At 35.5% G+C, this 288,358-nt stretch overlaps 3 protein-coding genes across 14 annotated transcripts in view; 1 reads left to right on the plus strand and 2 right to left on the minus strand.

Moving 5' to 3' along the window:
• Positions 1-4,170: 4,170 nt before the first annotated feature.
• Positions 4,171-198,732, minus strand: MCM9 (minichromosome maintenance 9 homologous recombination repair factor). 2 transcript variants are annotated; one of them, XM_074187455.1, is made up of 13 exons: positions 198,664-198,732; positions 195,581-195,891; positions 164,925-165,241; positions 163,080-163,161; positions 141,581-141,781; positions 134,621-134,746; positions 133,141-133,260; positions 63,609-63,783; positions 31,490-31,692; positions 29,591-29,794; positions 18,630-18,712; positions 12,010-12,155; positions 4,171-8,176 (listed from the first exon to the last, which is right to left on the minus strand). In XM_074187455.1, the coding sequence occupies exons 2-13, from the start codon at positions 195,882-195,884 to the stop codon at positions 6,625-6,627; spliced, it is 3,513 nt and encodes a 1,170-aa protein (XP_074043556.1). In that variant the 5' UTR covers positions 195,885-195,891; positions 198,664-198,732; the 3' UTR covers positions 4,171-6,624. The 2 variants fall into 2 exon arrangements, with proteins under 2 accessions (XP_074043556.1, XP_074043557.1); XM_074187456.1 differs by lacking the exon at positions 198,664-198,732 and adding an exon at positions 197,400-198,456.
• Positions 113,399-144,871, plus strand: ASF1A (anti-silencing function 1A histone chaperone). Of its 9 annotated transcripts, none has more exons than XR_012468527.1 (6): positions 113,399-113,593; positions 118,024-118,139; positions 123,005-123,181; positions 127,138-127,416; positions 130,829-133,325; positions 140,995-144,871. XR_012468527.1 is itself a non-coding variant. In XM_074187457.1 (4 exons), the coding sequence occupies exons 1-4, from the start codon at positions 113,485-113,487 to the stop codon at positions 127,348-127,350; spliced, it is 615 nt and encodes a 204-aa protein (XP_074043558.1). In that variant the 5' UTR covers positions 113,399-113,484; the 3' UTR covers positions 127,351-130,822. The 9 variants fall into 9 exon arrangements, 1 of the variants encoding a protein (XP_074043558.1); XR_012468531.1 differs by having other exon boundaries at positions 130,829-130,953; positions 140,995-144,868; XR_012468530.1 differs by lacking the exon at positions 130,829-133,325 and having other exon boundaries at positions 140,995-141,067; positions 143,769-144,848.
• Positions 198,733-230,823: 32,091 nt separating the features above from the next.
• FAM184A (family with sequence similarity 184 member A) overlaps positions 230,824-288,358 on the minus strand; it is a 164,629-nt gene continuing 107,094 nt past the window's right edge. The window contains exons 6-19 of one of the 3 annotated variants that reach the window (XR_012468533.1): positions 281,957-282,079; positions 277,087-277,248; positions 275,013-275,134; positions 273,462-273,612; positions 254,439-254,651; positions 251,653-251,806; positions 249,213-249,340; positions 246,963-247,147; positions 246,369-246,515; positions 238,758-238,875; positions 236,825-236,929; positions 232,755-232,957; positions 231,771-231,865; positions 231,093-231,176 (exon numbers count right to left, since the gene is read on the minus strand). Coding sequence is in view for 2 of the 3 variants with exons in the window: in XM_074187458.1 (XP_074043559.1) it covers positions 231,095-231,176; positions 232,755-232,957; positions 236,825-236,929; positions 238,758-238,875; positions 246,369-246,515; positions 246,963-247,147; positions 249,213-249,340; positions 251,653-251,806; positions 254,439-254,651; positions 273,462-273,612; positions 275,013-275,134; positions 277,087-277,248; positions 281,957-282,079 (1,893 nt within the window). In the remaining variant the exon portion in view is untranslated. Of the gene's footprint in view, positions 231,177-231,770; positions 231,866-232,754; positions 232,958-236,824; positions 236,930-238,757; positions 238,958-246,368; positions 246,516-246,962; positions 247,148-249,212; positions 249,341-251,652; positions 251,807-254,438; positions 254,652-273,461; positions 273,613-275,012; positions 275,135-277,086; positions 277,249-281,956; positions 282,080-288,358 lie in introns of those variants that run through there. The other 2 variants (XM_074187458.1, XM_074187459.1) reach the window with 2 other exon arrangements.

The following is a 288,358-nucleotide window of genomic DNA, read 5'->3' on the forward strand; positions in this document are numbered from 1 at the left end:
TAAACCATATGTCCAATCCAAGGACCAAATTTGAATGACAACAAAACAAAAAAATGATAGTTAGATAGTCTACATTTGAAGATGTCCAGTGACGGGAGGGAACTGACTCATCCATCTTTTTGAAAGTTTTGATTAGGAAGTTTTTTCTTTTCAGATCAAGTCTGCCTGTCTGCAACCTCTACATATTCCCCCCTCACCTTTGTCTTCTGAGACAAGCAGCAAAAGATTATTTACTCATTCCTAATATAATCTTTTAAATACTTGAAGATACCTATCATTCCCCCTTCTTCTCTTCTCTAAGCTAAAGATCTCCAAGACTCTTTTCCAACTAATTCTTATGGTATAATCTCTAGTTCCTTTGAAATTCTAGTCGTCCTCCAGATCATTGATGACTTTTCCAGTCTGGTGTTCAGAACTGAGTAAAATTCTTCAGTTGTGGTCTAAGTCAGAGTATATAAAATATATTAATTCCCTTATTCTAGGTATTATGCTTCATCTGAAAGATGTGTCAATTTATGTGAATTATTTTTTGATAATTTACTATAATTTCTTCTATCTATGCAAATGTTGTTAGTTAGATGGCAGAATGTACAGAATGGCAGGCCTATACTCATCTTGTGAGTTCAGATGTGACTTTAGACATTTACTAGCTGTGTGACCCTGGACAAGTCACTTGACCTTGTTTGCCTCAGTTTCCACATATGTAAAGTGAGTTGGAAAAAGAAATGGCAAATACTTCATTATCTTTGCCAAGATTACTCCCAATGGAATCACAAAGAATTGGACAGTAATGGAAACAACTGAACAACAAAATGTAATTTACTTTATATATTTAAAATTATAGGCAGATATTATACTACTATCTCTATATTTCCACAAGGCAAAGAATAAGGATGAAAATTTTTATTTCAAAGTAAAATTATTCTGACAACCTTTATTTATTTATATTGATCATACAACCCATTAAATCCTTCAGATCTTTTTAACACCTATACCTAATCATATAGTCATGCCTTATTAGTACAGTTGATCCAGTCCATTCTTTTAAATCCATCAAGGTCTTTTTTTATTATCATCAAGATCTTTTTGAATTCCAATTTTGTCAACCAACTTGTCTTCTCTTCTATCATCTGTATCACCCGTAAATGTGTCCACGTACCATCTATAACAGTTTTGAATAGTGCTAGACTAAGGACTGATCCCAGAGGCATTGTTAGACATTTGCCTCCCAGTTGGTTATCAAGCCATTTGATCAGTTCTTAATTCTTCTTTCCATATGATTATCTAGCTCATACCTCTCCATTTTGTCTCAAAAGATAGTGAGTAACTTTGCTGGAACTTAGCTGAAATTTAAAAATACTGTGTCAACAACATTCTGTTCCAATTACATTATCAGTAAGGGAAATATAGTGACATTTAACAGCCAACTTTTCTTTAGAGCACACAAACTATATTTACTGGCTAGTCCCAGTAAATTTTCAAACTTCATTCTTTTCCGTTTGTGGAGAAACAAAACAAAGCAATCTTTGTCCTCAAGTAGCTTATATTCTTTAGAGAAAGATTAATATCCCTGACTCTAAAAGGAATGCTACTAACCCCTTGACTTTATCTGATCTCCATACTTTTGAATCTGCTGGCCTTAAGACTTTGAATTCGGGTTTTAATCTACCTTAGGATAAAGTTGTATAGCTTCTATAAGAACTGTGAGCCTATGTGATGTTTGGACCATCTGTCTGAACTGTGGTTCCCAGTGTACAGAGGCTTCATCACATCATTCCTGGACTATTGAAATAGCCTGCAGGATTGTCTCCCTGTCGGTTTCAAGTTTCTCTCCAGCTTAGGTCATCCTCCATTCAGTTATTAAGGTGATCTTCCTAAGGTGGAGGTCTGAACCATGGCAAAATTCCTATCCCTATTTATACAAAAATTTTATAGCAGCTCTTTTTGAGATAGCAAAGAATTGGAATTGATAGGGATGCCCATCATTTGGGGAGTTATTGAACAAGTTATGTTTGATTCTGATAGAATACTGGTTATAATGATGTTCAGTTGTTTCAGTAGTGTCCAACTCTTTGTGCCCCTATTTTGGGGGCTGTCTTTGCAAAGATACTGAAGTGATTTGCCATTTTCTTCTCCTGCTCATTTTACAGATAAGGAAACTGAGCCAAACAGGGGTGTGACTTGTCTAGGGTAACACAGCTAGTGTCTGAGGTTGGATTTGAACTCCAATCTTCCTGACTCCAAACCTTTTTTATCTGCTGTGCCTAAATGCCCACTGGAATACTATTGTGCTGTAAGAAATTGAGACAGTTTCAGAAAAATTGGGAAGACTTATGTGAACTGATGCAAAGTGAAGTGAGCAGAATCAGAACATTGTATACAGTAACAGTAATATTGTATGATGATCAACTGTGAATGACTAAGTTGCTATGTTGATCAGAAAACAATCCAAGACAATTCCAAAGGACCTGGGATGAGAAATACTATCCATCTTCAGAAAACTGATGAACTCCTGAATGTAGATTGAAGCATATTTTTTCACTTTATTTTTCATTTTGTATGTGTGCATATGTATTTACTTTTGCAACATGGTTATTATAAAAATGTTCTGTATGAACCGAGTCAAATTTTCTTTCTTTCTTTTTTTTTTAAGGACCGAGTCAAATTTTCAAAAAAAAAAAATCCAATCCATTCCCCAAATTGACAAATGGTCAAAGGATATGCAAAGGCAATTTACAGATGAGGAAATCAAAGCAATCCATAGTCATATGAAAAATTGCTGTAAATCATTACTTATTAGAGAAATCAAATTAAGGCATCTCTAAGTTACCACCTCACACCTCTCAGACTGGCCAATATGACCACAAAGGACAATGATCAATATTGGAAGGGATGTGAGAAATCTGGGACACTAATGCATTGTTGGTAGAGCTGTGAACTCATCCAACCTTTCTGGAGAGAAATTTGGAGTTACGCCCAAAGGGCAACAAAAATGTGCATACCCCTTGATACAGCAATACCACTACTGGGTCTATACCCTGAAGAGATTATGAAAAAGGGTAAAAACATCACTTGTACAAAAATATCCATAGCAAGCCCTGTTTGTGGTGGCAAAGAATGGGAAATTAAGTAAATGTCCTTCAATTGGGGAATGGCTTTAACAAACTGTGGTATATGTATATCATGGAACACTACTGTTCTATTAGAAACCAGGAGGGATGGGAATTCAGGGAAGCCTGGAAGGATTTGCATGAACTGATGCTGAGCTAGATAAGTAGAACCAGAAAAACAGCAACATGGGGATGATGATCAACCTTGACGGATTTGCTCATGAGCAGGGACAATTTTGGGGTATATGAGATGAAGAATACCATCTGTATCCAGAGAAAGAATCGTGGATTTTGAAGACCAAAGACTATTATCTTTAAGGGAAAAAAAACCCATTACCTTACTATGTAATTCTGCTATCTCTTATACTTTATTTTTCTTCCTTAAGGATATGATTTTTCTCTCATCACATCCAATTTAGAACAATGTATACCATGGAAACATTGTGAAGACTAACAAACTGCCTTCTGGGGGGAGGAGCAAGGGAAGGAAGATTATGGGAAAAATTATAAAACTCAAAATAAAATCTTAAAAAATGTTCTCTATGATTTGACATGTCTAAATGATATCTTATTGCTTGCCTTCTCAAGGGGTAAGGACAGGTTGAGAGGGAGAGAATTTAGAATTCAAAACTTTTAAAAATGAATTAAATTTTTTTTAAATGTAAGGAAAGTACTTAACAAAATGAAAAATATATTTAAAAGATTTTTAAGTTTCTGAGAAGATGATGATCTGCATTATTGGTAGAGAGGAAGGAAGTTTCCTAGTCTTGGAGTTCCCTCTCCTATTGAAATGATGTCTAGTCCTTTACATAAAATCTTGGGCAAGAAGGTTTATTGGATGAAAATATCTGATCTTGATATAATGGATTAAAATTTGCAAAAAACTTTACATAAATTGGCTAATGTGTGTCTTATAACAACCCTGTAAGGGTAAGGTAGATACTTTTGTTTTATTCATTTTAGTCAATGAAAATGGTGCTGAGAGAGGCTGAGGGATTTGAGCATAGTCATAGTTGGTAATCCTAACTTGGGATTTGAACCCAGGTCTTTCTGACTTGAGACTAGAGTACTCCATCCCCTCTTGAGAATTGCTTATCGAATCCTCTTTATAAAAAGGGGGAACTGAGACCCAGAGAGGTATAGTGGACTTAGTCACAACACTAGAGGGGATGGAGTTCAGATTGGAATGAAGATTTCCAGACTTTTTGACCATAGGCACTCAAAAAACAAACAGAAAACTTAATACTGTATTTGTAATATCTTTGACTGACTTGAGTTACTGCAGAATTGGGTTATCTGAATGAATAAAGGGCTCAGTGCAAACTCATTGCATCTTGGGAATCTATTGATTTTTCTAGGCCAGTAGGGTAACATTTAGGAACTTACAATTAAAGATAGTTTCATGGAATGAAACAATTGGGTTGCTTTCACAAGATAAACTCTTTTCAAATTTTATGTTGAGAATACTTATTGATCTGCATTGGAATGGGGGTTTCTTTACTGGGAGCTCTCTTTACAAATTAAATCATGTCTGGTTAAAAATATCAATTTTTCATATGGGGAGGAATGGGAATATCAGAAATGAAATATCAGCAGTAATATATGTCAAAGTGCTTTGTAACTTTAAAGTGTTATTAAGCTATTAAATTCAAATTCTTCCTATATTCCCACACCTGCAAGATCTGTTTGACTTAGGGGCATCACCAAGTTTCTAGCCCAATGTGGCTATTGGCAGATTTTCTAGTTGTTGAGCAGAATTAAGATTCCCTTAAAGTTATGTATCTGCTTGAGGATTGGTCTAAGGATTCTCTTGATGGCTGGGCAGTTTTCTACATTGTCATTGGTTTCCAAGTTATTTTATCAATTAGGCAGAAAGTACTGTACTATGAGAAAGGATATATCTTAAACACAGAAATTAATAGTACTCTATAATTTAAAAAATTTAATAAAACATCATTTTTCTCCTGTATTTGTTAGAATGGAAAGTTAGTCTTATTCAACTAAGAATGGATTTGTGCTATTCTAAAATTAGGTATGCCTTAAACAAAAATAAAAAAAAAACAGATTGCATACTTTAGTTGACATGGGTCAAAAATAACAGTCTCATAATGCTTGTATTGTCTACTTTTATTTCTCACAAATATGAAAAGAAAGGCAAGAAAGAAGACAGGCAGTTAGGTAAGAAGGAAGGAAATCAAAAAGGCAGGTAAAGAAGAAGGAAATTCTCTCACATTACTGCACATTCACAGGATGGCACATGGACATATATACTCATTAGGAGACAGCAGCTTTCACAATATTATCCAATCTGTACTTTAGCCCAAGAACATTAGAATTGAATCTGATGCAGTACAGTGTGAGAAACAGAAGATGGTGCAACTTTTAGAGTGTGTAAATGTTCTGACACTATGAAAGTATTTACATGAGATCATAGGTTTGAAATAAAAACCTTCTGACAAATGATTCAGAGTTAAGGAATAATTCTTACATCTTTTTCCCCTTCAATATATATTTATGGTTCTTTATACTACATGTTTTTCCCCCTAGATGGCTTGGGTGAGCACACAAAAATGAAAATTCATTCTTCAGATGAGAAAAAAATCATGATGATGGAGCCCTGGGAAGCAGTAGAAACATACATGGGAACCCAAAGGATAAATTTGCTTGAAAACAGCTAAGGAAAAACAACCACCAAATAAGCTTTGAGGGAAAACGAACTACTTAAAGTAGGGCTTACAATTCTATTTTCTCTATCTCGTTAGCTGAGATATGATGGGTGATTTAGCCCTATCTCACATCCTTTTCCACTCCCTTTCTATCCCAGAAAACAAACTGAATAAAAAGTACATCTTAAGATAGAAAATGGTGGCCCTTAAATGAGATGGAAACCATAGAAAAATTTAACTCAAAGCCACCATAAGATAAAGCTGACAAAGAACAGTAACTAGATACTTTACCATTATCATGGAGGGCAAATTCATTAAAAAAAACATTTCTGACAAATATAAATCAGACATGTGATAAGAAACAAAAATACCAGACAATGAAGGGTCATGGTATCTGCAAAACACACATTTCTCATGGCTGTAATTTCACTAGGATATAACCCAAACAATCAAGATGTAGGAAGGTTAAAATGAAGGTTCATAATGCTTTTTCCTGGCCTCGGTCCTTATTAACAAGGGAATCAGGGGAGACCACCTCAGCATGATTTGTGCAGGAACATACATACATACATACATATACATATGTATATATATGCATAAAATCTGTTAACAGAATTAAGAACAAGTTCACTGAGTTATTTCTTATGAGTGGATGCCACTAGACCTACTTAGAATGATCACTCAACTTTTTCAAATTGTACAAAGGCACTCAAAATGAAAAATCTTAAAATCTAATGGAGTATCAGGGATGTGGGTCCTGTCTCTCCTTTCTTGGAGACATTGCTGCAGTTCACAGAGAAGCCTATCAACAATACACTGAAGGTATTCTACCGAAGAATGGTGGATCTCTACAATTTAGGGGTCTTCTTCATTTCTTCCTCCCAGTCAAAATCTAATGCATCATCATCATCTAGTTCTGTTAAGGTGAAGAGAGATTTTCCTGAAATGACAGTTTTCTCTACAGTTCCCTCCAATTGAAAAGTTTTCCTTCTGCCAAGGGTTCCAGCTGGGTCTGTGGGAGGGTGGCTGAGGCCTCCCTCACTAGAATTTGTGTTGCTAGGAGTGGGTGGGGTCCCTGGTGTGGATTCAGAAGGGCCAGTAAAGGAGAAGCTTGCTAATTTAGCTAATGTGCAAGCTCGAATCTTGCTTTTAGGATTGAATGAATCCTCCTTTTTCTCTTTCTCACCAGCAAAGAGGCAAATGTCAGTCTGGTTTTCAACCCCAAATTTGGTGTAAGAGACCAGATCTGATTTTCTTGCCTCATCTTTCTTCTGTGGCTGCTGCACCATCTCCCCAGTCTCACTCTGCATTAGTTCCATCAACCCTCTTTTCATGGAACCAGATACTGGCTTTTCTGGACCCTTCCTGGGACACCTCTCTTCTTCTTTTGTCTGTCTTTCCTTGGTTCTGTGGCTGGAAAGCCTAGGCAGTGTCACTGAAGTTTTACATGTGGCAGGGAGAGGAGTCTGATTGTTGTTTCTAGAAGAGTGGGTCAGCTTTGACTTCTGTATGAATGTATATTTGGCCAGCTGAACCAATGAGGCCCCTGGAGTCTCATCCCTTTCATGCTCAGGAGAACTCCTTGTTGCTTTCCTTTCTGCCTCCTCCTTAGTTTTGCATCTTTTTCTCGGGGAAGATGGCAGATTTTCCTCTGAAGGAGTCCTCTTTAAGAGAGTAAGGTGAGGATGAGAAGGAAGGGTTAAACCAGATTCTGAGTTTAATCCTTCCCCAGTTACCCCAGCAGGAGAAAGAGGCAAAATAATCTGGGAGTTTGGTGTCTTTTCAGAGAGCTCCTGGGATTTCTGCCTCCTCTTAGGGAAACGCCGAGTAATTACTGCGTCAGACCCTTCTGGAGATACTGTTTCCTCTGGAACTGTTTCTGACTGGTTGGGTTTTTTTTTAGTAAAATGAAAAGGCCTCCTGAGCTTCACTGGAGCATCTATATTGGTTGATGCTGGAAGCTGGTGTGTTTCCACTTTGCTCCCTGCTGTCTTTTCCTTGCTGTGGGATTTGTCATTGGTTGCCACTGAAGCCACACTATCTTTGGTGATCCTGAGAACAGGAGACACGGACATGTTATTTTCAGAATCTGTCTGCTCACTTGCCATGGAGTCAAACCAGTTCAAGCTGGTGTCTCTGTTCTTCTGGTTAGGTTCACTTGGAGGCTCAGTCCTTCTCTTTTCTCTTGTCTCCTGGTGTGATGGGGACCTAAACACACTGCTCCTGGAGTGCTCTCCATCAGAGGAAATCTGTCCATTACAGCTGGCTTCTTGTTGTAGGGGAGGGTTGGGCTGGGGTATGCGCTCTGGTTTTTCCATCCAATCTTTTCCTGAAGACCCACAGCTGCTTTCCTTTCCCTTGTCTCCAGGCTGTGACAAGAGTGAGTTTTGGTTCTTTAGCCTGGGAGGAAGAAAAATGGAGAGAAAACAGTATATGAAAAGGATTCATTTTGAAGTTTTAATTCCTCTTGCCCTGGTGGTAAGCCTTGGATGTCAGGGTCAGGTCCTGCTTCACAAAATTAATTGTGTTGATAGGACTGACCAGCAAAAAGAGACTTTAAATGTGCTCTAATCCAACCCACTAATTTTATAGATGAGGAAACAAAGGCCCCAGAGAGGTTAAATAACTTCCTTAATCTCAGAGACATAATAAGAAAGAGCTAGAATACAAATCTAGGTAGTCTGATTTTTGATCCATGCTCTGTCTACTATGTCAGAAGTGGCATTTTCCTGCTTCAATAATCTCACACTCAAGACTTGTAAAATGAATTTTTAACCATCAGTATAGTATTATTAGCACATATTTAGATGGTATGGCATGTTAGTGAAGGGGAGCAAGAACAGATCAATGACCGAAACTTCTGAGTCACTTTGGAATCCATCTGAGTGACTTAAATGGAGCTGAGAGTCAGTGTCCAGTCTCATTTCTCCATCAGCATTTTAATAACAATAATAATAATAATGATAGCTAGCATTTATACAATGTCATCTATGTGTTAAGTACTCTGAGATGTGCTTTACAAACATCATTTTCCCTTAATCCTCACAACAATCTAGGGAGGTTGTTCCTGGAAGGTTGTATCACTCCCATTTTGCAGATGAGGAAATTGAGGCAAACAGAGAATAATTAAGGTCATACAGCTAACTAGTATGGATCTAAATTCAGGTTGTCTTGCCAGAATAGTAAGATTGTAGGGAAGTAGGGGTGGCTAGGTTGCATAGTGGATAGAGCACTAGCCCTGGAGTCAGGAGTTCCTGAGTTCAAATGCGGCCTCAGACAATAATTACCTAGCTGTGTGGCCTTGGGCAAGCCACTTAACCCCACTGCCTTGCAAAAACCTAAGGGGGAAAAAAAGGATTGTAGGGAAGACATATAAGCTTTGAATTTTAGATTTTGAAGGAGATTTTAGGGGTCACTGACTCCAACCTCTTTGCAGAAGAGGAGCCTGAAGCCAAGAAACATTAAGGTTTGGGGAGAATCAAGGCTAGATTTTTTTGTCCAGGTATCTTTTCATTTGATCCCCTGGTTTGGGAGCACAAACTTCATTTTCCTGGTCAAATGTTTACTTTGATAATTAAATTATGTTAAAATTATGTCTGTAGTTTGCTCCTTTTTTTCTAAACAGAGGCTCTTACCATTCTTTTTTTTTTAAGAGGAGAATAAAATGGCCATTATTTGTCACACAGGTTTCTAAGCATTTGGGAATGGAAAAAGTGCTATATAAATATAAACTGTTTGATTATAATTATATAGTTTCCCCAAGGAATAAAGAATTCTCTCCTAAGGGGAAAAAGGCCATCTGCTACTTGTATTTTCTTACTTTGTAAAACTAGATTATTTTTCATTAGAATCTCTAAACTGCATTTGGTTTTGTGGCTCTGAGGGATTGCAGCAATGTGGTTGTCTTTCAATACTAATATACAGCAGAAAGGAAGGTTGGAAGGCAAAAATCACATATTTCTATTGTCCCCTATTCTTTCCTTCCTCTGGGAGGGTCCTCCTGAAGTCGGAGGGCAAAGGAGTAGAGGACACAATGTTTGAGTCTCGCTCTACAACACTCATTTTGAGCCTCACATTCTTTCCTTCTTTTCTTTCCCAAATCTTCCTTAATCTATAGGTACAGGGAGCTCTTCTTCATTATCAAAGAGCAGACTTTCCAAAGGCAAAAGGGCAGGCCCTAAAAGGATCTATTACAACAAAAAAGCGAACAACTTAAGGAACAGCCTTGTTCTTAAAGTTCTTCTCCTGATTAAAAGAAGGATTGTAGCAGGCTGAACAGGGGGGAGGGAAAGGATATTTAAAAATATAAAGTAAAGGTTTATAGCAATCTGACTGGGTACTATTTCTATGAATAAATTTGTAATTTTGGAAAAGCTATTAGAAAAGAAAGTTATTAAACAACTACTAATCATTTTTGAGCTATAAAGATTTAGACAAATATATTTTACTATTAAATAGAAATACCATTCCTCTTATGGATCTGCCCAATTTGGCCATTAAAGTATAGAAATTCAAAGCATTTGAATGTGTATATATACTCTGGCAGGAGAATGATATTGGAGAAATAAATAATAATGTTTGTCCTTCATTCACAAAGAAGACCATGACATCAGGGAGGTGAGGCCATGACAAGTACACGAATTGGATTTGAGTGAGAAGGGCTGTGCTAAGTCCCCAGGCTCAGTTTCTCCTCCAGAGCTATCTGGGACCAGTGGCCCGATATGGATCAGGCTGACTGGAGATGACCCTGGATGTGATGCAATCAGGTTAAGTGACTTGTCCAGGGTCACACAGTTAGTCAGTGTCTGAGGTTGAATTTGAACTCCTGTCCTCCTGACTCCAAGGCCAGTGTTCTGTCCACTGCACCAAAATAAATAGAGTGGTTGACAAGGGCTAACAGATATTATTGGGTACATAATATTATTGTTTCCATTTTTCTTTTAGGTTTTTGCTAGGCAATGGGGTTAAGTGGCTTACCCAAGGCCACACAGCTAGGTAATTATTAAGTGTCTGAGACCGGATTTGAACCCAGGCACTCCTGACTCCGGGGCTGGTGCTTTATCCACTGCATCACCTAGCCACCCCTATTGTTTCCATTTACTGGTGAGTTACTTTAGGCATATCAGAAAACTAGTTTCAGTTTCCTTCTAATATATTTAAAACAAATTTACCTTTCCTTATTGGGATAATATAAAATGAATTAATTAGCATTTGTTAAAAAAAAAAAGAATGTGTCTTGGAAGAATGTTTTCCATTAATAACATGAATGTTTATAAATTTAATATTTCTGAACACTGCCTGCTTGGGGTAAAGGAGAAATAATAATAATAATGATAATAATAATAATAATTATTATTATTATTATTATCTGAATAATAGTTTTTATAGTATATTTATATAAAACTTTATATGCATTATATCACTTGAGTTTAATAGTAACCCTGTGAAATAGTTGTCATTATTATTCCCATTTTACAAATGAGGAAACTGAGACTCAGAGAGGTCACAGAGTTAGTAATTATCTGAAGTAGAACTTGAACTCAAGTCCTTCTTGGCTCTGGTCCAACCCTCTTGTCTGATATGCCATGCTGCAGCTCGAGCAGAACCTGGAAAAACATTTCTCTTGGGTAGGATTAGGAAGGGCTATTCCACTCTCCTCCCTTCCCCCACAACATCTTCCTTCTTCTTAAACAACATTTTCCTCTTTCCTATTTTAGTTCTACGATCAGTTCACTAGATGAACAAGAAAACCTATCAAACAGCATGAAGCAGATTTGCCGTCCAATTTAAGCCTCTTTTTTCTTATGCAAGGCAGTGGGGTGAAGTGACTTGTCCAAGGTACCACAACTAAGTAATTATTAAATGTCTAAGGCCAGATTTGAATCAGGTCCTCCTGACTCCAGGGCTGGTGCTCTATCTATTGTGCCACCTAACTGCCCCTCATCCAATGAACTCTTGTAGGATGGGATTGGATTAGATTAAATTACCAAGATTCCCTGGTTGACCAGCCAGTCATATAATGTTTCTAAATTAATTCAAAAGTTGAATTTTTTTGTTTCTTAAGTGGGAAATTGCAACAGGGTAAAAAATTATTTTTTCAGCAAACTGGAAAATTAATTATTCAGCAAAATACAGTATATTGGAGAATACAGAATTTACAAAGTTTTCCGATTCAACATGTTAACTCAGATTATCATTATTTCTTGAGTCTTCTCTGGTTTTTCTTTTCTCACCTATCAAGTCTTCTTAGTTCCTCACTCAAAAGACTCTGAAGCTCCAACTTTTCCAGAATCATTTCACACTGCATTTGGTATTGCTCCAGAGGATTTTCAGGAAAGGATGTATGGAGTGCATTCACACCTCCCAGAAGAGCACCACCCTAAAGGGGTCAAAAAGATAAAAAGAAATCCCTCAGACAGTCATGATGTTAACAAAATGCCACTCAGTTTCTTCAGATGAGTGGCCCTGTCAATACAAGAGTTTTAACAATCCCAATAAAGCTCCATTAGAGATTCCAGGGTTTGAATCAGACAAATAACTCCAAGGCGTTCAAATAAAGTTGTATCCATTTGGGTTGAATCTTTCCTCCAAATCTTCTGTCTCACACCATCTTTGGGGTATTACAAAATTGCATTTCAGGTTAAATTCTGGGAATTCCTGGGCTACAGAAGTTGAATGTCCAATGGATCCAAGCTTCAAGGGTCCCATTATTGTTGGGACAGAACACCTGCTATTTGGAGAGAATGCTCAGAAAGTCTGGAGCTTCTCAGTTAATAGGGGACCCTTGACCTCTCAACCTCTCTTTGTGAGAAACCTTAGCAATGACTTCTGGCCTTGAGTAAGTCCATGACTTACCACCTGTCTTTTAGCTCCTCTAAGTTTGAAACAGTTTGATGATCAATAAGAGCATCATTGGCCATTTATGACCTTCCTTCCTCCTACCCCAGAGAGTTCACTGTTCTATGGTGTGGAGTTCCTACTTTTTCCTTTCCTTCATCTCTTCTAGTCCCTGACCTCACAGATTTCCTGATATCAGTATACAAATCATCTCTAGATCAAGCACTTGCCCAGACCCATTTCAATTTGCTAGTTTAGATAATAATACCAAACCAAATAGCTAGCTTTCTTCTTTCATATCCATTCACAAATCTCAAGGATCCAATCTTTCCCTGAAAGGAAAGTATCACAAGGATACACTAATTTCAGCTTCTCTCAGGTGAATGAATAAATTCTCCTTCCATATCTAATTAAGTAAAAGATTAAAAAAATAGAACTCAAATTGTTAAAAATGAATGTTAAAATTGCTTTTACATGTAGCTGGGAAAAAACAAAATGATAAATAAATTTTTAAAAAGTTTAACAAAACCCTTTAATCTTTAGAAAAATAGAAAACATTATTCTTAGCTTGATTTATTGATGTTTGTCCTTAACATCAAGGAGGTGATGTCATGACAAATACATGAATTGGGTTTGAGTAGGGGGTGCTGTGCTATGTCACCAGCCTCATTTTCTCCTCCAGAGTCATCTGGGTCAGATATGAATCAGGATGACTTGGAGATGGCCCTGGATGCAAGATAGTGAGGGTTAAATGACTTGTTCAAGGTTACATGGCTAGTGTCAGTCAAGTATCTGGGACTGGATTCAAACTTCTGTCCTCCTAACTCCAAGACTAGTACTTTATCCACTATGCCACTTAGCTGTTTATCTACAAAAACCTTAGTTAAGCTGAAAATATAATGAAATGATGAAAAATGAAATAATAACATCAGTAAAATTGTAGGGTATAAAATAAATTCAAATAAATCACCAACATTTCTTCTAAAATCATTTATTTTTATCATTCATCTTTTTAAAATTTTCAGTTCCAAATTCTCTTCCTCTTTCCAGTCCCTCCACTACTCATTGAGAAAGCAAGCCTTATGATATTCATTATATTTGTGAAGTCTTGCAAAGAATTTTTTCTATATTAGTCATATTGCAAAAAAAAGTTTAAAAATAAAGCGAAAATATATTTCATTTGGCATTTACTGTTAGTTCATCACTTCTCTCCTTAGTGGTAGATTGTATTTTTCAACATGAATCAATCTTGAATCACTGTACTGATCAGAGTAGCTAAGTCACAACTGATTATCAATACTGCTATTAATGTGTACAATATTCTCCTGGTTCTGCTCACTTCACTTTGCATCATTTCATAGAAGTTGTCCCAGGTTTTTCTGAAACCACTCCCTTCATAATTTCTTGTAGCATAATAGTCTTTCATCACAATCACATGCCAAACTCATTAGTCAACCTCTTCACAATTCTTTGTCACCACATAAAAAGCTCCTATAAATATATATATATATATATATATATGTATATATACATATATATATATATATATATATATATATATATATATTTTTTTTTAACAAATAGGTCCTTTCCCCTTTTTCTTTTATCTCTTTGGAATAACTAGTAGTGGTATTGTCAGGTCAAAGGATCTTCACAGTTTTATAGCCCTTTGGATATAGTTACAATTTGTTGTCCAGAATGATGCATTAGGGTTCCTCTTTTTCCAAATTCCCTCCAGGACTTATTATTTTAGCTAATCTGAAAGGTGGGGGTGGTGTCTCAAAGTTCTTTTATTTTGAATTTCTCTAATTATTAGTGATTTAAATAATATTTTCATATGACTATAGATAACTTTAATTTCTTCTTCATATTCTTTGACCATTTTTCAAATGGGGAATCCCCCCTGTCCTCACAAAGTGGTTAAAAAATAGAGATCAATCAGTGGAAGAGATTAGGTGCACAACATACAGAATCAAGAAAAGCTAGTAATCTAGTGCTTGATAAGTTCAAAGACTACAGCTACCAGGGTAAAGACTCACTATTCACCAAATACTGCTGGGAGAAAAGAAATGAAGCCTATACCAACAACTCACACAATACACCAAAATAAATTCTAGATGGCTTTAAGTACAAAATGTCTCCTTCTGAATAAATTGGGGGAAAAGGAGTAAATAATTTTACCATTCTATGGACATGATCAAACATGCAACAAAAAGGGGTCACAAAGGATAAAATGGACAACTTTGAACATTTTGCACAAAACAAATCCAAAGTGGTTAATATTTAAAAGGGAAATAGTTCATTGGAGGGGGGGGAAGTTTCTGTGATCAAGATCTGGAATTCCAAGATACATAAAGAACTGATTAAAATTTATAAGAATAATAACTATTCCTCAACTGATAAAGGTCAAAGGACAAAGATAGCTCTCATGGGAAGAAAGTTAAACTATCAACAGATATATGAAACAAAAATAATTCCAATCATGAATAATTAGAGAATTACAAATTAAAACAGCTCTTAAATTCTACTGCATGCACATTGGGTAGGCAAAGTTGACGAAAAGAAAATGACAAATGTTGGTGGAGTTTCAAGAAAACAGGCATATCAATGAACTATTCGAACTCTGAACTGATCTGGCTATTCTGGAAAGCAATGTGGAAGTATTTAATTATCCTTTAGAACCAGCAATTCCACTAATCGGCCTATACCTCAAAGAGATGAAAGAATTAGAATAAGATACCTATATGTACAAAAATATTTATGTTCCCAACAGTTCTTTTTCTAGGGGCAAAGAACTGGAAAATAAGGAGATTTCCATAAATTTGGAAATGTTTAAACAAAATATGGCAGATGCATATAATAGAATACTATTGTATTCTAAGAAATAAGGATGGCTTTAGATTAGCCTGGAGGGGCAGCTAGGTGGCAGTGGATAGAGCACAGGCCTTGGAGTCAGGATGACCTGAGTTCAAATTCGGTCTCAGACACTTAATAATTACCTAGCTGTGTGACCTTGGGCAAGTCACTTAACCCTCCCCCATTGCCTTGCAAAAACAAAAACAAAAACCCAAAAGAAATTAGTCTGGGAAAACTTGTATGAAGTGATGCAGAAAGAAGTGAGCAGAACCAGGAGAATTATTTATATAATGCAATGACAAAACATTTAAAGACTTACTTTGGAAGATTTAAGAACTCTGATCAGTACAATGACCAGCTGTGATTCCAGAGGATCAATGATGAAAAATGTTGCTTACCACAGAGAGAAAATGAAATGACACATACTTTATACATGGCCATTGTGGAAATTTGTTTATTCAACTAAGTATATCTGGTTCAATTTTGTTTTTCTTTCTTTTTCCCAATTGGTGGCAGAGTGAAAGAGAGAAAAAATAAATGCTTGTCAATTGAAAAATATGATTATAACATATATAAACTATCTGGGATTAAACAATCTTACTAAAACATATTTGAGATCTATATGATTACAACTATAAAATGCTCTTTGCAAAAACAAACCTTAGAAATTGGGAAAAATGCGAATAGAATTTTTTCCCATTTATCTCTTTCTCTTTCCTTCTACTGTTAAATTCCTAGAAAGAACAATCTCCACTGTCTTTACTTTCTCATCATTCACTTCTTAGTTCCTTGCAATTTGACCTCCCACTAAGTCAATCTTTCCAGGGTTACCCAACTATTGGGAAATCCACTGGCTTTTCTTTCTGTTAAAAAAAAAATTCCTAAAAGCTCAGCATTTTTCTATGACCAACTAAACTTGCTCAAGAATTTTTTTTAAATCAAGCTCATCATTTCATAGGTATAGTGAACTTCCAATGATGAAATTCTTTTGACCAATATAGCTTAGTGCTTCCTCTGCAGGTACCATTTAGAATTTTAAAGTGTCTGGAACCCTGACAGTTGAATGATTTCCTCAGGGTCACACAAGCAGTATGTATAAGAGATAATTCTGGTTCTAAGGTTGGTTCTGAATTCATACTTTCTTTCAGCTTAGCATCTATTTACATTTAAATTAAATAATTTTAATACATAAAGTATCATAACAATCTTTCCATCACTCCATCTTAGTCTCATCAAAATTCTGCTTGTCCATTTATTTTCATTCATTTTTTTCAGCTTCTACCTTCTTTCCTTTTGCTTTATTTTATAAAGATCTTTCCAGATTTTTTTATATACTATATTCTTTCCTGGCTTTAGTTGTATTATATTGTTCCATCACATTAGGGCACTACAATTTATTAACCAGTTCAATTATTGTTAGGTAGGTAATTTCCAATTTTCTGAGATTACATATAATGCTACATAAAAATCTTTGCACAGATAGCTTTTTAAAAATTTTGTTTTTGAGAACAGTTTCAGGGTATATTTTCAAAAACAGAATTATGGGTTAAAAGCTATGATTACTTTTGCAACTTTTAATATATACTTCTAGATTCTTTCTAGAAAAGCTATTCAGGTTTTCAATTCTACTAGCAGTGCATAAAGTATACCCTTTCTCCTCAATTTTATCTTCATCAACTTTTATGTATTTAATGTTGCTTTTATTTTTTTCCTTATTGGATTGGTGGTACTTTAAAGTTTTTTCATTTATTATCTATATGACTATTAGTAAGCTTAACATTTTAAAGTGATTATTAACAATTTTTATTTCTTCTTTTGAAAACTGGTGATGTCCTTTGACCAATTTCTAATCCAATGATTTTCTCAGTTCTCATCTTTTTTTGAGCCTCTATTCAGCTTTTCAAATAGCTGATTATACTTAGAGATTCTCTTTTGTTTTGGATTATATGATTCTGTTTTCTTTTAGTTATTCTTTTTTTTAAATTAAAAAAATCTTTTTTTTTAGTTCTCCTTCTACCTCCTATCTGACCATTCTTTCTTATTCTCCTCTACTTTATTTCCTATTCACCCATCTTTCACACAACTGTCAAAATAATTTTTCTAAAACACTGTTCTGATCATGTGTTTCCTAGACACAAAAACATCAGAGATTTTCTATTGCCTATAGGATAAAATACAAACTGCTTAATCTGGTAGTTAAGGCCCTTTACAATATTGGTGTTAACCTAATTCTCTAGTATTACATTTTTTGATTTTCCTTCATAAACTCTACATTTCAGCCAACCTGAACAATTAATCACTCCTCAAACTCAAGATACCACTTCTTGTCTCCATGCATTTACACAAGCTGTTATACTTTTATGGACCATGCTCCCTCTACATCTCAGAAATTTTGTCTTCCCTCAAAGCTCCATTCAGGTACCACTTCCTTTAGGATGCTTTCACTGATCCCAATGATTACTATTCCTTTTCTCAATTTTCTTAGTTCCATATATTTCTTGGCATCCATGTTATACTGCTTTGGTAGAATAAAAGTTCTTTAATAACAGGGACTAGTTTGTTTTTGTTTTTGTTTTGTCTTTCTATCCTGATGCCCTACACCTAGAAAATTAATAACATAGTAGTTATATAATTAATAAATATCTACTGAATGGAATTATACATGAAGAAATAATTCTAGAAACCATTATGCTGAAAGTTATAAGATTTACTAACAGGCTCAAAGTAAAAAGAAATCTTGAATACTTAGATATTCAGTCAGGTATAATTACCTAATAGTCAAAAATATGAACTATGAAGGATAGATAGAGGAACATGTGTTTCTGAATCATCTGAATTGAACAGACAATTAAAGAAGTTCAAGAAATATTAATGCAAAAAGTCAGAGGAATAGAAATACAATATAAACTAAATTAGACAAAATGTCTATTAAATAAGATACTATATAAGACTCTAAAATGAATATAAAGAGCAAAAATTTGACTCAAATTTCTAATCTAGTCACATAATTAAAAACTTTTTACATGAATATATAACACCAAAGCTTACATGCTTATCAAATTTCTTTCAAGTTTTAAACTTATGATAGTTTATTTGGTTAGAATAAACTGTTTTTTCCCACCTAAGTGTTTAGAATTAATATTTCAGCATGAACACTTACCTGCATTGAGGATTCCATCACTGATACCACTGTAATAGCATCTACCAGAGTCACTGTGTCCCTGAACATCAGCCGAGCATGAGCTAGGAAAATAATAAGTCATTTGGAGTCACCAGGATACAAGTCACTTTCTTTACTTGAATGAGTGGGGATGGTAAATGCAATTCTTCTTCTAGTTCAGGAAAAAAAATTTATCTTCTGAATGAATGACTAATGACAAATTAATCTCTCAATAACTAGCAGAAAAGAGCTAAACTTACATAGCTTTGCAGATGCTTTCTACAATAATTAAAGCAATCTATTCCACCTACTTCACCCAAAGATATCTGGTATACTTTGACACAGTACTCTGAGATCCTTCAAAGAAATAGGTTATATGAATAGAAATTCAACACTACAAACTATTTTTGATTCTGCCTTAATGATCTACTATAACAGAATATTAGTATGTGACTAGTCACACTCCTATATTTCTCATAAACTGAGAAGAAACCTCAGAAAACTAGGTTCAGAAAGGACAAGGATATAAGTTGCTTATTTGCCTTCTTTCCTAAAGGATTCTTTAGGGACAGGTCCAAGTTGAGCTCCATATGTATAAGTTAAAACAGGGATTGCTAACCTGGGGTCCATAGGCATCCCAAAGGTTTCAGGGGTCCAGAAACTTGAATAGGGAAAAAATTACAACTTTACTTTCACTAACTTCTAACTGAAATTGAGCATTTCTACCAAGCATTGAGGGTAACTGGAAAAGCCTCCTTGAATAGGTTGGAATTTTAAAGGAAGCCAGGAGGAGTAGATTAGGGGGAAGAGAGTTCCAGGCATGGGGACAGTCAGTAAAAATGCAGAGTTGGGAAATGCAGAGGAACAAGCAAGAAGAACAGTGTCACTGGATCCCATAGGAGGTAAATAAAGTATAAGCAAACTGGAAATGTGGGAAGGGACTGGAAGGTTATGAAGAGCTTCAAAAGATAGAGAATCTTCTATTTGATTGTGAAGGAAATAGGGAGCTGCAAGAATTTATGAAAGGGGGGAGGGAGGAGAGGATGACATGGTCAAATTTGTCCTTTAGGAAAATCACTTTGTAACTGAATGTAGAATGGACTGAAGTGGGAAGAGACTTTGAGGCATGGAGATCAAACAGAAGATTATTATAACAGTTTAGTAGAGGGGTAATAAAGCTCTGTATCAGGGTGATAATGGTGTCAGAGGAAAGAAGAGGGAGTATAAAAAAGATATTGGGAAGAAGAATCAACAGGACTTGGCAAAAGATTGGATAGCGTAGTGGTGGTGGGGAGAGTGAGGTATTGAGGATAACACATAGATTGTGAGTCTGAAATGTCTAGGAAGATGATAGTACTCTTGTTAGTAATAGGAAAGTTAGGAAGAGGGGAGGGTTTGTGGGGAAAGGTAATTAATTTTGCTTTAGACACATTGAGTTTAAGATATTGAAAGGACATCTGATTTGAAATGCTCAACAGGCAGTTAAAGATGGGAATTTGGAGGTCAACAGAGAGATTAGGGCTAGACAAATAAATATGAGAATCATAGCCATAGAGATGATAACTGAAATTATAGGAATTGATGAGATCATCAAGAAAATTAGCATAGGAGAAGTCCCAGGACTAAGCCCTAGAGGACAGCCACAGCTATCAGATATGAGCTTAGATGAAGATCCAGCAAGGAACAGGAAAGAGCCGTGTCATGAAAACCTGGAGACAGAGAAGATCAAGGGACTAAGATGTTCAAGTGTCAAAAGATATAAAGAGCTAAGGAAGATGAGGACTGAGAAAAGGCCAAGAGATCTGTCAATTAAATTATTAGTAATTTTGAAGACAGCAGTTGAATGATGGTGTCAGAAGCAAGACTGCTGAAAAATGAGAGAAGTGGAGGCACAACCTTCTCAAGAAGTTCAATCACAAAAAAGGAGGAGCAAATATAGAAAGATCAAGTGAGGGTTTTAAGAATGGGAGAGACATGGACATATTTGTATAGACAAGGGAAACAATCAGTAGACAGAGAGTTCTCCATCAAGAGGAAGATATAGGCTTCTATAGGACCACATGCTTTTTATTTTTTTTTATGGACTCTTTTTATTTTTATTTTATTTTTTTTAGGTTTTTGCAAGGCAAATGGGGTTAAGTGGCTTGCCCAAGGCCACACAGCTAGGTAATTATTAAGTGTCTGAGACTGGATTTGAACCCAGGTACTCCTGACTCCAGGGCCTTATCCACTGTACCACCTAGCCTTCCTCTTTTATGGACTCTTTTGAATATTTTGCATTTTCTATGGAGTGGAAGAAAGATTATTCTCTCCCTATAAATATATATTATTACTCTGAGTGACTGTATATGTGTGAGTTGGGGACTTTCATTCACAATTGTGGAAACCTTGATATACTTAGATGATTTCCTGGAGTAAGTTTCAGATGGGAAAAATGAATTTTAAAAACTAAACCAATCCTTTTGAATCTGTGTGAGCCAAAGTTTTGAAAGGGAAATGGTTGATCATGGATTTCATGATGATAGTATGTATTATTGATCAGACTTGAATATTCATTCCAATATGAAGTGGTTATTTCATACACACACACACACACACACACACACACACACACACACACACACACACGGATGCCTGAAGGCAGGAACAACTTTTTTTCTCAAAAGCTAGTTTTGCATCTTCATAAATGTTTAAGTAAGTAATTTATTGACATTTTAGGATTTAAAGATGAAGAAATTGAGCCTCAGAGAGGAAGTGATTTGTTGAACTTTAATTCCAATGTTCTTTGTGTTACACCACACAGTTGATGGCCAATCTACTATCTGGAATAAGAAAAATGTCAAGATTCCCTGAAGAACTGGGCCTATCAGGATGAGATAGACATATGAAATATATGGTTTTACTATCATAAAAGTAGTTAAGGATTTAATAAAAAACTATAGTTTTGAGATAAAGCTCCTTTTACTTATCTAGGTCATCAAAAAAGGCTAATGATCTACCTTATTCTAAGACCTTTCTTTTTTTTTTTTAATTTTACTGATTTAAGCCAATGGGGTTAAGTGACTTGCCCTAGGTCACACAGCTAGGCATTATTAAGTGCCTGAGTCCAAATTTGAACTCAGGTCCTTCTGACTCCACTGTGCCACCTAGCTGCCCCTTCTAAGACCTTTCTTGCTGTTCTTATTTATCCTTCATTCTCAAACAGGACCAATGACATCAGGAAGGTGTCTTGATTTGATCATAAATTGGATTTGTGATGCAGAGCTGCATCAAGGTGTCAGACTCACTCTTTCCTCCAAAGTAATGGAAGTCCAGTGGCAAGACAAAAGTCAAAGCCACTGGCAATAAGGCAAGATGAGTGGATGACCATGGTCTTTCTAAATTCATCTTTCCCAGGTTTCAGTTTGTCTGAGGCATCACCCATTCAGGGACAAAAGGTTAGGTAAGAATTGAGACAAAAATGGTCTAATTTACCATCATAAAATATAATCTGGCAAGGGAATAGGAACAAAGATAACCTTTTGTGTACAGGGAAGTCATCTCCCTATCCATTCCTTATTTTACACGAGCAAATTGATTCTCTACATTCCTGTAGGTTGCATTTTGATATTTAGTTTGGATAGGGCTGGTTGGAGTTGCTGCTGTGGTCCTTGTGGTTCACCAGAATGCTGCATGAGTATAGTTTGGGAAAGGAACTAGGCCTATGGTTTCCTCATATAACAAAATTCTAGGTGAGAAAATTCCCTCTATGAATGTTTATTGGAACCTTTTTGGCAATAGATAGCTTTAGCATAGTGCCTGTAATTAGCACTTGATAAAATACTTATTGACTTAACTAGAGAGATCTTTAGAGAACTGAGAGGTTAGGTATCTTGTCCTAGGTCACACAGTCAATTTGTGTCAGAGGCATGTTTTGAACCCAGGTCTTTCTAGCATAAAGGATGGCTATCTAACCATTATTGCCACACAGCCTTAAAGCTATTCAAACTTAAAGCTGCAATGAGACTTTCAAGACACTTTGGGCTATTAAAAATACCCTCAAGTTTTGATTGAGAGTATTGGGGAAATGTCTTCAAGAGGACCTGAGTTCAAATGTGACTCAGATAAGTATTTAGCTTGGGCAAGTCATTTAATCCCTATTGTTCTTTCCTCCTATTCCCCCATCTCCCCCCTCCCCCAAAGAAGACTAAATATAGCCAATAACTGATCAAATGACTTTACAATGTGGAGCCAAAAAGAACAGATAAAGTACAATGAGAACTGAATCATTTTTAAATTTGTGCATAAAACAAACTCACCAATATAATTATACTTTAAGTTTTTTTAATGATAGGTTAAAGTATTGTTTCCGAGTATTGATCAGTCTCAGGAGTACTTTGATTTTCTGTCACTTCTTGGCTTGTTAGCATATAAAAGGGAGACCCCCCCCCCTTTTCAATTTTATTTATTTAAGGAAATAGGGTTAAATAACTTGCCCAAGGTCACTCAGGTAGGTAATTATCTGAACTTAGGTCTTCCTGATTGCAGGGCCAGTGCTCTATCCATTTTTGGCACCTAGATGCCCCAAGATTTTTTCCTTAATGGCATGTGAGTGTTGTGAGAAGTAAATTGATATGAGATACAACCTAGCATTGTGGAAAGAGTCCTAGGCTGCCCACTACCTCTATATGATCTTGAGCAGGTCAGTTTTCTCTGGGTTTCAGTTTCTTTCTTTTTTAAAATGAAGAGATCGGACAAAATGACTTGAAAGACCCTACCAGGTGGAAGAGTCTCTGATTTAAAGCAGTTGGCAAGATCAAATCCCTGTCCAAAGGTAGTTGGAGTACAATGTCTCAAGACCCCTAGATAAGCAATACATACCATCCTGTTGTTGGCTAAGATTTTTTCTTCTTATCCAGTACCTCACTGACTGCCAGTAGCACTATGACTAAACCTCCATCCTAGAGTCAGCTACACTGACTCATTTAATCTTACTTCTCATTCTCCTGATCTCTTCTCCTTCTCTTCTTAGCACCTTGCCACAGTAGCCATTGCCTTCCCAAACAAAGGAATATTTTCCTTCTTTCCCTCTCCCTCCTTCTTCCCTTTTTCCAATTCCTTAACCATGAATCAAGATCAATTCAATCCTATCATTGTTCTTGGATAGAATGGGTCAATCTATTCCACATATTTCACATTCTCCATAACCCCCTAACTTTCTGGATCAAAGTGGTCTACTTAGGTCTCCATTCCCCATTTGTGATATCTCTCCTATTGATATGCAAGTTTCTTTTTTTTTCTTTTTTTTTTTAAGTTTTTGCAAGGCAATGGGGTTAAGTGGCTTGCCCAAAGGCCACACAGCTAGGTAATTATTAAGTGTCTGAGGCCAGATTTAAACTCAGGTACTCCTGACTCCAGGGCCGGTGCTCTATCCACTGCACCACCTAGCTGCCCCCAATATGAAAGTTTATTAAAAGGATTCTTTGTTTTGTATTTATATTCTCTAGTATTTAGCACAAGATCATCGTAAATATCTAATGAATGATCCCATCTATTTAATTTCTCTATCTTGTGCTACCTACAATAAGTACATCACCCTGATGTCCTACCACAACTCCAACATAGGTCTCCCCTTATGGGTCTTCCTCCTGCCCCACAACCACCTCAAATGAGTGAGTTTTTGTCATGCTAAGAACAAGATCTCCAGGATACTTCTCAGTGAATACTGCACATTTCTCTCCCCACTCTACCTCCCCTTCTTCTTTCCCTCCTCCTGTCTTCTTTCCTTCTCTCCTATTTCTATCTTTTTAAATCATTCATTTTTTTTTGGTTTGCTTTTTGCAAGGCAATGGGGTAAGTGATTTGCCTAAAGTCACATAGCTAGGTAATTATTAAGTGTCTGAGGCCATATTTGAACTCAAGTTCTCCTGACTCCAGGGCCTGTGTTTTATCCACTGTACCACCTTGCTGCCCCCTCCTTATTCATTCTTGATACCTTTTGTTGATATATCACTTTCATTTCCAAATATATCCCTCCTACCTCCACTATTCAGAGAGCCATCCTCTGTAGTAGAGAATAAAAAAGAGAGGAGAAAAAATTCAGCAGGACTAATCAATACATTGAAGGAAACTGACTCCCACACTCATAATCTCCTACCTCTTTAGAGAAAGGAGAGAAGTATCTTTAATCATTTCATCTTTCATAGTTAAACTAACTTTAAATATTTTATTTATTTTTCCAACTACTTGCAATGGTAGTTTTCAACAATCATTTTTTTTGTAAGGTTTTGAGTTTTACTCCCTTCCTCTCTTTCTTCCCCCCCGATAGAAAACAATCTAATATAGGCTCTACACATATAACCATGCTAAACATAGATTCAAATTAATTATGTTGAATTTCTGTGAAGAAAGAAGTATATACAAACAGAAGAAAAGAATATTAGAGAGAAAAGACACACTACATAGACAGCTTTTAAAAATTGAAGATAGCAAACTTTGGTCTGAATTTAACCTCCATTGTTCCTTCTCTGATTATGGATGATATCTTCCATTAATTAAGATCCCTTTTTCTTAAGAATGTATATTGGGACAAAGCCAAGATGGCAGAATAGAAGCAGGAAATCTTGCAGGGTCTTCCCCAAACCACTTCAAATACCTTTAAATAATGCCTTTAATCAAATTCTAGAGTGGCAGAACTCTGAGTGAAACAATTTTTCAGCCCAAGACAACTTGGAAGATCCATGAGAAAAGTCTGTTATACTGGGGTTAGCTTGGGCTGCAAAGAGTAAACTGGTTCCAGTCATACAGAAACAGATGGCAGGACGCCTGGATCCCTGGGATCACCTGGGTCCGTGGAAGCTGTGGTGCTCTCAGCCCAAGGAATGCCAAGGACAATTGGGAAGCTCAGCAGAGCTGCACCAGAGTGGGAGAAGAACCCAGTCCATCACAAATCCATTCCTGGGAACCTGGAACAGGCCTGGGTGGCCACTTGGCAGGGAGCCCTCCAGAAGCCATTTCTAGTCCACAGACAGTAAAAGGATTAGGGGATGTTGTGGAGGTCTCTTTTGCAATCCCTGAGGTAGGATTCTCTTGCTTTGTTCATACTAAAATCCAGGTTGCAGTCTAGGACCTCAGTCTAAGGAAAAGGAACTTTATTGTCATGTGGAGCAGGGACCCTCCTCGTGATTCCAGGGCAGAAGGGAGTACTCAAATTGGGGCATGGGCTAGCAGAGCAGTCAGAGCCTCTCATAAGACCTTGGAAGAACTGAGGTCCCTGGGGAGGGTTGTCCCTGAAAATAGCTGCAAAAACCCTCCAAAGTTTGGGACAAGTTCATCCTCCATCCTGGGAGCAGAGCTCCACCTTAACAAATAGTTAAAATCAAGTATAGGCTGGGGAAATGAGCAAACAATAGAAGAAAAAAATACAACTATAGACAATTATTTTGATCCTATGGAGGATCAAAATACACATCCAGAAGATGACAAAGTCAAAGCTTCTTTATCCAAAGCCTCCAAGAAAAATAGAAATTGGTCTCAGGCAATGGAAGAGCTCAAAAAAGATGTTGAAAATCATGTAAGGAAGGTAGGGGGGAAATTGGGAAGAGAAAGGAGAGGGATGTAAGAAAATCATGAAAACCAAATCAGTAGCTTGGTGAAGGAATTACAAAAAAATACTGAAGAAAACAACATCTTAAAAACAAGTTTGGGTCAAATGCAAAAAGCAGTCCAAAAGGCAAATGAGAAGAATGCCTTAAAAAGCAGAATTGGATTAAACATCTCTGAGGTATCACCTCACACCTCTCAGACTGTCCAATATTACCAGAAAGGACAATGATCAATGTTGGAAGGGATGTGGGAAATCTAGGACACTAATGTGCATACTCTTTGATCCAGCAATACCACTACTGGGTCTATACCATGAAGAGATCATGAAAAAAGAGTAAAAACATCACTTGTACAAAAATATTCATAGCAGCACTGTTTGTGGGCACAAAGAATTGGAAATTGAGTGAATGTCCATTAACTGGGGAATGGCTGAACAAATTGTGGTATATGTACATTTCTATTAGAAATCAGAAGAGATGGGAATTCAGAGAAGCCTGGAGGGATTTGCATGAACTGATGCTGAGTGAGATAAGCAGAACCAGAAGAACTTTGTACACCCTAACAACAACATGGGGTTGATGATCAATTTTAATGGACTTGCTCATTCCATCAGTGCAACAATCAGAGATAATTTTGGGGTATCTGCAATGTAGAATATCATCTGTATCCAGAGAAAGAATTGTGGAGTTTGAACAAAGATCAAAGACTATTTACCTTTAATTTAAACAAAAAAATAACTGTAATTTTATTATGTAATTTTGCTCTCCTATATTTTACTTTTTTTCCTTAAGGATAGGATTTCTCTTTAAACACATTCAACTTAGATCAATGTATAACATGGAAACAATGTAAAGACTAATAGACTGTCTTCTGTTGGGGTGGGGGGAGGGAAGCAAGATTAGGGGGAAAATTGTAAAATTCAAAAATAAATAAATAAATTCCAAATAAAAAAAATAAAGCAGAATTGGCCAAAAGCTCTCTGAAGAAAATAATTCCTTCAAATATAGAATGGAGTTAAGGAAAGCTGAATTCTTTGTGAGAAATCAAGAAACAATAAAACACAATCAAAAGAATGAAAAACTAGAAAAACATATGAAATATTTCACTGAAAAAACAACTGATGTAGAAAACAGATCCAGGAGAGATAATTTTTTTCCTGTTTTATAAAGATTTTATTTATTTTGAGTTTTACAATTTTTTCCCTAATCTTACTTCCCTCCCCCCCACCCCCCCACAGAAGGCAATTTGTCAGCATACATGGTATACAAATTGAATGTGGTGAGAGAGAAATCATATCCTTAAGGAAGAAACATAAAGTATAAGAGATAACAAGATCAGACAATATCAGTTTTTTTCCCCTAAATTAAAGGGAATAGTCCTTGAACTTTGTTCAAACTCCACGGTTCTTTATCTGGATACAGATGGTATTCTCCATTGCAGACAACCCCAAATTGTCCCTGATTGTTGCACTGATGGAATGAGAGAGTCCATCAAGTTTGATCATCACCCCCATGTTGCTGTTAGGGTGTACAATGTTTTTCTGCTTCTGTTCAACTTGTTCATCATCAGTTCATGCAAATCCCCACAAGAGATAATTTAAATATTATTGGACTACCTGAAAGTCATGATCAATAATAAAAAAGGGTAGGCTTCATTTTTCAAGAAATTCTTCAGGAAAATTGCCCTAGAAGCAGAAGATAAAATAAAAATTGAAAGAATTCACCAATCAAGAGATTGAAAGAGATCCCAAAATGAAAACTTCCAGGAATATTATAGTCAAATTTCAGAACTCCCAAGTCAAGAAGAAAATATCACAAGAATCTAGAAAGAAACAATTCAAATATCATGGAGCTATGACAGTACAAGATAACAGGATAACACAAGATTTAGCAGCTCCTACATTAAGGGATCATAGAGTTTGGAATATGATATTCTGGAAGGCAAAAGAACTTGAATTACAATCAAGAATCAACTACTCAACAAAACTGAACATAATCTTTCAGGAAAAAAGGTGAATGAAATTCAGTGAAATAGGGGATTTTCAAATTTTCCTGATGAAATGACTAGAGCTGAACAGAAAGTTTGATTTTCAAATACAAGACTCAGGTGAAGTATAGAGAGGCTAAAAGGGAAGGGCAAATTATGGGGGACTTAATGATGTTGAACTGCTTGTATTACTGCACAGGAAGATGATACTGGTAACTCATACGAACTTTCTCATTTATTAGGGCAGTTAGGAGTATATATATATATATAGATAAGGCACAGGAGGGAGTTGAATTTGAAGGTATAATATATTAAAAAGATGGAGTTAATAAGTGAGAAAGGAATGTACTGGGAGATAGGGAAAGGAGAAGAAGAATGGGATGTTATTTCACATAAAAGAGGCAAGAGAAAGCTTTTTTCATTGGAAAGGAAGAGATGATTCAGAGAGGAAATAACATATATATTCAATTGGGTATAGAAATCTATTTTATTCTAGAGGAAAATAGGAGAGGAAAGGGATGGGAAAAAGGAGACAGGGGAAGAGAAGGGGAGTATAGGTGATAGAAGAGAGAGGGAAGATCATGGAAGTGTGTAGTCAGATACAATACACTTTTGAGGAGGAACAGGATGAAAGGAGAGAGAGAATAGAATAAATGGGGGTGAGGGGAATAGGATGAAAGGAAATACAACTGGCAATAAGCAACTGTGAGTGAAAAATATTGAAGCAATTTCTTTGATGGACTTATGATAAAGAATATGGTCCATCCCAAAGAAAGAGTTGATGGTGTCTGTATACAGAATAAAGCACACTTTTTTTTCTCCTCACTTTATTTTATTTGAGATTTATCTTTCCTTGTGGGGGGGAGTATTGTTTATTTCTGCATCATAACTATGGAAGTAATGTGTTTCATGGATATACACTTTTAATTTATACCAAGAACTGGTTTGCTCAATAGGAAGAGAGGGGTGGGAAGAAGGGCAAGAATTTGAAGCTCAAAGTTTTGGAAGTTAATGTTGAGACTGGCTTTCAGATGTAGCTGGGGTAAAAAAAATAAAAAATTAAAAAAAAAAGAAATGCATATATCTCAAGAACCATTTTCTGAGAGAGCATAAAGGATGCTTGGAAGAATGGAGTCCTAAAAGCAATATTAAAGATTCACAGGGGGCGGCTAGGTGGCACAGTGGATAGAGCACTGGCCTTGGAGTCTGGAGTACCTGAGTTCAAATCCAGCCTCAGACATTAATAATTACTTAGCTATGTGGCCTTGGGCAAGCCACTTGACCCCAATGCCTTGCAAAAACTAAAAAAAAAAAAAAAAAAAAAGATTCACAGCTACAAGACTTCACATTTTAAATAACTATGCAGACTAAGAAAGTCCTAAGAAAGTTACCTTCTGCTAAGCGGATCAAGCTTTCCAATAAACGGATAGTGGTTCGAGCTGCATTTCTACAGTCACTCTGGCGCTGCATTTGATAATAACGGAGAAGAACCTGGTTGCTCACATCGGACAATTTGGGTTGTAGGTTCCTAATGAGGCAGAAGTAGATTTTCATCTTTTCCATGCTCCAGAGCTTTTTGGATTTGCTTGGACAACCTGTGGATCAGTATAGAGTCACTCATTTCTAAGGTTAAGTAGGTTTTTGCAAGGTAAATGGGGTTAAGTACTTCATTTTTTAAATCAGTTTCTTTAAAAAGATGACTTTCCTTTCTTGCTCATAACTTGTGGCTCATAAAATCAAAAGGATATTACATTGCGAGTATCCTTCTCCAGAACAAGTACATAAAAAATTAAAGTTATAATAATGCTAAATTTCCTACTTCTTTTTTTTTGTTTTGTTTTGTTTTAGGTTTTTTTTAAGGCAAATGGGGCCAAGTGGCTTGCCCAAGGCCATGCAGCTAGGCAATCATTAAGTGTCTGAGATGGGATTTGAACCCAGGTACTCCTGACTCCAGGCCCGGTGCACCACCCAGCCGCCCCCAGTTTCCTAGTCTAATACCAGATGCTAAAACCATTTATGGTAATTCTAGTCTTTTCCAATATATTGGCTGAAATTTGAGAGTTCCTAATTAATCTTAGTTGGGTATTTGTAACTTCGTCTTTATGCTGTATAACTTAGCTCAGTTCTCCCTGGAGACAAGAGATAAGCTATCCAAAGTCATTTGAGGCCATCTCTTCTCAAAAAAGAAGGCTACTGCATAGTTATGCCTTGTTATAAATTACATTCATGCCATAAAAAGATTTGGTCTTCCTTTCTCTGACTCACTTCTTTGCCAGGATTCTATCCTGAAACTTGTTCCAACAACTATCAACATCTAATTTATGAATCAGTTAGCTTTTCTCTAAGATGAATCTCATTTGTTCATGTCTAATCTTTGGTGCTATGATACCTAGACCTGGAAGAAAGAGGGCATTGATGCCTTCCTAAACTCTTTTTTGTTTTGGTCAACTGTCTTGAGATCTCACTGGCTAGTGTGATCTACTAGATTTTAGTGACCACCAACTTTCTTGTATTCCCTTCTTTCCAGCTGTTCATAGTTTCTTCCTTTCCCTTTCCTGTTGCCTGAAAATAGTAGACTCCCACCTTAGGTGTTTTAAAACGATAAAGGGAAATAAATAAAGGATGTTGGTTGGGGTGAGACTATAAGAACAACTGAAAAGGAAAAAGAGCTTTATACTTTGTGAGTTTCTTTTTTAATCCCCTTAGCATAGTATCTAGTTTATTATAAAAAAAAAGGCTTACTCTTTGTTATCTCCAAAGGTCTTCTGCCAGGTCTTACTGTGATAGTAGGTCATCACTAATGTATCTGAATGGCCATGCTCTGGTCTTCCTATCTCTTAATTTTGCTTTTCCAATCCTCAATTATAAATGTGAGAGTCTGAGGTCTTACAAAAATTCCATGAATTTCCTATAGTCTTCCATGATTTGGCTATTCCTTAGAATTCTTCATCTTAGATGATGGGTTTAGGGATCTCTGAGTCTATGCTCCTGGGGGGAGAGGATGTGTGGGAAAAGAGATACATTTGGCTCCTCAGTCATTGGCTTACAGTCAAACCTCCAAGAGTAAATTGTCACTATATACTTTTCCTTAATCTTAAACACTAGATATAAATAAAACTTACCTCACAGCTTATTCTTGGGTCATCTATCTTTAGAAGTATTTCCCCAAAATTACTTGTTTTCATCACCATACAAAAAAACTACACAAGTATACAGCAATATTGACATACACCTCCAGTCCTCATAACTGGGTAGAATAATTTTAACTATACCCTTTTATCTTCACTTACCTTTATTTTCTAAGATAAAAGAAGAAATTATTCGATCCCAGTCTTCATTTTTGGTGTCAAGTAGAACCAAGATCAAGTCAAATCTGCTTAAGAGTGGGCTTCCCAGGGCCACATTCACTGAAACTGACTCACAGGGATCATATTGGCCTTTGGGGTTGGTGGCTGCCAAGATGGTGGTTCTTGTATTCAGCTTGCATACAAGGCTAAGAACAGAGAGGTATTTGATAAATATAGTTTTCAAATAAAAGTGATTATTTTTCTTTAAGTTTTTTTGTAAGGCAATGGGGTTAAGTGGCTTTCCCAAGGCCACACAGCTAGGTAATTATTAAGTGTCTGAGGTCAGATTTGAACTCAGGTACTCCTGACTCCAGGGCTGGTGCTCTATCCACTGTGCCACCTAGCTGCCCCTAAAAGTGATTATTATTGTACAATATAGATAGCATAGAGGTAAATAACTGAAAATGCAGTGTTATATGAATGAAAAAAATGATTCAAGGACATAGCAGAAACATTAAAGTTTATATATAGACAAGTACATGGAGAAAGATATAGAAACCTGCTACTCTTTAGGATGAACATGGAAGAAAACAAACAAATAGAACTTTTTCATTATTTTTAATGGTAACTGACTTTTCAAAATAATATTGCAAAATTCTTTGAGGAGAAGAAATATAATGTGAAATTCCTCTCTAAAAGATGTATATTCTCCATTTGTTTTCTTAATTTGATGGCTGCTTTTATATGCAGTGGAATATTCCCAGACAAGCAATTATAACTCAAAACTTTCAATGATTACATCAGCAAATTTGTTCTAAATTTATTTTATTTCTGATCTATTTCCAGTTGGCTCTAGATTAGCAATTACCTCATGTCCTGAGCTTTATTGTACCTTAGAGCCAACAATCTTTACTTGTGACAAAATTCACAGGGAAATAACTCTGGCTCCTTTGAGGGTAGGGGATTGTTTTGGTTTTGTCTTTGTAATTCCAAAGCCTATCATAGTGCCTTTCATGTAAGAAAAGCATATTGAATTAGACTGGTATCTAAAAGATGAACAAGTATCTTTTACTGAACAAATCACCCAACTCCATTTAAAAACCAGTCACAGTGAAAAATAGTATATAGCCAGTCAGCAAATTCAAGAGCTATTTCAAAACTCATTTGTAATGCAAAACTATTTTTTATCATACAAACTAGATTTTATATGGTAGCAAGACACTCAGACCAGAGATAAAAATTATTTAATCCATAATGAAATAAACATTTGCCATGAAATATCAAGACATTTCTTATTTTTGTATAGCATGACCCCTGCACAGTGGAAAGGATGAAAAATAAAAGACTCAGATTCAACTCTCAAGGAGTTTATGATCTAATTAGGGATATATTATGAGTATGCAAAGAAATATGATACAAAGAACATGAGACATGACATGAGAGTTACAAATAAATATCTATGGGGGAAATCAGAGGAGAGATATATCTAGTAGAGAGTAATCAGAAGTAAAAATTCTTTTTTATAATCCTGTGTCTAGGTGAATATCATAGTTATGTCTATTAGGATTTCCTCAATGTGGTTAAGTAGGATTATATGCTATTTAAAATATTTAATTTTATTAATTTAGTAATTTCTAACCACTATGCCACAGATATTAACTTTAAGATAAAAGGAGTGCTTTTTGATAACATAAGAATAGAACTGAGCCAAAATAGTGAGTTTCTCATTATTTTATTTCATGTGTTTGTATGAAATAAATACATTAAATAAAACATTATAATTGACTTCTATCAAATGTCCTACAAGATTTTAGGTTCCCAAGATATCTCTTTTTACTTTATATAACATCACTTTGTTGTATCATTAGTTCTAGTGGATTAAGTTGTCATTTCTATACAAATGATTTCCTTACATCTAGCCCAAATCTCTCTCCTGAGCGATAATCATGCATTGTCAATTATCTATTGAACTGGATATACTATAGCTTTCTCAAACTCAACAAAGAACTCATTATATTTTCTCTGAAACCCTCCTTCCCAGTTTTTTTAAATTACTACAGCACTACCATCCTCTAAAGGTTCTGAACCTTCTTGTCATCATTTTTGATTCCTCACTTTCACTCATATAATATTAAATCTTTGTCAAGTCATGTTTACAACTGCAAAACACTTCATACAGATAGCCCCTTCCCTTCACTCACACAAACTCAAGTCCTCATCATTTCTTCCCTAGACTATTACAATCATCTACTAATTGGTCTCCCTGACTCAATCTCTTTCTCCTCTACTTTATTCTTTTTTTTTTTTTAGGTTTTTGCAAGGCAAATGGGGTTAAGTGGCTTGCCCAAGGCCACACAGCTAGGTAATTATTAAGTGTCTGAGACTGGATTTGAACTCAGGTACTCCTGACTCCAGGGCCAGTGCTTTATCCACTGCTCCTCTACTTTATTCTTTACTCATTTGTCAACAAGGTGATTTTTGGTAAAGCATCTAACCACGTCACTCCCTGTACACAGCAAGGTGCAATGACTCTCAAATAGCTTTAGGTTCAAGTATAAATTTCTCTCCCAGGCATTAAAAGTTCTTTATAACCTAGCAAATTTCTATCTTTCCAGTTTTCATACACTTTACCCTCCTTTCAATACTTTATTAATCTGTTCACATTAATCTGCTTTCATTTCCTCAAACATCACAATCTTTTGGTCTCCACTGGTTGTCCTTCATCTTTGGTAGGCCCTGTCCCTGTCCCTTAATCTTTATTTCTTCATTTCCCTGGCTTCTTTTAAGACTCAACTCAAGTCCTATCTTCTACAGGAGGCTTTTGCTAGTCAAGCCACTCCCCCCTCCCCCTCCCCCCTCTACTTCCCCAGTTGATAGTTCCTTCCCCTCCATAGCAGTGACAGGCCCATCACTGGAGATCAAGGTGGGGCCAGTTTTTATTGCTAACCTGCATAATGAGATAAAGAATTCTGATAGATCAACCTTTAGCAAAAGAGGTTCGGCCTTTGCATCTCAGCTTCCTAACTAATTTCCAGGTACAGATAGTTAGGGGGTGACTTGACCATGTGACAAACATCAAGGAACTGGGTGATATATTTTCCCAACACCAATTGACAAGCAAGTCTGGGACCAATGGATCACTGAATCAAGATAACTTTCACTCTGAACATATCTTGCAGGTACTTAAGTTATTTACAGTGATCTTCCCCATTAGAATGTACACTTGAAAATTTCCCAAAACATCCCTTTATATTAACCCACTACCAGAGAAGCCATTCTACCTACTGTTTTTTATATCTTTCCTTGCCTCTGACTCAGTCTAATCCCCATCTACTTCCCTTCTCAACTGCTGGAGAGTAACTAAACTGTACTGGACCAATGGTGCCACCTGGTGGCAGGTGAAAGGAACCAATTTACCCCGAATCCTGTGATGCTTCCTTTTGCTGTCTTTCACAAATAGTAACTCAGACACTTGCCTGAGATGGTATTTCTTTTTCCATATGAACTAATTTTTTATTCTCCCTAACCTTTCCAATTTCATAAAAATCTAAGCTCCTCTCTTTGTCTTCTTCTGCATTTCCTCTATGAAATAAAAAACTGGCCAACAAACAAAAAACAATTTAAAATGCCACTAATCAAGGGAGAGAGTATGATGGAGTGGATCAGTCTTTAGAGGGTAAATCAAGAGAGGGAGGCTTTAGTCTTAATTTTGGCATTGATTGCATGCAAGACCTTTAGAGGACATATTTAGACCTGTTTCTTTTAAGCATAGTTTCGGACAAACAAAACAGTGTGGGTGTGGTAGAAAGAGTGCTTCTGAATTTGGAGTCAGAAGACTTGGATTGAATTTCTAGCTATCTCACTTACTAGCTTAGGGTGTCCAATCTTGAGCAAGCTCTTAACATTGCTAAGACCCAAGTTTTTTCACCCATAAATTGGAGATAAAAATGGTTTGCCCTACCTGCCTCACAGAGTTGTTGTGGGGAAAATAATTTCCAAACTGTAAAGTACTACCTAAATGTGTATTCAATTACTTCTTATTATATTTTACTATTTTTAGTTATCATTATTACAATGGTATTGCTTATAATTTTTCAATACAAAATTTCAGTATTTCAGCAACATAATGGTCTAAATAAATAAACCTTTGTGTCTTAGCTACCCTTTAAAACATTTCTAAGATTGGAATCAATCAACTGTTAAGTATATGCAAAACATTTCCTGAATGGATAAATAAAAGAATTAAGATAGGTGTGGGTTTTAATTCAATTCAATAAACATTTATTAAGAGCCTACAATCTGCCAGACAGAGTTGAAAATTCAAATTAAAAAAAAAGAAAGACAATCCCTGCTTCATAGAAGTGTATAATCTACTGGGGTGGGTGGGAGTGGGGGTCAGGGAGTCAGGTGGGATGTGGACAACACAAAAAAAAGGAAGTCAGAAAGGGATTGTGTGAAGACACCTTGTGGTAACCAGTCAAAGAATTTTATTCTGTGAAGTTGAAACGAGGAAGAGCTTCAGATGGAAAGTAGAATGAGCTGAAGTCCAATTTCTAACTCTCTTATAAAGCAAAGATTTGGGAAGAGTTTAATAATCTACCCTCCGGTCATCCCTCTAGTCAGAGATCCTCAGAAAGAGGAAATGTATAAATACCAAAATCAGTGGTATACTAATCATTAAGTAGGAGCTGAGATTAGAAAATATAAACCACCAAAACTCAGGGAGTCTAAGCTTAAAGACTTCCATTTATTAATTGCCCTTTGGCATGTTACTTATAGACTCAGTGCCATTCTAGCTATGAATGAAAAAAAAAACCCATAAAAAAATCAATTATATATGTGAATGTGTAAAGAAACACACACCTATCAGAGGCTAAAATTTACATCCTTAGAGAGAAAGAAGAGACCTAGTGGGAAGTTTCCAACAGCAGAAAGCTGAGTCTGTGGTATTCATTTCATCACTGGGTTGATTTCCCCCTAGTGCCTACTTGTTTCAAATTCCTGTGCTGAGAGCCTTTGCAAACAAGACAAGCAGTAGTTTTCTAATCACATCAGAAAGAAACACCCACTGAGGATAAGCCCCTGGACATTTTCAGTCAAAAACAATGCACCAAGTTAAAAAAAAAACCCAACTTAAATTGAAGTAAAGAAATCAGAAACCTCAAGCTGACCATTACTGAAACAGTTTATTAATGTGAAAGATAACCTTCAAACCCCTTCTAATCCATTCTCTTACAATCCTACCTCACCTTGCTAAAGAATGCTATTGATTAGGTTAGGTAACAATGGTTATTAATCCTAATGCTTTGATTGATAGTTCATATGCAACGGACACTCTCCACTCCCAGAGGTCAATATTACCAGGTAATGTTCTGCAGAGTAATGTGGACATTACTTGCACCACTTTGTTTGGAATGGGTCAGTTGCTTTACTTGCTATTTGCTTGTTCCTTTCTCACAGGGGTCCTTCTCTCCTCTAAAGCCTCTTCTTGGTAAGGTAGACAAATTCTTTCTAGTTGCTTCTGATAGAAGTGTTTCACCAACATAAGAGCTGTCCTACATTCATGTGCAATCTTTCTGTATCCCTTATATTGTTATTCCATTTTTATGAATTAGTATCATTAAGTTCTCTTAGATTTTGTATTCCTCTTTTCTGCTCACTTTGATGTGTACTCATGAATCTTGCTTATTTTTCAATTATATGTAGACATAATTTTCAACATTCATTTTTGCAAAATTTTCTTCCTCTCACCCTTCCCTTCTCCTATTCTAGGATAAAGTCATCTAATATGTACAACCATGTTGCAGATAAGAAGTCAGAACAAAAGGGAAAAATCATGAGAAGGAAAAAGCAAAAAACAAAATCAAAAAGTTGAAAATAGTTTGCTCTGATCTGGATTTAGATTCCATAGATTTTTCTCTGAATGAGGATAGCATTTTTCTTTCTTTTTCCCTTTTTTTCTTGAATTATAAAGATTTTATTTATTTTGAGTTTTACAATTTCTCCCCTAACCTTACTCCCCCCCCACACACACACAGAAGGTAATTTGCCAGTCTTTACATTGTTTCCATGGTATACATTGATGCAAATTGAATGTAATGAGAGAGAAATCATAGAGGATGGCATTTTTCATTGCAAGTCTTTTAGAATTGTCTTTGATCACTGTATTGTTGATATCTCACTATGTTGCTGTTAAAGTATACAATGTTCTTCTGGTTCTACTCACTTCACTCAGCATCAGTTCATGTAAGATTTTCTAGGTTTTTCTGAAATCTGCTCTTTGTTTCTTTTTTGTAATTTTTTTTAAGTAACTTTTTTTTGGCAAGGTAATGGGGTTAAGTGACTTGCCCAAGGTCACACAGCTAGGTAATTATTAAGTGTCTGAGATCACATTTGAACTCAGGTCATCCTGACTCTAGGACCGGAGCTCTATCTACCTAATTGCCCCTGCTCTTTGTTTCTTCCGGAGCAATAATATTACATTATATTCATATACCACAACTTGTTCAGTCATTCCCCAATTGATAGGCATTTCCTTAATTTCCAGTTTTTTGCCACCACCACAAAAAGAGGTGCTATAAATATTCTTGTACATGTGGATGTTTTCCCCTTTCTTGGTAATCCCTTTACATTACATCATTTGCAGATGTATTGCTAAATCAAAGGGTAGGAATGGTTTTATCCCCCTTTGGGCCTAGTTCCAAACTGCTCTCCAAAATGGTTGAATCAGATCACAAGTTCACTAAGGGTGCAATAGGGTCTCAGTTTTCCCACATCCCATCCAACATTTACTATTTTACTTTTCTATCATATTATCTAATTCAGTAAGTGTGAGGTGGTATCTCAGTTGTTTTAATTTACATTTCTCTAATTAATAGTGATTTAGAGGGGTAGCTAGGTTGCACAGTGGATAGAACTCCAGTCCTGGAGTCAGGAGGACCTGAGTTCAACTCTGACTTCGGACACTTAATAATTGCCTAGCTGTGTGACCTTGGGCAAATAACCCCATTGCCTTAAATAAATAAAATTTTTTTAAAAAATGGTGATTTAGAGCATTTTTTATGACTACAGATAGCTTTAATTTCTTCATCTGAAAATATCCAGTTCATATCTTTTGATCACTTATCAACTGGGGAATGATTTGTATTCTTATAAATCTACCCTAGTTCTCTAAATATATTTTAGAAATGAGGCCTTTATCAGAAACACTGGCTGTAAAAATTGTTTCTCAGTTTTCTGCTTGGCTGATCTAATATAATAAAAATGCCAATTTTACCTAAATTACTCTACTTATTTAGTGTCATATCAATCAAACTACCCCCCAAATTATTTTATAAAACAGGAAAAAAATAATATCAAAATTTATCTGGAAGAACAAAAGATCAAGAATATCAAGGGAATTAAAAAAAATGCAAAGGAAGGCTGACTAGCTGTACAAGATAAAACTATATTATAAAGCAACAGTTACCAAAACTATTTTGTATTGGCTAAGAAATAGAATGGTAGATTAGTGAAATAGGTTAGAATCACAAAACAAAGTAGTAAATAACTATACTACTGTACTTTGATAAACCAAAGACTCTACCTTCTGGGATAAGAACTCAGTATTTGACAAAAACTGCTGGAAAAACTGTTAAATAGTATAAATACTGCTTTAAGAATCCAGATTGAGGGCAGCTAGGTGGCTTAGTGGATAAAGCAACAGCCTTTGAGTCAGGAGTACCTGGGTTTAAATCCGGCCTCAGACACTTAATAATTACCTAGCTGTGTGGCCTTGGGCAAGCCACTTAACCCCATTTGTCTTGCAAAAACCTAAAAAAAATTAAATTAATTAAAAAAAAGAATTCAGATTGATAAGAGCATGAGATATGAGAGTTTGAGTTCAGTCTCTGTTTTAAAGATAAACAATCTCAAATAACAGTCACTCATGGTCCTAGAGGACCTGGTACTACTGAACATATATGGTACTCAAAGACCTGGCTACCAGATCATATGGTTTTAAAAATTATTATTTTTATTATTGGAGTCAATCAGAGTTAAGTACTCAAGGACATACAGTGAGTAAATATCTGAGGCTGGATTTGAACTCAGGTGCTCCTGACTTCAGGGTTAGTGCTTTATCCATTGTACTACCTTGCTGTTCTCATATGATATTGTTGAAAAGAATTTTTGAGATAATCTTGGGGCAGTTAAGTGGCTCAGTGGATAGAGTATCACCCTTGAGTCAGGAGCACTTGAGTTCATATCTGACCTCAGACAATAATAATTACTTAGCTGTGTGACCTTGGGCAAGCCATTAAACCCCATTGGCCTTGCAAAAAAATCAAAAAAGACAACAACAATAAAAAAAGAGAGAGTCTAATCCAATCTCCACATTTTACTGAGAAGGAAAACTGAGGTTAAGGGATGTTACAACCAGAAGTGTCAAACTCATAGTAGCCGGCAGCAGCCAGCAGTAACCAGGAAAATTCCTGATAGGACTCTATTAGATTAAGATATAATTAGGAAATATTTGACAAAATAAACAAAATATAATACATGTTATTCAATTACTTTTAGTTGTGAATCATTTGGAATTTTCTTGGCAAAGATACAAGAATTGTGTGCCATTTCCTTCTCCAACTCATTTTACAGGTGAAGAAACTAAAGCAAACAAGGGTAAATGACTTACCCAGGATCACAAAGCCAATAAGGCCAGATTTGAACTCAGGGTCTTTTTGACTCAAGGATTGGAACTCTATCCACTATGCTGCCTACAAACTCATAATACAACATAGATAATATTAATTTGTAGTTTTCTAAGTCAATTGATGGCCCCAAAAGATCTATTTGTATTTGAGTTTGAAACCAATGGTTTATATGACCTACCCAAGGTCATGTTGCTATGAAATCTTTCCTAGTTTTCACTCTGTGTTTGAGCCCTGCTTTGAAGGCATTGCCTCCAACTACCCAAAACAGGTAGTTAGTGTGTCTAAGGAGTACCCACCCTAAAACCAAGGGGTTTAACCAGCAGTGGCTGGGGTGGGGCAGAAGGGGGGGGAGGAAGAAATTTTAAGGCTCAGTGCCTACCACTGGATTTGAGGAATGCTGCCATAAGGAAATAAGCTTTCCCTGTTCTACTGCAAATGCACAATTACAACACTGGCAGGGGGAAATATCTTGTTCTTTTTATCAATCTTAATAGTTTGTGGATGGCAGATCATCTTGAGGAGGAGCTGAAGAGCCAATCTTTTTAGTAGGCATCTATAAAACTATAGGATTTATCAATTCTGGTCCTTGGTTTGAAATCCAAGTCCTACAGATCTAAAGTTAAAAGAGTCCTAAAAGGACATCTTGTCTTTTTACAGTAATTTATCCAAGGTAACAGTGTCAAAGGTGAGATTTGAAATCAGGACCTCTGTTTTCAGTAACACTGCATTTCCCACTGTATCATGCTGCCTCCCTGATGATGATGTGTGCCAGGAAACTGTAACCATATCACAAAGTACTATCTACAGAAGGAACAGAAGGCTATTTGGAGCAAGTTCACATAAAAGGGGGTGTGAGATGGTAGGTACACTTATGCATTGCTATTAGAACAACCATTCTGGAAAGCAATTTAGAATTTGGCAAATAAAGTGAATAAAAAATCCACACTCTTTGAGTAAGAGATTCTTTTACCAGGCTTCTATTCCATGAAAACCATTGATAAGAAGAAGAAAGTCCCCATAAACACCAAAATATGTAAAGCAGTACTTTTTTGTGATAGCAAAGAACTGGAAACAAACATGACTCAATAGAAGCGATCTGAGAAGGTACTCACAACCCACCCTTTCACAGAAAAGAGAAATTTATAGATACTGTACATTTTACATGTTTTCAGACTTTTTAAAAGTATTGATAGGTCATATCCTCTTTTTTTCCCCCCTTAAAAACATGATTTATTATATAGGATGACTCTGGCAAAAAACTATGATGATGTAAAAAACAAAAGATATCAATAAAAATTTACTTTTAGAAAAAGGTGATTTGGGGCAAGAGATCAGCTACTACAACCTAGAAGAATGGTTAACCAAATTAATGTGGAATATTCTTGGGATAGCAGCAAAGGAGTCATAAGGTCCATATTAATGTAGTTTCAAGGTCTGAAGAAATATCTAGCAGCCATATCAGTCTTCATAGGGGCATTAGTTATAGTTGTAGTGTTGGGGAATGATATTCTTGGCTCAGGTGTTGCTTCCTGCAACACACTATTCATTTCTTGGCCTCCTAGCTTTTTCTACTGTTTTTCTGTTATAGTGTACCTGATAACACCGCTGCTGAAAAGTAGACCTGTGTCTATAGAGAATGGTAATCATGTAAAACTGAGATTAAATGACTCGGTGCAATAAGTATATGTTTAAATGTTGTCATTTTTGCTATAGATTTTTCATGCTGAAGATATTACATGTATATATAGCTTTAAAATATAGATTAAACTTAATAAAATCACAGGTTAAGGTTTTATTAGACCCTACATGGTTTAACTCTCTCATTTTAGAGATGGGGAAACTGCAGGCCAGAGGTGTTTGATGATTTGTTCAAAATAACACAGGATACAGTACCATGTTGAGGTAATTGATTTGAACTATCCCTACTCTGTGCCTGTAATTATATTTTAATTTTTTTTAGGTTTTTTTTTTTGCAAGGCAATGGGGTTAAGTGGCTTGCCCAAGGCCACACAGCTAGGTAATTATTAAGTTTTTCAGGCCGAATTTGAACTCAGGCGCTCCTGACTCCAGGGGCGGTGCTCTATCCACTGCGCCACCTAACCACCCCTATATTTTAATTTAAAGTTTATGAAACCTAGGTAAGCTAATGTTGTTCTATGCTGACTGCCAATATAATGTTTCAAACTATAGAGAATATGGAAAACATAGTTCACTTCTTTGTATTGTTATAGATCCATGCAAACACACTCAATTTTTTAAAATACTCAAATTGACTTAGGATCTCATAGATTTGAGAGTGTTCAAACATGTGATCTCATCAATTGGATGTTCCTCTCTATTGCTGTCCTTCCTGTGCAACTTTTGTCCATGTTCTCTGCAAAATTTACCATGGGGAATGTACCCAACATGCTGGAAGCCTTCTTTACTTTCTCCCTACTTTAAGAAGGCATCAGTGAACAACTCTGGCTGTCATCTCTCATCCCTTGCTCTTATCATAAGACTCATCCATTTCATAAAATTCTTTACTGACATCCTTTACTCCTTTTTGTTCTTTGGGTTTTCTCATTGGCAATAGGCCAGGGCATTCTCTCACTTAGCATGCACATTTCTGCCACCCTAAATGCGATACTTGTCTTTAATTCTTAATAGGTAGTGATGCTCTTGCTTTCATATAGTAACAATGGTAACAATGTTAGTACTGAAGAGATGGATTTTTTGCTTTTATGGGAAGCTTAGAATCAAAAAAATCAGACAAAATAAAAAAGGCAATCTAGTCTACTTTCCTTATCCTACCTGACTCTTGGCCCAGATCATTGTCCATCTACACTGTCTATTCCAAAGGTATAAATTGATGGATAAACTCTATAGGTGTTAATCCAAATGTATGGCAACACAAACAGTAAAATATTACCCCAATTAAATGAATAATTCATATAATGATCAAAGCTTAGTACATTTCAAATAGAGCAGGAGAAAAATAGAGAATGATCATTAAGTACTTTACTAATATTAACACATTTGATGGATAATAGGCTTACCTCCTTATTTATTCTCTATATACAGTGTGAAAATTGTCTAAGAGAGTAGTTAGCTATTAACAATAAAAAAAACAATTTTCATGAAAATTCATATTGCAGGCCATAATTCTAATCAAAATTTTGTCACAGATCAATTAAAATATATTTCTACTGTTGTTCAGTTGCTTCAGTCATGTCTACCTTTTTGTGACCCCAATTTTGGGGTTTTCTTGGTAAAGACACAGGAGTGGTTTCTCCAATTCATTTTACAGATAAGGAAACTAAGGCAAACATGGTTAAGTAAATTGCCCAGGATCACACAGCTAGTAGAATCTCAGCCAGATTGGAACTCAGGAAGATGAGTCTTTCTGACTTCAATTCCAACACTTTAACCATTGTGTCACCTGTCTCTCTATGAGACAGTAAAATGAAAAAGCAGATGAATTCAAAGAGTTCCTGGAAAAGATGATTCAAGAAATCAAATATGTAAAAAGACAAAATAGAAATAGAATTAGAGAAATGAATAAAGAATTCAGAATGACAAGATAATTGTGGTTCAGGAAAAGAATACTGCTTCACATTGTGAAATCTTTTGTATTTCCAACCCCCAATAAAGCAAAAGCCTGTTTTATTTTTAATGAAATTTAAAAGAAGATTAGATTATATCAAAGGTTGTAACAGGAATGAATAAAGTTCAGAATATTTTGATTTTGTAGAGCTTAAGATACACATTGATCTTTTCCTCATCACACTTTGCCTTTTATGCCTGCTGCTAATTAACATCCTGTCCTGATAAGCCTTGCACCTGTAGGGACCTGGACTTCATAGCTCAGCATTCAGCAATATGAACTCTCTATTATATCAGGCAATGAGACTAGTGAGGTTAAAATGTAAGAGCACATTTAGATTCCGAAACTGAGAGACTGGCAGGCAGAATGGGCCAAAATAAATAAGAGAAGTTCTTTTTTCATGAAAACTGACACAAAAAAATGACTATCAAAAGAAATAGGAAAATGAGTGATATATACAGTCAAGATTGCAAAGTGAGAAACTGAAATGGAGGCTTGAATTTCCCCATGACAAAGAAACATCAAAAAGATTGAAAAAGGCTAAAAGTACTCACAAGATACTAAAACTATGCTTCAAAATAAAATGAAGGTAGGAGATATGAGCATCTGTACAATAAAATCCTACAGAAATGTAAAAGTAATAAAGATAAAAAAAGAAATTTTATGAGGTATTATTGAAGATATGTCTTCAAATGGTTAAATGATCCATTTAAGAAATTCAAGGAAGAAGTATAATTGGTAAAGAGCTAATAGAATAGCTTTTAGAAACTATAATGTTATGGGAGGAACCAGTTAGAATGGCAAAAAATATGGAAGGAAATAATGAAAAAAATGAACAATACAAAAGAAATAGAAGCAATCCAAAATTGACAATATAGTATAAATAAAAAATTGTTGATAACATGGATGAACTGAAAAAATAAGCCCAGAAATGAAAAATAAAATTTGGGGAAAAAATCTTGAATATAATATTTCATCAAATTGCTCAAGAAAATTTGCCAGAACTATCAAAAACATGTCATAATATGTAAAACAAATGAATCTATGTGATGCTGATGTAAAAAGCTTCATAAATACCAATACTACAATTACAAAGACAAAATCTTGAAAGATTTCTATGACACATGCAACATTTAGATGAATAGACTCTGAAACCAGAATTATCTTTCTTTCTTTTTTTGCAAGGCAGTGGGGTTCAGTGACTTGCCCAAGGTCACCTAGCTAAGTAAGGATTAAGTATCTGAGGCTGGATTTGAACTCAGGTCCTTGAGTCCAGGACTGGTGCTCTATCCACTGCACCATCTAGCTGCCCCATTAAAATTATCTTTCTAATCCACCTAACATGCTCCATAATGTCAGGTCATGGATATAGATTAGGCATTAGGGCTTTAAAATATTTTCACAGAGACCTGCACATAGTTTTAAAATTAGTTTATAAATAAAAAATTTGTTTCTACATTATTTTTATTTCTTCTTTCCTCTATGCAAGCAATACTATCCTTTGTTTGAAAGAAAAGACAAAATGAAAGCAACTCAACAAATCAACACATCAACCCAGACAGTCCTCATTCCTGAAAGAAGGGTGACAGCCACATTTCTTAATCTCTTTTTTAGGGCAAAGCTTGCTCATTATCTTGCTCATTTTCTTTTTGTTGCTGTTATTCTTTCCATTTACATTGAAGATTTTATAGTATATATTGTTTTCCTGGTTCTCCTTATCCAACACAACAATGGATGTTACTCTGAATCCTTCATATTTGTTCTTTTGGCTCAATAATAATCCATTACATTTAAAGGCCACAATTTGTTTACCCATTTCCCATCTGATAGACATCTACTTTTGGGATGGGGGGCTTTGCTAGGGTATAAAGTATAGTGAGATGAGAATCTTCAGAATAATGTATTGGCTAAACCATTAAAATTGTCAGAAAGTCGTTAAAAAAGTAGAAGAGAGGAAGGATCTAAATTAAAATTCCTATCTTTGTTAACATGGAAGTCTAGATTTGAAGGTAGCTAGATAATTCAGTGGATAGAATATCAGGCCTAGAGTCAGGAAGATTCATGTATTTGAGTTTCAATCTGGCCTCAGATATTTACTAGTTATATAATACTGGTTAAATCTCTTAATGTCATTTGTCTTATTTTCCTTATGTATAAAATAAGCTGGAAAAGGAAATGGCAAATCACTCCAGGATCTTTTGCCAAGAAAACCCCTCAAAATGGGGTTACAAAAGTCAGCTATGACTGAAACAACTTAACAAAAACTAAATAGTTAATAGTATAAGGAAAGAATTTTGTTTTTAAGTGGTCAATTTAAATTTTGATTAGAAGAGTACAAATTGTATTCTTTTGATAAAGCAATGATTTTATAAAAAAAGAAGAAAAAGCCAAATTTAGCAAATGTAACACTATCTGTAAATGAATTAAACTCATTTTTTTTTAGGGTTTTTTTTGGAAGGCAAATGGGGTTAAGTGGGTTGCCCAAGGCCACACAGCTAGGTGATTATTAAGTGTCTGAGGCCAGATTTGAACCCAGGTACTCCTGACTCCAGGGCCGGTGCTTTATCTACTACGCCACCTAGCTGCCCGAATTAAACTCATTTTAAAAAAAAAGTGTTACAGGGGTGGCTAGGTGGTACAGTGGATAGAGCACTGGCCCTGGAGTCAGGAGTACCTGAGTTCAAATCTGGCCTCAGACACTTAATAATCACCTAGCTGTGTGGCTTTGGGCAAGCCACTTAACCCCATTGCCTTGCAAAAAAAAAAAACAACTAAAAAAAAGGGGTTACAGAATGAATTAAAAAGTGGAAAGTGGATTTTTGTATGATGTTAAAGTAATGAGTCCAGAAAAGTCAGCTGCAACAAAAATTCCCTTAAGAAATTTAAAAACACTGTTTGAACCCTTTCCTTTCTAATGCTCCCTCTTCAAAAGAAAGATCACTAGAAAAGAGGAAGATATGATTATTACTGTAATCATAATAAACTGCTGCTTAGAACATCATGGAATCCTGGAGCCTGCACTGACTGACCTTGATACCTCTAGTCATGGTATGTTATCCCAGCCTCCCAACCAACTCCAAATAGTTATTTACCTGCCTCTTTGGATGAGAAACTATGAACTGCTTAGACTTTCTCTTACTCTATTTCCCATCTCCTGCTAATTAGTCTTGAATAAACGAAGGTAGTTGCTGCCCACATACAGGATCTAGACACCCAGTGGTGTCTCAACACCACTTCCTAATTAGAACTCAGAAAGTCTTTCCAGCTAACTGACCCCAAATCCCTAATCCTATCCTTCTTGACCCTCATGCCTCACCAAACCCCAGAGAATTCTGAAGCCATCTTACCTTTCCATGGTCTATGACAAAGAAATGAAAAGTCTTCCCTCTTTTTCCCTCTCAATCTCATGAAAAGTGATGCACATGTTTAAAAGGAGCAGGAAGGCACTCTCACTCCTCAGTCCAAATCCTACTCTCTGAAGGGAACAGAAGTTCTGATTCTTCTGCCATACCATTCTCTTCCTCTGCACCTTCTGAAGGCAACAAAATTTCCTGTTCCCACCCCTATCCCCAAGTGGAAAAAAATTCAATGAAACTCCAAACTGAGGAAGTTACCTGTTCCTCAGAAAAAGTAAGAGGTTCCTTGCTCCCCCCCATCACCAAATGGAAAACAAAGAATACCCTCTAACTACTATGTTACCTTAGCTAGACTTATCCCTTCTCCTATTCTTATCTTTGAATATAGAGATGAGTAGCAATTTTTTTTAAAGACAAGAAAGAAATTCAGTGACATAAAGAGTTCCAGAGGATAAAATTTTTTCAGAAATGCAAGTGAAAGTATCAGTGTAAAGAACAGAATACCAAAATGATAAGTTAAATTAGAAATAAAGAAATTTAAAAAAATAAGTCAAAAAGAGTTAAAAGAAAAGTTAGAGACTCCAACAGACAAAATAGGAAAAACAAGCTCAGGTTGTTTAAAGAACTGAAAATTTAAACTAGTAGATAAACAGAACAAAGTAACAGTTTGTGAAGATGAATTATAAAGTTTAATTAGGATCCCAAAAGACATCAAAAGTGAAAAATGGCTTGGCATAATTAGAAAAAGCTTTCTAGAAAGGTCAAGATCAAGTAACATACTGCTTAAGTAGAGAGATCATATAAGGTCTTGAAGCATGGAAAAAATCCTAACAACAATAAACAGTCACAGAATTGTTAAATTATAGAATTTTAGAGACAAATAAAAGAATTCCCCTGAGCATCAAGAAATATATTACAAAAATATTACAAAACAAAATACATTCCAAAAAAATGCTAATTAGAATTATAAGGCTTTTAACCACAACACAGGAAAGCCAGCAAAGCAGGACCCCTCCTAAATTTTTTAAATTAGAGCTTAAACCCAAAATTATATATCCCACAAATATAACCAGATTGTAAACCGAAGAATTTACTTCAAAGACAAGCAAGCCCTGAAAGAATGTACCAATAAAAATTCATGACTGAAATACTCAAAAAGCAAGGGTGAAGTAATACCAAACTGATTGAATAACAAGTGCTTAACAAATATGATAATGTCAAGCAATTAAAGTATATTTAATTGATTATATTAATGTTTAATATTAAATTTATAAGAAGCTATTTAAAAGAAAGCAAAAATATGTTGCTTTAAGTAAAGATATTTAAACTAAAAATCATTAAAAGAGATAAATCAGAATGGTATAATTATATTAAAAAGTTCTGTTTAAAATGAGACTACATACATTTTAAATACTCCCTGAAAAACACTAACCACTTAATCCTTTAGCTACTCACCTCCAATGAACTACTCCGCCACCCCACACTTCAGTTAATCTTGCCATCACTAACAGTTTCCACCTCCATGCTCAAGAATTCTGAAATCACCGTATCCAATTATAATCTATTGACTTTTCGCCTCTTTCTCTGCCTTCCCTTATATAAACTTATTCTTCATCCACACTTCCATCCCTTGACCCTTCAATTCACTACTAGGTCATCTTCCCTTCATCACCTATTCTCTCTTCTCCCCATCTTTACTCATTGGGGAACCAATTTAATTCTATACTGTCTTCCTCTCTTGAATCCCCCCATCCTCTTATTTATCACTGATTCTGCCCAGCCAAGCATTACTCCCATTATTCATCACCTTTGCTCCCACCCACATGCTGCTGAACTAAGGTGGAGAAAATCGCACAATCTTTCTAACTGGGTCCTCTACAAATTTATGCTTTATAACTTCAATAGGGCCCTAACTAATGTTGGAGTATCCTACTATACTCTCACTTACCAACTCACTATCCTGATCTCATCAGCTCTTCCAAATCATTTCATTCTTCTTCAAACCTCCTATGGTTCTCCCCTTGTCTCCTACCATTCTCTCAGTTGAAAAACCTTGTCTCATTTTTTTAAACAGAAATTGAGGTCATTTGCCATGAATTCCCTTCTCCCCCTTCTTCCTCAGCTTCTATCACCTATGTGCTTTCTGCCACACTCTCCTTCCTTCATTCTAGCCACATGATAAAGTGATTTGGTTTTTGTATTTCTTTTTTTTTTTTGACTGATTAGTTGGATCTGACTCTTTGTGACCAGAGATATTGGATGGGTTCACTTTGCAGATAGGGAAACTGAGACAAACAGGGTTAAGTGACTTACTCAAGGTCATATTAGGTGTCTGAGGCTAGATTGGAAGACAGGTCCTTTTGACTCCAGGGTCAGCACTCTCTATTCACCGCTCCACCTAGCTAAACCTCTAAGTGACCTTACTGTTTACCAAGGTTAACACTTTACTTCTTTAAGCAATCTCATTCCATCCCATCTCCTCCAACAGATTACATCCTGCCACTCCCCCATCCTATCCCCTGTCATCCATATTCTTTCACTTGTTTTCAGTTTTTCACTCTCTACTGACTCATTGCCTATTGCCTACAAATATGCCCATGTCTCCTGAAAAAATAACAACAAACCCTTATTTGAGTCTTTCATCTCTACTAATTATCATCTATATTTCTTCTGTTCTTTTTTAGTTAAACTCCTTGAAAAGGCCATTTGATAGGTGCCTCCACCTTCTTTTCATTCACTCTCTTTTTAACGCCTTGCAATCTGACTTTCGACAGTATCGTTCCACCAAAACTGTTTACTCCAAAATAACTAATGATATCTGGTTGTCAAATCCAATGACTTTTTTCTCTGTCTTCATTATCCTTGACCTCTCTGCAGCCTTTGACAGTGTTAGTCACTCTTCCTTGATACTTTTTTTTTTAAGTTTTGAGGACATCACTATCTCCTGGATATTTTCTTCTTTCTCTAACTGCTCCCTCTCATCTCTTCTACTGGATTCTTTTCCAGAATATACCCTCCCTTCAGGGTTCTTTTCTGGGCCCTCTTCTCTTCTCCCTTTATCCTACTTTACATGGTGAACTCATCAGCTACCATGAATTTAATTATCACCTCTAAGTTAATGATTCTTAAATCTACCATTCATGCCTTAATTGCTCTGCTGACCTCCAATTTTGCATCTTTAACTGCCTTTCAGACATCTAAAACTGTATGTCCAGTAGACATCTTAAACTTAATATGTCCAAAATGGAACTCATTATCTTTCCTCCTGAACTCTCCACTCCTCCTACCTTCCATATTACTATTGGCAACACCAATTTTTAAGTTATCCTAGATTCCTTACTATCTTTCCCCCCTATCCCCCCAAACTATATTCAAGCTGTTGCCAAAGCCAGTCCAGGTCACCTTTGCGATTTCTCTCAAATAGGATTCCTTCTTTCCTCTGACTCTGCCACTGTGGGTAGGCTCTCATCACTCCACATCTAACCTGCCAGTGAGTCTTACCACCTCATCCTGTTTCACTCTAATTCCTCTTTCATCAAGTCATGAAAGTGATTTTTTGAAAGCTCAGGTCTAATCACGTCACCCTTGCTATATTAATCCCAGTGTCTGGTAGTGAAGAATCTGGTAAAAGTTGTACATGTATATTTGTGTTTAACATATTTACATATTAATCATTTTGTGCAAGAGGATTTACAATTAAGGAGAAAGAAAGAAAATTTATGAGACAGGAAGGAAAGACATAGGAGAAGTTTTTAAAAAGTGAACTTCAGTGAATCAATGAATTTAGTGAATTCAGATTTGGTGGTTTCCCCCCTCCTCTTAATGTGGATGGCATTATCTCTCAGGGTGGTCTGTGATCTCTAACTGCTGAGAGGAGCTGCATCCATCACAGTTGATCCAGTGTTTTTCTATTGCCTCTAAGAACAAATTCAAAATGTTCTGTTTGACATTCAAAGCCTATACCTAACTCCCCAATTAATGCTCTTTGATCCAGTGTCATTGGCCTCCTGGTTGTTCTACAAAACAAATACTCTATGTCTTTGCCTGGGTGTTTTATCTGCCTGTCCCCCCATACCTGGAATGCTCTCTTTCCTCAACTCTGACTACTGATCTCCATTTCAAGTCCCAACTAAAATCTTATCTTCTACAGAAAGTTTCCCTAATCCCTTTTAATTCCAACACTATCTCTCTTTTAATTATTTCCTATTTATCCTACAGACATCTCACCCTGTATATGTATATATTTTTTATATATACACACACACATATTTTTTATATGTGATTGCATATTGTCTCTTTCATTAGAGTGTAAACTCCTTGAGAGCAGAGTCTGTCTTGTTTCTCTTTGTATGTCCAGTTCAACACAGTGCCTGGCATATAGGAGTCACTTAATAAATGTTTATTTATTGACTAATTGATGCAAATATGATTCCAAACTAAAATTTATAAAGGAAAAGTTCCCAGGGTTTAAAAGAAGGATTAAAAAAACACCAATGATTGGAGCTGTTAACAATCTATTCTTAGAATATAAATCTAAGAAAAAGTTTAATAAATGTCTATACAAGACAAATTATAACTAAAAAATGGGAGGGGGAATCTAGTAGGAAAATTAAGTATACATCACGTGCAAGATAACACATTACAAACTGGAGAGAAAAAGTTATTGTATCTTGTGTATCTAATTATACAAAACACAACAGTCCCCAGCCTCAAGAAGTTTGCATTCTATGGGAAAGAGTGAGGATACAACTTATAAACGATAACCAAATGCAAAGTAGATACCAAGTTATGCAGAATAAGTTCAAAAGGTAACATTATTAATCAGGCAAATCATGAGGACTTTCATGTAGAAGGAAAGACCTAAGCCATGCCCAGAAGGAAGGAATTTTGAGGCAGAGATAAGAAGGGCATGAAATTTGAGACATGGGGTACCACCTGTGGAAAGGTATGAAGGGGAGAGATGGGACGTGCAAGCAAAACAGTTAACAAATAAGTATAACTGGAACAGAGATTATGTTAGGGAGAGAAATAGGAAATAATCCTGGAAAAATAGGTGGGAGTCAGATTATGGAAGACTTGAAACTAAGGATTAATTAGATTCTTATGTTTTATTCTAAAGGCAATAGGGAGCTATTGAAAAATAGGGCTGTCAGCTGGTTAGACCCTTGCTTTAAGACTTTCAGGTGGCCACTGCAAAGAAGATGGACTGGAGAAGGAAGAGACTAAAAGGAAGGAGACCAATTAGGAGGCTGATTATTTTGCAAAGTGCAGTTGAGAGGAAAAAAAGACCTGACCTAGCATGAACAATTAATCTGTCAAATAACAAGCATGTATTAAGCTGGTTCTAAGCATGAGTTACTGTGCTAAGTACTTGGGGGATACAAAGAGAGGTGAAAATATGCTCCTTTTCCTTAAGGATATCATGTTCTAATGGGGGAAGACAACATGCAAGCAACAATTCATAGAAATGAAAAGATAGAGTAGATAGGAGATAATTTCAGAAGGAAGATATCAACAGTGGTGGGGATGTTGTGGAAGGGAGGACATTAGGAACAGCCTCTTGGAAAGGTTGAGATTTGACCTATGTCTTGAAGGAAACAAGGAAAGTCAGTAGATGGAATTGAATAGGGAGAGTATTCTAGGTAAATGGGGATAATCCTTAAATTGGCACAGATTTAGGGAATGAAGAGATATGTGCAAGAGAGAAAAGAAGGTAGTGTGTTGCTAGGTTGTGAAGTAAGTAGAAGGGAGTAAAGTATTAGAATATTTTATATTTGAACTTGCTGGTAACAGAAATTAGAGTTCACTAAGGAATGGAAGGGGGCATGATCAGACCTTCATTTTCCTTCATTTTAGGAAAATCACTTTGAAGCTGAGTTGAGAATGGATAGAGAAGTAGGGAAAGCTTTGAGGCAGGGAGACCAAACAGAAAACTGATCCAATAGTTCAAATATGAGGTTATATGAGTCTATACTAGGATAAGTAATGGTTGTGTTATTAGAGAGAAGGAGATGAATGTAAGAGAAGTGTGAAGGCTTGGAAATAGATTGGAAAGTAGAGTGAGTATAAGAGAGATGCTAAGAATGACACTAAGGTTGTAATTCTGGGTGACTGGAGAATGATGGTACCTTCAGCAATAATAGAGAAATATGGGAATGGGGGAAATTTTTTGGGGGGGAAGATGAGCTCAATTTTAGACACACTGGGTTTGAGATGTTATAAGGCATCCACTTCAAAATATCTAAGAGTTGATGATATTAGAAAAGAGGTCAAGAGAAAGGTTAAGGCTTAATATATAGATATGAGAATCATCTATATAGGAATGATAACTGAATCCATGGGGGCTGATGACATCAATAAATGAGATCATTTAGAGGGAGAAGTACAAAGTCATGGGGGGGGTACCTATGGTTAAAGGACATGCCCAGGATAAATACTTAGCAAAGAAGTCTGAGTAAAAGCAGTCAAACAAATAGGATATTTTATCTCAAAAAGAATATACAGGAGTGGGTAGTGATAAAGTGTTAAATGCTGCTATGAGATCAAGAAGAATGAAAACTGAAAAAAAAGATTTTTTAGATCTGGTAATTAAGAGATTTTTTGTGACTTTGTTAAGAGTAGTTTTTGATAGAAGGTGACAGGCATGAAAGAAGTGGTGGAAGACTCAACAGGAATTAGCAATAGATAGGAAAGACATGGTAAAGGAGAAGGAAAAGTTAAAAAGAGTCCAAGGTTAAGAACTGGGATAAGGGGATCCTCAACAGAAAAAAAGAGAAGATGAATGTCAGTAGGACTTTGAGGAAAATAAATGAATTTCATTTTGGACATGCTAATTTTGAGGTGCTTCTGAGACACCCATAAGAGGAGATTTCATAGTCAACTGTTAGTGCAGGACTGAACTTCAGGAAAAAAAATAGGGCTAGATATATAGATTTGATAGTTATTTCCAAAGGATAACTGAACGATGAGAGCTGAGACTACAGCTGAGAGAGCATAGAGAAAGAAGGTAAAAAGGTCCAAGGAAAAACAACACTTATTAAGTGGGAATAGGATGATGGAGGAATAGCAAAGAAGACAGAAATAACTGTAAACAGGTCATATTGCAAGGATCTAAGAATAGGTTAAGATGATGAAAGATGTACTAGAAAATATGGATCAGGCTTAAGGAATAAGCCATAAACTTTTGGGTTATATAAAAACTTCACTCTCATATATCATTTATACTGGGAAGATTCAGATATAGTGGGTATTAAATAACATTATAAAAAATGAAATTAGGGGCGGCTAGGTGGTGTCACAAGTACCTGGGTTCAAATCCGGTTTCAGACACTTACTAATTACCTAGCTGTGTGGCCTTGAGCAAGCCACTTAACCCCATTTGCCTTGCAAAAAAATCTAAAAAAAAAATTGAAATTGATCATTTTTTGACAAGAAATGATCTTATTGGGGCAGCTAGATGGTGCATTGGTCATCTGGAGTCAAGAGGACCTGAGTTCAAATCTAGCCTCGGATACTTAATAAAAAGAAATGATATTATGGATGTGGGTAAATTCCTGAAACTAGCTACAAATTTTAGTTAGAAAAATATTTATTAGAATAATATTAATAAATATTAATAAAATAAATAAAAAATAAAATAAATATTAATAAAATAATATTAAAAAACTAGTAGAAAGAATTAAAATGAGAAAAAGATATGGTAAATAAACTGTTGACATGAAAAATTTGAAACAGATGGAGAAATGGATATCAATATTGATTAGAATAATTTCCAAAGGAAGTTTAAGTGATTTAAATTAGTTTTCATAATGAAGAAAACAAAAAACCTGGAAACTTCCCTTAACCAACAAATACTCTCTCTTTGCCAAAAGAGTATAATGGATGTTGAAGCAATACCAGTTTAGACTATAAATGTGTTTGAAAATTTTAGGGAGAAAGTGAAAATTTATGAACATAAAACAGTGAGAAGCAGCAGAAGGAAAAGTGAGTTTATAGAAAGTTTGGCAAGATCTCCAACTAAGCTAAATAATCCCAAGGGTTTGTGAGGATGAAACTGGAAAGATAATAAATATTAAAAATGGAAAAGATCTGTAAAGGTATTTGGAACAAGCTATTTTTACCAAGAGAAGACATCAGAGCCACAATATTTGGATTCTAACATCACATTTACAGATGTGTTGCCTGAAGAAGTAGAAATGGTACTGAAGAAAATAAAGATGAGAAAAACAGTTAAACTAGATCTAGTATACACAAAGAACCGTGGAAAAGTAATTCAGTTTTGCAGGACATCAAGAGAAAGATTTTCAAGTTATTTGAAAGAGAATGTACCAAAGGAGTAGGGGGGAGATTCCAGTTCTTATTATTACCAATAAAAATAATTAAGAGATATCAATAACTATTAACAAAAATAGATGAATGAATGAAAATGTATTTATTAAATGCTTACTAAGTGCACTGTACTAAGCACTGGGGATTAAAATACAAAAAATCATCTGCCTAGCTTCCTCTCTGTACTATTGGCCTTACCTATTAGTATAAATGTATTCACAAACTCCTTCAAGTAGTTGGACATCTATAAAAATGGGAATAGTCTACACACTAATTAAAGGCTTCCTTTGTGATAATAGAAGAAAGGAATAGGCATACTTTTGCACAATAGTATTCCACAACAGGCCACATCTTTATAATTACATAATTGAAAGAGACAGAATGTTAATTCTCCCTGGGCTTACTGTTTGTTGAATATAAAAAACAAGCACTTGTTTTTGTGGTATAACTCAAAGTACCTCCCATATATATGTCCAAATCATACTACATTCCTTGAAAGTGTTACAGATATAATTTTATTAACTATTAATTATTAATATTAAAGAAAGCATAAAAGATTTCTATCACTATCATGGCAGAAAACAGAAAGAAGAGAGATTCTCTATAGATGTTGCATCTCTCTAGATGTTCCTGTTTGTTGATATTGTGTTCATTGTTATCAAATCCAGAAATACTACAAACCCACTTAAAATAAGATTCACAGTTATTCAAAAGAATTCACTTTGTCTATTGGTACATAAATCTTATAAAGAAAATGAATGGGACGTTGAGGTAGGCCTGGAGATGAGGGGGAGGATAAAAATGGGATATCCTCTGGACAACTCCATAGTTCTAAAATACCACAAGCTTCTGATTAAAACAAAAGTTTTTTCACAACAATATTCTTCTAGAGATTTTATATGAGAGTGAATCACAAAATACTGCTATTTCTCAAGAATTGTGGTTGGGAATCACCCAAAGGGTAAAGGAATGACAAATGTTAAATGTAAACTATATGTAATATATTACAAATGAGGAATTATAAAGAAGTGGGATTAAAAGATGCTACCAAAGGAAGCTAACAAGAAAAAAAAAGGTGAACTAGTCACTTAGCAAAACCAATCACAGACATTTATTAAAAACTTACTATATGCTAGGCATAAGCACAAAAGGTATGGATAATCTGCACTCTCTACTGGAATCCACATAATATCAAGATGATACACCCACTAGACTTGACTAGACCCACTACACTTGACTAGAACACTTGTGATAGATTTGTTTGGAGTACATGGATAACAGCTGAACAAGTAGGCAGGAATTGATAAATCATGATTTGCTTTCTTGGAAAGAATACCCACATCTTTGGAATGAAGATGAATTAGAGAGTAGTAGAATAGATTTTTTTCCCCTTTCTTTCCCCCCTCTTTCAAGAGGGTTCTGATTCTGGAGTTTTGGTTGGAAATTTAAGCCTATATATATAGTTTCACTACTGATTAACTGGTGTTCATTATAAATTCTGTAATTATATTATTAATAATATTTTTAAAAGAAATAGAAAATCAATTTGAGAGTTATTACAATTTATCAAATAGATTTTAAACTTTAATTCTTCACCCAAGATGAATTTTACAATATATAGTATCAATATATTTCATTTACTCAATCAATCAATCGAAAACTTTAAACTGTGTGAAAAAATTCTTGACACTGGATGGGAAATATATTTTAGATTGTCTAAGGAAATTTGTTCACATTCTGTGGATCATCCACAAAATAATATTCCAGTTTGGGCCCAAGGATATTAAAATATAGGTAGGAGAGAGTATTCAAAATCTCCAAGAGGGAGGTTCAGAACCCTAAATGCTGATTTCAATCCCCACCCCCATTAGGGAAGTTTTTTGTGAACTTGAGCGGATTTCCCATCTTCCTTTAACCATCCTTTTCAGAGTATGCCCTAAATATAACTACATTTCATTAGTTCTACTGTCCTTCAGTGACAGTGATGATGGTTAATAGTGCAACTGAAAAAAATACTGCTTCCTCCTGGAGGGATTTGCATGAATTGATGCTGAGCAAAATGAGCAGAACCAGAAAAACAATGTACACCCTAACAGCAACATGGGGGTGATGATCAACCTTGATGGACTCACTCATTCCATCAGTGCAACAATCAGGGACAATTTGGGGTTGTCTGCAATGGAGAATACCATCTGTATCCAGATAAAGAAATGTGGAATTTGAACAAAGTTCAAGGACTATTCACTTTAATTTAGAAAAAAAAAATTGATGTTTTATTGTCTGATCTTGTTATCTCTTATACTTTATGTTTCTTCCTTAAGGACATGATTTCTCTCTCATCACAATATGGATCAATGTACAACATGGAAACAATGTAAAGACTGACAAATTGCTTTCTGTGGGAGGGGTGGAGGGAGGGAAGTAAGATTGGGGGAAAAATTGTAAAACAAAATAAATAAAATCTTTCATTAAAAAAACAATAATAAAAAAGAAAATACTGCTTCCTTGAGATGAAGTTTTAGTCTTTGAGTTGGGTTCATAGCCAATATATGGAAAGTCTACCATTTTTTCCTAGTTTTATAACCTAGTCAGCTTAACAACTTAACTTAGAACCATTTGATTTTTTAGGAGCTCCTCACCAAGTCTACAACTCTTCTGTTGCTTTTTTCTAATTACTTTTATTTTTTTTTAGGTTTTTGCAAGGCAAATGGGGTTAAGTGGCTTGTTCAAGGTCACACAGCTAGGTAATTATTAAGTGTCTGAGACTGGATTTGAACCCAGGTACTCCTGACTCCAGGGCCAGTGTTTTATCCACTGTGCCATCTAGCCACCCCTTTATCTTGTTTTTTGAAGTTGTTCTTCAGGGTATCTGTAAAATGTTTCTTTGGCTCCACTTACTCCCATCTATTCAGAAACCATCAACCATTTTCTCAGTAGAATATAAACTCGAGGCAGAGACTGATGTTTTTCTTTGTCCGTCAAGTATCTTGCACAGTACCTTTTACATGGTAGATGTTTAATAAATGTTTATTGAGTTAAAGGGAATCATTGCTTTGCTGAATACTTATATAGCATTGGTGAACTTTCCTAGGTTGATGGCAGAACTCAGATCTGCTAATACTTCCATGATTTTGAGGGGTATGATGAAAAAAGTTAGAAACAGTGTTATGGAAGTTTAAAAAGGATATTATGGGCATGCCATTTTGTACAGGTCAATTAAAGAACAAATACAGGAGATATCATAAAGATCTCTAAACTTTTAATTGATAAAAATGTGTTTAATTTATAGTTTTCCCCCCTTGAACAATTGGAAATCTTATTCTACCTTTTTTGGGCAGTACAAATTACCCAGACATTCTCACAGTAAGAAAATGAGGAAGAGAAATGCATGATATTATTTATATTTTTAAGTAGACAAGCAAATTAAAAAGTTGCAAAATAGTCTAAAGTCCTTGAATTCTAGTTTTTTTTCCTTTTAATGAGATATTTATTGGCTATATTTTATTTATTTTGCCACTAAATGATGTCAATAGCTCTGAGCAATCTTATTTAAAAGTCATAGAGAGGGACAGCTAGATGGTGCAGTGGATAGAGCACCAGTTCTGGAATCAGGAGGATCCTAGTTCAAATGTGACCTCAGACATTTAATTACCTAGCTGTGTGACCTTGGGCAAGTCACGTAAACCCTTTGCCTTTCGAAAAAATCAAAAACAAAACAAAACAAAAAGTCAGAGAATATGAACCATCAGAGAATGGTGCAATGTAAAGAGCATTCAACTGAGAGTCAAGAGCCCTGCACTTTCTTGTTTCTGGCTATCTTGCTCAATAGCTGTATGACCCTGGGAAAGTTGCAATTTTTCTGGATCTCAGTTAGCTACAAAATGAGTGTTGAACTCTAAGATCCTTTCTAGCAACAGAATTCTATGAAATTTTGTTATTTTTGTTACAGATATCTGTCCTTACTGAAAACATATCTAACTATAGAAGAGAACTGAAAACAGATCCTACTCTTTTTCTATGGTTTTAATAAAAATTAAGCTATAAGACTAGGACAAGAAAAGGTGATTTGTAGATTTATGCTTCACATTTTTGTAGTCCAATAGAAATGAAAGGCCTCATAGATAGTACTGGATGCTTGTCAGTAAGCAATTGACTTGGTGCAGGCAAAGGGGAATGTTAGCTATCTTATTATTAAGAACAAGGTGGAAAGTCATTTTTGCAAATATGACTGTTAGTGAATTTGAAGGACACCACAGGAATCCAAGTGAGGTTAAAATGAAACATTAAGGCAGACAGAACCATGTTACACTTGTTTCTTGAATAATTCAAAAATTCAGAGGAAGGTACTATTTAAAGAAGGTTAAAAAAAGCATCCATTTTTGGACAACTAGGTGACTCAGAGGATAGAACACAGGGCCTGGAATTGGGAAGACCAGAGTTCAAATTCAACCTCAGATATTCACTAACTATGTAACCTGGGAAAATAACTTAACCTCTATTACTTTAATCTATTCCAGTATCTTTGCCTAGAAAACCCATATGGGGAGAAGTTGAAAAAGAATCAGATATGACTGAATAACAAAAATCCATTTGTCATATACTCTTTATCTTATATATTCCTTATATTTCCATGTTCAAACTTCACCTGCCCTGTGGCTTGCTTTGTCATTTTTCTCCTCCCAGTGAACAATGGACTCTGTCTCAGGATACTGGGCTTTGTGGGGTGAACTTTTGCTCTAATTTGGCTGGAATCAGGACTTCTCATCATTTTCTGACTATTTCCTAATAATACTGCTGGGCTTGTCATTTGTCCTTATCTCTCAGATCTCATCATGCCTGTTCCCTTCCTAATTCCCCTTTATGTGGTTTTCTTGGTTGAGAGGGACTGTTTTTGTCTATTTGTATCTCCAGTAATTGGTATAGTATCTGCCACTCAGTAAGTACTTAAAAACTGTCTTACCATACATTTACTTACATATGGATTTCAATGCAATATTATCTCATTCAGTCCTCATAGTAACTTGAAAAGCAGCTAGGGCATAAGTGTTATTATTCTCATGGCAGAGAGAGGAAACAAGTGGCTAGGAAGGATTAAGTGATTCAAACAAAGCAAAACAATAAAGTGGGGAAAAAACAAAACTTATCCCAAAGGTCTTGGAACTCTTAGGATCATTGTATTCTTCCCTATGGCATGATGCACCTTGTATACCATTGAGGCTTATTAAAAGTGCATCACATCATCAATAAGGACAGCTGGGTGGTACAGTGGATAGAGCACCAGCCCTGGAATCAGGGGGACCTGAGTTCAAATCTGACCTCAGACACTTACTAGTTATGTGATCCTAGGCAAGTCACTTAACCCTGACTACCTCATAATCCCGGGCCATTTCCAGTCATCCTAATTCAAATCTGTCCACTGGGCCCAGACATCTCTGGAGGAGAAAGTAATGCTGGCACAGCACCCACTCATTCAAATCCAATTCATGAGCATATCATGGCATCACCTCTTCAAAAAATGAAGGCCAAATATCATATCATAATAATGATATAAATGTTATTCTTTTATGCAACTTTAAAGCTTTTTAAAGATGACAATAACCACAACAAGGTTCTGGAAAGTCAAGTACTCCCTGAACTGAATTTGTTTAAGACTTGGTCTGATTATAATGTCTTGAGAACAAATGTCTTTCCATTCTGGAATCAACTAGATAACTGTAACAATGGTTACTGCAGCATAAGTAATCTGAATGAGTTTGTGTGGTGTTTTTCTTAGGTGTGCAAGATGAGAACAAGCTTAACCTAGGGAAAGAATTCTTAAATTAACAAGACTCAGAAGTGATTACAAAGATAAAATTTGTCATTATATAAAATTGAAAAGGTTTTGCACAAAACATCCGATATCCAATCCAGTTGGAATTTGAAGGGTAGCAGCACATTTCTCTGATACACATCTGAAAACCAGAATAAGTAAAAAATTGATACAAATACAGAAAACTAAATCCATTCCCTCATGGAATAGTAGTCAAGGGATAGGAACAAATTGTTTTCAAATAGAGAAATGTAAATTATCAATAACCAAATGAAGAAATGCTTCAAATTACTATTCATAAGAATAAGATAGGGACAAGGACTCTCAATCTGTGATTTAATTGATAGAGGAATTCCAAGCTAAGGAAACACCATCTACCAATGCAAGTTACATCTGCTACTTATACTAGTAGAGCATTCTCTAGAACATTGAGGGGGTTTAGAGTTCCAAGATGTGACAGAAGTAGGATGCAAATTTGGTTTCTTGGATTTAAAGATGCTCTTTTATCCACTCCAGTCCACTGCCTCTCAATGATAACAGCAGTGAAATGTTCATTCTACCTCCTCATACCTATCACATAGGCAAAAATGATGAAAGATGGAAATACCAATGAGTAGAGAGGCTGAGGGAGGACAGGAAAACTGGTGTACTATTGAAATAGCTATGAATGGATCCAAAGATTCTGGTAAAGTCATCTGGGACTATTCTGTAGGAAGCCTTTCCTCATCCCCCCCAGCTACTTCTGTCTTCTCCTCTAAGGTTCTCTTCTACTCTGTGGACTTATCAGATATGTCCCTGTTTGCCACAGGTTGTCTCCCCAAATTGAACAGAATTTCTTTGATGGTTTGGATGACTTTACTTTTTCTTTGTATCTCAGAATTTAGCACAGGGTTCACCCCCCCAAAAGTCACTAAATGGGGAGTATCCTCTGGCACACAGGTAATTTACTAGTCATGTATCCCAAAAGGATGAAACAAAGAAGGAATACAAATGTATAAAAATATTTATAGCAGAGGAAGCTAGGTGAGGTAGTAGATAGAGCATCGGCCCTGGAGTCAGGAAGACCTGAGATCAAATTCGGCTTCGGACATTTAATACTTACTTAGCTGTGTGACCTTGGGCAAGTCACTTAACCCCACTGTCTCACAAAAACTATACACACACACACACACACACACATATACACACACACACAAATATGTATATTTGTATGTATTTATAGGAGCATTTTATGTTATAGAAAGCAAATAGAAACAAACTGGGTTGTCCCTCACTTGGGGAATGGAATATTATAGAACACTATTGTGTTTAGGAAATGATGAAGGGGAGGATTTCAGGAAAAACAGAATATTTACAAGCCCAGTAAAATGATAAAAACCAGAAAAGCAATTTATATAATAACAACAGTACTATAAAGATAATTGACTTTGATATAATGATCAACTACAATTCCAAAGGACTCAAGATAAAACATTCTATTTGCTACTAGATGGAGAGCTAACAGACTCAGAGTACAAATTGAAACATATTTTCCTTTCTTTTTTGACTAATAAGAAATTATGAATCATAATATTTGTAAAAAGTTTTGTTTTTCTTGTCTTCTTAACGGTTGTGGAAAGGAGAGAACAGAGAATTAAAAATAAAATAAAATAATTAAAAATTATGACATATAATTATGTTTTAGGAAGTAATGAAAGGGGCAGACTCAGAGAAATCTGGATTTTCACAAAACATCGTAAAATAAAATGATAGAGTCTTAAGAACTCTAATCAACACAATGATCAATCAGGACTACAGAAGACTGAGGAGATGAACTAGATGCTCAAAATAAAATATATATTCTTAGTCATAAGTAATTGTCAATTTCTTGTGTTTGCCTATATTTACTGGTTACTTTGGCAAGTTTTTTAAGGAGAAAAACTGTGGGAGTAGTTAGTGATAGTGATGAAAAAGATCATCAATGAAACTTTACAAAAATCCAGAGAGGAGAGTAGAAAGTTCGGAAGGGAACAAAGAGAAAAAATATTATTTGTACATATGAAATTATGAATCTCATTATATAGTTCAACATATGCACACATGCTAGAATTTATTATCTATGAAATTCAACAAGTTAGTTTCAAAGCAGTCTCACTTTTTTTTGTATTGCTCTCTGAACTTCCTTCTGAGTTTTGATGTGCATTTTAAAGGTGCTTCAATAATGTCCTTTTCTTTCTGTCTTTGGCAGTTCTACTAAACTCCTATCTGCCCATCCCCAGAGGAAAACCAATTATCCTTTGTAACAGGTTAGCACAATCAAGCAAAATAAACTCACAAATCAACTATCAAAGAGTTTTAAAAAAGAAAATCTTACCCAGCCTTAGCAACGCTGATGGTCTGTTGTTCCATTGCTTCATGGATACTAGTTCTATCATGCTCCTTGAGGCTGTTAAACTCATCAATACAGCAAAGACCTCCATCTGCAAGGACTAATGCTCCAGCCTCCAAATTCCATTCCCCAGAATCCTTTACAGCAGTCACTGTCAAGCCTACAGATAAAAGCATGTCATTGAAACAATTTTTGCCATACATATATTTATTGTATATAAAAGGAAGATAATAAAAGTTGGAATCTATATAGTGCAGAAGTCCTTAACATACATAATCTTAGCTAAGTTTCAAAACAAAGTTGTTGATGTATGTACTTAAAAGAATTAAATTTTTTTGTCATGAACTTATCGACAAATATGAATATTTCAATATGCAAGAAAGAACTAAAAAAGGATTTCATATGAGCCTGTGAATTTTGTTACTTATAGAATACTTGAAACAAATTCAGCCTCAGAAACTTACTAGGCTAGGTGACCCTGGACAAATCACTTAACCCCTCTCTTGCCTCAATTTCCCCTACTGTATAATGAGAATAATAATAGCATCTACCTGGCAGGGCTATTGTAAGAATCAAATGAGATACAATTTGTAAAGCATTTAGCATAGAACTAGATCATAGCAGGCATTATATAAATGATAGTTATTATTATTATCATGCTATTGTAGCTTTCTTAAAGTATATATTAACACAGTAGTAACAAAATTTCCCTGTGTCCACATCTGATTTTTTTTACTTTCCTACAAGTATTATTTCCCTTATTCTACAGATGAAGCTAATTAGCCTACAACCAATTCTAAATTCCCATCTGCCCAACCCCAAAAGGTAAAACAATTCTTCTTTGTAATAAGTTAGCATAATCAAGCAAAAAACCCCCACAAATCAGTCATCAACACTGACTCTCAGATGTGAACTGAGATAAAACACAGACATGAAGTCAAAGCTCCTATTCCTAGTTCTAGCCAAATCAAAGTCAAATTGCCTTAGAACATCTAAATAATTTCCCTGGGTCTCCAATTAGGGGCAAACCACCTGCTGACATGCAGAAACTATCAACATTTTAGTTTATGGCAGATATTCACTGGTCTGAAATTCTTTTATCACTAAAGGTCCTTACTTCTTAAATAACATAATACTAGAATTCTTCATATTTCATCCCAGGCTCCTTTCTTTACTTTACTTTTTTTTTTTTTGAGGTCAGAATTGCTTTATTATTTTAGCAGCAGGTTTTCTGCTACAACTGAGACAATACAAGGCCTTCCCTTTCCCCACAGGACCTCTGCCACCCCAGTAGAGCACCGGGTCTGAAGAGCACCAAAATCTGAATAAAAGATGGAGGGGGACCTCACAGTATATTAGTAAAAATTAAGGCTTTCAAATGGATTTCCATAGGGAAAGAGACTGAAAGAGAACAAATGGGATGGTGGAACTTGCTGGAGCCTAGAGTCCCTCAGCCTCTGGGACTCAAGACCCGAGTTCAGATCCCAACTCCAACTTTAGTGTCTAAGAACAAATCACTTCTCAGTTTTTTCACTTATAAAGGGAAAAGGGACTGAACTTCTGACTTTAGCGATGAAAGGGGACACTCCAATGAAGAAATTTCCTGTACTGATGCAGATCTGCAGCTTAATCTGAAGATTCTCCGAGGAACCAGGCTCTGTGACTTGCCCAGAAGCACACCGGTGCACACCAGAAATGAGACAAGAACCTGGGTCTCCTCAGAAAGGGGATAGGTGTCTATTCTATAGAATTCCATCAAAATGTCCATCAGACAGATTGGGCATCACCTCTTCCCACAAGCCTTTTAAGGGGACAACCTTATGGGGCTGATGCTGGGCCCACTCCTGAAGCCACTGGAAGATGCCATCATTGCACTCAACGATCCAATGCTCCTGGATGTTGGCTTCTTGCACTTTGCTGGCCGAAATGGCCACTCCAAAGCTGACCTCCAGGACCCTTCCCCCTCGGGCGGAGATGGCGGCAGCCAGTGAGTGCATGTAGGGGGTCTCCCAGCGCTCCATCACCGGCTTGCCCAGGATCTGCAGGTGAGTGTCAGGCCTGTTGTAGCCAGCCGGTGCCTCGGCCCAGGAGGACCGGCAGTCCTTGCCTGCCTGGAAGATGGGCGCTGGGGCACCCTGGCTGGCCATGGTCCGCTCCGCTCCTTTCTTTTCTCCAGCAACTTATCCCTGTCCCTCTGAAAATAGAGAAATTCCATGTATAATAACTGCAGACAATATAAAATACTTGGGAGTCTATTTGCCAAGACAAATCCAGGAACTTCCAAAAGATTACTTTGATATTCTTGACATTTTATTCTTTCAGAGGAACTTTGTTATTATTTTTCCTAGTTCTATAAAGTAATTCTTTGGTATGGTACTGAATAAGTAAATAAATTAAGGTAGGACTGTCATTTTTAATATACTGACTTGACCCACCCACAAACAATTAATAGTTCTCCAAATTTTTGTGGTCATGTTCAACTCTTTGTGTTACCCCATTAGGGTTTTCCTAGCAAAAACAATGGAATAATTTGTCATTTATTTCTCAGACTCATTTTACAGATGAGTAAACTGTCACAAACAGGGCTATGTCACACAGCTAGTTAAGTGTTTGTGGCTGGACTTGAACTCAGGTCTTCTTGACTCTTAAGTCCAGTGCTCTATACACTATCCCATGTAACTGCTCTAAATTTTATATAGAAAAGAATGGGCATTTCGCTGCAAGAATGTTTGAAGGGTGAGATACAAAGAACATTAACATGCTTTTATAATGTTGTTATTGTTCAGTCACTCCATTATATCTGACTTTTCATGTCCCCATGGAACATATTGCCCATGTCTCAGCAAAGACACTAGAGTGGTTTGGCATTTCTTTCTCCAGGGTAATGATTAAGACAAAAAGGGTCACATAGCTAATAAGTATCTAGGGCTGAATTTGAACTCAGATTTTCTTGACTACAGTTCTAGTGTTCTATTCACTGAACAACTAACTACAAAATTGTCTGGATTGTGATTTATTTTCATGAAAAGTATTTTGTAATTGTGGTCTTACAGTTCTTGTAGGTAATCAGGCAGGTAGACTCCAAATATTTTAAAATGTCTGCAGTTATTTTAAATAGACTTTTATGAACTGATGCAAAGTGAAGTGAGCAGAATCAGGAGAAGAACTTACATAGTAAAAAATATTGTAAAAGATAATCAGCTTTGAAAGACTTAGAAATTCTGATCAACACAATAATTCCAAGGGATTCATGATGAAACATGCTATCCACAAACAAATAAGAGACTGATAAAAAAATACAAATTAGAGAATATTCATTCACTCATTCAGTCATTCCTTCCTTTTATTTTTTTCTTTTGACGTAACTAATAAGGGACTTATTTTGCATGACTATCACATTCGTAATAGATTTTGTTTTTCTTGCCTGCTAATGGATAAAGGAGGAGAAAGTTGAAAGAGGATAATTTAAAATTTATAATTAAAAAACTGAATTTAAAAAATCAGAACTTTCAAAAATATTGAAATTATATAAATAAAATTTATGTTACCACCAAATATGACAGAGAGAAAAATAGCCTATATTTAAGAATAACTTATCCTGCAAGGATGAGCTGTGTTCTAAAAATGTAAAAGGGTGTTTTAATAAAAATCAATGACCTCAAAATAATTTTCTTTAAAAAAAGAAGCACAAGAAAAACTTAAAAAGGTAAGCAAGTTCTGTCAACTTTAAAAGCCTGATAATGATGAAATGTTACATTCTAAAAGTGAGAGAAGAAATATACTATTTCTTCAAAATCATACTATATTCTCAAGGGTGGGAACAATACTTCCTCAAAGAAGGAACAAAGAAAGACAAATTCAGGGTCTGAGTCTTTAAAAAAAGAAAACTAAAATTTAAAAAATAAGGAAATGAATGGGGAGGAATTTACTATTTTTTCATCATTGGAATGTCACAAGGAAAAATAAGGCCACACGGCTAGGTAATTATTAAGTGTCTGAGGTCGAATTTGAACTCAGGTCCTCCTGACTCCAAGGCCAGTGCTCTATCCACTGCGCCACCTAACTGTCCCCATCTCTGTCTTGACCCAATCTCCTCTGTATGTCAGCTCAGTTGTCTGTTTATTGCTACTATTCTTTACCTTATTTTGCCTCAAGTCTTTTAACCCTAACAGAGTAAGGTACATGTGATTTTCACTTCCCTGATATTCAGCTCCATATATGTATACTTTTTCCTTTTAATAAGTTCAGGAGAAGTTTAAAATTACTACACTGGCTCCAACTATTTTGAAAAAAGAAAATCTTTTGGTCCTCTATATAGGAGGAAAGCACATTTTAAAAAAAATCTTGACTTACATTAAGAATACTTTAGGGGGTGGGGTGGCTAGGTGGCGCAGTGGATAGAGCACTGGCCTTGGAGTCAGGAGGACCTGAGTTCAAATCCGGCCTCAGACACTTAATAATTACCTAGCCATGTGACCTTGGGCAAGCCACTTAATCCCATTGCCTTGGAAAACAAAAAACAAAAAAAATCCACCAGGATAAAATTGGGAAAGAATAATCACAAACAAAACAAGAGAAGTGCGTATAAAACATTAAAAAAAAAAGAGAGGGGCAGCAAGATGGTGCAGTGGATAGAGCACTGATCCTGGAGTCAAGAGGATATGAGTTCAAATCTGGATTTAGACACTTAATAATCACCTAGCTGTGTGACCTTGGGCAAGTCACTTAACTCCATTGCCTTACAAAAAAGAAAGACCAAAAAAAAATAGTTCCAGTTCATATTTTCCAGTGCCTATGCTAAAAATGTACTATCTATGTAAATATACAATCTCTATAAGATTGTTTGCTGCCATGGGGAAGAGGAAGGGAATGAGCAGTGGTAGAAAAATGTGGAACCCCCCAAAAAAGAGAGATGTGACAAGAAGGATCTTAGGGCCTTAACTGAGTAAGAAGAGAAAACAAACATATTAGGATATGACTGCTAGTTGATTCTTGTTCTTTATTATTGAAGAGTACTAAAATTACATCAGTTTGTCCGACTATGGCTGATCAACAATGTGAACCCTTAGGGTGGGTACTCTAAACTTATGTATGTCATGTTTCCTTTGAGTTGCTTCAATTCCACCTTCCTCACAGAGCATAGCACCCTCAATGATGATGGTATGTCATGCTGGGGGATCTGGTGCCAGTTTCTCCCATGCTGCAAATCAGTTCCAAAATTTTTAAGAGGGTCTTTCAGGATGTCCCAGTATCGTTTCTTCAGAACCCCCTGGGAGTGCTTGCCTTGGGTGAGTTCTCCATAAAATAGTCTTTTTGGCCAGCATACTCCTGGCATTCTCACAACATCGCAGTTGAGTTCTCTGTGGTAACATTTGAATGCTTAGCAGTTTAGTTTGAGACAGGACTTCAGTGTCTGGTATCTTCTCCTGCCAGGTGATCTTCAAAATCTTCCTAAGACAATTTAAATGAAAGTGATTCAGTTTCCTGGCATGGGGCTGGTAGACTGTCCAGGTTTCAAAGTCATATAGCAATGAGGTCAGTTCAAGGGCTCTGCAGACCTTCATTTGGTAGTCTAATACCTCTTCTCTCCCACATTTTCTTTTGGAGTCTCCCAAATACTGAACTAGCTCTGGCAATGCTAGTTCATCGTCAATGTGTACCTCCCTGGAAAGGACACTGCCAAGGTAAATGAACTTGTCCACAGTACTCAAAACTTCTTCATTTGCTGTAATCGATGGTTCTACATATGGTGGTGTGGTCCTGACTAACAAAGTACTTGTGTTTTCTTGGTATTAATTGTTTTTTTTTTGTTTGTTTTTTAGTTTTTGCAAGGCAATGGAGTTCAGTGGCTTGCCCAAGGCCACACAGTCAGGTAATTATTAAGTGTCTGAAGCTGGATTTGAACTCAGGTACTCCTGACTCCAGGGCTGGTACTCTGTCCACTGTGCCACCTAGCTGCCCCTCTTGGTATTAATTGTTAGACCAAAATTAGTACAAGCAGTGGAGAACAGATTCATACTTTGTTGCATCTCAGATTCAAAGGCTGCATTGAATGCACAGCCATCTGCAAACAGAAGATCATGCACCAGCACTCCCTCCACTTTGGTCTTGGCTTGTAATCTTTTCAAGTTGAAGAACTGACCATCAGTTGATAGCTGACTTTGATGCCATCTTGATCCTCAGTGAAGGCATTTGATAATATGGCTGAAAACATCATGTTGAAAGCATGGGAGCAAGAACATAGTCTTGTTTCACTTCTGTGGTGATTGGGAAGCATCCAGAACATCCAGAACTATCCAGAACTCAGGTAAGTATGCTATTACAACTATTACAACTACAAATAACTATCACTGATTTCATTCCTTCACTTCTTTCAAGTTTTTAAATGATAAGATATAATAGCAGGAATATAAACTCAACAATCATAACCATCAATATGAATGGAATGTGTCTGCTCATAAAACAGAGAAGGATGGCAGAATGAATGAGAAAGTAAAATTCAATAATGTTATTTTATAAAACAAACTTATAATGTAAAGATTCATAGTTAAAAATGAGAGTTTGGAAAAAATCATGACTTTAAATAACAAATTATAAAGCAAAGTAAAAATCAATAGTCAAGAGAGATGATCAAGTAGCCTACATTATCTTTAAGGTCCTATAAAATACATATACATATATATATACACACCAAGTTATGTGTCATCTAAGTACATAGAAGAATGTTAATTACTAAAAGAAGACATACAATATAACAAAAAATTCTTGGGAACTTAAACTTGTCTTTTTTTCAGATTTTGAAAAATCTAAAAAAAAAAGATAAATTAGAGTTAAATTTAGGATCTGAACAGAATATAAGAAAAAAATCCAGATATGATAGAATTTTAGACATTAATGATTGGAAAATTAGGGGCATACATATTTTTTAGCTTATCATAGCAAATTTACAAATATTGATCTTGTTAGGGTATAAATAATGCATAAACAAATGCAAAGAAGAAGAAATATTAAACAAATCTTTTAAAGCTCACAATACAAAAAGGATCATAATCAATAATGAGAACTTTGAAGAAAGGATTGCGGCTTAAATGAAAACTAAATAAGCTAATACTAAAGAATGAGTGGGTCATAAAATAAAAGTGCATATCTCTAAAAATTAGAGAAGGATAAATACCTTTCACAATTCAGTCTATGAAAGAATTCTTAATTTAAAAAGAGATGATTGTTATTCAGTCATTTCAGTTGTGTCTTACTCTTCATGATTCAATTTGGAATTTTCTTGACAAAGACACTTTAGTGATTTGCCATTTCATTCTCCAGCTCATTTTACAGATGAGAAACTGAAGGATTAGGTGATTTGGCCAGGATTATACAGCTATTAAGTATCTGAGGCCAGATTCACTTCAGACCCAATCTTCTATTCATTGCTTTACCTAGTTGCCCATAGAAGTGATTATAAGAGATGAAACAAAAATTTTTGGTTACATAAAGTTGAAAAGCTTTTGCAAGAACAAAATAAATGAAGTTAGAACTAGATGGGAAACATCTTCACAACAAATATCTGATAAAATTTAATATTTTAACTATATAATCAATAAATATATAAGAACAAGAATCATTACCTAAAATTAAGTGTCAAATAATAGCAAATATTTATATAGTGCTTATTATGTACTAGGCAATGTGCTAAGTACTTTACTATTATTCCATTTGGTCAAAGGTTATGAATAGGTAGTTCTCAAAAGAAGAAAAACAAACTTTCAACAGTCATTTGAAAAATGATCACAATCACTATGTAGCACACCCTCTGGTGTTATACTCACAATTTATATTCACTTTGGTAGATTGGGTCCCCAACCTTGAATTCAAGAGTAGTCTGTGGGTTTACTCTTTTAATTATAATTCACAAACTCTACTGATGCACTTATCTTTAATATTCAACCTGTATTATTATTTTTTTTTTTTAGATTTTTCAAGGCAATGGGGTTAAGTGGCTTGCCCAAGGCCACATGGCTAGGTAACTATTAAATGTCTGAAGTCGCATTTGAACCCAGGTACTCCTGACTCCAAGGCCAGTGCTCTATTCACTGCGCCACCTAGCAGCCCCTTAGTCAGCCTGTATTGTACAATTAACTAAAAACAAAGATATTTACTAAGATGGTACAACAAGAACAGCTACAAAATAAAAAAAAAAACTTCACATAAACAGGAGGAGGGAACAAAACAAAACAAAACAATTCCCTCCTCCATAAATCTGGGGCATAACATCTCACAAATACACACAAGTGTCAATGGTGTCTGCTTTGGCAAATTGCTCAGTTGGAGTTTTTGGACCTGCTTTTCCCTGCAGCTCAACTACTGACTGCAAGGGCTAATTCTACTTAATCCAAAATTGGCTTTCTTTGCTGCAACCAAGGATCATATTCCTTGGAGACATCTTCTCTGACTCAAGTTTTCTTCTATGGGTGGTGTCTCCTAACAGATGAGTAATTCTGATGCAAATAACTCTGAGGCTGATAGGAGTTAGTAGGGCAAAGAGAAATCTTCTATTATCCACCTCCTCCCTAACCCAGATCCTTGAAGTTTTCTAGTTAGAGGTTCAGGAGAAAAAATAAAATGTTATCTTTATGTCAAAAATTAGGTTCCTCCTCTCTAGATGGCTTTCTTCTAGCTTGCCAGAGAGAAACAACTCCTGAGAGCTGTTTTCTTCTTCTGTTGTCTCCACTGCTGGCAAGCTAGCTTTTCAATGGATACCAGCTCTGATCAATCATCAGTCAGATAGTAGCAAGGTGCTCTATAATTTTGTCAGGGAAAGCTTCACGTTTTATAAAAGGATAATGGCTTACATATATCTTTGCACTTCATTTAAAACACTAACATTTTGCTGATTTTATCAACTTCAGCAGGAAGACCAAATCATCTGTTTTCTACAACTAATAATAAGGGTTAAATAAATTAAAACAACACTGAAGTTCCATCTCATATCTGTCATACCATTGAAGATGTCAAAAGAGGAAAATAGCAATTGTTGAAGGAGTTGTAGGAAGAAGGACACACTAATGCACTGCTAGAAGATGTGTAAAGTGTTTCAACCAATTTGGAAAACTATCTAGAACTACATCTAAAAGATCTCTAAATGAGAGACCCTGCAATATTACTATGAGGCATATCTCCCAAGGAAGTCAAGAAAGAGGACTCATGTACAAGAACATTTTTATAGCAGCACTTTTTATAGTAAAAAATTGGAAACAAACTAGGAGAATGGTTGATTAAACTGTGGGGTATGTAATGTAACACTGTTGTGCCAAAAGAAATCATGAATTCACAGATATAGAAAAACAGAGGAACTTAAACTGATGCAGAATAAAATGAAAAGGAATAGGATGATTTATATTAAAACAATAAAAATGTGAAGGAAAACAAACATAAGAAACACAGAATTCTGACCAAAACGGTAAGCAATAGTGACTCAAGATTCTCTAGAAGAGCAGTAAGTTACATAAACAGGTTTTGTGGCACATGCCTATCATTCTTGTTGCTGTGGAAAGCTGACATAGATGGATTACTTGAGCTCACAGTTTTGAGTTATGGTGGAGCTAAAGCAGATTAGGTGTCTGTATTAAGCATGGGCACCAAAATCTTAAGTCTCTAGAAACAAAGAGGGGCAAACTGGTCGAGGTAGGAAGAATGAAGCAGGTCAGATCAGAAGTGGGATCAGACCAATGAGTAGTAATTACAATTCTAACCTCAGTGAGAAATAAAATCGTCAAGCCCCAAACTAGAAATTATAAAAATCTAAGAGAGAATTACAATAAAAAAAAAAATGAGATTATGGGATTAGAGATTCTGAGATGGAAAAGTCCTTGGCAGTCATTTAGTTCAACCCTCCCATAGAGGTTAAATGATTTCCCAAAGTCACACAAATAGGAAATGGCAAATAGGATTTTAACCCAGGTCATTTGATTCTAAACCTAGCCTTAATTTTACAACACCAATTAAAGTTGGCCTTTGAAAAAACCATCAAAAATCAAAAGACATTAATTTGTCTCTCCCAAAGAGAGGAAAAATCAAATTACCAAGGTAATGACAATACAATTCATAACAATTGAGAGAAAAAAGCAAAATTCCAGAAACTATTATGCTCAACTATCTGCCAACAAAATCGTAAATTTAAATGCAATAGAATAGAATAGGGAATCTAAATATTGTAATCTTAGAAACCAAAATGACATGAATGAAATCCCAAAGGGAGTAGTGGTAGAAAAACTGTATTATAAGCACATTTTATCAAATATTTAAACATTAAATTTTGAGTACATAAACTTTGTAAAATATAGATATCAAAATATTTCAATGAAACACATATGATATTAACAGCAAAGCCAAGAAAACTATATATAACTAGAATAAATGAATATTAACAATAAAAACTGAATTAAAAGAATGAGGGTATTGCAATATATTTTTTCAGCTTGGACTTATATAGGGAATTCAGGGATGGTTCAATGTTAGGAAAATGGTGTGTGGGCAGAACATTTATGAAGTTTATCTGAGTTGATACTACTATACTATTGGAACCTTCAAAGAACATATTACTAATAAAATACCAGGTATCACATGATTAAATCAATAGATGTACAGAGGAAAAAAGCTTTTGGCAAAATATGGCACTTCGATGTTTAAAAAGTGGAAACATTGGGGGCAGCTAGGCGGCGCAGTGGATAGAATACCGGCCCTGGAGTCAGGAGTACTTGAGTTCAAATCCCAACTCAGACACTTAATAATAATTACCTAGCTGTGTGGCCTTGGGCAAGCCACTTAACCCCACTGCCTTACCAAAAAAAAAGGGGAAACATAGAGGAATAAATGAATTTTTCCTTACCTAATAATAAAAAGCATTCATCTAAAACCAGAATTTTTTCCATATTTCTAAATTTCTTTTTTATTTTGCCATTTATTTATTTATTTTTGGATTTTAGAATGTCCCCCCAATCTCATTTCCCACCCCCACTCCCCCACAGAAGGCAGTCTGTTAGTCTTTACATTGTTTCCATGCTATATATTGATCCAAGTTGATGTGTTAAGAGAGAAATCATATCCTTAAGGGGAAAAAATAAAATATAAGAGCAAAAATTACATAATAAGATAATTTTTTTAAATTAAAGGTAATAGGCTTTGGTCTTTGTTTAAACTCCACAGTTCCTTCTCTGGATACAGATGGTATTCTGCATTGCAGATACCCCAGAATTGTCCCTGATTGTTATACTGATGCAATGAGCAAGTCCATTAAGATTGATCATCAGCCCCATGGTGTATATAATGTTCTTCTGGTTCTGCTTATCTCGCTCAGCACCAGGACATGAAAATCCTTCCAGGCTTCTCTGAATTCCCATCCCTCCTGGTTTCTAATTGAACAATAGTGTTCCATAATGAACACATACCACAATTTGTTCAACCATTCCCCAATTGATGAACATTCATTCAATTTCCAATTCTTTTCCACCACAGAGCTGCTATGAATATTTTTTGTACAAGTGATGTTTTTACCCTTTTTCATGATCTCATTAGGGTATAGACCCAGTAGTGGTATTGCTGAATCAAAGGGTATGTACATTTGTATTGCCCTTTGGGAATAATTCCAAATTGCTCTCCAGAAAGCTTGGATGAGTTCACAGCTCCACCAACAATATGTTAGCACCCCAGATTTCCCACATCCCTTCCAACAATGATCATTGTCCTATCTGGTCATACTGACCAGTCTGAGAGGCATGAGGTGGTCCCTCAGAGATGCTTTAATTTGCATTTCTCTAATAAATAATGATTTAGAGCAATTTTTCGTATGACTATGGATCACTTTGATGTTTCTCATTTGTAAATTGCCTCCACATATTCTTTAGACCATTTGTCAATTGGAGAATGGCTTGTAAAACCAGAATTTTTACATCTTTGTAACATAATTTTGGTATTACCATAGTTGGAGATGGATATGAAAGTGGTTTTTGGGCAGAAGACTTCCATTGTTTTGACCTTTCTTGACTCCCTTGAGAAATTTGTTTTAAACTGACCAATAGATCCATTCTCTTGGTCTAAGGGATTGTGGATATTTGGAGTTATGAGAGTTGAGACAGATATCAAAATGGAAAGCAGAACACATTAGCAGGAACGGAAAAAGGAAATGCCACCACGACATGCAACAGAGTTGAAGACCAGAAGAATGGAAACCACAGAGGGAAGCACCACTAGCCATGAATTGTTCAGGGCAGACTCTTGAAGTTGTATAAGCAGATAATTAAAGGTAATTATCTGGTTACTCTGTAGCTGAAACCATCCCATTTCTTCCCTCTCAGCCATGATAATGAGGCTCCCATTTTTCTTTTTCAGCTCTCTCTCTCTCTCTCTTGCAAGAGGGAATATGCCTATTTCCCAAAATGCCTCTGTTTCTCCAAAGTCTTTATTTTCTGCTTACTTATTTTTTAAGTATTATAAACATAATTAACCACTAAATTGCTAGTTTATGTATATCATTGATCAAAGGCAGTGAAAACGAGTCATAAAGAAACATCCAGGAGGGGGAAAGAGATAGATTTACAACTGTGGTGGGTTTTTTTTTTGCTAGAGTAGTTCTCCGGCTGGGGGCTAAGTGCAGCAAAAAGAATATTATTGATAGTGATATCTGTACTTTGTTTTTGAAGACCATGATGTCAAGGAGATGATGCCATGACAAGCACATGAATTCCATATGAGTGGGGGGGGGGGCTAAGACATCAATCAGCCTTACTTTCTCCCCAGAGTCATTTGGATCCATCCATCAGGATGACTGGACATGGCTCTGGATGTCAGGCAGTCAGGGTTGGGGACTTGCTGAAGGTCTCACAATTAGTCTGAGGTAGGATTTGAACTCAGATCTTCCTGATTTCAAAGCTGGCCATTGTGCCACAAGGCTTTATCCGCTGTGCCAAATTCATTCAGAACAAAGAGGGAATACTCGTACAGGGACAATTTTAAGCAAAAGTCAGAAATTTGGACTGATTATTGGATACAGAGCCTTCATATCCCCCCCCCCCCCAAACAGACACAGACCAAGACACACACACACACACACACACACACACACACACACACACACACACACACACACCAGTTTTAAAGAAAATCTATTCCTCCAGAGCAAAGAAGCTAAGAAGTAACTGGAAAGAGCAATCAGACCAGCACAATGGTGGTGATGAGTAAAAGTGACTGCCTGGATAACTATTCACCAACAATTTACCATGCCACTGCTATATCTTCATTCTGACTATACCTCTTTCCCTCTACCCTATCTCTTATAACAAAGAATTAAAAAGAAAGAAAAAAGTAGGTCAGAAAAACCAAACAATACAGCAGCCATGTCTAAAAATATCTGAACATTCCATACCCATAGTCCCCCACTTTTACAATGACAAGAACACAATACATATTCTCAACATTTTTGTGGGGCTAGGCAGATTCTCATAATTACAATGTTTACTTTTTGTTTTTCTATCTAAATTGTCATGATGAATATTTTTATTATTTCTGCTTACTTCACTTTGTGCAATTCTTCCCATACTCTCTGAATTCTTCGGATTTACTGAATATAGTAATATTATATAGTATATAGTATACTATATAGTAATATTATTTAGTATATAGTATACTATATAGTAATATAGGAATATTCAATTATATAAACTTATATATTCAATTATATAAACATAGTAATATTCAATTACATAAACTTACTACCATTTGTTTAGACATTACCACAACTAGTGATCATCTACTTTCCAATTCTTTGCTACCACAAGAAATGCTGCTATGAATATTTTGTCTTTCTTTTTATCTTTAGTTTCCTTAGAATAGCTAAAGCTATTACATAGACTAAATCACTCCCTGTATTTTCATGCCTCTGATCCAGAAAGTAATCCTATATAACAGATTTTTTTAAAAGGAAAAAGAAAAGAGAAAAGAAAACTAGTAGAATTGATGAATATACTGAAGAAAATTGAGAACATATGGAATGTTCTATACTGGTAGACTCCAGCCCCCTAATCTTTGCACAAGCATGCAGAGATCTCTTTTTAGGAGCCAAATTATATTTTGGGTATTTTTCAACATTTTTCTTCCAGAAAGACATCCCATTGAACAAATAGTATTTTTAAAAGAGAAAGTAGAAGAAATAAAACTTAATTAGTAAGCTTAATCAATGCATAAAATAATTCTGAAATGTAACTCCTGCCAAAGAAAGAATGAGGGGCAGCTAGGTGGTACAGTGGGTAGAGCACCTGCCCTGGAGTCAGGAGGACCAGAGTTCAAATCCAGTCTTAGACACTTAATAACTACCTAGCTGTGTGACCTTGGGCAAGTCACTTAACCCCATTGCCTTGCCAAAAAAAAAAGAAAGTAAGGAATAGGAGCATCTTCTCAATGACTTTTGGGGAGCTATGCTTGCTCTTTGTGATTTTGCAGAATTCCCTTTTAATTATTTTGTGATTTTTTCTTTCCATTTATATTGTTATTGTGTATTGTGTATTGTGAATCTGTTTATTTAACTCCGCAATAGTTCATACAAATCTTTCTGTGCTTCTCTGTGGCATAATTTCTCACAGTTCAGTAACAATCCTTTATATTCAAGAACTACAATTTGTTTAGTCATTCTGCAATCAATGGGCATTTACTTTGTTTCTAGTTTTTTGCTCCCTCAAAATGTTGCTGAAAATATTTTGCTGTATATGAGGATTTTCTTATCAATGATCCTTGGGGCATACACTTAACATATACTATTTGCCAGTGGAATCTCTGTGTCAAGAATACGGATACTTTATCTACTTAATTACCTAGTTCCTGATTGCTAGTGGTACCAATTCACATTGTATCAACTAACAATTAGTAAGGATCTACTACTAAGTGTGAAGTATTATGCTAAGAACTGGGAATACAAAGAGAGTTCAAAAACAAGTCCCTTTGTTTTTAAGAAGTTCATAATGGGGGATACAAGAAGCAAATGACTATATATATTTATAAAATAAATCAATATATTCAATTATATTCAAACAAGATATTTAAGGTAAACTGAAAGGGAAGGCATTGGCAGTGAGGGGTGGGTGGGAGGAGGAAAACAAACTTCGTAAGGCCACTTATAGAAAAAAAGGAATTTGAATTAATTTTTGAAGGGAACCAAGGAAATCAGGAGGAAGAAAATTATTCCCTATTACCAGTTGGGCCTTATGTAGGGTCGTCAGGGATGGTTCAATGTTCAGTGCTGGACTCTTGTAGTGTGTGGTTAGAATTATTTGTAATGGGGAAAGAGTAAACATTTTTTCAAAGTAAGTAGAATATGTCCACTATAATCATTATTATTTTATATAATTCTAGAAATCTTAGCTAAAGCACTAAGATAAGAAAAAGAACTTCGAGGAATAAACATAAGCAAAAAATCAGCCAAATTACTTCTACTTGCAGATCATATGGTTAATTTAGAGAATCTCAAAAATTAAATGCAAAATTAATTAAAACAATAAATAGAATATAATCTGACCAAAAAAATCAGGCCTTTTGTATATCATTAAAAATGCAACGGGAGAAAAGAAATTCTATTCAAAATAAACAAAATGCGTCAAATACTTAGGAATTAACCTAAAAAGACATATTTAGGACCTCAGAATATAACAAAATCTAGAGAAATATAGGAAGATAAATAATTGGGCAGTATTCATTTTTCATTATTGGTCTATGGCAATACAATAAAAATGACAATATTTCTTAAATTAATTTACACATGTAATGCCATGTCAATCAAGTTCCCAAAAAATTGATGGCACCAGTCCTGGAGTCAGAAGAACTTGAGTTCAAATCCAGCCTCAGACCCTTAATAATTCCCTAGCTGTGTGATCTTGGGCAAGTCATTTAACCCCACTGCCTTGCAACCCCCCCTCCAAAGGAAGAAATTGACAGAAAAATTCATCAAGGAATAAAAGATCCTCATGGATAATTTTTTTAAATGTTGGAATGAAGTGATAACAAGCATTATCAAATCTTAAAACATTAATCATATTAAATTTTAATATCTACATTAAAGTATTAATCATCATAACTATTTGGTCTTCTATATCACAAAGCAGTAATTATGAAAACAATTTGGTACTGAATAAAAAATAGAGTGATGGATCAGTGGAATAATTGAAGTATACCATAGTAAAATACTATAACTATCTAGTGTTTGATAAGCCCAAAGATGCAAGTTTTGGGGGCAAAAATTTGCTATTTGACAAAAATTGCTGGGAAACCTGAAAAATAGTTTGGCAGAAACTAGGCCTAGACTATTATCTCACACTGTATACCAAGATAAATAAAAATGGATAAATAGTTTAGACATGAAGAGTGATATCATAAGCAAATTAAGGGAGCATGGAAAATTTTATATGTCAGATCAATGGATAAGGGAAAAGATAGAGAGGATCACAGAAAGTAAAATGGATAATTTTGATTACATGAAATTAAAAAGTTTTTGCCCAAACAAAACTAAAGCAGCTGAGATTAGAAGGAAAGCAAGAAACTAAAAGAATTATTTTTTGTAATAGCCTGTTTCACTGATAAAGGTCTCAATGCCATTTTCCTAGTTGGTAAATGGTCAAAGGATACAAACAAAAAGGTTTCAAAAAAAGAAACTGAAGCTATTAATAGTTGAATGAAAAAGCCCTCTAAATAATTATTGATCACAGAAAGACAAATTAAAACCCAGACATATTGCTTTAACCTATCAGATTGACTAATATAACAGAAATAGAAAACGACAATTGTTGGAGGGGATGTGGGAAAATTAGGACACTAATGTTGGTGGAGTTGTGAACTAGTTCAATCATTCTGGAGAACAATTTGGAACTATGCCCAAAGGGTTACAAAACTATCTATACCCTTTGACCCAACAATACTACTATTAGTTCTATATCCCAAAAAAAGATCAAAGAAAAGAGAAAAAGGGATCTATTTGTACAAAAATTTTTATTGCAGCTCTTTTTGTGGTGGCAAAAAGTTGAAAATGAAGGGATGCTCATCAATTAGGGATTGTGCAATATTATTGTGCTATAAGAAATAACAAAGGAGACTTATATGATATGAAGCAAAGTAAACAGAACCAGAATGTTGTACATAGTAATAGAAATGCTCTAAGGGTGATCAGTTGTGAATGATTTAGCTATTCTGACCAATACAATGATCCCAGATAATTCTGAAGGATTTATAATGAAAAATACTATCCACCTCCAGAGAAAGAACTGATAAGGTCTGAATATAGACTTTATTTATCCTGCTTTTATTTTTGGTAACATGGCTAATATGGACTATGTTTTTGTATAATTTTCCATGTATAACCGATATCACATTTCTTGCCTTCTCAAGGGGCAAAGGAGGGGTTAGAGGAAGGGAAAAAAATTAGGAATTTTTTTTAAAAAATGAATGCTAAAAATAAATAAATAATCTTAAAAAACCTAAATATTTGATCCTGGTTTAAAAACAAAAGAGATGATTTGTGGAACAGACTATGGAAACAAAGTCCACAGATATTTGAAAATACTAGCCTTTTGTTCAGTAAACTCAAGAACAAAAAATCAATGTGGTAAGATCGAATTAACTGTTGAGAAAATATATCAGTCCAGTTGAAATCTACTCATACCACATATGAAAATAAACTCCAAAATTATATAGTGACCTAAATATAAAAGAATAAATGATTTAAAAATTTTTGAAATAGAATAAAAGGAAATACTTTGCATAACAATGACCAGGGGGAGAAATCTAAACTGAACAAGGAATAGAGTTGGTTAAAAAAATATAAAATAGGCAATTTCATTAACATAAAATTAAATAATTTTACCATTTGCCCTACCTGCCACCTGCACAACCTTCACCTCATATACCTGCCTATTCTACCTCTTCCATACATTAAGAAGGATAGAGCAAAGGGCAGCTAGGTGGTGTAGTGGACAGAGCCCTGGTCCTGGAGTCAGGAGGACCTGAGTTCAAATGTGACCTCAGATACTTAATAATAAATGTCTAGCTAGCTGTGTGACCTTGGGCAAGTCACTCTTTTTTATTTTTAAATTTTTTAAATTTTAAGGCAATAGGGTTAAATGACTTGCCCAAGGTCACAATTATCAAGCATCTGAGGCCAGATTTGAACACAGGTCCTCCTACTTCCAGGGCCAGTGCTCTATTCATTGTACCACCTAGCTGTCCTGCAAGTCACTCTTAAACCCATTGTCTGTAATTAATTAATTAATTAATTAATGAAAGAAGGATAGAGTAGTCTCAATTGTGTCCAACTTTGTGACCCTATTTGGGGTTTTCTTGGCAAAGGTGCTGGAGTGATTTGTCATTTCCTTCTCCAGCTCATTTTACAGACAAGGAACTGAGGCAAAGTTAAGTGACTTACCCAGGGTCACATAGCCAGTAAGTGAGACCAGATTTGAACTCACAAAGATGAGTTTTCCTTATTCTAAGTCTGCCCTAAGAAGGATAAAACCTGGAGTAAGAAAAACTTGAGTTTAAAACTGGGCTTAGATACTAATTATATTATCTGGGTAACTCACTTAACCTCTGTTTGCCTCTGTTTTCTCATTTGGAAAATGGGAATAATAATAATAATAATAATAATAGCACCAGCCTTCCAGCATTGTTGATCAGATGAGATAATAACTGTAAATTAGTGGTCTGGCAAATGTTACAAATGTTATCTTTTCTAAGGAAAAAACTGAAGCAGAAACTTGATGAAAAATATTTGGGCAAAAGTCAGAGAAGGGAGAAATGGAAGTAACTTTTTCATCAGAGTATACTACAGCACACTTGGGTAGAAAGGAGAACTGGATGAGGAGTTTGGGAAATAGCACATCTCTGGAACAGTGGTATGATGGAGTAGAGAAGGGAGTCTCAATTATCCAAACATTTGCTGGAGCTCTTGCTTGGCCAAACACAGAGCAGTAAACTTCTTGACTTGTTTTAGTAATGGTTTCATCATTCAAAAGTGGAGGAACTGAGAAAGGAGGTTTCTGATATTGAGCTAATTCTCATTACTGGGGATATATGGTTGAGAATTTATTATGCTAGTGAAAAAAATTTAGCTAGTCTTGGAATACATACATCTTGGAATGGATTCAGAGAAAAGATAGTTCATGGACGAAAATGCTTCAGGCAAGGTCAGTTAAAGAGGGATTGGAAATACTCAAGAATGATATTCAGAAGACCCTCAAAACAAAAAGTTGCAATGAGGAGGAAAAAATGAGATTTACTTGAAAATGTGGGTATGCATGCATAAGGAAATCACCAGTGAATTTAGGTTTAAAAAGAAAAATGTATAGATGTTAGCAGTAAGGCCAGGTAACAGAGGATGAATATAAGAGTTTGGCATGGTCTTGGATAATAGTAGGAAAAGTAAAGCTCAAAATAATCTGAAGTTAGGTAGGGAAGATAAGGACAAAGGGACTTTTTTTTATTTATATTGGGGGAGGGATCAAAGAAGGGAGAGGACCTTAGGGATAGAAAGAAACACAATAATTGATAACTGAGAGAAAGAGCTGCTTACTTGCTATTTTGCTTCTATTTTCTCTGCAAAGGAGAAGACTTTTACACTAGAAATAACAGAACAAATGACAAATAGGGAATTAGTACCCAATATAAATAAGGAGACAGTAAAAAAGCTTTTATCTACCTTTGATGATTTCAAGTCAATTGGCCCAGATAAACTAAATTCTAGAGTTCTGAAATAACTAGCAAGTGTAATTGCTGAGTCATTTCCAGTAATATTTGGAAGCTTTCAAAAAATGGGAGAAATACTGTACGATTGGAAATATCTTAATTTTCAAAAATTTAAGAAAATAACCTGTAAGGATTTCAGAAAAACCTGGAAAGACATTACATGAACTGATGTGGAGTGAAGTGAGAAAACCCAGGAGAACACTGCTGGTAACAGTATCATCATACAAAGATTAGCTACGATAGACTTAGCTCTTCCCTATAATGATTCAAGACACTTTCAAAAGACTCAGGATGGAAAATGTTATCCATATCTGGAAGAAGAATTATAGAATCTGAATACAAATTGAAGCGTACTATTTTCATTTTGGGATTTTCCCCCTTTCTCATGTTCCCCCTCTTTTATTCTGATTCTTTCATTGTGGAAATATGATTAAGATGATTATACATGTATAACCTATATCATATTGCTTACTATCTTGGGGAAGGGAGAGGGAGAAAAATTTAGAGCTCAAAATCTTATAAAAGTGAATGTTGAAAACTGTCTTTAAACATAACTGGAAAAAATACTATTAAATGTTAACAAAATAAAATTTAAAAAGGAAAAACAATAATAACAAAAATGAGTGTATAAATTATAGGCCAGTGAACTAGAGACTTTGATTACTGAGAAAATTCTAGAAAGGATAATTTTTAAAAATGGGTGGCAAGTATCTAGAAACAGAATTGGTAATTTCAAATAGCTAACATGATTTCATCCAGAACAATGCACGCCAGATTAATATCTCTCTTTTTTCTTTGTAAGATTACCAAACTAGTAATTGAGAAGAATGCTGTATATAAAGTTTACATAGATTTTTAAAAAGTTTTTTTTTTAGTTTTTGCAAGGCAATGGGGTTAAGTGACTTGCCCAAGGTCACACAACTAGGTAATTATTAAGTGTCTGAGGCTAGATTTGAACTAAGGTCCTCCTGACTCCAGGGCTGGTGCTCTATCCACTGTGCCATCTAGCTGCCCAATTAGCAAAGTTTTTGATAAAACATCTCATATTATTCTTGAAGGGAAGATGGAAAAGTATGGATTAGGAAAGTGTGGATCAGAACTGGTTGCCCAAGAAGGGGTCAAAAAGGTAGTAATTAATGGCCCATTGTCAACACAAATGGGCTCCAATGGAGGACTTCAAGGATCCCTACTTGGCCATTTTTACAAATGTCTTGGATAAAAGCATAGATGGTATGCTCATCAAATTGACAGATGACACAATGCTGGGAGTGGAGGACAGAGGGTTCAGAAGAAGAAATTGAATACAATATATAATAAAGTCAGGATCCAAAAGAATTTGATAGGTTAGAATATTGGGCTGAATCTAATAAGATACAATAGAGGAAAATACAGTCTTGCACTTGGGTACAAAAAAGACAAACTCCACAAATACAACATGAGAATAGTCCAGATGGACAGCAAGTGTTCTGAAAAGGATCTGGGAGTTTCAGTAGACAGAAAATTCAACAAATCAGCAATATGATGTGAAAACCAAAAAAAGCTTTTACAATCTTGAACTTCATTAGGAAGGGCATAGTTTCCAAAAATAGGGGGATAATAATCTCACTGAAAGTACCCTTGACAGATCTCATCTGTTCAGAGTATCACAGTTTAAAAAGGATATTGATAAGTTATAGTTTGTACAGAAGAGGGCAGTCAGGATGATGAAGGGTCATAAGAGGATCATTTGAAGGAATTGGGTATGTTTAAAGGAGATTCAGGTGAAACCTAGTAACTCTTTTCTAATATTTGAAGAACTGTCATAAGCAGGAGGGATTGTACTTTTTTCTGTTTAGCCCCAGGGATAAGAGCCAGGAAAATGAGTAGAAGCAAAGGGCATTATTTAGGTTTGATGCTAGGGAAAACAACTGAAACAATCCAAAAATGGAATGACTTCCCACAGGGGTACCTGGGTTCATTGTTATTGGAGGTCTGTAAGAAGATGCTGGTTGACTACTTACTGGGAGTTATAGTAGGGGTTCTTTCAGGTACAAGTGAAATTAGATGGTCACTGAGATCCCTTCCAACTCTTACATTCTGTGATTTGTATCATGAGCAACAAGCACATATTAAGAGTTTGACATTTTCTTTTTAATTCCTTCATACTTTTTTGATACAGAAATTCCAATACTAAGCATATATCCCAAGGAGTTCAAAGTCAAAGGAAAAAGTCCATAAATACCAAAAATATTTAGAGCAGCACTTTTTAAGGGAACAACGAACTAGAAGAAAAGTGGTGGTCATCCACTGGGGAATAGTTGAACAAACCTTGGTATATAGAATATAATGGAAAATAAAGCTGTAAGAAAGAATGAATATAAAGAATTTGAACAAACTTCAGAAAACCTGTATAAGCTGACTCAGAGATAGGCAATTATTACCAGGAGAACTATTTATACAATGAACACAGTCTTTTAAAGGAAAACAGCCCTTAAAGAAATATGAACTCTGATAAATTCGGTGGTCCCTGTATTTGGAATAGGAGTAGTAGACTATGGGAAAGAATGACAAGTGTAATAGATTTTACTCCAGTCCCTTATTTTAACTCTTTTTGTCTTGCTATTTCAAGTGTTTCTTGTAAACAAACATCGTTGAAGTCTTCTTCCTAATCCATTCTGCCATCCATTTCTGTTTTATGGGAGAGTTGATCCCATTCATATAGTTATGATTACTGTGTATTTCTGTCTTATTATTCCTCCCGTTTGTTATCCTTCTCCTTTCACCCTTTCCTTCCTTGCTATTTTCTGTGTTTGTCTTGATCCCTTCTTCACAGCATCTTTTATGATCAGGCTTTATTTTTGTGGTTAGCTTTTTTCCCCACTCTATTTCTTGATTTTGAATTCTATGCTAATGTTGGGTTCTTTTACCAGTGAGAGAGTTGAAGGGGTACTGTTTCAAGTTTCAAGCTATTTTGCACTGCTATTTTCAGAGCTAGTTCTACAAAGTGGCATGATTTGGGGAGAGGTATGGTCAGTGCCCTTCTGGTTTGAACTCTGGTCTTTACCCAGGAAGAGTCCCTGATCTTTAGCAATGTAATCAATACTGCTCCTCAGAGTAGCTGATCCCTTGGGACCAAAAGTGATACTACCCCCAAGGGCTTCTACTCCCTTTGGATGAAAGTGTTTCTCTCTGCCCTTTAAGTATGACCCAGAAGTGAGTGAGTAGAGAGTGTGGAACTGCCAAATAGCATCTGGTCTTGCATCCAGTGCTAGTACAGGGCTTCCTGTAGTCTCTTTCTGACCAGTAGCCAGGTAGGATTTATTCTAGGAAAGCAAGACTAGTTCAATATTCGGAAAACTTATCAACATAATTGATCATATCATTAACAAAAATAACAAAAATAATATGACTATTTCCAAAGATGTAGAAAAAGCCTTTGACAGGGACAATTGTGGATGGAGCACAGGCCCTGGAATCAGGAGTACCTGAGTTCAAATCTGGCTTCAGATACCTAATAAATACCTAGCTATATGACCTTGGGCAAGTCACTTAACCCCATTGCCTTGCAAAAACCAAAAAAAAAAGCCTTTGACAAAATAAACACCCATTCCTATTAAAAACAGTAGAAAGCATAGGAATCAATGGAGCCTTTCTTAAAATGATAAGCAGTGTTTATCTAAAACCAAGAACAGGTATTATCAGTAATGGGAATAACTTGAAGCCTTCTCAATAAGATCAGAAGTGAAATAAGGATATCCATTATCATCACTATTATTCAATATTGTGTTAGATTGCTATAGCAATAAGAAAAGTAAAAGAAACTGAAGGAATAAAAATAGGCAATGAGGAAACAGAACTATCACTTTTTACAGATGATATGATAGTAGACAGCAAATCAGTTAAAACACTAGTTAAAACACTTAAGAACTTCAGCAAAGTTGTAGGATATAAAACAAACCCATCTAAATCATCAGAATTTCTATATACTATCAATAAAACTCAGCAGCAAGAGAAAGAGGAATTTCACTTAAAATAACTGTAGACTACATAAAATACTTGGGAATCTACTTGACAAGGCAAACCTAGGAACAATATGAACACAATGATAAAATACTTTCACACAAATAAAGTCAAATCTAAATAATTGGAGAAATATTAATTGCTCATGGATAAACTGAGCCAATAGAATAAAAATATAATTCTATCTAAATTTATTTATTCAGTGCCAGACTAATCCAACTGCTTTTACAGAACTAGAAAAAATAATAACAAAATTTATTAGGAAGAACAAAAGGTCAAACCTATATCAAGGATATCAATGAAAAAATGTAAAGAGAAATAGTCTAGCGATTACAAATTTGAAACTATATTGAAGAGCAGCTAGGTGGCGCAGTGGATAGAGCATCGGCCCTGGAGCCAGCAGGAACCGAATTCAAATGAGAACTCAGACACTTAATACCTAGCTATGTGACCATGGGCAAGTCACTTAACCCCAATGGCATAAAATGAAATTTTAAAAAACCCTATACTGAAAAACAGTAAGCATCAAAAGAATCTGGTACTGATGAAGAAAGAGAGTGGAGGTTGAATAGAATAGATTCAGTACATAATATAAAGTAGTAAATTACCATTAGTGTTCAATAAAATCAAAGATCCAACTTTTGGGAGTAAGAATTCATCATCATCTGACAAATATTTTTAGGAAACCTGGAAAGCAGTTTGGCAGAAATTAGGCATAGACCAACATCTCACCCCAAGATGAGGTAAAATAAATAAATGATTTAAATATATAGGATAATATCATAAGGAAATTAGGGGCACATGGAAAAAATTTACCTGTAAGATCCATGGAAAATAAAAGAGTTTATGACCAAACAAGAGATAGAGAAGAGTATGGGATGTGAAATAGATAATTTTGATTCATGAAATTAAAAGGATTTTGCACAAACAAAACTAGTCCAAATTTGAAGGAAAACAGGAAACTTGGGGAAAGATTTACAGCACGTTTCTCTGATAAAAACCTCTCATTTCTCAAATAGATAAGGAAACTGAGTCAAATTTATAATAATAATAATAATAATAATAGGAGCCATTCTTGAGATGATAAATGGCAAAGAATATGAGAAGGCAATACAGTTTTCAGAAGAAGAAACTGAAGCTAATAATAGGCACATGAAAAAATGCTCTAAATTACTAACACATTGGCTAACATAACTAAGAAAGAAAATGACAAATGTTGGAGGGGATGTGAAAAAATTGGGACATGAATATATTGTGATGGTAGAGTTGTGAACTAGTCCAATCATTCTGAAAAACAATTTGGAACTCTGCCCAAAGGGCTACAAAACTTTCCATACCCTTTGGCCTAGCAATACTACTATTAGGTCTGTATCCCAAAGAGACCAAAGAAAAGGGAAAAGGAACCTATTTGTACAAAAAATATTTATAGTAGCTCTTTTTGTGGCAGCAAAGAGTTGAAAATGAAGGGATGCTCATCAGTTGAGGAGTGATTGAATATTATGTAGTATGTAATTGTGATGGAATATTATTGTGCTATAAAAAGTAACAAAGGAGATGGTTTCAGAAAACCCTGGAAAGACTTATATGAATGGGTGCAGGGTGAAGTGAGAAGAATCAATAGAAGAGTAAACAGTAACAGCAGTGTTGTAAGGATGATCAACTATGAAAGACTTAGCTACTCTGATTAAGACAATGATCTAAGACAATTCCAAAGGATCCATGATGGAAGATAATATCTATCTTCAAAGAGAGAAGAGATGAATTCTGAATGCTAAGTCAAGAAGACTTTCTCAAATTTTCCTTAATTTTATTGGGGTTTTTTGTATGTTCTCTTTCATGGTATGGCTAAATGGAAATATGTTTTGTATGACTTCACGTGTATAATGTATATCAAATGGTTTGCCTTCTCAAAGAACAGGTAGGAGGGGGGGTGGAGCCAAGATGGCGACAAGAGAGGATCGTCTCTTAGGTGCTCTCTCATAAAACTTATAAACTAAGGACTCTAAATTTTTGAGAGACAACACCCACAGAGGGACCCAGTGAGGCAGTTCTCCTACTCAAGGTAACCTGGAAAAGAGCAAAAAGGCTCTGCTCCCTGGGGTTGGGGGGCGGCCCGCCAGAGGGGTGGCCCGCTAGAGCCAAAGAACTTCAGCCTCCCGGAGGCAGCCCCAGGGTGCTGGGAGCCCCGGCTCACAGCAGTGGGGGAGTTTCCTGACCTATGCCCAGGGGAGCACCGGGCACAACTTGGGAGAACAGAGGGAGACCTCTGCCAGAGCAAGCACCTAAAGCCCAGCCCTCAGGGCACACAGCGAGCAGAGTAGCCAGATACAGGAACAGGAAGCAGAAGCCGGTAAGCAGGAGCCCTCAGGAAATGAGCACACTGAGCCTAGGGAGGGAGTGGAGAGAGACTGCAGAGCTCTGTCCTCTGCCCCTGGAACAGGACTCTGGGGCTCTGACCACATTCAGATCCTGATCACAGTCTAGGACCCCCATAGAACAGCAGCCCCCCCCCCCACCTCAGCCCCATGGCAGGGGTGTGGAGCTTGTGGTCATTCACAGACCAGGAGGGAGGACAGAGCCTCACACACGGAGATCCTTGTGAGAGTGTTCCAAAAGCTCAGGAAGCACCCCAAAACCAGGCTCAGGCTGGGAAAATGAGTAAACAGAGTAAAAAGAGAAACACCATCGAGAAATACTTTGCCTGTGAGCATAAGAAGGATCAAAACACTCAGTCTGAAGATGAGGAAGCACAAGCTCCTGCATCTAAAGACTGCAAGAAAAACAGAAATTGGGCTCAGACTATGACAGAGCTCAAAAAAGACTTTGAAAATCAAATGAGGGAGATAGAAGAAAAACTGGGAAAAGAAATGAGAGAGATGCAGGAAAAAAAATGAAAATGAAGTCAGCAGCTTAGTCAAGGAAATCCAAAAAATTGCTGAAGAAAATAGGATGCTAAAAACCAGCTTAGGTCAAATGGATAAAACAGTTCAAAAAGTTATTGAGGAGAAGAATGCTTTTAAAAAGCAGAACTGGCCAGATGGAAAAACAAATAAGAAAGCTCTCTGAGGAAAACAAATCCTTCAGACAAAGAATAGAACTCAGGGAGATTGCTGAATTTACGAGAAAATCAGGACTCAATACTTCAAAACCAAAAGAATGAAAAATTAGAAGAAAATGTGAAACATCTCATTGAAAAAACAACTGATATAGAAAACAGATTTAAGAAAGATAATTTAAAAATTATTGGAATACCTGAAAGTCATGATCAGGAAAAGAGCCTTGACATCATTTTCAAGGAATTACTACAGAAAAATTGCCCTGATATCCTAGAAGCAGGAGGCAAAATAGAAATGGAGAGAATCCACCAATCTCCCCGAGAAAGAGACGCCCCAAAAAACAACCCCCAGGAATATTATAGCCAAGTTCCAGCACTCCCAAGTCAAAAAAGAAAATATTACAAACAGCCAGAAGGACACAATTCAAATATCCCAGAGCTGCAATCAGGATCTCACAGGACTTAACAGCAACTACATTAAAAGCTCATATTAATAGAGCAGATAAAATGAGCTTTTATAGATAAAGCACAGGAGAAAGCTGAATTTGAAGATAAAATATGGTGTAAAAATGGAGTCAATAGAAAAAAGGGAAATGTAATGGGAGAAAGAAAAAGGAGAGGGGGAATAGGCCAAGATATTTCATATAATAAGATTTTTCTTTATTACAATGAGCTATTGCAATGATATGGAAAGGGGGAAGGCGAGAGGGAATGAGGGAATGTTTTCTCTCATCAGAGGTGGCTAGGAGAGGAAACAGCATATATAGACATCTGGAGTAAGAAGGAGAGAAGGGGGACAGGGGGAAGGGGGGGATGTGAATGATGGAGAAGAGGATGGACCATGGGGGGAGAGTGGTCAGATATAACACATTTTTTTTTTACTTCTTCCAAGGGGCTAGGATTGGATGGCCTGTCCAGGACCATAGGGCCAGGTGGATGCTGGGCCTAAGGGGTGGTATGCGGGCTCAGGGCCTCTTGGCCCCAGGGCCAGGGATCTGTCTGCTGTGCCACTCAGCTACCCTACAGTAGAGTCAGAGTGAAAGGAGAGAGAAAATATAGTACATGGCAGTGGAGAATTAAAAAAAGGAGGGAATTGCAATCAGCAATGGCAGCAGTGGAAAAATATGGAAGTAACTTTTGTGATGGACTTATCATAAAGAATGTGATCCACCCGCGACAGAGTTCGTGGTGTTGGAACACAGACTGAAGCATATTTTTTATTATTATTATTTGGGGGGGGTGGTACAGGGCAAATGGGGCTGGGTGGCCTGCCTGGGGCCAAATAGCGGGGTGATTGTTGGATGTCTGAGGCCAGATTTGGACCCGGGTACTCCTGGCTCAAGGGCCAGTGCTCTGTCTGCCACCCAGCCGCTCCTACTATTATTACTATTTTATTTTATTTTGGGTTTTTTCTTTTTTTTTTTAGTTTTTGCAGGGCAGTGGGGCTGGGGTAGCTTGCATGTCACATGGCTGGGTGATTGTTGGGTGTACGGGGCTGGATTTGGGCTTGGGTGCTCCTGGTTCCAGGGCTGGTGCTCTGTCCACTGAGCCACCTGGCCATACCTACAATTATTAATATTTTTTATTTTAATTTTAGTTTTTTTCTCTTTACTTTATCCCTCAAGCAAGTCTACATTTTTTGGGGGAGGGGGTATTTTGTTTACTCTTAAACAAGAATATTTTATTAATGTATAAAAAACATTATTTGTACAAAATGAGAATAAATAAATATTAAATTAAAAAAAGAACAGGTGGGAGCAAGAAAGAGGGAGAGGGAAAATTCGGAACTTAAAATTTAAAATAATGAGGGCTAAAATGTTTAGATATAATTGAGAACTATTTAATGAAATAAATAACAATAATTTAAAAAACCCATGCCACCACTGTCACTGATGGACAAAAGAAATGTTAGAGAAATCTCATCAGGCATTTTTTTTCTTTTTGCAAGGCAACAGTTAAGTGACTTACCCAAGGTCACACAGTTAAGTAACTATTAAGTGTCTGAGGCTAGATTTAAACTCAAGTCCTACTGATTCTAGGGTTGGTATTCTATTCACTTAGCCACCAAGTTGCCCCCACCCACCAGGCATTTTTTAAAAAATCCAGTTGCTGTCCTTTCAGTTTCATCTTTTAACCTTCTTGGGGTACTCTAAGGTGCTATTTACAGATAATGTTTGTGAGGGGAACAAAGATAGGCAACTAATTAAAAGTTAGTATTTGGGAATTTTTTTTCTTTCAAGTTTTGACTTTGAAGCTTTGGTGGAAGATTAGGAGAAATAGGCAGTTTTGTGGTTTTGATTCTCTTTTATTGGATTAGAAGAACATTGTCATAAAAAATCTATCACTCCAAGTTCATATGAGTAACAGAGATAAAAAGAGAAAGTAAATAAGTGCTGTAAGAGATGAGTGTATCACTCATTATTCCTTTGCTTTCCCCTCTCCCTACTTAAGCTAGTTTTTGAATGAGCGTTAAATTTAATCCTTTGCCCATCCTGGCAAAGACAAAGTTCATTACACTTAGAGGAACCTTTGTTACCAGTACCAGCTATTGAAGATATTTTTAAAAATATATATCTATGTGTGGAAAACATTTAAAGAGAACATGTTACCTATTTTCTTCTCAAAATATTCATTTTATACACACACACAAACACATTAATACATAAATACCAGTGACAAAGCATGGATGATGCTAGTAAATTTTCTTGTATTTATAGGTTCAATTCCTGGCCCAGGCCACTCTACCCTACTTATCAGCCTTACTAAATTTAAATAAGAATAAAAAAAATCCAGCCTGGAATGAACTGCTAAACTGAGTAGAGTGTTGCTTATTTTATAGTGGGAAGAAACATCCGGAAAGGGCTATTAATAGTAGTGCTATATCCCCTCTAACTCATAGCTACCTGATTTTATAATCTGATCCGATGAGTGCAGTGTGAGGATGTTGTGTATAATTTACTTTCCAGCATAAATATTAAGCATTCTTCATGTATGCACCCAGCTACAGCTTCAAGACCTCATGGATCAGACTAGGGAAAACATTGCTTACAAACAGAAAGAGGAAGAGAGAGCTTAGATATCAATGGGTTGGTTTGCCACAAGCCAAAAAACAGCTATGTTTGGGATAACAGAAAAAAATCAGGGTTAAAGCTATGATACAGCAGGATGCCATCCAGAGGCTCCCGAAGGATGAAGTTTTTGCATATTTTGTTCCAAAGCTATACCATATACACTTTACAGAAATAAAAACTAGCCCTTTGCCTGCTTTGGACATGGCTTCCTAAGAACTCCTCTTTCCTAGCTTTTGATCCCATCAAATGCCTTTTTAAAGGTCCCTGATCTTACAAGGCCTAAGCATCTCACTTGCCCTGCCTTTGCCAAGAGTGACTCCCTTTTTCTAATGCTGGCTGTCTCTATAGTAACAGGCTGGAAAAGCTGCTACAGCATGAAAGAACTGTTCTCAGCATTGGTTTTACGCAAGCAGTGGGCCCAAAGGCCAGAGATTGGTTGGAGCATTCTGCCTCCCCCTCACCACCACCAATGTGTTCCATGAAGGGAAGTCGTTTAAGAGAAAATGGTGAAATCTTAAATAGGATGGGAGAGGGTAAAAAATGAGCTTGGGAAGGAGAGGTGTGAGCCTTGGGAGGGACTTAATTTGGAAAGGAAGAAAAATTGACAGAATTTGAGAAAAAATCAGAATGTGGATAAAATGAATGAAAAATAATGATTACAGATTTTTACAATCTAGACTGATTAGGTAGCTTATATATATTAACATGGAATATACTCAATTTTTTAATATGTTAATAAAATATTTTTTACAGAGTATCCAAAAGGCAAACTATACTTGGGTTCCAGAGTAATGATTGCATATGGTTTCTTTTTCTAATCTGCAATGATTATAATGTAAATTCTTTAGGAATAGGGAACATTTCCTTCTTTGTTAATTAAGATTCTTCATGCTAGGACAGTGCCTGCATAGCAGATATGTAATAAATGTTTTTGATTAATTGGTGGCAAATGAGAGGAAAGGGGATAAACTTGTGACTTCTTTGGTCTAGGGAACTCCCTGAACCAACATGGGTTGGCATCTTCTCTACAATTTGTAGTCTCAGAGTTGCCTACAGCAGTAAGATGCTAAGTGATTTGTCACACATTAAGATATGAACCCATATCTTCCTTGTTCTAAAGCTGGCTCACTAGACATTAGTAAATAGCTAATATCTGAATATACAACAATACCTTTGTTAATAAAGGGATATATTTCAAAGGCAAATTTACTGTCAGAAACAAGAGGTAGAAATAATATAGGATAGTATAGTGATCCATTTTAGCACCCCAATTCTTTCTTTACCCCTTTTTTGGGGGAGTCTATTTTCTTTTCCCTACTATGCATAAGTCCAGTTTTACTAAAAAGGAGTTTCATTTCCAGAGGATTCATTGATAGAGGCATCACTATATATTTTCCTAGTTTTTCATCCTCCCAAGTTATGATAGTGAACAATTTTCCCAAAGATTAGAGTTACTTTAAATCGAATCTGTAACAGTGTAGTGTAGTAAAAGTAAGAGAACAGGTTTCAAAAATACCTGTATTCAAGTTCTAATTCTGCCACAGTGAGTTTGCCTGGGAAAATTACCCACGATCTCTGAGTCTCTAAAATGGGGATACCAATGCTGGTCCTGCCAGCCTTAACAATTGTTAGATAGCACAGTGCCTTAATGATGGCTAGGTGTGAACAGGGCACAAAGCCCTGAGCTAAGTCAGACCTGCATTAATAATAATAACTAACATTTTAGGGAAAGTTTATTATGTGCCAACACTGAACTTAGCACTTTTTAAATTTTATCTTATTTGTTACAATACCTAAAACAAGGCCATAATCCAAATTTTATAAGATATGAAAACTGAGGGAAACAGAGACTGAGCAACCTGTACAAGGTCACACAGCTACTAATTGTCTTAGGTCAGATTTTAATTCAGGTCTTCCAGATTCTAGGCTAGGCACTCGATCTACTATACACCTACCTGTCTAATTTGCTTTGTACACTTACTAGCCTTATGACCATAGGCAAGTCACTTAATGACTCTCAGCCTCTATTTCCTCATCTGGAAAATAGGGATGTAAATAGGTTAATAATAATAATAATATCTATTTCTCAGGGTTTTGTGAGGATCAAATCTGATAATGATATCTCTAAAGGGCTTTACAAAATAAAGATTAATAGGATAATGCCAAAGTTTTGTGAAGTTTTAAAAACATAAAGTTAATTACTACTAATAATATATTTATTTTTATGGGGGTAGCTAGGTGGTGCAGTGGATAGAGCACAGGCCCTGAAGTTAGGAATACCAGAGTTCAAATCTGGCCTCAGACACTTAATAATTGCCTAGCTGTGTGACCTTGGGCAAGTCACTTAACCCCATTGCCTTAAATAAAATTTTTTTAAAAAATAATATATTTATTTTTACAATCTGTTTTTATATTGTCAGTCACATTAATTCTGAAAATCTGTATACAATTAAGCACCAGAAAAATCTCTTATTTAAAAAAATTCTCAGATATTGGCAACTTCTCATCTCCAAAAGAGTACATTTATTAAAAAAAAATAACAAATACTATATGTAGAACACTATGCAAGGCACCAAGAGATACAGAGTTTATATAAGATATGGTCCTTGTCTTCCTGAGGCTTATATCAAGCAAAGGATAAGAAACAGAAATCACTATAATCCAGAATATTATATAAATACATTCAAAGATCTGAGTAAAGATATACCACCTACATATGTCCATATCCTTCAGATATGCAAAAAGCTACTTCAAGACAAGTACTGCTTTCACTTTTTTCTTTGTATTCCCAAAGCCTCAAATAATGCCTGGTCCATAGATAGTTGCTGAGTAAGTGCTTGTTGATTATCTACAATGGGTGATTAGCTTCACAGAGTAGGTAGCATTCAAGCTGGGTTTTAAAGAATGAATACAAACTCATAAATAAGGGAAAGAAGGAATTCTAAGAGGTAAGATGTACCATAAGAGGTACCATGAGCATGTGTGCATTGTATATTTGAGGAAAAATAATTTTATTTATTATATTGGTTGGTTCTTGCCCTTTATTATTGAAGAAGACCAAAATGACTCACTACATTCATGACAAATTACAGTGGGTCTTACTGTGGCTGATCACACCAATAGGAGCTTGGAATGTTCTATCACAGGTTGGGCACACATAATTCATGTGAACACCTGGGGTGGGTACTCTAAACTTATGGATGTCACATTTCCTTTGAGTTGCTTCAATTCTGCCCTTCTCATAGAGAGCAGCACCCTCATTAATGAGGACACACCAAGCTGGGCGGTCCTGTGCCAATGTCTCCCATGCTATACAATCAATTCTAAAGTTATTCAATAAGACCTTCAGGTTGTCTCAGGGTGTCCTTGTGAGTGTTTACCATGTGTGAGTTCTCCATAAAATAGTTTTTTTGGCAAGCATACACCTGGCATTCTAACAAAGTGTCCAGGCCATCATAATTGCACTCTCTGTAGTAATGTTGGAAAACTAGACAGTTTTGTTCAAGAAAGGACCTCATCATCTAGTATCTTCTGACTGTCCAGGTTTCACAGACATATAGCAATGAGATCTGTCTCACAACAGTTCTCTAGTCCTTCCGTTTGGTAGTCAGTCTAATACCTCTTCTCTCCCACATTTTCAGTCTCCCAAATACTGAGCTGCTTCTGGCAATGTCTCATACTCATTATCAATGTGTATGTCCCTAGAAAGGACACTACCAAGATAAATGAACTTGTCCATAGTACTCAAAACTTCTCCATTTGCTGTAATCAATGGCTCCACATATGGATGGTGTGTTGCTGGCTGATTCAGCTCCTCTGTTTTCTTGGTGTTAATTGTTAAACCAAAATTAGCACAAACAGTAGAGAATCAATCCATACCTTTGTTGCATCTCGGCTTCAGAGGCTTCATTGAGCACAACTGAAGATCATGCACCAACACTCCCTCTATTTTGGTCTTGGCTTGCAGCCTTTTCAAGTTGAAAAATTTGCCGTCAGTGTGGTAGCTGACCTTGATGTCATGTTCATCCTCAGTGATAACATTTCTGAAAAACATCATGCTAAGAAGTATGGGAGCAAGGACATAGCCTTGTTTTTCTCTATTGATGACTGGGAAATCTTGAGAGCATTGTCCACTGTCCAGAACCTGGGCATACATGCCATCATGAAATTGATGTACAATACTGATGAACTTCTCTGGGCAAATTTTGACATAATTTTTCATAAACACTGACAACTGATCTTGATCAGATCTACCTAGAAAATTTCAGTCAGATTTTGCATGAGCAATGGATTCCCCACCTTGGATATCTCATTTGCAACAGAATTAGCAGCAGCTGCACTTTGCCTCTTGAGAGGAGTCCAATGGCATTCAAAACCTCTTCAGTTAGAACTTCAACTAGGGATGGATTGTCTTCAACTTGAGGTCAATGGCTTCTGTACTGATAAAGTGCAACACTATAAAGCTGAAGAGGTAGGGAAGAAGAGGCCAGATTTTGGAAGACTTTGAATGCCAAACAAAATGACTGAACTATCTTAGGAAGTCATGAGGTAAGTCTCTGAAGATTTTTGAGTAAACTGACATGACTAGACCTATACATAGGAAATATTATTTTGGCAGCACTATAAAAGGTAGATTAGAAGAAAGAAAGAGCAAAAGACTCCATAAAGGCCATACCATAGGGGCAGCTAGGTAGCACAGTGGATAGAGCACTGACCCTGGAGTCAGGAGGACCTGAGTTCAAATTTGATCTCAGATACGTAAAAATTACCTACCTGTGTGACCTTGGGCAAGTCACTTAACCCACTGCCTTGCAAAAACCAAAAGAAAAAAAAAGACCATACCATAGCTCAGGAGGGAAAAAACTAAAAAAGAGAAAAACAAAAATGGAATTCAGTCTAAAAAAAAAAGACAATTAGGATAGAGCTACTTTTCCTGTCAAAATACCTGAGATAGCCATAAGATTTTAATTCCCTGGTTTCATGCCAGTCCAATTTAATCCAAATTACTTACTAAGTGCTAGGGATAAAATTAATAAACAAAACAAAAAACCTAAACTAGTTCCTATGTTCAAAAGGACTACAATCTAATGTGAGGAGAAAAAAACACAAAAAGAAGATAGGAAAAGGGTGAGGGCAGAGGTAAGAGACTAGGGGATGTCTAGCAGATAGGCACCTTGTTCTATGGAATTGAAACCAGGAAGGGTGGTAGATGAAGAGTCAAAGGATCCCAAAAATTTAGTTTCAACCCTCTAAAAAGGAAGGCATTGGGAGCAATCAGAGGGAAAAGGAGGCTGAGGGAGGTGAACATCAGTCAAACCCTGAGTTAGCAGCATAGTGATGAGATTAGAGGTGATGAGTTTAACCTGGGATAGAAGGCTTGCCCTCTTCCAAGAAATTGAAACCAGGCAGAGCAGCAGATATCAGTTTAGCTCAGTAAAGTTTTTCTTTTCATAGTATTTGGAGCAGAATTTGTCTCATGTATTATGTTCTTATAAATTCTCCAAGTGAGGCAAACAAGAATTTATTAATCATCTATGACCTGCCAAACACTGTGCTATGCTTGGGATACTTTTGTTATTAAGTCTTCAGCCATATCTGACTCTTTCTTTGGGACCCCATTTTGGATTTTCTTGGCAAAGATACTAGAGTGGTTTGCCATTTCTTTCTTCAGTTAATTTTAAAGATGAGGAAATGGAGGCAAACATGTTTACATGACTTCCCTAGGTCACAAAACTAGAAAGTGACTGAGGTCAGAGTTGACCACAGAAAGATGAGTCTTCCTGACTCCTGACCTGTTACTCTATCTACTGGGGCTACAAAAAAAGGTCAACAAACAATCCCTGATCTCAGGGAGCTCACAATTTAATGGTGAAGCTATAACTAGCATTTATTTAAGTTTGGAAAGAATTTTACATTTGTTATCTCATTTGATCCTCCATAATGTTAAGTCTCTAGTAGCATCCTGAATCCTCTCTCTTGAATTTGGGTTGTCAGCCCAAAGGGCAAGAGCCTCCTCTCAAGGGTGCTATTATAATTCACTGAAAATGCTAAGTAATAATTAGCTGTTTTGACACCTAGTCCCAACTAGCACACAGTAAGATAATACCAATGGAATATGAAACATGATCATAAACATAAAAATCCTCAAAAAGAAGTTATAGCTATAAGTTTATAAGACTTTAAGCTGGAAAAGGGCCTAAGAAATAAGAGCCTAACTCCCTCATTTTACAAATAGGAAACTGAAGCCCAGAATTATGAAGCCCAAAGTCTTATGAGTTTCTAGCAGGCATTCTTACATTTTTTGTGTGTATTATGGGCCCATTTTACAATATGATGAAGTCTGTGGACTATTTCTCAAAATAATTTTTCAAGCAATTGAAGAAAATGCTCAATTTGATCTAGAGGATATTGAAAAAAAGATATAATTTTTTTTCCATCCAAATTTATGGATCCAGTCAAATCTTCAGGTCTATGGATCTCAGGTTAGAAGCCCTGGTTCTTACAAACCCTTGGTTAATAAGGTCATAGAATATAGAGTTGGGAAATCATTTTGTCTAATCAATCATCAAAATTCTTTCAAGTGCTTAATACCAAGGTAGTGCTAAATCCTGGAGATATGACAGATGCAAAATAGTTCATTCCCTCTTTACTAATAGAAGAGACAACTTGCATATACATACATATATATATGTATGTTATATATATATATATGTACATATGATACCATATTTCCTCATGTATAAGATGCATCCTTTTTCGAAAAATTTGGCGTTTTAAAACTGGAAGCTTCTTATACAGTGGTTGTAGATTTTTTTTACTTGCATTTCCCGCTTTTTCACATTTGTCTTCATGCTCATTGTTTCACATTTGTTACCGGCACTAATATTTGGCCCAGAAATGGCTCAGAAAAGATTTTCATACAGTGCTGAATCCAAATTCAAAGTGATTCAGTTTGCAAAAGTGGAATGGAAATCGTGCTGCTGAATGTCAGTTTTGTCCTCCAACTGAGAAAACAATCTGAGACTGGCTATGGGAAGAAGAAACCCTCCTGAAAATGCCACAGGAGAAGGTGGCTGGAGAAGAAGGCCGTGAAAGGCAAATCAGCCAAATGGTCAGATTTAGAGAAAGAATTGAAGAGATGGATTAAAGAGCAAGTGTAATTCTTGCGTCCACAAAAAAATGCCTCAGCATGAGACAAGAAGAATTGCTGATGAAAAAGAAGTGACTGATTTTCAAGGAGGACACAATTGGTGCTTCAGGTTCATGAAATGGAATGGACTAAGCATGTGTCCACATACCAGACCTGCCCAGGAAGTGCTTGTGGTCAACCCCAGACCAGAGCACAGACAGGAGAGCAGTCAGAGCCTTTCCTAAGACAGTGATTCATCATCAAACACAGATGAGGATGAACTAATGGATGGGAGCCAGTGATGAGGAGTTGTATGAATTTCATGATAAATAAAATTTGAATTTAATAACTTTATGTAATACATTTTCTTTTCAAATTTTGGGCCCCCAAATTAAGGTGTATCTTATATATGGAGAAATACAGTACATATAAAGCAGATGAACTTTATCCTTGGATAGATAGGCACTGTCAGGTCCCAGAGCCAGAGAAAGACTTTGCAGAAGGGGACATTTGAGCTAATTATTAAAGGAAACTAGGAATAAGAAAGTAGAATAAGAAAAGTGAAGTAATTTATCTGAAGTCCCACAAATAGTAAACTGAGAAAAATGAATTTCAAACTCAGGTCTTCTGACTCCCAATCCAGGGTTCTTTTATTCAACCCTGTCATATGTACTATATTTGTTTTTGGTCATCATGAACAACAAACCAGCTTGAAAAAAACCCACAAGTCAATTAACTTGAAATTAGTCAGGAAGTTTTAGAGAAAAGGTGACAGGAAGCTTCATATAAAATGGGCAATAATATAGCACAGACTACCTACTCCCAAAGCATAATGCTGTATCCACACACTGAATTTCTAATAAATGTTGATGATTATAGTAGATTAGTATAGAGGGATTTATAGGGATTACCTATAAATTATGAAGTATAAAGCAATAAACATTTTTAAGTGTTTACTATATAAATTTTATGTCTGATTTTAAGTCACTATGCTGGATATATATATAATGTATATATATATATATATACATTATATATATATGATATTTGCCAGTTTCATATAGGCAGGCTCTTCTAGTTGCTCCCCTTTGGCATCTACCCTTGAGAGTTACTTAAGTTTCATTATTCATCATTCTTTACAACCTCAGCTTTTTCCTTGAGAAATATATTGGTTAATATTGGAAGGGATGTGGAAAAACTAGGACACTAATGTTTTGTTAGTGGAGTTGTGAAATGATATAACCATTCAGGAGAGCAATTTGGACTTATGCTCAAAAGGCTCTAACACTGTGTATACCCTTTGATCCAGAAAACTAGGTCTGTATCCCAAAGAGATCAGAAAAAAAATCAAAAATATTTTATAGCAGGTCTTTTTCATGGTGGCAAAGAGTTGGAAATTGAGGGAATGTACATTAGTTGGGAAATGGCTGAACAAGTTTACTTATGTGAATATAATGAAATGTCTATAAGAAAAGATGAGCAGGGGGATTTCAGAAAAACCTGGAAAGACTTACATGAACTGATGCTGAGTGAAGTGAGCAGAACCTGGAGAGAATAACATAGGAATTGCAACATTGTGTGCTGATCAACTATGATAGACTCAGTTCTTTTCAACAATACAGTTATCAAAGACAATTCCAAAAGACTTGTGATAGAAAATGCCATCCACATCCAGAGAAAGAACTATGGATTTTGAATGTAGATCAAAACATACTATTTTCACTTTTTTTTTTAAAGTTTTTTTTAAAGTTTTTTGGCAAGGCAATGGGGTTAAGTGGCTTGCCCAAGGCCACACAGCTAGGTAATTATTGAGTGTCTGAGGCTGGATTTGAACTCAGGTACTCCTGACTCCAGGGCCAGTGCTCTATCCACTGTGCTACCAGCTGCCCCCTATTTTCACTTTTTAAAATTTTTTTTTGATTTTTTTCCCCTTCATAGTTTTTTCCTTTTGTTCTGATTCTTCTTTTATAGCATGACTAATATAGAAATATGTGTAAAATGACTGTACATATATTCTATTCCAAATGACTTTGTTATGGTGGGGGAGACAAAAGAGTGAGAAGGGGAAAACTTTACAAAAATGAATGTTGAAAACGATCTTTACACATAATTGAAGAAATAAATTAATAAAAAAATTATGGAGAAAAAAATATACAGGTTAGTTAATGACTTGTTGGCTCTCTTGATATTTAAAAGCAATGTGAGGAGGTAAAATTGAAAGAGGAAAAAAATACAGGATAGCTATGGGTAAGGGAAGGGACCAATAGAGCAATCTCATTTCATTTCATAAGTCTTAGAGATATATTGGGATACAGGGAGTAGGGTTTCAAAGCAAATTTCTTAAAACTTGTTTTTTAGGTAAGACTATTGTTCTTTCAAAGATGACAGACCACTCTCACGCCAACAATGCTGATTTCTTAAAAAATACCTTCAGTCCAAGGGTAGTATTTCACCCGCATGACATACTGAAAATTGGGGGAATATACTATTATTGTAATTGCTTCCAAGCAGGAGAAAAGCCCAAATGGCAGAGAATGAGGAAAGAATGACTTGAGCATTTATTACAGAACAAAATATGACATTTAGCCTCTTCTTAATACAAAAATCTTAAAATGATAAACACCAAAATCAAGGTGACATTAGAATGTTATCGGTAGACAGACTAGTTGTAGACTGCTTAAATGCTCCTTAAACGAATTATGTGACCCCAGAGTATATGCACAGTTCTTTGTGTGTAGTCTTCTCCATTGTAGTATTAATCCTTTGAAGGCAGGGACTGTGTTATTTTTTTCTTTGTAACCCCAAAGCTGAGAAAAACGCCTGGAACAAAGTTTAAGAAGTATTTGTTCACTTTATATTTTGATTTCTAGGCCTGTGTATAAGGGTAAGATAGGGTCTAGACTTGTGATTTTTTTTGTATAGGGAAATTCTAGACAAGAAAACTACTCCTGTAATACATGTTAGCAGTTTCTCTGCAATTTACAGCTTTGGAGAGTTGACTATAGTCGAGAGAAGTTATGCCTGTTATCCAAGATTACAAAGATAGTGTGTAACCTGGGTATGACTTGAACTCAGGTCTTCTCAGTTGCAAGAATGGCTCTCTGTCCACTCTATCATAATGCTGCTGAAATTCTGTTAATTTTTTACCTCACAAATTTGCTAAGGGCTTCTATCTATCTTTTGCTTTATTCTTTTTCCTCAAGAATTTTTTAAATGTGAGAAAACCATGCTAAATGTTCTACTAAATCATTTAGCTTCCTAAAGAACATTAGCCAGGTGAAAAGAACAAATGGTAGGAACCACAATTAAAAGAATAAAGAACTCCACCCATAATAGAGGTAAAGGAGGAAGCAACTGCATTTTTCCCCCTTGGAGAGGCCAGCTATCAGGAACCCCCCCTTCTCCCCCCCCCCCCCCACAACAGATATATTAAGATAGAATTCACCACTGGCAAAACTTTCCACATGTGTATAAACACACACACACATACATGCATGTTCATCTTTAAAATAAAATGAAAAAAAAAAAGCTTTTGACCCTAAGCATCAAGAAAGAAAGATATACACCCAATGTCTATATTTCCACAGGAACCATACATTCTATGTGAGTATATGTTTACGTACGGGGAGAGGAATAGTTTAACAAAATTAAAAATTGAGGTGATAATTTTCCCAACTTCAAAAAGATACTTCTGCATGATAAAATGTAAATGGATTAGAAATAGAGACCTGAGTTCTAATGCTGACAGCCATTAACTAGCTCTGTAACCTTAAAGGAAATCTCATATCTAAGCTTTAATTTCTGCCTCTTAAAATAAGATTAGAATATTGATAGTCATTTCTAACTATAATTTGAGATTTAGGAGTCAAAAAAAGTATGTACTTGTTGAAAAAATGATGCTCTTTTTGGCATACACATTGACGTCTCCTCAAACATTTATGACTCAAAATTCATCAGTCTCAATTCTCATGACCCATACTTTTACTTCAATTCAATGCCGTAGAGAGGTAGTAGTATTTTTGATTTCACCATCACGACTCAGTGTTTCACCTTCATGGTCCAGAACCCTGAAATTTCTCTTTGTGACTATAGCTTCTGTCTGCTAGTTGTTGTTCCCTTTCCATACATATACAATGGTAGAACTATAAATGCCCTAAGGTAGATGTATACTTATATAAGACACACACACACACACACACAAACACACACACATATATATAATATATATACACACACATATTTATATATTTCTTCTTCCTTTCTTTTCCTTTTCTATAGATAATCTTACCTACTATTTTAATAAGAAAAAAGTAAAAAAATATGAGCTTCTTTTCTATTCTCTATCTCAACACTCCAAGGTATTATTTACATATACCTACATATAGAGATACATAGATATACACATTGATATATGATATAAAAGAAAACATGTATACACACACACACACACACACACACACACATATATATATATGAATACACAAACACACATCTTTCCCTGTGTCTCAATCCTATAAAACCTATTATTCTTCCTAAAAACAAGCTCTAATTACTCTATCCTTCCCTATTTCCAGTTAGGCAAAAAACAATCCCTGCCCTCCAGGAACTCACAAACTGATGAACTTCTCTAAGGAAAATGACAAAATCATTTTTATGTTAGTTAATTTTTAGCAGGGGTCACTGTGCTACACAATAATCCTTTTATTTTATCTAAAAATAAAAAATGTTTAAATGTGACTATCACACTCCTCTCTAGTTCTTTTTTCTTTAAACCACATATACTATCCTTTTTCTTTCAACAGAGAATCTCACCTATTTTAGTAAGAAAAAGTCATAAGGAATGGGCTCCTTTTCTCTTATCATGTCTCACCCTAATAACATTCCCCATTACTTTTCTCTAGTCTCTAATAATGAAGAGGTGGTCACCTTGCCAAAGTCAACCCTTCACTTATGCCTTTGATCAGTTCCACCCCTTCTCTTCTCTTGGGATGCTTGCTTATTTAATCATTCCCTTAGCCTTTTCTCTCTCTTTCTCTCCCTCCCTTATCTTTTGGTCTACAAATATTCCCATGCCTCCTCCACCCTTTTAAAAAAAACAAGCAACAGCAATTTCACTAGACCCTACCAACCCCTCTAGTTACAATCCTATATCTCTTTCCTTCACAAACTATAAGGAAAAGCAAATCTATACGCATTATTTCCACTTCTCCTACTCATCAACTGCTTAATATCTAGCTACAGATCTTACCATTCAAATAAAAATGTTCTCCACATGTTCATCTCTACATTGCCCAATCCTAATGGTCATTTTTCTGGTCTCTGGAAGCATTTGACACTATTCAAGCTTCCTCTCTCAGGGCCACCAAATATTATTCACACCCGATTTCCTCTTTCCCCTTTTTGGTGCTATTTTTCTCCTGATGCTCCCACTCTCTAGTAGACTTCTCCTTCTCAGTCCCCCTTGCCACCTCCAAATATTTCTCAAGTTTCTGTTCTAGGCCCTCTTCCATTCTCTTTTTGCAATCTCTCTTTTGATAATCTCAGTCTCCACGAGTTCAACTATCAGCTCTATGCAGGTGATATTGTTTTACTGTTTTTTGCTTTATTTTTTATTTTAATTTTATTTTTTTTCAAGTACATGTAAAGATAGTTTTCAACATTTATTTTTTTGTAGGATTTTGAGTTCCATATTTTTCTATCTTCCTTCCTTCACTCCAATGACAGAGAGTAAACTGATATAGGTCATACATGCACATGTTTAACCATATTTCCATATGCAAACAGAATAAAGAATAAAAAACAAAAGGGAAAACATGAAAAAAATAAAATATTTTAAAAAGTGAAAATAGTATGCCTTGATCTGCATTCAGATCAAGTTCTTTCTCTGATTGGCATTTTCCATCACAAGTCTCTTAAAATTGTCTTTAACTGCTGAACTCCTGAGAGGAACTAAGTTCATCCCAGTTGATCATCATGCAATATTGCCATGAATGCGTATAATGTTCTCTTGATTTTGCTCATTTCACTCAGCTTCAGTTCAGGTAAGTCTTTCCAGGACTTTCTGAAATCTACCTCTTCTTACCACAATTTGTTCAACCATTTCCTAAGTGATAGGCAACTCATCAATTTCCAATTCTAATTCTTTGTCACTATAAAAAGAGCTGCTATAAATATTTTTGTAATGTGGTTCTTTCTCCTTTTTTTTTATGATCTCTTTGAGATACAGAGCTTGTAGTGATATTATTTGATCAAAAGAAATGCAGTTTTATTGCCCTTGGGGCACAGTTCCAAGTTGCCCTCCAAAATGGTTGGATCAGGTTACAACTCTACCAGCAATATTACTTTATATCTAACCCTACTCTTTCCTTCGAGGCTCTAGTCCTACATAACTCTCCATCAATCAGACTTCTCCATCAGTGTTCAAAATGAAATTAATTACTTTCCTCCAAAAATCCACCCCCTCTTCCAAACTTCTATTTATTGAAGACACTATCATTCTTCATATTCCCATCCATTATCTAATCACACTTGTTCACAAAATCTGTCATCTTCACCCCCCCTCTCCCCTTTTCTTCACTCCTTATGCTCAATTCCATCACTGGTAAAGTTTTATTGATTCCACAACTACATCTAGAATAGCTGGCTGAACTGACAAAGTTTCTGTTTCACCTTCTAGAAGAAAAAATATTCCCTCAATGGCTCAAGTTGGACAATTTAGCCATCACACAAAACCCTCCAAAAGCACCAGTCCTATTCCTTGAGGCATTATGCAATTATTAGCATAATTATACATCTCAGTTAAAGTGATATGCAAGAAAACATGATGTGTTCTTAAAAGCTGCCTGAGAAGTGAATTTCTGTAAATCTTGTCATGTGTTTTCCATCGATTTCTACTGCAGTATTGAAGGTAAGTTCCCAGAAGAAAGTAAGGATACAAAATGATTCCATGCAAGAAGGCAGTAAGCCCTTAAAAATAACATAAATAGAAAATAAAGCTTTGAAGTGATAAATCAGCACCTTAGTATAAACTCAGAATTCTTTTTGTTTTTTGCAAGACAAACGGGGTCAAGTGGCTAGCCCAAGGCCACACAGCTAGGTAATGGTAAGTGTCTGAGACCAGATTTGAATCCAGGTACTCCTGACTCTGAGGCCGGTGCTTTATCCACTATGCCACCTAGCCACCCCTTAAACTCAGAATTCTTGTGGGGAGGGCTGTCTTTTAAATTCGCCTTGAAATAAGATTTTTTGGCATGCTAAGTGATTAAGTTCATTTGCATAGGATACAATGTAGTTCCATCTCATAAGCTGGTGCAATATGTTAATTATGGGTTATCTGGTTACTTAAAGTAAGCCACAAAGTACAAATACTGCTGTAACATACCATATTGTGCCAGAAATTAATTTGCTTTGGAAAGAAAGTTATGTCTGGCCTTTAGAATTTGGTCTATAGTTTTATCTCTTTTCCAAGATAAACATTTACTTTCAAACTTCACATTTTAAAACATTAATTCCCTACTTAGGTGTTATATACATGCATAACAACTTTTCATGCAAAGCAAACTTCTTAAGCCTGCATGTGGTCATTTGTAGCTGGCATACTCTGGGGCAGTGAGGTGGTACAATGGATAAAGCACCAGCCCTGGATTCAGGAGGACCCAAGTTCAAATGTGACCTCAGACACTTGACACTTATTAGTGGCCTTGAACAAGTCAAGTAACCCTGATTGCCTCACATCCAGGGTCATCTCTAGTCATCCTTATTCATATCTGTCCATTGGACCCAGATGATTCTGGAGGAGAAAATGAGGCTGGTGATAGCACAGCATCCCCTCACTCAAATCCAATTCATGTTCTTGTCATGGCATCACCTCCCTGATGTCTTCTTTGAGAACAAAGGACAAAAAATCATCACGGCTGTTTATCAGTCTCCTCACCATTTACATGAATTAAGAACTTCACTATCTCTTGCATAGACTACTGTAATAGCTTCCTAGCTGAAATCCAACCTCCAGCCTCTGCCCTCTCCAATTCAGCCTCCACACTGCTGCCAAAATAGTATTCCTAAAGCTGAAGTTTAATTTTGTCATTTCCCCAAACAACAAACTTCCATGGTTTCCTACTGCCCCAGGAGAAAATACCAACTCAGTGTCATTTAAAGTTTTTCCCAACGCAGCTCCAGCCTACTTTTCATAGTTTACTTTATATCACTCCCCCTTCATACACTTTATGTGCCAAACTGAACTTCTCACTATTTGAAAGACTTGGTATATTCCATTTTCCATCTCTATAGTTTCATATAAGCTTGTGTCCCATATCTGGAAGGCTTGCCCTCTTCACCTTCTCTTCTTAGAATCCCTGGTTTCCTTCAAAGTTTTCTTCAAAGTTCAATTTATCTAACAACCTCGTGGGTAGGACTTTATGATTTTTCATAATTGCCAGTGTTCTCTCCTTTCACAAAATGTCTACCTATGTTTACATGTTATAATCCCCTAAAATCTAAATCCTCTATGGCTGGAACTTTTTTTTAAATGTTCACTATCTAAGTCAATTGCCTCAGATATACTAGGCATTTAAGGGCTATTGAATTAAACTGAATTAAAGAGTAATTGTTCTGAAAAAAATGGTGCTATGACCAAAACAAACCCCTCCAAAACCAAAAACACAAAAACCCAATACAAACAGATCCCTCCTAAGAGGCGGAGGGATAGTAGGTAGATCTCTCACATGAGCAATTGCTAGACTGGGGTTATTCAATAACAACTACATCTTTTCCCACATGTGGTGAACTTCTCTACTGTGATTGAATCTCTGATGGAGAAATACATTACTAGGTATCCATCTGAAATATCATCAAATGGTCTTTCCCTAATTTTGCTAGCTTCCTTCCATCATATTCATTCATTCATTGTCCTCAGCACTGCCTCCCAGTATCTATAGGTTTACTCTATCAAGTCTTAAAAATATTGTTAGCTTTCAGGTGAGTAGCAAAACTTACTAAATATCGCCAAGATAGAACAGTGCTTACAAACCCTTTGCTGTTCTGAGGACCATTTCAAAATGTTAAAATGTCACAACAACTCTAAGGATTGGAGGAGCCCTTTTTTTTTTTGAGCATTCTGCACTAAGTTAAGGTTTCATGAAAATCAAGGGTACACAAAGTATTCTGCTAAGTGATAAGGGATCACTTAGAGTCAATAAAGAACAGGACAAGGTCCCAACCAAAACTAGTCCACTGGGGTATACATTTACACAAATAACCTTTTTGACCTTTTGTTTATTGATTTTTGAATGGATAGAATGGCTAAGAATTCAAGAAAAATAGATCTTTGAAAGCCTCAACCTCTGATAATTAGGGCAACTGGGTAGTGAAGTAGATAGAGGGCAAAATCTGGAGCCTTGAAGACCAGAGCTCAACTATGGCCTCAGATGCTTGTTTGACCTTAGCCAAGTGACAACTCCATTTGCCTCTGTTTACTGGAGAAGGAAATGACAAACCATTCTAGTGTCTTTGCAAAGAAAGCCCCAAATGGGGGTCGTGGAAGAGTCAGACATGATTGAAAATGGCTCAACAACAAATGATGATTAAGAAACATAACAGAAAATCTGGGCAAGTAAGGAGTTGGATATTATAAGAAGATGCTGGCTCACTATGATAATCAGTGTGATCTTCAAGAGACACAGGAAATGTACCATCCTGACACACCAGCTGAGAAGTAATGAAGGAAATGGGTTGATCTAAAGTCAGCTATTCTGACAATATTCTAAACCAGTCAAATTTCCCTACTCCCCACCCTACATAAGCATCATAATGGAGTTTTATAGCTTAATGAGACTTCTTAAGAATGTTGAGACTTTCTCAGTAAGTTGAGCTTTAGGCCAGGCTCTTTTCCTAGGTAAGATTACAAAATTTTTGGAGTTGGATTTCACTCCATTTTCTCCAGCTCATAATTTTATAATTACAAAACGTAAGAGAACAGGCCTGGTCCCAATGGAAAGAGCAATGGCTTCACAAAAGGATGGACTGGATTCAAATTTAAATTCTGTCACTTTAAGCAAATCATTTAAATTATCCGAGTCTTGGTTTCCTCATGTGTAAAATGAAGGAACCGGTTTAGAATCAAGATGATGGATCAAGAATTCTTAATCCTGTGTGTATGTGTGTGCTTGCATGCAATGCCTGCGAGCATTATAGACCTCCCTTTCGAAATTTGGTAAAGCCGATGAATCCCTTTGCTGAATAATATTTTCAGATAATTGAAGGAAATGCTAAATTTTGATTAGTAATTAGTGAAAATTAAAATGTAATTTTTTTCTTGCCAAGTTAACCCAACAGTAATATTTATCCATGGACTGACCCCAGATAAGGCCCCCTATTCTAAATAATCTCTAAGGTATTTTCCAGTTCTAAGCATACAATTCCTAAGACCTAGAATTTCCCTTATCTACAATATTTTGGCAATTTCATTCATAATTAAAATTTACAGTAAGAAAAAAAATTTGTTTACAAAGGTACATTTTGCTTTAATATATATCCAAGGTATCTTTCTGAACCAGGCAGCTTCTACATTTATCATAGTTTTATTTTTGTCTGCTTATCAACACAAAGGGTGACTATCACATAAATGATGAGCCTATCATCAACATATAGTTACCCCTTCCAGTTTGGTTTGATTACTCTGACCCATATGTTGCATATACTAAAACCATGAGGAAACCATTTGGGTCAACTTATTTATGTGGCTGTTAAATTCTTTTGTAAGGAATATGCGCTCTCCACCAAACACCAGATGGAACCTAACCTAACCTACCTTACTTTTTGAGGACTGAGATAAGCAAAACTGTGGGTGAGGAAAGGGATTCCTATTTCAAAAAACAGATCTTTTGAACTAAAAAAATCTTGCAAAGAGCATCAAAACCATCCTTTGGCGGGAATGAAGAACATTACTGATTTTAAAGTCAAACACATGCATTTTTGCAAAGAAAATGCCACAGAACTTTGGAGCCAAACTGGGTCTGAGGGATGATGTAGGTTATTACTTTGGAAGGCTTTGTGTGCAAGTGTGGATTTGGAGACAAAGGAGCCAAGGAGGAATCTTGGCTTTGTTACTTCCTATGTAACCATAGGCCAAGTCTCAACATCTCTGAAATCATGAGTTTCCTTATCTTTAAAATGATCCTGTTATACAGGCTAGCTTCTAAGGGCTATACTTTTAATGTCCTAATTTCATGGAGAATAGAGAATAAATTTATGATTTCTTTGATAGACGAATTTCTCACACAGAGAAAAACTTCTTCTAGGTTGGCAGATTGAGAGGTTAAATATTTCTGGGTCCTTCTATCAGTTAAGTGTCAGCATCAAGACTAGAACCCCAGGTGTTAAATCTAACTGTAAATTTGGAATGCTTTCTACCATGCTTCCAGTAGGATATGTATGAGATTATTTTACTTTAAATTTAAGTTTTAGTGGCCTTTCCCAATGCGAAAGAATGTTAACAGCCATAAATGAATTCCACGTTTTCCCGTCATTGAATGAATGTTAGGCATTTCTGATCTATTTCTGAGTGCTAAAAAAACAATAGTTTGGATCCTAGATTTTGAATTACATCTCCTATCTGGCAATGCTTGCCTTTCTTGCTTTTTTTCCCTCATCTCTCCTTACCTTTCTCTTTTCTCTATGCTCTGCTTTGCCCTCCTAATTTTTATCTTTTTTTCCCCTCCTGCTCTTTCAACCCAATATTGGGGTGAACCTCAACACACCTCTAATTTTCAATCACAGTTCTAGAGCTGTAAAGACGGAGAGATTCTTGACGGGGGGGGGGGGTCTATGAACTTGATTCTTATTTTTTTTAGAATTTCAAAATGCTTGAATTCCTTTGTCATCTTATGCATTTGATTTCAGGCATTTAAGACATGCTTTTGCCAAGCATTCCATAGGCTCTAGACCTGGCTAGAAAAGGGGTGAATGGGGTGAAGAAGGTTAGAAACTGCTAGACAGGGTGGAGCTCAGACTTTAGAAGATGGTAGCCCCGCGGGGCCTGGCCCTCCAAGTGAGGAAGGCGCGTCGTTGGCTGGAATCGCGTGCCATCCCGAGCAGTGTGCCCGGCCCGGCCGGCCCCCGCCCCCCGCCAACTGCTGGCGGACACACCCTACGCGAGAACGGCGCGGAGACAATCCCGTGGGCGGGGCCTCGGGCCCGGCGCGCCGCCCCCTCGGCCGCCCTGCGCCGCTCCGCTCCGCGCCGCCCCCCCGCCGCCCCCGCCCCGCCGCCGCGCTCCGCCCCGCCCGGCTCCGCTCTGCCCCGCTCGGCTCGGCTGGGCCCGGCTCGGCTCGGCTCGGCTCGGCTCGGCTCCGCTCCGGAGGGGCCCTCCCCGGCGTCCCCCGCGGGCCGCCCGCCGGCCGACTTTGTTCTCCGCCTTTGTCCTCGGCCGCGCCAGCAGGTGGAGCAGCCGCGAACCTTGCGGAGCCCGTTCGGGGGAAGGAGCCCATCTTGCTCTGCCGGAGCCGGAGCCGGAGGAGGAGGAGGAGGGTCAGAGCTCAGCGTGCAGCCAATCGGGGCCCACGCTGCTACTTAGCCGAGCAGAATGGGCTGTAGTTGAGCGAAACAGCAAAGCTGCAAAAACACTGGAGTTGTTTCCCGGCGTCGGCGGAGAAAGGCGAGGGCGCCGGCGGGGAGGCGGGCAGGCCGGCCACAAAAAGTTTCCCAAGTCCGCGCCGCCCGCCGTCGGCCGGGGCCGGTCCCGGAGCGGGGGCTTCGCCCGGCCCGAACACGTCGGACTCGGCGGCGCTGCTGCGACACCCCCTCCTATTGTCTGTGCGGGGGTCCGCGCCTCTCCCTCGGAACATGGCCAAGGTCCAGGTGAACAACGTGGTGGTGCTGGACAACCCCTCTCCTTTCTACAACCCCTTCCAGTTCGAGATCACGTTCGAGTGCATCGAGGATCTGTCGGAAGGTGAGTGCCGCGGGGGCTGCGGCCCGGCCGAGGCTGCTCCCTGCCAAAACTTTGGCCAGGCCTGTGGTGCCCTTCCCTCCGCCGCCGCATCCGAGGGAGGAGCGGGAGGAGGCGGAGCGGGAGGAGGCGCCGGCGGCCCTGCGGCTGCGGACCTGCGCCTCCGGGGGGCGGCGGGGCGCGGGGCGCGGGCCGGGCGCGCGGCGGCGGCGGCCGGAGGGAAACTTGAGGCGGGCGCGCTCCGCGACTGTGCCCGGGCCCGGGGGCCGCCGCGGCCCGGCCGAAGTTGCGAGGAACTTGTTTGAGTGGCGGTAGCCATGTTGTCAGCTTTGTCTGGCCGGGGGCGAGGGGCTCCCGGGAGGGGAGCGGGGCTCCCGGGAGGCCAGCGGGGCTCGGCGGGCGCGTGGCCCGGGCCGGGGGGGGGGGGGGGGCGGCGGCGCCGAGGCTGGAGCGTGCGCGTGTCTGCGCCCGCCCGGGACCTCGGGGACGGAGCCATCTTTTACCCACCGAGTGGAGACGGAGCCCCGCGCCCGGCGCCGCCCGCAGCCCGGGGGCCTCCGCCCCGAGGCCCGCGGCTCCCCTCGAACTCGCGCTCCTTGACTCCCGGGGACCCCGGCCCTCCCGCCCGGCCGGACCGGCAGGAGAGCGGGGCGCGCCCGCAGGCTTCCTGGAGCCCGCCGGGGGGCGGGGGCTCCGGGCGGCCCAGGCCCCGCGGGGGGCTGCGGGATGCTGCCGGGAAGGAGCCCGTGGCAAAGCTCGCAGCGCGACGAGGCTAGCTCCCTGCCATTTCTACTGACTGGGAAGAAGGGAAAGGAAGGAAAGGAAAAAACTTTTAAAATGACTTTAGGCAAATACCCCCCCCCCCCCCCAGTTACGTGGACCGCGCCGGCCCGGCCGGGCGAAGGGCGCAGAGGCGGGCCGGCTCGGGGACTTGTTGACGCCGCCGCGGCCCCGGCATCCGCGGGCGGGCGGGCAGGGGCGGGCTCACGTGCGAGGGGCAGGGCCGGGAGGAGGCCCCGGGAGCCCCGGCGGGGAGGCTCGTGCTGGGGCGCCCTGCAGCTGCCGAGCAGGGAACTGAACCCAGCGGGGCCACTCGGGTAGTAAAGGTGTCTTTTAGGGGCTTTTTAAAAGAGATTTTATTTTTGAAGGATGAAAATTTCATCGTCTCTCTTTTCAACAGTCTGGTAGACAGAGTAAATGCAGTTTCAGAGTGCTAAAGTAAATTTTTTTGCTTTCTTTAAAAAAAAACCACTCTTGAATTTTGTGAAATCTTTGGTTTTACCTATTGTAAAAATATTTTTTAAAATTTGTCACTGAGGCTACTGTACTGTGGGTGCTAAATTTTAATTGACAATTATTTTGAATTTTTCATGTCCCTTCAACATAAACTTTCATAAAGGTATCTTTTGTTTTGATTATTAACTGCCACTTTCTGATGTTTTAAACTAGTTTTTAATCCTCATGCACAGTTGTTTGAACGTGATGGATCAAGAAATGGGCCAAGTTTTAAAAGTTAACAATTGAAATAAAATTAAGCTAAATAATAGCAAAATACAGGGTTGCTTTTCTATTTTTATCATTATTCAAAAAGCACTTTTTTCAGACAGCTGTAGCTTTTTAGCCACATTAAGTATAAGACAAATGAATAGATTAAAGGGGAGAAAGTTTTTGCTAGGAATAAGTGTTACTTATTTGTTCAGTATGAGTTTCCAAGTCACAAGCATATTTTGGGTAGTGTTTCTTATTTTAGGTCTCAAAGCTTTTAAGGAATATAGGAGCTCAAGACATGGATGAAGAGCCTCTCATGAGTCTATGGCCTTGAATAGTGAAAGCACTGCACTACAATAGAAGCAAAGCTCCATTTTTAACTTTTAACGGACATCTCATCCATCAGTTATAGTTTGGTTTCGCAGGGTGGAATGTCAAAGATACACCAACTATCACTCGTTATGTCATTCCCTTAAAGAAAATTTGAGCTGAGTCATAATTACCCTAACTCTCAAAGTGCTGAGGAGTTCCTTGAAAACATGGCCTACCAGAGTGTTCCACCTAAAGGCCAAGCGAATTAAAAGAACTGAATGTATTTAACACATACTTTTAATAATGGAGCCAGTAATCTGATTCACTGTTTTTCATATGTTTAATTTGACAATCTCCAAAAAAATCGTTTTTTTGCTCGTTTTAAAAATATTTCTTTTAAAGTAACATAATTGGCAGTTATAGGGGGGAGAGAGAGAGAGAGAGGTGGCTCAATAGATTGATGGCTAGACCTGGCTGGAGTCAGGAAGACCATAATTTAAATGTGATCTCAGACTCTCACAGCTGTATGACATTAAACTGTAAAATGGGGGGGAGATACATGATAACTTCTACCTCCTGGGCCTTGTGTGAGGATCAAATGGGAAAACATTTGTCAAGCACAACACCTGCCTCATGTAAATGCTTGTTTAAAAAATAATAGTTATATTTTAAACATTTATTCCTACAATAGGATCTAAAGAACTGAAAGGACTTTGGATGTGACCCAGCCCAACTCCTTCATTTATTAGATGAGGAAATTGAAGCCCAAAGAAGTGAAATGATTTGGTCTCATATATAGAGACAAGATTTGAACTCAGATCCAAATCTGCCTCTAGGTCTCCTGCATAATATGGATGTTGTTATCATTATGCTAACTAGTGAAAATTGTACTTAAACCAGACTCATATTAAGGGGACAGCTTTTCCTGGCAGGGTATTCCTGTTTTATCCTTCCAGAGCTTGGACAAGCCTTTTGAATATTCTGACCTAAGAAAAGCGTGGTAAATGGAAGCACAAGAAAGTAAGCAGAGGGGACATGGCAATAATTAACCAGACTGTGGACCCAAAAGAACTTCTTTCATATCATTTGTGTGCGCATGTTTTCTAAGTTGTCACTAGATCGATAAGGGTTTTCATAATCAACTGGGAAGTGTTTTCTACAAATAAACAAAAATCACCTGAAGCAGTATTATTCAGAATGAGAAAGTAAAACAAGTGATTTTTCCTAAATTATTTCAGAAGCTATAAACAACACCTGCTTATTTCATTAATTCAAGTATGTTCATTGTTTAACTTAACAGGAATAACAGTTAAACATATAAATTCACATATAGATACAATCCCTGAAATGGATGAACATTCCATGTTATTTGAAGTTTTTTCAAGTTGTTTTACAAAACCAAGCCCTATCATAAATCTTTTCTTCTGTGTTGAACCTATTTACCCCATTCAGTCCACAAAAACCTATTTGAGCCAAGATAATATAAATTTTCCATTAAACTGTTGGTGGTAAAGGTACTGTATTTTATTTAAGTGTATATACATGTATAAAATGTACAATTTAAAAACTCTCCATTACTTACAAGAACTGTTTTGTGGGTGTCTCATGTACCTGTCTGAGAATAAAGAGAAATAAATAGAAAGGTTGATTGTTACAATAGGGAAATTTCATTATACAAAGTAGAATGGAGGTTCTAAAACATGTCTAAGGAGGAAGAGCTGTTCAACCAGCTAGATTTCCTGCTATTTAAATAATCAACAATAAAGTTTGTATATGTAGCAGTGTGCCTTGAATGCCCAATAAATGTTTGAAATAACTGTCTAGTTGGGAAGATGAGACACTGGCTAAATAAGTTAATGTAGATAATAAGTGCCAGAGGAATGTGTGTGTGTGTGTGTGTGTATATATATATATATGTGTATATATATATATATATATATATATATACATACATATATATGTATGTATATATATAAAAGTTATCCCAAATACCCAAGTCCTATTGACTCCACCTTCACAAATATGCCTCATTTCTTAGGGTTTGTTATTTCAACACAAAAGGATAAATTTTATCCAGGGGTATTCAAAGAAGACAATAACAGTGCCAAATAGTTGGCTCAGGTGAATGGTTCCCTAGTAGAATGGAAGCTTCTCTAGAGCAGGAGGGAGTCATTTAAAAAAAATCTTTTATCATCTCAGTACACAGGAGGGAATTAATGTTTGCTGAGTGAATGAATAGGGCAAAGATAGCCATTAGAGCTGAAGTGAGCAGTTTACAAATGATGTTCAAGCTTCTGATTATGGCAAATATAAAAAATTATTGGTTCAGAACTATCAAAATTGGCTCAGATGTTCATTTTGCTGAATTTACCACCCCCGTCCCCCCCCCCCCTTTTATTCTTTAAGGATTTGTCTCTCAGGTGAGAGATTTTGCAGGAGGAGCAAGGAATGGAGAATATTAGGGTCCCCAGGAAACTGTATCTTCTGTGGTGAGGTGGATTTAGAGACAACTGTACCCTGTAACAGATTTAGAGACAACAGATACAAATCAGTTGATATTAAAGGGAATATTGGAATTAATCAGTGTTGTAATCCTTGAGTGTAAATTAATGTGTATTGGTCTTTAACTCTAGACTTGGAGTGGAAAATTATCTATGTGGGTTCAGCAGAAAGTGAAGAATACGACCAAGTTTTAGACTCTGTTTTAGTGGGCCCTGTTCCTGCAGGAAGGCATATGTTTGTATTTCAGGTAAGATGACTGTTAAATGTTTGTACCAATAAGTTACTGGAAAATCTCTTGTATTTGTAAAATCTTTCACTTTTTTTAACCCCATGCTTCCATGAATAATAACTAAAAATAATAGTTAATACTTATATGGTACCGAGCACTTTGCTAAGTGCACTACAATTGTTCTCTCATTTGATCCTCTGCAAGTTCTTTTATCCCCATTTTAGTGATGGGGAAACTGAGGCAAACAGGTTTTTATCTTTTTTTTTGCCTGAAACTAAAGTACTTGACACTTATTATGGAGGGAATGTTTCTAGAAATTTTTTTTCTGTTGTATTATATATCTATGATACATTGGTGTCATTAAAATGGCACCAATAAAGAATGATTCAAGTGTGATTGATTTTTGCCAGAAACCAAAATATACATATTGTTATGTTAATAACCTATGACAAAAGACCAGATTAGTCTATGTAATGAATCCTTGAATGATGCTCATGGACCACCACTAACTTTCTGCTGATCTTACTTGAAGCTTCACCAACATGTTAAGTCTCGTTAGTATTGGCAAGGGCTATACTATATATATATAGTGAACCAGACAGAGTTGATTAAAATTTAAAATAAGGTGTGTAGCAAAGTATGTAGGTCTTCTTGGGCTTTAGAAAGTAGAAGTTAGAGGTGTAAGGATGTATTTTAAGCAAAAATTGTTTGAGTAGTCCTATAATCAAGTTTCCCAGCATATCTTCTCAATGGACTAGTTCATCCCCTATTCTACCAGCACTAAGATAATCACTTTATGAGGTAATCAGATCAGTGTATAATTTTTCTGAGCTGAGAATACCACATAATAGTCCTTATAAGTCACTTAGAATCATCAACTAATCTTCCCTCCAATAGCCTAGATCATGTTTTTGACTGGTATCACCTTCAGCTATTTTCCAACATGAACTGAGGCAGGGAAACACCACAAACAAACAAAAAAACCCTTTGCTGGAATTCTAGGGTATTCTAGTCACACCCTCTGATTTAGCACTTATTTGCATAATTGTTTGCTTTGACCTCTGACAGTTTAACTGGGCAAAACAATTCAGTCAGCTCTCAGTTATCCCAAGGTGGTGGAGGGGGAATGATAATTGTTAAATAAGAAACATCTAACACTTAGGTGGCTGGTATCTCTTAAACAAATTGCAACACTCCAGTCAAAATTTATATTGTAAATCCTTAACTTAGAAGAATATGAACTTTTTTTTTCTTTTCCATCCTTACATTGCCCACCCCTCTGCACTTCTTCACAGATGGATGATATTATAATAAATATAGTAGGCATTATTATAAAAGGGCAGCAAAAAAGGAGTTAAGCAAACCTCAACAAATAATTGAATAAAAAAAATAGGTTGATACCATCAAAGGGGAAAATATTTGTCCTGTTTCCTACAATTTAAAGATTTCCCTAGACCACATAAACAGAACTTATTTTGATAGAATTTTTAAATACCTGGAAAACTATCTTCTTTTCTTTTCAGTTTAGCAAAGCCCTTTCTGAAAGTAGAATTAATCCTAATCTATGAGGTGATCCATGGTTTATAGAGGACTCATGGTATGGCAAAGACTGCCACCGACCCATGCTAAAATATGAAGCTGCTTGTTGTATTTTTCATTTAAAAGTCAGTCTGTGTGAGGGTACTAAGATCATGTACTAATTAAAAGGCCCACAAATATTTGTTGATGAGTTTTGCTTTGAGTTCAACAAAACTCAAGATGCATCCTTTCTTTTGTATTTGAGGCTAGAGAAAGGGACTAAGCCTATCTATTATAGAGCAGAAGGGCAGTGGATAGAGCACTGGCTTTGGAATCAGGAGGACAGGAGTTTGAATCCAGTCTCAGACCTAGCTGTGTGACCTTGGTCAAGTCATTTAACTTACTGCCTTGCATCCAGGGCCATTGACAGTCATCTTGATTCATTTCTGGCCACTGGATCCAGATGGCTCTGGGAGAAAGTGAGGCTGGTGATTTAGGACAGCCCTCCACCAGCAAATCCAATTCATGTAGCTTGTCATGGCATCACTTCCCTGATGTTGTGGTCTTTGGGAATGAAGGATAAACATGAATATTATATAAAAGAGCAGAATCCTAGATGAAGAAACTTCTGGGCAATGGGGAGTCTTAGCATAGGACTTGGGGGTAATTAGCACTTCATAAAATATTTCTTGACTTGATTAGAAAGCTGTTTAGAGAACTGAGAGGTTAGATGATTTGGCCTGGGTCACACAGTTGGTGTCAGAGGCATGATTTGAACCCAGATCTTTTTGGCTTGAAGTATGGTTCTCTATTCACTATTGCCAGCCTTAAAACTATTAAGGAATAAAGCTATACTAAGACTTTGGGGACTCCCTGGGCTGAGAGCATCAGGGATGACAAAATATATCCAAACCTCTGATTTTTAACATGTGGAACTGAAAAGACACCCATGAGAATTAAGTCATGTTTTAAATAAATTTGTGCATATAAACAAACTCACCAATGTAATACTTGAGGTGTTTTAATCATAGAGTAAAGTATGGTTTTCCCAGCAATGATCAGTCTCAGGAGTATTTTGATTTTCTGTCACTTCTTGGTTTGCTAGCATAGTTAGAGATTTTTCTTTTTTGTTTTTGCAAGACGATGGGGTTAAATGACTTGCCCAAGGTCCACAGTTAAGTAATTATTAAAGTGTCTGAGGCCGCTTTTGAACCACAGGATCTCTTAACTCCAGGGCTGGTGCTTTAGCCCCAGTGCCACCAAACTGTCCTTAGATTTTTCTTAATGGTATGTCAGTAGTTTGAGAGGTGAACTGATATGAGGCAACCTAGCAATGTGGAAAAAGCCCTAGGCTTAGAGTAAGAGTTCTAATCCTGGTTTTGTCTCTACCTCTATATGTCCTTGTACAAGTCACTTTTCTCTGGACTTGTAGTTGGCAAGATCAAACACCTGTCCAGAGGTAGCTGGAGTACAAGTCTTAAGAACCCCCTATAATTAAGCTATACATACTATGCTGCCTTCCAACAAAGTAATTGCTGTAGCTCCTCCAACCAGCTTAAATATCAAAATGCAATCTACAGGAATGTCCAGAATCAATTTGTTCATGGAAAACAAGATATGGACAGGGGAATAACTTCCCATTTCACAATAAGGCTATCCTCTTTCATTAGTCCCTACTCTTACTCAGGTGAGGAATCCTCAAGGATCTCATCAGTCATTCTGACTTCTTGAATGGTTGTATATCCAGACCAAAAGCAGACCTTCTCCCCTTCCCAATTCTGCTTCAGAATGTCTTCAGAAAACCTTTCTTTGCTGAATACATACAAAGGCATGTGAATACCTATCCCATTACTATGGGGGACTTAAATACAAGGCACAAATCAGAGAAGCAAGTATAGACTATAAAGGAGCACCAAACTGCACATTATTAATGTGGGGGTAGGGGATGGGGAGACCTAATGAAATGGGAAAATTGGAGGAACTTCCAGAGTGAATGAAACTGAGCCATTTCTCTCTCGGAATTGGATTAGGACAGGGGAGCTTAATTTGGAATCTATGATCTTTTAAAAAACAAGTTTAATACATTTTTAAAAGCATTACTCTGAAGGGAAAAAAAAAAGAACCCTTAAACTTCAAAAAAGTTAAGAAGCCCTGGGTCTCTTAATTAAGAATGCTTTAGACTCTAGCATTCCATGATTCAGATTCAACTCAGAGATAGTCCATTGGACTCATCTTAGAGACCTACTGCTTCTATATTATAAGCCTCTTGAGAGTAAAAGGGGAATATATCAATAATTATGTATTCTTGAAAAACACGTTACTGTTTACCAGATTGGAGGTGCTAAAAAGAGCCAACTAACCTATACTGGGTTATAGTAATTATTGTGGCCACAAGATGCTTCTCTTTGACCCAGTTTCACTGGTATTTATTAAGCTATATATATATTCTCAGCTATACAGATCAAAGTTAAGATTGCTTGGTCTTCTAAATACCCCCCCCCCCCCATCATTTAACTCTTATTTCTCATTGTCTAGTGTAGGGTATACTCTAGACCCCAGTCCCTATACCTTCTTTTACATAGGCTTTACTTATTTCTAGCTCTAGGCCATCACCCACCCCCACCTCCATAATGTCTTCATATGCCTTCTTTTCACTTTAAATTCGAACCCACTTGGATTTTTGTTAAATTTTTCTTGACTAGCCAAAAATAATCTTGTTTTACTTATTTTTTGTGGGTTCTTACATCAGTTTGGCACTTGGATTACATTTTGCTTTGTGTTGTTCTTAGATATATTTCTTATATTTACACCCATAGAGTCAGGCTGAACACACACACAGTAGATGCGTAAAAGTTTTGGTCCTGAAATATTGGTCTGTTGCTTTCAGTTTTTAATCTAGGCCAATAAAGTGGTTGTAAGAATGAATGGGAGCTGAATGTGAATATGCTGGGTGGTAGGGGAAATTGGAGGGATAAATGTTTTACAGTATGTGTGTTTCTGGACATTCATATAGATGACTTTGGTAATTTTTATCTTTAATTGTTCATTTGACTAACAAAAATCCTTTATTTTGGATGTTGCTAAATTCACCATAAACACCAAAAATGGAGGAAGAAATACAACTTTTCCTATATACAATGATGCCTTCAAAGATTCAGATGAGTTACACTATGGGAAGCACAGAACTCCTTCTTCTAGCTATACGTCTCAAAAATAAACAGTTGCCTTCACAGCACAATTACAAATATTTTCTAGATCTTACTGCTCTATCTTCATCTAAATGGTGTTCATGGTAACTAAAAGTCCTCATCTTCTCTGCAGTTAACCTCTCCTCCCCCCCCCCTCTTTTTTTTTAATCATTCTAGGCTGATGCACCAAATCCAGGACTTATTCCAGATGCTGATGCAGTAGGTGTAACAGTTGTACTAATTACATGTACCTATCGAGGTCAAGAATTTATTAGAGTTGGCTATTATGTAAATAATGAATATACGGAAACAGATTTAAGGGAAAACCCACCAGTAAAACCAGACTTTTCTAAGGTAAGTAACATTTCAAGCTTATCTTTTAATTAATTTGCTTTTACCTTTACTTTTACTTAATTATTTTTTACATAATTCAAAGTTGACAAAAACTGACTTCTGGGAAGCTGCAATTTATTTAACATTATTTGTATGACTTTTATAGTAAGAGAGAAAACTAAGAAATAATTAGAAGTAAGATTTTGAAGTTTTGGGGCTATTTCCTCAATTGAAGTCTGTCTGCATAAATTCTTGATGACTGTAATTATTGTCTTTCCTTGTGAAGCTTTGGTAATTAATGTTTGTAATATGCTTTTGAGTTCCTAAAACAAAGGGGACTATATCTCTCTTGGCTCGGCTAAATCAGTTAGGCTTATGGTATTTAAGCTACTCAGCATTTTCATTCAAAGATTTTAATAACCTTTCCCTATATTTAAAGTAGTATTGCCCAGCAATAATACCCACTTGAAGCAAGTGAGGTTGCTAGTTAAAACTGCCTCGATAGTGCCATGTACCCAGGGGATATTTGGTTAATTTTCTTCATAATAAAAAAAACCTTGATAATGATTTATTTCCTCATCCTTATGTGTATGTATGCCCTTCTCTGGATGAGCAATTGAATTTGGGGCATTGTGTAACTACACTTAACCAGCTACTTTTTTTTCTCCCAATGATGTTCCTCTTTTGCTTCATATTCTCTGTTTTTACCCACATCAAACTATGTAATTGAGTTTCTTATTTCATTCAGGGATGAAGATCAATAGTTTAAACCATGGCAAAAGGATTAAATTAAAAACCATGATCCAGCATTTCAGAATTCCTAGTAGCAAGTAATTTTTAGAGCATGAGAGACCTTATGGAATATTTAGTTTAATCCCTCCATAAATTTTCCAATATTTTTTTTGCAATCTTGGAATTGCACTCATTGCTACAAAAGTTAGCCTCTTAACTTTGTTGTTATAATGAGCATAATCATTGGATTCAGAGACCTGGGTTTGAATCCCAACTCTTCCATTTAATATCTGCAGAAATCTTGATACGAATTTCCAAATCTCAGTATTCTCATCTTTTGTTTAAGGGGTTCTAATAGCAATATTTTAGTTCTAAGAGCTGGAAATCTACAAAACCTTGTTTTAAAAAATCAAAATTTTAGTTCACTCAAAGAGCAATTAAAAAAGAATGGACATGTAGAATCTGTAAATTTTTAACAGTGATATGCCATAAAACATATTATTGATATGTATAGATTGGGGGGGCAGTTAAAAGTGAAAATGAGAAATAGCAGATGGACAATAATGTGGTACGTGTTAGAAAGAATACTGTCTCTGATGTCAAAGAACCTGAGTACAAATCACGTATATGATGATTATTGCTTCTGTGCTCTGGGCATGTCACAACCTCCTGGACCTTAGTTTCCTCATCTGATAAATAAGGTACAGATTTCCTGTCATCTGGTCTCTGAACTCTATGAAAGGTCACAGAATCATATAGAATAGAAAATGTGAAGGAGGTAGCCATACTTTGGTTTAAGTACTTCACAGATACCAGAAGTTGATGCCAGAAATGGAGTTGGGGATGAAATGATTTCAATTCTACCCTTTCTTCAGCTCTACTTTGTCTTTTCTGGCTACTGCAACCCTGCTCATTCTGCTTCTGTCCCAGAGCTTTATGACTATTGCTGGAGACTAACAGAGAAAGCATCAAGCAGGGCTCTATTCTGAAGCCAATTATGTTTGAAAACAATTTTGTCTCGTAACTAATATTATAGTTAACCTTGTAACCTACAATTGTAGGTTTGCTTGTCAGAATCTTAAACTGTTGGAACCCTATTCTTTTAGAATCATGGTAAAAAGCTTAATTATCAGATTTTTTGCTCATATGTAACTTGAATAAACAGTACATTTAATAAAATGCCAAACTAAATTAATCATAAAAAGAATAAGTTAAAAACATAATGCAGTCATATGTCACCAGCAGAGATATTATTACTACAGTTTAAAAGGAAGAGAGAGCAAAGACCCTGAATGCAAAAATTTAATAGTCTTCCTTTGTGAAAGATGACTTCATTTTTTTTTGTAAAGAAGTAAAGATTCTTCTTATTTTTGTATGTGTATCTCCATGTGGTGTAGGTAAAGGAATATAAAGAACCAAGGACCAAGATGAAGAATGTTGGGCCTTGAATTTGAAGTAAATTTGTTTAATGTCTTTTGCCACCTTTTAAAAGAACATCTTAAATCTTAAAATTTTGCCCCTCCTAATGAAAGGTCAGAATGATCTCATAAATGGGAGATGTGTAAATAAAGATAGCTTTTCAAAAAATTGGCTACCTAGATCTAGCCCAAGTGCCCTCATTTTAAGAATGAAAAAACTGAGACCCAGTGAGTTTAAGAAACTTGCCTGATGTCACACAGATGAAGAAAGCCTGCCTATGCAGTTGGGGGTGGAGATAGGTGGGATTTAATGAAATTTGATTTAATGAGTTAATATATTATTCATGAAAGGCAGTCTGCAATTGTGTGGATAAAGTACCTGCCTTTGAGCTAGGAAGACTAGGATTCAAGTTTTGACTCTGACACATGGGCAAGTCGGGCAACATCATTCACCTGCTATGTTTAGTCAAACATTTAATTAACTCACCCCTAAAAAACTCCCAACTTTATTGAATTTTGTTTTATTTCCCATCTGTGGTTGCCATATCAGCACCAGATTATATGGCCTGTTCTTTGCTCCTGCCTTAAACTGATGAAATTGCAGGTTCAGACTATCAAAACCCCTCAAACCTGGTCTATAAGTTAAGATTTGTATGCTAACATTACTTTCCTTTTAAAAAAAAGTTTTGTTCTTTTTTCCCTAAGAATGAATCTTACTATTTAAATGGCTGAGAAAACACTAATGAACAGAGGCAGATGGTGAAACAACATGGAAATAGCTGATATCGTAATTCTTGTTCTAATGTACATATTTTCCATAATTAACAGTAGGAAATTCCAAACTAGGAAGAGCATTTTGAAAATTGATCTGTTCTTTATAATTCCAGTACATGAATTTTAAAAGCACTTTGAACAGATAGGACATAGAGCATAACTAGCTTTACTGCCTGCTAATTCTGAATGTACAAAGAAAGGAAATTTAGATTACTCTTGTTATCAGAATGAGTGGTGAAATCACCCTTGCCCTTGCACTTAAGTAAAGTGTGAATGAATTCTTATTGATGGGTTGACTGTAGAAAAAGGTAGCTGCTTAATTCTATTTCTAAAAATTACCAAACATTACTTGGGATTAAATGAAGCATTTGAAAGGAAAGAAAACTTAAGCAGCTCTCAGTTGAACCTATCTCACCTATGAAACAGATAAAACTAAATGGCTTAAACTTCATTGTCTAAAACACCTTCTCTTTCATAGGAAACTGAGACATTTAAAAATCGTTAAGTCATTTATATGATTCCTCATTCATTGCTCTTTCCATTCACTCCTATAATGGTTAAATTCATTTTAAAAAGTTGTCTTTCCTTTTTTCTTTTAGAACAGCCCTTTAACTTTGAAATCTTCAAAAGCTTGATTTACAGTATCTTACAGCTTACCCTAGAAGGACCTCTTAGTAGTTATTATTGTAAATATCTTGATATTCATTCACTAACACTTATTTAGAGTTTTAGACTTTACATACATACAGTAAACCTTATGTAAGGTTTGCCCTTCTGATTTCATTTAATTCTCACAACAACCCTGTGAGGTTATTATTAACATCATCATCTCTGTTTTACAGATGAGGAAACTAAGACAGGTTTTGTGACTTGCCCACAGCTATTAAGTGCCTGAGGCAGAATTTGAACTTAAGTCTTCTTGATTCTAAGGCCAGTGTTTAACCACCACTCCACCTATTAGATTATTTATTAAGATCTTAATTGCATATCACATCATACAAAGTAATTTAGCCCATATCATTTAAATATATTCTTTTCTTTCTTCACTTCTAGCTTCAAAGGAATATTTTGGCATCTAATCCCAGAGTCACAAGATTCCACATTAACTGGGAAGACAATACTGAAAAACTGGAAGATGCAGAGAGCAGTAACCCAAACCTACAGTCACTTCTTTCAACAGATGCATTGCCTTCAGCATCAAAGGGATGGTCAACATCAGAGAATTCATTAAATGTCATGTTAGAATCCCATATGGACTGCATGTGACTACCTGCCATCCTTTTAGTACATGTTAAGCTATAAAAACAAACAGAACTATTTCCCTGAAATTCCGTAAGTACATAGTCAAGACAAAATGTGAAGAATTTGTTTTAAAAACATCCTGTAGAAAGTTTATAAGAACCAGTATTTGATCAAATTGTGGAATATAAATACAACTATTTTTACGTAATTCTTTTTTCTCTAATGTGTTATTTTATTTGCTCTAAAACTAATTTGATTAAAGCATATATATATATATATATATATTATATTTTCTTCTTCTCTGTAATACAGTCTAAACACCCACAATGAAAATTAAGAATCCTTAGACAAGGATAATAAAATATAATGACATGATCTCTTGGATCAGATGAATAAAGCAGAATACAGTTTCATCAACCATTAATAAGAGGTTGCAACAAAGCTCACTTTAACCAAGTGAAAAGAAAAATATCTTTTCTCTGTATTATCCTAAAATGCTTGTTTCTGTACAGCCATATAGTATGAGGTATAATTTCAGGAGTAAATTTCCATTTCTTTTAAAACACATGTTTATTCTTTAAAACAGGCAATTTGAAGTCAAGCCTCTACAAAAGCACATTATCCCCCTAATCAAATGCACAGTTCTCTTATTGCCTGCCTAGGTTTGGACAAATGATTTGGGTGTAGGTCATAAGAACAAAATATGTCACTAGAATTTAAATGTTTACAAATTTATTTAAAATATCTGTAAATATAAACTTATAAAAAATAGATCAACTTCCTAAAGAACTTTTCCTGTCCCAAATTACTATGATAGGTTCAATTATAAACCAAAACCCTTATTTTAATATATGAGACTGAGTCCCTAGATTTTTCTATTAAGTATTCAGAACAACTGTTTAATTTTTTAAAATAATGCATGACAATACATTTCTGACAACACTGATAGAAAAATTATGAACTTGACAAATCTCTAATGAATTTATATAACATTAGATCTTAGTTGCTATTCTGAAAGATATAATTTTTCAGATATTGATTCCTTCTTCTCTCCCCACCACTCCCCCCATTTCTACACTAGATACAGGCAAAAAAATGAGGTCAGGTATATTTGGAATTGAGATATTCCTTAAAGAAGTTTTTTTTATTGATGAGAAATTAAAAAATAATCCTCAAATATATACCATTAATTTAAAATCATGATTATTCCTTTTACACAAATCCTGTAGATCTTCCCATTAAAGTTACTAGTGCCCATTTATAGGTCCCACAGAAGATTCTCTTAGCTTTACAGCTGTCTGAGTGCCTTCATTTATAAGATCTCATGCCACAATTCTATTTTTAAAGCTGTTTTGAGGAAGAGGAAATCTAAATAAAAATACTATGTTCTACTACTACTTCTTGTCACTTTATCCAATTAAGAAATTTTCTTTATTTTTAATTTTGCAAACTGTTAAGAGAATCATAGGTTTTAGAATTGAATGGGACCTTACTTAAGACTTTTCATTTGCAGAAAAGGAATGCAGGCCCCAGAAGGTAAAAAAGGATCTTCAGTCAATGGAGGAGTCAGAATGAGAATCCACACATTTTGACTTTTCAGTGCTCTTTTTCCTATACCAAGTTATACTTTTGAAATGTGAAACTCCAGATTAATAAATACTCATTTACAAATAAAGAATTCATTTTAAAAGTTGTATGAATTTTTAAAATATATAAAGCACTTTGTAAACCCGAAAGTGCTTATATAAACATTGGTTACTATTATTGTCCAGTACACTTTTAGAAACTTTAATTTAAATTTGATTACAAATTAAAACTAGCATTTAATTAAAATCTAAATTTTTTAGTTTTCAACATTCAATTTTTGTAAGATTTTGAGTTTCACATTTTTCTCCTTCCTTCTCCTACCCCTTCCCAATGACAGAGTATTCTGATATGTTATACATATACAATATATTAAACATTTCCATTTCTAATTTTAATTTTTTAAAAAAGTTTTTTTTTTGTGGTGGGTTTGTTTTGTGGTTTTTGTAAGGCAATGGGCTTAAATTTAAATGTCTTGCCCAAGGTCACACATTTAAGTAATTATTAAATGTCTGAGGCTAAATTTGAACTCGGGTCGTCCTGACTTCAGGGCTGATGCTCTATCTACTGCGCCACCTAGCTCCCCATCCCCCATTTTAATAAAAAAAATTGTCTAAATAATTAGGAATTGAGAACAGATTTCATTTTTATGAGTAACTCCCTGATGAGGATATTCCTTCAACCAATACGCTAACAACATTTTCTCTAATTTACAATCTTAGGTGACTAGAGCACCTGCCCAGGACCACAGAATCAGTGTGATCTAGAGGCTGAATAGAGAAGTTAAAAGAGCCAGGGAGACCTGAATTCAAGTCTTGCTGCTGATATAATGCTAGCTGTGCAACCCTGGGAATTCTCAAAAATCTGGGCAACTCTCTAAGATTAAAAGTTGGAGGGAAGTTGCCAAGCTTTACTTTCGATTTTAGAATTTAGAATGATACCTTCAATTAGTTGACCCATCTCTAAAGATATTAAAACTGCAATACACTTGGCATACTTCTTCCTGGTACTCCAACAGATATTTGTTAGAAGTAAAGTTATACGGCAAATAACAAAATAAAATAATTTATTACTGACTTTTGATTAGGAATATACAAATGATCAGTATGTAATAAGATTCAATAATGTTTACCTTTATCATTTGTAAATGACTCGTTTTCTGAAAGTGGCATAGAACCAAAAGCTTAAAAAAATTCCATAGTTTTAAAAATTGATTTTAGATCATTAACTTCTAAGTAATGCAAGCAATTTTTAGGTCCCAAAACTTTGCAGTTATAAAAAGGCAGTTTTCAGATCATAGTAATAAAAAAGGAAAATTTGTTATCAAATTTTTTTTCTTCTTTGTACTTGCATTTGCATTTTATATAAGCTAACCTAAACTGTACTGAACCACATCTAGTTAGTTGGATACAAAATTATTATTTTTAAAGACCTAAGACATTTTTGATTCCATTAGTTCAAATAATTGTGTGCCGAGAAAACAAGACAGAATAGTTTACTTATGCAATTGAACAGATGGTTGAGGGGGTGGGAGAGAATGAGGACAACCATTTGAACTGATACAACACTAAGCAAGTGAGCAGAAAGCATGGGTAATCCATATGTATATCTTGGGATTCTACTCACAAAGTGATTAATGGTTTGGTTTCAGGATGGGGGTGGGGAGAGAGTCAGGTGGGCTTAAGGAATTCTCAAACTAGGAAGAACAAGAGAAAAAGAAAAAGAGGTGGTCCTTACTGTGAATTTTTTATTCCTTACACCATCTTTTCTCTCAAGTTTCAAACATGATACTGGCACAAAACTTATTAACGGCTCTTCATAGCTATAGGGAAGTCTCCATATCCATCTTAAAATTGGTAATGTGTATCCATAGATACTTTCTAAAATTACTAATAGAATATTGTTTTTCTTTGGGCAGCTAGAAGTGAAGCACCTTTCTGGCTCTTAGTATTTCTTTTTGGTTGCTTGCTGTTAATAATTTTACAGAGGATAGCTGACATTTACATTATCTCAACTGGGCCTCACAACAATAACCCTATAAAGGTAGGTACTACAGGTCCATATTACAGATCAGAAAACAGGCTCAAAGAGATGTAATAACCCTATGTTCATAACACTAGTAGGTGTTGGGAGCACAAAGTTCAAAGCCAAACCTTAGCTGACTTCCAGTCTAGCATCCAGTCCACTTGAGAAAACTTAAGTCAGTAGGATATGAAGACTTAGAAAAAAGCATACAAGAAGCCAGTTAGAAACTGCTCCTTTCTGATCCAAAAATTTTATTTCTAACCTTTTAATTCCAAAATCTCTACATAATTTAAATATTTACACATGGAATCTTAAGACGTTGAATAAAACAACTTTGTGTTCTCTTATGTTTCTTAATTTGATCTTAAGTAGAATTTAAGATTAATAGGTATGAAGCATTTTCTTTATAAACTTCCTAAAAGAAAGTTATTCCACACCATCTAAATTCAGGCTCATGTTGGAGGTAAAAAAATGATAGTTGTGTTATGCATGATACTTTAGGTAGGAGGGACTTAAGACTAAATTTCTCTAAAAGTGTAGCAGAAATTCAGAGTGGCAGAAAATTTCTGTCAAAGCTAAAATTTCCTACAGAAAGGAAACATAAATCTGTGAATGCCTTCCAGCAAAGCTGGCTATAAAGCCAAATCTATTTTGCTACTATATTACAGAATTAGGAGGTGTGCATATCAAAGGAAAATTCTCCCAGCCAACAGCTGAAAAACTTTGATGAGAAAGGGGTTAAGGTGATTACTAGCCACAAGACAGTGTTATGCTAATGGGGCTATACCTACTTTTCCTTTCCAGCTCTTTCTGATATCTTGAATTCTCCTTTGACCATCAAGTCACCCCTTAGAATCATGCCTCCTTTTGTATTAGTAGGATTTCTTTCATGCCTGAAGTCTCTTAAAACCATGTTCTCAAAGCTTTGTTTACTTGCAGTGTATCTGGATCTTTATGATATCTGAAACAGTCTTAATAGTTTCTATCAGTTGGTTCTGCCCTTTATCCCATGATAGTCCACAGTAATTGAAAATTCCTTAAGGATCTGATTAAGTAAAATCAATTTCCTTTCCTGCTTCTTGTGTTCATGCAACAAGAGTTTACTTATATTAAAGGCACTTTGGGGACATAAATATGCTAGCCCTGTGTTCAAAGAGCTCATAGTTCATGGAGAAGGGCCACATTGGACAAGGTGTATAAGTACCACAACATAAGGCTGAATGTGAGAGGTGCCATGAGAGTTAAAATAAATCAAGGGGATGAGTGAAACAAGAGATTAGGGAGGGAAGGCTTCAAGAAGGAACTGAGTTTGGACCAGGGACATTGAAGGATGGATAGTTTCAAGACAGAAAGAAGAAAATCATTCATGTAAATGGGGGAAAAACAAAGGTGTGGCCTGTTTAGGGTAGAGCAAAGAACCCAGGCTGGTTCAGAAATGTAAGGAATCTGGACTCAGAAGTCTCTGAACCAGAGGAATGACATAACCAGAACTAGGCTTCATTAGTAATTTCAATTAGAATGTCATCTGTCATATATTGTGTTTGTTAAAGGCATCTTTAAACAACAAATAATACTTAAGAATGTTTTTCATGCAGAAATAATTTAAAATAGGGAGATCCTTTTAATATTTTCAAAGGATAGCTACAAAAATCTGTCATTAAGAGTCCTGCTCTGATGCCTCATTGTGACAGGGTCCTAAGTTCTTGAAGAGCACTGCAGATCTTGTCAAGTCAGAAAGGCCTTGAATATGGGCCTATGAGTATACAACTGCTTTCTGAAGAACAGTTCAGCTTTTAAGTACAGAGAGGCCCAATACCAGGTGACTAACTTTTTGGTTACAAAAACTCAATAAGATCATCAAACCAAGAAAAGCAGTTGCAATATGAGTTATCCGAGGGGGAATGATGACAATAAGAAGATATTTAAAAGGATAGTTTTACTTGTTCATTCTGAATATTTCCTTTCATTTCTAGGTCAGGATCACTAGCCATTTTCATGCTGCCAACACAAAAGAGACTATGAAAATCTCTTTTTATTAAATAAAAAGTATAACCAAGTTTCCCAGTCTTTTGCAAAAATTTGCAGTTATTTCACATACCTGCTTATATATGCTGACATCCCCTCCTGCTTTCTCTTTCTAGCCTATAGACAGAGCCAGGAAGCTTGGGTACTGTCCATATCATTCAACACTATTACATCAAATACCTGCACTCGTAGATCCAATTCCTGTGGTGAGCACAGATCTTGGAGTAATCTTTGCTGCATATTTGAGAAATTGAGATTTCCCTGTACCAGGGTCTCCAACCAGTAAAAGATGGGATTCACCTAGGAAAAAGTAAATGTGTAAAGCTTCACATGGCTATGAAAGACAACCCAGGGTATTTTAAAAGGTGACTAAAAAGTTTTTTTAGATTAAAAAAACTGAACCAAAATGGGTTCTGTTCCAATGTTTTCCAGGTATTTTGTGTCCTACATGTGACTTTTCTTTGTCAGTTTATTTTTAAATACCCATCTACTAACTCTGTCTTTTTCCTCTTTAATAACTAATCATGGTTTCCACATTTCAACAATTAACAGAAATAGAAATATTTCATGCATATTATGTGTATATATATAGATATAAAATTGAAATATTTTAAAAAGTATTTTAAAATGTAAACAACATCCATTTGAATGTGTAAAAAGGCATATACTTGATACAATACTCAATCCATTCTTTTTAGCATTGTTAGAATTTGAAAGCATTTCCAAAATTTATTTTAATATTTATATAACTATATATAAGTTGCAGAATTTACAGCTGTTAGAATTTTAGAGTTCATCTAGCTCAATTCCTAATTTTACACAAGGAAACTAGGCTCAAAGAGGTTAAGCACCTTGCTCAAGGTCAAGGTTACACTAGTAGTTAGAAGCCCAGGCAGGATTCAAATCAAGATCTTCAGATTTCAAATCCAATACTCAATCTACTGTACCACACTGCCTCTTTCTCTAATTCAGGTACAAGCGTATATAGTAAAGTTTGTTTTAGTATTGTTCTAGGATCTGCATTAATTACATTAATTTCAAACAAGTATGGAGTCAAAGATAGATTCATCATACTCAAATGAAGTACAGAGTGTGGTTTAAGACAGACTACAGTGACATTGGTAAAGCTATAATATGCCCTTAATAATTTTTGCTTGAATCTGTGACCTACAGTAATGTCTCACTGCAGATGGTTCATTTACCATCCACTGACAGAAGGGGAATCAGCAGGCAAAAAAATTTGGAGCAGCAGGTCTACAGGTCTTGTGCTAACAGTCACAGATGGAGAGTGAGCTGGTCGTGTGACATTAAAGCATTATTTCCATTTTTGCTCTCATAAAGAAAGGCTGAGAACACAAATATAGGCTCTATATAAACACACTAATGGGAATGTTAATGGTTTATTCTTGGGGAAAGAAACATCCCCGTTAAAGTTCTAAGGCCTTTCTGAATTTCACAAGTCAGGTTCTGGTGGAAGTTGGAAGTATTAACAGAAATACAACTATGTGAGGTTGTCAGCAGTTAACACATTTAGATAGCTGCTAGTTTAAAAAAATGGTTAGAAAAAATCCCAAACCAAAGGGTTTTTCATTCAAGAAAACTAAGAGTTGTACCCTTTGTATCATTATTTGTACCTTAGAACACCAGAATAGGGACTAACCTCGGACCCTTGTTCCAGTAGCATCAGTCCTTTGGACACCGCCGGCAAGCACCATGGCTACTGCAAGCTTTACTAAATACATCCCAAAAACTTGAGGACACAGACTAGCCAGGATTTCATTCCTTCCTAGGAGGTGGGATAAAAATAAGTCAGCAGTGATTTTCAAGAAGGGATTACATTATAATCAATATCCCCAATGATTACTATGAATAAACCATTTAACCATCTTCAGATATTCTTTTTTCAAAAGCCTTTTTTCCTTTGTTGTTTTTGGCCTGTACCTGTGATTTTATTGGTGTGGGGAACTATTGAAGCAATGCAGATTGGCAATTTGTCTGTAATTTCATCATCTTTGAGTGTAGATTGGTGCCCTAAGAAAGTCACATAGTTGCTATGTCAGAGATAGAACTTTCCTGACTCCAAGGCTAACTCTATGCTAAGGTCCATTATATAATAGTATCTCTCAAGGACCATTCTATTATAATTAATAAGCAATTAAAGAGAGAGAATAGGAGGCAGAATTCACTTTGTTAAATTTTCAAATTTTAAATTCCCCATCTCCAAATTTCATGAAATACACTTTTTCTGGTGCTATCATCACTGTGCATCAAATTTTATTAAACTCATCAAACAGGAGATGATAAAAAGGCGCCTTTTTCTCTCTCCTTTATTTATAGACTTTAAAAATACTTTCTGCGCCTCACTGTACTGTTTCCTAACTCTACTATCAAGGATAATCCAGGATGAGAAACCCTGTGGTTTACATAACAGGAAGTTCATTAAACTTCCCACAAATGATACAACTAACAGTAGAAGCCTGAGTCTGAGCAATGGTCTTATTTTTGGACTTCAGAATTTCTAGGAATAAGCAGTAAATGAACATTTTTGGTCAACCTAGACACAATTTTGAGAAACTATACTAAATTCTGTCTTACTTGTAAAAAAAAAAAGCCATATGTAGCATTGGCTTGATAGGAGGGTAAGTAAAGAGTAAACATTACAAGATCTGGGTTGCTCTCTTGTATTCTAAACTTTAAATAAATCATGTCACAGTACTTAATCTGCCAGTTTATTTTATTGGCAAAGTAAACAAGACTGGACCTGGAGTCAGGTAAACCTATGTGCAAATCCAGTCTCATAACATTAACTAGCCCTGTGATTCTATAATACAGTCACTTAACCTTCTGTCTTACTTTTCCTCATCTATCAAATGAGGATGATTATTAACCCCTACCTCCTAAGGTTGTTGTGAGGATAGAATGGAGGTAATATTAGTATAGTTGGAGGTAATATAGTATTAGTTCTATCTACGTAAGTGCTATTATTATTATTAAAGTCTTGAATGAATTAGAATGTAGAATTTGGTTACTTTATTTACTTTAAGGAGTTTTAGAGAACCTGATATATTAAACTTTTATTGAACCTTTTAAATTTGACTTCATTATATTTACAGTTGTGATATAATGGTACCCTCTTTTTGTATATTAATGACCCTACAGGTTTTCAGGGAATAATGAGCACTGCTGCTACAAGAACATTCCACTTAATGTCACTGACTGGTTCCAAAAAACCTAGGTAAAACAAGATTTCAGGGGCTAAAATGGTTAACTACAGCTATTTTCAAAATGGAAGATGTGGTTCTAGATAGACAAAAGCGATGTTTACAGATACTTAAATCAACAATAAAATGGGGCAGACATATTTGGACCCCAAGTGTCCTAAAAACCTAAGCACTAGAGTGGTGAGATTTGGAGCTGGCAGTCAATAGAATTGAGAGGGGTATAAGAGAGGAAAAAGTAGCTGGATAGAAAAGAAGACTAAAGTTACATTACACAGGAGATAGAGAAATGGAACTCCTCTCATCCTTGGAAATCCCCAATCTCCAATTCAAGATCTAATCTCTTATTCAAGATCTAGTAGGAAATAATTTTAAGCACTTTATCTTAAAAGATTAAAAAAAAAACATTTGGCCATAGTTGGGGAGGTTATAATCCATTTCCTCAGAAAATCTAAACAATTAGAGAAAAGTACTAAGTTTTGGCTGCAACATGTGGAATAAAGAGGCTGACTGAGGAGAGTGGGAACAGCCAGACTCACCTTTCTTCCTATGCTTCTTTAAGAGACTTTAATAGGGTGACCATTGGAAAGTGACTTTGAACATGAAAAAGTTGGGTTGATGGTTTAAGAAACCTTGAAAACTTTCTTCCGTTTTTTTTTTTTGTGTTATAGAAATCCCTTTTTTATGAATGGGATGGCTCCAGGTAAGGGAGTTAGAGACCTGGATTTGGAATCTTAAAATCCAGGTTCAAGTCTTGTCTCTCACATATACTGACTGTTTAATAATCATGTTTGCAAATCACTTTTAATTTCCAAGACTCTCAAAGAATCTTCTAAAAATATTAAGTATTGGGCAGCTAGGTGGCACAGTGGATAGAGCACTGGCCTTGGAGTCAGGAGTACCAGAGTTCAAACCCGGCCTCAGACACTTAATAATTACCTAGCCGTGTGGCCTTGGGCAAGCCACTTAATCCCATTGCCTTGAAAAATCTAAAAAATAAAAATATAAAGTATAGACAATTAGGAGATTCCCCACACCAATGAAAACACAAGTCTGTACCAAAACATTCTGAAAACCTTAACATTTCTGATATGTAACAGCTTAGGAAGAAAAATCATATCTCTGTGATACTTATAAGGTCTAAGAGAATAACAAAGACTCTTAATTGGGCAAAAGACTTAAAAATTGGTGATATAACCTGACCTAATTTTAGGTGAAGCTTTGGCTAAGCACTATTAATGATATTGATCAAATCATTTTAGTAGGTCATGTCTATATTTGGTTTGAAAGTGGTGGAATTTGCTTGTTATCTATTTTGCCACTTTTTTTAGTGGAGGAAAGAATAAGCCAGCTACTTTTAACTGAAATTTCAAGTCCCCTCTGCAATTAGGAAATAAAAGTGTGAACAAACATTTCCCTCCTCAGTTTTTGTGTATTTGTATTCTCTAGAGGTCAAGAGTAATCAAATGTACAGGTAGATTTTAGAAAACTAGTTTTTTTTTTTTAATGATCTAAGCTGACTAAGAAATGACTAAGCCACAGTATATGTGATGTTGGGCAGCAGGCATAGTGAGAAAAGAAAACAGTGGGGGGAAAAAAGGGCTGTGATAGTAATGGAGACAGGAGGTATTGTGTCCAGATGAACTGGAGGATTGGAGCAAGGACGAGGAAAGGGGAAGAAAGAAAGGAGAGAGAGGAGAGGGATACAATGCAAGGAGAGCTTTGCCAAAAAGAAGAAATTTAGAAGTTGGAAAGACCTGAAAGACTACCTATTCCAGTGTCTTCATTTTACAGAGGAGAGATGTGTAAAAGTCCAGAAGTAAGGGGATTTGTCACATGTCTTTAGGAAACCACTCAGGAGAAAATGGCAGAGTCAAGATTTGAACCCCAGTACTCAAGTCCAAATTTAGTACCCTTATCTACTACCACAATGTCTTTTTGGGAGAATGATCAAACACATTTTGGTACATGATTATAAACTGGACCTATTAGAGCAGATGTATGATCATATTTCACAGGCTAGAAGGAACCTCAGAGATCAAATATCTAGTTTAGCCTCCACATTTTAGAGGAAATGAAGTAGTATAGTGAGTCAAGAAGATCTGAATTCAGATTTTGCCTCAACAGTTACTGGTTATGACCCAGACAAATTCCTTAATCTGCATTTGTACAAAATCTGCAAAATAGGAATGATAATAGTACACACCAGACTCTGAGGATAAACAGATAATTCTTGTAAAGAATTTGGAAATCTTAAAGCACCATATAAATGTTGGTCTTAATTATTGTCATTGTTGTACAGATGAATAAACTAAGGTCCAGTCAAGGGATTTGAATGCAATGGAATAAAAATAAAATCATGCCATAAATAAATGACACATTTAAAGACTTCAGAGAAGGAGAAGCATAAAGAAATTTATATGAACTGATGGGTGAAGTAATCAGAAGCAGGAAAACACTCTTGCCATGCCTTATAATGTAAAAGAACAAAAAAAGAATTAACTAATCACAGTATAATAATTATGAATGACCAAATTTAGCCCTGGAGAATGGTTTTTAAAAATGTACCTTCATCCTTTCTTTTCAGAGATGGAAGAAAATCCTGCTTATTGATGTGTTGACTGGTTTTGCTAAACTGTCTAATTTTTTCATTTTGTTTTAATTCTTTGTTATAAGAAATGGCATGATGGGTAGGCAAGAGATATGGATATATATTAAAAATGATGGTAATATAAACATAAAAAGAATTTTTTAAGGATGTATGAAAATTTCATAAAAAGATGCTACCTCAGTTTCTAGAATTCTAGAAAGGTCAAAGTAAACTGAAAATAAAGGAGTTATAATTTAAGACTACTTAGAAAAGTAAGGATATTTAAGATATAGTGTTAAGAAGGTATAAGATGGCCTTAGGAGAACCAGGAAGGAACCGTTAATAACTAGATGGCTGAACTGTTGAGTCAAAATGGATTTAATAAACAAATAAGCTGTGTTAACTTATTTGTATAAATATTCTGTATCCCAAGATTTTCTTCATACTATATTAAAGCATTTTTGCTTTCTAAATCACTGATTAAGCATGTGATATTTTTCAGACTCAAATGGAAATGTTATCAGGAACAAGTAGAAAGGAAAGTCTACAATCCAAAAGAGAAAGTCCTTATGTCTTAGTTTGGTGGTAGTGAACAAATAAAGGGTACTTTATATTCAAGGGTGTTTCTAAGTAGTTTAGTCATTGGAGAAAATGCAGTGGAATGAACACTATTTTACTCATCACTGCTTCTGAAAATTGTTCTGATTCAACTCAACTTCATTTGTGTAGATTTGGTCTGGAGAAAACCACATCAGAGGTTTGGAAAAACCTTAAGTCAATATAAATGTCAACCATGATTGTTAAACTTGAATTCAGAATATAAATAATGTTAATTCTGCTCTGGTCTGGAACAGTGCCCAAAATCTAACCCAGCCCTGATTCAAACCCCAATCTAGACTAAAGCACCCCCAGGAATTAGTGTACAGAGTCTATTTGGTTTGTTTCACCCCAGGGCAAGTAAAGGGTGGCTTTGGGAGTCCTTGGCAATGAGTAAGTCAGTACTGAAGCGGCTTCAAATACTGGTACAAAACCTTTAGATTCAAATTCATCAAAGACTTTTGGAACCAAAACTTATCCAAAAGTAAGCTAGCCAATGAAGGACAGTAGAACAGTGAGGCACATGGTAATTTACAGTATTTTCAGGCTTCTTTTGGCAACAAAATGGGTTTATTTTTTATTTAAAATGGAGCCTTTGGGGGGCGGCTAGGTGGCGTAGTGGATAAAGCACTGGCCTTGGAGTCAGGAGTACCTGGGTTCAAATCCGGTCTCAGACACTTAATAATTACCTAGCTGTGTGGCCTTGGGCAAGCCACTTAACCCCATTTGCCTTGCAAAAAACCTAAATAAAATAAAATAAAATAAAATGGAGCCTTTCAGGGTCACTCCCTGAAACCCAGGATGCTATTTTATATTTTGTACTTAGAAGGTTTTTACCAACTTATACTACAAGTGGAAATATTTGCTGTATATCTGCCTTGTCTCAGTTTTCCCATCTGGAAAATGGGGTTAATAATAATACCTACCTCCATACCATGTTTTGAGGATAAAATGAGATAATATTGTAAAGGGCTTTGCAAACCTTAAAGCACTTTATAAATGCTAGTGATTATTCTTATTATCCCCACCTATCATTTTGTTCATTTCCTTCTCAATGATACTATTTTTGCTGAGGAAGGGCTCGCCCCATTCTGGGTCATTTGGTCAGTACTGTGCTACTTTAATCTTTGTATGCAATGAGTGAAGAATATTTTGATAGTCTCCTTTTGTGAATCACCAATACAAAACACTTCAGAGAGTAGGATCAAGTGATTATATTTGATATCCTACTTTGCCAACACGCAGAACTGAGCAGTAGAGTTATAATGAGCAGGAATGACTTTGGTAGTTAAAATGGAAGCTCTTACAAACAAATGCTCAAGTGGTTATTTAAAAAATATCAATGACATTTACTTTCTGAAATTAAAAAAAAATCTTTCCAAAAATTTAAATGAATGGGCCTTTCAATATAAGACTATGAAGTATAGAATTCATTAGTATAAGTGAGATCATATTGAGTATATATATATATTTAATGAAATGATGAATATCTGATTAAAATTTAACATAAGAACACTGATATTTTTGTGCTTAGAATGTGCTATGATTCTGATTTAATGACAAAGAAATTCATATTAAATTTAAAGTTGGGCATATCTCAATAGCTACTCATAAAATTTCTTTTACTAGCTCCATTTCCCCACCAGAAGATGCCTCCAAGAAAGAATTAATGGTGAAGATCTGACACCGCAGGACTTAAAAGGTGGTGTATCTATTTTAAAGTTTTATATAAGATACTGTTTTTTAAAAGCCTTACTGTGATATTTTAACATTGTAATAAAATCATAGCAAATTTACGTTAAGACAAAAATTTTTTGCTGTGTGATGAAACCTTTTCACTGAACTGTACTAGTTTCTTCACATCTTTTTTCCCATCTTCTCTTGCTTTTATGAACTACTTATACACCAGAAAAAGAAATCTAACTTTGCAGAAATATATTAGAGATATTGTGTAATTGAGGTTGCACATGCATTTCTTCTGAAACTTATTACAAAACAAAAAGACACCCTTCAACTATAAGTTCATGAAACTCAATCTTAATTTCCCAAAAAATTTTTTGACATTGATGATAAAAAGGTTTGCAATACAGAATAAATGTAAGTGCATCTATATATTAACCAAATTGTTGAATTACACAAAATGTAAATATATTCTAAAAGTATTCATAATATGCAACAAACGAAACACCAGTGAAAACTATCCTCAATCACAAACCTGCCAAGGGATCATTCTTATAATATTCCCAAAAATTCTCAAATTCCTTGCGAACCTCCTCATCAACGATGTTGCCTGTGGACTGTTCGTTATTCACTTGGACATAATTGGCTTTCAAGACTATTTCCACATCACACCGAACATCTTGATGGAAGGGGTTCCACCGCTGCATCACTACCCCATAAATGGTGAGGTCATCACCTTGAGAAGAAAACCAAGTTAGTTAAGAGCAAGCATCTCACAGAATAAATCATTGTCCTCTCTGGTTTTGAGGGAAGTTCACAAAGAATTCTGAAAAATAGCACTTAATAAATTCCTATTACATGCTAGGCTCTGAGCTGAGCATTTTATTAACACTTTATTTACACAACAATCCTGGGAGATACTGCTACTTTCCCTATTTTTAGGTTTAAGTCCTATTGTCTGTATTTTACAAGACTCAAACAGACTAAGATGAAGTGGCAGGGTCACATAACTAGTCCCTGTCTAAGGCCATGTTTGAATTCCCAACAGCAGGTCCAGAACTCTATCCACTGAGCTACCTAGCTGCCTTGCTACTGGGATTTATAATTTTCATAGGAAACTATATTTGCAAAGATAAAAATGATGTTAATGTTAAAAAAAATTCCAAGTCCTTAAAAGCACTAATATATTACTCTTTACTGGAAAAGTATTTTTCCTGAATGATAATTCACTTTTTTTTAAAAGATCCATGATTTCATCTCCTTCCACTGACACACAAATCAGCAATGTCTACATCCCCTCTGCACCTTAGCTGATGATCATGAATTTTTGTGGCCAAAAAACCCTAACCAAAACAACTCATCACCTGGTCCAACCTTGTAATGATGAATCTACAGTTAGCTAGTCTGGTCTATGGATGATGGCTGTCACTTGCCTATATCATTAACTTTTGAAAGAGCTGCCAAAAGCTTATGTTTGATTGGGAGAACCATTAAGAATCCAAGAATAGGACTTTAGTGAAGGCACTTTAAAAATAATATCATGATGTTTATGTATGAAGTGCTCTTCCCTTATGCTCTTAAAACAAAGAATAAATAAAAGGATTTTGTTGAGATGTAGAAATTGAGGCACACTGAGTTTAAACCACTATCAACTTGATAGTGAGATGGAAGAGCAGAAAAAAAACTGTTTTCTCACTATGATGTGTTTGTTTTCAGAGGCAGCATCAACTTTTTCCATTAAACCCTAAATTTAATTGCTCCCTCAGTGCACATCAGAGATCTTTCACATAAATGTTAAGGAGCTTGGGATCAATCAATTAATTATGCACCACTGCTTCAATCACTGAAAGTCACTGAAGATACAAGGAAAAAAAAGGTGGGGGGGATACCTATCACAAGAAACAAGTATACATAAGCAAATACTTAAATGTATACAAACTAGATAATAGGTGATCTTGATGGGGCTGTGAGGGGACATCGGCAGTAGGGGGAGAGGTTATTAATCTAGTCATTATGAAGCTTGGACAATTTCTTCTTATTTTACTTATTTTCACTAAGGAGCTCTTCTCTTTTAATTTACAAATGTTTTCTTCCTTCAGTACAGTTCCTGAGACATAGTAAATATTTAATAAATGCAAGCTGACTGACCCAAGGTTAAGCATGGCCCTAATTTTGTAGATAAACATAAGGTTTAGAAATTTTACATGACTTAATACTAAATAGTTGAGACAGAATATTATGATCTCCCCACTTATCTTAGGTTTCAAATTCCTATTTGAGATTTTTGTTCAGTTCACTCTAGTCCAAAGATTATTATTATACTTGCAAGAGAAAACAAGAAAAACAAAAGATAGTTTTGTCTTAAGTTAACATTGTCCAATTTTCATACCTCAGATCTGAGTGGAGTGAAAGCTCAGTGTGATTCTATAGGATGACATGGTATGCTGTACAAAATAAGGAAGGTGATACAGTACTGTCATGCTCAACCTTTATCCGACCACATCTGCTCAGGTCTAGTTTCCATGTTATGAGAAGTATATTACAGCCTATAATGTAGTCAGAGAAGGGTGAATAGGCCACTTAGTGGACCTCTTAAAGTCAAACCAAATAACTGAGTTGAAAGTGAAGATGTTTAGATTAGGGAGAAGGGATATGACACTTGTTTTTAAATATCTGAAGGGCTTCCACATGGAAAATTAATTAAATTTTTTTTTTACCCCCAGATGAAATAATAATAGCGGATATGTATGTTTTCAAAGCACTTTTTTACAGAATATCTTATTTGAAAGGGAAGAATTAGAAGCAACAGAGAAGATTTCAGTTTGATGGAAGGATAAAATTCCTAAAAATGAGAGCTATTTCATCAGGTTGTCTTGGAAAGTAACGACTTCTGCTTGAATGACTCCTGCTCAGGTACAGGTTGAACTTCATGACACCAAGATCACTTCCAGCAAAGAAATTGCATATCTTTGGCAACCTGCCCATCCACCTGCATATCACAGTCTGGAAAGATGAATTCTTAATTAATTTTGTTTGGTTGGTTCAACCAAAATTTTTACAGTCTGGTGGATTGCATGGAGAAGGCTTTGAAGTACTCTTGAGTCTTAATGCAGTTAGCATGATGTCATCTAAAAATAAGTACATTTGAAGAACCTTATCTTTAATAAATCAACATTATTCATTTTGAACTTTGTGCTGTATCTTTTATGAAACTGGCAAATATCTGACCCTGTAAGAACATCTGATTGCAGAAGTGCTGGTCCATAGTGGGAGCATCTTCACAAACAGCTCAAATTTGAGGAGACACTGTACTACCAAATTAGCCATCACCAACAAAGTCGAAGTTTGCATCCTGAACCTCTGGCCAAATTCTCAGAAGGACATTTATAAATCAACAGCTTTTCACTATGAGATTGTTGCCTCTCGTCATCCACTATGGTGTTTTTCAAATAAGCCTCCTTTTTGTGGTGGTTGTTTTGCCTTATTAAAGTTCTCTAAGATGGTCAGGGTCAAAGTCAATGTTTTGCCTTAGTTAAATTTCCTTAATATGAAACTAGGTGAATGCCATTATTTTAGTCCATTTCTTTATGGCCTTGGTTGACAATGTTTTCTCCCCTAAGCTGGATTTACAGTTTCATGTATAATCTATTTCCACATTATATATGGGAATGCTAATTCACCTGGTATTTGTAAAGTTTAGAATAAAGGGAAAATAAATTGGGAAAAAAATCAGTGTCTTTCATTGTTTTGTTCTAACTTGCAATTTATTTTGACCTCTGCTCTAATGAGCTAATGATCTGTCTGCACACAGAATATTTCTGAAGCATTAATAATAATAATAATAATAATAATAATAATAATAATAATAATAATGACAACAATGACAACAACCAAGCAGGCACATAATCAACAAGTCCTACTGAGCACCTAATGTATGGCTAGGAATGAAAATACAATGAATAAAAAATCCTTATTCAAAAGAAGCTTACATTCTAGCAGGGAGCTAACAGACCACATAGAAATAGAACAGACATTTCTACTGTGCTTTCAGATTTGCCATCATCTCATTTGAACTTCACATTCACCCAGGCAGGGAAGTACTATAGATATTATTCCCATTTTAAAGATGAAAAAAAAAACCAACTAAATTACAGTGACTAAAATTAATCTTCACAGACCTAATTTACCACCTGAAAATAAGATGTTGCCAATCAATTAGCAAGAACTTACCAACTGTCTCATCTGTTCCCCCACCCCCGGTTGTTCTATGTATTTTCCAGGATATTAAAAAAAATATATTATCAATGTCCCCAAGGAATTTATGGAAACATGGGATGTTCATCTCAGGGTTCAGTTCTAAATCCTTGCCTAGCCCTTGCCTTATACAGAAGATATTTCCTCTGTACTAAGAATTTGCTATATTTCATTTCTAATTCTCATCTCTTAAACTTATATACCGAATGTAGTGTTGGCAGTGGAAAATGCTTTTCAATATTGTTTGTGCCAGAATAATGTGCCATTCCTTGGCACCTTCACATACAATCTTCAGGCAGAACTTTTGCATTCTGCAAAAAGCTAAATATGTGGAATTCATGCTGCTGACTCACAGACTGAAATATTACACACATATATTTCTAGTCAGAGGGTGCTTCCCACAAAATGTCAAGGATAGTATTCAAACTTTTGAGTGTCTCATCTATATAAATTAAAGATCTTTTTGGAACCTCTGCCCAAAATATTAATAAAACTTAATGGGAAAGGAAAGTGGTTACTTCTGTAACATCACCTCATGAAAAGTCCCCAGTCCCTACCTTTGGAATTTCAGCTCTCTTTTCTGTGCTGTCTTCCCTCTTTAGAACATAAAACTCCCAGAGGGCAGGCACTGTTTTGGATCTCCAATGCTTCACATAAAGCCTGATGCTTAATAAACGCATAGTAAATACCTTTTGCCTATATTATGATCTCTTCACAACACTCCTGTGAGGCAGGATAAACACATGTTAACTTCATGATTACTTCATTTTCTTACCTGTCTCAAGTCTACTTACTTTTTGTACCAAGTAAATTTGAATTGCTCTATTATCACAGGATGATTATCAAAGAAAGAAATTTAGGTAAAACAGACTGAATACATAATACCAGTTTTTCGATCATTCTATAACTATACTTTAAAGACCTTTCCTCTCTTGAGGTCCATTTGTACGCCTCATTCCTCATCTTTGTTAATACCATCTACCAAATCCCAGATCATAGAAACATGATTCAGATCTAGGAGTGATTTTTTTTTCAAAGTGATTAAAATGGTTTTTATTAAGATATCTTAACAAAACGGTACACTTCTCATGGTGGGAGAAAGGGGCCTCTAGGAGTGATCTTAAGAGATTGTGTTGTACCATCCCATTATTTTATAGATGAAGGAAACAAGGCCCAGAGAGTTGAGAGGAAGCATTCCAATGATTCAATTCCTGGTTCACAGTTTTCCTTTCTACCTTATTCTTTGCCAGGGATTTCAATATTCAAAGAGAAAATAAGTGGCACAGCTGTTTAAAATTTTGGAATTATTTTTGATTCTTTTGTCTTCCTTACCTTTCAAATATAATCAGGAACTACTTATTGATTCTATCCCTACAACACCTTCCAAATCAGGTCCATCCTTTATATTCCTACTGCCACCATTCTCTTAGTTACCCAACAGCATCCACCTATACTATTACAATAGTCTTTTTACAGGATTTGACCTCCACTCTCTTCCTCTAAAAATGTGTCCTTCATACTACCAGAATAAATATGCATAAATATTATATCACTCGTTCATTCAAATATCTTCCAGTGACTCTTCTTTCACCTGAATTCAGTTTAAATTCTTCTGGTTAGTATAATCTTCCCTTTCCAGTTTTATTTCACATTACTCCCTGGAGTCTATGCACTCTCCACACCTTGCTACAATTCTTGGTATTTTAGCCAGAACAAATTTGGAATGCCGAAGAGCAAGTAGGTAAGAGATGTCTAGTAAACAACTGGTGACATTGGGACTGAAGTGCAGAGGAGAGGTTTAAGACTGTACACCATATTTCCCCATGTATAAGATGTACCTCTTTTCAAAAAATTTGGGGTCTAAAAACTGGGAACATCTTATACAGTGGTTGTAGATTTTTCACATTTCCTGCTTTTTTCACACTTTTCTTTGCACTCATTGTTTCACATTTGTTATGGTATATTAGATTACATTTTGCCACATATGGCACAGAAATGGCTCAGAAGAGATTTTCATACAGTACTGAATTCAAGTTAGAAGTGATCCAGTTTGCAAAAGTGAGTGGAAATCGTGCTGCTGAATGTCAGTTTGGTCCTCCTCCAACTGAGAAAACAATTCGAAACTGGCTATAGGAAGAAGAAATCCTCCTGAAAACACCAGGGCAGAAGAGGGCCATGAGAGGCAAGTCAGCAAAATGGCCTGAGTCAGAGGGAACTGAAGAGATGGATTGATGAGCAAAGGACCATTGGAATTCCTGGGTCCACAAAGATAGTTCAGCAGGAGGTAAGAAGAAATGCTGATGAAAAAGAAGTTACTGATATCAAAGAAGGACACAAATGGTCCTTTGGGTTCATGAAACAGAATGGCCTAAGCATGCGTACACACACCAGACTTGCCTAAAAGATGACTGAAAGCTATGAACAGAAGGTCCTTGAATTTTATGATGAATAAAATTTGAGTTTAATAACTTTATGTAATACATTTTTTTCAAATTTCAAAACCCAAATTTAAGGTGCATCTTATACATGGGGAAATATGGTATACAGATTTGAGGGTCATCAAATAACAAAATAATTGAACCCATGAAGGCATATGAAATCAAAAAGGTAAAGAGTATGCAGAAAAAAGCAAAGATGTTTGAGGAAAGAAACTTGGAGAAGATTCATGTTTAGGATTCAGGAGGGAGATGGGACAATGATTTAGCAAAGGAAACTGTGGAGAAGCAATACCTCAAACAAGTAAGATGAGAATGAGAATACAATGTTCCAGAAGTCAAGTGAGGGAAGGATATCTAAAAATATGAGTGTCAAAAATAACGGAAGTCAAGGGGGATCCACACTGAGAAAAGGGTTATTGAATTTATTTATTTATTTTGAGGGAACCTTTTTTCTATTCGTAGTTTATCTATCTATGGAGTCTTATCTAGGTTCAGACTAAAATGCTTAGTTTAAAAGAACAACAATCAAATCTGCTGGATAAACTGAGGGTGAGGGGTGTGTGTGTGTGTGTGTGTGTGTGTGTGTGTGTGTGTGTGACAGAGATGGAATATTCCATTTCTACATCCCAGAACTGCTTAAATCAAGAAGTATCAAGAAGTAAAATCCTATTATCATGAAAATTTAGATAAAGACATCTATTTAACAAATAATATATATATACATCTATTCTTTCCAATTTGGTCATTTGAAGTATTATTAGTGACTATCATTTTTTCAAATTAGATTTCCATCAAAGTCACAAGCTATTATCATTTATATAGCACTTTAAGGTTTGAAAAAACAATTTATATACATTGGTTTATTAAATCCTTACAACAACCAAATTTGAAAAGGTTATTGTCATCTCCATTTCATAGTTGAAGAAACTCACTTGCTCAGGGACACAAAGCTAAATTAAATGTCTGAATTATATTGGGAACTCAAGTCCTCAAGATTCTAAGTCCAGCTATTCCTAGTACTACATTAGTGCTAAGATTATAGCTTGAGAGTTGGGAAGGACTGTTGTCATTTGTCCTTCATTCTCAAAGAAGACCATGATATCAGGGAGATGTAAGTGAATTGGGTTCAAGCAAGGGGGGTGCTATTCTCACTTTCTCCCCTTGGAGCCATCTGGGTCCACTGGCCAGATATAAATCATGAAGACTGGAGATGGCCCTGGATGCAAAGCAATTAAGTGACTTGCCCAAGGTCCCACAGTAAGTGTCAAAGTATCTGAGGCCAGATTTGAACTGCTACTCTCCTGACTTCAGGGCTGATGTTCTCTCCACAGCACTCAGCAACCATCTAATCTGACTTTAAATCACAGATTAGTGGAGTCTCCAAAAGATAAAGTGACTTGATTTAGATTTAAAAGTTATTAAGTGAAAGATCTTACATGTGAACCTAGGTTTTTACCCCAAATTCATCACTCTTTCTATTAAAACACCCAGGCCTCCTTTAATGCCTCATCCCAGCATGACAGCAGGTTCTTGAAGGCTATACCAGAAGTCTCTGAGATCTAAAGACTTTGAGAATAAACCTGTGGAAGTACTACTTACCTATGGTCTGTAGAAAAACAGATAAATCTGAAGAGGCTAATTACAAGAAGAGGGCCACATAAAAGAGCTTACTAAGACTGGGGTGGGGCATGTAGTGGGGAGAAAAGTGAAGGTCAATGAACAGTTTAACCTTTAGAAGAGCAATTTTAGCCCTGACAGGGTCAAAAGCCAGATTATAAGAGATTGAAAAGTGGAAGAAGCTATATTGACAACTCCTCTGACAGTGAAAGTTATAATGGTTGTCTTTCATTCTCAAAGAACATGACATCAGGGAAGTGATGCCATGACAAGCACATGAATTGGATTTGAGTGAGTGGAAGCTGTGCTAAGTCACTACCAGCTTTACTTTCTCCTTCAGAGCCATCTGGATCCAGTGGCCAGATAGGAATTAGGACGACTGGAAATGGTTCTGGATTTGAGGCAATCTTAATAAACTTGACCAAGGTCACACAGTTAGTAAATGTCTGAGGCTGGATCAGAACTACTGTCCTCCTGATTCCAAGGCCAGTGTGCTCTATCCACTGAGCTGTCCTCAGTTAAAGTTAAGAGAGAAAAGGATTATAACTTAAATGAATATCAGGATCAAGTGAGGGTTTTTTTAAAAAAGAAAAAAGGATGAGGGAAACCTATGGGCAACAGTGAAGAAAACAGTTGATAATAACTTGAAGCTGAAAGGCAGAAGGAGAGAAGGTGATTTATGGGAGAAGCTCCTTGAAGAGATGTAAAAGGATTCAATCAAGGACATCCCTGGATAAGTGAGGAAGGCCTATAATTAGTAAACATGTTTTCTTCTTTTCAAAGAGATTTCACTTAGATTTATGTTAAACTCAACATATTTAATCTGATTTTCCTAATACACTATAAGATATATAAAAAAGGAAGTAATGTGACTTATCTAAGGCAAACAGCTACAGAACCAGAAAGAGAAACTGGCTCTCTTCCTTTAATTCTTCCTTCCTCTAGAAATTGGATGCATATCATTATTTTCTCTACTTGTTTTAGCAAATGACCAGAAGTTCACACAGCATGGAAAACACTGGTTATAGTTGCTGCTTTTTGCCATCATCCTCATCCTCATTATTATCAGATTAATTGTAGCTAACATTTATATCATGATTTATGGTTTTTATTGGACTTTACAAACATCTAATTTGGTCTCTATAGGAACCTTATGGGATATGTACTATAGGTATTATTATCTTCCTTTCCTAGATGAGGAAACTAAGATTAGGAAAGCTGAAGTGTGTGTTCTTGCTCACACAGCTAGAAGGGTCAAGTGCGATTCAAACTCAGGTCTTTCTTGACTCTCAGCACTCTTTTACACCATGTACTCTGAATTTTCTAAGGGAATGAACAGGGAAGACTGAGCCCAAATCCATAATCATTCATCACTCCTGTCCAACAAAACGCTTTAGCTTTCACAAATGTACATTACACATGAGACATTACAACCTACAGAATCAATGAAACATTCTATTCAAATGTAGATTATATGATTTTTTATTAGTGATAATGGATTTTATGCTTAGCTATCCACACTTTTTTAGATTTTTATATCACAAACAAAATATCCATTTTCAATGCAGCTGGAGCAGTTTTTCTCCATGAGAAACTAAATGGTTGGAATGAGAATCAAATTCACAATCTAACCAAATAAGCTCACTGGTCCAAATTTATCTGCATTCCTATAGTCAAAAGCCCAAACAAGAGCAAAGCAAAAAACACAGTCAAGTGGCTTTCATGCAAGAGTGTACTCATTGGGAAAAAGAAGAGAGAAACATCAGGGACTCTTTATGGCTAGGATTTCAATACAGGTACAACATTTTCAATGTGTTGTCCCCTTTCTTGGGTTAGGATTTTTTTTTCCCATGAAATCTTTTTTTTTATCTCTTTTATTAAAGATTTTATTTGAGTTTTACAATTTCCCCCCATCTTACTCCCCCTGCCCCAGAAAGCAATCTGTCAGTCTTTAATTTGTTTCCATGTCGTACACTGATCCAAATTGAGTGTGATGAGGAAGAAATCATATCCTTAAGGGAGAAACAAAAAGTTTACGAGATAACAAGATCAGACAATAAGATATCTGGTTTTTTTCCTAAATAAAAGGGAATAGTCCTTGAATTTTGTTCAAACTCCATGGCTCTTGGCAAGACAGCCCAAAATTGTCCCTGATTGTTGCACTGATGGAATAAGCAAGTCCATCAAGGTTGATCATCACCCCCCATGTTGCTGTTAGGGTGTACAGTGTTTTTCTGGTTCTGCTCATCTCACTCAGCATCAGTTCATGCAAATCCCTCCAGGCTGCCCTGAATTTCCATCCCTCCTGGTTTCTAATAGAACAATAGTGTTCCATGACATACCTATACCACAGTTTGCTAAGCCATTCCCCAATTGAAGGATATTTACTTGATTTCCAATTCTTTGCACCACAAACAGGGCTGCTGAATATTTTTGTACGAGTGATGTTTTTACCCTTTTTTCGTCATCTCTTCAGGGTACAGACCCAGTAGTGGTATTGCTGGATCAAAGGGTATGCTCATTTTTGTTGCCCTTTGGGGGTAGTTCCAAATTTCTCTCCAGAAAGGTTGGATGAGTTCATAGCTCCACCAACAGTGTAATAGTGTTTGGGTTAGGAGGGTTAGGATTTTAAAAAATAATTTTTTTCCTTCTATTTTTCACAGCTCTTATTGTTAAAAGTTAGATTGATATTGTGGATTAAAACACTTTGAGGCAATGTGGCTAAAGGGTTAGTCAAAGTTGGAAGTCTTCTTTCTGACTAATTCTAGATTTGTGATTCTGGACAAGGCACCTAACCTTGGAGACAACTCTTCTAAGACTATAAATTACAAGCAGAATTGCCCATCTATAAGGAGAGCTTTTATACCTTTAGAATTCTTACCTGAAGAAAACTAAAGGTCCAAATAAAAGTAATAAAAATTGGAATGCTTAATGAGAGCTATGGTTATATATTCTTATATTATTCCCTCTAAATTTTATGAAAATGATGCAATGAAACAAACTGTTCTTTATTCCTACAACAGACTTTTCCCCTAGATCAGTTTTCTTTTTTAGGCACATAGCCAACTTCTAACTGGAAATTTTACAGTAGCTTTTTAAGACAAAATTCAAGTAATTTCCCACATCACAAAAAACATTCCTAAGTCCTTATCTTCACCTCAACATCTCACACTGGTTTAGAATATCAATCCACAAAACTTGTTAGGAGCCTACAACATTCCAGGTACCATGTACTAGAAGAAATATATTTTAGACACCCAAAGGGCAACAAAAATACGTATGCCCTTTGATCCAGCAATACCACTACTGGGTCTATACCCTGAAGAGATGATGAAAAAGGGTAAAAACATCATTTGTACAAAAATATTCATAGCAGCCCTGTTTGTGGTGGCAAAGAATTAGAAACTGAGTGAATGTCCATTAACTGGGGAATGGCTTAATAAACTGTGATATATGTATGTGATAGAATACTATTGTTCTATTAGAAACCAGGAGGGATGGGAATTCAGGGAAGCCTGGAAGGATCTGTATGAACTGATGCTGAGTGAAATGATCAGAACCAGAACATTGTACACCCTAACAGCAACATGGGGTTGATGATCAACCTTAATGGACTTGCTCATTCCATCAGTGCAACAATCAGGCACAATTTTGGGATATCTGTGATGGAGAATACCATCTGTATCTAGAGAAAGAATTGTGGAGTTTGAACAAAGACCAAAAACTATTACCTTTAATTTAAAAAATTATCTCATTATGTAATTTTGCTATGTCTTATATTTTATATTTTTCCCTGAAGGATATTGATTTCTCTCTCATCACATTCCACTTAGATCAATGTATACCACAGAAACAATATAAAGACCAAGATTGCCTTCTGTGGAGGGTCAGGGGTGGGAAGCAAGATTAGGGGGAAAACTGTAAAATTCAAAATAAAAAATACTTTTTTTAGTTTTTTTTTTTAATTTTTGCAAGGCAATGGGGTTAAGTGGCTTGCCCAAGGCCATAGCTAGGTAATTATTAAGTGTCTGAGGCCAGATTTCAACTCAGGTACTCCTGACTCCAGGGCTAGTGTTCTATCCACTGTACCACCTAGCCACCCCAAATAAACACATTTTAAAAAAAGATATAATGTAGGACACAGTGAGAGAGAACATTCTCTACAGCTGAAGGTGAGGACTTGGTTCACACAAATTTATTAAGTGCCTAAAATGTGCTAAGCATTTAGGTTACAAAGGAAAGTAAATTACATTCCCTGTTCTCAAGGAACTCAAAGTTTAATGGGGCCACAACATACAAACTATGGACAAACAAGCTATAGATAGGTCAGACTGGAAATAATCAGAAGAGGGAAGGAACTAGAATTTAGAGGGACTGATGCCAAAAAAAGTACTCACAAAAAAATCTTAGACATAATATTAAAAAAAAGCAATTGGGAAAAATATCAGTAACTATGAATTCATATGTTTACTTTCCCATTGTTTCTGAGAATCAAGGATATTCTTAAGAAAAAATATAAGGCAGAAATTGAGGGGTTTTCACAATACTCCACAGCAGGCAAAGCTTTGACAATCTCACAAGTGACTCAGATGTTTAAGATCTAAAACCCTTCACAATCAGGCTCCAAACTAGCTTTCCCAGCTGATTAGACATCACTTCCCCTCACTTGCTTTACATTCCAGCCAAAATGACCTACTTAATGCTTCCTGTACACATCACCCCTCCTCACAGTTTTACACAAGCTGCTCCATCACACCTAGAAGACTCTTCCTCTTCTGACTTTTGGAATACCTAATTCTCCTACAAGGCTCAGCTCAAGTGCTATATCCTGACAAGAGGCTTTCTCTGATTCCTCCAGTTGTCAGTGTCCCCATTCCTATAGTAAGGTGGTTCTTATCTCCTCAGCACTTACCACAGAACTTGGTACATAACAGGTGGTAATTGTTGAATTCAACTGAAATGAAATCACACTGGGCTGATTGTCTGATGAGCATAAAAAGGCACCTGACTTAATAAATCAAAAACTTCCTTTAACAAAATGCCTCTCTTGGTTTCTTGAGATAAGATACAACTGTTCAATAACCCTTTCATTATTAGAATCAAGCAAGGCATAAAATTACATCACTAATTAAGGTTGCTACTGTCCTGGAAATTTTCTAGTACATAGTCCAAATGGAAGAGGGAAATGCTATAGATATAGTTTTAGATTTGAGCAAAGCTATTCTGGGGGGGGGGGGGAAGATGCAGCTGAAGGGAAACAGACCATAATAGCATAATTAGATGGATTTGGAATTGGTTAAATGTCCAGACTCAAGCAAATGACATGAATGGCTTAATTTGGGAGGGGGTCTCCAGTGGAATATCTCAGAGACCTGTGGTTCTTATTGTTTTTATTAATGACACTGGATAAGCATATCTTTTAAATTTGGAGTAAAAAAAAAAGCTGGGCAACATGGGGGGCGATAATCAACCTTGATGGACTTGCCCATTCCATCAGTGCAACAATCAGGGTCAATTTGAGGCTGTCTGCAATGGAGAATACCATCTGTATCCAGAGAAAGAACTGTGGAGTTTGAACAAAGACCAAGGACTATTAACTTTAATTTAGGGGGGGAAAAACTGATATCTTATTGTCTGATCTTGCTATCTCTTAAACTTTATGGTTCTTCCCTAAGGATATGATTTCTCTCTCATCACATTCAATTTGGATCAATGTATACCATGGAAACAATGTAAAGACTGGCAAATTGCGTTCTGTGGGGGGTGGGGGGTGGGGGGGAGGAAAGTAAGATTAGGGGAAAAATTGTAAAGCTCAAAATAAATAAAATCTTAAAAAAAAGCTAGGCAGGCTAATCAACATATTGGATAACAAAACAGATTTAGAAAAATCTTGTTAGCCTACAACAAAATCTAACAGGTATGGTTAAATATGATTTCTGGGGGGAAAAAAGAAGACAGCCAAGAAAATTTATTTAATCTTAGTCTGCATTGAGCCACAGCTTCTAGGAATAAGAAGATAATAGTCTTATTGCACTTTGCCACAGTCAGATCATATCCAAATGTTGAGTTCTTGGTAAAGGGCATGATAATGTCTCTTTAAGGTCCTCTGTGCTTAGTGTTTTGCAAATATTATATCATTTTGTCCTCACAACCCAGTGGACTAGGTGCTGATATCCCCCCCTTTTTATAGCTGGGGAAACTGAAACAACCAAAGATTTAAGTGACTTGCCCAGGATGACATAGCTAACAAGTATCTGAAGTCATACTTCAAATCAAGCCTTCCTGACTGACAGTTAATAATGAAAAAGAAAAAGTTTGTATGTTTTTGGTGGGAGGTAAAGGAATTAATTTGTATTTATTGTCAATGGATGCAAGATAGTATTACTAGTATGGATAGATTTTGATTACTAATATAAGTTTAAAATGATTTGTTTTGAACTGCTAAAATAGTTTATTTAATTTGCTGGAAACTAGAGAAATATTAAAGAAAGCTTCAACACATCCCAGAAATACACATCCATGTTGAGAACTTCAGAGTCACAAATCATGATTTATGTCAGCTAATTTGAATATATGTTTTGTGGTTAGAGGATAAAACTAAGAAAACATATTTGGGAAGTGAGAGTCTAGATTCTCATTTAAGCCATTGAACTCTACCTAGATTGTCAACAGGCATCACACAGGACAGAATAAGAGGAATCCTTTAGAAGTAGTCAACTGAGAGGCTTCAGCTAAGTAATTGCTGTTGGTCAAGAAAGGGTTTCAGAGATAGCTCTCCACTTAGAGCTGGAGGAAACGTAATGCTTTTCACAAGAGTGTGTTTTCTGTTGCTACCTAGAGGCCTGAGCAGAAAAAAGCAGATTTTGTTACTGTGGTATCTTGGGGAGATGGCTTAAAGAGTGAACCCAAATTGTAATGTTATGAGTTTTTTTCTGATTGATCAGAGAAGGATCCAAATAAGTGGAGAGCTAGCTGGGCTGATATGTATAGGCCAGAGAGAGCCAGTTGAGGAGCTTAGCAGTTGTCTGGCTGAAAGAGAACTACTACTCACAATAACATAAAACTCTTTTAATGGTGATAGTGGGCAGCTAAGGTGGCCCCTGGAGAAGGAAGCAGGAAGAACTAAGCTCAATTTCAGCCCCAGCCCTCAGACTCTTACTAGTTTTGTGGTCCTGGTTAAGTCATTTAATCTTGTATGTCTCAGTTAAATCTCTGTAAAATGAGTCTATGAAGGAATGGTAAACCATTGGCAAACTATTATCTTTGCTAAGAAACCCCAAAGGGATCGCAAAGAGTTGGACAACTCTGAAATAACTGAACAAGAACTAAAGGTGATGGTTAATTGAAAAACACAAAAAGCTATGATGCAGAAATATAATACCTGGACCACAGTAGGCACTTAAATGCTTACTGACAGAAGGAAAGAAGATGTAAGAAGGTGTAACAGTGGCGAGAATCAATAGCCATTACTGAGTTGAGGAGTTTCAGGTGGTACAGATGTTTAAGAATGGACTAATACTGAAACTGGCTGTTTTAAGCTATGTTACCCTACTGAATATGATATGAGTTTATAAGGGCATTATGATGTCTTTGCCTTTACCTTTTATTATCTATGGGCATTATTAAGTGGCTATATTTAAGATCTAGCATCATTACTGAATGGTTGGTTATGTAAATATTGTGCTCAATGTGCATGCACTACCTTCTGAGTAGCTAATTGTGTTATAGAAAATGCACTAGATGGGGATTCAATATTTAGAGCGGTGAATAGAGCAAGAATATTTACTCTCAACAGGGTTACCCTTAGGACCCAGAGAGAATCTAAATATAACTAAGGGGTGGTGGTTTATCCCTTGAAACTGAGATTTGCTAGGATGAGAGCAAAAGGATCAAGCCAAATTCAGAGAAATAGTAGGGTTTTGAGAAGCTTAAGTGTTACACTTCATCTGATAGCATCTCCCATCTGGCTGTGCTCCATTGGTACCACTTTTTTTTTTTAGGGTTTTTTTTTTACAAGGCAAATAGGGTTAAGTGGCTTGCCCAAGACCACACAGCTAGGTAATTAAGTGTCTGAGACCAGATTTGAACTCAGGTACTCCTGACTCCAGGGCCAGTGCTTTATCCACTGCGCCACCTAGCCGCCCCCATTGGTACCACTTTTAAACAAGTACAGAAATAAGCTAGAGGAGTCCAAGGTGAGAGCTTATGATTTTAAAAAGGCTCAAGCTTATACCACATAAAGATGAAAGAAAATGGGTATTTTAAGTTAAAGAATATTTAGAAAAGGGTATATATGCTTGTGTTTGTGTGTGTGTGTGTGTGTGTGTGTGTGTGCATTTGAAAGGTCGATGTGGAACAAGGATGGACCTATTCTCTGAACTCAAGAAGCAGAACTAGGAGAGGAAGTTGCAAAGGGGAAAATTTAGATTTGATGCAAAGAAAATTTTCCTAACAAGTGAAGTTACCCAAAAGTATATATGCATCACCCTAAGAGGCAGTAGGTCCTTCCTCAGTGGAATTCTTCAAGTATTCATGTAATCATTTGATGTGGAAGGAATTCCTTTTTCAGAAGGGTTGGACTTAGATAGCTTTTAATCTGTCTTAATTTTGAAATTTTGTGTTAAGGATTGTACCTAACTATCCACTTAAGAAAACAGGTATTGAAGGGACTAGGCTGTGGGAAACTGTACAGTGCTTTTAATGACCTCAAATTTCTCCCAGAAACCAAGTCTCATCTTTTCTTTTAATGGCACTGTATAGCTGAGAGTCATGGAATAATATCATAGATCTAGAGCATTAAAGTTGTACATCAGTCAAAGGGAAATGGATACACATGGAGCAAAAAGAGGGTGGGGAGAGAATATAAGGGAATGTTAACTAAGTTATAGGACATTACCACAGAAATATACAAGAGCAGCTGATTTAAGACAAGCATCAGAGAGATTTGTGCCCTGGAAAAGAGAAAGGCTTGTTATGCAGCAAGATAGGGATAACTACTGCTTCCATCACTGGTACTCAAAGTAAAAGATGGAGAAAGGTCCTAAAACAGTGGCAGACCTAAATGTTCTCCCAAGTGCTGCCTGAACTTAAATGAAATGTAATTGAGAAAATTTAACAAAATTTACAGAAGAACATAGTTAATGTTACTTCGTAGTTTTCTAAGTCAACATATAACCTGCAGATGTCCTTATGGGTTAGAGGTCTTTCTGTTTGAATAGAGGATTTATGAAAAGATATTGACAAGTCACAAAGAATGAGAAGTAGCAAATGGGTTGTGGTCTGTATGGATGAAAGGAATAATCAGAATTCACAGGTCCACCAAAATACCAAAATTCTATTAACCAAACAAGATTGCTAATTGAAGGCAGAAATTATGCCTTATACCAACTTCAATATTCCCTAAAAAACCAAGTATGGTTCTGAGACCATTCTGAAGCACACCTATTCTTCATTATTAGTTATATTGGGGGAGGGAGAAAGAAAAAGGTTAAGTCCTATAGAATATTCTCAATGCAGACAGAATTGTGCTTTAATTAATAACATTATAATGTTCACTTATTTCCATTTCTAAGTCAACATCCCATATTAACAATGTTTTTTGATAATGTAGCTGTGAGAAGTTTCATTTGAATTTGAAGTCTGACATAAATGATAATTTCACAAATCTTTTTTATTTAAGTACTACTCTAATTATCAAAAATTTTATTGTTTTACTATGCCATCAACATGAAGTAGCTATTCTGATATCTATACTATATTATTTATTTTAAATGATACTTCACATGCTTTTCAAATGTGTCATCTATAAATATATGCATACATGTACATGTATAGAGTACAGACACATCTATTATATATCTATATTAGCAAAGACTATTTTATGGTCAAAGGTGCATGACTTGGTGGCTTCTAAGGAATATATATGTTTCTTAACTAATCATTTTAATAAAATATCAGCTCAGGGGTTATTCAATGTCATGAGTACCTGGAACAGTCAAGGAATCAAAGAACAAAGGACAAAATCTCCTTTTTCAGAAAATTATGGAGTATCTTAGATCTGGGCTGTCCAATTTTCTTTTAAAAGTTTTTATTGAAAAATAGACGATATATTTTGATTTGCCATTTTAGTGAGAGCTCTGCGGTAGTTTGGCTGCGTCCACAGGTGGACACATAAAATTGCACTGTGGACTGTATGTGGGCCGTGGGCTACATTTTGGACAGTCTTGTCTTAGACTACGCAAAAAGAAGATGGAACTAGGATAAAGTGACTGTACATCCTAGTTTTTAACCTCTTCTTGTTTGGACAAACTATTCTATTTGTGTTTGGTGTGAAGACATGACAATTTAGGTAGAACTCTGTAATATGTACACTGGAGATGGGAAAGGGAAGTTAAAATGTAATGGATGAACAAAAGCACGCTGAAGATTTAGCTAAACTGTAGATGGCAGGGTATTAAGAGTGGAGTAGCAAATCCTGCCTCTTAGGCACTTACACAAGTGACTTTGGGCAAGTCATGAGGCAACTAGGTGGTTTAATATAATAGTGTCAGACCCAAAGTAAGAAAGGTTCAAATTCTGGCTCAGACATTTGCCAGGTATTGACCCAGGGCAAGTCTCTCAAGTCTCAGTTTTCTCATCTTTAAAATGGGGTAATAGTACCTACTCATGGAATTGTTGTGAGAATCAAAATGGGATTAATATGTGTGTGTGTGTGTGTGTAGGACACTTTGCAAATCTTAAAGCATCATATAAAAGCAAACTATTGCTATTAATTCACTTAATCTCCCTGGGCCTCAACTTCTTCTGCTGTAAAATAAGAATTAGATGGACTCTAAACATCTATAATCTGTTAGCTTTCTCTTTTCTCCCTTCCCACCTTCATTTTTAGTATCACAGTAAAGTATCCAGTTGCTTAGAAAAGAGTTTTAACCTTCAATTTTGTCCCTGATACTTGGTTTGGTCAGGCAAAGGGGAAAGGATCAGCATTCCTCCTATTCCTGGAGAGGTAAGAGTTAGGACCTGGAAGCATATGAGGGGAATGGAGATCCAAGTTTAATGGGGATAAATTTCCATTATATTTCTTGAGCTGGAAATGTCAGTTCCAAGGAGATGAAACGTTAGAAGGCAGAAATTGAGAACTTAAAAGTCCTTTAGTGCAGGGATGTCCATTTACACATATGGAAAGTGAGACAGCAAAAGGTTAAGTGATTTGCCTGTGGTCAATCAAGCAAATGTTAAGTGGCAGAGTCAGAATTTTAATCCAGGTCTTCTGAATCGAAAAATTCAGGAGTCTTTTACCAGAGTGGGCTGTCTCCTAGAATGTCTTCATATGTTCTAAAGAAACATAAGTGTTGAACAAATTATGGTATGTGATTTTGATAGAATATTACTCTGATATGAGAAATGGTGAGCAGGATGCTCTCAGAAAAACCTGGAAATACTTTCATGAGTTGATGCAAAGTGAAACGTACTGTATACAAAGAAACATTAATATTATAAGATGATTGACTATGAATGTCTTAGCTATTCTCAGCAAAATAATGATCTGAGACAACTCTGAAAGGCTTATGATGAAGGATGATATCCATCCCCAGAGAAAGAATTGATGATGTCTGAATACAGACTGAAGTATATTTTTTTAACTGTATTTTTCCTGAGGCTTTTTTTTGGGGGGGGGTAGTCTCTATTTCCTTTTACAATACAACTAATAGGAAAATATTCTGCAAGATTAAACATGTATATGGGGTGGCTAGGTGGCATAGTGGATAAAGCACCAGCCCTGGAGTCAGGAGTACCTGGGTTCAACTCCTGCCTCAGACACTTAATAATTACCTAGCTGGGTGGCCTTGGGCAAGCCACTTAACCCCCTTTGCCTTGCAAAAACCTAAAAAAAAAAGATTAAACATGTATATCTATATCGAATTGCTTGCTTTCTCAATGAGGGGATGGAGGAAGGGAGAAAATTTGGAACTCAAAAGTTTTACAAACAAATGATAAAAATTGTTTTTACATGTACCTAAGAAAAAATAAAATACTAGTGTAAAAAAAAGCTTAAGAAAATATTCAGGTCTGTTTTCTTAGAGCTAGTACTAGCTGAGTATGAGTACTCAGTAAACCCCATCAAGTGGGGTGGTAGTGGCCTCAGGGTAATAAAAAGAAAATAGATAAAGCTGGCTAGATAGATGATACCTTACTTATTAATTCCAATTTAGTTACTTGGAAGGTGCTTTTAGAAGCCTATTATTGTGCTAGCTCTGCACTGAACAGTTCCAACTCCCAACAAAATGGAGCAAATATTCTTTACAGATATATACACATAAATATGTATATATCTGATTCCACTCCAGAAATCACTGACACAGCATATGAAAAACATACCAAATTTTACTTAAAATATCTGAGAGTGGGGGTGGCTACGTGGTGCAGTGGATAGAGCACCGGCCCTGGAGTCAGGAGTACCTGAGTTCAAATCCGGCCTCAGCACTTAATAATTACCTAGTTGTGTGGCCTTGGGCAAGCCACTTAACCCCACTTGCCTTGCAACCCCCACCCACCCAAAAATATCTGAGAGTGTATTTAAATACAGTTAGAATAGAACAACAAAATAGCATTTACTCTCTCAGGCACTATGGCTCTTAAATAATACTCCATTTATTGGTCTGAAAATACAGTTGTTTGTTTTTTAATGGTATTAAGTGACTTGCTAAGGCCAGCATCTATTAAGTATCAAATACCTGAAACCAGATTTGAACTCTGCTCCTCCTGACTCCAGGGCCGGTGCTCTATCCCCTGTTCCTAGTTGCCCCTAATGTATTCTTTTTTTTTTTTTTTAAGATTTTTCAAGGCAATGAGGTTAGGTGGCTTGCCCAAGGCCACACAACTAGTTAATTATTAAGTGTCTGAGGCCGGATTTGAACTCAGGTACTCCTGACTCCAGGGCCAGTGCTCTATCCACTGTGGCACCTAGCTGCCCCACCCCCTAATGTATTCTTAATGTAAGTCAAGATTTTTTTTTAAAAATGTGCTTTCCTCCTATATAGAGGACCAAAAGATTTTTTTTTTCAAAATAGTTGGAGGCAGTGTAGTAATTTTAAACTTTTGAACTTATTAAAAGAGGTCTCTACTCAAAAACATTCTTTTAACAAGAAATCCCTTAACAGGAATCCTCAAACTCTATAAAGCAATGCTTTGGTCCATCTTGAATCTCCAAGTGAGAGATTCACAACCTTTAACCTGAGACATGTCAAAATTCTCAACTGTCAATCTATAACCTCCTTCTTAAGTCACGATTCTATCTCATATACTGTGCTATTTGCTGGACAAAACTAGGTGGCAGTGCTTAGAGTAAGGAAGACCTGAGTTCAAATCCGGCCTCAGACAATAATTAGCTGTGTGGTACTGAAAAAAGCCATTAACCTGTCTGCCTCAGTTTTCTCAATTTAAAAATGAGGATACAACTATCACCTACTACCAGGATTTTTGCGAGGATAAAGTAATATTTGTAAAGTGCCTTGCCAAAAAAGTGCTGTATAAATACCAACTATTGTTATTAGCCTCAAGATCATTTCAGTTCTAAATCTATGATCCCAAGTAGGCTTCACCTTCTCCACCCCTGATTTCTACCATGCTCACATAAGGGTTGATAATCTCAAAGGTTCTGGAAAACGAAAAGTTTTTTTGCAAAAAAGGGCATATATTCATTAAGAAATTCCCCTTAATTCTCACCAGATTTACAACTGTCTACTAAGTCATCTTCTAGGACAACTTTCATAGATCGTGGAATACTTCCCACAGACAGCCTTTGGACCTAATGGAAAAAAAAAAGAAAAAGGATACTTAATAGTTTAACAAAGAAGAACAGCCTTGGATTCAGGAAGACCTGTCTCTTGTGTTTCTGACATAATTTTTTATTACAAATAATGCATATTTTCATCCTCAGTGACCCAGACAACTCTTTAAAAATACAAATTGCAAAACGTCTGGCTATCTGCATTGGTACAGGGAGTTCTAGCCCAGGAGTTTTCCCAAATCAATGAAATCACAGCTCTGAACCACAGGTTGGAAAAAATATGTCATCTGGTTAAATCCTGACAGTTCTAGTTGTCAAATTAAGGAGTCTTTCTCAAAGAACTGTTTGTCTAACATGAATCCAGTTAATTTCAAGGTTGAAGATTTTTCATTAGTATTTTTATTTCAAAATTTTTCAAGTTCCTACTGTGTATGAGGAACTGAGATACAAAAATATGACATGGTCTCTGCTCCCTAAGAAATTCCAAACTAAGTGGAGATGGGAGAAAAAGAAGGTATAAATATATATAAGGAAGAGGTCAAGGAAAAGTGCACTGTGAGGTTTTAGGATGAAGGGATTCCCTTCAAGGCTGGAAGAGGGAAGACTTTATGAAAAGTAGTACCTTATTTGGACTGTGAACTGAAGGGAAGAACTTCTACAGACAGGAATGAGAAAGAAGAATCCCATTACAAGTAGGGGGCAGTATCGGCATAAGCAAAGGTATGGAAGAGGACAAGACAAGAATGCAATATGTAGAACGTGGCAAGGAAAATGGCATGACATAAGACCAGAAGACTATATAGGGAGTCTCTCCAGCCATGATCAGGAATTTATGCTTTATTTGATAGGAAATGAGAAACTAGTTTTTTTTTTTTTTTAAGGTTTTTGCAAGGCAAATGGGGTTAAGTGGTTTGCCCAAGGACACACAGATATTAAGTGTCTGAGGCCAGATTTGAACTCAGGTACTCCTGACTCCAGGGACAGTGCTCTATCCATTGTGCCACTGCCCCAAGAAACTAGTTTTTAAGAGGAAGAATGACAACCAGATTAAAAAAAAAAATACTACCTAGACTATTTAGGAAGAAATTACAAGTTAGAGGAGAGATAGATTGGAGGAAGAAAAACAAGTTAGGAAACTATTATAATCATTTAGATGGGAATAGGAAAAGATCTGAATTAGGTTAAGTGGGAATCAAGTTCTCAAAGTTTACTAAAATGGTAGATGAACTACTATATAAACATTCTGTTGCAAAAAATACTGTAAGTTACATGAGGGCAGAGAAGTTTAATTTTAGTATTGGGGTGGAGAGTAGTATCCCTGGCACCTAGCCCCTCACCTAATACATAACAGGCACTAAGTAAATACTCAATGACTGATTAATTGATTCCCTCAAAGATTGCTTCTATCTTTACTTGAATCCCCTGTCTATGTACCTGGAACATTTTAGGTGGATTACCTCATTTATTTTTCAAAACAATTTCATGAAGTACTAATTATTATCATCCCCATGAATGAAGGCTAACATTACTAATAAATAACAGAAGCTAGATTTGAACCCAGGTCCCTGTTGTCAGTCACCACCACCACCACCACCATCAATACTATTTATATAGCACTACTATGTGGGAGGCACTGTGTGCAATTATTACCTCATCTGAACCTAACTCTCCATCCCCTTTAAAAAACAAAGTGAGAACTTTACTATAATTAAGAGCAAAAAAAGATCCTATTTCTTCAAATTAATTTATGTCCTTTCTTCCATATTTCTGCATTTTCTTACCTGTTCCTGAATTTTTATTTCTTGATAGTCTCTACAGCGTGTAGGAGATGATGATGAGCCTGAGAGACAAGTGAATTTAGAAGAATTGCAGCCTTCCTCGTTGGGACATGATGATGGACGGCAGAATGCATAATGCTGCTCAAAGTCAGCTCTGACCACAAAGACATGCTTGCACTTGTTACATATATAATCCCGTTCATACTCCAGGACCTTCACCATGCTGGTACGAATGACTGTACCAGTGACAGATAAAAAGTGTCCCACGTCTTTGGTTTTAGGAATATGTTCCCTCATCAGTTCAGGACAGACAGGTAGACCTGAAAAAGGAAAAGAATCAATAGGCACTTTATCTTGTGATGTCTTACTGTATATGAAAAGTAAACTGTACAAATTTGAGGGTACTCAAACAAAAACTCCTTTGAATTTTGCTTAAGAACCAAATTAATTGCGCAGTGGATAAAGCACTGGCCCTGGAGCCAGGAGGACCTGAGTTCAAATCCAGCCTCACATACTCAATATTTGCCTAGCTGTGTGACCTTGGGCAAGGCACTTAATCCCAATTCCTTAAATAATAAAATAAAACTAAAAAATAATAGAATCAATTTCATTAAAAATAGAGAAATCACATCTTTTAAAACATGACTAATGGGGAAATGTTTACATGACTGCTTGAGGAGGAAAAGAAAAATTTGGAACTCAAAATCTAAAAGGAATCACTTGAACTTTTTAAGTTTTAAAAGCTGAACATAGGTTCTAAAAGTCTTTAGTTAAGTTCTTAGAGTAACTGTAATGAACTTAATACTCAACAACTTAAAAAACTTAACAGAATTTTGTAAGAAAATATTGCTACTTCTGGAAGAATGAAGCCTGGGTTTGACAAGCATATCTCTCCTGTTACATAGGATTAATTTATTTCTCATGCCCCCCCCATTACAAGTCATTGATTTAAGTCATCAAACTACCAAGCTGAATAACATGTTAACTCTTAGAAGAAGAAAATGGCACTCAATGTTCTGAGAAGCTATTGTTTCTTTTAGTTTAAATCAACAGTTTCTGCATAAATTTGATTTCATGTTTTACTAAGCAGAGAAAGATTTGCATTAATTTACAGCTTTACCCTTGACAACTCCTTTGTCTTTTACAAGTTGATTTTTTTTTTAATCCTTCAGAAAGCAAAGGTAAATGACACTGGGAAGAGCTACAGGGTTTCATGTGTTTAAAGTGAAGAATGTAGGAGGAGGATGAAAAAAGAATGAAACAAAGAGCGGGAAGGAGAGCAGCAATACAGAATGAGGGGGAAACAAATATTTTTCATTCAACTTCCACCATCTTCATTTTTCACTATTGTCCCTGGCATACATGTGTTTCTGACAGCTTTTCTATGTGTTAATAGTAATTTGTTAATTCAATAACTGGTATTTTTTTATAATACAAATGAATAGAAACATTACAATTCACAGAATTTTCCCTTGAAAATAGACTCTGTTCTAATGTTCACATTACTTCTATTGTAGGTCAGACATCATCTCTTCATTTCTTACAGTGTGTAAAAGCCTCAAAATGTTATCTATTGCTTGCTTTACTAAATCAGAATAAATAATGTCAACAAAGCTTCATTAATAATTCAGAGTCTTAAGTTACCTTTCTTTTGTCCCCCAGATTTTCCAACAGGAGTTTGGGAATTAATAATATTTTTTAAATAATTTTCAAAGTCACTAAATGTCCTCAAATATAATATCTGATTGATACTAAAATGAATAACATGTTATTTAATCAAATCTATTCTCTAAAATATCTGAAAATATTCCCACAATTATTACTAACATAATTATAACTTCTCACAATTTTTATAACAGAAGAGTGAAAGGAAGTAAAGGGAGAAGTAGAAAAAATACAAATGAATTAGGTCTTCTCAAATTTGCCAATATTGTTCAGAAATTGACTCATGAGGCCCCATTCTTGTTTCCCTACCAAGTTTTTTCAACTGAATTCTTCTTAACCACTTCCAACATAACCCCCCCCAACATGCACATACACACACACACACACACACACAAAATCCCTTTATTTTCTCCTTTTAATATCAACACAACATAAGAGAAACTCTTTTCTGACTCTCAATCTTCTTTGATTTCTTTGAACATCCCAGTTGCTATCATGTATCTTACAATAGTCTTGTATCATTGTCTTCCCTACCCTGATTCCCTGCTCACTTATATTTACCTTTGTATGTCTCCTTTTACTCCCATGTTTAATATTTAAAAGTTTCTACTAGGGGCGGCTAGGTGGCACAGTGGATAGAGCACTGGCCCTGGAGTCAGAGTACCTGAGTTCAAATCCGGCCTTAGACACTTAATAATTACCTAGCTATGTGGCCTTGTGCAAACCACTTAACCCCATTTGTCTTGCAAAAACCTAAAAAATAAAAAAATAAATAAAAATAAAAGTTTCTACTAACTCTAGTCTTTTCATCAGAAATGCCAGGATGCTTTATTCCATTCTATTTCACAGTACAGTTATATTGTTTTGTTTGGTACCATATTTCCCCATGTATAAGATACATCCCTTTTCAAAAAATTTGGAGTCTAGAAACTGGGAGCAAATTATATAGTGGTTGTAGTTTTTTTTTTAACTTTCATTTTCCACTATTTCATGTTTGTTGTCTTTGTGCTCCTTGTTTTGCATTTGTTACTAGTATATTAGGTTATGTTTTGCCACATATGGTCCAGAAATGGCTCAGAAGAGATTTTTGTACAGTGCTGAATTCAAGTTCAAAGTGATCCAGTTTGGGGCGGCTAGGTGGTGCAGTGGATAGAGCACCTAGCTGTGTGGCCTTGGCCAAGCCACTTAACCCCACTGCCTTGCAATAACTCAAAAAAAAAGTGATCCAAAAAAGTTTGCAAAAGAGAATGGAAATCTTACTGTTGAACATCAGTTTGGTCCTCCTCCAACTGAGAAGACAATCTGAGACTGGCTACAGGAAGAAGAAACCCTCCTGATCATTTGGCAAGTCAGCCAAATGGCCTGATCTAGAGAGGGAATTGAAGAGATGGATGGAAGAGCAAAAGGCAGGTGGAATTCCTGTGTCTACAAAGATGGTTCAGCAGGAGGCTACAAGAATTGCTGAAGAAAAAGTACTGATTTCCAAGGATACAATTAGTGCTTCAGGTTCATGAAACAGAATGGACAAAGCATGTGTCCACGCACCAGACTTGCCCAAAAGATGCCTGAAAGCTATGAGCAGAAGGTTCTTGAATTTCATGATGAATAAAATGAGTTCAATAACTTTATGTAATACATTTTTTTCAAATTTTGGGCCCCAAAATTAAGGTGCATCTTATACATGAGAACATCTTATACATGGGGAAATATGATAAATTATTCTTGATTGTAAGCCTATGTTTTTTTGGAATATTGTATCCCATACTTTCTGCTCTTTTATGGTTGTAGCTGTTAAAACCTATGTGATCCTGACTATAGTTTTTCAGTTTAAACTCTTATTTTTTCCATTGATTAGAAACTCTGGATTTGGACTATAATATTTTTAGTAGTTTTCATTTTGAAGTTCTTTTCAAGGTGATCAATGGATTCTCTTTTTTTCACTGTCATATTTTCTTTAATGACTTATTGAATGTGATATCCAGGCTCTCTCTTTCTCTCTTTTGTCATTGCTTTTAAAAGGTAATCCAATGATTCTTAAATTCTTTTTATTTGATGTTTTCCAGGTCAATTATTTCTGATAAGAAACTTTACATTTTCTTTTATTTATTCAATCTTTTACCTTTATTTTACTATTTCTTATTAGCTGATATATGTAAGGGGTTAATAGAGTACGTGGCCATGAAGAGTTCATCCTGAGAGTCATGAGACCGGGGACAACAGCAATGTCCATACCAGAGTGCTCTGAACTCAGGAAGGAGCTATGGCTCTTCTATCTGTTTGTTTTCTGCCTTTCATCCTTATCTTGTTGAAGATTCTCAGGAAGGAGCTTTGGTCCTTATCTCTCTGCCTTTCATCCTCATCCTGTTTAAGCCAGGATACACACCTTTTGTGGCAGCCCTTTAGTCTTTCACAGTACCTGGAGATAAGGAATGCTGATAACAGGGGCACTAGGCTTATATATACCCTTACTCAACTATGTAAGTTAGAGACATAGAGATGTAGCATCTACCTGCAATAAACTCCTTGCTCATCTCTCACTGGCTGACTTTCATTATTGAATGTGCTGGCATGTCCGGGGCGCCCCAAAGAGCTGTGGAAATTAAGGAAGAGACCCGGCTGCCCAGAGTGGGACACTACACATGTAGTCATTAACTTCTGTTTGGTCCACTTTAAATTTTAGGGAATCTTTACTTGGTAAGATTCTCTATCTTTTATTCCAAGCTGTTATTATTCATTCTAGGTCTCTCTTATTAGTTCTTATTTCTTAAATTTTTTTTTAAATTAAATTAAAAAAATTTAATCAATGAAAAGCCATCTTTTATCCCATCTACATCCTCTTTTCCCCCAATAAGAAAGAAAGAAAACCTAAACTACTGTTACAAGTCCATCTAGTCAAGCAAAACAAATTCCTACCTTCATCATAATCTAAAAAAAAAAAAATCTCATCATGAATACATGAATCATGTTCACTGTGAGGAGGAGGAGGGTAGCATGTTTCATTAACTCATTTCTTTTTCAATTCTTTCCTCTTGATCTCATTTCATTTTATAATACCTTTTAAGACTTAATTTTAAGAACTCTTAAATCATTTCTTCTAAGAAGTCTAATTGCTCTCATGGGTCAACATTGATGAACTAGTTGGAAGCTCTTTTGGGGCTGTATGTGTGACCACAGTCCCTTTGGGAAATACTCTAGTGCTGCTTTTCTGGGTGGGGTAATACATCAAAATCTGTTTAAGCCAACCTCACACTAGGAGTCCTGGGCAAAGAGCCCAGGTTCTTGGACCCTCCAGGAGACTTCTCATTGAAGGCTTGGGGTTAGGATTAAGTTCATGATTAGCTCTAGGCTTATTAGTGCTATTAGCCTAGTTCAGATCTTGGGCTACTGAATATTTTTTAGTCCCTATTTACAAGCCTAGCCAACCTGAGTGTGTGTTCCACTCTAGGATGACATATTTCAAAGCTCTGTGTGTCAGACCTCTTGCTGATGGTTTAAGCCCAAGGCTGAATCTGTGGTCAGCTTTGTATTCTGAACTCTGGATGCTAAATCCATAATTCTGGCTCACCCTTGTTTTACAGTTCCTGACTTGGTCACTTAACTATAAATTGAATTTTGTGATCTTGGATTGGAAAAATGACCTACTGTTTACCCTTCTTAGATCATTACTGGAATAGCTGTGGGGACAGCTAGGTTGTAATGCTTTCTCGTTTTCTGTTTTCTTGGCTGATCTCCTTTCTTTCCATTCTTAATGCTACCTCTGCAATTTTGGGTCTTTTCAATTCATGCCTAACTCCTGAAATATATTTCTATATGGTCCTATCTCTAGTCACTTCCCTTTTTAAAGGGAAAAGATCTAAAGATTCAAAATACTACTACCAGATCAATCTTTCTAAAACACCTATATAATCATGTCATTCTTTTGCTAAAAAAAATTTTTCATTAAAGCAAACACAACTGATATGACCTAATAGTAAAATAGCTTACAAGAAAAAAATATAACTCCTTAACCTGCCATTCAAGGTCCCCCACAATCTAGCTGCAAGTTCCTTATTTAACTTTATCTACTCAAATTCTAGAAGATCAATGAATCAACATGCATTTATTAAATGCCTTTTATATGCCAGGTTAGGTTAGAGGTGCTGATGATCTTTCTATTTTGATCAACTTAGACAACCCCCCTCCAGTGAATCATGTTGTATATACTTGTTCCAAATGAAATGTCCTTTCTTCCCATCTAAATCCTATTATGCCATGTATTATAGCTCAAGGTCTATTTCCTTGATAAAAATTTCCTTAACAGATAAATCTACCCACTGATTTCCTCCTCTTCTCTCTAGTCTTTTTTCTTTTTTCTAAGGCAAATGGGGTTAAGTGACTTGCCCAAGGTCACCACACAGCTAGATAATTAAGTGCCTGAGGCCAGATTTGAATCCTCCTCTTCTTCTCAAATCTCAAATCAGATATTATTACTTAACTCTTTCACTTGTGTATAATGTTTTCTTAACTGGGTTGTTCACATGTGGCAGGTATTTTTTTTTTGTATTTCATACAATACTGTCCACATTATCACAGAACTTAAGAAATGCAAAAGACTTTAAAGTCCATCAAGCCCAATCTATATATGAAAAGAATCTCCAATGAGGAGAAAGACTATACCAAACAAGAAATCATTTAGCATCTGCTAGAAATCTTTAAGGTAGGAAAATTCACAAAATCCCTAGGTGATACATTCCATTTTTGAATAGGGATAACTGTCGGAAAGTTTTTTTCTAAAATCAAAGGTAAAAGTAGTCTTTTTGAAACGTCTACCCATTGCTTCTTCACCTGTCCTTCAGAGACATAATGATTCCTTCCCACATGACAACTCTTTTTTTCCCTTTATTTTGTATTTATTTATTTTTTTGTACAAATTTTTTATACATTAATAAAATATTCTTGTTTAAGAGTGAATAGAATGCCCCCTCCCCCCACAAAATATAGACTCGCTTGAGTGATAAAGGGGAAAGAAAAAAACTAAAATTAAAATTAAAAAAAATAATAGTAATAATTGTAGGTATGGCCAGGTGGTGCAATGGATGGAGCCCCAGCCCTGGAGCCAGGAGTACCCGAGCCCATATCCGGCCCCATACACCCAACAATCACCCAGCTGTGTGTCATGCAAGCCACCCCAACCCCAATGCCCTGCAAAAACCAAAAAAAGAAAAAAAGAGACCCAAAATAAAATAAAATAGTAACAATAGTAGGGGTGGCTGGGTGGTGGAAAGAACATTGGCCCTTGAGCCAGGAGCACCCGGGTCCAAATCCGGCCTCAGACACCCAAAGATCACCCTGCTATGTGGCTCTAGGCAGGCCATCTAGCCCCATTTGCCCCGCACACCCGCCCCCAAATAATAATAAAAAATGTGCTTCAGTCTTTGTTCCCATACCAACAACTCTGTCGCAAGTGGATCACATTCTTTATGATAAGTCCATCACAAACCTTTGCCATTGCTGATCGCAACTCCCTCCTTTAGTACTTCTCTACTACTATGTACTATATTTTCTCTCTCCTTTCACTCTGACTCTGCTGTAGGGTCACTGAGTGGCGCAGCAGACAGATCCCTGGTCCTGGGACCAAGAGGCCCCGAGCCCCCATACCACCCCTTAGGCCCAGCATCCACCTGGCCCTATGGTCCCGGACAGGCCATCTAATCCCAGCCCCTTGCAAGAAGTAAAAAAGAAAATGTGTAAAAGAAAATGTGTTATATCTGACCATTCTCCCCCTATGGTCCATGCTCTCCTCCATCACTCACATCACCCCCCCCTTCCCCCTGTCCCGCCCCTTCTTACTCCAGATGCCTATACCCCATTGAGTATATATGCTGTTTCCTCTCCTAACCACCTCTGATGAGAGCGAAGATTCCCTCATTCCCCCTTGCCTTCCCCCCTTCCGTATCATTGCAATAGCTCATTGTAATAAAGAAAAAAATTTATCATATGAGGTATCTTGGCCTATTCCCTCTCTCCTTTTTCTTTCTCCCATTACTTTCCCTTTTTGTCTATTGACTCCATTTTTGCACCATATTTATCTTCAAATTCGGCTTTCTCCTGTGCTTCAACTATAAAAGCTCCTTCTACCTGCTCTATTAACTGAGAAGGTTCATATGAGTATTATCAGTGTCATTATTCTATGCAGGAATACATGCAGTTAATCATCATTAAATCCCTTATATTTTCCCCTTCTCCTCCAATCTCTATGCTTCACCTGAGTCCTGTATCCGAAGATCAAACCTTCTATTCAGCTCTGGCCATTCCAACAGTTACATTTGAAATTCTCCTGGTTCATTGAAAGTCCATCTTTTTCCCCTGGAAGAGGACATTTAGCCCTGCTGGGTAGTTGATTCTCAGTTGCATTCTAAGCTCTTTTGCCTTCCAGTATATTATATTCCAAGCCCTACAAGCTTCCAATGTAGTTGCTGCTAAGTCCTGTGAGATCCTGATTGCAGCTCCATGATATTTGAACGGTGTCCTTCTGGTTGCTTGTAATATTTTCTCTTTGACTTGGGAGTTCTGAAACTTGGCTATAATACTCCTGGGGGTTGGTTTTTTGGGATCTCTTTCTTGGGGGGAATTGGATTCTCTCCATTTCTATTTTGCCCTCTGCTTCTAGAATATCAGGGCAATTTTCCTGTAGTAATTCTTTGAAAATGATGTCAAGGCTCTTTTCCTGATCATGACTTTCAGGTATTCCAATGATTTTTAAATTATCTTTCCTAAGTTTGTTTTCCATATCAGTTGTTTTTTTCAATGAGATGTTTCACATTTTCTTCTAATTTTTCATTTTTTTGGTTTTGAAGTAACGAATCCTGGTTTCTCGTGAATTCATCAATCTCCCCGAGTTCCATTCTTTGTCTGAAGGATTTGTTTTCCTCAGAGTTTTCTTATCTCTTTTTCCATCTGGCCAATTTTGTTTTTTAAAGCATTCTTCTCCTCAATAACTTTTTGAACTGTTTTATCCATTTGACCTAAGCTGGTTTTTAGCATGCTATTTTCTTCAGCATATTTTTGGATTTCCTTAACTAGGCTGATGACTTCATTTTCATGCTTTTCCTGTATCTCTCTCCTTTCTTTTCCCAGTTTTTCTTCTAACTCTCTCATTTGATTTTCAAAGTCTTTTTTGAGCTCTGTCATACCCTGAGCCCAATTTCTGTTTTTCTTGGAGTCTTTAGATGGAGGAGCTTGTGCTTCCTCATCTTCAGATTGAGTATTTTGATCCTTCTTGGGCTGATAATATGCAAAATATTTCTCAATGGTCTTCGTCTTGTTTCTCTGCTTGCTCATTTTCCCAGCCTTAGCCTGTTTTGGGGGTGCATCCTGAGCTTTTGGGACACTCCCACAAGGGTCTCTGTTTGTGAGGCTCTGTCCTCCCTCCTGGTCTGTAAATGACCATAAGCATCCCCCTCTGCCACGGGCTGAGGTGGGGGGGCCCTGTTGTTCTATGGGGGGGGGTCTTAGACTGGGATCAGGATCTGATTGTAGTCAGAGCCCCAGAGTCCTGTTCCAGGGGCAGAGGACAGAGCTCTGCAGTCTCTCTTCACTCCCCTCCCTAGGTTTAATGGGTTCATGCCCTGGGGGCTCCTGCTTACTAGCTCTGCCTGCTTCTGTTCCTGGATCTGGGCTGCTGAAAGACCACGTTGCTAGCTGTATGCCCTGAGAGCTGGGCTTCACGTGCTCACTCTGGCAGAGGTCCCCAGCTGTTCCCCCACTTTGTGCCGGTGCTCCCCGGGGTGTAGCTCAGGAGACTCCCCCGCTGCTGTGAGCTGTGCCTCCCAGAACCCTGGGGCTGTCTCCCGGAGGCTGAAGTTCTTTTGATCTGGCAGGCCACCCCTCTGACCCTGGGGAGCAGAGCCTTTCTGCTCTTTTCCAGGTTACCTTGAGTAGGAGAACTGCCGCACTGGGTCCCTCTGAGGGTTCTGTCTCAAAAGTGTAGTTAGAGTCCTTAGTTTGGAAGTTTTATGAGAGAGCACCTAAGAGATGTTGCTCTCTTGTTGCCATCTTGGCTCTGCCCCCCCACATGACAACTCTTCAAATAGTTCTCCCTCAAGTCTTCTCTTCTCCAGGCTAAACAAGTTCAATTTTTTCCAATGATTTGCAGTTGACATGGATTCAAGACCCATCAGCATCCTGTCTTCCTCTGGATATTCTCCTTCTTATCAAGATCCTCCTTAAACTATAGTACCCAGAACTGAACACACTAATCTGAAAAAGGTATGGCAAGGCCAGAGCACAAACTCCCAATTCCTAGAAGCTAGTCTTCTTAACTTCCACATCACATTACTGACTCAAAAGGATTTTGCAGTTTACCAAAATCTCCAGAGCTTTTTAAGAATGCCTGTCAAACAAACCATGACTGCCCCATTTCATACCTGTGAAGTTGATTTTTTGTACTCAAGAGTAAAGCTTTGTTTGTCCCTACTAAAATGCATCTTCCTTAAGTCAATCAAATACTCTAGCTTATCAATATCTTTTAAGATCCTCCTGTCAGCCAGCATGTCAACTGTATTTCTCAGCACTGTGACATCTACAATTAATGATGATTCCCTCTATACCATTATCCAAATCACTGATAATAGCACAGCACCAAGAGCAGATCCCTACTCTACTAGCAACCTCCTGCCATGCCTATGTGAAAGCATTAATAATTAATCTCTTTAAATATGACTGCTGGGACTTCCAGCCAAGATGGTGGAGAGAAGATAGGCACAGTTCTAAAGTCTCCTGATCTCTTCCCCATCTATCATATGAAACAAACCTCTTCAAAGAAATCTGACCCACAAAACCCAGAAAGAAAAGCCAGGAGAAAGAACATCTACCTCAGGATTTGTCTCCCGCAGCAGCTTTGGCCAAATTCGGGTGGGTGAGTCTGGACTCAGAGGGAGGATCAGCCCAGGATCAACCAGATTAACAGCTGAATTGGAACCAGGAATCTGAGGGCCGGAGAGCTGGACCTGCTGGATCAGCAGTGGGGCTGGACGAAAGGGGCTTGGGCCCGCAGGGAAGCAGAGGTGCTGGTGTTGGTGCTGTCCCCCTGGAACTTGGGAACCAGGCTGGGGTGAGAGTTCTGGTGCAGGAGAGCTGCGGACACCATCCCTAGGCTCCTCCGGTCTGAGAAACTCTGAGTGCACACCTCCATTGAACAGAGGCCTCTTCCCAAACAAACAAATGCAAACTACTTCTGCCTCAGGCCCAGCTGTGTGAGCAGAAGAACCAGCCCAGCTGAGGAATGACCTCAGGCCAGGGTAAAGCCCACCATTGATTGAAGGCAAAAGAATTCAATACCTCCAACTCCTCCCTTCAGGGAAAGGGAGAAGGCCTCTCAACTAAGGTCACAGACACTCCAGAGAAGGGAAGCAGCACCTCTTACTGGCCAGCCAGAGAAACTGCACTCAGTAAAGCCTTTAGCGATCTCAAGCCCAGGTGAGCCAGCCAGCCCCCCCCACCCAACTCAAGGCCTTAGCATAATGAAGAAGGGTCAGTGGAAAGGTGGATCCATAGAAAAAATTCCTGGAAGGGAAAGACCCCAACTCAGAGAGACCTGGAATCTCTGAGGAGAATACAATCTCGTCTACAGCACAGAAAGACTTCCTTGAAGAAATAAGGAAGGAGCTTAAAAATTTGGGAGAGACAATACCATGCAACAAGAAAACAAAACCTTAGAAAGTACAACTGGACAAACACAAAAGGAGAATAAATCTCTCAGATCATCAATTGGACAATTACAAAATGAGAATAATTCTCTCAGATCCTCAAATGAGCAAATGCAAAAAGAAATTAATTCTCTCAAAACCTCAATTGGTCAAATGGAAAGCTCTTTCAAAAGTAGAATTGACCAATTGGAAAAGGAGTTGCAAAAGGTTAATGAAGAAAACTCCTCCCCCCCCAAAATAATGGAGTCTACAGAAACTAATGACTCCATGAGACAGCAAGAGCCAGTTAAACAAAATCAAAAAATAGAAAAAATAAAGCAAATGTAAAATACCTCATCAACAAAACCACTGACCTTGAGAATAGATCGAGGAGGGGCAACCTGAAAATTATAGGACTTCCTGAAAACATTGAAGAGAAAAAAAGCCTGGACTTAATATTACAGGATCTAGTGATGGAAAACTGCCCTGATATCATGGAATCGGAGTGCAAAGTAGTTATTGAAAGAGTACATCGATCCCCACCAGAAAAAGATCCTAAAATGAAAACACCAAGGGTTGTGGCCAAACTCCAGAACTATCAGATAAAAGAGAAAATCTTGCAAGCAGCCAGAAAGAAATAATTTAAATATCAAGGAGCCACAGTAAGGATCACGCAGGACCTGGCTGCATCAGTTTTAAGGGATCGAAGGGCCTGGAACAAGATATTTCGAAGAGCATGGGAGCTTGGAATGCAGCTAAGAATCTACTTTCCTGCAAAGCTGAGCCTTCTCTTCCAGGGAAAAAGATGGACATTTAATGAAATGGAAGAATTCCAAAATTTCTGATGAAAAGACCAGAGCTAAACCAGAGCTAAAATTTGGACATCAAACAGGAGGTTCAAGAGACACATGAAAAGGTTAAAAAAAAAAGGGGGGGGCTATAAAAGGGAAAAAAATGCAATCCAGTAAGTTGAAACTGGCTATATCCCAGAATAGGGGGTTAAAGAAATGTAACCCTAACAGAGAGAATGCACCTAGCCAGAAATGGACATTCATGACCTATCCACGAGACTACTATCTAATGGTATGTAACTGGCTTTAACTCCACTTGGGAGAAAGACTCTAATAACTCTCAGGAATTTTGACTCTATTCGATAGAATATATAGAACTAAAACGGACAGACACTCAAAATTTTCTATGGCTTAGATAGAATGATCTAAAAAAAAACACTACCTCCCTAAAAAAGGGGAACAGGAAAGAGACGGGAGTGGGGGGGGAGGAGATTGAATAGGGTAAATCTCATTACACTAAGAGGTACAAAAAACCTATGGTAATAGTGGGGAAGAAGGGAGCAGAGGAGAAACACCTGAATCTTCTTCTCATCAGACTTGGCTTAAAGTCAACCTACACATACTCAGTTAACTTATAAAACATCTAACCTTTCAAGTATTAAAAAGGGAAAAGGGGAGGGGGGGATGGAGAAAGGGAAGGGAAGTGGGGGAAATAAGGGGAAATAACAAAAGGAAGGGAAGGTAAAGGGAAAAAGGGAAAGGGGAAAGAAAGGAAAGGGGAGGGTGTGATATAGGAGGGCAAACACACTGAAGGGGGGTGGTTTTCAGAAACAAAAGACTGGGGAATATGGATAAAGGGGGGGGGAGGGGGAAAAATACAAACAGAGGGAAGATACCATGGAGGGCAATAAAGAATTAGTAATCATAACCTGGAATGTGAATGGGATGAACTCTCCCTTAAAATGTAAGCAAATGGCAGAGTGGATTAAAAAACCAGAATCCTACAATATGCTGCTTACAAGAAACCCATTTGAAACAGAGAGATACATATAGAGTAAAGGCAAAAGGTTGGAGCAAAATATATTTTGCTTCAGCTGAAGTAAAAAAAGCAGGGGTAGCAATCCTTATCTCAGACAAAGCAGCAGCAAAAATAGATAGTGTTAAAACAGATAAGGAAGGAAACTTTATCCTCCTAAAAGGTACCATAGACAATAAAGTTATTTCAATATTGAATATATATGCACCCAGTGGGACAGCACCTAAATTCTTAGAGAAGAAGCTGAAAGAACTACAGGAAGACATAGACAGCAAAACTCTACTAGTGGGAGACCTCAACCTCCCACTCTCAAATCTAGATAAATTGAATCATAAAACAAACAAGAAAGAAATTAGGAAGGTAAATAGATTGTTAGAAAAATTAGATATGGTAGACTTATGGAGGAGACTGAATGGGGATAGAAAGGAATATACCTTTTTCTCTGCAGTACATGGAACTTATACTAAAATTGACCACGTACTAGGATATAAAAGCCTAATGATCAACAGCAGGAAAGCAGAAATAGTGAATACATCTTTCTCAGATCACAATGCAATAAAAGTCATATGTAATACTGGGGCAAGGAGATATAGACCCAGAACAAACTGGAAACTGAATAACCTCATTTCAAAAAATGAGTGGACCAAAAAACAAATTATAGAAAGAATTAACCATTTTATCCTAGATAATGATAATAATGAAACAACATACCAAAACCTATGGGATTCATTCAAAGCAACTCTCAGGGGATATATTATAGCTCTAAATGCTTATATGAATAAATTGGAGAAAGAGGAAATCAATGAACTAAACATGCAACTAAAAAAATTAGAGAAAGAACAAATCAAAAATCCCCAGTTAAATACCAAATTAGAAATTCTAAAAATTAAAGGAGAAATTAATACAATTGAGAGCAAAAAAACTATTGAATTAATAAATAAAACTAAAAGTTGATATTATGAAAAAACCAATAAAACTCATAAACCTCTGGACAATTTGATTAAAAAAAGGAAGAAAACCAAATTGCTAGTATCATAAATGAAAAAGGTGAACTCACTACCAATGAGGAGGAAATTAAAGCAATAATTTGAAATTATTTTGCCCAACTCTATGCCAATAAATTTTATAATGTAAGTGAAATGGATGAATATTTACAAAAATATAAGTTGCCCAGGTTAAATGAAGAAGAGATTAAATACCTAAACAACCCTATCTCAGAAAAAGAAATTCAACATGCCATTACTGAACTCCCTAAAAAAAAAAAATCTCCAGGGCCTGATGGATTCACAAATGAATTCTACCAAACATTTAAGGAACAATTGGTTCCAATCCTATATAAACTCTTTGGAAAAATAGGGAAAGATGGAACTCTGCCTAACTCTTTCTATGAAACCAATATGGTACTGTTACCTAAACCAGGAAGAGTTAAACCAGAGAAAGAAAATTATATACCTATTTCCCTGATGAATATAGATGCAAAAATTCTAAATAAAATCTTAGCAAAACGATTACAACAAGTCATCACTAGGATAATACATTATGATAAAGTATGATTTATTCCAGGAATGCAGGATTGGCTGAATATTAGGAAAACTGTTAGTATACTCAATTATATCAACAACCTATCAGAAATCATATGATCATATCAATAGATGCTGAAAAAGCTTTTGACAAAATACAGCATCCATTCCTATTAAAAACACTAGAGAGTGTAGGAATAAATGGATTGTTCCTTAAAATAATTATGAATGAAACCATCAACCAGCATTATATTCAATGGGGAGAGGCTAGAGGCATTCCCAATGAGATCAGGGGTGAAAAAAGGGTGCCCATTATCACCATTACTATTCAATATTGTATTAGAAATGTTAGTATCAGCAATTAGAGAAGAAAAAGAAATTGAAGGAATTAGAATTGGGAAGGAAGAGACAAAACTCTCACACTTTGAAGATGACATGATGATCTACCTAGAGAATCCCAAGAAATCATCTGAAAAACTACTAGAAACAATTAGCAATTTTAGCAAACTTGCAGGTTATAAAATAAACTCTCATAAATCCTCAACTTTTCTATATATGTCTAGCAAGAAACAGCAGGAAGAGCTAGAAAGAGAAATCCCATTCAAAGTAACCTCAGACAGTGTAAAATACTTGGGAGTCTATTTGCCAAGACAGACTCAGAATCTTTTTGAAAACAATTATAAAACACTTCTCACACAAATTAAACTAGATTTAAATAACTGGGCAAATATCAACTGCTCATGGATAGGTAGAGCTAATATTATAAAAATGACAATTCTACCAAAACTAAATATGTTTAGTGCCCTACCAATCAAAATTCAAAAATATTACTTTAATGAGTTAGAAAAAAATTATAAGTAAATTCATATGGAGAAATAAAAAGTCAAGAATTGCCAGGAACTTAATGGAAAAAAGTGCAAAAGAAGGCTTATCCCTACCCGATCTAAAATTATATTATAAAGCATCAGTCATCAAAACTGTTTGGTATTGGCTAAGAAACAGAGTGGTGGACCAGTGGAATAGACTAGGTGTAAAAGCAGGAGATGATTATAGTAATATGCTGTTTGATAAACCCAAAGAGTCCGGCCATTGGGATAAAAACTCCCTCTTTGCTAAAAATTGCTGGGATAATTGGAAGTTAGTATGGAAGAAACTTAGATTAGATCAACACCTCACACCCTTTACCAAGATAAGATCCAAATGGTTACAGGACATAGACATAAAAAACAATACTATAAGCAAATTAGAAGATCAAGGACTAGTCTACCTGTCAGATCAATGGAAAGGGGAACAGTTTATGAATAAGGAAGAGTTGGAGAACATCACCAAAAACCAACTAGATGATTTCAATTACATTAAATTAAAAAGCTTTTGCACAGATAAAACCAATGTAACCCAGATCAAAAGAAATGTAGTAAATTGGAAAACAATCTTTACAACTAATGATACTGACAAAGGACTCACTTCTAAAATATACAGAGAATTGAGTCACATTTTTAAAACAATTCCCCAATTGACAAATGGTCAAAGGATATGCAAAGGCAATTTACAGATGAGGAGATCAAAGTAATCCATAGCCATATGAAAAAATGCTCTAAATCATTAATTATTAGAGAAATGCAAATTAAAGCTTCTCTGAGGTACCACCTCACACATCTCAGATTGGCCAGTATGACCAGGAAGGATAATGATCATTGTTGGAAGGGATGTGGGAATCTGGAACACTATTACACTGTTGGTGGAGCTGTGAATTCATCCAACCCTTCTGGAGAGCTATTTGGAACTATGCCCAAAGGGCAACAAAAATACGTATGCCCTTTGATCCAGCAATACCAGTACTGGGTCTATACCCTGAAGAGATGATGGAAAAAGGGTAAAAACATCATTTGTACAAAAGTATTCATAGCAGCCCTGTTTGTGGTGGCAAAGACTTGGGAATCAAGTAAATGTCCTTCAATTGGGGAATGGCTTAGCAAACTGTGGTATATGTATGTCATGGAACACTATTGTTCTATTAGAAACCAGGAGGGACGGGATTTCAGGGAAACCTGGAGGGATTTGCATGAACTGATGCTAAGTGAGATGAGCAGATCCAGAAAAACACTGTACACCCTAACAGCAACATGGGAGTGATGTTCAACCTTGAAGGACTTGCTCATTCCATCAGTGCAACAATCGGGAAAAATTTTGGGCTGTCTGCAAAGGAGAGTACCATCTGTATCCAGATAAGGAGCTGTGGAGTTTGAACAAAGTGCAAGGACTATTCCCTTTAATTTAGGAAAAAAAACCAGATAGTTTATTGTCTGATCTTGTTACTTCTTAGACTTCTCTTCTCTTTAAGGATATGATTTTTCTCTCTCATCACACCAAATTTGGATCAAGGTACAACATGAAAACAATGTAAAAACTATCAGAGTGCTTTCTTCTGTGGGGGGGAAGGGGGGAGGGAAGCAAGATTGGTGGAAAATTGTAAAACTCAAATAATATCTTTAATAAAGTAAAAAAAATTCTTGGAAGGGAAAGACCCTAACTCAGAGAGACCTAGAACCTCTGAGGAGAATATAATCTGGTCTTCAGCACAGAAAGACTTCCTTGAAGAAAAAAGGAAGGAGTTTAAAAATCAACTGGAAAATTTGGGAGAGACAATTAATACCTTGCAACAAGAAAGCAAATCCTTAGAAAATACAATTAGACAAATACAAAATGAGAATAAATCTCTGACATCATCAAATGGACAAATACAAAATGAGAATAATTCTCTCAGATCCTCAATTGGGCAAATTTAAAAGGAAAATAATTCTCTCAAAACTTCAATTGGTCAAATGGAAAGCTCTTTCAAAAGTAGAATTGACCAATTGGAAAAGGAATTGCAAAAGGTTAATGAAGAAAACTCCTCCCTAAAGAAAAGAATGGAGTCTGCAGAAACTAATGACTCAATGAGACAGCAAGAGCCAGTTAAACAAAAAAAAAAAAATCAAAAAATAGAAAAAAATAGAAGAAAACGTAAAACACCTCATCAGCAAAACCACTGACCTCAAGAATAGGTCAAGAACGGGCAACCTGAGAATTACTGGACTTCCTGAAAATATTGATGAGAAAAAAAGCCTGGACTTCATATTACAGGATCTAGTGATGGAATACTGCCCTGAAATCATGGAATCAGAGGGCAAAGTAGTAATTGAAAGAATACATCGATCCCCTCCAAACAAAGATCCTAAAATGAAAACACCAAGGAATGTTACGGTAGACTTATGGAGGAAATTGAATGGGGATAGAAAGGAATATGCCTTTTTCCCTGCAGTACATGAAAGTTATACAAAAATTGGCCGTGTACTAGGACATAAAAACCTAATGATTAACTGCAGAAAGGAAGAAATAGTAAATACATCTTTTTCAGATCACAATGCAATAAAAGTCATATGCAATATTGGGCCAAGGAGATACAGACCCAGAACCAATTGGAAACTGAATAACCTCATTTTAAAGAATGAGTGGACCAAAAAACAAATTATAGAAAGAATTAACCATTTTATCCTAGATAATAACAATAATGAAACAATATACCAAAACCTATGGGATTCATTCAAAGCAGCTCTCAGGGGATATATTATAGCTTTAAATGCTTAGATGAATAAATTGGAGAAAAGAGGAAATCAATGAACTAAACATGCAACTAAAAACATTAGAGAAAAAACAAATTAAAAATCCCCAATTAAATACCAAATTAGAAATTCTAAAATTTAAAGGAAAAATTAATAAAATTGAAAGCAAAAAAACTAATGAATTAATAAATAAAACCAAAAGTTGGTATTATGAAAAAAACCAATAAAATTGATAAATCTCTGGACAATTTAATTAAAAAAAAGAAAACCAAATTGCTAGTATCATAAATGAAAAAACTGAACTCACCACCAATGAGGAGGAAATTAAAGTAATAATTCAAAATTATTTTGCCCAACTCTATGCCAATAAATTTGATAATCTAAGTGAAATGGATGAATATTTACAAAAATATAAGTTTCCCAGGTTAAATGAAGAAGAGATTAAATACCTAAACAACCCCATCTCAGAAAAAGAAATTCAACAAGCCATCATTGAACTTTCTAAGAAAAAATCTCCAGGACCTGATGGATTCACAAGTAAATTCTACCAAACATTTAAGGAACAATGGTTCCAATTCTATATAAACTCTTTGGAAAAATAGGGAAAGATGGAACTCTGCCTAACCCTTTCTATGAAACCAATATAGTGCTGTTACCTAAACCAGGAAAAGATAAAACAGAGAAAGAAAATTATAGACAATCTCCTTGATGAATATAGATGCAAAAATCTTAAATAAAATCTTAGCAAAATGATTACAACAAGTTATCACTAGGATAACACATTATGATCAAGTAGGATTCAACATTAGGAAAACTTTTAGTATATTCAATTATATCAACAACAAACCTATCAGAAATTATATGATCATATCACTAGATGCTGAAGAAGCTTTTGACAAAATACACTAAAAACTACTAAAAACACTAGAGATTGTAGGAATAAATGGACTGTTCCTTAGAATAATTAGTAGTATCTATCTGAAACCATCAACAAGCATTATATTCATTCAATAGGGAGAGGCTAGAGGCATTCCCAATAAGATCAGGTGTGAAACAAGGGTACCCATCATCACCACTACTATTCAATATCATATTAGAAATGTTAGCTTCAGCAATTAGAGAAGAAAAAGAAATTGCTGGAATTAGAATTGGGAAGGAAGAGACAAAACTCTCACTCTTTGCAGGTGACATGATGGTCTACCTAGAGAATCCCAAGAAATCATCCAAAAAACTACTGGAAACAATTAGCAATTTTAGCAAAGTTGCATGGTATAAAATAAACCCTCATAAATCCTCAACTTTTGTATATATGTCTAGCAAGATAAAACAGGAAGAGCTGGAAAGATAAATCCCATTCAAAGTAACCTCAGACAATATAAAATACCTGGGAGTCTATTTGCCAAGATAGACTCAGAATCTTTTTGAAAACAATTATAAAACACTTCTCACACAAATTAAATCAGATTTAAATAACTGGGCAACTATCAACTGCTCATGGATAGGTAGAGCTAATATAATAAAATTGTACTTTCTAAGGTTTTGTTTTCTTGTTGCAAGGTATTAATTATCTCTCCCAAATTTTTAAGCTCCTTCCTTATTTCTTCAAGGAAGTCATTCTGTGCTGAAGACTAGATTGTATTCTCCTCAGAGGTTCCAGGTCTCTCTGAGTTAGGGTCTTTCCCTTCCAAGAATTTTTCTATGGATCCACCTTTCCACTGACCCTTCTTCATTTTATTAAGACCTGAGTTGGGGAGGGGTTGGTCCACAGGGGCTTGGGATTGCTAAAGGCTTTACTCACTGAGGGCATTTTCTCTGGCTGGCCAGTAGGAGGTGCTGGTTGCTTTCTCTGGAGTGTCTGTGACCTTGGTTGAGGCCTTCTCCCTTTCCTTGAAGGCAGGAGTTGGAGCTATTGAATTCTTTTGCCTTCAATCAATGATGGGCTTTACCCTGGCCTGAGGTCATTCCTCAGCTGGGCTGGTTCTTCTGCTCACACACCTGGGCCTGAGGCAGAAGTAGTTTGCATTTGTTTGTTAGGGAAGAAGTGTGAGTTGTAATGGGACTCTGACCAGAGGAGCCCAGGGATGGTGTCCGAAGACTTCCTGCTCCAGAACTCTCCCCCCAGCCCTCTCCGGGATCTCCCAGGAGACAGCTCCAACACCAGAGCCACGTCCCCCCCCCCTCACACCCCCGCGGTCCAGCCCCACCTCTGATCCAGCAGGTCTGGCTCTCCCGCCCTCAGACTCCCAGTTCCAATTCAGCTGTTAATCTGGTTGATCCAGGGCTGATCCTCCCTCTGAGCCCAGACTCACCCACCCGAATTCGGCCAAAGCTGCTGCTGGAGACAAATCCCGAGGTAGATGTTCTTTCTCCTGGCTTTTCTTTCTGGGTTTTGTGGGTCAGATTTCTTTTAAGAGGTTTGTTTCATGTGATAGATGGGGAAAAGATCAGGAGACTTTAGAACTGTGCCTGTCTTCTCTCCACCATCTTGGCCGGAACTAAAAATTATCTTTTGACTTAAAAGACATCTCTCAACCTTTCTAGGTTTCATTTTTCAGTGGAAACATCAATCTTTTTTTTTTGCAAGGCAATGGGGCTAAGTGACTTGTCCAAGGTCACTCTGCTAGGTAATTAAGTTTCTGAAGATGCATTTGAACTCAGGTCCTCCTGACTCCAGGGTTGGTGCTCTAGCCACCGTACCACTTAGCTACCCTGAAACATTAATCTTAAAGCTCTCCAAGCTACCCCTTTTTGCTTTTTAGAAATATAATAGGTACAACATCAATATCATGCATACCTCAGATTTCTCCTCAGATCCAGCAAACTGACAAAGATGAAAAATATTTGACAAATATATTGAAGCATGAAAAAAATAAGATCCAACAAAAAGTAAAATATGTAGAGTTTGGAAAATATAAATAATTACAATAATGTAAATTGAAAGAACAAAACAACCAAAATTGAATAATGAAAATCATAGTAATCAAGTTTGATTCCAAAGAAGAGAAATGAAAAGATGCCTGCTCCTACTTCTTTCCAGGGGGGGGTCACATATGGTTATGAATCACTTTTTTTTTTAAAGATTTTATTTAGTTTGAATTTTACAATTTTTCCCCTACTCTTGCTTCCCTCCCCCCATCTCTCCCCACAGAAGGCAATCTGTCATTACATTGTTTCCATATTATACACTGATCTAAATTGAATGAGAGAAATCATATCCTTAAGAATAAAAAAATAAAATTTAAGAGATAGTAAGATTACATAATAAGATAATGTTTTTTTTTTAAATTAAAGGTAATAGTCTTTGGCCTTTGTTTGAACTCCACAATTCTTTCTCTGCATACAGATTATATTCTCCATTGCAGATACCCCCAAATTGTGCCTGATTGTTGCAATGATAGAATGAGCAAGTCCATTAAGGTTGATCATCACCCCCATGTTGCTATTAGAGTGTACAATGTTCTTCTGGTTCTGCTCATTTTGCTCAGCATCAGGTCATGCAAATCCTTCCAGGCTTCCCTGAATTCCCATGCCTCCTGGTTTCTAATAGCACAATAGTGTTCCATCATGTACATATACCACGATTTGTTAAGCCATTCTCCAAATAAATGTCATTCATTTAAATTCCAATTTTTTTGCCCCCACAAACAGGGCTGTTAAGAATATTTTTGTACAAGTAATTCTTTTACCCTTTTTCATAATCTCTTCAGGGTATGCACACTTTTGTTACAGACTTTTTACATAGATTTGTTTATTTTTTATTTAGTTTTTTTTTAAGTCAAAGATCATCTTTATTTGATGTCTGGCAGCCTCTTATTTTTAGCTTTTTTTGGGAGAGGCTGCTTTATGGGCTGGTATCTTCTGGGCTGGCCCCCTTCCAGACTTGACATTTCAAATTCTTCTGAACTGGGCTGTCTTTTAAGCCTTGATCTTCTTAGTGGGAATCTTTTTTGGTAGGGACCTTTGGTAGAGGCAGGTGCTCTCTTCTAAGGTGCTATCATCTCAGGAGATGTTTTTGGAGCAAAAGCCTTTTCAAGCTTCTCCACTCTATGTATGATTATCTGTTTCACTTTTTGTGGTCTTCATGACATTTTATAATTTCTCATTTTTGGCTTTCTTTTCTTTAGTTGTAAACTTGTTCATTTCAAACTGATTTGTTTTCCCAAGCAACCTAGAGATACTTCTGACAAGCACTATGTGGACTTTGAGAACAAAGTATGTGAGAATACATCTGAATGGCATAACCTGACTCCTTGCAACATTTTTAAGATACCAACACTAAAGTACTATTCTGGTGTTGATGATAATGAATAGCAGCTGGCATTTATGGTTTCCTTTCAGTTAATTAAGCACTTCACTTATGTTATCTGATCTTCACAACAACCTTGTGAGGTGGACACTTTTATTAAACCCATTATACAGATGAGGAAACTGAAGCTAAAAACAGTTAAATGAGTTAGCTACCCAGAATCACAAATCTAAAAAGTGTCAGAGACAGGATTCAAATTCAGATAACTTACCCAGAGTTACAGAGAGAATAACTACATCTTATCCATTCTTATATCTGCCCCGCCTCCCCCAGCATCTATAATAAGCTACCAGTTTGTCAGCATTTGATTCAAAGGAAAAGTAAACCACCAGCCAATTTCTACTTAGCACTTGAATATAGGCTGAGTGCTCTCAGGCACTATTATTAAACTATTAACTGTTCTGAGCCCCAGATTTCTCCTTTCCAACTAAAGCACCCAATCAGAATACAGGGTCTTAGATAATCTATGCTACCAGGAAAGTAGCATCTCCTCTCCAGATGTAAACCTGGGTTATACTTATTAGTTCTGTTTAAATATTTTTCTTTCTTTTAAAAATTGTTTATTGGAATGAATGGCTTTCTAGAACAATGTGGGAGAAGAATACAGTGGGAAATATAGAAGTAAAAACAAAATATGATTCATTGGGTGTGATCTCTGGCAAATAACTTCATTCTTTTGTTTCAGTTTCTTCTCTATGTTTCATCTATAAAATGGATATAACTTCCATATCCAATATTATTAGAACATTTTAAACTACAGAAAAAATCTGAGTTATATTTAATCTGTACAAGTGGAATCTTAAAATTATAAATTAATTAAAGTGGTAGAAAAATGTGAAACTAAAAAGCTACAAAAAGATGAATGTTAAAAACTATCCTTGCATGTAATTGAAAAAATAAAATAACATTTGAAAAAAAAAGACTTTAATCTCCCAGTTACTTTAAATCAAATTTATTAAAGAAAGTTACTGAAAAACTGATCTCTCCAACACACATAAAAACCCCTCAAGGAAGAAAGTTGTGATTAATCCATTCTAATCTCACTAATGACTCATTTCATATAATCTTCAGATTCTACAATGAGGCAGAAAAAATATCAAATCACCAAGGTCAGACACTAAGTCATCATAAGAGATGGAAATAAAAACTGTTACACTCTGGCATATAGGCTATCGGGACAGAGGAATTACAGGCATTTCATAAGTTTTATCACGTATGCCAATGACAGAAGTACATCCATCATTTTAGAGAGCATATAAATGTCATTTCTCTCCCATTTACTTCCCTCTTCTCTTTATATTTCAACAGAGAATCACAGAATCTGAGTTGGAAAGGCCCTCAGAGGTGATCATCATCATAATTGACATTCACAGAGCAATTTATGTTTTGCAAAGTACTTGACATTCAGTATCCTATTTTAGCCTCACAACAATCCTGTTGTGAAGTAGATATCCCCATTTTCTGAGTAAGAAAACTTCATAATGACTTTCCTAGGCACACTTAGCTTACATATATCACAAGAGAGTCTTCCTAATTGTCAATCAACCAACAACCAAGTGGCTCTTACTCTCAGCACTACACTAGGAGATGGGGATACAATGAGGAAAAGGCTGGAAGTCTCTGATATCAAGAAACATGCAGTCTAAAGCAGGTGAAAATGTGTATCCACACTAGTATACACAAAATATAATGGTGATAGGGTGAGGAAGCACTCATAGCTTGGGGATCACAAAAGGTCTCATATGAGAGGTAGAGTTTGAACTGAGCTTTGAAAAAATTGTATTTCAAAAAAAAAAGCAGAAATAAGGAGAAAGTGCAGGCAGGAGGGCCTGTGTACAGGCAGAGATGGGAGATGGAATGTTATGGATGAGAAACAGAAAAAGATCAGTCAGGCTGGATCTGAGAATACAGGGCAAGGGGTGACATACAATAAATAGCCCCAGAAAAGGTGGACTTTAAATGCAAACGATCATATAACCCGGTCCATGCTGCTCTTCATGCTCCCCATGCTACTGACTGGAGAGGTGAGCCTGACTACAGAGGGGGCCCTGCTGCAGCCAGGAGGCATTTCCCTGTACTGTCAATAAAAGGAAATGAGGTTAATTTTACATGATCTGTGTTGTGGCACAGTAGACAAAAACATGAACCCAGAATTAGAAGACCTGGATTCAAATATCCTTCAGATACTTCCTAGCTGTTTAACTGGTGACCAAGTCACTTAACCTCTGCCGAATTTCCTCATCAACAAAATGGGAAAAACAATAGCACCTATCTCCCAGAGAAGTTATGAGAATAAAATGAGATATCTGTAAAGCTCTTTACAAACTTTAAAAGCTATATAAATGGTAGCTATCACGATGGTGATGATGATGATGATGAAACCAAGCTAGTTTTTTATGATCACTCCTTCAATGTTCTCTAACCATTTCTTTGGTAATACACTGTAGAATTTGGTCAGGAATCAAAAGTCATGTTTACTGATCTAAAGCATGCAGATCTAACTACAAATTAATTATTTTAATGTAACTTAGAGAGCCACCTAAGGCTGTAATATTTTAAAAACTACTTATCTAAAAAATATTAAAGTTAACCTTAGTTCCCCCAAATAATAACCTGTTATAAAGGAAATATTCTTAATTCCAGCTCATAATGAGCTAGTGCTCTGATGCCTCAAAACTAATCATGCCTCTAATTTCTATCCCAGAAAGAAAATCTACAAATGCTTTTCTTTTACTTAAATTAGATGGCTCATCTTTCTGGACTTTATTGAACTTTTCTAGAACATCAAAGTTTCACCTTTTTATACCTGTAACAATATCATATTTTATTTACCAATGCTTCCTACATTCAGTAATCTAGGCAGGCACATATTTTCCTTTTAAATGAAACAAACCAGTTTATCTGTTCCTCACACTTGACCTGAAAAGAACTTCCTCCCCACCCTACCCCTGGAAACTCCCAATTCCATCACAGATATCCTCACTTCTTTCAAATCAAGCACCACCTTCCACAACAAAGCCTCTTCTGATCCCACCAACTTCCAATACTCTCCCCACAGCAACCTTATATTGATTTTATTTTTGTTCTATATATACATTTCTCTTCCAGTAGAATTTTCACTCCTTGAGGGAAGAACTGTTGCATTCTTTCTATGTCTACCTCAGAACTTCTCTCACCACATCTGGCATATGTTGTTCAATGTCTGACTCTACATGACTATTCTTGGAGTTTTCTTGGCAAAGACATTGGGAATTTGTCATTTCCTTCTCCAATTTGTTCCTATTTTAAAGATGAGGATTTGAGACAAATAGGGGTTAAGGGACTTGACCAGGGTCACATAGCTGGCAAGCAGGTCATAGTTTGTGCTAAAACAACACTTACTGATTGATTCTCTTCCAAGGCAGCCTTGCCCTTAAGGAAGGTTCTAGTTATTAAGGGGCAGCCGGGTGGTGCAGTGATTTGGATGAATTTCCTAAGTTCAAATCTGGCCTTGGCGAGTCACTTAACTCTGTTTAATTCAGTTTCTCTTCTATAAAATGAGCGGGAGAAGGAAAACAGCAAACCACTCCAATATGTCTGCCAACAAAACCCCAATGGGGTCATGAAGAGTGAGACATGATTGAAATGACCGAACAGCAACTAGTTGTCAAAATACATTTTCCCAAAATAAATAGGAACTATAAAAAATTAACTAAATTAATATGAAATATTCTGCTCCTAGTTCTAATACTGGCTCTTGGGGCCAAACTGAAAAAAAGTAAAACCCTTCAAATATTTGAAGTTATCCAACATTTATGATCCTTACTTACCCCATTTTTTTTCTCCAGGCTAATTCTCCCCAATTCCTTCCAACTATTCTTTTTTAAGACATGATTTCCAGTAAGTAGCCTCACAATCCTGGTTACTTTCATAGGATTTATAGCTAAAAGGAACATCAGTATTTATCTAATCAAACTTACTCCTTTTGTAACTGGAAAACTGGGGCAGAGATGAAGTGATGTATTCAAGATCTTACAGACAGCAAATGAAAGGTTGGGATTTAAACCCAAGACCTCTAACTCTAAATCTTCTTTACCATACTCCTTCCAGTTGAGGTCATAAAATATTTGTGACTAAGATTAGAGAGTAATTAACTTTTTCAATTCCTTCTCTTTTCTTGCTTTTAAAATCCTCCAACTACCTAAACAAAATTCAACTGAATTATCAACTACAGACCAAAGATAATCAAATCCAATACAAAAGGGTATCCAGAAGTAATCAAACTTCATTAAAGCATGAATATAAAACAGTGAATTTTTACAAAACATCATCACAACAAGACTATTTAAAATTGATGCTTAGTATGAAAAATACTGTTAAGAGGATCTTATTTGGAATAATCAAGAAAACAAACAATAAATATCAAGGGAAACCTAAACTCTTTTGTCTCAATATTTTAATAGTTTGAATATGGACCCCCTTATGCCAAAATGTCAGAAGAATCTACCTAAGAGATATGTGTGTTTGTGGCTTTATGAGAAAGACACCACTGAATCCATAAAACTGAGATTCAATTGAATTAGCATTTATTAAGTATCTACGCTACATGTGTGTATGTATATTCGTGTGTGTGTGTGTGTGTGTGTGTGTGTGTGTGTGTGTGTCACTAGGCTAAAGGACAGGGACTCTTAAGACAATTTTTTAAAAAAGCAGTTCCTGTCCTGAAGAGAGTTCATTTTCTCCTGGAGGAATAACAAAAATATAGTCAGTCAATTCAAGGTGCATTTGGCAGAGGGGGTGGGGGAAGACTACTAACTGGGGGGACAAGGGAAGAGAAGGCCTTGTATAGAAAGTGGGACATGAGCCAAGACCTGGAGGGAATGAAGGCTACAGGCAACAGTAAGAAGGGGGGAAATAAAATGGGAGGAGAGGAAAGAATAATCATTTACATATTATATATTATGTCCCAGGTACTAGGCAAACTATGCTACCTGCTTTGACAAATAACTAATTTGAAGAAGGGGTGCGAGGGATAGAATTGCAAAAAAAGAAAAAAGAGCAAAGAACGAAAAGTGAGTCGCTAAAACATTTTTTTTTAAGCACAGAAAAGAACAAGGAAAAAGACAAGCCAGTTTTATGGGTTCAGTTATTAGAGCCTTAAAAGAAAAGGAAGCTATACTTAAAAAAGAGTCATAGTTTCAACTGCAATCCTTTTTAACTGTCCTACCTTGTATATCAAAACACTAATTTTTAAAAGTTCAGAATGAAAATAAAAAATTTTTAAAGTGATCCAATATTTGCTTGAAGATTTCCAAAAGTGAGGATTCAATTCTGGATTCAGTTAACTGGTAGGAAAGTTTTTCTTATGTCATTTGACCTCTAACTTTCAGTCATCTCTTAGAACAGCATTTTCCATACTTGAATAAAACTATCATATCCCTCCCCAAAGCCTTCTCTTTTCCAGGCCAAACAACCCAAATCCTTGAAACCAGGGGCAAGAACTCTCCTGCTGGTGTACTGGTATGGTATTGCCTAGGCAACTGAAGGGTGGAGGTGGGGAACACTAGAAATTCAATAAATCCTGAAGCTTTTTCAGGGTTTATTGTTTAATCAAATATAACCTGTGAATGATGGTATAAATATCCAAATGATCCTTGGCAGAAAAAAGGTTTCCCACCCCTGCTTTAAGCAATCCTCATGGATTGATTCGTGAAGCAATCCTTAAAGGAATAGCCATATCAATCTTTCTCTTTTTTTAAATTACATGTTATGAAAGTTTTTCAACATTCATCCACTTGCATATTTATAAGTTACATAATTTTCTTCCCCCCTCCCCTCAGTGGCAAACAGTCTAGTGAACATTGTTTAACATATTTACATATTCATCATTTTGTGCAAGAGGAATGAGGACTAAGGGGGAAAAAAGGAAACCATGGAATAGGAAGGAAAAACATAAGAGAAATTTTTAAAAAGTGAACATAGTATTCATTCAGATTCTATGGCTTTTTTGATTTTGGTTTTTTTTTTCCCCTGTCTGGATATGGAATAGCCATATCAATCTTGTTAAAAAGGTTCTTTTTTCTTCACTGGAATCATTTCTGTTTGTTTTCAGGATTTTAGCTCCTTAAGAACCTCCCATCTCATCAGGACCAACTTTCTCTTTAAAATAAAGCACCACTGAAGAGATCATGAAGAAGGGTTAAAAACATCACTTGTATAAAAATATTCATAGAGCTCTGTTTGTGGTGGCAAAGAATTGGAAAATGAGTGAATGTCCATCAATTGGGAATGGCTAAACAAATTGTGGTACATGTATGTTATGGAACACTACTGTTCTATTAAAAACCCAGGAGGGATGGGAATTCAGAGAAGCCTGGAAAGACTTGCATGAGCAGAACCAGAAGAGCATTGTACATCATAAACAGCAACATGGGGATGATCATCAGCCTTAATGGACTTGCTCATTCCATCAGTGCAATATTCAGTGACAATTTTAGGTTATCTGCAATGGAGAATACCATCTGTATCCAAAGAAAGAACTGTGGTGTTTAAACAATGACCAAATGTCACTACCTTCAATTAAAAAAAAAAAAAAGTTGTTTTGTGGACTACGTAATTTTGCTATTATCTCTTATGTTTTATTTTTTCCTCAAGGATATGATTTTTCTCTCAACACATTCAATTTTGATCACTGTATAGCATGGAAACAATGTAAAGATTACCAGACTGCCTACTGTGGAGGGGCAGGGGTAGGGAAGGGAGGTTGGGGGAAAATTGTAAAATTCAAAACATTACAAAAAATGATAGGTAGAAACTCTATTGTATGTAATTGGAAAACAAATAAAATATTAATATTTTTAAAAAGTAAAAATAAAGCACCACAAGATCTCATCCTTTTCTCAACCTCATGAAATCTATTCTCCCATAATCTGGGGAACAAATCAGACTTTCCTCTCCTTTGTGCAATCCACCCTCCATACAATTCTTAAAGTGATACTCCTAAAGCACCAAAAAGACCTTGTCTCTTCTGCTCAAAAAGTTCCACTGACTCCCAATTATCCCTTGGACAAAATAAAAAAAATCATACTCTTTCTATCTTCTTTCACTGATCAAATTTTAGAAACCTCTTTCTGTTTTTTCTTTCTTTTCTACATCAGCTCCTGAATCATAACATTTAAGAGTTGATATGGTCTAAATCCTGAATCTTATAGATAAGAATAATAAAGGAACTGAAGTAACAGCCCAAGGTGAGTGTCATATTCTGAAGCTCAGGCTTCTTTCCATTTTCTGAACTTTCCCACCTCCTCACCACCAGCCTTCATCACCACCCTAACATCCCACTCTCATGATTGATGATTCTTCCACTCTGATCAATCAATAAACATCCTATGTACCAGACATTCCAGTGTTACCAAAGGACCGCCAGTCAAGTTCATTTCACTTCCAGACTTCTCCATACCTTGCCCCTATGAGTACCCTACCCCTTCCTACCAGATTTCCAGTTCCCTAGGGGAGGGGAGGGTTAGATTGTCTTTGCTAACTTGTATTTGTATTCCCAGTGCTTACCATTGGGCCTGGAGGTATTAAGAGCTTAAAAAATGCTCTAGCTGTCCCTATAATGTCAAAAAGCTATCTTTTAATGAAATTTTCCAGAAGAAATATTCTTTATAGATTATATATCCAATTGGATTTTGAGAAATTTAGTTTTTGTAACCATATCAGCCTCCTTTCTTCCTTTCTAACATAGTTCTCATGAACTAAAACAATTAATAATTATAATGGATGATATAAATACTGTGGAATTCTATTTATTTCTTATGATAAAATAACAAGAAACACTAATTAATCCCCTAATTCTTTTTTGTGAAATTGGTATTTCAATTATAATTTAAATTCAGTAAATATTTCTCAACCACCTACCTGTGTACTCTGCTAGATTATGACCTCCCCCATGCCTACCCCCTCCTTGCCAGAAATATAACACCCCTTTATTAGAGGATTTTTGCAGTGTAGTAGAAAGCCAGAATATATACATTTCTTCTAAGAAAGGAAAGATAACCAACTGGAGGGACTTTGGGGAAAATGAATGACTCACCTGATATTCTAGCATGAAGATTCTGCTTCATACAAAATTCCTCAGGTTGTGAAAGAGACTGTAGAATTGCCAGGGCTGCCCTTTTTAAGGCGCTGTCAAAAATAGGGAGTACCTCATTGGGGAATGCATTGAAATATTCCCCAATTTCCATGTTTGTCTCAAAAAGAGTCATAGCATCAACCACTACAGGATAGTGAGCATCCCCATCTCTTTCTTTCAAGATCTGTAAGATTTCATTCTTGTGGTATTCTGAAACATATGATTCAAACACCTGACCAATCAAGGCGACTTGATCTTTATTCATCTTAGACCTAGGTAGAAAGAGAAGGATTTTAAAAGAAATAGGATTAACTAAAATGTACATTAATTTTATATTTTGAAAGTTTTGTGAGAAAACATAAAAATATACAATCTTAGAAAACTTATTGGTCACCATTTTGCGTTGGTTCCCACATAAGCCAAACAATAATTAGCATGCTAAATTAATCAATTCTTTAAATCATACTCTCAAAAATAACAATTTTCTATCAGAATTAATATCTTTAAAATTTTACTTTAAAATCAATTCTTTAGATCATTTCTCAAAAATAACTTAATTTTCTATCAGAATTAATATCTCTTTAAAATTTTACTGATCTAGGACGGGGTGGCTAGGTGAGACGCAGTGGATAGAGCACCAGCCCTGGAGTCAGGAGTACCGGAGTTCAGATCTGACCTCACTTAATTACCTAGCTGTGTGGCCTTGAGAAAGCTACTTAACCCCCTTTGCCTTGCAAAAAAAAATTTTTTTTTTACTAATCTAAAACTCGATCAATTATCTTTCCCTTCTTCAGACTAATTTATCTTCCTGTTAACTTTTCTTTTTTCCTTACCTCCTTACTATTTGACTATGAGACACTAAGTAGAATTTTGTTTGGCCGTATTTCATAAAGAAAATTAACTGAAAAGGCTTCAAAGTTTATAAAAGCTAATGTTTTGATTGATTAATTTGTTTTGTGGTGGATCTGAGTATCTTACTTCATGGTTCCTGTTGACCACTTGGCCATATGACTGATCTAATGGAATGTTAATAAATACTAACATTTGCATAGTGCCTTCAGATCTGCAAAGTTGTTTCAAAGAACCATTTCATTTGTTTTGAACAAGCACATTACTCATTATGGTGGCCCTGCTTATAACCATGTTACTGGTATTATGAGCCTGCCTTAGAAACTTACATTTGGAGAATGAGTTCATTTCTAGTCTCTCCCATTTAGAAAACTGTACGTGATTCTTCTTCTCCATCATTCTTTCATAATTATAGATCTACAAATTTAAAATTTTTCCTGATTCTTTAAGGGATCATAAATTGCACAACATTAATTCTCTCTATGGTCAAGTTAGAGTATTTTCTAGCACTAAAGGGGGACTATGGAATATGTAATTCAATTTAATAATCTAAAAATTGGTTTTGAAATTCATGCCTACAATTTTGAAAAGATGAATCATGAAAATTTACCTTCCTAAAGATTTTTAGTTATGCCAATATTAATACATCTTTTTTTCCCCCACCAAGCAACAGCAGAGTGAGTACTGTCAGAAGGAATTTGGGGAAAAAAGAAAAATAAATTCTTTTATTTGTTGGTCACTAGCAACTTTAAGGTTTAGAAAGTACTTTACAAATATCTCATTTTATTTTCATGATGACCTTAGAAGGTAGCTGCTCATTTTACAGATGAGGAAACTGAAGCAGAGATTAATTAATTTACTCAAGAGTCACACAGCTGATAAGTATTTGAATGGGCCTTCGTTCCAGGCCTCTACTCATTGTGTCACCTACCTGCTTCCATAAAAGCCAATTTGGGATTGTAGTTGAATAATAAATATGATGTTAATAACTCAGAGGGTTGCCAAGAATTATTACAATATAAAAAAGAATAGAGGAAGACCCTAGTACAGTGAGTGGGCTCCCTGAGGAAGAGATGGACAGGTTGTGAACTTCATCACAGGAGAAAATATCTTCATGGAAGAAATCACAGATCCATTTAACTGTGGGAACAATAATATAGGATATCAAGCTTGCAAATAACATTCTCAAATCTCTCTGAAGTAGGTAGTGTCAAGCATTATTAATCCTACTTTATAAATGAAGAAAAAATCTGCGCTGGTAATAAAGTTTAGGATTTGAACCCAGATCTTGATTCCAAATTTAAATTTACTAGTTAAGTGGATGTTACTTTTTAAAATCAATCACAAGGATTGTTAGGAGATTCCAAAAGCACCAGTCTAATTAAAAAAAAATCGAATCAACTCAGACAACTGTTAAAACTCTTCTAGTCAAAGAATGGCAACATAGGGCACATATACACAATTTCCACAGGAAAACAGGAAGTGGATAGAAATTATGTGCCGGTTTTTTTTTTAAGTCTATGTTTTTAACACATCCAGTTTTGATCTATGCTTATCACGGATACACAAGTAAAGCCTATAGCAGATTGCCTACTGTTGGAGGGAAGTAGAAAAATTGTAAAATTCAAAATAGTGCAAAAAAAATTAGTAAAATCTGAGAATATGAAGAAAAACTGTTATCTGTTTTGGAGATTTGCAGTATCACTTCAGATGGAAGTTGAGAAAGAAGAGGAGCTCAGTGCTGAATTTCTCCTAGCGAGCCCGGCAGCTAGAAAATCCATTTTTGCTGCGTTTGAGCGCAAAACTAAGGTGACTTAGTTGGCAATCTCCCGCCGAGGCGGCTCATCCAAACGCACCCGGGCCGCGTTCCCTTCAGTCCTTCCCAGGCGGGAAAACAAGAAATAGCTCAACAGCCTGCGGGGGTCGGGGCGAGGGTCGGGCAGAAAGTGCATTAAAAGACAAGGGGGCCGACTGAATCGCACGTCACTCTCCCCCCGCCGCTGGAAGCAAAAAGCGGGGCCCGAGGGGCCTAAGGACGGGCATCAGAGGGGGCGTGCCCGCGGCGGGGCGCCCAAGCCCAGGCCAAACTGGCCCAAACTTTCCGGCCGCTGGCCCCGCCCCCCGACTCCGCGACCGGCAGAAAAGCAGAAAACCGAGGAAAGGCGGGAAAAAAAACCCCACTTCTTTTCACTTACTGGCGAACAAAAGCGTGCGGCCCGCCGCCGAGAGCGGAACACCTCTGCGAAGGGCGGACGGCAGCTTCGCAACCCAGGCGCGCCGGCGGGGCGCGGGCGCGGGCGCCGAGACGGAGGCGCCAATCAAAGGCCGGCTGGGCGGGGCTCCGGGGGCGCCGCGTACGTCTCTCCCGCGACGGCCCACGCGGCCGGCTGCTGATTGGACGCCGCAGGCGCACGCGGAGCTTCGCTTTCCGGGCCTGCGGAGGGAGGGGGAAGAGGGGCCCTGGAGGCCGCTCCGCCGGTGGGCGGGACCCAGCTGCAGGCACCACGTGGAGGAGGCCGGGGGCGGGGCCTGGCGCCCGGCTCCTCCCCCCTGGTCCGCGCCATCCCGGGGATTATCCATCCCTCTCATAAAAGTGTCACTTCCACTGCTTTAATTGGCAAACCTTTCCCTCCTCTACGCAGTAATTTTATTCAAATGTTATCCTTGTTTTTAAAAGGAGGAAAATAAGTTCAAATCCGCCCTCAGACACTTAATAATGACCTAGCTGTGTGGCCTTGGCCAAGCCACTTAACCCCAATGCCTTGCAAAAACCTAAAAAAATAAATAAATAAGATGAGGAAACTGAACAAAAAAATAAAATGAGGAAACTGAGGCACAGAGAGGAGGTGAACGACTGGAAAAAGCAGTAAGGTGCATTTGTATTTGGAGTTAGGAAGGGAGGGTTCCAAACGCCATTTTGAAGTTGAATGAATGAAAAATCACTTATTAAACAAGACAGTGTATTTTCAAATTGAAGAGACAAATACTTTCAGTGTTTGACATCTTACAGGCTGCTTGTTCACATCCTCATCTATGATAACGTCATGCCCTTGTTAACAGTCCACACGGTGCGGCGTCAAAATAATTCTCTCAAAATGTGAAGTCCCCAGAAAACCATTCCTGACCATGGGGATCTGGAGACTCCACTGGTGAAGCTTCCCTCTGAGGAGGGCTAATTCATGAAATAAAAGAAAGAAAGAAACAGACACAACAGTAAGCTTGGATACAAAACAAATCAAGACAAAGAATAACCATATAGAACTTAATCGATTTTCTGTATCAGAACCAGCTTATGTTTTGAGCATTTTATAAGCCATCTGGCAACATCACCTCCCAAATACTTTCAGGTAAGAGTCACTACCAAATAAGGTTAGCTTGGAGAGGTTCAGGATGAATGATTCCACTGAAAGGTGAATCAAATCTAAAAGTTGAGATAATCTTTTATTGGAAGATAATTTTTACATCAGTCTTTGTGCTTCTGTTCCTTCACTTTTATTGCCTGATCTTTCCCAGGTCTTTTAGTCATTTTTCTTCCCTCACACTGGCGGTAATTTAAATCTTCAAAAAGATAAAGGAAGCAACAAATAGAAATTCTGTCCTAGAGCCAATTGTCACTAACAGCAAATAATGACTTGCTAGGATGGGAATGATGGGAACCCCAGGGCAAGGGATCATTCCTTTCTAGAATTTGGTGGAGAAGGAAAGAAAAATCTGGAAAGAAAATCTGAGTTTATGGTGGTTCAAAGGTAAGATAGAAAGGACCCTATTTTGAAGAAGGGGAAGAGAGAAAACTAAATATATACACTAGAAAATTTGATTTCCCAGGAAAATTATAGAGCATATCATTAATAAGATGATTGACGAATCAAGAGAAGCAGTGATTACATAGAACCAGTTTGAGTTTTTCAAGAATTGAGTCTTGGGGAGGCTAGATAGTGCAATGGATAGAGCACCTGCCCTGGAGTCAGGAGTACCTGAGTTCAAATGTGACCTCAGACACTTAGCTGTGTGGCCTTGGGCAAGCCACTTAATCCCATTTGCCTTGAAAAAACTTTTAAAAAAAATTGAGTCTTGTCAAACTAATATTATTAACTTTTTTGATGTGATTACTAAGCTAAGTAGTTAAAGGAAGTGCTGTGGATATAGTTAACTCAGATCTTAACAAAGCTTTATTCATGAAGGATCTTATACTATTCTTGTGAAGAAAATGGAGAGATATGGATTAAATGAGAATAGTCTTTCAACTAGTTGGGTAGCAATCATTTTTTAAAAGGGTCATTATTAATGGTTTCAGTATGGCAGGAGGTCTCTAGTAGAATATTAGGATATTTCCTGTGATAATGGTTAAAACCACTCTATAATGTACCACTTTATGTGTATAATTACACTTCTACCGCCAACCCCCACTCCATCAAGGTACAGGCTAGGTTTTGGTTTTTGAATTGGGGGGGGTTGGGGTTTTTTTGGCAATCAGGGTTAAGTGATTTGCTCAGGGTCTCACCTCTAGTAAGTGTCAGACATGAACTAAGGTCTTCCTGACTCCAGTAGGCTAGTTGTGTTCCCCCCTCCCCCAAAAAAATATGACAAAGTTGTGCTCAGGACTGGATGGGCCCTCTTAGCTTCTGACTATTGATGTGACCTCCGAGCCACCTAGGGATAGATTAAGACTATGTTTTGGGCAGCTAGGTGGCGTAGAGGATAAAGCACCGGCCTTGGAGTCAGGAGTACCTGGGTTCAAATCCGGTCTCAGATACTTAATAATTACCTAGCTGTGTGGAGCTTGGGCAAGCCACTTAACCCTGTTTGCCTTACAAAAAAAAAAATCTAAAAAAGAAGACTGTATGTTTCACCATGTGACCAGAATCTCTGTAAATCAGGTTCAGTATCATATGAAAAAAGGCCTCCAGGTAATGTAGTTGATGGAACAGCAGACCTAGAGTTAAGAAGACTGGTCTTTTTTTGTTCAAATCCAGCTTCGGACATTTAAGTAGCTCTAACCCTGGACAATTCACTTAATCCTATTTGCCTCAGTTTTTTTATCTGTAAAATGAACTGAAAAGGAGCCCAATGAGGGTCACAGAAAGTCGAACATCATTAAACAATGGTAACCTACTCAAATAAAGTGCTGCTATCTTTGATTTTGTTTTATTTTATTTTAATTTTCAAGTAACAACTTTATATTAACCAATCCTTCCCCACTTAGCAAATTAAAAAAAAAGAAAGAGGAGGAGTAGGAAGGGAAAAAAGAAGAAAGGAGAAGGAAGAAGAGGGAGTTGTACTAATATGAGTTTGAACTAATAATATGATAGAGAAAAACTTTTAAAGACATTAGAACTCTAATGTCTTTAAAAGTTTTTCTCTATTATATTATCATTATATAATTTATTCTAGTGCTCAATTTAGAGCATTACTTCATAAAGGCCTTCCCAATTTCCTCTGAGTTGTTTATTTCATCAAGTCTTATGCCACAATAATTTTCCATTATATTGATATATTCTAATTTGTTTAACTGTCCCCCAGTAGATTGCCTCACTTTCCAATTTTGTTGCTACTGTGAAAAGAACTGCTATAAATTTTGTACATATCCTTTTCTTCTTTTCTTGATTTCTTTGGGATATAGAGCTGAATCAAAGGGTATGCACATTTAGTAACTTTTGGGTCATAGTTTCAAATTTATAGAAAGAATGGCTAGTTTAATTGGTAGCTCCACCAACAGTACACTGTTTTTCCACAAGTCCTCCAACATCTGTCATTTTCCTCTTAGATCATCTTTGCCAGTTCGATAGGTGGACTTTTTATTTCTCTAATTATTAATGATTCAAAGCATTTTCTCATATGATTGTCAATCACTTGGATTCTACATTTCAATGCCTATTAATAACTTTTGTTTTTTATTGAGAAATAACTCTTAGACTTATAGATTTGAATCAGTTCTTTTTTATGGATTTGAATCAATTCTTTAACTTGTTGCAAAGATTTTCTTGTTAACCATTTCTCTTTTAATTTTTATTATATTGATTTAAGTAAGAACTTAAACTCTATATAATTTTATTTTCACTTTTCTTATATTTCATTTCTTATAATTATCTCCATCCCTCTTCCCATCTATAAATCTGAAAGATAATTTTCACTTGTTCCTGTAATTTATATCTTTTATATTAAGATCACATATATTTGGATCATCTAAGCATGTACGTACAATATTCTAAAGTATTCTTCCTATGTTATGAATTATTAAACCTATCAACACAATGATCCACCACAATTCCAAGGAACTCTTGATGAAGCATGCTATCATCTTCAGAGACTGAGAATGAAAACTGAAGCACATGTTCTTTCCTCCTTCCTCCCTCCCTTCCTACCATCCTCCCTCCCTTCCTGCCATCCTCCCTCCCTCCCTCCCTCCCTCCCTCCCTCCCTTCCTTCCTTCCTTCCTTCCTTCCTTCCTTCCTTCCTTCCTTCCTTCCATCTCCTGTCTATCTTTTTCTGGCTAGGACTTATGTGAAAATTTGATTTGGATATTATCTTGCCTTTTCAGTGGGTGGAAGGAGAGGGAGAAGGGAGAGAATGTAGAAATGAAAATAAAATTGAATTTTAAAAGGAAAAAGAAAAAAAGCAAAGAAGGAAAGGATAAGGATATTATAGGAATCAGCAATGTTACTTGTGCCATGCCTCAAGAACTGTTTGGTGAACAGTCTTGTAGCTTTGAGCTCATAAACAACTTCCAATCCCATGTTTCATTTTCTTTGTATTGCATTCCAGAGGAGAGCTCTGTCTCCAAAATCCTGACAACAGGTAACTCCAAATTCATCCTTATGCATATCCTTTCTTGAAGCCTTAGGATGTGGTTTTATTTCTTCACTTACAAGACTGAGGTTACTGATCTGAGCATTGTCAACTCCATCCCTCAACTCTATTCCTCAAAACTTATTTTTTCCTCTGGTCATTCAAAAAATTGTCTGTTTTCCAAGGCTAATTAATCCCTTTATATGTGCTCAGGATCCCCTTCTCTCTTACTTTTCTAGAATATTTTTCTGAAGTCATTGAATCTGCTCCCATGTATCTTCAGTGTCTTTCTCTCTGCTACTTCTTTCTGCTCTACCTTTGAACATGTTCAAGTCTCTGAAATTCTATAGAGAAAAAAAACAACCCAAATCTTTCATTGAGTTTTCTAATACCTTCAGTTGCTTTCCCACCTGGCTTTGTCACTTCACCCTTTTTGCTGTCAAAACTTCTTTAAAAGTTATCTAATTGGAAAAACTGCCTACTCTTCCACTCTCCAATTACATCCATACCAGAAGAGCTGACAGTGAACCTCCTCTTCTTTCTTTATGGGGAAAAAAAATTGAGGCCATTCAATATGAATTCTCTCTTCTCCCATTCTCTTCTCACTTGATACCATTTCCCATTCTTTCCTCTTCCACTTTCTGCCAAAGAATGAACCCTTCTCCTTGTCAGGAGGAAAGTTTTATAGACCAAGCAGAAAAACAGGTTACTTTGTCTCTGCTGGCAACCCACCTCCCATTCAAGAAAAATGAGAAGACTAGGCTAAAACTTGCAAATTCTAATATGTTCCCTTGATTCATCCTTTTCTTTTTTCAGAGATTGTATCTTTAATGGATTCTTGTCTCTTGAATCTTTAACCTTTTGTCCATCATTTCCTTTCTCAGTACCTTCAAATATGCTCAAATTCTCCATCCTTTAAAAAAAAAAAAACCTTCACTAGGCCATTACCATCTCCTGAAGTTGTTATCCTATACAGGTCTTGCTGGTAAATTTTTAAACTGAGCTGAGGAAAAAATGCATGCACATACACTTTTAAATTTTTCTGCATCATTAACAATTTCTTAAGTCTAGATGATCAATAAAACAGTAAATCAAGCTCTAATTGTAATGATTGCTAATTCTGAAATTTCAATCATCCTGGATCTCTCCAACTTTCTGAGCTAAACTTTTTGAGCAATTGTTAACTTTTCCTCTGATACTTCCACCCTTCACAATCTGGTTTCCAAACTCATCCTTTAACTGAAACTATTCTCTCAGTTTCTTTGGAAAGACACGGATATAGAAAAGCAGTCACTAAAGGAAATACTAAAAATACTTTTTTTTCCTGCTTGGCCTATAAAACTTTCCATAGTGATTTCCTACTGTTTGTTAGGTTGTAGCTACTTATTGTTTAGTCTCACACTTTGCTACTTTATTCTCCACATCTTTAGTCGATGATATAAACTACAATGAGTAACAACATTGTTTCAATTGGTTAGTTACTTATATTTGCCTAAATTCATCTTTAATTTCTAAGGAAAAATGCATTTTAATCTAGGAAATCTACTTCTGACAATTTTTTTTTAAAAGAGAAGAGTAGTATAGAAGTGAAATTATTAAGTGTCTGAGACCAGATTTGAACCCAGGCACTCCTGACTCCAGGGCCAGTGCTTTATCCACTGCACCACCTAGCCGCTCCCTTAAATGTTTTAAAGAAGGAAACAAAATCCTGTGATTCATAATATACAGCAAAATCATGTTTTAAGCTGAGACACTTTTAAATATTAATGGAATAAAATGCTATTCAAAACTTCATAAAAGGAGGACTTCCAGGGTGGAGCCAAGATGGGGCATGAAGCTAACATGCTCCTGGGGCTTTTCCCTATCAAAGATAAATGAAGCCTCTACTCTGACATTCAAACCACAGATCCCACCAAGAAAAGGAGAAGATTCAAAGAAGTTTTCAATTGTAGACATCATGGAGGATGGTCAGTGAAGGTCTGTCTCTTTGGGAGAAAAGTAGAAATAAAATCCAAGAGGCAGGGGAGCAGGGAAAGCCAGCAGGAGGCTTGTAGCCACAGTGTGTTAACCATTATTTCCCTTTGGCTAAAGCAAAACAACAAAGTTAGTTTTATAAATGAAGTTTAATTCTCTCTAGGATCTTACCAAATCCCATGGGTGGATGGAATCCTTACAAATGCCAACAACAACAGAAAATTTGGGGGGACAATTTATACAGAATGAACACAGAATCATGAAACTTTTAGCAGCATAACCAATCAGGTTATACATTAATTTGTCATTGATTACTTTGATGTTTATCTGACAAGCTCCAATTTTTCTCCAGGATTTCTTATCCAGGTGTCAACCAGAGCAGTTTTCCTGTCTTCCCAGGATGACTCTTCATCTACAACTTGAAAGACATTCTTTGAGATGCACATTTGAAAAGATCTGCACAGCCAAAACTTTTTCCCTTTTATCTATCAAACGGACAGACCCTATGAGGGGAATAGAGATAAACATTCTGAACCTACAATCCTAATTTAGAACAGAAAAATTATTTTCTTTTATATTGGAAATATAGAGATCGGGAAATGTTAATAAACTATTACATTTTCCCCAATTTTGATCAAGACCGATCTTTGTTATTTGTAGATCAAACATATAAAAATTTTTTAGGAAAATAATGAGTATATTGGAGGGGAAATCATATATCAGTGGGACTTAGATTCTCTAAAAACCATGAGCAAGTAATACAAAATCCATCACAACAATACAAATAAAACAATCAAAGATTACAGAGATTCAAAAGGAACAATCCCTTTCCTTTTTTTTTAATACATATATCATATAGATAAAAAAAATGTACAACAGTGAGGAAAGATTTCAAGTCCATTTCTTCTGTAACACTTGATACAGCTCTGTGGCTTCAGATATTTCTTCAATGAAAGTTGCTTGTAGAGATTTTTCCCATTTTCTGATGAAACTTCTTACTAGAAAATGAAATCCTGTAATCCCTTAGATCTTGATGATTTACAATTTGATCTGGTATTCACAGAAAATTTAATTACATACACAGATTATATATAATAATTATCCTTGTTATTCCTCCATTCCTTTCCACTTAATAGATTTTCACAAGAGTTATGCCAAATTATACATTAATGGTGTTGACTATTTTAAATTAGATAAGTGTAGGCCATAATTACTTAAATTTCTATATCTGTTTTTAATATTGATTGTATGACACAATCATACCAATTTACCATAAAAATCAGAGACATAAAGGACAAGGGTTCCTTATGTATTTTAGATGTCTGTTCCAGGTGGAGGTCATGTGGGGTAGCCAGGTGTCTCAAACCAAAACATTCATTCTGCCAGGTGAGAGACAGTTTTCTGAAATGTCACATTCATGGGAAAATTGAGTCAGGAAAAAGTCCAGTCTCAGATCAGTCTGAAAAACCACTTATTCCATTCTCTTACCCCGAACAAACCTTTTTTTCACCTGTAAAATTTCAACAAAACCCCTCTTGAGTTTCTTTTCTTTTTTTTGGCTTCTATGGACTATGGCTCATCAATCTTACCTGGATTTCAGAGTTCAGATAGGAAGCCAATTTCAGTCCCATGACATTTTTATAGAAATTTTCTATAATCAGAAAGAGATTCTTCTTTAAACTTCATAAACTAAAGGATCAGAAATAATGTCAGATCAGAAAACAATCACAAAAATGTTAAACATGTTGCACAGGTGATTTTACAACAAAATGTTCTGAAACAACACATAGAAACAAAATTTTCTTTAAAATTTTCCATAATGCTTTATAGATGCATATATAAAAACACATGTTCTGAATTAAAAATGTAATAATCACTATACTGCAGGAAAATTGGAGAATGAAATAAAGAAAAATAAGAATTTTTTTCCTTTTTAAAAGAATAATAACTCCAACTGATAAGTATATGTAGTTGAGAACATTATTCATAATATGTTTGATTATTTCAGAATATCTACTACCATATTTTACTGAACCTTATATCACTATCATTTCATCACTCCCCCCCTTTTAGTCAAAGGAACACATAATGCCACCTGCAGACCAAAAGAGAAAGAAAAAACTCTTTTCACCTTTACATTTCCTCAGAGGTTATGAAGGGAAGTTCTTTTAAACATTTCCTCATGTGACCCTGGGGTATCTAGCCCTTCCATCTCATGTGATACGACTACAGAAGTCATAACCTTATTCACCAAAGTAGTCTCAGGAACTTAATCTCATACATGCTAATTTCTAAACATAGCAAGAAGTCATCAACTTGCAAACTTTAAATGCTCTTGACAGTAACTCAACAGCTTAATTGTTTCCCAAATGGTAAACTTAATTAAAACAGAAGCATTTCTATGAGAGCTGTAAACAAATATCACATTATTTGTAGTAAATTAGGTTACAGATTTGAAAATTTAGCAGACTTTATACAAAATACATTAAAAAACTGTTACAAAAGTCTTTTTTGGAGACTTTTTAAAAAAAACAGCAATAAACATTCCTGATGTTAAAAGGACATTAATTTTTGAAAATTTTACATCAGAAATAGCCTGTGTTCCATCTGCAGGTTGAGCAGCCTGAGGACATGGTGTGTTTATTATCTTGAAATGATGGATCTGCACTAATTCAGGCTTCAGACTTTTATCTGGATGGGGAACAGGTAAATGAGATAGGAGGGAAAGGAGAGTGAACAGGCAAGGAAGAGGGTAAGAAATGGGAGGAAGTAGGAGGCAGATAATCAGGAGAGGGCTGAGAGAATGAGTTAGGAACAATACTCACTGCCTACTCTAGTGGTTCAGGAGGAGGAGGGGTGGAGACCTTGCCAGAGGAGAGTCAGCTAAGAGGCTTTGTACCTCTTCTGTCTGATCAGAAGAAATTTTCCTGCTAGCCCTAAAGGAGGTCTTCTCAGATTTTCTTTCTCTTTCTAATATTTCTCCATATCAAGTATAGAAGCATTGCCATTATTTTTTAGAGGTTTTCCTAGTTTTAAATTTTGTCTTAAGATAATTAACTTTAGTTCTACCAAATGAACCCCACCTAGGCCAGTTCAGTTGAGGACTGTCACTAGTTAATTTTTTCCACTTTTGGCAAAATATGTGATCACTGGATTTGTAAATTTTGGTCATATAAAAAGCAGGTGTTCTCTCTACTGAATCTCTGATTGTAGATCCAGTTTGTTCCATATTTTCAACAATCAATTAGCAATAACTGTACATAAGAACCACACACCAAAAACACTAAACAAATAACATACAACATACACTAGACACACTAGACACAAGATGCCAGGCAAATATTCTTTTATGTTTTTATCAAACCAAAAAATGCCAGAGAACTAACCACTGAGCTATCTTACCAACCAAGATACCTCCCTTAGATTCTAGGACTAAGCTGTGACACCCACACTGGCTGGAAAAGAAATAACTAGGCAAAAATATCAATAAAATGAAAAATTGCCCACAAAACCCTCAGTAACAATCTCAGAGAACTTCACTTCACAAAACAGCACAGTTCACAACTAGGGCAAATTGAGTTTGAAAAATAATAATCTCACCTTTAGACAAGTCACTCAGTTCCAGGCTTAAAAATCATGTCCTGGTTTTTTCTTATGGATGCCTTTGATGAATTGTCCAGAGGAAAAGTTTATCCTTTTTCAAACTCAAATTCAAGCCTTATTTCCCTTTAGAAAGAGCTAAACTGGAATGTTTTCCTTTCTTTCCAGGATGACTTTCCATCTACAACTTAAAAGCCATTCTTTGAGATGCACATTTGAAAAGATCTGCACAGACAAAACCTTTTCCCTTCGATCTATCAAAAGGACAGACTATATGGGGGGGGGGGGCGGTAGAAATAAGCATTCTGAACCTACAGTCCTCAATTAGAACTAACAGAAAAATTGTTTTCTTTTTAATCAGAACTATAGAGATCAAGAAATGTTAATAAACTATTACAAGTGCAATCCAAATCCAGACATTTTAACAACAGAGGTCCCAGCACTTAGATAGCAAGTCATCAGGGAGGACTCCAGTTCCAAACAAAGTCTGAACCCTGAGAACACCATCGTAAAAGATAGGACTGGGTCAGGAACAAACCACTACTAAGTAAGAGCCTGGACATTTATGTCCAGGAGGGAAAAATAAAAAAACCTCTGCAAAGGTATAGGCAACATCTTGGCCAACAGACAAGTCAGGGATCAGACCTCAGCCCCAGAAAAAAAAAAGCTTGGATCTATCCTCCCTATACTCCAATATACTCCCTATACACCAGGAATAGAGCTAAAATAGCAAAGATGAACAAAAAAAAGCTAAAAGAGCACTCACTATAGAAAACTACTTTACAGACAAAGATGAAAGCAATGACATATCTGAAGAAGAAAGCAATGAAAAAATCACTCACAGGGGAAGTATCAAAACAGCATATAAATTAGGCTCAAACACAAAAGTTCATCAAAGAGCTTAAAAAGGAATTTAAAAAACCAAAGAAGAGAGTAAGAAGAAAAATGGAAAAAAAGAAATGAAAACCATGCAGGAAAATTATGAAAAAAAAAAGGAATCAGCTCTGTTAAAAGTAAAAATAACCAACTCGAAAAGGAAATTCAGAAGTTAATTTAAGAAAATAAACCTTAAAAATTAGAATTGAACAAATAGAAACCAATGAATCTACAAGACAAGATTCCATCAAGCAAAATAAAAAGGCTGAAAAAATTGAAGAAAATGTAAAGTATCTTTTAGGGAAAATGAATGACCTGGAATATAGATCCAGGAGCTACAATTTGCAAATCATCAGACCATCAGAAAGCCTGGATCAAGAAAAGAACCTGGAAAACATCTAGCAGAAAATTGTAAGAGAAAATTGTCCAAATTCACTACAACAAAATAACATATAACCATTGAAAGAATCCACGGAACCCCTCAAGAAAGAGACCCCAGGATAAAAACTCCAAGGGTTGTAATAGACAAATTCCAGAACTCTCAAATAAAGGAGAAAATACTGCAGGCAGCAAAAAGAAAACAATTCAAATATAAAGGAGATAGAATCAGACTCAGACAGAACCTATCAACTTCACACTGAAGGATCAGAAGACCTGGAATAGCATATTTCAGAGAGCAAAAGACCTGGGTTTACAACCCAGAATGTAATACCCTGCAAAATTCAGCATATATTGTCAGGGAAAAAGATAGATTTTCAGCAAAACAGAAGACTTCCAGAATTTCCTGACACAAAGAGCAGAATTGAACAGAGAATTGAATTACCAAATACACAACTCAACAATTGCATAAAAAAAGGTAAATGAAAAGGGGAAGGAAAAAAACAAAACATAACAAATGGTGGTCAAGACTATCAAATTGAATACAACTCTAAAAGGGAAGATACAACACTTCTAATTCTTTAGAACTTTACTTCTCTTAGGATAATTAGAGGGTAGAATATAAATGAAAAGAATGAACTTGGGTGCAGCTAGATGGCTTAGTGGATAAAGCACCCGCCTTGGAGTCAGGAGTACCTGGGTTCAAATCCAGTCTCAGACACTTAATAATTACCTAGCTGTGTGGCCTTGGGCAAGCCACTTAACCCCATTGCCTTGCAAAATCCTAAAGGAAAAAAAAGAATGAACTTAAAGGATATAGGTATAATTGGGTCTTATCTCTCCATTGAAGAAGTACAAGATGACATGCTATGTTTAAGACAAAAAGCCCTGAAGAAAAGCAGGGGTGTTAACTCTAAATTTAAGTGTCTCATTATTCTTTGACTCACTTTAATCCCACTGGGTTTAGCACCTTGTCTAATGAGGGCATCATAAACTGCAAGGACCTGAATCTTTGTCTCTGTAACTTATAATCAATTGTAAGGTTCTCAAGTGAGACCTCCAGAACCTCCCAGTACTTAGAGATCTTTAAGATTCTTAAAGACAATCAGATCAGGGTTTGACTTAATCAGTGCTTCACTTAACAAGGGCTTAAACACCCTAGGTGGGGAGGGAGGCAAAGTTTGAAAGAAAATGGGCCTGGGGGGAGGGGCACAAATAGTTCAAGAAATGCTATGGCTTTGGATGATACTTTGACTCCTGTGGAGGATTGTGTGTACTTGAAAGGTACTTGAAAAGGGGGTAAGGTAAAAAATGATTATAATTATAATTTAATGTAATTTGAGTCAATGTTTCTTATCAAGCAATCGAGTAAATAATCTGTGATGATATCTTGATAGCAATAGGAGTTTATCAAGCAATCAAATTATTAAACTGTGCTTGATGGTACCTGATTAATAATATTAGAGCAATAAATAACATCAAGGAAAGAGGCACAAAGATCTGTCCCTTCAGAATGAAAAAAAGGGAGAATGTGAATGCTGAGTCTAGTGAGGGAATAATATACATTGCCATTTGGATTTAAAAATCTAACTTAATCTACAGGGAAGGGGAGGACTGATAAAAGGAAAGATGAGGAAAGAAGGAACTGATAAAAAAGTAAGGGAGGGTATGTGAAAATATACTCAAAGTTATTTTTTTTTAGGTTTTTTGCAAAGCAATGGGGTTAAGTAGCTTGCCCAAGCCCACACAGCTAGGTAATTAAGTGTCTGAGGTCAGATTTGAACTGGGGTGCTCTATCCACTGTGCCACCTAGCTGCCCTGAAAGTTAAATTTTTAAAAGAAAAGTCAAAGGGGAAAGGTAGTAAAATTTTGATGAAGAGGAATAAGAGGGGGTGGCTAGGTGGCGTAGTGGATAAAGCATGGGCCCTGGAGTCAGGAGTACCTGAGTTCAAATCCAGATTCAGACACTTAATAATTACCTAGCTGTGTAGCCTTGGGCAAGCCACTTAACTCCATTTGCCTTGCAAAAAAACCTAAAAAAAAAGAGGAATAGGAGAAAAGGAAGAGATAAATATAAATGGAGAAAGATAGCATAGAGGGAAATACAGAATTAGTAATCTTACTGTAAATGTGAATGTGATGAACTGTTCCATAAAAGGGAAGCAGATAGTAGAATGGATTAAAAACCAGAATCCTACAATATGTTGTTTACAAGAAACACATTTGGAGCAGAGACACACAGGTTGGACCAAAATATATTATGCCTCAGTGGAAGTAAAAAAGTGGAAGTAAAAAAAATCTGAGGTAGAGATCCTAATCTCAGACAAAGTAAAAGCAAAAATAAATCTCATTAAAAGGGATAAGGAAGGAAACTATATCTTCTTAAAAGAAACCATTGGTGATGAAGCTATTTCATTACCAAACATGTATGCACCCATTGTTATAGCATCCAAATTCCTAGAGTAAAAGCTGAGTGAATTACAAGGAGGCATAGAGAGTAAAACTTTAATAATGGGAGATCTCAATCTACCCCCTCAGAGCTAGATAAATCTAACAATAAAATAAACAAGAAACAAGTTAAGAAGGTGAATGAAATCTTAGAAAACTTAGATGTGATAACCTCTGGAGAAAACAACAGGGATAGAAAAGAATATACCTTTTTCTCAGCAGTACATGACATTCACCAAAATTGACCATGTACTAGGGCAAAAAATAACACCTTATAATCAAATGCAGAAAGGCAGAAACAATAAATACACACTACTCAGACCATGGTGCAATAAAAATTATACCTAATAAATGGTCAGGAAAAGATAAACCAAGAACTAATTGGAAATTAAATAATTTTTATTTTAAATAATGGGTGGATCAAACAGCAAATAATAGAAATATCAATAATTATAACCAAGAAAATGATAAAAACAAGACATCATACCAAAATTTGTGGAATGTAGCCAAGGCAGTTTTGGGGGGGGAACTTTATATCTAAATGCCTACATGAATAAAATAGAGAAGAATGAACTGGGTATGCAACTAAAAAAAGCTAGAAAAAGGACAAATTAAAGATCTCCAATTAAATACCAAATTAGAAATTCTGAAAATCAAAGGATAGATTAATAAAATTGAAAGCAAGAAAACTATTGATCTTATGAATAAAATTAAGAGTTGGTTTCATGGAAAAAATCAATAAAATAGACAAACCTTTGGCTAATATGATTAAAAAAAGAAAGAAGAAAACCACATTATGAGTATCAAAAATAAAAAGGGTGAACTAACCACTAATGAGGAGGAAGTCACAGAGATTTTTCAGAGCTACTTTGCTGAACTGTATGCCAATAAATTGGATAACTTGAGTGAAATGGATGAATATTTACAAAAATACAAACTGCCCAGATTAACAGAAGAGGAAATAAATTACTTAAATAACCCCATTTCAGAAAAAAAATTGAAGAAACCATCAATAACCTCCCTAAGAAAAAGTTTCCAGGTCCAAATAGATTTAAGTGAATTTAACCAAATATTTAAGGAACAATTAAATGCTATTCTATTAGAATAATAATGAACTATCTTTAAAAAAAAACTATTTTAAAACTATTTAAACTATTTTTAAAAAATAGGAGAGAGGGGCGGCTAGGTGGTGTAGTGGATAAAGCACTGGCCTTGGAGTCAGGAGTACCTGGGTTCAAATCCAGTCTCAGACACTTAATAATTACCTAACTGTGTGGCCTTGGGCAAGCCACTTGCCAACAAACCTCCTTGAAATAATTAACCAACTCAACAAAGTAGCAGGATATAAAATAAACCCACATAAATCATCAGTATATAGTATATATATATATAACTAAACCCAAGAATAGGAGATAGAAAGAGAAATTCCATTTAAATAATTGTAAACAATATTAAGTACTTGGAAATCTACCTCCAAAGACAAACTTAAAAACTGTATGAGCACAATTATAAAGCACTCCTCATCCAAATATAGTCAGATCTAAATAATTGGGAAAATGTCAAAATACTCATGGTTAGATTGAGCTAATGTAATTAAAAAAAAGACAATTCTAACCAAATTAAATTACTTATTCAGTGCCATACCAATCAAGCTACCAAATAACTACTTTATTGAATTAGAAAAAATAGAAACAACTTCATCTGGAACCACAAAAGATCAAGAATAGCAAGGGAACTGATGAGAAAAATGTAAAGGGAGGTGGCCTAGCTCTACTAGATTTAAAATAATACTATAAAGCAGCAGTTATCAAAACTGCTTGGTCCTGGTTAAGAAATAGAGTAACAGATCAGTGGATTAGGATAAGTTCAAAAGAAATTGCAGTAAATGACTACAGCAATCTACGATCTGACAAACCCAAAGACATCAGCTTCTGGGATAAGAACTCACTATTTGACAAAAATTTTTGGGAAAACTGGAAAATAGTATCACAAAAGCAGGCATAGATCCACATCTCACACCCTATAGCAAAATAAGGTCAACATGGGTACAGGATTTAGACATAAAGAGTGATACCATAGATAAATTAATAGACCAAAAAATACTCTATCTATCTATCTGATCTATGGAAAAGGGTTAGATTTACAACCAAACCAGAATTAGAGCACATTATAAACTGCAAAATGAATGATTTTTGACAATATTAAATTAAAAAGTTTTACACTAATAAAATCAATGCTGCTAAAATTAGAAGGAAAGCACAAAGCTGGGAAACAGTTTTCACAATCAGAAGTTCTGATAAAGGTCTCATTTCTAAAATATATAGAGAATTGCAATCAAATTTATAAGATCACAAGTCATTCCCCAATTGATAGCCAAAGGATATAGACAGTTTTCAAATGAAGAAATTAAAGCTATATATAATCATATGTAAAAATGCTCCAAATCACTATTGATTAGAAAAATGCAAATTAAAACAACAATGAATTATCATCTCATACTTGTTAGACTAGCCAAGATGAGAAAAAGGGAAGATGATCAATGCTGAAGAGGTTGGCGGAGGATTAGGACATTGATGCATTGCTGGTGGAGTTGTGAACAGATCCAACCTTTCTGAAGCTCAATATGGAACTAGGCCCAAAGAGCAATAAAACTGTTCACATCCTTTGACCCAGCAATTCCAATTCTAGGTCTATATATAGAAGAAATTATAAAAAATGGGAAAAGTCCTACATGTTCCAAAATATTCATAACAGCTCTTTCTGTAGTGGCAAAGAATTTGAAATTGAGGGGATGCTCATCAATTGGGGAATGGCTAAATAGGTTATGGTACATGAATACTATGGAATACTATTGTTCTATAAGAAACCATAAAAGGTAGGACTCTGGAGAATCATAGAATGACTCATGGGATCTGATGCTGAGCAAAGGGAGTAGAAATAAGAACAATGTACACATAAACAATAGACATCAACAACAACATTATGAGATGAACAATTTTGATGGAAGGAACTCCTCTCAGCAGTCCAGAGAGCTAGGACAATTGTATTTGACTGGTTATGGACTATATTATCCCCAATCAGAGGAAGAAAAACAAAACAAAACAAAACACAGAGAAAAAAACACAACCCTTCCAAATCTTATGAACACTTTATAAAAATTATCTTTTATATATCTCTTTCCCTTAAATTACTAATTTGTCAACATGTTTAACAAATATATATGTAAAATGCTACCCTGACTGTTCTCTGCTGAGGTGAGTGGAGGTGGGAAGGGAGGATGCAGGAAAATTTTGTAACTTGGAAATATGCATGTGCATATGGATGAAAATAAATAAATAAACTATTTTAAAAACTTCAGGACAGAAGCATTTTTTTCTTTATATATATATATATGTATATATATATATATATCACTATAAACCTAAAGTAGAATTGCATTCTTAATTTATGCATATATATGATGTGTGATGTAATTTATGTATTAAATTCACAGAATAATTGAAAATTAACTTGGAGAGGTGTCTGAGAAATAATTGAGCATGTTTTAATTAGTACATCCACAAAAATGTTGATAACAGCATGATCTAGAAAGGTGAAGAATGAACTATCTCAATTAAATCCGAACATTTAAAAACCAGAGTGATTTAGAGTTACTCAACTTGTTTGTGAATTATTTAAATATATATTTAACTTAAATTTTTTATGAAAAAGATAACAGAAAAGATATCCTTAAAATATTTTAATGTCACTTCAAGTGGAGATAGCAAAAGGCTAGGAATAAAAAAATTTAACATGATATTTTGACAAATTTGCATTACATGTGATTGTCAGAGAGTAGTGAAAAATGAAAGGATTTGAGGGAAGGGGGGACAGATTAAAGGAAATAATCTAAAAATGCTTCAAGAATCACATTGAATATGCATCAAGACAAAATAATTAAACAAATGAAAAGGATCTCATTCAATTTAACAGATATTAAACCTATAATGTAAAATACTTCTTGCCCTCAAGAACCTTATATTCTACTAGGAGTTGATACAATATGTTTACAGGAACAAAGTAATTTGAGGAAAAAAAACATTAGCAACTGAGGTGCCTCTGCATGGATGAAATAATAGCTGAGGCAAGCCTGGGAAGAACATAAGAATTCTAAAAGGCAGAATTGAGGCAGGGAGTACATTCCAGGCATGAAGGATGGCTTATAAGATATTTGAAGAGATGAAACTTCAAAGATAAGAGGATATAATTATAAGCAAAAATGGAGGTTATTAGAACAAGTTAGTGCAAAATAGTAGGAAACTATCATCTAAAATCATTTGCAACACCTCTAATTCAAAACTTTTAACATACTTAAATTAAAGATATCTTTCTCTTGTCTAACCACAAAACAACTGGAAATTTAAAGCTTATTACTGCATATTTTTTGGAGATAGTTGGCTCAATGGATAGAGCACTAGACCTTGACATAAGGAAGACCCAAGTTGTGTAACCCTGGGCAAGTCACTTAATCTGTTTGCCTTAATCTGTTGGAGAAGGAAATGGTAAATCTCTCAGTATATTTGCCAAGAAAACTCCACAGGCAGTAGTACATTACGGTCTATTGGGTCACAAAGTTGGGCATGACTGAATAACAATTAAGTTCTGTCTTTCTTGGCTGAAAACATTGATCCTTTTTTTTCCTCCCTTCCTGTAAAGTCCATACCTTTTACAACCAAAGTTTATCTCTATTTCTTACATATTTATCCATCTAGTCCCTAAACACTATTACAATAAAACTGAAAACTGTAGTTGGCCTAATATATTGTCTTTCATGTATTTCTTTTGCTCAAAAGCAGCTGAGAGGGAAGGTAAGACCGGTAGGTCCCTTCCTACCCAATAGCCCTTCCCCCCTCCCCAGAAGGTCTTTAGCCTCTCAATCTTGTAGTACTATCATTGCAGTTGTGTCTCTGTCTCAATTTTTTTTCTCAATTCTTTCCCCACTCTAACCCATCCTTCACTTAGGTGCCAAAACGGATTTTCCTAAAGTGCAGTTTGTAAGACACTATGATCCCTTCTTAAACAACTAATAGCTCATTATTTCCTCCAGGATCAAAAATAAGGTTCCCTAGTCCCTTTTTTATATTTCCAGTTTTCTCTTCCTCTCCATATTTTTTAATTCAGTGACAATGACCTTTTTGATTGATCTAGGAGATGTTCAAAGATAGGCCCTTTTTGTAGGCTATCTTCCCCAGCTGCTTCTGAAACTCAGATTTAATTCTGAGTTTTTTCAGGTTTTTCCTGGTCACCCCACTCCCACCCAGTCCCCCACTTCTAGTGTCTTCCTACTGGGATGATCTGTCTTCTCTGTATATATCTTATTTTTTTTAATTCAGTTTTTTTCATACTGTCTCTTCCATTTTCTCCTTTGGGATAAGAATTGTTTTTGCCATTCTTTAGAAAATTCCCACAGCATACTTGCCATACAGAAGGCCCTTAATAAATGCTTGTTGATTGACTGACTGGGGCTCTGTTTCTAATTTGTTGGAATCCCCAGTTGGGAGGTTAAGATGAACCAAAGAGATTTTTATTATTTATTATAGCTTTCCAAAAGCAATCAATCAATAAAAAATTATTAAGCATCTACTAGGTGCTACTCATTCTGATAAGTGATGAAAAAACAAGGAAAAGATTAGGAACTGTAATTAGGAACTGACTGTAGGAACTTGGACCAAAGTTAATTAGCAGAATTCTAGTACTAGGAAGGTCTGATAAATGCTGGCAATCCTCCTTGTGGGTTCAGTGCTAGACCACCCCAATAAAGTGAATATTGCAATAAAGCAAATTGAATTTTTTTTGGTTTGCCAGTGCATATAAAAGTTATAACTTTTTCCATTAGACCATTGTTGACTCAGTATATGTCAGAATTTTTTTCCCCCTTTTTTTAGGTTTTTGCAAGGCAATGGGATTATGACTTGCCCAAGGTCACAGAGCTAGGTACTTAGTAAGTGTCTGAGGTTGGATTTGAACTCAGGTCCTCCTGACTCCAGGGCCTGTACTCTATTCACTGCACCACCTAGCTGCCCCCAGAGTTTCATTTTGGTTAGTATTCATTTGATCTTTTTCTGGCTTGGGGGAAGGGAGGTGATCTATAATTACAGTGATTAATAAAAATTCTTTGGTTCATTCTAGTAGTAGCATGCCCTAGATAAGGAGCCTTTGACTTGATCTCACTACACCTTCACAATTCCTGTCTCAAATTTTTGCTCTCCCCTTTGTAAAGGGCAAGGAGAGAGAATCTATTGATCAGAATATAGTAATATTTGTCTCATCCTATAGACATACATGTCTCATTTGGGAACATTTATTTGGAATATGGGCAGAGATTTCACTGCACTTCTTGCTACTCTGGCATTCTTGGCTGTATCTCTATTGGAATGGAGAAAGGAAAATTTGTCTGGCAGATGTTTATAATTTAATCCCTTTCAAACTCTGTCTTTACTCCCTTTCCTGCATTCTCTGGTTCTTTCTTCCATTTCCTATATATCTCTCTCTAATCTCTATACTTTTGCCCTGGCTGTCCTTTCTCACCTCCATCTCTTGAAATTCCTGAATTCCCTTCACATTGTCATATTGAACCTTCAGTACAAATCTTTTTTCAGATGAACTGTAATCTAGTTTTTTTTAAAAAGGTACATAAATAAGAGGGTCATTGTAGCATTAAAAATGCATGAAAGAAATGGAAGAAAGTTCAGAGGGAAATACAAGTAGAATAGTTCTGAAAGTTAAATTTATTATATATTTTTTAAAAATAAAAATAAATTGCATATATTTTTAAAATAGTCCTGAAAGCCAAATTTAGTATATATTTTAAAATATATAGCTTTATATAATAGAACTTTGCACTTTCTCAAATTCTTTTTAAGTTCTTTTGTAAAACAAAAACAATGTAGTTACTTCTTTTTTCCCCATATAACAAAATATTTATCTTTTTATATAAATATTTTATTTGTTTTCCATTTATTTATTTACAACAGTAGTTTCTATCAGTCATTTTTTTGCGAGGTTTTGAATTTTACAATTTTTTCCACATCCTTCCCTTCCCTCCCCCTTCCCCAATAGAAGGAAATCTGATAGTCTTTACATTTGGTTTCATAATTATACATAGACCAAAATTGAATGAGTTGAGAAAAAAATACATCCTTAAGGACGAAAGAAAACATTAGAGATAGCAAAATTATGTAATACAAAAGACAACCTTTTTTTTTTTTGCAAGACAATGGGGCTAAGTGACTTGAACAAGGTCACATAGCTAACTAATAATTGTCTGAGGTCAAATTTGAACTCAGGTCTTCTTGACTCCAGGACCAGTGCTCTATCTACTGCACCACCTAGCTGCCCAAAAGACAACTTTTTAAAAATTGAAGATAATAATCTTTGGTCTTCATTTAAACTCCACAATTCTTTCTTTGGATTCAGATGGTATTCTCCATCACAGATCCCCTAAAATTGTCCCTGATTATTGCACTGATGGAGTAAGCAAGTCTATCAAGGTTGATCATCATCCCATGTTGTCAAGGTATACAATGTTCTTCTAGTTCTGCTCATCTCACTCAACAACAATTCATGCAAGTTTTTATAGACTTCTCTAAAATCCCATCCCTCCTGATTTCTAATAGAACAGTAGTGTTCTATCACATGCATATACCACAATTTGTTCAGCTATTCCCCAATTGATGGATTATCCCCTTGATTTCCAATTCTTTGTCACCACAAGCAGGGTTGCTATGAATATTTTTGTATATCTAGGGTTTTTACCCTTTTTCATCATCTCTTCAGGATACATCCTTAGTAGTGGTATTGCTGGATCAAAGGGTATGCACATTTTTATTGCCCTTTGGGCATAATTCCAAATTTTTTCCCAGAAAGGTTGGATCAGTTCTCAGCTCCACCAAAAATGTATTAGTGTCCCAGATTTCCCACATCCCTTCCAATATTGATCATTTTCCTTTTTGGTCATATCAACCAATCTGAGAGATGTGAGGTGGTGCCTCAGAGCTGCTTTAATTTGCATTTCTCTAATCAGTAATGATTTAGAGCAATTTTTCATGTGACTATAGATAGCTTTGATTTCCTCATCTGAAAATTGCCTTTGCATATCCTTTGACCATTTGCTAATTGGGGAATGGATTTTTTTTATAAATTTAAATCTGTTCTCTATATATTTTAGAAATGAGTTATTTGCCAGAAATAGTAATTGTAAAATTTTTTTCCCAATTTGCTATATTTCTTTTGATCTTGATTAGAGTGGTTTTGTTTGTGTAAAAGCTTTTCAATTTAATGTAATCAAAATTATACAGTTTGTTTTTTTATAATGTTTTCTAAACTGCTCCTCTTTCCATACATCTGATAGGTTGTTCCTTGCTCTCCTAAGCTGCTTATAATATTGCCTTTTATGTCTAAATCCTGCACCCATTTTGATTTTATTTTGGTATAAGGTATGAGATGTCGGTCTTATCCTAGTTTATGCCATACTAATTTCCAGTTTTCCCCCAGCAGTTTTTATTAAAGAGTCAGTTCTTATCCCAGAAGCTGGACTTTTTGGGTTTATCAAAAGCAGATTATTATAATTATTTCTTGCTGTCTCTTTTGCACCTAATCTATTTCACTAATCCATCACTCTATTTCTTAGCCAGTACAAGACAATTTTGATGATGGATGCTTTATAATATAATTTTAGATCTGGTAAGGCTAAGCTGCTTTCTTTTGCATTTTTTTCATTAAATCCTTGATATTCTTGACTTTTTCTTTCTCCATATGAATTTAGTTACAATTTTTTTTAGCTCACTAAAGTAATTTTTTGGAAGTTTGTTTTGTATAGCACTAAATAGTTTAAGTAGATTTTGGGACCACAGAACCAAGAGAAGAACAGAGAAGAATATCTACTAACAGAGTATGGCTGGGCAGCGAGCAGAGGGCCAACACAGGAGCAGCCAGGTGTGACTCAGGGACTAACTTGAGAACAGAGGAGAAAGCATTTGCTTTGTACCTGGTAGGCAGGAAAGCTCCAGCAAGGCAGTCCAGACATCTATCTAGATAGCTTGGCTGGTCTGTAAGACTCTGGCCACAAGCCCAAGTGTTTTCAGGGGAGTCCCCTTGTTTCCAGCTGGGTCCACTCCCCCCATTCCTGTGGGAGAATGTGGTGACTTTATCCAGAACAAGCAGCAACACCCCACCCCCCCACCCCCCACCCCACCCCCACCCGTGTTTGCACCTTGCCCCAGGGCTCAGGTGTGAGTGGCAGATTTCCCCAGTTGATTGCGGATTAAGTAGATTAACTATCTAGCTCACAGGCCCAGCCTACATTATTCAAGGACAGCCCAGATCCTGACACTCCTCCCCACCCCTAAAGTCTATGGATTGAGCCACTAATCAACATCACAGACAATCCAGAGTAACACCCTGAAGCAAGCAGGGCCTCTAGAGACCTCAACAATGAAGGTCTAAGAATCAGCCCTTCCCCCAGGTTAAGACCCTAGGGAAAGGGCCCAAAATGAAGAAAGGCCAGTGCAAAGTGCAGGGGAGCTGTCCACTGAATGTTACCTTGAAGCCAAGAATCTTTATTCAGGACTAGATCTTCAGAGGAGAATATGATTTGGTCTCCAGCTCAGAAAGACCTCTTAGAAAAGATCAGGGAGTTTAAAAATCAAATGGAAAAATTGGGAAAAGAAACACATGAGAAAATTAACATCTTATAAGAAGAAAATAAATCCTTTAAAAAGGCAATTGGACAAGTGTAAAAAGAAAATAATTCTCTCAAAAACACAATTGAGAAAATGGAAAAAGACAACTCCTTCAAAAATAGAATTGATCAATTAGAAAAGAAGATGCAAAAGGTAAATGAAGAAAACTTCACTAAAAAAAGATTGGAATCTGTGGAAACTAATGTCTTCGTAATACACCAAGAATCTGTTAAACAAAATTTAAAAAAATGAAAAAATAGAATAAAATGTAAAATACCTCATTGGCAAAACAACAGACTTTGGAAATAAATTCAGGGGAAACAATTTAAGAATCACAGGACTTTCTGAAACCTTTGAAGAGAAAAGAAGCCTGAACTCCATATTTCAGAATATAAGGAAGTAAAATTTCCCTGATACATCAACATTAAGGAATTGAAGGGAATAGAATATGATATTCAAGAGAGCTTGGAATGCAGCCAAGAATTCACTATACAGCAAAACTGTACCTTCTCTTCCAGGGGAAAAGATGGACATTTAAGGAAATAAGAGACATTCAACTTTTCCTAATGAAAAGACCAGAGCTAAACAGGAAATTTGATCTTTGTAAGGGGGCCTAAAGAGATATGTGAAAAGGTAAAAAGGGGAAAAGAGAAAAAACTTTTCCAATATGATTAAACTGGTTATATTCCCACTTGAGAGAAAGGTTCTCATAACTCTTCAGAATTGTAACTCTATTAGAGGGAATATACTTAACCAGAAATAATGGACACTCATGACTTGTCCATGACACTGATGGAATGATTTAAAAATATCTCCTTAAAAAGGGGACACAGTAAAGAGATGGGAGGAAGGAAGAGAGTGAATAGTGTAAATTACATCACAAGAAGAGGTACAAAGGGCCTATTGCAATAGAGGGGAAGAAGGGAAGGACTGAGAACCACTTGAATCATCAGTCTTATCTCAAAGAGGGATTAACACACAGACACATACAGTTGAGTTTACATATTACCTTTCAAGTATTGAAAGGGGATGGAGGGAGGAAAAGAGGAACTGACAGAAGGAAGGGAAGGAAAAAGGGACAAAGGGAAAGGTGAAAAAAAGGGGAGTGGAATTGCATAGAAGGGGGCAAAAAAATAAACTGAAGGAAGTGGTATTCAGAAGCAAAACACTGAGGAATAGGGATAAGGAGAAAAAAGGGGGGGAAATACAGGGAGAAGATAGCATGGAGGGCAATAAAGAGTAATTATAACTTTGAATGTGAATGGAATAAACTCTCCCATAAAATATAAGTGGATAGCAGAGTAGATTAAAAGCCAGAATTCTACAATATGCTGCTTACAAGAAACATTTGAAGCAGATATATAAAGAATAAAGGTAAAAGCCTGGAGCAGAATATATTATGCTTCAGCTGAAATGAAAAAGGCAGGGGTAGCAATCCTTATCTCAGACAAAGCTGCTGCAAAAATAGATCTCATTAAAAGAGATAAGGAAGGAAATTATATCCTCCTAAAAGGTACTACAGACAATGAAGCAATTTCAACAATAAATATGTATGCACCAAGTGGCATAGCATTCACATTCTTAGAGGAGAAGATGAATCAATTATAGAAAGATATAGACGGGGAGGCTAGGTGGTGCAGTGGATAAAGCACCAGCCCTGGAGTCAGGAGTACCTGAGTTCAAATCTGGTCTCAAACACTTAATAATTACCTAGCTGTGTGGCCTTGGGAAAGCCACTTAACCCCATTTGCCTTGCAAAAACCTTAAAAAAAAGATATAGACAGCAAAACTCTACTGATAGGAGACCTCAGCCTCCCTCTCTCAGAATTAGATAAATTTAATCATAAAATAAACAAGAAGGAAGTTAAGGAGGTAAACAGAATGTTAGAAAACTTTGACATGATAGACTTTTAGAGAAAATTGAATGGAGATAGAAAGGAATATACCTTTTTTTCTGTAGTACATGGCACCTACACAAAAATTGACCTTGTGCTTGTGCATAGAAACCTTATAATCAAATGTAGAAAGACAGAAATAAGTGAATACATTCTTTTTAGACCATAATGCATTAAAAATCACATGCAATAAGAGGCCATGGAGAGATAGACCTAAAATTAATTGGAAACTAAATAACCTCATTTTAAAAAATGAGATCAAAAAACAAATTATAGAAAAAAATTAATGATTTCATTCAAGACAATAATAATAATAATAAGACAACATACCAAAACTTATGGGATACAGCCAAAGCAGTCATTGGGGGGGTATATTATATCTCTAAATGCTTACATGAATGAAATAGAGAAAGAGGAAATCAGTGAACTGAGCAAGCAACTAAAAAGTTAGAGAAAGAACAAATTAAAAAACTCCAATTAAATACCAAATTAGAAATTCTAAAAATTAAAGGAGAAATTAATAAAATTGAAAGCAAGAACATTTTTGAACTAATAAATAAACCAAGAGTTGGTTTTATGAAAAAAAAGAATAAAATAGATAATCCTTTGATTAATTTGATTTAAAAGAAGAAAGAAAAATTACTGGATTCAAAAATTTAAAAGGCAAACTCACCACCAATGAGAAGGAAATTAATAATTCAGAACTATTTTGCCTAACTATACCAACAAATTTGATAATCTAAGTGAAATGGATGAATATTTACAAAAATATAAATTACCCAGGTTAAATGAAGAAGAAATTAAATATGTAAATAACCCTATCTCAGAAAAAGAAATTCAACAAGGCATCAATGAACCCCCTAAGAAAAAGAATCTCCAGGGCCAAATGGATTCACAAGTAAATTCTATCAAAAATTAAAGGAACAATTGGTTCTAATTCTGTATAATCTATTTGGAAAAATAGGTGAAGGTGCAACTCTGTCTAATCCTTTCTGATACCAATATAGTGCTGATACCTAAACCAGGAAGAATCAAAACAGAAAAGGAAAATTATAGACCAATTTCCCTAATGAATATGGATGCAAAAATCTTAAAATATTAGCAAAGGGATTACTGCCAGTTATCACTGGGATAATACACTATGACCAAGCAGGATTTATTCCAAGAATGCAGGGTTGGTTCAATATTAGGAAAACTGTTGGCATAATCGACTATATCAATAACAAACTTACCAGAAGAGGTCTGAGCTGGAGACCAAATCATATTCTCCTCTGAAGATCTAGTCCTGAATAAAGATTCTTGGCTTCAAGGTAACATTCAGTGGACAGCTCCCCTGCACTTTGCACTGGCCTTTCTTCATTTTGGGCCCTTTCCCTAGGGTCTTAACCTGGGGGAAGGGCTGATTCTTAGACCTTCATTGTTGAGCTCTCTAGAGGCCCGGCTTGCTTCAGGGTGTTCTCTGGATTGTCTGTGATGTTGATTAGTGGCTCAATCCATAGACTTTAGGGGTGGGGAGGAGTGTCAGGATCTGGGCTGTCCTTGAATAATGTAGGCTGGGCCTGTGAGCTAGATAGTTAATCTACTTAATCCGCAATCAACTGGGGAAATCTGCCACTCACACCTGAGCCCTGGGGCAAGGTGCAAACACGGGTGGGGGTGGGGTGGGGGGGGGTGGGGGGGTGTTGCTGCTTGTTCTGGATAAAGTCACCACATTCTCCCACAGGAATGGGGGGAGTGGACCCAGCTGGAAACAAGGGGACTCCCCTGAAAACACTTGGGCTTGTGGCCAGAGTCTTACAGACCAGCCAAGCTATCTAGATAGATGTCTGGACTGCCTTGCTGGAGCTTTCCTGCCTACCAGGTACAAAGCAAATGCTTTCTCCTCTGTTCTCAAGTTAGTCCCTGAGTCACACCTGGCTGCTCCTGTGTTGGCCCTCTGCTCGCTGCCCAGCCATACTCTGTTAGTAGATATTCTTCTCTGTTCTTCTCTTGGTTCTGTGGTCCCAAAATCTATTAAGAGGCTTGGTTCATGTTAGTTCAACCAATTTTACCTCATGGGGCAGAATGTGTTTATTTTTTCATCAAATATATGCTAGGAAGTTAGTTTTCATCATGCTACAAGAAATCTTGGCAATACGAATCTAAGGATTTTCATGGTTACTCCCAATCTCATTACACTGAAAAAACTATTGCTTGCACAGTAATGATATAAACTCAATAAGTATGTTCATTTCAATTTAAAGAAAAAATTTTGGTATGTCATGGGGATACAGTGGATTTATAGTTAATATTTTTTAAAAAACTCATTAGGTATAGTGTATACTATAGCATATATAAACAAATAGGTTCAGGTTTCAATTCTGAAAAATCACTCCTTCCTAGTGTGTATGTGTGTGTGTGTGTGTGTGTGTGTGTGAATTCTCCCACTAGGCTTCTGCTGCAGGAGCCTAGGTTTGGTCTTAACCACTTTAAATAGCTGACTTCTTATATAGATGGGACAAGGCTGGAAATTTGTGTATTTCTTTAATTGAGGGTAGTGACAGGAGACAAAGTTGGGGAATGGGAATGTTGGTTGATAGTGAAATAGGATGATGGGATTGTGTTGAGATGGTGAGATACAAGTGATCTGATTGGTTGGGCCCACATTCTTTGAATTTGCTCAGACATCAACTATAGTGTATCCCAGTTCTTTGGAGACTACTGGGCTATTAGAAACTCTGGAACTGGCTGAATAGTTAAACCCAATGAGTAGTCATTGACTTAAAGGAATATTTTTCAAATTTGTGGATGACACAAAGTTGGATTGTATTTCTGAAATAATGTTAGGATTCAAAAAGGCTAAAAAAATTGGTTAAAATTCAAGATGAAGAAATTTAATAAGAATAATTGTAAAGTAGTATATTTTGATTAAAAAAAATCAGCTTTCCAAGATAGTTACTAGAGAACAATTTATATGAAACAGAGTGTACTGCAAACTCAATATGAGTCAATACTATGATATGACTAATACTAATGAAGTTTTATGTTAGGATAAGAGAGGCAGATTATTCAAGTCCAAATTCAAATTTTGATATAGTCCTGATCTAATGCTTCAGAATAGCAAAGAGGTTATGCAGGTTTCTTAACTTCTTTGGGCACAAAATCTTTTGGGCTTTTTCTTTTTTTTTTTTGCAGGGCAATGGGGTTAAGTGACTTGCCCAAGGTCACACAGCTAGGTAATTATTAGGTATCTGAAGTAGGATTTGAACTCAGGTCCTCCTGACTACAGGGCCAGTGCTCTATCCACTGTGGCCACCCCTCACAAAAATCTTTTGTGAACAGTCCTCCCAAGGAACTGTTTCTGCTTTCTGAAGTCCCAACTAAATAAGGATAGAAAAGTCACTTGATTTTTTTGATTCCTATCAATTAACAAAGAAAAATACAAAAGGGTTCTCAAAGCTAGGTGGTACAGTGGATAGAGCACAGGCCCTGGATCAGGAGGACCTGAGTTCAAAGCTGTGTGGCTGCCTTATGCTTGCTTAAGAAAAAAACCAAACAAATTGTATTAATGCTTTATTTTTACACCATTCATTTCTGAAAATTTCCTCCTTTCCTGTGAACCTTCCTTTTTTATCAAATATTTTTAAAGAAATTTAGCAAGAACAGCTATATTCCACACTGCTATGATCCCCCACCCTCTCATCAACCCCCAAATGTACAAAAAATCAGCTGCCAGAAGCCTAGGAAAGGGGACACCAGGCTTAAATAAGTTGGCTACCCAACATCTGGGACAGAGAAATGTGCAACTTCCCAGGCTCTTTGATTGGAGTTTTTCTTTGTGGGATCAAAAAGTCCCATGGAGTGGAAGTGACTATTGTATTCCACCCAGAATGATACAGGCACTCAGAGGCCACAAAGCCCCACTTCAGGAACTAAAGGAAGAGAGATGAGAGATTTCTAAAAGGAGGTTAACATTATAAAAAATTGCAAGCAAACCCAAAGAAAAAAATGGATTATGTGTAAAGACTAAATGAATAGGAGAAATGAAACAAGTGATAAATTATATAAAAACTCTTAAGGAAAAGAACTAGAAGGAAAAAAATAGCTTAAAAGACAAAAGTGTTAAAATCCTCATAATGAACTCCCTCAAAACTAGAATAGAACAAAAGAAATGACTGCATGAAAAAGAAATATTAGAATCAAATGAATGAAAAAATAAGTTATATAAAATATCTGTGATAATTGGAATAAGGAGAGAGAATTTAAGAATCACTGGACTATCTCAAATGTATGATTTTTTAAAAAAGCTTAGACATACTTAAAATTTCAAGAAATCACAAGTGAAAACTGTCAGGATATGGAGAATAGTGTTGAGGGAAAAATCTTCAACAAGCAGACTTTCTAATTCTCCTGAATTGGAGATTAAAAGGAGGAAAAAGAAAATCAAAGAACTAGAATGTAAGGCTGCCCACCAATTGAGGAGTAGATGGGCAAGTTGTGGTTTAATAATTAAGGGACAATTTCAGAAAATGCTGGGTAGTATGAATTGAAGGAAAATTAGAGTGAAAAGAACCAGGAAAACAATTTTTATGAGGACAGCATTATTAAGAAAAATAACTTGAAAGACTTAACTTTAATCAATGAAATGAACAACCAAGTTTCTAGAGAACATATGATACCTATTTCTCCTGTCAAAAAGATTGATTCAAAGTACAGGAAAAAACTACATACTTTTCCGGGACATGACCACCGTATTTGTATTTTGCTTGACTGGGCTTATATATTATAATATTTTTCCTTTTAGTTTGTGACTGAGGAAAAAGGAAATTTGGTGAAGAAGGTGGGTAATTTGGTAATGGTAATGCCAAGGAAAAGAGTGGTGAAATATTTTTAAAAATGCATAGTGGAAAACATGGAGGGAATATCAAAGGGAAGCAGAGATGGAAGTACAGCTTTGAGAGTAATGTGTGGAATTTGTTATACACTTATTGAAAGAAGCAGTTGGACATGAATATGAATATGGAATAAGTACTGTGCTTTAAGAAATGTGAATACAAAGGAGCAAAGACTTACAAGAACTAATACAAAGTAAATAGATTACCCTCCCATATACAAGTACTACAAAATAAAAGGAAAAAAAAAACTACCACAAAGCAAAGATGAATATTTCAAAAATACCAAGAACAAGCTTAGCTTCACAAAGAGAAGACACCATTGCTCCAATCCCAACTTCTTTGCAGAGGCAGGAAATGGGGAAGTTTTCAGTTATGAAACACCTTATATTACTTATATATAGTCAGTCTTTTTCAAAGTTTTTAATGGTTTTGCTGACATATTTCTCACCTACGAATTTTTTAAAAAATCAAAAGAAAAAAGTCAAGGAGAGAAATTCTAGGTATTTAAGAACAAAAGATTATCAATACAAATTTATTTTAATAATCAGTCAGTATAAAGTGAAGATTCATGGTTTTTTTGTGCAAACCTCTTTTTGTATTTTGGTTAATATATCAAAATGCTCTTTTCCTTGGTGTTAAAATTCATAATCAAAAAAAAATTTATTAAGAACTGGAAGGCTTCTGGAGAATGTATGACTTGTGCTTTGTGCCAAAAAGAAATGGTTAGAATTCACAGAAGTGGGTTTCAGATGTCTAATAAGAAAAAAATTCCAAATTAAGAGTGCCAAAGTGGAATGGACTGCTTTAAGGGTTCTTCAATGAGAAGTTGAGAACAACTTATAAGTATGTATTAGACGGAATTCCTACTAGGTTTCTGTGAAATTAATTAATGGGAGTCAATTAAATTATATGAACTTTAAGGTCACTATTCTGCAAAGCTTCAAAAAAAATTCACATGCTTGTAGGTCTGACAAATTTGATGCTTTTACAATACCAAAATTTTTTTTTTATTAATTTCCTCTTATGCCCTGAACACTGTGCTAGACATTAAGGAATTTTTTTTTTTGCAAGGCAGTGAGGTTAAGTGCCTTGCCCAAGGCCACACAGCTAGGTAATTAATAAGTATCTGAGGCCAGATTTGAACTCAGGTACTCTTGACTCCAGGGCCGGTGCTCTATCTACTGTGCCACCTAGCTGTCCCTAGGGAATGTTTTTAAGACATTGTCTATACATTTTGGAAATTACAGCTTTATAATGATGATCTATTAAGACACATGGAACGAGAATTCTGGATAATGAGGCTAAAAAGATACATCATCTGTCCTTGAGGAGTAAAATGCATTGAGTAATAACTGATTAAAGGTAGAGAGTTGAATTTTTTAAAAAGTGAAAATCAAAACTGAAAACACTTCCAACAGCATTTGGTATCAAAGTTCACCAGTTATATTAAGAATTCTAAGATTTTTCATTTTTCTTTGGTGGTGATATTAAGAATTTTTTTTAAAAAAAGCAAAATTTTGAAGGGTATCTCTGTGGAAGGAGGATAAGTTCTTTATACTTAGTGCCAGAAGGAAATGGATTAGCGAATATAGCATAATATAAATTATTAGCGAATATAGCATAATATAAATTATATCTGATGATGGAAGAAATTAAGAGCACAAATTCTTTAACATGATTTTGGCATAATAATTAAAATAAAATACTTTTACACTATATTACATAAAACTTTTTGGAAAAAATCTAATCTGAAATTTCACAATATATAAAAAGCAAAATTAATACAGGAGAATGATTAGGTTTGTTCTAACAAAATTTATTGTTCAGTAATTACAAAGGTTAAAGACTTTAATTTAAAATAAAAATAACAGGTATAATTACACACATAATATAGTACCTTGTAGAGTGATTTCAACAAATATCACAGGAAATACAGTATATTTTCAAATTGGAGAGACAAATACTTTCTCATTCACAGTGTTTGACATATTATCAGAAAGCTTATTCACATAATAATTTGTAATAAAGTCATGCTCTTATTAACAGTTCACACAATGTTGTGTCAAAATAATTCTCTCAGAATGTGAAGTACCGGGCAAACCATTCCTGACGTTGGGGATCTGGAGAAGCCACTGGTGAAGCTTCACTCTGAGGAGGGCTAATTCATAAAAAAAGAGAAATTAAACATAACATTAAGCTTTGATACAAAAAAATGAGACAAAGGATAGTTATATAGAATTTAACTGAGTCTCCAAATCAGAGGCTATGTTTAGAGCATTTTTAAAATCCATCTGGCAACATCCACTCCACTGGAGTATCAGCAGCTCAGATGAGAGTAATTAAAGAGTCAAGGTATAAGAGTAAGAATAAATATACTGAAAAAATAAGATGTCAGTTTTTTTACTTAAAAAGTCTGGGAAGAACTATAGGAGAGATAGAGTATAAGTATAATCTTTTAGGATCTGTTTCATACTTAGCTTCAATTTGATTTTCTAAATCTGCTAAGGCATCAGTTTTCTAAAAGAAATTGCTTACATACTTTGTCAAGTAAATGAACCAGTGTGTTATTATTTCACAAGCATTTTGTAGTTTCATACAATCTTTTAAAAATGCTATTTTTAAAGCCAGTTTACTTTCTTCTCAAAGTTCTCTATGGTTTTGATTATTATGATAGGCAGAAAAATGGTTTATAACAAACTTAATATTAATTAAAGGTTTAAGGAGCTATTCAATAAAACAAAAGAATCCCTACCGTCTTTTGGGGAAATTATAAGTCACGCAACAATTTGTAATAGGAACTCCAGTAGTCATATTCCATGAGCTCATGCACATGCATCTTACTGATTCCTGAACATACTCATGCACAGGGAAAAATAAGCAACACAAAATATTAAAGAGGATATAGTTTGCTAACATTAGAATTTTTGTTAACTCATGATTTTTTATTCTTCTATTTTAAAGTACCTGTCATTAAACATAAGGTTAATTATTCACTTGAAACTAGTTTAAATATCTACCTTTGGGAATCTATTATTATTCAGCATCTAATGACACTGAATAGATCTGCTGACATATGGGATCAAATAAATTAAAGGTAACAATACTCATTATCATTTATTAAGCAAATAGAAAACTCTGATAGTGTATACAGGTTTACATCACCCAGGAATTAAAAACTTGAATTTCCTTCATAATTCAAGAAATTATGTTATATGCAATCAACAACTACAAAGTAATTTCTTTTTCTCTAGACATCTGAGTGATGATATTTTAGTCTGAGAAGTGCTATATTAATTTTTCAGTTTGTATATTTCCTATTTTGGCAATAAATATAACCTAATAAATTACTTAAGTCCAATATGTGGAGATAACAGAGAAAAAGAAAATACTTCCATAACATTGAAAATAGTGTCACATAAAATTATTACCAATTGAAAAAAATTTAAAATTTTGCAACTATAATACAACCAAGGAGTTCATAGAAAATATGTGGAAAATTAAGAATAATATGAAACTTTCTTTAAGATTTTGGAAAATCAATCCATAACTTAAAAGTCATTTAAAAATATAATTTAAACAGAAAAAATAAGTACTGCAATAAAAATGGCTACAAACATAGAAAATATAATTTCACAGAAATATTGGTACTTTTAAGCTATTCTTGAATTTCTGTTATTAAAAAGGCAATTTTTTGAGTTATTAAAAAACCTTAACTTTGAGGTGAGGCAATGCTCACCTCAAAAACGTCTTGGGCTCTTTGGATGGCACGACTGTCTGTGGAAGTGGTTTGCTGCTGTTGAAGTCAATATCATGGATAGGTGAATTAGGAATGGGATCCAAGCGGTTAGGATGTCCATTGCCCACTCCACCAGGTTCCAGAACACTTAGATTGGGAACACTCACAAACCTGTTTGTTGATTTTTCATTTTTCTTCTTTTGCTGCATAAAAATAAGACATTGTGAGGAAAATCCCTACCTCAGGACAGATGAGAGAATATGGGAATAACAGAAGAACTTTTCATGGGTCTATTTTGATAATTTCCATCTTAAATTGGAGCATCAGGCTAGTGGTACCCAAAATGCAGTCTGGAAAATTCTTGAAAGCTTTTTTTAATAATCTCTTTGAAATCCTTATAACCAGAAAGGAGATATTAAAAGTTGGGAAGAAATAGTAAGGAGAATTAAGGGGAGGGGCAGGCTTATCCTGGCAGGGCAGGGGAGGAAAGAATATATTAGGAGTAAAACAGGAAACAAGAGGTAAAAGAGGAAACACAGAGAACTGTAGATACCATTATGTTAAAGGGTTACTGATTAAATAAACACCAGGGAAAAGGACAATTATGTAAAAACATTTAAAAAATTTAGTCAGTTTTCAAAAGAAATTTAGGCAGTTATCAAAAGAAAGAATCTTTGGCTCCAAGAGAAGTGGGGGGGGCGGGGGATGCTTTAAGCCATCTGTTTTGATATGTAGATTCATTATAACTCTCATGAAGAATGGTTTTGACCACAGCATCCACATTATTCCATAGGGATAAATTTAATTGGGAAAAGCTAAAAGAAATTTCTTATTTCCATTCAAGACAAGTAGGTGAGTTACAAAAATGATCATACTTTCAAATTCATGAAGCATATTCTTGAAGACAGGTAATTAAACCTGCTTATTAAGATTTAACTTACTAATTAATAGGTACTTACATGAAATTTGTATAGAACATTAAAAAAATTCTGTAGGCTAGAAAACCCAGAGTCAATCTATATTTATTTCAATCTTCATCCCACAGGAATCTTTGAAATTATGAGTGGCAAAATGAGAGATCAGTTCGTGGATCCTCAAAATCAACCAATTTGAAAATAATGGAACACTAATACCATTATAATTCTTAAACAAGCCCTAAATTAGTCTGAAGATAGGTTTCAGCTTTATTTCCTTTCCCCAGCCTATATAAGACTTGTAACTTATAAATGATGGTGTTTTTCCAGTGCATTCTGCCTGATCCCTCTCTGTATATATTCCTCTAGTAAATATTATTTAAAATACTCTACTAGAATCAATGAGACTTGGTTTATTATACTATAGTTAATAAGAATGAATATATAGTAACATATTTCATTCAACTATTTTACAGACATTAAAATACAATAATTATAATTTATGAAATAGTTTATAAAAATTTGGCACAGGAAATTTTTTGTAATTTCATGTTAAAATAAGATGTTCAAATGAATCATTTAAAATATATTTTATCCATAGATGCAAATAAATACACTTTTCCTTTAATGCAGTAGTTGGCTTCCAACTATTTAGTCATCTTTCTTTGTAGTTGAAGTTATTGAATGATATAGATTCAGTAAACATAGTATTCGGCCACAAAACAACAAAGGTAGAATATCTTCTTTTGTTGTTAAAGTAAAAATTCCAATGTTAAAACTAGAACACCATCAAGTTAAAAATTTGATGGAGATATAAGTTCTGAATTTCCATTTTTTAATAACCAAGTAATATAATAAAACTCTTAAAAGCATATCTTTCTATATTTCAGGGTGTTGGGATAACTGAGTAAAGTATTGAAGTTCTAAATTTGTTTTCAGTGAAATTAATTATAAAATATAGAATCCAATCCCAAGAAAATCTACTTTCCTCAAATCTAATACCTTCACTTTACTCTGAAGGGTTACCTCAATTTAAGAATTCCCATTAGGTAAATTTTAGTGAACTTAATTTATGAAATTCCTAAATCTTAACAACTTTGGGATAATTTGTTATACCAAAATCAATGATGGACAGTTAGTAGAAATAAAGTTCTATATCCTAATGTGTCGCAAAATGCAGACCTCAGTCATGAAAAATTAATATAGGCTTCTGGCTGGGAGCCTACAGGAAATTTGACCAAACCCACTGCTGGGCTACAAAAGTTATAGTTTTAATAAAACCTAAAAATACTATCTGTGCTAATGGTTTACAACCTCTTTACAGATGAGGATGTCTTTTCAATGGAAAAAAAAGTCATGCACCCTCACATAATAGTAGTTATGTTAATGGACATTAATTGTAGACATATATGACAAACTCATGAATTTAATAATAAATTTTATATGAATTTGTACTTTGTCATAACATCTAAATGCATTTGAAAAATAGTAATACATGGAATAAGACATTATTTAGAATATACAAGACATGTTTGTTTATTTTATTGGGCTGTCATTTAATGAAATGGACTCTATGCAATAACCCCACAGCAGTATTACCTAGCCTACAGACTGAGCATCATTGATCTATAGTGTGATTATTATTATTACTAGTAGTAGTAGCATTATTATTCATACTAGATAGTAATATAAATAATTTCATATTCTTGATTTTTTTTTAGTCTTTTGTTACTAATATTGTTCTCAGTCTTCACACATATTATCACTATATAAATTCTGTTAAAGTTGACATTTTGGCATTCAATAGTTTATGAAATATCTACTATGCACATGGCAGTACAACAAGATATTATATATATATGGAAAATGATTCCGTGTATTTGTGATCTTTATCAATTTTATTTACTTTTGAATTTGCTCTATATGATTGGAGGACAAATGAACCAAAGATGATAATACATATGCAAATCAAATCTTCAATAAAGGACCATAGGATGCTGAGGCAGAAGCCTAAGCCTATACACTTATTTCAGTCTATCTCTGAAAGTTTATATCTACCACAAAGTACATGATATGATTAGATATTCTCATGGTTTATCAGAGGTTTTGATTATGGAGAGCTGAATAGTATCTGGAGTTTAGAAATACCCTATTAACTTCAACAGAACATAGTTTTCTTCAACGGTCTATAATTGCATCAACAATACTTCTTTGTCTACTTCAGATCACACTTTTATAGCTTAGTAAGTTTTGAGAGATGCTTTGGATGAAAAAATTAATCAGATCTAAAATCTTTCAGTTTAGTTATAGCTGAGAGAATCTGTCATCCCCAAGACAGTTTTTGAGAACCGATGGTTACCCCTCCATGTCACAATGAAGCACTGGAATGACTATGGTGTAATAGGTTTTTAGCAGAAGATACAGTATGAACAGGTGAGGAAAATGTTAAAAAATAATCTTAAGGCATTTCTTTTACAGATGGGAACAACAAAATAAGTGTCCTAAAAGTTTATGGTAGGGTAGCTAGATGGTGCAAAAGGAAGTGTTGGTTCTGAAGTCAGGAAGTTATCTTCCTAAGGTCAAATATGACCTCAGACACTAAGTTGTGTGTCCTGGGACAAGTCACTTAACTTCAGTTCCTCATCTGTAAAATGAGCTAGAGAAGAAAATGGCAAATGACTTTAATATCTTTGATAAGAAAATTCCAAATGGGGTCATGAAGAGTTGTACATGACTAAAACAATTCAACAAAAAAGTCTCATTGTGGTATGAAGAGACTCTCAGTTCTCAAACACTATCAGTGTAGTGTAGGCTCTGGCATGATGGAAAATCTTTTGAGTATCATCTGGATGACAGACTGATTCTATTAAGGATTGTTCTAAGTAAGTACAAAAGCTTAAATCAATAGGTTGGTATCTAAGTAGTGATTTTTCCTTGTCTTTGGAAACCTCAACAATACTATTATAATAAACTAAAGCTACTGAAGTAAATTTTCAAATTGGATATAGCTAAAAATGTATAGGTTTGACTCTACATTATTTGACATCTTCATTTATGAGACTGACCTTTTCTTTTTGGAACAAATTTAAACTTATTACTATTTATCAGTCAAGTTTATATAACACATTCTCTCTTAATAGTATTTAAAGAACATACCTTTATCAGTGGGTTAATAACACCAACATTAGGATTTGCATTGAACATTTTATTGAAGTTAGTTTCTCGATTGACTAACTCCAGTTGATAAAATTTATTATCATCCTAGGAATAGAAAATATTGACATTTTAGACTGTTTTCAAAAATAGAAATTTAAATTTAAATAGTGAATGAAAAACTTAAATATATAAATATTCTCTATAATTTAAAATAAAAGCCATCTTAATTAATGCTTATTAATGCCATATTAACTATTTTCTAGACAAATCAGTTGCCCTTGACCAAGATAGACAGTAGTTCCTAATTAAGCTTAAAACACTGCTGCTCCTCAGCTCATAAATCTTTTGCTTCTAATTGTTCAAAGTCTTATTACTTCATGGTTTAAAAATAAATAGGTGGCACAGTGAATAGAGCACCGGCCCTGGAGTCAGGAGTACCTGAGTTCAAATCTGGTCTCAGACACTTAATAATTACCTAGCTCTTTGGCCTTGGGCAAGCCACTTAACCCCATTGCCTTGCAAAAAACCTAAAAAAAAAAGAAGAAAATAAATATTCTAACTTGGATCTAGCCCTATTCTACTGGTCTGGCTAAACAGTTTCTGGTAGTTCTTTATACCTAAAGTTCACGCTCAGTTTACAGAGTAAGGTGTCTACAATACTGGGAGCATTCCCAGTTTCTCCCCTTGTTCCCAGTTTAATAATGCATAAATTCCATCCCAAAGTGGACATTCAGAATGTGCTTGAATATATTTGATAATAGGGACATTTTAGGTTCCTTTTATTCCTTTAGGATAATTTACAAAATGACAGTTTTGGACTCAATGACATCTTTTAGGATCTATTACAGTCTTAAATCTATTGATACTATCATTTAATGAGGCAGCTTACTTCATTTTCTAGCAGCCTGAATTGTTAGGAAGTGCTTCCTTATGAACAAGAGTTCAGTTGCTTCAGTCATTTTCTTGGTAAAAATACTGGAATGGTTTGCCATCACCAGCTATTTTAGAGATGAGGAAACTGAGGCAGATAAAAACAAGGCAATGCCTTGCCCAGGGTCACAAAGCTAGTTAAGTATCTGAGGCCAGATTTGAACTCAGGAAGATCCTGACTCCAGGTCCCATACCCTAATCCACTGTGCCACCTAACTGCCCATATAAACTTTATTGTATTGAGTTAAATTTTATTTCTTGTATCTTTGATCTATTCATTCCAATCCTTTTCCCTGGCAACCACAGAAAATAAGTATATTTGCATAATGTTCAAATCAGATAGCTGACACTTGCCTAAATCTTTCTCTTTTAGACTATATGTAAGGTCCAGGAAGGGAAGCAATATGTATTGTCTAAAATTTGCAACAATTTCCTCTGTAGCACTTACTCTAGGTGTGTTTCACTAGATACTTTATAAATGGTTTGAAATGAACCTTTTGTTGATAAGGCAATTTTGCTCCATAAAACAAGGCAGGGCTCAGGCTCTTTCTAAGTGCTGCCATATAATAGTTAATATCCCATATTCCCAGAAGATATCAATAAGAAAATTAGGGAATCAGCATTCAGTTTCCAATTCCACTGCAAAGGAAAACTATGTATAAGACTTAAAAAAAATCCTTGATCTATAAATGGCAATATATAAAATTTTGTTCTGATTCCCTTTGTGAATCTCAAACATTATGAAATTCATTTACTCTTAGGCATTAATAATGTCTACTGACAAACTAAACGTTATTTAAAACCAATAACTGGTTAGCCTTAACGACTAAGATATAAGCAAGATGCTAATTCACATCGATGTTGTTAAAAGTTGTTATGGTTTTTTATTCACACTACATGCTATACTTTCAACACTAGAATAAAACTAGTATTTTATCAGACACTGTGTCTAAAGGTTCATTTACATCACATTTCAAGTAAAAAAGAACACAGAATATCTTACAATTAGTTTCTTTATGACTTGGTCTCTCTCTGCAAGCAAGGTTTTCAAGTCTGCAATCATCTGTAAATCTTCGGTTCGAGACTCTCTCTTTATATATTTTTCTTCCATGTCTTCTAGTCTTTTTTATGAAAACAGTAATATCTTTAGTTTACTGCTGACACAAGTGAGTTCCCTTGCAATACCAACAATTTCAAAAGAGTCTAATTGGATAATAATAGAAAACATTTTATTTTCCTCAAAAACTTTAGCTTAATAATTTTGTTTATTCAGGTATAAAATGGTCTGAGTTAAAATAGTAACATCAATTTCATCAAAATATTTAGTTTAAAATATTTTGTAAAGAAATGAGCAGTGTTAACACAATTATTTTAAGTAATGCAAAAGCAACTGGTCTATTTATAAAAATGAGAATGCTTTTAGAGATAATTGTAAAAAAATTATATAAAATTTGGTGAAGGGCAGCATGACATAATGGATAGAAAATGGACTTCTGGAGTCAGGAAATTTCAAGCCCTGCTTTCAGATATGTATTAGCTATATGACAGAGATAACAAACATTTTGGTCCCCCCACCCCCAAACAACTTTCTAAGACTATGTAGCTGCCTAATAACTACTTTGGTGAGTAGAATTTCCTCACCGGGATTTCCTGACACAGCTGACCCTACCCTCACTCCTCTCCTAAAAAAAAAGACTTGTCAGAGCATGTGTTGAGAAAAGGGAACAGAGACAGAAAGGGAAACAAAGACATACACAAAGGACACTATAATTTCTCAAGCTGCATGAACAAATAGTATGTTGCTGACAGAGTATTAAAGATTATATGTCAACCATGCTATGTGAAACATAAGTTTTTTTCAGGGAATAGGCAGAATAAAATTCATCCCAATTCTGACATGGGTGGCATTAACAATGATAACAGAAAGAAATCTGGAAGATATTAAGAAGTTATTTTATGAGCAGAGGCAAAGCAAAAGTATTAGAAGATCAAAGAAGAAAAGAAGCAGAATGAGGAAAGCTTTTAAAAAAGAAAACTGAAAAATTCTGAGTATAGTGATCATACAATTTACAGGATACTCTAGAACTTTAAAAAATAACAATTCTTATTTTAATAGAATATTAAAGTTTGCAACTGTTTGCTTTTGTTCTACAGAGTCCAAAAGTTCTTTGGGGATGGGGGGAAAAAATCTCCCAAATACACACATATACACATATTATATATATATATATATATATATATATATATATATATATATATATATATACATATATATATATGTATATATATATATATATATACACACAAGTTATAACTACCTTGGATTAGGAAAAAATTTAATATTTATTCTTAATGCTCACTGAATTTTGGTTCAGTTTTTAATTGGAAGTTATCTTGTAAAATTGGCTTGATAGAGACAATTATAAAGTCACTGAAATCAATAAAATCATAACCTAAAGAGAATTTTACTATAGACATTCCTAAAAGAGTTTAGAGAAGGTGGTTAGTTTATCACCAGTCAGAGTTACTAGTTGGGGAGGGCATATCAGGACCACAAATCACAGGGGAATTGTTCTTCCTTTATCCTGAGTTAAGGACAAGCCTATTTTGGTCCTAGGCCTTCTTAATTTTGGAACAGTATGTTTAGCAAAAGCACTCTTAACCAACTGGGCTTCCTAGACAAGGTCCATGTGTAAGAATATGTTTAGCATCTTTTACACAGATTCTTTCTAGCCAAGATTCAAGTGATTATCTGAAGTATATTTTTACTAGAGCCAGAAGATGTCATTGTTAGCATTCTTCATCACAAGACAAAACACATGACAAAGTAGGTTTCATAGATTATGATCAGAATACTTAAGAGGCAGAGGTGAGTCTTATTTATATCCAAAGATAATGAAAAACCATTACAATCAGCTCAATCCATTACTCAAAATCAGCTTAGCAGCATCACTACTAAATTTATTAGCAATAAGATAATTGAATGATTAAAGGAAAGTGAGTTGATTAAAATTAAATAAATTAAAAATAAATTTTAAACATAAATGTGAAAAGAAGAAGATAATACAGGCACAATGTTATAGACTTCCAACCATTTCTCCCAAATTATTAGGTCTTTAAAATTCTATAGTATAGAAATTTTAGCTCTAGCACATTTCACCAATGTCCACTTGGAATTATTCTGACCTCATTTTATAGTTTTAATTTTTAATACATTAAGATAACAAAGTATTTCTTATAGGAAGTATGTGCAAGATGCTCCTAAAACAAAGATCTCTATGAAAAGTAAACATAAAAATAATTTTAAGGAGATGCTGTTTCTGATCTTTCTCTTTAGATCCATTGTTAGAATCTCATTAAGTAAATATGAATCTCTTTTTAATCCTAAGCAAACACTCCAAAAATTTGCTTATAGATAACGCTTTAAGAATAATATAAATATTATGGAAAATCTGACAAACTAGAAATGTTATCTTTTTAAAAACCAAACTGACTGAAAATTATTTAAACAGATTATATCTTTGATCAAGTCACTGACAAAAATTTGGAACAGAATGAAGCCAAGAATAAAGCACAGGGTCATGCATGTACAGGTTGATATTATTCAATGAATCAAAATCCTTTTTGCATATACTATATAACCCAGTTACAAATTCAATTTTATGACCTGAAATTTTTTCTTCACATATTGTTTTCATGAAGAAGAATTTTATATTCTGGCCTAAAATAGGTCATATATATAGTGTGTTTTTATAGTTAGGATTAATACTTGTCTCCCTCATGGGTTTACTAGAACTACTTGAATAGTAATTCTAATATTATTGAGGACTGACTTATCTGAAATATCATTGATATGAGTATTCCCTTTAGTGAAGATTAGAACCTTGCTATACCTTCTTTTCCTTTGTAATCTTTATTATGTTCTTCCATAAATCTTCAATAGAGGAACCATACTTTAAAAGTATATTAATGCTATTAATGCAGCTAGTGCTGTTTCTCATTCTTGTTATATGATTTATCTCATGCCAATGACTTACACTACTTCTAGTATGTTTATTTGCTTCCACCTGTTGATAAGTGTTTTAATATTTTTTTCAAAACTGATATAATTTCCCTCAAAGAACTTTCTAAGAACAAAGAAGTAAAAAACTAAGTTGAATCATATTGAAGAAACTGCACAGAACTTTCCAGGATTCTACATTTCTTGCTGCTTGCAGAAGTCCATCTTTTTACTATTAGTTTCTTCTGGTAATGCAATGATTGTGAACTATGGAATGCCATAATTTCAGAAGAGATAAAAATTTCTGCTAACCCAAAGGTCACTGTAAATATGAATAACTGGGTTTGGTAGAAATTAGATTTAGGTAAGTATTTGATTAGATAAGTTTGAAATTAAATAAATAGAATTATAATTATATAGAACATTAAGCATTTAAGATGGCTGATAATTTATAGGAAATGTTAAGACTTTGCCATCTTTTTTTACATTGCTTTGGGAAGTTTGGCTATCTTTTATGCATAAACATAACTATAGCTAGAAATACTTCATGTATATGAAATAGATGTGTAATATATACATACATACACTAACAATGAGTTGTATGTATGAGTTATACATTATTATTTGGGAAATGCATTTTTACCAAGTTTTCTGCCATTGTGAATAGTTAATATTCATCTTTTTGGGGAGGAGAAGCAAATCCAGACCTGTAATTTTACAGGAATAAATATCTCCTAGTTATGAAACATCCTTTAATAATGTAGACAGTTAACTCTTCTGCAACTTATTGTCTGAAAGAGTTTGCTGAGGACATAGGGATTAAATGAGGTTCCCAGTGTCAGAACAAATTTGTATCAGAAGTGGGATTTGAACTCAAGTCTTTCTCTGAGGCTAGTTCTCTCTATTCATTGCAGTACCCCTTCTAAACTCATCTACCTAAGAGATAATTATGCATTTCATCAAAGAAATTTTATAGTGTTTCTAGATTAGACACATTTAGTATAATTACATCTGTGAATAGAACTGGAGAATCTCTTGTTTGTATGCTGAACAGAATATTTTTCTATAATACTTTAGATTGGTTGTTGCTATTCAGTAGGTACCTGAATAAAGATATATCTATAATTGTACTTGTTATAAAATCATCTACTAATTTAACATAGGCATGGGAGAGACATTATTTGAGAGTCACCTGTAAGATGGATTTTGTTCTACTAAATAAAATAAAATCCTTAAAAAACTTAACAAATATACCTGGGCATTGTACATACTTCTCAGTCAGTTGTATGAGAATAAAGATGAGGCCTATTGTAGAAAACCATCTGCAAAAGATATATTTCCCTTCCTATATGTTCTCATAGATAATATTTTACTTAAAAATAAACCATTCAGATAATATCTATAATTTTCTACTTCTTTGTCCTCTGCAATTAGATGCTAGTACAAAAGTTAGAAATCAGTTTTATGGTATCTTGTTTGCTTAGACTTGTGAGAATTCTACATCAAGATCATCAAGTGTTCTAAGAAATTATACTTTTTTGATCGTTTTGGGTGCATGATAAAATCAACTTTTTATTTATCATTCTAAAAGCATAAGCAATATTTTTACCCTCTATGTCTTCATACATATAATGTTACTGCAATCTAGTTTCTTCCCTACTGTCAACTTAGTGGTCACCAATGATGGAACATTAAGAATACCAGCACAATAGTTACGCTGTTTGTGGGTTAAAGACTATGTGATTCTTAGTATTCTGTGCTTCTTTCTTGCCCCTTGATTTCTATCACTGTAGAAACACATGTTTGAGGGTCTTTCTATAACTTTCTATAACTGTGTCCATTTCTTTGTGGTTTCTAAGGTTAAATTTATTTTCTAGTGACTAGTCTCCTGGAAACTACTGGGATGAGTCTTGATAAAAAAAACAACAACAAATTTAACCAGTAAACTATAAAAGGTACAGCAATTACTATATGATACTCAGTTTAGCAGCCAGGAGAATTACCATCTCTTAAGGGATTAACTGTATCTATTTTTTTTAGGTTTTTTTTTTTTCAAGGCAAATGGGGTTAAGTGGCTTGTCAGAGGCCACACAGCTAGGTAATTATTATTAAGTGTCTGAGGCCAAATTTGAACTCAGGTACTACTGACTCCAGGGCTGCTGCTCTATCCACCGCACCACCTAGCCGCCCCTTTAACTGTATCTTTTTAAGTCAAAGTAAGCTTATTCCTAAATTCAGAACATGAACTGTTTCCCCTTTCTCTTTTTTCCTTTCTCTTTGCTCTTGCTTGATGAAAGGGGTTATAGGACTGTTATTTTCCTTTGGGCCTGAAGAAGTCAGCCTCTTCAGAGGTAATGAGTATGCATAAGCAATATTTTTTTAACAATACATTTTTGAAACATTTCTTTGTTTAGAGACCTTTTATATACTCTTTTTTTCCCCCTAGTCACTTAAATATATTCAGTTCATTTATTTTTAAAATTTCCTTTATAGAGTTGTGATCTTTCCCAGTGAGGAGCAGATCCTTATCTAATGTCATTAAAGGAAATTAAATTCCCACAAACTTGAAAGATTATCTTGAATATATGGGAAAAAGCTTAAAATACTGTGCTGATGAATTTCAATTTATTAGTTTCAGACTGTGAATAGTATAAGAACTTTAGTATAAGAACTTTTGATAACAAAATTCTCTTGTACTACTGCAGATCCACAGCTATTTTGCTTTGCAATATAGAAAACTGCAGTTACTTGGGGGATGGGAGAGAATGGATATTGGTATAGCTAACAATCATTGTGCAAGAAGTGGAAAAGTTTTAATTTTATTTTACACTGCTTGATACTTACTTCTAGCCCAAATATGGAGTTAACTATGAAACCCCTGGGATTCACTAAAGCCTGAACAAGGACTAAGGGTAGGTATCAGAAACTGGAAGCTACTCCGGTGTCATCTCTGTGATGAATTAGTTCCAGTGCCTGTAAAGAGCATTCTAATTTTATAAAAGATACTTGGAGGTATGCTGGTTTAGACCCTTTTGCTCCCATATTGGCTAGATTCTTTAAGAAGTCATGAAATTGGATTCCATGGGCCTAATGATGAAGTCTGCCCCCTTCCTGTCAGAGAGTAATGAACTTGGGGAACAGATACACATATATTTCATAATTGGTCAATGAACAATTTGTTTTGCTTGATTATGCATTGTTTCAAAGGTTTTGATTTTGTTTTTTCATGGGGACAGGGGAAGAAGTGCTAGAAAACTAGTAGGTTTCCTTATTAAATGAATAATGAAAGAGATTTGCTTGGATTATCAATTTTAATCCAAGACAGGCTCAAAATCAAATGTTTCAGAACATTGACCAGAAATATTCAACAGTTCAAAAGAGGCTTCTGAAAAATAAACATAATGCTTCAGCTGTTTTGAGTCAGTCTATAGGCTAATAAGAGCAAAAACCCAATACCCCACCCCCCATTAATTGGTTAATAAAGGACCAAGGTAGACATTCTAAATATGTGTGTGTGTATATACATATATATATATGTATATATATATATACATATATATATATATATGTATGTTTAAAATCCACCTCAAACTTATTTGGCTTTATCAACCATTTAATATTTTGCACTTATCATAAAATATTAACATAAAAAGTTGTGATTTCATCTAATGTCTATCTAATAGCCATAACACAGAAAAAACATAAAACAATGCAAAGCAGACCAAAGGCAATACTATTTAAGGAGAAAAGACATATAAATTATTCTTGTGCTAAAAAATTTTCATTTTTTCTTTAGGTGGAGTGGTTTCTTGATTTCTTATTGTGTTTTGGGTAGATCAAACTGGCAAAATAATAAAGTACTCAAAGGAAAAAACTCATTAAATAGTACTAAGATGAATGATATGGACATGATCACTAAAGTCTACTTCTCATAAGTTTTCTGCCTATTTACACTTCTGGGATTCTTTCATGTTAATAATTCATGTCAACTTACTGAATGATATAGCATTAAGATTTTTTTCCTTTAAATTTGTGACAAAGGTCATACTGAATTGTTTTTTTCAAATAGGCCATTATAGTCAAAGAACATTTTTATTCCATATTTTCTATTGTAAGGGCCAGTCTTATGCCTATGAAAAGCAGTTTTATTAGCCTAACCATTTAAGAGATTTGAAAAACTGATCTCTTTTGAATTGTATTCAAAATTGCTAGTTAAAAATATTTTTATTGAGCAGAATAACAATGAAAATACAATTCTTTCCTTGGCATTTATTAGATAATTATTTTGAGGTACATTATAAAGATAGTTATTGTCCTAACAGTAATATAACAGCATAAAGCAGTTTGTTTAAATATTTTCTTAGTGCATATTCAATAATAAGAAAGAAGGGCATAATACTGCAATTGGCTTACAGATTTACCCTAATTAAAGAAACTATCACACTGAAATAACTATGTTATATAAAAGATATTTTATCTTATATATGACACATTTTATAAGAACTTTTTTACTATTCTACAGTAAAAATTTTAGTAGCTAGTCTGTCAAATACACATAACTCCATACTTAAACTTAACTATATTTGAATTTTGTTTTAATATGATGAAACTTACGACATTTGTAAAGCTGAATTTATTTCCTTGAGTAGCTCGTTAGTCTTATTAAAATCTGACCGCATGATATTTTTCTCTCTGAGGTGATCTGCTGTCATGGCATCCAGTTTTTTTTCAAGTTTCTTGTTAAAATCTTGCTCATGCAACCTGTTTAATTTATTTTTTTTGTTAAGAAAAAGTTATTTGTAAGTCAGTCTTTTATTTTATTGTATTCTACTAGGTTTTAAATGGTAATATACATGGAAAATTTATAAAATAACCTAAGATATGTTACTTACTTCTCTAATCTTCTAGCTTGTAAAAGTTGTGTCCTTTAATGCTTTTTAAAAACATTTTAAAAAATATTTTAGTTAATCATATTAGTTTTCCAAACTTTGTGAAAATACACTATTTAAGCTTTAAGTATTTCATATGTACTACCAATGTAAACAAATAATGAAAAATAGACTTCAACTCCTTAGGAAGTTGTCATCTTGGCATTTTAAGATATTAAAACTATTCCACATGACAATTTCTCACATCAAACTGCATTAACATGGACATATTTTTTAATACCTGAGGAAAAAAATTTATACTGGGAGGAAAAAATAATACCTTAACTGTTGGTTTGATTCACTGCGTATTTTGAGAATTTCTTTTCCTTTAAACTCCAACTCTTTAGTTAAAGCACTTATGCTATCATGAAGATGTTGTATCTCCTTGTCTAATTCACATATATGGTGTTCTCTGTGCCGTAGTTCCTCTTGTAGCTCTGATATGCGACACATATATTCCTCATCCTATCAAAGAAAAAAAATTCTTAAATGTTTTATTATAAGGGCATTCTGTGTATATATATATACATGAGTACTAATTTAGATATAGGGGTTCCAAAGCACAAATCAATCTTACATATAACCTAAACTTATTTTTTTCAACCTTAATTTCACTGCTACCCTTTCCTTACCTTATATTCTAGTTAAAAAGGACTGCTTGCCACACCATAGACACATCTATGAAAATCTTGGTATGGATGTTTTCTACTTCCTCAAATTTTTTTTGTCTTTTCCTTACTATGTAATTATTATAAATTCCTCAAAATATGAACTCTGATGGAACCAATTTCTCCCTTATTTCAACTTCCAAAACTTGTTAATTATTTAAATTCATATTTTCCCATGCTAAATTTACATTTATATAATGTTTATGTAATCTCCCAATTATAAGATCTATAAGGGCAGAAACCATGTCTTACTCTTCTTTGAATCCTCCTGTGTTGTAAGTTTCATCATATTGAAACAAAATTCATATATATAGTTAAGGTTAAGTATGGAGTTGACATATCTGTCTGTATTTGACAGACTAAAATTTTTATTGTAGCATAATAAAAAATTCTTATAAAATGTGTCATATATAAAATATAAAATATCTTTTATATAACCATAACTATTTCAGTGTGATAGTTTCTTTGAATCCTCCTGTGTCAATATATCTTGGATATCTGTTTCCTTTCCTATGCTTATACATATGCTCATTTTTCTATAGCCTAAAAAAAATCTTCTCTTTGACCCTTCCAGCTCCTCAATTTGTTGTTCTATAGGTCTCCTCTCTTTATCTACTAAACTCTTAGAAAAAGTAGTTGACCATATTCTGGAAAGATCCTGAAAAGAGGATCTGTGGGAGGAAATAGACAAAGGTTACACACGATCAGAAAGTTTGCATAGGCTGTGATTTCTGCTGCTGAATAGAGATCATGTATTTATAATGTAATCATTCCAAGCACTCAGTACAGTGTCTTACATTAATAGGCATTTAATAAAAATTTGTTAAATTTTTAGGACTGGCCTGTTGTTTTGGACCTATTCTTCCATGGATGAAGGGAATGGGATGAAATAATGCTTTGAATGACATATGATATTTTAGAAAAGGGGAACCATCCTTGTCCCTTGCCCTGTAAAGTCTGGATAACTAGAGTACAGAGGGAATGTGCAATTTGTATACCTAAATTTCTTAAGTCTGAAAAGTGTTTGTGTGTATACCTACAAAAATATATATTTTATATATGCATGTGGATATAACACACACATATATGCATATATGGTCTTGAGGTAGGGAGAAGAAACCACCAGTGTTCTTCAAACAGTTCTTCCATCTGGCACCTGTGATCCATCAAATAATATGTACATCATTTTGACTAGTCATAGCATCTTTTAAGAGAGGGTATAGGTCACATGTTCATATTCTTTGTATATTTAATATCATACCTTTTCCACCAACTTAAGGGCACTTTAGAATTTCTGATATATGACAAAGACACTAGAAATTATTGCTTAAACAATAAAAACTAAAAGTGTAAATTTACTATTTATCTACTTCATCAGTTAATAATATGTTACTATAGCATACCTAAAACAGACAAAAAAACCAGCTCACAACTCCAAATTCTTTGCAGGAAAAGAAAATTACAACTAGTTAATCATCCATAAACAGACCAAAGTAGTAAAGTTTTTAGAACATTTATTTCATTAATATAATTTTCAATTTGTAGAGGGCATGATTCTTTTTATGGCATTTTCCACTCTGTTATAGTTATTTTAACAACTTGTAGTTTCATTTTCTAACTAGCAAGATGATAAACTTTATGGCTAGATCTCAACAGTGCACAAATTAAAATATAAAACAATAATTAAAAATAATAAAATGGCTTTCATGTGACAAAAGTATATATACAAAAGTCAAATATTTACTCTTTAAAACAAAACTTCAATATAAAAATAATAAAATAACTACTAAGTAATATTGGTTATTGCTTATGGTCTTTAAAGACTATGAATGTGTTTTTCATATGGCAAAATATTCTTATACCTGTCTTCTGTTGACTTCTACACTTCTCTCCAGATCCATTTTAGCAGCTATCAATTCTTGTTGATGATTATGCCTTAACAAATCCACTGCTGCTGCATGTTGATGATTTAATTCTGAGCGTAGGGAAGCTAGTTTCCACAAAAAAAGGGGATCAGTTATTTCAAAAATATTACTGATATTTTGGTAAAAGAAAATAAATGAAAATATTACTTCAAATAAAAGTGTCAAAATTATATACACCATTATAACTAATTTTGGGGCACATTTAAATACATTATTTTATCTTCAATAACAATGGTAGTTCAAAAATTAAAGATTGTCAAGGCTATTTGGGAGGAAGACTATAACTACTTTAACTTTTCTGTGGAAGCGATATTGTGAGTGAGTAAAATGTAACTATTATTTTTCCATTATTAGGTTAATAGGATATTAAAGAGATAAAGACCAATCTGCACTTGATGTAAGGCCCTCAACCAACTAATCAACCCATACACAAGTATTTCTTAAGTGCTCTCTCTACTAAGCTTGGAGGTTACAAAAATCAAAATATGAAACAATTTTTGTTCACAAGTTGCTTCATTCTAAACTCCTCTACTTCCAATAAATGTTCAGGTTTCTGCTTGAACCCTCACAATATTCAAGTAAAAAGCTTTCTTCTTACTTTTTAAGTCAGCTCATTCCAATTTTAGAAAGCTTTTATCTCAGTGCAGCAGCTTTCAAAGTTGCTAAAAATGACAAAACAGAACTTGATAATTTCTTCTGATTAAAGATCTCAAAGTATAGCCTATTAAAAATAGTTCCTTTAATTTTGTTTTAATTTGATACTTACACAAGTTAAATAAAATCTTTTTTCCATCCTACTGATGCTCCTTTCTACATGTGGCCCTAGTTATGACTTATAACTTTTAAGGAAAAAGGTAAACTGAAACTGTCCAAATCTCTATGGCTTCCCTTTTATATTCCACAATACTCAAAGCACCTCTATCTTACTTCTTCCTGTATAGAAACAGCATGTATCTAGAGTTAAAAGTAGATAACCAAAAAATAATGAAGGAAGGTTGGGCATGAAGTAAGGAGAAAGAGCTTTGAACAGAAGAAAGGATGGGAGTGAGAGTAATCACAGTATCCCCCCCCAAAAAAACTTTGAGGCAATTGGTAATTATCTAGTTCTTTAAAAAGCTCAAACTAACTTTATAATTGGTAGTGATTTTTAAATATTCAGGTTAAAATTCTCTATAAACATTTTAAGTCACAATGGAAAGTCAAAACTAACCAGTGTCCACCTCATTAATAAATGTTGAACACTGCAACTACTGAGCAACTGAGAAAAAAAGTGAATTCTTCACTTAAGTGGAACTGTGATTTCATTGAAGAGGGACTTTTTTGTTAAGGAAATTTCCTCTAACAATGCAGAATGTCATTCATAAGTCTTAGAGAATTGCCTGGGAGGAGAAGTAAGGTGCCCAGGATTTCAGAGTCAACATGTATCCAGAGGCAGGTCTAGAACCTAAGTCAAGCCTCCCTGACTCCAAGGTCTCTTTCCACTTCATCATGCTGTTTTCCTTATTGTCCCCACCCCCTTCTTTTATGGCCTAGACTTGGGATTTCATTGCTATAGAGAACTCCCAGGAAGGAACTTTGCTCTTCTAATGCAGTTTGGAAATTACTCATCAGCTTATAACTTCAGAGAGTAGCCTGAGACATAGAGAAATTTATCAAGCAGTTTTACCTGTTAGCTCATACCTGTCAAAGTATTTTTCCTAAGTTCTATAGTATCATTAGAGTTTTTAGATTTATGGATCCCTTAATTCCCAATCTCTTCCTCAACTTGCTGTCTAAGAATGGAGACAAAGTGGTAAAGTACCATAGGATATTGTTGCAAGTAGAATGAAATAGGAGATATTTCTTCTTGTTGGGAGATCTATACTTCCCTCTCTTCTATCCTTTTAACCTTCATCTGATAATGATGTGTGTGTGTGTATGTGTGTGTGTGTTTAAGTGAAACAAGCCTTATACACATATAACTATTCTGACAGTTTCTTAAAATTAATTTTAATTGCTAGTACATATAAATCTTATAGCTAGTTTATGTAATTGCTGGTATATTATTAATATATGTAAAATGGAGAGTACAGTATACAAAATGCAGGATTATTTTTGTGGCAATTGTTCAGAAGTTTCAGTTGTGTTGGACTCTTGGTGACCCCATTTGGGGTTTTCTTGAAAAAGATACTGGAGTGATTTGCCATCTCCTTCTCCATTTTACTTTACAAATGAGGAAACTGAGCCAAATAGGGTTAAGTGACTTGTCAAGGGTCACACAGCTCTAGTAAGTATCCGAGGCTGGACATGAACTCCAGTTTTCCTGACTGTAGACGTGTTATTCTATCCACCATGCCTCCTGGCTGCCTGAAGAATTATAATCTAGATTAAAAAGTACCTAGCATGGCCTTCCCTTCATCTTCCAATTCAAATCGAAGTGTTTGAAGTTCCTGTTCCATTTCTATTCTGAAACCCTCCATGGACATTCTATGAGCATCTTTTAATGACTGAAGCTCAGCTGAATGTTTCTGTTGTAATTGATTTTCAAGTGCCTAGAACACCAAAAACAAGAAGAAATAATCAACTTTTGTTATGTTTTAATGAAATAAATAAAACAGTAAGAGGGGAAAAAATCCAAATAAATGACAAAGGCATTACCAAAATAACTTCAAATTATCTGAGAACTTTTTTTTTTTTTGCAACTTCAGCCCTGGGATTCATTCAAGTAGAAAGGTCTCTTTTGCACATGCAGATCTACAACCATTCTGGAACTCAGACAGTTGCCTAGAGACATTGGTTAGTTAAATGTTTGACTTCAGGTCACACAACTACACAACTAGGAAATGACAGAGGCAGAGCTTGAAGTCTTTCTGACTTTTTTTTTAGTCTTCCTGACTTCTTATTCTCTCTTCACCACCACTATAATGGTATTTTCAATCTACAAATTATAATAAATTCTATAGTATCCTATAGGCCAAAAACTTTGCTCAAAGGACAGATCATTAAAAAACAAAGCCTTATAATTTTCATCAAAGTAATTTCATTTGTTTTCTGTATATTCTTTATCCAGTCATAAATCCAATGACCTGTTCTTCCTTAACTCTTCTTCAATATATAGTTAGTGATTACTGACTGGCTTCTTAATATCCCTTTCTGCTTGACTTTCACTTACTAAATTCTCATAATTCTCCTCCTCCTACCTTTCTGATGGTGACTTTTCTATCTCTTTCCCTGGCCTTCTTTTCTACTTACCTATTAAATGTGGATAGTCTCAAGATTTTGTATACAGACCTTCTTTTCTTTTGCTTTATTCTCTTCCTTAGTGAATCTATGCAGTCCTAATTATTTCCTCCACAAAGATGATTTCCTAAACCTGTATTTTCATTACCAACCTGTTGCTAGGGGCTTCAGTTTTGGGTGACCCTCCCACTTTCATGTTTACAGTAACAAGTAGGGTAGCAATTAAAAGGAAATTAGAGTACTAAGAATCGCAGACTTTTCTTACTTAACTACAGACTTACTTTCAGACTTTCATACCTTAAATATGAAGGTTCCCCAAAGGTGAGCTCTCTATTTGCACTCCAATGAAGTGACATATTACTAGACAAATGATCTACGTAAAATTGATGTTGTTGAAAAACAAAGTCAGAAGACATAATGATGTTTGGAAAGGTCCTTTCCCCTCTTTTGCCCAACTAATCCCTTTAGGTTTTTTATTGTCTACCTCTTACAAAAAACTTCATTTTACAGTAGTTTGAATATATATCCTTGTTCTCTATTGGACCTTTGAGGGAACAGTGCTCCATTGAAACCTTCTAGCTTCTAAAGCATCTTATTTTATTCTGGACTCAGGACAAATTCACTTAGATCAAATTGAGAGGTTTGGAAGAAAAGCACAATATCATGTTATAGTAAACAAGCTGAAAGCTAGCTAAACACAGGCTTCAGTTGGTTCACATAGAATGATTTAGGTAGTTGATCTCTTGATAGAATGTCAGGTTTATTTGTCAATAGTATGGTCTTATGTATATGCTTTATCTCCCCTTTAGATCACCAACATTTTGAAGCAGATGTCATCTTACTTTACTTATGTATTTCAGGAATTTAACACATGCATTACAGAGATTAATAAATGTTTGTTCAATTGAATTAAACCGAACTCAATATGAACCAACTACAAGTCAATTACAAGCCTCCTGTCATAGTGAAGTGAGGTTTCCAGAATAAATACTTTTCTGAAGACTGATTTTCTTTTTATTAAATGAATAGATCTATTCAGACAACATAAACACATCTTCCTTTTGTCAGCCCTGGAGTCATTTAAGATCTTGCACTCTCCTAAGAGTTATCTTAGCCTGGTGAGAACATGGGCCATCCTTATTTTTTGTGTAGTTGTTTCCAATTCTATCTGACTCTTCCTGACCCCTATGAGTTTATCTTAGCAAAGATACTGGAATGGTTTGTCCATTTTACAGAAGGTTAAGTGACATATTCAGGGTCATACAGGTAGTAAATGTGATTCCAAGCCCAGCATTCTATCCACTGAGCCACTTAGCTGGCCCAGAATCATTCTAGGACACCTTAACTAATATTTTTTCAAATTAGAGGCAACATATCATGTTAAAGTAAGAGGGAAAAATATTATATTAGTCAAGCACATTTTGCTTTCATATACTTTGACTAGTGAGAGAACATAGAAAAATTAAAGATTGTCAGTGGTTGATAATTTTTTTATTTTGAGGATTTTATTTATTTTGAGTTTTACAATTTCCCCCTAATCTTACTTCCCTCCCCCCGCAGTGGTTGATAATATTAAAGGCCTATGGTTATGTCTCTATAATTATGGACAAGATGGACTGAATGGAACATTCAGTTCTTTTGGATTTATGAGCATTTTTTTTTCATTTCTAGTTCACTTGATTACAATTGTATCTACTAGACCTATATGGGTCAATAAACATGAACCCTTCTATTAAGGAACTGACATCCTAAAAAAGACAAAGACATTATCAATATGTGAATAAAGTAAAATGGGGTTGAGTTTGACTTTTTCCCCCCCTGGCTTATTTCTGCAGAATAAGCTCTGAAAATTTGAAACACTAGTTATGATTGGATCAGACTGAGGGATTTCCAGAATATGCCATTTTGTCACATTTAAAATCATTTAAAATACAATAAATATACCTTTTGCTCCTGTTCTTTCGTTTCTTCCATATTTTGAAAGGCAAGGACATGTGCTTCTTTTAAGGACTTGTGTCTTTGTTGGTGTTGTTCTTCTAATTCTTCAAGTTCTTGTGTAAGCCGTTGTCGTTCCTGTGTAAATTGGGCTTGTAGTTGCTGCAAAGAAGTCTGAGACTGGGAGAGCTGCATCTCCAAATTCTGTTTCAGCAAGGAAATCTATGCCACAAAAGGGTAGTATTAAGTATAAATACAAGGTAAATTTTGAGAACTGTCACTCTAAGGAAAAAAACTCTTTCGATGATAACTGATTTTAATTAAAACTCTTTAAGGAAATTTTCACTTGTAAAATTTTTACCATATGATGACATAATATATTTGTTTAATATTATTCACTTCATTTTTCACAAGTTGTCCTTGGAACTGGACTGAGATTTGCTGTATATAAAGTTCCTAGAACTTCATGGGGAATAATATAATTCATATGCAGGAACACAATAAAATATTTTGAATTGCAATAAAAAGTCAAATGTGTTATATGAAATAAGGTTGTATTATAATTATACATACATACATATAGGTTACAGTATTAAATTAGTTGCATCTTATCTCAAGAGGACAGTATCAAAAGGTCAATTTGCTTTTGCAAACTTTCTTTTAAATCTAGATTATAAAATCTGACTCTAACATTAGCCAAGATGCTTACTTTCCTTATTTGATATTTTTCTTAAAATGGTTACCATAAAGGGTCATAATTTTTTAAAGCTGTACCTAGACTGTCCAGCCATAAAGTCTTCTGACTCTTTTTACTTTACCTCTATGTCAGTATCAGGTGCTTTCCTTTCAACCTAAGAAAATGATTTACTACATAGTTTTGAAGATCCATAACATCATTTGTAACATAAATTTTTATGCTTGTTATTTTTAGTACATATCAAATCATGTGATTTTTCTTTTATTCTAAGTAAAAAAGAGTAGACGTCTGTCTATTTTATTTGTTCACAGACATACATGATAAAAAGTTAATTTTATTTAATGTTCTATTTAATGTTCTATTTCAATGACTACTATCCCTTTCAAGTTTTATTAACCAAATTCCAAAAAAATCTGATGCTTAGTGGAGAAATAACAATTAATTAGGGGCATGAAATCAGTATCTAAAAATACTACATGCAAATCAAGTTAAATAGATTTTTCCTGCCAATGAGGAAAAGGATTTTAGAATGAATAAATCCTTTTTTTTGATTGTGGGAAATAAATATAGGGTTTCATATTTCCCAGAAGAAAAATGAAGATTGATGATTCTCTCAAGGAAAGATAAATGAAAAACTTAGCAAAAGAAGAACTGAAGAATCATTTAAGCAGCAGGTTAAGAAAGGAGAAAAATTTACTTGAAGTATGTAAGTACTAGTTATTTAAAAACTGTATTTTGTATAAAACAATTTTGTAAACTAACATTTCTATAACTAGAGATAAAATAGGTCAATTATGACTCTAATAATTGCCTTAAGCGGAAGTTCTTAAGTGGTTAAATCAACCTCTTTAAATATGAACAACTGCAAATTTAAGTCACAAAGGCAGATAAATAGTACCATTTCCTGGGGGTATAGAACTTGAGGTCAATGATGCTGAGCGGGTCCTTAGTCACTCACAACACTTATTATACAAATGAAATCAGGCTGAAACATACAGTAAGGACAATTATAAGTGGGGGGGGGGGAGAAGAAGTTAGAAAAGGAAAACATGCAGCCTGATGGGTATGTGCATGTAAGGGCTGAGCAGTGTGTCTGAGTCACCTCCTTCTCCCCAGCTGGCTGCCTTCATGAGTCAAATGCCCAGCCCACTGGTTCCTGCAGCAGGACAGGTCCCCGAAAAGCATGGGGCCCAGGCGCTCACCCTGATTCACTGTATCCTAGGGGTTGCTCTGGTGACAGCTTTGTCACAACATGTATGGAGGGTTCTGGGAAGAAGAGGAAATTGACATTTTCTAAATGAAAGATCGTATAAACCAATAATTTTATTTTTAAGCTTGTAAGACATTAAATAGGAAAGAATACTTGATAGTGTCCTCTGAGTATGTACTTAGATTTGTGGCCACAGAAATTTAATCAATTAACTGTAAAGTGCCTGTGCTGTTGTGCATTAACTTAAAAATTTACAGCACCAAAACTACCCCTCAGAAATTATCAAACCCCCAATTTTTTTATATTATTACTTTTCATGACTGACATTTTCAGTGTATAAAAGAGGAAATTTTTGAAGAAAATATTACATTCACAAAAACCATATCAACTGTCTTTTACATAAAAATATTTACAAGTTATGTTAACAAATTGTCCTGCAATGAGAAATTTTGCAAATCTTTTTTTTAAAGCAGATAATATTAGTTCTCATGTAAATCTAACTTAGGAATTTTACCAGCAAAAAAACAAGTTAGTACATGTCTTATAACAGAACTATTCTTTAACTTTGAAATCATTTCAAAATAATAAAATTTTACTTCAAACATTTCTCTAGATACCTGGATAAAGCTCTGGACTTATTTTGAAGATAACTCTACTCAAAGAATCTTTGTCATGCAATTTAGCATTCAAATTTATTGACTATTGCTCTTTCTACAAATAAATTGGATGGCATAAAATTATCAGGCCATAAGTAGCATGAAAACTATATGATATTTTAAAAAATAAAAATGAGAAAAGCAATGCAAAATGAACTGGTATTTTTATATCAACTGAATTTGGTATATGTTGTGGAAACATAATACGGTAAAACCTCATTAATTTGAAAAACAAAGGACAAAAAGAATGACTCTGAATTGACCAAGTTTGGATACAACCTTTTGTTACATAATAATAAGGCACATAGTTAACAGAAACAGTATTTTTAAAAAATTAAGCACTATTTTAAATGTGCTGACAAAAATAAAATGAGGTTATACAGTATATAAAGGTATAGTTTCATCCATACTGATTACGATTCTCAAATACTCTGACAATTAGTTTAAATATTTTTATTCTGCTAGGTTATTTTCTCAGTCCTTCATGATCTCCAACTTGTTTAATTTTATCATTAAGCACTTGAGTTTCACTTTCGTCCAAGTTCTCATATTAATTTCACTTTTAAAATTATGTGATACATGTGTAGGTAAATAGGTACACTATTCTGCCCACAATTTTCCTAAAAATTTTCCATGTGCCAAATAGCACTAATACAAATAGCAAGTTTCAGGCTGGAATTATGTAGTCTGATTTTTTGCTTTATTTCTTTATAAGACTGCTTTTTGATAAAATTTTCATGTAGAAACAGTTTTGAAATGAATAATTGAAGCTAAATTATTTAAAGAAAATATTTGCTTATCACCACCACTGAGGTTCTGGAGGGTTCTGTGATAGACAGGATCTCATCCCACAGACTTCATAGATTCAGATTAGAAATTGTTAATCTGAAGATTTTAAAGATGAGACTTTAAAACAGAACATATGACATCATATGAATTACTGAAACCTTAGCTTTTAGTGATATCACCATGCAATTCAGAATTTTCATATTTTAAAATCTCTATAGTTTGAAAATTGCTAGAATTTTGATTTAGAGATTAACCGCTTTAAGACTGTTAATCACTGGGCTCTAAAACAATGCATCTTAGCCTTAGAATAGTAGTTAAGATGAGAGCATCAATCACTCTACAAACTCTAATTCCCTGAATTCACAACATTATGACAAAAAAAGAGTCACATAGATCATAGGTTTGTGGAACTAAACCTGGAAGAAATCTTATAGACCACTTAATCCATGTCCTTAATTTTAAAGATGAGGAAACTGAGGATCCCAGGGTTTAATTGACTGACTTGCTTAAAGTCATTCAAGGAGAAAGCATCAGGGGTGGGATTTGAGTCTGGGTTCTTTGAATCCAGAACCAGGGCATCAGTCCTAGTAAGGTTCTAACAAACAGGTGGGTCTCAAATATGAGAAATGATGAACTGCATGTCTTTAGCTGAGGACCAATTCAGAGAAACCATCAGTTGGGCAAGACAAGAAATCATTCAGCTATACCAATTCTCAGAGACTAGGTACTAAGTTATTGTGACCTGAAGGGAGCATGTACATTGTTGAAATTACAAGGCTCAAAAAATATCGTACTGGGTCCTCAATTTATTTTTAGCTAAAGAGGGGAGAATAAATAGGGTATTATCTCTATAGTGAGAATGTTGGCAGTTATATTAATTTAGTCTCCTAAGATGTTTAAATAATTTTATATCTTAAGTTATTTTTAAATTTGCATAGATGTTTGTAAGGTAACAAGAGTCCACATGTATGTACATGTGTGTGTGTGTGTGTGTGTTTGTGTGTGTGTGTGTGTGTGTGGGCTGTAGCACTGTCAAGGCAACCACAGTTTGGGACTTGAAATTCAATAAGTTTAGGAGTTTTTTAGGGATGAATTAAATGTTTAAACAAATATAGCCCCACAAATGATGTTATGAATATCCAAATGGCTCTTGGCAAAAAATACTTTTAAAATATATTTTCTATATTACTAGTATATATATATATATATATATATTTATGGAGAAAATAACTGCTAAGCAAAGTTAAACTTTGGTTATATGCTGGTACAAATAAACTCAAATTCTGAATCTGATGGAGATCGAATGAATAAAAAGTTTTATCATCTCTTTATTCTTTCCTTTCAGATTTAAATGATAAAGGAGACTATAGGGTAAAAAAAGTACATGATCAATGGGGATAAGTTAATAAAATGTCTTTAGAATATTTGTAGAATCATATTTTCTTACTAAATCATCAAAAAATTAACTACAAATCTAAAAATTCATATAAGATCTAGGTTTTTAAGAATTGATTTGGGATAGGGAGTAGTAAATAAGAATGAATCATGGAGCATTCATTTCTAAAAAAAATACTAATTAAAGTAAATTCTTCTCAAATATTTAGTTTTACTCCCTACTCCCTGTCATACTGGTAGTAGGAGTGAAATACAGAAATAGAGTCCTGAAGTATTGTAATGTGTGGGTTATAAAAATTGGTAAACGATCACTGTAAGATTTTCAGTGTTGGGTTTAGAACCTGAATACTTTCTAGGAAGAGTATAATTAGGAAACAGATTTCAGAAATGATGATGGACTCAATCACTTAAGTACAAAGGAACAGGGAGTTAGAGAAAAGCATAGTGGTATGTGATTCATCTTAATTTCAACTACTTGGTTCCTACCATCCTGTGTTTCAATGAGTGAAGTAAAGTAGAGGTTGATGTGAAAATTGTCAAACTAAAAATTAATTTCTAAATATTTCTAATAGACTCAAAATGTTGCTCACAAAAGGAAAAACATTCTAATGAAATCTTACTTCACAAGAACGAATACCCTAGTTATATGGCACTTATATTTAGATTTTACCTCTAAGGCTAATATGTATATAACTTTGATGGCATAAGGAAATCTCAAGTATAAGTGTTTTCTTTGATAAAGTACAAAGAAATTGGAGACATGAAAGTAAATAGTTGTACTTTGGTAGAATGATAAAATTTCACCCCCAAGTTTTGATTTCTCCAGATGTCAAGTAAAACTTTCCAAAGTTTTTTCTTTCATGAAAGTAATTTAGAGAATTAATGTTATAGAGCCTAAAATGAAATTTTAATTTTTTTATAAATATTACTTTGCTACTTCAATCTGCATATCCTTGAAGGGCATATGAGGCAAATAGTCACTGCAAATCCCTGAAATGAGATAACATTTCATTTTACATTTCTTGGTGCCTATAACTTTTGAGATTCTAAACTTTCATAAATATTTAACTATTTTTAAGTCCTGAAATTTAATAACATTATGTTTTAATAAAAACAAATTACAAGTCTGAAAAAGTAGAAATCCATTCTTCTAGTATTTAGGTCTATTGAAATTCATTGCCAATTTTATTATTAAGCTGACTAGTTAATTTTTTAAAGCATTACTTTCATTCAGAGTATCAAAGAAAAGCATCATCAGTTTTTATGCTTAAGAACAGTGCTATGAAAAACTTGCTTTGACTTTGCATAAAAATGCTATGTTTAGTAATATGATAAAGTGTTATGCCAGATGTAAGCACATATACAAATGAATGGATGCAGTACAAAAGCTTTTATTAATCATATCTAAACACATCCTCTTAATGACTCTACCACTGTGTATTTTGCTATCAACAGGCTGAAGCTTCAAGGCAATGATATCACTTAATACAAACTGAGAAGTGCAGCATGCCCTTGTGAACAAATTGTAAGTGCAGCTCACTTACATTGTTGATAGATTTATGCAAAGCTTCACCCAGACAGTGCCTCTATGAAAAGATCACAGGAATAAAGGGAAACATTCAGAAATCAACTAAGTAAAAGAAAAAGGGACAAAAGGGAGAGTAAAACACAGAACATTAATTATACTGAGGAAAAAAGAAGCTGAAAAACTTTTGAGAAAGAAATTAGACAAACAAAAATTGGTTAAGACAATTTAAATTTTTAGCAGCCTTTTAAGTGGGTTGGATGTGTTTATCAGCATATAGACTTACCTATGAAAAACATTCAGCTTTTGTGCACACCCATCAGTTCTCAGCATAAAGAAGTTTGTTCATCATGGTTACTGAAGGCCTCAAAAGTAAATGTTCATTGGAAATTTTAAAGATATAACAATAATCTAAACATGATGATTATGTGGATAAAAGGAAGAAAAATGTAAAAATATTCATCTTCTGGACATGTTTTGAGAAGTCAATCAAAACTTCTGAATCATAACACAAAATAATCAGAAAGGGATAAAATTGTATGGGGGAAATATAATTTCATTTTGTATTGCCCTTACACTGTTATTAAATAGCACTTACAAACTAATAATTTTAGGAAAATATTATCATAAATATAAAGTTTCCTTTAAAATGGTTTTACTTTGGGGCACTCAGAAAATTTTTGGTATTGCTTTGATCTGCTAATATGTTGTTTACTGTTTTAAAAATCAAATAAATGATAAGCTTATATCACAAATGAAGTCCTTGGAACTTAATTGATTCTATGAGCTCTCAAAATCAACATGTGCAAAACATAATTTATCATTTTCTTCCACCAAATCATTCCCTCTTTTCCACTTCCATATTACTGCCAAGGACACCAATCTCCCATTTGTCCAGGTTCACAATCTTTATCTTCAACTTCTCACTTAATCATACCACATTACCCAATTTGTTAACAAATCTTATCGTTTCTTCTTTCACATCTCTTTTCTTTAGACTCAGAGCCATTGCCTTAGTAAATGCTCTCAATTTTCACTTGGACTACTTCGACAGCCTTCTAAATTAATTTCCTCTTCTCAAGACTTTCCTTATTCCAATACAGTTTCCACTCTGCTGCCAAAGTAGTTATTCTAAAGAATAGTCTGAATCATGTTACCCTCCAGCTCAATAAAGGATGGTGATTCTCTCTATTCTTTCCATGACTAGCTATAAATAAGACACTAAGCATTTATTAAGTGTCCACTATGTATGTGTATATATATATATATATATATATATATATATATATATATATAACATGTATTTTTTCAAAGTAGTTTTGGGACACTAGCAACTGATAACAGGTCAGGAAAAAGTTTCTTGTAGAAGGGGACCTAGAATTTAATTCCTTGAATTAAATTTAAGGGGAATTCATCTCATGGGTATCAAGTAATTTAACAAAAATCTAAATAGTTTTCAAAACCAACCCAAGGATATTTGTATGATTCTTAAATTTAGTATCAGTTTTTAAAAGCTCTCTGCTGTTCTACTATATCCTACAAGTCATGCTACTACTCTGTTATGCTTCTTTAGAACCTCTGTCAAAACACCATAGAGCCACTAGGTGGCGCCACAGTTCTCCAAGGGCCAGACTGCCCCGGCTGAGTTCACTTACAGGTTGGGTGTGTGGTTTTTCAAAAAAAAAAAAAAATCAACACTGAAAAGTGTAGGAGTTTTGAAAGGAACCAGGAATTCTAATAAACCAAATGAAGAGAGAGTGCATTCTAGGAAACAGAGATGGTCATGTAAAGCACTTTGAAGTGCCATGTAAAAGGAACAAAGAAAAAGAGATGAGAGAAAAATAGGGAAGGATTTTAAATTAAAAAAAAAAGAAAAAGAAAAACGTTTGCAATTGATTCTAGAATAGGGAGTCACCAGAATTTATATTGAGTAGGGAACTGAAATGGTCAGATCCGGGTGGAGGCTGTTCCAATAGTCAGGCGAGGGGTGAGGAGAGACTCAGGAGGAGGGCACAGATGAGAAAGATTCTGAAGAGGGAGAACTAAGCAAAGACATTTACCTGGACCAGAATTCTCTTCCCACTGCTCCCCAAGATGTACGATACTACCCAACATAATACAAGTTCCTTGAGGATAAGGACCATCTTATATCTGTAGGTGCTCTGACACATAGTAGATTCTCAGTCCTCGTGTTGTTTGATAAAGCTTAAAAAGGAGGGTTAGGATACAAACTGATTGGACATAATTATAGATTTGGGATTCCCACTATTGGGGAAACTGCCTATCAACTCTTGTTTAAGCAGGTTTTATTGGGGGGTGGGGTTTGGTGGGGAAAAGATTAGTGATAGAGGACCAGACATTATTTCATTGGTATAGAGGGCTCTCCATGAGGAAACTCCCTCCAATGCTTATAAGCTGCTGCTCCGAAATTTGTTTTTAAAGAGTAATCTATCTCTGTGATTAAATGACTTGCCCAAGGAGTCCAAAGCCAACAAGAGATAAAGGCCAGTTAATAGTGTTTTGTTGCTGCTCAGTCATATTTTAGTCCTGTCCAACTTTCTGTTACCAGATTTGGGGCTTTCTTAGAGATACCAGAGTGATTTGACATTTTTCTCCAGCTCATTTTACAGATATGTAAACTGAGGCAAATTGGGTTAAATGATTTGCCAAGGGCTACACAGTTAAGTGTTTGAGGCTAGATTTGAATTTAGGAAGAGGAGTCTTCCTGTCTCTAGACTTGGCCCTTTTATCTAGTGCAGCACCCAGTTGCTTAATAATATTTTGACAGAGGTTCTAAAGTAGCATAACAAAGAGTAGTATGATTTACTACTGGGTCAAAAGCTGATGCTAACTCTAAGAATCATACAAATATCCTTAGGTTGGTCTTGTTTTATTTATAAGAGGAAAAGGAACATTGATCAGCAGTAGAATAATTGCCTGAAATCTATATTTGTTTTTGGGAAGAAACTTGTTCTCCAATCTGTGATTTTTAATATTATAAAGGATTTCTCTTTTTTTAAAAGGTGAGAATAGTAGAATGTTTGTATTCATTCTGACAGAACTTTAAGGCCCCACCATTTGGAGAAATCCTTGGAATCTAGAAATTATGGAGAGATCACTATATGACTTTTGCTGGATGTTTCTAAAATGCCTCTTGCTAAGTTCATATACCATGGTCAACAATGTTCCCAAATCTACTTATCTGAGAGCCAAGACAACATATCCATATATAAGTATTTGTTAAATATATACAAGAGAATAATAGGGGAGGTACTAGCATGTGAGGATTATTAGGAAAGACTTAATGTAAGCAGGTGGTGCATGAAATGAATTTTGAAGAAAACAAGGGATATGAAGAGGTAGAGTTATGGTGGTTGTTAGAGGTAAATTTAAGTCAAACAGCCAATACAAAATTATAATGACAGGAAGACAGTGTTAAATGTAAGAATTAACAAAAAGGTTAGTTTGAGCCACAGGGTATAAAGAGGAATAATAAATATTATCTCAAAAATCTCTTAATTACAATTTTATACTTATAAAAGTCTTAGTATTACCATAATTGAGAATCAAGTTTAAGTTTAAGGGAAAGAGGAGCAACTAAGTGGCACAGTGGATAGAGCACTTGCCCTAGAGTCAGGAGGACCTGAGTTTAAATCCAACCTCAGATACTTAATGATTGCCTAGTTGTGTGACTGTGGGCAAGTCACTTAACTCCATATTGCCTTAAATAAATAAAATAAAAAACCAAAAAATAAAAAAATTTAAGGGGAAGAATTTATAATATTATCTAGAAGACTAATTATTAAAGAGTTAATAATGGTGGTCTCTTGATTAGAAATGCACATTCAGTTTTTCTTAAACTTATCCCAATGAATTTTATTTAAGATAATAAAGTTGTAGGATTTAATGAAATTGATTAGATGCTTCACTAAAAGTTTAAGAAACAATCTAGCTAGGCCATAGGAAGACATGCATAGCCTTTTTATTGCTGGATGTTATCAATATTGAAATTCAAAACTAAACTAGTTGTTGAATATTTTTAAAAGATAATGTTAACAAAACTATCAAGTTGCTTCTGGAAAGATTGGTGTGAAAAATGGTAGGCAGAATAAATCAAATAAACCCTGAAATCAGATATCTAAAACTGGATGTATCTGACATATTAAACTTGGTATTGCCAAACTAAACTCATCATCTTTCCCCTCAAATCAACTTCTTTTTTCCTGTAGAGGGCACATCTATTAGGTGTGCAATCTAAGTGTGTCATCCTCTCCTCACTCTTTCAACTCTCTCCCATAGTCAAGCTATTGCCAAGCCCTGTCATTTCTAATGTCATGACTAACACCATCCTATAACGCCCCCTTCTCTCCTCTGACACTGTGCCAATCTGGTGAAGTCTTTCATCCCCTTATATACATGGGCTTTGTACTTGGTTTCTTTGTCTCAAACCTTTCTCTTCTCCAGGCTATCTTCCACCAAGCTATTAAATGAATTTTTCTAAAATGAAGACCTGACTATGTCACACAAATATTCAATGTTCCTCTACTGCCACCAAATGAAATCCTCTTTTGGTTTATAAAGCCTTCTATAACCTGGCCCTTTCTTTCATGCCAGTCTTCCTTCTCCTTACTCCCTTATCACACACACACACACACACACACACACACACACACACACACACACACACACACACACACACACTGTGATCCAGGGATGCTGGTTTCATGACTGATCCCCTCACAACACTCCATCTTCTGGCCCTCCTCATTCTCTCTTCCTGATCTCAAGTCAACTAACATCAATGCTGAGCCCTGACAATGTGAAGAAAAGGAAATCCCGGTCCCTGTGCTCCAGGAAAACACAGTCTAGTTGGGGAGTCCTTGCCTCGTGTATGTACATAGTGCTCTGCACAAAGGAAACATGGCCTGGACTTGATAAAAGAGAAAGCTGGAGCAATCTTATGATAAGCATGTCATCCAGAACAGTAGTTCAGAGCTGACATTCTAGTTTAAGCTAAAATTAAGTGATTAAGCTGCCCTTGTCTCAGCGACCATTACTTTGCCAAGGATCCAGGTGAAACTATGGTTGTGAGGGGATTTGTTTAAGACTCCTACAGATAGTAGCACAATGAAGCAGATTTATTTTTGAGGCCTTTTGTAAGGTGGAAACCACCAATATTTCTCTATTACATATAACAGTACTAAAGAGAAAAATTAAAAAAAATTCTGTTCCCTGTTTTCAAAGGAGAGCTTTTAATTACTTTTTTCAAACTAGCATGGTAGTAATATAGGAATTTAATGGAAAAGAGAATAAAACTACCTATCATACCAAAGACAAATTCCTTAGCTTTTTCTTCAAAATTGTCTACCACACTATCACACCAAAATAAAAAAGCATTCGACAACAAAGGGTTTTTCTTTTTAAGTTTTTGCAAGGTAAATGGGGTTAAGTGGCTTACCCAAGGCCATACAGCTAGGTAATTATTAAGTGTCTGGGACCGGATTTGAACCCAGGTACTCCTGACTCCAGGGCTGGTGCTTTATCCATTACACCACCTAGCCACCCCTTCAACATTGGCTTTACTGGGGAGAGTTTGCTAATCTTCTACCATGACTTTTTGTTTGGTCAGCATCATACCATCTCTTATTTGAATTATTGTACTTCAGTGGTTTCAAAACCTTTTTCAAACCTTTTCAACCTTTCTTAGTTAAAAAAAAACCAGTATAATAGTTATTCACACAATAAGTTGCAAAATGAATCGATTGTATGTATGTCATTAAAAATACAGTTGAAGAATAATAATTGCTTGAAAGGCAAAAATGCTGAGGCCCACCAGGATTTTTCTCTTTTTGGTATAAACCATTGATTTATAATGTTGTCTCTACTAATCAAGGATTCTAATTTTTTCCAAAATCTTATTCAAAATTCACCTTGGGCTCTGATGCCTTCTACTTCACCCAAATGTAACAGTTTTCCTCAGCATGACCCAAAAGACAAATATTCAGGCTCCATTACTTGAATTTGCTAGTTTTGGTTGAATGAATGAATGAAGACCAATATCAAATTAGTGAAAAAAAATATGAACAAGTCAACATGGAAATGTCTGTCAACTCTCTTATACAGCAAGTGCTGTTATTTTATAATCCACATTAGAAAATATTCTACAACAGAGACAGAGATTCAAAAGGATATATTTCTCAAACTTTATAGTTATTTAAGTGAAAATAAATTAGTGCTAAAAAGTAGTCAGCCTTAGTTCAAAACACAATGAAATGTTAAGAGAAAAATGAAATTAAATAGTCAAAAACAGGGTGGAAATAAAAAGCTCATGAAAGATTTAATGAAGTTAAAACAGATGATTTCAAGTCAATGAATTACCTGTGATTTTTCTCTGATTCTTTTTTCAATAGCAAAATAATCTAGGTTGGTCCAAAAAACTTTTTTTTTTTAGGTTTTTTTTGCAAGGCAAATGGGGTTAAGTGGCTTGCCCAAGATCACACAGCTAGGTAATTATTAAGTGTCTGAGGCTGGATTTGAACTCAGGTACTCCTGACTCCAGGGCTGGTACTCTATCCACTGGTCCAAAAAACTTTTACAGAGGCTAAATTTATGGGCAAAACAAAGTATGTAATTTCTTGCTTGCCATATACAAAGGACCAGAGAGATAACAATGTGAAAGCATAAGATCTCATATATTTGCATCACTTGAGATTAGAAACAATGACAAAATCTGAAAATCCAGATTCCATAGTATTTTCTAATTTACCTGTTCTCAGTACATTTCTGTTCAATGATGTCAGGTTCTACCTTGGGTTCCAAACATATTTTATGACAATCTTGCTGTATGTATGGTAGGCAAGGACAATTCTTTCAATGAAATATTGATAAGTGCCTAGGTTGTATACCAACATTATGCTGGGTCAGTAAATAGCCTAGAACAGGTCAGAAGTTGAAGTGGGAGAATCCAGGGCTGCGTATGATAGCTCTTTGGATCTATCATAGGCAAAAGTGGGGATCAGTAACATAGGGAACTTGGTTTCAAATGGTTAGGTTATCCTAGAGAGCTGATCAGATTCAAAAGGTTCCTATAAGATAAAGAGCTTCCAACATAAAGAACAATCCTTCTACAGAGGCACCCTAAAACAGTGAAAAGTATGAATAAATAAATAAACCTGGGTCCAGTTCCATTTCTAACAAGACCGTGGATAAATTTCTTCAACTTTCAGCATATTAGGCAAATCTCTAAGCTTTTATGTCAAAAAACAGTTGCTACCTGCTTAGGGATAGGGTTTCTTCACTGGAAATTTCCTAAACTGATGAAATCATAAGGGCCAAACCTGTACTTATGCACTTCCCCTACCCTTTCCCAATCCAAACAGACTTCTATGTTCTTCTTAGCTCAAACATCAAACCTATTCCATACCACAGTTAATCATTTCAAAAGATAGAGAAATATAATCACCACATTGTGGTCAAATATACAATTATTCTATTCCTGAAATAAGGGGAGAGTTAAAGAGATTTGAAACCACAAAAGTTGTTACCTGATGTTACATTTTGTCCTGTTCTGAGTCTCTATCATCATATAATGTTTATTGCTTGATGGATTGATAATATATATTACCCTAAAGAAAAAAAAATCTTTTTCTTGTTTTACCATTTAAGGGGGTTGGTCTATCTTAGAAAACAATAAAGCATTTTACTCAGTATTCTACAGGACAATCTCCACTTTCTGAAGCTGGAGTAAAAAAGAGATGGCATGAAACCTAGAAGCAGTGTTCTTCCATTTTTGAATGCTGCCCTTTGGTGCTGTTGGGGAATTTGCTTTACTGCTATCTTTTTGGAGGTGGTCAGGTCCTGGCCACATGTGCTCACAGACCAAGCACTTGGAAGACTTGGAAAAGAACTTCCAGCAAAAGGAGAAAAAGTAAAAATGTAGAATTGTAAATGATTTAGAAGGGGCATGTCCAAGTCTGAATGAGGTATAGATGGGGCAGGGAAATTGAGGATGCTGCCTAAGCAGGAACTTGGAGCTCCAACAGACTTTGGAAATACTCACGACAAGGAATTGAGAAATAAGGCATAGAAGGAGAGAGAAAATACAGAGGAGAAAGTACTGGTGAACAGGTGGCTCTTCCACCATTATAGTGGTACCTTAAGTACCTTATGGTGTTGAATTTGTGTCTTGTGGAGGGGTCATCTTTGAACAGTGCTCCTTTTAAGACAGGGGAATCAGGAAAAGCCAGGTAAACAATGAACCACGTAACTGCAAAGCAGAATTTCTAAAATTCATGAGCCACAGAATTCTGGAGAAAGTGGTGAATCTTTGCCACCATGGCAAAAAGAATCTCTCATCCCTATGGCAAGGGCAAGGAACCTCTAACTCTCAGACCATATAAGTCTGGTGTTGCCAAGGGCAATTAAGGGAGGGAGGGGGAGTGGTGTGCTGGGGCCCAGGGACTTGAAATTCCATAAATCTCAGAGCTTTTTAGGGGTGAATTAATTAAATATTTGATTAACTATAGCCCTGGAATGATGTTATAAAAGATCCAAAAGGCCCTTGGCAGGAAGTTTTCCCATCTCTAATAAGGGGTTTAACTAGATGCTATCTTTAGTAGCTAGGAGATGGTTATATATTCTGAACCCTGACTGTCTCACTTCCAGTTGTCCTGATTCATATCTGGCCACTGGATCCAGATGGCTCTGGAGGGAAAAAATGAGGCTGGTGACTTAGGACAGCACCCTCCTCATTTATTTATTTTTATATTTATTTATTTATTTTTGCAAGGCAATGGGGGTTAAGTGGCTTGCCCAAGGCCACATAGCTAGGTAATTATTAAGTGTCTGAGGCTGGATTTGAACTCAGGTACTCCTGACTCCAGGGCTAGTGCTCTATCCACTGTGCCACCTAGCCATCCTAAATCTATTATCTTATAATTCAATGAAATTGCTTAGGTTGAGGCCTACATGAATATTGATATGCCAGAGGGATAGCTATAGAAATGGCAGACTGACTTATCTCACAAAATGAGTTAAAAAATAGGTTAGACTTCCAAAGACTCAAATGTCAAGGTAGTGCTGCCTATTCCTAACCTGGGGTGTTCCAGCACAGGAAAGAGGTGATGAAAATATTAGAAAATTTGTTTACCTTGCATAGAATCATAAAGTCTGAAAACTTAAATCTTTTTAATGAATAAAATACTCAGAATAAACATTTAAAGAAAAACTGATAGAGGTTAGAAAGAAATCTGATATCTTAATATAGAGTAGACCTAAACTCACTTAAATAAAAACAACAATCTGGAGAAAATGGATGTGATGGTAGTAAGGCTTTTTTGTTCATTAGTTAGTAACTAAATGACAATTTAAAAATGACATTGAAAATACCAAAGATGATTTCAATTTTCACAAGCTAATTTGAAACAAATATTACACAACCATCTGAATGGCAAAGGGAAAGATAACAGAATGACTACTTTGCTTATTAAAGTTAGTTTTCATAAGTTCATTATTAAGCACCTTACATGAAAGCAATGATAATAAACCAAATTGTATCAGGGTCAACTTTAAAAGAATCTAAGATAATTCTTCTTTATTCTTATTAAGTTTTTAAAGCCCCATGTTCTCACAAAACATCTAAAAGCAAATCTTATATAGCACTCTTCCAATTTTCCATATAAAATATGGAAATTTGATAACATTGAAACTTAAAAAATAGACTTTAAACTCTTTTTAAAAGCATGCCATGTAATTCTTTTAGATTATCAGTAGGAGAGCTTATCTTATTATTTCAGAAATTTGCTAGAACAAACAAAAATTAGATAATTCCTTTAAGAAGTTCCATTTGAACCTAGTGCTAAAGCTTATAGACAGTGTGCTGTTTGTCCTATGTGTGTGGCTTGCCCATCAATTAATGAATGCTACAAAACAGCAATGGAAGATTATAGATTAAGAAGTTATGTAAGTTATTTGAAGAGGGAAAACTTTTAATTATAGTTTTAATTATAGTTGAAGAAGTTAACATGAAACAAGGAAAACTTTAATAATAATACTTTCTTTGTTTTTTATAGCACTTTTTTGTTGCTTTTTGCAAGGCAATGGGATTAAGTGGCTTGCCCAAGGCCACACAGCTAGGTAATTATTAAGTGTCTGAGACTGGATTTGAACCCAGGTACTCCTGACTCTAAGGCTGGTGCTTTATCCACTAAGCCACATAGCTGCCCCATATCTACTATGCCAGCTAGCCGCCCCTACTATGCAACCTAGCTGCCCCGAGGAAGCTGTTTTAATACATTTAGGTGTATTTGTTGAACTTTTTCTTTAAGGGTATGAATGGCATCTAATTATCTATTAAAATCTTGCATGTTCCTGGCCAATATGACCAGAAAGGATAATGATCAATGTTGAAAGGGTTGTCAGAAATCTGGGACACTATTACATTGTTGGTGGAGCTGTGAACTCATCCAACCTTTCTGTAGAGAAATTTGGAACTAGCCCAAAGGGCAACAAAAATGTGCATACACTTTGATCCAGCAATACTACTACTGGGTCTATACCCTGAAGAGATAATGAAAGAGGGTAAAAACATCAATTGTACAAAAATATTCGTAGCAGCTCTGTTTGTGGTGGCAAAGAATTGGGAATCAAGTAAATATCTTTCAATTGGGGAATTGTTCAGCAAACTGTGATATATGTATGTCATGGAACACTGTTGTTCTATTAGAAACCAGGAGGGGTAGGGGGTGGCTAGGTGGCACAGTGGATAGAGCACAGGCCTTGGAGTCAGGAGTACCTGAGTTCAAATCGACCTCAGACACTTAATAACTATCTAGCTGTGTGTCCTTGGGCAAGCCACTTAACCCCATTTGCCTTGCAAAAACCTAAAAAAAAAAAAAAGAAAAAGAAACCAAGAGGGATATGAATTCAGGGAAGCCTGGAAGGATTTGCATGAACTGATGCTGAGTGAGATGAACAAAACCAGAAAAACACTGTACACCCTTAACAGCAACATGGGGGTGATGATCAACCTTGATGATCAGCCATCAGTGCAACAATCAGGGACAATTTTGCACTGTCTGCAATGGAGAATCCATCTGTATCCAGAGGAAGAACTGTGGAGTTTAAATAAAGACCAACGACTATTACCTTAAATTTCAGAAAAAAACCTGATATCTTATTGTCTGATCTTGCTATCTCTTATACTTTATGTTTCTTCCTTAAGGATATGATTTCTCTTTCATCACATTCAATTTGGATCAATGTATACCATGGATACAATGTAAAGACTGACAAATTACCTTCTGTGGGGGTGTGGGGGGGAAGTAAGATTAGGGGAAAAATTGTAAAACTCAAATAAAATCTTTAAAAAAAAGAAAAAATCTTGTTTTCAAAACTTTTCTTCTTCTTTAATCAACATAAAAGATCCTATTCCATTCTCTAATACTAAATTATCTTCCTATATATTTTAAAGTTCTAAAGCTGTGTCTCTGATTTTAATTCATTTTATTTTTAAGCTTGCTCTATCAGTTAGTAAATATATAATTAAACAAGGAGCTGATAAGTAGTCAGTCCTCCACTTATCAACTGGTTTTATTTTAAAAGTTGACTAATAAAACATTTGTTTAGAACTCAAAGTATTGTATCAAATAATACTTTATATAGAATTAAATTCTTTGGTAGTAGATTTACTTCAGTAGAATCTTTAGGAGATTTATAAAATATCTTTCAAATAGATCATGGTATTAATAGTACTTTAAAACTTTACTACCTATAGCAGCATTTCTGTGGAAAAACCTTTCCCAGTATTTCCACACCCCTATTCTCCTATCTCTCCATTCCCCTCTCATCCTCTTATATCCTTCTAGTCCACTTTTTTCTCTTGCCTTGAAGGCTTCTAAGATTGGCCTAGCTATCCCTAAAGCAAGCAAAGGGTACTTTGCAGAGTGGAAAGTATTTTTCCCCCAATGTTTGATAACAACAAAGGGAAACTGGTGGGGTACAAAAATGCTCCTATAAATTTTCCCCTTTTTCACTTGGAACTTGGAAGAGAAAGGGGGGAAAAATAAACACAAGGGAGACAAGTCTTTGTTTACACAAGGAACTAAAGCAGAGGTCTGAGAATATGTTTTTAAAAAATATTTTGACACTGGTGTTTTAGTGCAATTCATTTCCCTTTTAATCTATGTATTTATCTTAAAACATTATTCTAAGAAAGATCCATAAACTTCATCAGCTATATAAAATTCATCAGCATTTCAGATGAACACCCAGACACTGAATTTCTGGGCACTTCTTAAAGGAGCTGAGAGAAACAGTAAGAGGTGACTGAGAGTAAATGATATGGACAGAGGGTGGAGATTTGCTCCTTCTTTCCCTTTCTTTTTACCACTGGTCACTATCAGTTCTGCCTCTGATCTGAGCATTACTGGGGGTAAAGCACAAAGAGTGAAAAGATTCCAAGCTGCAGTTAAGACATGTAATTTTTAGGGTCAGAGGGAAAGGGAGTAAAAATAGATGGAGAGGGCATGAAAATGGTAGCAGCTCAAGGGAAAGGGAAGCTTCTGAACCACCAGACTAAAAGTGAACATAACAAACTGGATAGGTATGATCCCAAGAAAGGAATGTACATAACTGTGTGTTCAAAAACATGAGTCCATCTTATGGAGAGTCTCAAAGAAAAGCATGAACAAGAAATTAACTTTCAGAAATATAAATCCAAGTTCTGCATTCTTCCTTATTGTTAATTATCAACATTAATTACCTGGTCTAAGAGATCTTCTACCTTCTTTTGCCATCCATCTCTGGCAGCATTCTTTTCCCGTTCTTTTAGTTGCAAAAGTTGAGTCATTGCTGACTTTTTATCTTCTTCATGTTGAAGTCTTAACTCTTCTCGAAGCTTAGAACACTCTTGTCTAGAAATGAGATAGATTATAAAGCAATTGGATATATATGAAAACAAAGTACTTGACAAATGAAATTCTGTTCTCAAATATGGATTATTAATATGCCTATTAAAAAGAAAATAATTAGAAAAACTTGTTCAAAGTCATAAATGTATCTGTGAATGTGCATAAAGTAGACATTAGATCTTTAGGCTCAGTATTTTTATAAGCATAATTACCATGCTGCTAAATTGAAATATATTATAAACCTAATATAATCGTGAGCACAAAGGTCTGCCAATCAGCTGACCTAAATTCACTCACCGAACAAAGAAGCTATCTAAGAGAACAGCAGTGGAACACAGGTAATGTAAAGTAAGAAAAAATGAACTAAGTTCAACAGAATATTAAGGAAGAAATGCTATGACAGGACTTCAAGGTCCCTAGTGGAAGAAAAAGAATGTAGTGAAAGCATAGACATCACTTCCTAAAACTGGCAAAGGGAGAAACTAAAAGAGCAGAGCTGGCAAATCTTTAGGCAAAAGTTATGATTAGCAGAATTTATTGTGTTATACATACAGACTAGCATGAATATCTCATTAGTTATCACTAAAGATTTGGGGAAGGTATTTTTACTTAGAAGGTAAAAGAAAATCATATATATAAATAAATATTCATTCTCCATGTACACTATTGCTGTGAATCATAAAAGCTTAAAGAGGGAACTGTATTTCCATTATATTTCTTCCCTTCCACTGGAAATAAAGGAGGTGAACTGGAAGACAACAAATGAAGGAATATATTTCCTACATAAAAGCTATGCAATCTCTGGTGTCAGGGATCTATATCTCTTCTGGAGAGCTGTATAGAAAGGAAGCTATTAATACCAGGCAGTAACTGTCAATGAGCATAGTCATAAAGAAATTGTTTATAAATTAGCAAGATAAGATTCCAAGGGAAAAACTGTCACCACCATACTGTGACTTACTATATTGGTCTATATGAATTATCTTAAATATAGGCCCCAACCAATAAAATGAATTCTGAACAAGAAAAAAATATTCTCATGTACTAGAAATAGCACAAAAATCACATTACAAAAATATTTACTGTGATTTTTAACATTTTGATTTTTAATAAACATGCCTTAATCCCTTTGATCACTGTTTTCTGTCACTTTGCTATTCTTTTTTCTTATTTTTTTCTTATTTTCACTATCTTGTCTTCAGTGACATTCAAGTTTGGGAGAAAAATGCAAGTCTGTATTTGAAGCAATATAATAGACTATAGTACTCTACAGAAATTATATTTCTAATAGCAGTTACCCTATTTACTTATATACTTTGGTCTTGACAAATTCAAAGGATCAAATTGTATATGAAAATTTAAAAAATGTTAAATGTTAAATTTAAATGTTAAAGAAAAGGCACCTAAGATTTTCAGTCCATTTTATTTCTAATTCTTGGGCCATTTTGTCCACTTTGTACTTCTCATCTTCCCTCAAGGTAGCAAGTAATGTCTTATGCTGATGTCTTTCTTGTTGTAGTTCTCTCTGAAAAACAAAATCTTTATAAAGCAAAATGTATATCAAAAAGTAAAAGCTGGTTTTTTAAATCTTTACTTCAAATAATTACTTTATATAAAATGAACAGTGACTAAAATTTCTTGTAACTTGATAGGTTTTCAAGATTTATGACAACAAATTTAAAAACAGTCCCCAAACTATACTAACATTACAATTTTAAAATGAAAATAATTTGAGATTTAATGATTCCAAGATGCTCCTAAAATAAAATTCCATCTTTGTGGGGTGAAATTATGTTGCATCACAATTTTTAAACAATAACAACTGCACATAACCCAAAAGGCAACAAAAAAGACTGAATCGTCTGCATGACAAGAATATAGCAAACTGCAGTGATGATTTGTGCAAGAAGTGGCATAAATGATACCAGTCAGGAGATTTATGATTAGAAAAGAAGGTAGATTGGTCATTTAGAAAGAGAAGGGATAACACATGGTCAGCCCATATGGTACCCTGGTATCCACATAATTTAAAGAATGTAGGGGAAGATAGACTCTTTGGATAAAAAATTCTTCAGATTTATTGTAAGATATAGATGGGTCATACAGGTAGAGAAACTATACATGATTTATGATTATGATCCAAGAAAAGTAAAGACCACATTGATTATATCATAAAATTACTATGATACTGAAGTATTTTTAAGCCAACATAGTCAAATTTTAATTTCAAACTTTTTCCCAATGGATTATTCAATAATCCTTATATAATATTCTGTTTAAATAAGTGAGCACAGTTTTCTTTAGTCAAAAGTTCATTATTAGGTTACCAGGGTTATCTTTCAGATTCTTAGATCTTAATCAAGACATAAACTTTGTGAAATTATGATCCAATGACAAATAATCAAGATAATTATCAAGACTCAAAGGAACTAACCAAACTTTTTTTTTTTATAAATGATAAACTATCTACCACATGTTTGATATTAAACTATATTGAAATGCTAGTCAACATGGCCAACTGATATAGATATTTATAGACTGATATCAATCAACTAAGGTTCTTTACAACACTATAAGTAAAAGGGTAGTACAGTAGTGACTAGACCATTAGGTTAGAGTCAGCAGAGTTCTGAATTCAAATATCATGTCTGATATTGCCTAGCTATGTGACCCTGGGGACAGTCATTTAACTGTTCTGAGCCACAGCTTTAATCTCTAAAATGATACATATATCAAAGAACTGCTGTTAGAGTTGAATAAAGTAACTATGAAAAGTACCATTTCATTCTAAAATATTTTATAATGGCTTTAATACAGTGCTAATATCATGAAAATTATCTCATTGATATGTTTTATAGGTATTAATAATTATTAAAGAAAATGGTCAAGAACAAAAGTCTTTGAATCTCCTCTATTCCCCTTTTCTCCAGACCATAGTATCTGTTGTCAACCTATAGAGTTTTATCTTCATGGTCTAAAAACAGAAAAAAGAAAGTATGGAACAAGTTTAGCCCTTTGTTTTATTTCTGCCACCAGGGCCAGGAGGGATAAGATGAGGGAGGAAGTGTTGAAGAAAGGGACCTATGGAAAAGATTTGCCTATTATTCTTAAATGAAACTTTAAGATGTCTTTTTTGACAGTCATAGAATTGAGGGCCTTGTATTTTTTAAAAACTAGATCTAATTAAATTTTAAAAAATTATTAAAGTGTCTACAAAAAATTTAAGTTATCAATGGAAGACCTTTGCATTGATGTTTAAAAGTGTGGGGACTTTTTGCTCAATTAGTGTGGAGATTGGCAGTTTATCTTGTTGGCAATTTATAATGTCAGAGAACTGTCTACGACACTGAACGGCTAAGTGACTTGCCCATGGTCACACAGATAGTTGTATTAGAATGGCTTGAATTTTATTTTTCATAAAATAAATAAAATGAAAATAAAATAAAATTTTGAGCCATGAGTGGATTATGAAATTACCTCAAGGTTGAATAATGAGTCTGTGGTCTCTCTTAGCTTAGCTTTGGTTAAATCTAGTTCATTCTGAAGTTGTCCCTTGGAGTCCTGAAGATCAGAGATAACCCCTTCTGCAGAACCGAGGCCTTGTTCACTTTTATTTACCAGATCCTGGAGGCGAGAAACCTGCATAAAAATATAATGGTTTTAGAATATTTAGGATACCCAAACTAAAAATATTGAACACATTTTTCCTTTACTTTCCTTAAATTAAACATATTTGGGAAATACTTAAATAATAATTATCTTACATTTATATAATATTTCAGTTTCAAAGCACTTCCATTCTCATGGCACTGAGATATTAAATGTAATATCCAAGAAAGACCTAGTTTGTTTCACAAAAAAAAATCCTTTTTTTTAAGGAGTTAAAGCATAACTAAGATGAAGTCAAGAGTAGCTGATAAATATTTTCACATAAAAATAAGTATTTTGAAAAAGTAATTCAAATGAAAATACTAAACTCACACGTGAGTCAAATTAATTCTGTTATTCAAAAAGTTTTATATATTCAGGACAGTGGAGTTGAATGGACAAAGTTATTATAAACTACAATAAGTAGTAACCTCTATGTAATTTGCCTAAGATTTATAATACAAAATTTTTAAGTATTTGAATTTATATACTTTTGAAAATAAAGCTTAAGTAACTGTTCCTTCATGATGGAAGATTCCTACAAAACAAATTTAATTGGGGAATTGGGGGCAGCTAGGTGGTGCAGTGGATAGAGCACCCTTGGAGTCAGGAATATCTGGGTTCAAATCCAACCTCAGACACTTAATAATTACCTAGCCATGTGGCCTTGGGCAAGCCACTTTAACCCCATTGCCTTGCAAAAATCTAAAAAAAAAAACCAAAAAACCAAATTTAATTTCATGGAATTCTTAGTTTTGACCTAGTTTTTGAAGGACCTAGCCTTTGATATTACTTCAATTCCTTATCATCTATCAGTTCAAGACTTCCAGATTTAGTGGATAGGGGAGTAAAGAGGCAAAAATCTATTTGGGGGAGGGGGAATAAAAAGTGTAATTCATTCATTAAATACATACTGTCAGTTTATTATATTCCTATTTTAAAGAATACAAATACATATATACCTACATAAATATATTCATACACACTATTTAAAAGCCTTATTATTTAGTATTGGAAGGATACAGTAAAAATGTAAATAACAGTACAAGACTTGGTGGAATATAATTGCCAGTTAGTTGATACAAATAAAAAGTGACAAAGGAATTTAGAGAATAGAAAGATTGTTATGTGTTGTAGTGGTCAGGGACATTTCATGGAGTAATGTAAGGTCTTGGAAAACTGACTAGGATTTGGACAGGTAAACATGGGACAACAAGGACAGATCATTCTAAGCAGAGAGAATGGGGCAAGCAAAGGTAAAAATATATTGTGTATTTTGGGAATAAGAATTGACCAATCTCTCTGATACTTAAGAAACTAAAAGAAGATAAAGTACAAGTCAGATTGAGAACCTTAAAGGCATTGGTATGGAGTTTAAACTTTATCATGTATGCTGTAGGGAAAAAAAACTGAAAAGTTTATCAGAGAGAAATGAGAGAATTGAAAGTAGGTTTATACAAAATTAATTCTGCAGCGTCTGGAGATGGAATGAATTAAAGAGATACTACAAAAGAAGATTTGAGAAGATGGTAGAATAGGTCAGAAAATTCTAAGCTCTCCAGATTTCTTCCACCAATATGTCAGAGCAGTAAAAGTAAACAAGAGTTGAGGCAGAACTGTGGTCCACTTAAGCCTATGTGAAGGTAGCCTCCAGGCTACCTCCCCCGCCCTGAATAGCAAGAGGTTAAGTCCTAGGGGCAGCTGGGCTATAAGACAACCTCTGCCTCAGTCACAGGAATTCTCACCTGTGGTATCTTGGGGGAAAAGAAGCCACCTATGTTGATAAGGGAGGTCCAGCTGTGCAGGAAAGATATGGTCCCAGGCAAGAAGGAACCAGCACACATCTAGTAAATGCAGAAGCAGCGAGCAAATCACTCTAGTTATCTCTGCCAAGAAAGGCCCAAATCAAGTAATAGAGTCAAAAATGACTAAAATATGAACTGAGCAAAGAAAAGGCCTCTCCTACCCCAAAAAGTAATGTCAAATGGCTACCTGTTCAAAAAGAATTCAAAGAACCAAAAAAGTTTAAAAACCAAAGAAAGGATATTAAGGAAAAACTAAAAAATTTAAAACAATTCAAGAATAACAAGAAGATTATGAAAAGAAACTTAAGAAACTGGAAAAGAAGATCCAGAATCTTAAGAAAATGATCCATTGAGGGGGCAGCTTGGTGGTACAATGGATAGAGCACTGGCCCTGGAGTCAGGAGTACCTGAGTTCGAATCTGACCTCAGACACTTCATAATTACCTAGCTGTGTGGCCTTGGGCAAGCCACTTAACCCCATTTGCCTTGCAAAAAAAAAAAACCTAAAAAAAATGATCCCTTGAAAATTAGAATTGGTCAAAGTAAAGTCAATGAAGTCAATAGAGACCAAGATAAAACAAAATATATAAAGAATGAGAAATAGTAAAGAATGTAAAACACCTCATAAGAAAAACAACTGATCTGGAGAACTGGTCAAAAAAGAGTAAACATAGAACAATTGAATTAACTGAAAGCTATGATCAAAAAAGAATCTTGATTCAATAAAACAATAAATAATTAAAGAAAATTGTCCTGAAGTGTTAGAACAAAGGGGGGGGGGGAGTAGAAATAGAAAAAATTCACTGATCATCCCTTGAAAGAGATCTTAGGAGAAAAAAACAACAGGAATATCAAAGCCAAAATTTCAAAATTCCAAGGTTGAGAAGATTTTAAGAGCAACAAGAAAAAAGTCAATTAAAATATAGCAGTCACAATTAGAATTACACAAGACCTAACTGTGACTACATATAAAATATCAAAAGAACTGGGGTTGCTGCCAAAAATATCATACCTAACAAAGTTAAGCATAATCCCGACAGAAAAAAAATGAGCATTAAATGAACTGCTAGACTTACAGAATTTTGTTGCAAAGAGACCTGAATTCATTAGAAAAATTTGACAAACAAGTTCTAAGAGTAATATAAAGTAAACATCAAAGACTTTAATTACAAGGGACTCAATAATGACAAATAGATTGCTATCTGAAGAAATGTAAACCAGATGTCTAAGACTGTTTAGTAATTGGGCAATTTGAAAGAAAGACTGGGGTAGAGCTGAGGATAGGATTCTAAAAAAGAAGGAAAAGAAAGAAAAGTTATCTTATAGAAATGATGTATATGTATGAGGAAGAATTGACATGGAGGAAATAGATGGGGAAGGAAAGATGGTAGTTCTGGAAACCTACTTTCATTGGAAATGGATTAAAGAGGGAACCATACATACATATGTACATACATATATGGGTATAAAAACCATTTAAATTCATAAAGAATTAAGAGGAGGGGGATAAGGAGGGTACTGAGTTAGAGAGTGATAGAATAAGAGGGTCTATAGAAGGGTGTCTAGATCAATGGGGAAAGGTTTATGGAAGGGTTTGTAAAGAAGGGATAGCATGTGAGGAACCACTTTAAAATGTTACAAGAGGTGTTAATAAAGGTTCAGATTCACAGTCCATGTAGCCTTGCATTCTATCACTTAACAGTGATAATATGTAATGTTTTCTTGGAGTGTATTGGTTGGCTGATGTTTTAATCCTTAGAAAGCTTCAAATCTATCCTAAGAATATTAATTTAGTCTACACGAGTCATTATGTTTTCACCATGCAAGAAACAGGTCTAATCTTTCTAGATCTTAGTTGTATAAACATGACACTGTAAACAGACCTTATAACACTTCTCACTGTAAGAAGTTCCATGACATTTACTCTGTAAACCAGTGGTCAGATTAATTTTTTTTTTCTGAAAATAGCTTTTTTAAGGATTTTGTTATACAGTAGTTTGTGATTTGGTAAAAAAAAAAGTTCATGCTCATCTTATCCGTATCTTCCATGGTTGTACAGATTTTTATATAGCTCAACCTTCTAACTGCCAGTAAAACTACTGATTGTAAAAATCTATTATTTTAATCAGTCTTTTCATTTATATTTTCCTTCAAAAGATGCAGCAATCAGAAAAATAGCCTTATAAGTGTAGATATGTTGGTTATAATTTTGTATTAAGACTAGAATAAAGTTTTCTTTTTTTTCTTCCAGTACCACAATTATTTATTTTTTAGGTTTTTTTGGTAAGGCAAATAGGGTTAAGTGGCTTGTCCAAGGTCACACAGCTAGGTAATTATTAAGTGTTTGAGACTGGATTTGAACCCAGGTACTCCGAACTCCAGGGACGGTGCTTTATCCACTGCACCACCTAGCCGCCCCACCACAATTATTTCTAGCAATGTGGTTGCTTGTTTACTGACTGCAGTATTTTGGACTAACGTTTTCAGGGATTATTTGAAACCAATTTCATAATGGGAGAGCTAAGAATAACAGTTGAAGTTTAAACTCACTGTTTTCTCTAAAATGTCCACATTTTAGTACCACATTTTAGTACATATTTTTAATTTATATATTCATATAATGCCACTAGAATAAGAAATCTCTTTTTTTTCCCTCAGGGGTTGGAGTATTTCTCAGGGTCTGGGTCTAGGTCTCTGATTTTATCAGAATAAACAACTCTTGGTGAAAAGTCCCTTCAGTGAAACAAATCCTTAACATCTGCAAGAGTCTTAAGAGAGCTGCCTGGGGCATTGACAAGTTAAATGTCTCAAGGTGCTATCTTTCCAAGAAATCGTTACTGGATTAGCTAGGGTCTAACATAAATCAGAGTAGATGAGATTTAGAAGATCCTTGCCTCCTGATTAGCTATTTTTAGTTTGGCTGTCAGGTCTTCCTTTAGTCTTTCCATCTGCTGTATAAGTTGACTTTTAATTTCTTCCTGTTGTAGTTTTTCTTTTTCATATTTTTCTTCTAGTTCCTTTGAAAAAGAGAAAAAAAGGAAAAGTATAGTTTAAGGCATGTTATTGTGAGCAGGTGATAAAGACACATTTTACTTTGTTTTATATTTTGACATTATTTAAAATCTCTAGAGTAATTTGATTCTCATTTAATACTGGTTTAGAGGTCACATATGTTCCAGTGATTCCCTTCATTGGGTTCTCTCCCATCTGCCTATAGGATTTCCCCAATCCTTATAAACAATTCCTTGAAAGTTCTTTTCCATAGCTCTCCTGCTCTCTTTTTTCCTCTCTGCTGCCAAATTTCTTGAAAAACTTATTTCTTCCATTTCCTTACTACCCATTGTATGTTTTGTTAACTATTGTTTCCCTTTGGCTAAAACAAAACAACAAAGTTAGTTTTATAAATTAAGTTTAATTCTCTAGGATATTACCACAAACCCATGGGTGGATGGCATCCTTACAGATGCCAACTTTTCCCCAGCATTTTGGTCAAGTTTTATACAATTTAGACAAAGAGCTGGAAAACTTTAGGTGGCCAACCAATGAGATTTCATATAGATGACAAGGTTTTACAAATACAATTCTCTCAAATCTTATAACATTTACTGAAAATTCCTATTGACAAGAATTTCACTTATGCTGAAGGGAAAATGTTTGCAAACAACAATAGGATCTTCTCTCTACTCATCCAGGATGTCTCTTATCTTTAAGTTTGTTGATCAAGGTACTAACAATGTGATAACTAGATAGATATTGACACAGGTGAAGTCAATATTGTAGGAGACTGGCTTTACATAGCAGACTAGCATTTTATAACCCTTAGTTAAAGGTTAAGAGACCAACTTCTGATCAGAGATATATTGCTTACCACTACTGGGTCTATACCCTGAAGAGATGAGGAAAAAGGGTAAAAACATTACTTGTACAAAAATATTTATAGCAGCCCTGTTTGTGGTGGCAAAGAATTGGAAATACAGTAAATGTCCTTCAATTGGGGAATGGCTTAGCAAACTGTGGTATATGTATGTCATGGAACACTATTGTTCTATTAGAAACCAGGAGGGATGGGATTTCAGGGAAACCTGGAGGGATTTGCATGAACTGATGCTGAGTGAGATGAGCAGAACCAGAAAAACACTGTACACCCTAACAGCAACATGGGAGTGATGTTCAACCTCGAAGGACTTGCTCATTCCATCACTGCAACAATCGGGAACAATTTTGGGCTGTTTGCAAAGGAGAGTACCATCTGTATCCAGATAAGGAGTTGTGGAGTTTGAACAAAGTTCAAGGACTATTCCCTTTAATTTAGAAAAAAAAACCAGATATCTTATTGTCTGAACTTGTTACCTCTTAGACTTCTCTTTAAGGATATGATTTCTCTCTCATCACACCCAATTTGGATCAAGGTACAACATGGAAACAAAGAAAAGACTGACAGAGTGCTTTCTGTGGGGGTGGGGGTAGGGGTAGGGAAGCAAGATTGGGGGAAAATTGTAAAACTCAAATAATATCTTTAATAAAAAAAGAAATATATTGCTTAAAGAATATCAGGTTATACATTTGCTTGTCATTGATTACTTTGATGTTTAACTGACAAGATCTGATTTTCTCCAGGATTTATCAAAGTGTCAATCAGAGCAGTTTCCCTGTCTTTCCCAGGATGACTATCCATCTAATACACAACTTGAAAACCATTCTTTGAGATGCACATTTTGAAAAGGTCTGCACAGACAAAACCTTTTCCCTTTGATCTATCAAAAAGGACAGGCCCTGTGGAGAGACAGAAATAAATAATTCTGAATCTACTTTCCTCAGAGATAACAGGAGAATTATTGTCTTTTTAATTGGAACTAAAGAGATCAAGTAATATTAATAAACTATTTAAGGATATGAGAATGGCCAGTTTATTATTTGACATGGCTACCACCTTCAACAATCCACAAAACTGCTCTTTCAAAGATCACCAAAGACCTGATCACGAACTTCAAATACCCATTTGCAGCTGTCCTCTACCTCCTCTACCTCTGTAGCACATAACTATGACCTACACTCCTGTGACCAATCTGCATCTGTAGAAACAGTTTTGATGAGTCATTACAATTGACTGTACATAATGGATTTTAAAATAATAAATTATACACACAAACTTTCTTGTATGTGAAATTATCTTGTATCTGAAATTATATAAAACATTTCAGACTGTGGTCGATTAAAGTACAGATGATATACCTTTAAGCCACCCTGTCATATGAGAATAGGTATCCTCAGGAATATTTCTGGAGTCCTTTCATCCTTAATGCCTTCTTTCTAGAGTCCTTTCATCCTTAATGCCTTCTTTCTATTTTTCTGTGTGAAGAATTCACTCCATAGTAGATGTCAGATTATTTAGTCCCAGAGAAATTAATTCCTCAGGTGTTTCTTTTTCCTTCCCTAGTTATTGAATTAGCATGACTGATACCAACAAGAGTAATTAAAACTAAATAAAACTGAGACCTAAATGAATTTAACAGAAAATGCAAACAAAACAAAACAGCATTGGAACATACTATTTTAACTTGGAATTACACTTTGATAGCACAAGGAAGGAGCTGAAATTTTAGTACTTGGTTCAAAGATGCAGATTGCTAGTTATTCCTCTTTAATTGATAGCTGTAAAAAATTTATCACCCTTCATCAACTTGATGATGTCTCTCCAGAATGAGTGATGCTATCCTCAGTAAGAGATAAAGCTAGCCCAATTCCTTAATCAATACTCAGAAGTCTTCCCAGCTTCAACCTATCAGAGCTTGTTCCTTCAAACAATGTGAGGCTACCTCACACATATTCCTATCAGTGTCCATTGCCATATACTCTTGCCTTTTTCATTTTTTAATTGAATTTTTTGGATTAGAGGTCTCCTGCTCCTAATCTTGTCATTTCATCCATTAAAAACCCAATATTAAAATGATATCAATTTGACTTAAAAACAGTTATCTCAATTTTTTGTAAAAGATTTTAAAACTTCCTGGCAGCCTATCTTGAGCCATCTGTCCTTTTTCTTCTTAAAAATGCTTCCTTGCTTTTTTTTTTTTAAATTCAAACACTTTATATGTGGCACCTTATGTGCCCCCCTACCCTGGAATGCTACCTCAGGGTCAAGCCAATGTGTTTATTTATACCAGTCAAATTGTACATTAGATCAAAAGATAGTTAATCAAATGGCATAACAAATAAGTGACAAGTAAAAAAATTATTGCCTCCTCAGCTCATGCAAACTATGGAATACACTCTATATATATGCAAAATTATTTGTCGGGGGTCTGCTATACATATCTATGTGAGCTAGGTAAATGAATGAAGAGCTCACATGTCAGGGTACATACAAGAACATGTGGTGAATATATACACAAAGGGAATACATGTGGTCAGGGGCCAATTATAGCTGGGGCTACTCTCCCCACTTCCTCTTAAGAATCCTTCCGTTATTCAACATACCAACTTAGGTATTACCTGTTGCACAAGACTCTTCCTAAGATCTTCTCTTTTGACAACTTACCAGGTCTCTAAACTGATTTGTATGTTATACTTGTTCCTTATATCAACTCATTGATGTCCAAGACTTCCATTTTTGACTGTTTAACCCTTCGCACTAAATGGAGACCCTTCTATATAGACATAGTCTGTACTTTATAAATACCTATTGAATTGAAGGCTATAAATCATTCTATTAAGCTGGGATAGCCAACAAAAAATCAGAGGAAGAATACCACAAGAGTAAAACTGTTTCTTCTTTTCATTGCCTCCATATTGATCTTATCACAAGTCCTTCCCCTCTCTAATTCATCCTCCACAAATTGTCAAAGTGATTTCTTCAAAGTGTAGGACTATGTCACCTTGTTTACCACCTCCCCAACCTAATTCAACAAACTACTGGCTTTTTATTATGTTTAGAATCAAATTTAAACATCTTTGCTAAATATATTAAATACCTGACTGCTTTTTTAAATAATTATACTGAATGTAATTTGAGATTTTGGGGGGAAATTCACAGTCATCATTATGAATTTCATAATATTCTGTTCTGTAATATAGAACCTAAGACCTCTTGAGGAGGATGGGGTTTTTCCCCTATAAAAATAGCTCTTGATTATTAAACTTTTTGAGTTTTTATTTCTTCTTTATATTTCTTTTGCAATCATTTTCAGTTCTCATTTCTTATTGATGCCTAGGTGACTGCTAGAGGTATCTTATCTTACTCTCATCTTCCTTTCTGGATTCTTTAATTCCACCCCCCCCTTTTTGATTACTTTTTTTTACTTTGTTGGTTTATTTATTTTATATTATTACAATAATCTTGTTGTGAGAGTGAACATAAATCCCCCTCCTACCTCCAAAAGATAGAGAAACCTCAAGAATAGTGAGAAAGAAAAGTATACTTCAGTCTATGTTCAGATTCCAAAGGTTCTGTCTCTGGAATGAGTTGCTTTCTTTATCATAAGTCCACCAGATCAGTTGCTTCATTATTTTTTCCACAGTTGCTATTACTAGCTGTATTTCCCTCTACTCTTTTCCTGCCCACTCTCATTTATTCTATCCTCTCTCTCCTTTCACCCTGTCCCTGCTCAGAAGTGTGTTGTACCCTCTCCCACGATCTTCCCTCTCCTATCACTTACTCCCCCCTTCCCTCACCCAATTCCTCCTTATCCCATATCCCTTTCTTCTCATTTTCCTCTAGGGTAAGATAGAGTTCTATACACTATTAAGTGTGTATGTTATTTCTTCTCTGAACCATTTCTGATGAGTGTGAAGGCTCATTCATTCCCCCTTGCCTTCCCCTGTTCCACACCACTGCAAAAGCTTTATCTTGACTCTTATGTGAAATATCTTAGCACCCTTCTTCCTCCTTTCCTTTCCCTTCTTCCCAATACTTTCCTTTATCACCATTGACTCCATCTTATTACTATATTATACCATTATATTCAGCTCCTTCCTATGCCTAGTCTATATATCCTCCACCTTGTCTATATATTTTTCTTCTAACTGCTCTTATGAATGAGAAAGTACATATGAGTTATCAGTATCTTCTTCCCATGCAGGAATGCAAACAGTTCAACATTATTAAGTTCCTCATAATTAGTCCTTCTCTTTCACTTACTCTTTTACTTACTCTTTCACTTACTCACCTGAGTCCTGTACTTGGAGCTCAAACTTTCTGTTCAGCTCCGGTTGCTTCAACAGGAAAGTATGAAAGCCCCCTGTTTCATTGAAAGTCTATCTTTTCCCCAGAAAGAAGATGTTCAGTTTTGCTAGGTAGTTGATTCTCAGTTGTAAACCAAGATCTTTTGCCTTCCGGAATATCATATTCCAAGCCCTATGAGCCCTTAATATAGATGTTGACAAATCCTGTATAATCCTAACTATAGAGGCATGGTAGTTGAATTGTTTATTTCTGGCAGTATTTTCTCTTTGACTTGGGAGTTTTGGAATTTGGCTATAATGTTCCTGGGAATTTTTATTTGGGGATCTCTTTCAGGAAGTGATTGGTGAATTCCCTCAATTTACATTTTACCCTCTACTTCTAGGATCCCAGGGCAATTTTGCTGTATTAATTCTTGAAAAAATGAAGTCTAGGCTCTTTTCCTTTTCTTGATTTTTGAGTAGCCAAATAATTTTTAAATTATCTCTTCTGGATCTGTTTTTGAGGTCAGTTGTTTTTCCAATGAGATATTTCATATTTTCTTCTAATTTTTAGTTCTTTTTGGTATAGTTTTATTTCTTCCTGATTTCTCAAAAAGTCATCAGCTTCCTTTAGCTCCATTCTACATTTTGAAGTAGTTATTTTCTCCAGAGGGCCTTTTTATTTCCCCTTCCAACTGACTAATTCTTCTCCTCATTTCCTTTTGTGATATTTTTTTTCCCATTTGGCCTAAACTGTTTTTTATTTTATTTTATTTATTTAAGGCAATGGGGTTAAGTGACTTGCCCAAAGCCAAACAGCTAGGTAATTATTAAATGTCTGAGGCTGAATTTGAGTTCAGGTCCTCCTGACTTCAGGGCTGATACTCTAACCATGTGACACCTAGCTACTCCTAAACTGGTTTTTACCATTTTATTTTCTTCAATTTTTTTTATTTCTTTCAACAAGCTATTGACTTGGTTCTCATGATTTATCTGTATCACTTTCATTTCTCCACCCAACTTTCCCTCTACATTTATTAACTGCTTTTCAAAGTCTTTTCTTTTTAGGTTTTTTCAAGGCAAATGGAGTTAAGTGGCTTGCCCAAGGCCACACAGCTAGGTAATTATTAAGTGTC

The sequence above is a fragment of the Macrotis lagotis genome, chromosome 5 (genome assembly GCF_037893015.1).
Source record: "Macrotis lagotis isolate mMagLag1 chromosome 5, bilby.v1.9.chrom.fasta, whole genome shotgun sequence".
NCBI lineage: Eukaryota > Metazoa > Chordata > Mammalia > Peramelemorphia > Peramelidae > Macrotis > Macrotis lagotis.

Coding starts and splice junctions, on each gene's coding strand:
- ASF1A (XM_074187457.1), top strand. CDS start 113,485: ATGGCCAAGGTCCAGGTGAACAACGTGGTGGTGCTGGACAACCCCTCT. Junction 118,140..123,004: donor GGCATATGTTTGTATTTCAG/GTAAGATGACTG, acceptor TAATCATTCTAG/GCTGATGCACCAAATCCAGG. Junction 123,182..127,137: donor TAAAACCAGACTTTTCTAAG/GTAAGTAACATT, acceptor CTTCACTTCTAG/CTTCAAAGGAATATTTTGGC.
- MCM9 (XM_074187455.1), bottom strand. CDS start 195,884: ATGAATAAAGATCAAGTCGCCTTGATTGGTCAGGTGTTTGAATCATAT. Junction 133,261..134,620: donor TACTGGAACAAGGGTCCGAG/GTTAGTCCCTAT, acceptor ACTTTTTCCTAG/GTGAATCCCATCTTTTACTG. Junction 29,795..31,489: donor TTTTATCTTAGAAAATAAAG/GTAAGTGAAGAT, acceptor ACTGATCCACAG/GTTGTCCAAGCAAATCCAAA.